At 43.8% G+C, this 288,358-nt stretch overlaps 1 protein-coding gene and 1 long non-coding RNA gene across 2 annotated transcripts; both read right to left on the bottom strand.

Moving 5' to 3' along the window:
- Window positions 1–28,249: 28,249 nt before the first annotated feature.
- On the bottom strand, window positions 28,250–37,392 carry LOC147733117 (uncharacterized). The gene is made up of 3 exons (XR_015308508.1): window positions 37,322–37,392; window positions 29,885–29,917; window positions 28,250–28,593 (listed from the first exon to the last, which is right to left on the bottom strand). It is a non-coding gene; the product is annotated as an uncharacterized LOC147733117 (long non-coding RNA).
- A 16,515-nt stretch (window positions 37,393–53,907) lies between these two features.
- Window positions 53,908–248,916, bottom strand: LOC147733116 (uromodulin-like). The gene is made up of 8 exons (XM_086955814.1): window positions 248,784–248,916; window positions 220,794–220,811; window positions 208,432–208,611; window positions 159,201–159,302; window positions 128,347–128,570; window positions 100,549–100,712; window positions 71,539–71,781; window positions 53,908–54,085 (listed from the first exon to the last, which is right to left on the bottom strand). The coding sequence occupies exons 1-8, from the start codon at window positions 248,845–248,847 to the stop codon at window positions 53,908–53,910; spliced, it is 1,173 nt and encodes a 390-aa protein (XP_086811940.1). The 5' UTR covers window positions 248,848–248,916.
- Between the last annotated feature and the right edge of the window lie 39,442 nt (window positions 248,917–288,358).

Genomic DNA, 288,358 nt, shown 5'->3' with positions numbered 1-288,358 from the left:
TTCCTCCGGTCCTGGCTCTCCGCACTCTTGGGACTACGGCTAGAAAGGCTTCCGTAGATCGGAGGTTTCTGTTAGGATGGTATTGAGTAACCAGTTTGTTGAGGATCCTTGGGCCAGACCCCCAGAAAGCTCGATGGGCGATGCATAGTGCCTTAAAATGCCACTCTCTGCTTTACTGGGAGCCAGTGTAGGGCGACCAGGGCGGGTTTTGCAGACTGCGTCCTCGGAATCTGCAGCAACGTGCGGGCTGCGCAGTTTTGGACGACCTGCAGTTTTCGCAGGGACAGCTCTGGGGCCCCCACATACAGAGCGTTATTTGAGTCCAGCCGGGACTGGATCAGGCCCTGAACTGCCACTTGTTTTGCTTCCATTGGGAGGAGGGGGAGGACCTTCCTTAGTGTTCTAAGTAAGCCAAAACAGATGGCGGAAAGTTTAGTGGCCTGGGTGGAGAAGGAGAGGTTTTTATCCAGCCATACTCCCAGGCTTTTTACACTCTCTTTGGGGATGGGAGGTGTGCCCAAACATCCAGGCCACATGGAGGGGAGTAAAGTGGGTGAAACAGTGCCTAGGAGCATGAGCTCCGTTTTGTCTCCATTCAGCTTTAATGAAGAGCCTGTCATCCACTTTTTTATATCCTCTAGGCAGTTCATCAGGTTTCCTGAGGTGTGGCCGGTGCTTTCCTGCGTCAGTGAAACCACTAGCTGGGTATCGTCGGCATATGATACAATTTTTATGCCTGATGGTTCGACGAGCCCAGCCAATGGTTTCATATAGACATTGAAGAGCACAGGGCTCAGAGAGGAGCCCTGTGGTACTCCACAGTCTAGGGGTTTTCTGACTGATGTTATGTCCCCATCAAAGATCTGGAAGGATCTGTTATGCAGGAATGATTCCAGCCATTTTAGAGCGTTGCCTCCGACACCGATGTTATGCAGACGGTTCAGCAGAGTGGCATGGCTGACCGTGTCGAAGGCTGCACTTAGATCAAGGAGGATCACTGCCACTGATCCCCCTTGATCCAGTATCATTCGAGACTCTTCGACGACTGCCAGCAAAGCAGTTTCAGTACCATGATTTGGCCTGAAACCTGTCTGGGATGGGTCCAGGAGTGCATGGCTTTCCAGAAATTGTGTCAACTGGGTATTTATGTGTTTCTCTAGCACTTTACTTACCCAGGGGAGTAATGAAATTGGACGGTAGCTAGAGTGATCTTCTGGATTGAGGGTGGGTTTCTTTAGCAGAGCCCGTACCATGGCTCTCTTCCACCCAGTTGGTACTGTGCAGGAGGAAATGGATGAGTTAAGGAGCTCTAGCACCACTGGAAAGATGGCTTGTCCTGCCTGGAGCAGTATTTCTGGTGGGGCAGGGTCGAGGGGAGACCCAGATTTGACTTGGGCTGCCAGTTGTTGCAGTGTCTCCAGGTTTAGTGGGGAAAAATGATCCAGCATAGGTTGACCTTGCAGGGGGGAATTATTCAGGGGGCTTTGGTTAGTTGAATTGTTAGCTGTTACCGGGAAAGCAGAATAAATCTGCGTGACTTTATTGTGGAAAAAGTCTGCAAGTTCATTGCATTGCTCTAGTGATTTCGGGACTGGGGGGGCAGTATTGACAGTAATGCATTTTTTGACCAGATGGAAGATCTCCTTGGGTTTTGATTCTGCTGCCATTATTTGGTCTGCAAAGTAGGCGGACTGAGCTGTTCTCACCCCATTTCTGTAGGCCTTAATAGCCTCTTTGTAGTGTTTTTTGTTTTCTGGGAGGAAATCTATTCTCCAGGCTCTCTCTTTTTTCCTGCAGAGGCGTTTCAGGTCTCTCAGGGAATCTGAAAACCAGGGAGCAGACTTGTGTACTCTCTTGGGAGCGGATTTCTGTAGAGGAAGGATCGTGTCCAGTGATTTCCTGATCCAACCCTCATAGTTGTTATTTGCTTGGTTGGGGTTAGTACAGGGAGGTGGACGGGAGTCTTCAATGATAGTTGTCCATGACTCTATGGAAAGTTTTTTCCAATTCCTCCTAGTTATAGGACGGGGAGGCAATGAGGGAAGTTTGATGGTAGACCAGGTAAATGGGATGAGGAAATGGTCTGTCCATGGGAGGCGAGTGGGTTGCCCGACCGTTAGTCCGGTGCAGTTACTAAAGATTGGGTCGAGCAGGTTTCCCTTTTCATGGGTGGGGGACCTAACCGACTGAGTCAATTGCAGAGCTGCCAGGTCCTCTGTTAATTCCCTAGCAACAAGGTCTGTGGGGGAGTCAAAATGGAAGTTAAAATCTCCTAGAACTGTATAGTTAGCCGGGGTTAGAAGCCGATTTGCGATGATATCTGGTAGAGACCAAATGAACAGTTTTCCTGAATCTCGGGGGCGGTATATCAGGGTACCAGAAAGGGAGCTGTTCGCAGAGAAGTCTATTCTGAATGCAATGCTTTCGCATTCAGGAATGGCTTCGGTCGTAATGTGGCAGCAGTATTTCTCTTTTAGAATGATAGCCAGGCCTCCCCCTCTTCCCTTGGTCCGGTCCATTCTATGGATTTGGAACCCAGGGGGAAGGGCGGTGACTATGTCTGGCTCTGAATGGGGCGTGAGCCATGTCTCCGTCAAGAAGATGGCATCCGGGTTGTGATTCTCTAGGAGTAGGCATATCTGCGTGCTATGCCGAGGAAGAGATCGGCAGTTTAACAGGTACATTTGGTAGTCCTGTGGCGTGGCTGGTGCCTCGCTGGTGTCAAAGGAGTGTTTGCAGCCAGGGCATTGAATAGGGAGGTCGGCTGGAGGGAAGGAGTGCGGGCATTGCGCCATAATAGGAGGTCTTATCTTTTTTATGGCGGCTGGGCTGTATGTCCTGACCTGGATGGTGTGGGGGGCAGGGGTTGTGGCCCCTGGCCCCGTCAGGTCGCGGACGGGCGCAGACGGGTTTGCCTTTGGCGCGCCTTCGGCGCACCACCGGCGCGCCCGCTGCGCCTCCGGAAACAGCACATTCTTAAATGAGGGGGAAGGGGGGGCGTGGCCTAACTCGGTGGGCGTGTCCCTGTGGTTTCACGGCGGCTGTCCTCAACCCTCCTCAGCGCCTAGCTCAGCTGCGCGAGGGGTCGATTGTCAGGGGGCAGTGGTTAGGCTTTAGGGGAATACAGTTATAACACACTCAAACAGTTTTAAAATCAATCTTTAAAATGAAGAGCCAACAGTATTCACACACACAATAATTAAAAAGTAGTCTTAAAAATTGCGTTTCCCTGCTCTCGGCTTCCGCCTTAAGAGCTCTATCTTTTATCAAACGCTGACAGGAGAGCGCGCGCTTTTGTAGCGAGGGTAGCGGGGGCGTGGCCTAACTCGGTGGGCGTGTCCCTGTGGTTTCACGGCGGCTGTCCTCAACCCTCCTCAGCGCCTAGCTCAGCTGCGCGAGGGGTCAATTGTCAGGGGGCAGTGGTTAGGCTTTAGGGGAATACAGTTATAACACACTCAAACAGTTTTAAAATCAATCTTTAAAATGAAGAGCCAACAGTATTCACACACACAATAATTGAAAAGTAGTCTTAAAAATTGCGTTTCCCTGCTCTCGGCTTCCGCCTCAAGAGCTCTATCTTTTAGTGGTGCTGTGGTGGTGCTGAGTGGTGCTGTGGTGGTGCTGAGTGATGCTGTGGTGGTGCTGAGTGGTGTTGTGGTAGTGCTGAGTGATGCTGTGGTGTATGCTGAGTGGTGCTGTGGTGGTGCTGAGTGATAATGTGGTGGTGCAGAGTGATAATGTGGTGGTGCTGAGTGGTGCTGTGGTGGTGCTGAGTGATAATGTGGTGGTGCTGAGTGATAATGTGGTGGTGCTGAGTGGTGCTGTGGTAGTGCTGAGTGGTGCTGTGGTGGTGCTGCAAATAAAGAGCCATCTTCCTGTGCTTCCCCCTTACATGCACAGAGAGACACACCTGCCAGATCTTAAGAAAAGATGCATTATGGAAAGAAATCACTGCCTATCACAGTGGTGAAGTTAATATACAGAACCCTGTGGTTACAATTTCCAAGGGCCTCGGCTTAGCTCTTTTGATGTTGGGGCCTGTGGAGAGAGTGTGTTTGGACAGCCATGGGGCGGAGTCGCCACGTCTTTAAATATGCCGGAGAACACAGACCACCACAGAGCACCGCACAGGGGTCCTTATACCAGAATTACAGAGGCGCTGTCACTAAAGGAAACACGCATCTAGGAATGCCATATAGCGCCCGAAGGGAGGAACCACGGAGGAAGTTTATGGAAAGCGAGCACATTCCCTTGGTCTTTCAAACGTCAAAAAAATATTACAACTGATGGCATTGCTGTCAACAGGCAGTAAATGTTACTTTCAAAGCGGACCCCGTTGTGAGCTAATTCTCTTCAAATACAGATAGTAACGGGAGAAAATGATTCGCTTTCAAGAAATAAATAGACGAAAAAGATAAATGAATCAAAAAGAGATTGCGTTGGCATTAAGTATCTGGTGGTTTGATGCTTTCCACCAATTCTGATCAGGACAAATGCGTGCTTGCAAAAAAAAAAAAGCAAGAAGTTCAAAGGGCACCTACTCTGCCAGGTTTAGTACATAACTGTTCAGTACATGCAATACGTTAGGAATCAGATGAATAAACAAGCGCAAAAGACATGCAGGATACTTAAAAGCGGCTGCGAAATGAAATGAAAAGCGGCAGCAAAATGAAATTAAAAGCGGCCGGGAAATTGCGTGGGCGGGGGGTGCATTCCTCTGAAGTGTGAAGCAGGGGGCTGGGGAGCGGATCCCTTTGAAGTGAAACTCTCTGCATTGCTATGGTGGGTCTGATGCAATGATGTGAGGCAGGCGGCACGGAGAGGAAATGGAAAGCGCGTGCATGGGCACATGCACTCGGGACAATCCGCCTGGTTAGGCTTTCGTGGATCCAACTCTATAAGTATCGACATCTGCAATGCGCAAGCGCATTGGCAGAGGTCGAGACCTAAAATTGCCTTTTTGTGCTTTTTTCAAAGTGTGCATATGGTTACTATCAACTTGAAGTTGATGGTAGTAGCATTTACTGCACAGTTCGCCTTTCGGAATGGCTTCTTACATGTGCATTAGGGATTTGCTATTTGCGATTCCCAATTTGCATTCCTAATTTAGGTAATTGCTAAAAATTGCGATTACCTAAATTGTGAATGCCAAAGCATTTCATACATAAGAAAAGCCCATTTTGCATTCACAAACAGCTGAATTTTACGATTTGCAGCAATTGCAAACACAAAATAGTTTCATACATCTGGCCCAATGTCTCCCATTTAGCGAGTTTGCAGAATCTATCAGCAACCGCCTTCATATGTAATCTACACACCTGAGTGTCTTACTGCAATAAAAAAGTATGTATAAAACTGAATGAGTTTATACTTTCCCTCATTGCTGTTTAAAGAAACCATTTTACAATACCTATGAAACATGCACTTTATTATAATTATATTCTTTTCATACATAATATTACACTGTCTCGATCACTCCCTTTGCCCAAGGCCACAGTGGTTAACTGTTATTAACTTGGAAGGATGTCTGATAAGACTTCCTACGTTTAATGGTTAGTTACCGTTTGTTGCATCTGGTGCTTAAAAAGTTAAATCATCCATTTGTTCATCAAGTCTTATAACCTTAGGATTGTACTCATCAAATACGCCTGTCACTGGGAAAGAGAAACATAAATTGATAGCAATATAGGAAAAACATCCGTGCAGGCGAAAAAAGTATGAGATTTATTTATCGAGAAAGTAATGTTGATAAGTATAAGGTTTTTCTATTTCATTCAACAATATTGCATTTTTAAATATCTAAAACTTAAGTATCATTGTATAATAAGCCTTTTAAGTGTTTTAATGCATTATTTATATGTAAATTCTATATTCATTGTTAAATGTGTTAAGTATTTTTAAATATGATTGTTATAATATATATATATATATATATATATATATGTATTCAAAAACGGCGTTCCTCACGAGCGCTCAGCAGGCAAAGGACGAACAGACCACAATCCACTCGTTAGTCCAAATAGAAGATTTATTCCATCATAAATCTACGTGACGCGTTTCGCACTCCACGGAGTTCTTTGCCTGAGCGCTCGTGAGGAACGCCGTTTTTGAATGCATATTGAACCCAGCTGCTCCGCCGGCTCGAGCCACCCCTACGAAGGCGAAGGGTTTCTAGCAGGAGCGTCTTTGCAACTATAGATATATATATATATATATATATATATATATATATATATATATATATATATATATATATATATATTTATATATATATATATGTATATACATATATATACAAAAAAGAAGGAGAGAACTCTGCGTAGTTCTCAAGTTTAGGTGGAAAGCAGCTCCTGTTAGAGCACTCTCAACACCAGCGACACTCTAGATCTGCTCACCTCAAATGTCTGTTTTTCTATCAAAGTCTTTAAGCATAGGATTAGCAAAGTGCCATCCACGCAGAGATAGAAAAGGACAAAGGGCTAGATGTAGGTCACCAAATACCGGTCGGTAACGTCCGATTTCGGCCGTTACCAACCGGTATTTTGTGATTGAGATGTAGGGTGCCTACATTTTACAGAATCGGTAAATTTACTGATTCGGTAAATTTACTGATTCTGTAAAATACCGATTCGGTAAATTTACCGAATCGGTAAATCTATATATAGGTGGCACTGCAAACAGTGCCACAGGCCCCTAATAATTCGTTATTTACCATGTAATACTATTGCATGGTAAATAACAAATTCCTGTGTACATGCACATCTGTGCATGTACACCTGTGCCATGTGGCACACAGACATGCCCTAAGGGCATTTATGTGTGTCACATGGCACACAAGCCAGAACCAGGGGTACAAGAGGGTGTCAAAGTGACACCCTGTCCCCTTGTCAATTCGGTAATTTTACCAAATCGGTATTTACCGATTCGGTTATTGCCATTGGTTCCTATGGGCCTCAAGGCCCATAGGAAACAATGGCAATTACCAATTCGGTAAATACCGATTCGGTAATTACCAAATTCTACAGATTCGGTAAATTAATCGGTAAAAATACCTACATAGCATTTACCGATTTGTAAATACCGAATCGGTAAAATTCGGTATTTACAAGTCTGTAAATGTCATTTACCTACATCTGGCCCAAAGTCTTTTACCATTTCTACAGCAAAGTCTTTAAACATAGGACTAGCACAGTGCTGTCCATGTCAAGACGTAAAATGACAAAAGCCATTTATCACTCCAGGCACAGTATTACAGCTTTGAATTGGTAAAATACCAACTCAAGCCAACCTGAAATGAGTAAAAACAACCCCTGACACAGTGTTTCGCTCTGCGTTTCAGAGAGGTAGAGCTTTGTCCAGACACCAGGGAGCACCCAGTATAAGACAAAACAAAACCCGTTCAGTCATAGAGTGAAGCATAAATTATGCAAAATAAAAGGAGAGAACTCTGGGTAGTTCTCAAGTTTAGGTGGAAAGCAGCTCCTGTTAGAGCACTCTCAACACCAGCAACACTCTAGCAGCAGATCCCAGTTTCCAGTAGCTCCATCAAGGAAACTGTTACCACCCCATTTGGTTTTCTTGAATCTAAAGGTCGTAACTTTGTAGGTTCCAAAAGATCTGAGGTTTCTGCTAGGGGCATACCAGGAGGGAATTTGTTTCAGGAATTTAGAACCTATACCATGAAACACCTTAAAAATTAAACGGAGGGTTTTACATTTGATCCAATTCCTGATGGTGAGTCAGTGCAGTTCCTTGATGGCAAGGGATACTGATTGATGTTTAGGGAGATCAAGGTGTAATCTGGTGGCAGAGGTTTGGAGGACCTGCTGTTTATTGATGAATTGTTTCTGTAGATTGATGTATAAACCATTACAATAGTAAATTTTAGATAGAATGAGGGAGGATTTGACTGTTTTCCTAGAGTTAATAGGTATATATCTTTTTAATTGATCTTAACGTATTATAAGAGGCGGATACAATGGCATTAACTTGTTTACTGAGATTTAGTTTATCATCAAGAATCACTCCCAAACTTTTGACTTTGGAAGTCAGCATTGGGAGTGGGCCCATTTCTGATGGCCAGCTATCAGGAGTCCAAAAGTCAGCATTATTTCGGAAGAGGATAACCTTTGTCTTATCTGAATTTAACTTTAGGCAGTGTCTGTCCATGCAGGTGCTGATTTCTCTCAAACAATTATGAAGCAGGGAGCTTGTGTATTTAGCCTCATTTACAGCAGATTGCACAATGTGTGTGCCATCTGCGTAGGAGGCAAGTGAAAGACTGAAGGAGCGAATCAGCGGGGCAAGTTCAGCTACGTATAAGTTAAAAAGGGTGGGGCTCAGCGAGAACCCCTTTGGAAATCTGCATGATAGTGTGAAGGGGTTGGAGCTAAAGTTGTCTTGCATCACCATATTTTCCCTGTATTTTAGAAACGATCTGAGTAGATCTAAGGCTACACCCTTTATGCCAAAAGTCTCTAAACAACGGCATAATATTGAGTGATCTATGGTCTCGAAGGCTGCGGATGGGTCCAGCAAGATCAAAGCTGCATTGCCTCCTTCATCAAGGATGGTTTAAGTTCACACATAGTGCTTTCTCTGTGCTGTGTTCTAATCTGAGGCCAAACTCAGTTGGGTCTAACAAATTGTGCTATTTAATAACCTGTATAAGTTAAATATTCATGTTTTTTACTAGAATCTTAGCTGGGAAAGGGATTCTAGAAATAGGTTGTTAGCTAGACGGGGCGTCTGAATCAAGACTTTTTTTTATTAAAAGAGTAAGAATAGAAGCTTTCTTTAATAATGAAGGAAAATGCCTGAATGAAACATAGAGTTAAAAATGTTCATCAGATCCTTTGCTGTTAGTTTAGGGATTTGTTATTGCACAGGGGGACAAGGATCATTCGGCGATCCTGATTCTGTGGTCTGAATAAGATGATCAACCTGTGTTGTAAAGACTGTACTGAAACTGGCCTTATCGAACAAGAAAACGTTGTTTTGACTCTTATCATTATCAGTGCTGTACTCTGGTTGTGGCGTAGGGTTTGGTTCACAGAGGCACTGAAAAGTTTATGGATTTCATCAACCTTATTCCTGAAGTATTGAGCGATGTTGTCGTAGAAGGCTTGTCTACTACTAGTTCCTTTGACTATGGGTAGTTTGGTAAGATTATTGGTTGGTTGTTGGTTGATAGCTTTATTTCGATATGCAAATATCATAAAAGCATTACAAGGAATATATAAAATAGCACATCGAGGCAAGAAAACTGTACAAGTTAAAAACCAAGTCGAATAAAAGTTCTATAAACTGTGCAACAATAAATTATTTAAAAAAGAATTAAATTGATATAGACAGTCTTTTTGAGCGAATCAACCATGCCCATTTTAGGAATTTGGAAACGCCACAAACTATAGGGGAGGATGTATCGGTTAGTAAAATCCGTAAGGCCACCATATACTGGCGAGTTCCCAATTGTCTACAGAGAGGTTTGAGCCAGTGTCTTCTTGGGCGGGTGTAATCAGGGCATTCAAAAAAGAAATGAGCCACAGTTTCAGGCCTAGTTGTGCATAGTGCGCAGTACGGTGACATCTGCGCGGGCGTATTCCATCGTGAGAGCAGGTCTGATTATTAATAATTTCAAAAAGCTCCCTGAGTAAGTTTTTTGAGGATTATGTTTGAAACGTGAAGTATACTGCTTTTTCTTTAGCATGGAGGGTTTATATTTAGACATAGAAAGTCTGTACAGTTCCTTCTCATGGGCTTCATAGTTGAATCTCCATTTTCTCTCTTGTTGTCTACATTTTCGTTGTTCTAGGCGAAGGGTCTCTGAATACCAAGGCACTGAGGATTTGCTACTATTTTGTTTGATAACTTTAGTAGGGGCTAGTTGGGATAAGGCAGTATCTTGCCAATTTGAATAATTCTGAGCAGTCTTTTCCGGGTAATGTGAGGGGGAGGCAGATTTTCTGTAAGCTGAAGCTGAAGTTGACTATAGTATATATTCTTCCATGCTCGATGGCAGATCAAGCCAGTGTGCTTGTTAGTATCTAGAGTATCTTTGGGGCCTCTTAGTTTGAAAAGGAAGGCAGAATGGTTGGACCTTGAGAGGGGTAGGGCATCTAGCCCCATAAGCGATTGGTATTGATAAAAATGGCATCCAGCGTATGACCTGCTATGTGGTAGAATTTTGTATTAGTTGAGTGAGCCTAAAGTCATTCATGGTTTCCAAAAGGGCCATAGTATCTATCTCTTCTGTTGAGTCTAGATGAAAGTTTAGATCTCCAAGGATTGTAAAGTCTGAGTTGCAGATATCTCATTCCAGAAGGGTGCAGATGGAGTTGAGAAACCTGTTTTTGGGGCTGGGTGGGCGATAGGTAAGCAGCCCTTTAAATTATTTGTTTTTGGCCAGTTCAACCCAAAAAGATAGGTCTTCACATTCTTCATTTGGCATGGCTGCAAACCTAGTTCTAATCTGGTCCCTATAGATAATTCTGAGCACACCTCTTTTTTCCAGGGGTCGATCTAATCTGAAAATGGTGTATCCTGGGGGAACTGCAGTGAAAATATCCGGGGTGGAAGAACAGTTGGCCCATGTTTCTGTAACAAAAATTCTGTTAAGTTGATGTGTTTTGATTAGGATAGCCATTTTCGTGGTGTGTTTAACCAGGGACCGAGCATTAAAAGTGCCCAGCGATACAAGGAAGGGGGAAGGCGTGACATAAGGTCAGAATGAAATGTGGCGAATCCTAGCAGTGGGGAGGGAACAGCAAGAGATAGGGCCATATGTAGGTGGCCAAATACCAGTCGGTAAAGCCGAAAATCGGTACATTTCAGCTTTACCGACCGGTATTTAGCCTTGTGAGATGTACGTATTACAGAATGGCATCGGTAATAACGAATCAGTAAATAATTACAGATTCCTTATTTACCGATCGGAAAACACCGAAACAATGAATACCGAATCGGTAAATAACGAATCAGTAAAAATCCAAAAATGTGATGTAGCAAAAATTGGTATTACCGACTTTGACCAAAATAGGTAATAACGATTTGGTATTTACCACTGATCCTGAGCAGGTGATAATCAGGTGCAGTGCATAAAAACAGCCCCAAAATGCAACAGTGTGAACACAATGGCGGGCCTCTACCTCATAGCAAGGCGGCTACGCTTGAGAGCAGCAGGAGTGAGGATCTGGAGACGGGAAGAGCGGGTGTACAGACTGCGCATCACATTGTTTCAATTGACTGAACCAGAAATCCATGAAAGGTACAGGCTTCACCCACACACCATCCTTGACCTAATACGAGACCTCAAACCCTATCTTGAGCATCAGACACCAAGGGCGCACGCAATACCCACCCATGTCCAGGTACGCTGTTGCCTGCACCTCCTGGCATCAGGAAGTTACCAGGGTGTGATAGCCGCAGTAGGTAGTGTGTCACAGAGCTGTCTATCCCGTTTTTTCAACACCTTCCTGGATGCCATGATGGACAGAATGGAACATTACATTACCTTCCCCAGTACAAAGGCGGAGCTGCAGAGGACCAAGCTGAAATTCTACCAACTGGCGCAGTTCGCACACATCATTGGCTGCGTCGATGGGGCCCATATACCAATCTGCCCACCTGCAGCAACAGAAGACATTTACCGCAACCGCAAATCCACCCACTCCATTAATGTGCAGGTGATATGTGATGCCAAGTTCATCATAACTGACATTGTGGCCAAATTCCCAGGGAGTACCCACGACTCGTACAATTCCGGAACAGTGGTATCCATACACGTCTGACTGCTGGTGATTTTGGAGAAGGATACCTACTAGGTACATCAATGTGACACACCCTGATGTACACCTTGGCTCAAGCTATTGGTCACACAAATTAATAGCACTTTCTTTTGTATTTAGGTGACAGCGCATATGCCCTCCGGCCTTACCTACTCACACCATATCTCAACCCTACCACCCCAAGGGAAAGGAGATACAATGTGGCACATAAGAGCATACGCAACATGGTGGAGCGCACCTTTGGACTGTTTAAAAGCAGATTCCGTTGCCTACACAAAAGTGGAGGTGCACGTCAGTACAGCCCCATCAAATGTTGCAAAATTATTGCTACATGTGCAATGCTATAAAATCCGGCCGAAAAGAAGGAACAGCAGAGGAACTAACTGACTCTGAGGACGAGGACAACCCTCAGCCAGAGCCCTGCGCAGCTGGTGTTGCAGTTGAACATGATGGGAGACAGAGACGGGCAGAGATAACGTCAAACTGTTTCTGAGTGAGTAACGAGACTGAGCCAGTAACGGTTTTTTGTAATGGTGTTTAATAAGCACACCACCAGTATTGTAAGCAGTGTCCATTTGGACATGGGTTACATAGGTTACATCACCCATCTAATGTTTGGCAATTGGCAGTGGTTTCTACTTCCTGCGTCCACGCGCTGCATGTGCACGTTCCCTGCCAACACTGTCTGTAGTGTCAGACTGTTCCTGCGCAGTGCCCTGGCGTTCGCTGTGCCTCCTGCCCTCGGTGGGAGAGGGCGTAATGCTACCACGGCTGGTAGCCTCCTCACTGTCCCCGCCCTTCCATTGTGGCCGCCTTCGCATTCTGCAGGAGCTCTAATGCAGAGGTCATTGAAACCATGCCCCTGGCCACATCCCTGCTACAATGCGCCATCTCCTCCTGCATGGTGATGGACCTGCGACACATCAGTGAGGTTGCAGTGGCCAGCCGATTCTCTGCCTTGGTATAGGCCTGGGGCCTCTGTCTCTCCCTGCGCCTGCCAAGACGGACCTGGCTGCAGAGGTTGTCCACAGAGGTTGCAACTCTCTGCATTCCCTCACACATGTTGTCTCCCATTGCACTGATACCCTTTTACATCATGTGCATGTGTTTGGTAATGTGTGCCACCTCCCTGTGCAGTGATCTCATCTCCCTCCATTGCAGGCGCTGGACCTTCAGCATGTTGCCTTCCAGTCCAGCAAACACACTTTCACCCTGTTCGGATACTTCAGAACTGTTCGGCCTTGCCCTGCGGCGTCTGGATGAACTGCGGGCGCCCTCAGATGGAGTACTAGCCCTCTCCCTGTTACCCCTCCTATGGACTGGAGACTGTTGACCCCCTGTGCCCTCCTCCGACGACTCCTCATCTGCTGGAGGGTCGCCCCGGCATGCCTCCTGCCTGACTATGGTGGTGGTGGTGTTGGTGATCGTCGCAGTGGGGACTGGGTATGAGCGGGATGACGGCATTCCCTGGCGCTGTGATGATGCCTGTGATGGAGGAGTTGGTGGTGGTGGTTGTGTGGAGCATGTGGTCCCTGCAGGCATGCTTTCTTCCTCATGTTGCCTCCCCTCTGGCATGGCTGTCTTTGCTCTGCTCCCCTCTGCAGCATTGCAAGATGTCTCACCTGTAATGACACAAATGTACATATACTCACTGCTCTGTCTGCATTTGAATTACATTAAACATCATGCCTACAGATCACAGTGATTGTCCTGAGATTGCCAACTACTTTCACATGCTATTGCGTTTGCTAGCCTGACTGTCCTATACATCAGTTCCCTGGAACTACATCTTGCACAATGCATAGCAGGTAATGAGTAGGACATGGAGTGGAGTGGGAGCCCCCTTGCCACTATGGAGATTGGGGTTGGGGAGGGGGTAGCCCAGCATGCTGGGCAGGCGTCTTATCTTGTTCCCTTGCTGCTCTGGCAGAGCTGTCTGCGTCTCGCACGCCACTCACACTCTCCGGCTGGAGGGTGGACTCCACCATCAGTTCCAGTGGTGTTGGTGCTGGTGCTCTGTTCTTTCCTCCACCGGTTTTGCCAGCCTGCCTCTACCTCTCTGCCATCCTTGCTTTCGCCGTCTTCCTGAGGTCGTACCACCTCTTCTTGATGTCCTCAATGGTGCGCTGGGTCACACCTATGGCATTTATTTTGTCCTGTATGCCAATCCAGATCTGTCTCTTTTGAGACTCGGGCACATGGAGGGACTGCTTGTCAAAAAGCCTGTCATGGTCCTGACTCACATTCTGGATCAGCACCTCCATCTCCTTTTCGCTGAACTTCAGCTTTCTTTTCCTCTCACTTCCCTCCTTCTCCCTGTCCTGGCTTGCCATTTCAAAGCAGTTTTTTTCTGGTTTGTAGCTGTGAGGCTCTGTACTCCTGGCTCCTCAGCTCACCTGCCTGCCTCATAGTAAGCTACAGGTTCTGTGCAGCTGCCTAGGTGTGGCCACTTCCTGTTTGGGAGGTGATTGGGTGACACAGGATTGGCTGATTCATCGAATTACGAATTTTTGAATTATCGATTTGGTATTTACCGATTCGGTAATAAATTCGGTAATTCCGATTCGGTATTGGTTTTTTGGTATTTTTTTTACCGATTATTTTTTACCGATTTTTAACGAATCAGCAATATTTACAGATTTTTTTATCTACATTGCATTTTCCGATTCCTTAATACCGAATCGGTAAAATTCGGTATTAAGGAATCGGTATTTGAGTTTTACCTACATATGGGTCGAATTCCACATAACTTACAGCTAGCGGTGTTTCCTGACTAGAGGGAGAGCATATTAAAACAGGGACATTCGTTAGCACACCCCCTTTAGGGCAAGTAACTTCTTACCTGTGTATCTGATAAACGTATGTGGATCTGGGTAGAAACCGGTTCGGGGTTCCAGTGCTGGATGCGGATGGGCGCCCATGGGCTTGCCTTTGGTGTGCCTTCAGCGCTCCGGCAGCCCGCCCAGGCGAGTCCGCTGTGTGTCCACGCTACTGCATGATTTAAATATCACTCCATAAGAGGGTGGGCGTGTCTCCACGCCAGCGCCGAAGCACGAGTGTGAATTTCCTAAAAACGGATGGGTAAAATGACAGGGAGCAAATCAAGGGCCCAACAACCCCTCTTTCCCTGCACAGGCTCCCCTGAGAAGGAAAGTTACCGGAAAAAGAAGATAAGCAAAAATTAAGCTGTTAAAGAAAATATAAAATCTTCCAAAAACTGAGGTCACTGACCCTTAAAAGATGGCACCCAGAGTTTTGAGAAGGAGCAAGGCAACTCCATGAAACCAGCACCAAGTGTCTAACAAATCTGAAGGCTACAAGGAAAATAGAAAGAGTGAGGTATGTCACACAGCCTCACAAATGCTCTGCTGAGCTGCGTATCAGCGCTACTGTAGGATTTAAATATCCCTCCATAAGAGGGTGGGCATGTCTATACGCCAGAGCATGAGTGTGAATTTCCTAAAAATAGATGGCTAAAATAATAGAGGGCAAACCCAGTGCCCAGCAACCCCGCTTTGCCTGCACAGGCTACCCTGTAAAAGAAAATGACTGAGACATTAGCATAAGTGGAAATAAAGCTGTGGAAGAAAACCTAAAATCATTAAAAAACTGAGGGCACTGACCATTCAAAGATGGCGCCCAGTGTTTGGAGAGGAAACCGGGCAACTCTAGGAAACTGGCGCAGAGTATCTAACACCCAAAGTCACAAGGAAAATATAAAGAGTGAGGCATGTTACATGGCCTCGCAAATGCTCTGCTGAGCTGCGTGTCCGTGCTACTGCACTAGTTAATTATCCATCCATAAGAGTGTTGGCATGTCTACACGCCCCCACTAGAGGGCGAGTTGAATTTCTTAAAAACAGATTGCTAAAATAACAGGGAGCAAATCCAAGGCCAGGCAACCCCGCTTTCCCTGCACAGGCTCCCCTGTGAAGGAAAGTTACTGTGAAATGAAGATAAGTGAAAATAAAGCTGTGAAAGAAAACAAAATCATTAAAAAACTGAGGGCACTGACCCTTCAAAGATGGCGCACAGCATATTGAGAGGCAGATACGCAACTCCAGGTAACTGGTACCGAGTGTCTAACACACCCAAAGCCTACAAGGAAAATAAAAAGAGTCAAGTATGTCACACAGCCTCACAAATGCTCTGCTGTGTTGAAGAAAGCGTGCCCCCACTCCCTTCTTCATTTTTGCCCCAGGGAGGTGGTGGCCCCTGGGCCAGCAGGTGTGTGGGGGGGGGGGGGGTGCATGGCCTCCCTATACATTTTACAAAAACCCCAGGGAGATGCAGGTCCGCGTGCCCCCGCATTTTGAAAAACATATGGCCCCCGGCAGGAGGCAGACCGTAGGGCTAGGGGTGACCGAGAGGCCCCCGATATAAAAAATAAATAAGTCCCAAGGAGGTAGTGGTCCCCCGGGCAGCGGGGAAGGCCGTATGGGCTGTAGCTGGATCGAAATTTCCTATTTAAAAATTAATGTGGATAACGAGTTCTGGGTTCCCCCTTTCTTCTCGACCCCCACTTGACAGATCCCCACAAATCATTACGTTCACAGACTAGTCAAAAAAGTAGCAGTGTATATATATATCTGTCTGTCTGTTTGTCTATCTATCTATCCGAGGTATATTAAAGGAATAGGCACTCAGCAATTGAAATACAAGTTCCTTCTCTAAGTAGAAATTAAGAGAAGGGACTTGTATTTCACTCGCCAAATGTTGTGTCATTTACTTAGCTGGAAAGAGCAGTTACTTTATGGAAATATGTGGTTTGTTGCTCTCTGCATTTCTCTGCACCCAATGTGTTTTGGCGCCTAACAGAAATGGCAACATTTTCTGAGTTGATATCTATCCAGCTGTTTTACCCTCTATTTCATTGATTAGTCAGCCATCCACAATGAAGTTCCTCTACTAAATATATGTAAATTTTGTGAAAAATGTATGTTATTTTTTATAATTGGTGTATAGTTTTAAATAATTAAATTTTCCTTTCACTTCAAGCAAAATTGTGGCTATATTTCTTAATATATAAATATGTTTAATTTCTTTTAAATATTGAATGCAATATATTTTTCTGTATTCAAATATATACTTTTTTAATTTAAAACTATTTTATATATTAATTACGTAATTCGTTGTCTTTCTCCATTTTGTATTAATACATGGTATTAATATGTTAGTGAAATTTAAAAGTAACAACATTATTGTAATGAAACATATCTAATATTTTAAACAAATATATTTTTTAAAGTGCGCATTTTTGGTTTCGATATTTTGGTAGTACAATACCAGAGTCGGTGTGTGCTGTCAAATGCCTTGAGGGGGCCTTTAGACTCCCTTTCTATAATGACGGTGGAAAACTGCATACCCCGACAGAGTGGCATTTAACCCATTGTCTGCCGAGGTACACCGTGCCCTCTCCCACCTGGCTGCATTACAGAATAGGGTGCAGCTATGAGATTGTCATGGCTGTTGTCTTTAATGATATGCATGGCAACAGTTGAATACAGCATTCTAGAGTAACACATACTCAAATTAGTGCCAACCATCTCTTTATTTAGTACAGTAGATTAATCTTCTCAATACTTTATCATAAAAGAAACAGAATACCTAATATACTATCTGGTTATTCATGCTTACCAGTGTTGACGGTTTCAATTTTTTGTTGACCAGGGCCTGTATTACAGATGTGGCACACTGCCCTGCACTGCTCTGCAGCACTCCTTTCACTGGGTGCACGAGCACAGAAGGGTCAGTGAGCTGTAGCACAATAAATATGTAGTACTTGGCACAGCCACGGACTGTGAAAGGCAGACCAGCGGTTTGAAGACTTTTATCACCTGCCTTTCAGTGTGCAAGCAGTGGTGGGAGGCAGAGAGCCTCCTGCAGGAGGATGCAGTGAATCAGTGTACCCTCTTTCATGGGTAATGTCTAGGAGTCCACTGCTCCCCCAGTCACGGCTGACATGACTAGCGGGTGGGGTTTGTTCGTGCCCGTGGTGGGGTCGCGCGGGGTGTGTTTCATTAAAATTTTAAAAACGTACCTTCTCGAGTCCCACGCCACTTCAGCTCCTGGCAGGGTCCCGTGTTTTCCTGCTGCTCTCCTGCGTCTGACAGGAACAGGAAGCAGCCACAGGCAGACTCCCTCCCCTAAGCCAATCACAATGCTGCAATGGGAGTGTTGTAATTCGTGGGGACGGCGCTTAACCGGGGGCCTATGGGGAGGCCATTTTCTCAATGTAGGCTACATGAAGAAGAGGGAGAGTGTGCATGACTGGTTTGGTCGGCCTCAGAGGGACGACCAAACCAGTCAGGGCTGCAACATTATGCTAGCCACTCCTCCCCTCCCCTCAAGCAGGACCGCCCACCCCAACCAAACCCTTCTTTTGCTTTCTCGCAGTGCAAGAAGCAGAAACATAAAATAGTAGTTTTGCCATTTTATGTTTCTACTTTTCAGACTGCGAGAAAGCAGTGGGGCGACGCTTCTCTGCCCTAGTGGAGGAGCCGCCCCTGTGCTCCCCATTCCACTCTTCTTGAAGGGACACTCTCGAGGGGCACATTGACTGTGCACCACCTTAGAGTCTCAGTCTCTCAACAGCACCTTTGCGTCTGCATCAACATCTACGATGGGGTACAGAGGCAAAGGCAAAGTGCGTTATCACCATCAAGGGGACACACTCCCATGCAAATGAGAAAACAACACCTTGTAATCGTGCCTATGCGATTGTAGAGTGGCACATCCTGTATTACAGAAGTGCTGTACATTCATCTGCTGTCACTTCTGTAATACACAAGTGCCTGGGGGTGTAGAAAGCAAGCGCACATGCCCCTTGTGCCTTAGGGGGATTTTCAGTAATAGAGCCCCAGGTGTTTTACACTTCTATCAGCTTCATCAATTTTTTTGAAGTGTGAAGTTTTTCTTTTATATTTATTAGCCCCAGGCCATGTCAAAATGCTTATAATTTATCAAATCTTTCTGTCATGAACATTACACTTTTCAGAAGTACTGACAGATGCTGATTTTTCAAAATAGTGATTTTGTACTTCCCTGTCTTTAATTTCACCAAGTGAGCAAGCATGATCAACCTATCAGTGCGAGGGGTCCTGGAGACTAGCGGATTAGCCAAGATTTATTTGATGAATCTGGGCCCAACAAATGCTTTTCACAGTACACTTTTCCAAACAAATTGGCAATAAAGCTGGGTTTATGAACAGTTCTCTAGATACATACATGCTGGTTCTGGTGGCTCAGTGGACTAATGCATTTACATAAGGATCAGATTCTTGTCTGTCCAGCCTTTTATCCTTCTGTCTTCAATAAAAAGAAGATCACTGAGAGGAGCATCAATAGAAATTTGTTTTTCAGTGCAAAGGTGCCAGGAGGGGTGAATGTGCACCCAAATGCTTATGGTATAAAATACTATAATACTGAAACCTCCGAGACCTGCCCGTGGCTCTTCAATTTTATAATGTCACTACAGAAAAGGCATCAGGATAAACAGGACTTACAGGCTTTTATAGCAGAGGTCAGGCAGCAGAGAGGTTTTTTAGAACGCAGACTTGTCTTGGATTCAACCGATTTTATATATGCTCTGGCTTAAGACAACAGAGTTAAATATACTCATAAGCCCCGTCAATATAAATCATGTTTTATACACCAAATAAATCACAGAATATTCACGGCAGAATCAAGAAAATTATGCCTCAACATCAACAATAATTTTCTCCAAAATTGCACCCGTTTTGATCCATCCAAACACCAGACATAGCCTGAAATAAACCGAATTTGTCTTAAAATATTTGCTCATCACGGTCTGTAAAAGCACTCATTTGTGTCCTGTCTAATAGCGTTTCAGTTTTTAAATATTATAACACTGAACATCGTCGTTTCCTATTTTTAAAAAGTTATTTCTTCTCTGTAATGGTCTAGTGTTTATGTTACATTCCGGGCCAGGCCCGGAAGCACCTCCATACATTGTTACACTCTCTGGCCAGGTGTGGGCAGAGAGCATAAATAAACGGACCGGGGTCGCTCGTGACTTCCGGTCCACACGAGCGTAGTAGTGTGTGTGTGTGTGTGTCCCTATTATTCAGCAGTTCGCCATATCACTGCCGCAAGCGTTGTCCCCACGCCGGATGCACAGCCTGCATCCTGACACTGGCGACGAGAGTGGGATCAAGCTGACCGAAGTCGCAGTATGTATGTTTGCATATGACAAAATATACATATCAAGGTATGGAGATGAGGCTGTCATTATAAGTGTCCCTGTACATGGAACTATGCTTCTAATTATAAAAAGAAACATAAATAAAGGGTTTTGTATACCACAAAATACATGTGCTCATCAGACCATGTAAATATTTCTGCGTCTACGAGCAAATGGGTGGATATACTAAAGGGTGAATGCCTAGAAGTAAAACTTTACAATGTTTCATATGAATAAATGTCATGTATGCATGCATAGCAATACATAATTAGATAGGTAGGTCTCAATACATGTATTTGTTAATTTCAGCTATTTGTTTACAAAAAAGAATCAAAAATTAAAAAAGGAAAAAAAGATAAAACATGTAATTCCGTTCAACCTTTATCCCATCCCTTCTCTCTCTGACTACAATGAAGTCTTAAATATCCTCTTCAAGCTTTCTGCTGCTTTTTATGCAATTTGTCCAACTAACTATCACAAATGTCCACTACTCCCAATAACAATTCACAGCTTTCGTGTTCTAATTTACTTTTAATATTCTATTATTCTATCACTACTTCAAGTGCGACGAAACGCATGAGAACTTGCGAGCGCAAACTTATCACAACTAATCAACACGTTAAAAAGGAACCACATATTACTAATCTACTAACTATTTAACTGTAATTTTTTGTACCGGAGTAGTTTGCTACTCGCCCCAAGTAGCTTCATTGCCTCGTCAGGAGTGGTAAGAACTAATTAAATACAATGTACATTTGTATTGATAGACACTTCTCTATCTTCCACTGTCCTGCTACAACCATCTTTAAAGCCAGCAATGCCATCCAGAAAGTCATCACAGCTTACACCCCCTCTGAACATGGAGGACAAATTCACTATCACCAGGGACTCTCAGCACAGATGCAGTCACTCAGTTCAGTTCAAAATACTTTATTCGATTAAAAACAGAGAATAACCATAAAAGTAGCATGAAAAAGTACAATTTACAATCGGTCAGGTGATCATTATTTAAAATCTCCACAAAAAGAGAGACAAACAACCAAAGTAGATACATACATACAGCATAAAGTTAATTGATTCGAATGGATTTACGACACCTAAAAACTGATTAAAAAAATTCAGCAAGTGATGCTACCATAAAAACAGTTTCCATTTTCTGACACTCTAAAAACGCTAAGCGACATCTATATACATTTAAATCTTTGAGAATGGGGATAATAAGTTGTCTACGATAAAAACTATAAAATTTACAAAAGAATAAAATATGAATATCGGATTGTGGGGACACATCGTCACATGGGCAGGGGCATAAATCTTTCGCCCAGCAATTCATCATAGGAAAAGATAATAACCTAAAAACAATGTTAAATCTACACCGGGTTAAAAGGAAACGTTCATGGTTGGACATATATAATGATAGATATGGCTGTAGTTTTTCTCCATTTATAATTGCCTGATGTGCAGAAACCGTCTTTTTTTCACCTCCTCCATTTGTCTTTTGTCCCTGAGGTGAGTAATACATAGTTTTTTCAGGTCTCTTCTTGATATATGTGCCATGGATAACGGGTCCTCAAAGTATTGGGCACAACTTAAATCTTCAAGAAAGTTTCTGACATAGCATATCCATTTGAAGTTGTTAATATTGTCCAGAACAAGAATGTCATTTAAAATGGCCCGGTTAACCACACATTCATCGTTTGTCCATACCCTGTGCCAAAGTAAAATTGGCTGGATCTTAATTGTATCAGTGACAAACACCACTCCCAACTCAGCATGGCATATGTAGTTCGCAGTGCTCTCAGGGACGGACAAAATGTGGCATAGAAACTTGTTCTCCATAGTTTGAATTGCACTAACATTCGAGTTGCCCCACAATCCTGAGCCATAAGTGGCTACGGCTATGCAAGTAGCATTATAAATAGTTAAAATTTCCTTTATGGGTTTTTTTCCTAGCTTTTTCGCGAAACACTGTAAAGCCATGATAGTTTTGGAAAATAACAGGGTTCTAGCATTGATTGCGGAAGACCAAGAGCCACTTTCATGAAACAAAATGCCCAGGTATGGGAAAGTAGCAGTCTTCTCTAGGGGATTGGAATTTATAAAAATTGGCTTAAAGTGCCTGCTTGTTCTTGTCCCACAATACATAGACAGTGTTTTGGAGCAATTAATTTTCAGATCCAAGCTAAGCATGAAGCTATTAAAAGATGTAACCAAAGTTTGAAGTGCCATTGGGGTGCGTGCCATCAAGACCGCGTCGTCAGTGTACAGCAGGGCAGGGATAGGCCTCCCACCTACCATAGGCATGTCCCTGCCCTCCTGCACGAGGCGACGCTCCAAACCATTTCTATATAGCAAGAATAGAAAAGGCGCTAAAACGCACCCTTGGCGTACCCCACGACCAATCCCATAATGTCTGCTACATTCTCCCTCTTTCCCATATCGGACAGTTGCAGTAGCCCCAGAATATAAATCTCTCAGGAAGCATATAATAGGATTTTCTACCCCCAAATCGGCCATAATTGCCCACAATTTATTGTGTGACACGCAATCAAAAGCTTATGATAAATCAACAAAAGTGAGGTATAGACGTTGTGTTTTAACCCTTATATACTTCTGTTGCAAGATAAACAGATTTAGTCCTTGCTCTATAGTCCCTAAACCCCTTTGGAACCCATATTGAAAATCACTTAGCACCCCATTTTCTTCTGCCCAGCTTTGTAACTTGACTAAAACCACTCTCCCGAGAATTTTTATGGAGGAGTCCAATAAAGAAATTGGCCTATAACATGTGCAGTTCTGCCTGTCGCCTTTCTTAAAGATCGGGACTATAATTGATGTGAACCAGGTAGAAATTAGACCTTTTGCCAAAGCAACGTTGAAGAGCTGGACTAGCAATGGCCCCCATAAAACAGTATTGGCCTTATAAAGGTCGGCTGGTATACCATCCGGACCCGCCGCCTTACCCCCCTTAGTTGCCTTCAGGCTCGCAAGGACTTCAGGCAGAGTTACAACCAATGCTTTAGGTAGATCTAGATTTACCATCGTGGGGTCATAGCCTGTATCATGTACTAGTTCAACAACCCTTTAAAGGGATGAAAAATGAGCCACCCACTCATCTTCTGTAACGCCGATTTCCATGCGCGCTTTTTTATCATACAAAAGTGGAGTGTTTATAACCCTCCAAAAAGCGGCCGGATCCTTTGATTGTGACGCCGAACACAATTCATCCCAAACATCCCTTTTAATCATGCCCTCCCTATTCTTCAGTGCAGTGTTGTAGTCCCTCCTCAAATCTCTAATTAAAATTATGTCCCACGGTCTTTTGTGAATCGCGTGTCTAAGCTTTGTTAGGGCTTTAGTGCACTTCTTGTCAAACCATTTCCTATTAGACTTTAGGGAATTTTTTCTTGTAACCCACATAACCTCCTTAATTGTGGTAGCAATAATATTAAAATGAAGTAAGATTTCATTACTCTCAGCATGTTCGTTCAAACAGATCGAAAAGCTATTCATACACTTACTCATCAGTTTAGACAAAAAGTCATCCGGGACCACTTTACTCCATTTAAGAGTATAACCATTTTGGGAGCCTAGCTTCACATCCTGCACCATGTGCTTAAAACTTACTGCATTATTGGAAGGAACGAATAGGTTCTCCATTTTTAATACCTGAGGAAAGTGGTCACTCAGAGGTAAGTCCATTATGCTAGAGCTGATCAATCTTCCCGCGGAGCTATTTGTACACAGGCTAAAATCAATAGTAGTCGAAGCCCCCCGACCCACAAAAGTTGGAACAAATGGCATTGTGTGGTTGACTAACTCATTAGTAAATCCAAAATCAAAATTAAACCCAAAATCAAAATTAAATGCAGTCACTCCATCAGACCAGAGACAAATAAATGGAAAATGCCAACAACAAGGCAACCAACCTTCTCTTTCAATGAACCACACACCTCTGTATCCATCAACACTGTCTCATACTAGCTCCATTTTAGGGAATAACTAAAGATGCACCCCTTTAAAGAACACTGCATCCCGATGCAGTAAAAAGGAACCAACGACAGTCACATGTTGACTGTATCTTTGCCTTTGACCATGTACAGCACTGCACCGCCCTTCAGCTAGTTTTGTGCTGCGGAAATCCCACATCTGTACATGCATACATACATTCTTCACCAATTCCTCAAGAAATGTGACTTCTAATGCTATGAAGGCGGATCAAAGTCAGGGGAGAGGAGATTACTAAAAGAGAGGCTAAATATAGTTAATTTCAGAGCAGCACGGCAGGAGATGTACTAGACGTACACTTTTTTAGTGTAATACCCCGGACAAAGCTGGTGAATGCTCTATACGTGGGCATAATGGGTCATCTTCATGGAATGTGTGTTTTCCAGTGCATCATTGTTCTCAATGTACCAGTTTCTCAGTCCCTGGACAAACCCTCTAACTAATTCCCCACACCTTAATGGAGTGACAATCACAGGGCAATTGGATGGGCGGAGGTGACATTTAGGTCAGAGGATTTCCTCCAATCGCCCCTTCTACTTCCACCCAGGAAAGGAACTATAGCACATAGCTGCTTTCACTTTATATTTTAAGTATTGAATACATGCAAGTTTCTGTTTTTCTTTGTACTCCACGGCACAGACTTAGAGTGCAGGCTTCTTCTGTTCATTTGTTGTGTGTGGTTTGGTCTGATCCACGGTTTGTCTCGGAGGCATCGAATCAAATGATGTTACTTGAACATGATTTTAGGTTAGTTATGTGTGCTATATGTGTTTGATCGTAGGCATTTCGTAAACTAATCTATCATGTATATATGCCATTCCCTACAACACCTGGCTTTGCTAATGGCTAATTAACTGAGTCGACTGTTTGAATCAAAGAAAGGGGTCAATGTTGGCACATTTTCTTAAGGTGTCTCTGCTTTCCTTACCTTGTGTAAATATGTGTGAGCGTATGTTCAATACATGGTGGGGTGTTTAATAGAGGGTTCGGGCTCATGGCATCAATCACCAGCTGTAGTTTATTAATCCTTTTTACATATTAGGAAGATATGATGGCAGGAAAAGACTGATGAGCATGTTCATTCTACCTGTCATCTGACACTTCTTGACGCAAGGATGGTCAAATATCACACAAATTGCAACGGCAGCACTTGCTGATAATAAAAATGTATTTAATACATTTATTAAATGATTACATTCATAGGACCTTCAGAGATAGAATCCCCACATGTATCATTTAATCCCCATCACCAAAGTCCCAAAGCGCCCGGTGAGTCACAAATACCAAGGGGAACACAATGTAGAATAAGTCAGAACCTGGATCATAAAACAGTGCATCCCAATGGCCTAAGATCTGTTCATTAATAGACTGGTTAAGAGTACACCAAAGCACAACATCATGGCTCAGTAAAGGTGTGGGAGGAAACTGATATGGCTGAAGATAAAGAAGGGTCATAGGTGGCCCTGCAGAAAGATGCAGAGGGTGAGCAGGAGGGAACATGGAAAGAACAGCAGAACAAGATGGAAAGAACCAGAAGGGGATGGGCGGGAGCAGGTCCAAGGGAAATAATCTGTGGGGAGAAGAAGCCCTGGGGCCACCACAGAGAATCTGCTGACAGGGAACGAGTTGAAAATGGATAGCCAGGGTGCAAGAACATAAGCGTTCATGAAGGGCGCAAGCAGTGGGAGAGCAGCAAGGATGCGAAGACCGTGGAGATGAGATGCCAGACTGAAAGTAGAGAAACCACTGACGAGGGAGAGAGGCTGCGAAGGTAAAGAGAGAAAGAAGGAGCTGGACAGATTGGAAATATGCGAGATGTCTTCCGAGGGCATAACGAGATGTGCATGCTACCTAAGGATTTACAGGCAGATAGAAATCCTGTGCAGGGCAAGATTGGGAATGTGGGTATATGGAAAATCTATTAAAACGGAAGCAGAGAAACAAGGGCATTTTTGAGGCCTAGGAAGGCAGAGATATGGGGAAGCTTGCATAGATTTAGCTAAAGTGTGGAGAAAAGCATTGTGGGAGCTTGGCAGGAAAGAGCTAAAGGGGTATTCATGGAAGAGGGAATGCAAAGAAGCAGCTTCAGGGGAAAACATGAGGGTGCTAGGACACCCTACCTAAAATGGCCTGAAGACAGGGAGGAGCAGTGCTGGAGGAGAAGCAGGATTGGGTAGGCCTGGGCAGAAGCAACTGACTGGGAAGATAAGAGTGGGCAGACCAAGATGAATGGGAGCACTAGAGCAGCAGCTGATTCTTAGAGCATGAGCACAAGCATATGGGAAAAGAGCACATGTGAAAAGAGAAGCAGGAGGTCAAAGTAATTGCGATGACTTGTGAAAAGCCAAAGAGGAGCACTGGGGAGAATCAGCTAAGAGAGGCAGAAGAGGCTGTGAGCGTTGGAAGAAGCAGCTAAACAGGGAGAATGAAGTGGTGGTAATCAAAGTGAAAGTCAGCTTCAATGGACAAGAGATGTCTTTGATGAAAGAGGGAAAAGCAAAGGTGGTTCGTAAAAGGGATTAAAGGGGGAGCGAAAGAGTGGGTGAGCATGGATGGAAGCCACAGAAGGGTAGTGTAGAGGGTGAGCATGGAGGCCCCAGGTAAAGGAATAATGGATCTTTGTGGGGCATGGAAAGAAGCAGACATTTTGAGAAACAGTTGAACATGGGAGAGCACACCTAAAGGGAGAGTGGCAGTGGTCACGAGTAGAAACAGTTGAAGAAAGTAGAAGTGTGACCCATGTAGGGTGGAGAAATAATGAGGGAAGGAGTGAGAGTAGTGGCAGAAATGGCAACCTGTAGAGCAGCTGTATGGTAAGCATGGAGAAATGCATGAAAGGGTGGAAAATCAGGGGGACAGTTCGTGCAGAGACAGAGATTGCCCCAGAAAATTTAAATACAAATCTGTCACAAGTTAAATAGTGAAAGCATGATGAAAATTGTGGAGTGCATGGGGAGATTCTATTCCTGGATAATCGGTGGGGGTGTCACTATAAGTAGCAAAAGATTAAGAAGCACTGTTGTCATGGGGAGGAGCAACAAAGGGTGCAGAACCAGTGGGGCATGCAGAACCCAGCACATGGCGGAGCAGCACCACAGGCAAGTGGAAAAGCATCAATGATTGGAAAACCGGACAGGCTCTGGTTAAGAGCATCAATGGCTGGGAATTGGTTGAGGTGTTGTGAGAAGTAGCAGTGGATGGAGAAGCAATGTAGAAATCTGAGAGCAGGAGTAGAGGGGTTAGTGAATCAGTTGAGGGTGAGGCAGTAAGTAATGAGGGAGTATATTGATGAGAAGCCTTAACAGCAGGGACAGGGGAGCATGGGTGAAAGAAGAAAGCTACCATCGAGGACACAGAGACTGGTTCAATGTCAAAAGGCCGTGCAACACTGGGGACTATACAGAGACTTTAATCACGTCTTCGTGTTTGAAGTGAAACACAAGGAATAGTGTTGCACAGAGAACAAACTGCAGTGACAATAAGAGCTACATAGAAACACAAACAGGTATTCAAGACAATGAGAGAGCGACAGAATTTTTTGGTGGGAGGAATGTGGGAAGAATGAGAAAACGTTCTAGCGAACTAGAAGGCAGTAGCAGTGGAAGGGAGTGGAGTGAGACAAATCAAGAAAAAGGGCAAAGTGGTAGGAAGGAAAGGGTAAAAGAAAATCAAAGAGATATATGTGAAAGATTGAGAAGGAGAAGAAACCTAAAGGAGGGGGAGATAAATACTTTAATGCAATGGCAGAGAGATGTCAGATCTTGTGGAAGAAAGTGCATAGTATGAAGAAGAAAGAGCAGACATAAATCACAGGTGTATCAACCAGTTGCATATCTTAAGTGGTCACCAGAGGGAAGATTTTGCACTGCCTCGAATAATAATGTGTATGTGTCACTACATTGACTCATGCATTGTACAGTTCCCATTTTGTCACGGAAATATACAACAATATTATATTGGTACCTACAACCTTTGCCCTTGCCAACATTTAACTTCATAACCACCTGGCTTTAGCATGTGGTGAATTGGTGCAATGGGCAAGGGTTCTTTCATCTGGCTGCAGGATGTGGTTTCAAACGCCGGGTTCTTGAGTTACCATAGACATTGAGCCATGTGTATTGCTCCAATGATGACTGCAGAGAGATGGCAATCAGCCCATCCCTAAAGCAAGTTCAATATTTATATCAATTAATTGTTTTCCTTTTCCTTTATTCACAGACATGTGTAGACTATCTTCAAACAGCTTGTTCTCAACTTCCTCCATTTACAAGTGAGTATACATTCTCTTCCAGCCTGCCTTGTGCAAGTAAGATGGTGCTCAGATCAATGATTATAGAGGAGACAGCATCTGGTATAAAACCTAACCTAATCCTAAACCTTATGTAAAATAAATACATACAAATCAGATTCCTGTGCATATCATCACAGGCAGAATACAAAAATTCGAATATATCTCGGAAAATGTGTACATTGTTAATTGTGAATGTTCCTTAATGGGTCTATATCCAGCCTTGGGTGTGGTCAGTGTTTCTCAAATCATCTTTAAACTGAGCAGTGCCAGCAGAGAGCTTCCCAGCAAAGTCCATAGGGAGAAATCTGGAAGTAAAAGAGGAAAAAAAGATAATGCTCAGATGATGACTCAAAACATGAGAAAGCAAAAACATCTCAGCCATATATCGCCCACATGTCCCTTTGAGCCTCAGTACTTTGTCCACTTCACTTCAGGAGGATTTGTCATTTTACTAGAACCAGGCCTAACTTCCTTCCGAGGGGAGTCTGCGGCAGCAGAGCAGTTGATGAAACCACTAACCCTTATCCAGCTATCCCCAAAGACAACCCATGATTTGAATAGAGAAGCCAAACTACAGTTCTCTTTCCTGTGGAAAGTGCTTGTCCTCTGAGCCCAGGATCATTGGATCAGTGATCCTGGATTTGTTTGGCAGCCTGACTCTACTCTCCTGTCTCCTGCCATCCCTCCATACCGACCAGAAAGCACCCTTTATGTACAAGATGGAGAAAAGGTGACAAACATCTCAGGGCTACATTGCAAAGGGCTCGTTAAAATTATCTCCATTTCCATACAATGGTATTTCTGGTGGTGGGGATTTAACAGGTAGTACAAACATATGTTGGGGAATAATTTGTGGGAACTGGTGCTTCCGCACCAATTCCCATGTTTTGCATCATACTTTCACCTGGATATTTTGCCCACCCCCATGTGAAAAATAAAAACATTTAATTCTGGTGAGGATGGGAATTTCCAATACTAGACTCACTGGAATTTATAGACCATTCGTAATGAGAGTCACAGAGCCCGGTTAAAAAGGTAAACATACACTTTTGTGTTAGGTTATGGTTGCTATTCAGGTGTGTTACTTTTAGTATCTTTACGACTGAGTCATCTCTGCACATTAAAATATAGGACTGCCCTATCTTTTTATGTGCAGAAACTTCGTAGTCATAAAGTTATTACTAGAAAAATTATTTTGTTAATAGCAAACAATGGTGATCTTACACAAAAGTGTCAGTTTTTGTTTGTGAATCAAGCCCTTAGTATTTAGCGAGAATGCTGCTATTCAGATATATCTGTGTGTTACATGTTTCTATTTTTTCTTTTTGCAATTTAAATAGGGCAAACCTCGCTCAATGGCATTCGAGCACTTTACATGATCATCTGAATGGGTTACACGGAGGCACAGGATAATTGAATGATTTGACAGGTTCACAGGATGTTGACAGAGGTATTAATGAATATGGTTCCACAGTGTCAAAGTCAGCGGCGCTTCCCTCAAGGCCACATCTCTAACTTTTAGAACTAAGGTTGATAATATTTACATCAGACAGGAGAAGGATAGACAAAGGTTGCAAAATGCAATGTGTTGATTACCTGCGTGTGATCCAGAGTTCCAATCGAGGTTTGCTGAAAAGAAACAAAAACAGAGCATTATCTTTTATTTTATTCCTTGAACTTTGGTCAAACTTTAGAAGTTGTAGTTCCTGAGAAGTTTCAAGCAGTGACTATTGATGCTGCACAAACAATATTATAGGGAAGGGTTCTGCATCTAAGGCGCAATAATGATGCCACACAACCAGTGCTATAGAGAAACTATATGAATGTGCACCAATAGTTCTATAGAGCGATTCTGTCAGTAAAGCTATAATGCCTGAGCACTGCCATGCTGATGCACCAAGGCATGACATAGTAGGCTGTCACTGATTTTTCTGATCCCATTCTTGCTATTATCTGCAGATTGATGTACATTCCCTTGTATCCCACCGGGAGAACTGTTGAATGTAGGAATCCACACCGAAAAAACGATATTGCATTTTGCCACACATATTAATGTGCCCAACCACCTTTCAGTGCAAAGCAGCAGTGTTGCTTGCTAAAAATTTTGTCATCTGGTTGGATATATTTGTGTGCATACATCTATTTCCAAATATACACATATAGATGCATATGCACATACACATAAAAAGTGAGATTTAACCATTTTAAGGAAATGTGTGTGTGTGTCTATATATTTCTGTATATTACCCAGTGGATGTCGCCACATGGTATTTATAGTTAGGACCATGGTATCAAAAGAGATACATTTTTGGGTTTGGTAGTAACTTTGGCGCCGTTTGATAAATCTTCATAAAATGTTCCTAAAACAAGTCTCATCCACCTCATCAACTTCCTGGAAAGATTTGAGGTGATCCATCAAGCAGGGGTGAAAAACAAGGGTGGGTCCCAAAACATGCTTTTCCCATGAAAGTTTACATAGAAAAATTGAACAGCAATTCAGGAAAAATGACTGAACGGAATTACAGCAAATTTGGCAGAAGGATGAACTCACACAGCATGCTGTTTGTGATGTGGTATAAATCCATTCAGTAGTTTTTGAGAAATTAAGGATCATGCAATTTGATCGACATGCAGAAGCTTTTTTTGCTAAAAACTTCGGTGCCATATGGTTGAACCTTCACAAAACCTTTCTTTAAAAAGGTTCAGCTATCTCATCTTTTTCGTGGAAATTTTTGGGATTATCCATCAAGCTGCAGCCCAAAAAAAACCAGGGGGGGTGTGTCTCAAAATGCAATTTCCCCTTGCAATTTCCGTAGGGAAACTTAGACAGCACTAAAGCCAAAATGGCTGAATGGAATTACACCAAAGTTGTCAGAAAGCTAGATCTACACCTAGAAGGCATGCTTTGTGTGATTTGCTATGCATCTGCTCAGTAGTTTTTGAGAAATTAAGGTTAAAAATGTATAAATGGACGGTTGGGATATTGAGAGTTTTCTCAAGAGATTACTGAGGGCACACAACTTCTAATAATGGAGTGATCTGAATTGTCGTGAACGTCTTTTTTCCCATTGGCCATTTTCTGGTTGGCCATGCTTGCAAGAGTCCTGCGGACAGAGAAAATGTTTCTTAAAAAAAAGATTGTGAGAAGGGGGATTTGGTGACCTGTGGAGGTTTGGCCTCTGGTACGGCAAAGGCGTGGTATGGGACTGACCACCTTCGGGAGGTTGGGCACAGATCCTGGCCGCCAATCTTACACCGCACTTGGCCAAATGCCGTGTATAACGGGGGGTTGAAATAGTTATGCATACTAATAAGATCTTACTTCATGCTAAAAAAAAATTAGAACTTCACTGTAAAAAAACAAAGCTTAAAGTGACGTTATAGTTAGGTGCGATAATAATACCTTACTTTACATTTTTTTTAAAACGTTAAAAATTTCCTGAAAAAAATCAAGGTTAAAGTGTCATTATAGTTATGTTAAAATGTCTGCTATAACATAACATTTTAAACAAAAAAAACACTGATATTCACCAGTCATAGTTAACTAAATAAACTGTATCTTATGGCCTCGCCATGCACTGCTTGTTATCACCTCACAAATTACATCACTTATAAAAAAGGTTCTATGACATCAATAATGCCATTAACTGATGATGCTGAAATGAAATCATTGATGATAGCACCATGAATGGCATGGGTTTTCAGTATATATTTATATACTACCTACTGGCGGTTCCCCAGTGTAGTTAGGATCATGCTTCTATAGAAAAAGCATTTTTTTACTTGTATATATTTGGCGTTGTTAGACGAATCTTCAAGAAAGTTTCCCCCAAAAAGTGTGACAGTGAGTCTTGCTGTGCATGGACATTTTCGGGGTGATCCGTCAAGTATTGATCAAGAAAATGGGGGTCAAAAAAGTGCATTTACCTTTTTAATTCCCATAGACTATTTAGACACCCCTGCAGCCCAAACCGCTGAACAGAATTGCACAAGAAAATAGGTCCACTCTGTCAATCACAGGGCCCTATTTTAGTGTTACTTTTTGGTACAGTGGGACAGTCCGGGACTAAAGCATGACGTTCGCTGGACCAACCACCTATGTAGTCCTATTTTTTTTTAACCTCCATCATCACTACCACAAGCACCAATTTAAACTCACTGTTCCAGAATTCGAATTTGGTGTCATTCTGTTGAGCCATTTTTTTCTGTACCTGCAGCCAAATCTTTCTATCTGGATTAACATATGAAATTAACATTGTGGGGCCTTTCTTTTTCTTGGTCCCCATTTGGAGGATCAACTCAAAACGTTTCCGGAAAAATCGGAGGTCGATGGACATTTTTGTTAATGTTTTGTAAAGATTGGTCAATGGCACCAAAGTTATTGGCAAAAGAAAAATCCCTCTAAAAACTCTGACCTAACTTTCGGTACACTGTGCATGTACTTTATGCTAAAGAAATGGGCTTTTCTCTGAGGGCTAGGAAGCCCTTCCTTGTTTCAACCGTGCCTATTGAGAAGTCTTGCGTAAGTATGATCTTATGTCCAATCCATTTCACCGTTTGGCCCTTTCTGGCAAAAGCAAAGATGGCGTCGGTATGCCCGGATCTTGTTGGTTTGCATATGATTGGTCTTGGCTCTTTAGCGTGTTATTGCTTCATTGCTGGGACTCTGTAAGCCTTGTCAATCTCAAAAGGCCTGTCGAAATTTAGGCCTGTCATTTTCGGGATTAGGATTTCCAGCATCGCAGCGCATGACCCAGCGGTCTGTTCCTCGTCTTCCGGCATCCCCAGGATCCTAATGTTGCCCTTCCTGTTTCTGTCTTCTTGTTCCACGAACATTCTCTGTAGGTCATTAGTTGCATTGATTACCCAGTGTATTTCTCGCTTGTTGTCCGTTGTTCTGTCCTCAACGTTCCCTATTCTCCTCTCCGCTTCTCCCACTCTGTTAGCCACTCTGTTCTGCTCTGCCCTTATGGCTGTCAGTTCCAACTGGACATTGTCCATGGAGATCTTAGTGGCTTTGGCTAGGTCGTTGGCTTCAGTGATCTTTTTGAGCAGGGTTTCCATTGCTGCTTCATTTGAGGTTGGGTTCTTAGTTTTGACTGGTGATTCCGATGTGTCTTTCCTGATTTTTTTGCTCTCACTGGTTATTTTGTCATCTCTGCCTGCCATCTTGTCGAGGCCTCTCCTCTCTAGATGTATCGTCAAACTGCCCTTTGTCTGTTGGTCTATTCGCTGGCTTGTTTGGGTTGCTTCGCTGCTTCCTGTGGTATTGTGACTGACCTTGGGCGTTACGCCTAGGGCGAATCTGCTGTGCCACCTTACTGTCCTTGTTCTAGTTTTACTGGACTCCAGGACTCTGGTTGCGATTGGCGGCAGAGGGCTTGTGTTTCTGTGCTTCTGTTGTGGCGCATCTGGGCGTGAGTCCTCTTCTGATGCCCGTAGGTGGTGATGTAGGAACTGCTTCCGGTGGCTTGCACGCCTCTCGCCTATCGCCTTACACCTGCCTCCATCTACTCACGCCGCTCTTACTCGCATGTGCTTGCATGTACTGGTTCTGCGCCCATGGGTGTTACGGCGGAGGCTCAGCTGCTTCCACCTTCTACACTCTGTTCGTGGTCTGCCCTGCTCAGAATGGCCGCTCTCTTTCCCCCTGCTGTGTTAGTCCTATTTCTCTTTTGCTTGTTGTAAGAGGAGCGGGTGACTATTGTTGTTGTTGTTCTGGCGTTCGTGCGCTGTTTCTGTCGTCTTGTCACCAGAGGAGCCTCAGCCACTGACGCCCCTTTTGCTTGCGTGTGCCTGCATGTACTGGTTCTGCGCTCCGGGGGTGTCTCAGCGGAGGCACCGCTGCTTCCACCTTCCCTCTCTGTTCGAGGTTTGCCTTGCTCAAACCGGCCGCTCTGTTTACCCCCGCTGCATTGGTCCTTTTTCTCTTTCGCTTGTCGCCAGGGGTCGTGTTGTTGTTGCTGTTCTGGCTTCTGTGCGCCGATGCTGTTGTCTTGATGGCGGTGCGCTGCCTCCTCAAGACTCTCTCCGCTTATTATATTTGATGTTGGCGCTCATGCGCCGTTAGTGGTGGCTTGCACGCCGTCCGCCTGTTGCCTTCCCCCTGCCTCTGGCCTCTCACGCCACTTTCACCACTCTGCTTGCTTGTACTTGCATGTACTCGTTCCGGACTCAAGAGTGTGCCGACGGGGGCCCCGCTGCTTCCACCTTTCACTCTCTGTTCGCGGTCTGCCTTGTTCCTACCGCTTTGCTTGCATGTACTTGCATGTAATTGTTCTGCTTGCGGTATGCCTTGCTCAAAGTGGCCGGTATGTTTTTGTTTTGGTACAGTCCTCACTCAATATGGCTGCCTCCTTAGTGGTGGGTAGCACGCCTACGCCTGTAGTCTTCCGCCCGCCTTCAGCCACTCATGCCGCTTACTTGCATGTACTGGTTCTGCTCCCAGGGGTGTCTCGGCGGAGGCCTCGCTGCTTCCACCTTTTATTCTCTGCTCGCGATCTGCCTTGCTGAAAATGGCCAGTCTGTTCTGCTTCCGGTTCGGCCCACACTCAAGACGGCTGCCGCTTAGTAGTGGTTGCAAGCCTCTCGCCTGTCGCCTTCCACCTGCATCAGCCACTCGCGCCCCCCTTGCTCGCATGTACTTGCATGTACCTGTTCTGCACCTAGGGGTGTGTCAGCGGAGGCCTCGCTGCTTCCACCTTCCTTCTCCGTTCGGCGTTTGCCTTGCTCAAAATGGCCGCTCTGTTTACCCCTGCTGCGTTAGTCCTATTTCTCTTTCACTTGTTGCCAGAGGAGCGTGTTGTTGTTGTTGTTGTTGTTTTGGCTCTGTGCTCCACTCCTGTTATCCTGCTGGCGGTTCACTGCCTCTTCAATCTCTTCCCGCTTGTTACTATTTGCTCGCTGTTTATTGGTGATTCCTTCCCTCGGCGCCGCTTTGTCGCTTCGTGGTTCACTTCTCTTACGTCTCACTCTGCCATCTTAGATTCTTCGTTCCCTTCGTACCTTGGTTTTTTCGGAGGTTGCTTACTTGCCTCCTGCCCACCTCAGCTCGATTTATCTGGGCACCAGTTTGCTCTCCTTGTGTTCATGCTTCGTTTTAGATCCTTTGTTTGTAGGATCGGGGTCTGTTTCGCTGCTTAATTCGCCGTTCGTCCCCCGAAGTTGCGGAGCTCTGGATTCAGGCGTCGGCTTCCGTTGCCATCCAAGCCATGCCCCATTGCCAGTCCATCTTAACTCGAACCGTAAGGTGCCAGGACCCCAAGGCACGCACTGGGCACCAGAAAAAAAACATATAACATGTTGTATTCTAAATATGGAAACAAAAGAGGGCGCTGTACTGTTCCTATGGGAAATGGGGGAAGTGTCTAGCTGGCATGACCACAGATGTTAGAGTAACATCCTGGGGCATCCATTTTGTTGGATATAATGGCCTCACACACCCCGAAGGATGTCATGCTTCATCATCGGCAGTTGCTCCTCGTCGGGGAGGCGGTGCAATCCCCGACGGGCTCACCTCAAAGAGGGGCTCTTTGGCGGAGATCTTTTTCCAACTGCCTTATGGTGAGGTGGGGGTGTGTGGACCGGGCTAGGTGTGGTGGTGTGTGGGGTATTAAAATGTAGCAAGGGGTACCGGAATTCAATTTATTCTGGGGGTCCCCTGGCTGCAGTTAAAAAGAGGGGTTAGGCTCACTACGAGTCAACAAGTTAGGTCAGGTGACCCTAGATGAGGCTAAAGGTGATGAAGGTCGACATGTTTCACGCTATGGGTATAGTCACCCGCGATTCATCAGGACCGTGTAAATGTGCAGTGTCAAAACATGCTAGTGTCCTGTATGTCTTATGTTTACCTCTGTGGGTACTCCTATGCCTAAAGGTTGAGGACTACATGCCACATGAGGGGTCGGCGGGATTAGACATCAGGGAGAGCCCAAGGTTAAAGCTCGTTCCTCCTGTGTCCGCGCAGATCGACCTACCCTTCACCGCCGAGCTCGAGTAGATCTACTCGAGCTCGGCGGTGAAGGGTAGGTCGATCTGCGCGGACACAGGAGGAACGAGCTTTAACCTTGGGCTCTCCCTGATGTCTAATCCCGCCGACCCCTCATGTGGCATGTAGTCCTCAACCTTTAGGCATAGGAGTACCCACAGAGGTAAACATAAGACATACATGACACTAGCATGTTTTGACACTGCACATTTACACGGTCCTGATGAATCACGGGTGACTATACCCATAGCGTGAAACATGTCGACCTTCATCACCTTTAGCCTCATCTAGGGTCACCTGACCTAACTTGTTGACTCGTAGTGAGCCTAACCCCTCTTTTTAACTGCAGCCAGGGGACCCCCAGAATAAATTGAATTCCGGTACCCCTTGCTACATTTTAATACCCCACACACCACCACACCTAGCCCGGTCCACACACCCCCACCTCACCATAAGGCAGTTGGAAAAAGATCTCCGCCAAAGAGCCCCTCTTTGAGGTGAGCCCGTCGGGGATTGCACCGCCTCCCCGACGAGGAGCAACTGCCGATGATGAAGCATGACATCCTTCGGGGTGTGTGAGGCCATTATATCCAACAAAATGGATGCCCCAGGATGTTACTCTAACATCTGTGGTCATGCCAGCTAGACACTTCCCCCATTTCCCATAGGAACAGTACAGCGCCCTCTTTTGTTTCCTTAGTGCAAAACACGGACACAAGCTGCAACTGGACCTTCCACCCACCTCGTGGGTGGTTAACCGTGTCCGTTGATCGATTGATCTCCTTCTCTAATCTCCCTCCTTTTGATACAGTATTCTAAATATGCACAATGACGTTTGCTGCTGCACAACAACGCCGACCACATAAAGAAATGGAGCCAAATAGCACACACATAATATATGCAATATGGTAAATCTACACCTCTATGCACATTCACACAGACCACAAACAAAAAGCAACAGCCTCCAATTTACATCATGCAGCCCACTGGTGTGCAGCTACTACAAAACAGCCAATCTATCACGATATTTAAGCAATGTTTTATACCTGAAATGCCAATTGGAGGCATCTGAATGGTGAAAGAGTCCCGGTCGCTAGCAGAACGAGCCGAAGAACACTAAAAGGAAAGAAAAGAGTCATTAGCCTTTCACTTCACATCAGGAGCCCCCACAGCTGAAACGCTCCTGAATCGAGAACATCCAACCCCCCACTTACACTTTCTGCCATCACTTCATCTTCGATAATCTTGTGCATCAATTCGAACAGGCACGCCCCTCATATGAGACGTCCCACTCATCACTTCCCACTCACATCTGGATCCCAAACTCAGCCGATGCTCTTATTAGGGGTGAACACTCGTCTCCTTTGGCGGGCTTTATATGCAGCATTATTTTACAATCAGCACCTTCTCACGCACCAGCCCCGTTTAAAAAGCGCATCCAGAAACCTCACCCATCACACAGGCGACCGACGCCTTCCAGGACTGCTTCCCGCTTCCCACCTTCCCATACATCAAGTATGTCTAACACAAGGTTACATACATCATCTTATCCACGGGCTCATTAATAAAAACTGTTTACATACGCTAATATAAACACATAGGGGCAGATTTATGATAACTGTCGCATCCCCAGGGATTCGCCAGTTATTTTGCGCCGCTGCTCCGCCACCCATGGTGCGCCGCATTTACAATGCGGCGCACCATGGGGCAAAAACGGCACAGATGCGTGACGCATCTGTGCCATAAAGGTGGCGCATTGTTGGAGTTGCGTTGCAAGCGCGACGCAGCTCCAGCAAGGCTCGGGGGTGCCCCATCTTGACAATGCTGTGTCAAGACCTTCGCCCGCTTCAAGCAGGCGCAGGGTTTTGACGCAGCATTGGCCTGAAAGTGACTGAGTGAAATCTTATAGATTTCACTCAGCTACTTTTGCGAGGCGCACCTGCCCCGGAACGCCCACCCTGCGCCGGAACGCCCACAAGGCTTTTGTAGTTTGGTTTGTCCTGTTCCCATCATGCACTGGGACAGGAACAGACTAATTTGCATACAGCCAGGTTCTGAAACTGGGATGGTGCAGTGAGCTAAAAAACGGTGTTGGATCTAGCCCTGATCTCTTGACTGGGTGAGAGTATTCTGTTTAATTCAGAGACTCTGTCCCTCACCACCCCTTGTTGTAAATATTTTTGTCCACCCTAAGCGTGGAAGGGTATACTCAGATGTGAGTCCCTTGCTCATTGCACCATCAGGATTCAAGCAAGCCGGGCCGAAGAGGCTGAAATGCCAGAAACCGGTCCCCGGTAGTTTGTTTCCTTCCCAGTGTAAGAATTGGCTTTTGTAGTTTGGTTTGCCCTGTTCCCATCATGCACTGGGACAGGAACAGACTAATTTGCATACAGCCAGGTTCTGAAACTGGGATGGTGCAGTGAGCTAAAAAACGGTGTTGGATCTAGCCCTGATCTCTTGACTGGGTGAGAGTATTCTGTTTAATTCAGAGACTCTGTCCCTCACCACCCCTTGTTGTAAATATTTTTGTCCACCCTAAGCGTGGAAGGGTATACTCAGATGTGAGTCCCTTGCTCATTGCACCATCAGGATTCAAGCAAGCCGGGCCGAAGAGGCTGAAATGCCAGAAACCGGTCCCCGGTAGTTTGTTTCCTTCCCAGTGTAAGAATTGGCTTTTGTAGTTTGGTTAGCCCTGTTCCCATCATGCACTGGGACAGGAACAGACTAATTTGCATACAGCCAGGTTCTGAAACTGGGATGGTGCAGTGAGCTAAAAAACGGTGTTGGATCTAGCCCTGATCTCTTGACTGGGTGAGAGTATTCTGTTTAATTCAGAGACTCTGTCCCTCACCACCCCTTGTTGTAAATATTTTTGTCCACCCTAAGCGTGGAAGGGTATACTCAGATGTGAGTCCCTTGCTCATTGCACCATCAGGATTCAAGCAAGCCGGGCCGAAGAGGCTGAAATGCCAGAAACCGGTCCCCGGTAGTTTGTTTCCTTCCCAGTGTAAGAATTGGCTTTTGTAGTTTGGTTTGCCCTGTTCCCATCATGCACTGGGACAGGAACAGACTAATTTGCATACAGCCAGGTTCTGAAACTGGGATGGTGCAGTGAGCTAAAAAACGGTGTTGGATCTAGCCCTGATCTCTTGACTGGGTGAGAGTATTCTGTTTAATTCAGAGACTCTGTCCCTCACCACCCCTTGTTGTAAATATTTTTGTCCACCCTAAGCGTGGAAGGGTATACTCAGATGTGAGTCCCTTGCTCATTGCACCATCAGGATTCAAGCAAGCCGGGCCGAAGAGGCTGAAATGCCAGAAACCGGTCCCCGGTAGTTTGTTTCCTTCCCAGTGTAAGAATTGGCTTTTGTAGTTTGGTTTGCCCTGTTCCCATCATGCACTGGGACAGGAACAGACTAATTTGCATACAGCCAGGTTCTGAAACTGGGATGGTGCAGTGAGCTAAAAAACGGTGTTGGATCTAGCCCTGATCTCTTGACTGGGTGAGAGTATTCTGTTTAATTCAGAGACTCTGTCCCTCACCACCCCTTGTTGTAAATATTTTTGTCCACCCTAAGCGTGGAAGGGTATACTCAGATGTGAGTCCCTTGCTCATTGCACCATCAGGATTCAAGCAAGCCGGGCCGAAGAGGCTGAAATGCCAGAAACCGGTCCCCGGTAGTTTGTTTCCTTCCCAGTGTAAGAATTGGCTTTTGTAGTTTGGTTTGCCCTGTTCCCATCATGCACTGGGACAGGAACAGACTAATTTGCATACAGCCAGGTTCTGAAACTGGGATGGTGCAGTAAGCTAAAAAACGGTGTTGGATCTAGCCCTGATCTCTTGACTGGGTGAGAGTATTCTGTTTAATTCAGAGACTCTGTCCCTCACCACCCCTTGTTGTAAATATTTTTGTCCACCCTAAGCGTGGAAGGGTATACTCAGATGTGAGTCCCTTGCTCATTGCACCATCAGGATTCAAGCAAGCCGGGCCGAAGAGGCTGAAATGCCAGAAACCGGTCCCCGGTAGTTTGTTTCCTTCCCAGTGTAAGAATTGGCTTTTGTAGTTTGGTTTGCCCTGTTCCCATCATGCACTGGGACAGGAACAGACTAATTTGCATACAGCCAGGTTCTGAAACTGGGATGGTGCAGTGAGCTAAAAAACGGTGTTGGATCTAGCCCTGATCTCTTGACTGGGTGAGAGTATTCTGTTTAATTCAGAGACTCTGTCCCTCACCACCCCTTGTTGTAAATATTTTTGTCCACCCTAAGCGTGGAAGGGTATACTCAGATGTGAGTCCCTTGCTCATTGCACCATCAGGATTCAAGCAAGCCGGGCCGAAGAGGCTGAAATGCCAGAAACCGGTCCCCGGTAGTTTGTTTCCTTCCCAGTGTAAGAATTGGCTTTTGTAGTTTGGTTTGCCCTGTTCCCATCATGCACTGGGACAGGAACAGACTAATTTGCATACAGCCAGGTTCTGAAACTGGGATGGTGCAGTGAGCTAAAAAACGGTGTTGGATCTAGCCCTGATCTCTTGACTGGGTGAGAGTATTCTGTTTAATTCAGAGACTCTGTCCCTCACCACCCCTTGTTGTAAATATGGAACGCCCACAAGTGGCGCAGGGCTTTACAACGTGACGAATCTGCCTAGATGCGTCACGTTGTAAATGGGTCGTACGGATGCGCCACGTTTACGCTGCAGTTGCGTGACGCAAACGAGGCGCATTCCCAACATAAATCTGCCCCTCACTGTTTAGTATGCACGTTTGCCTACAAAACGTTGGTCACAGATGATGCACAGTAAACAAGGTTACTTACCTTATCCCAATCTGCAGAGAATACACGGTCACTTACATTACCTTAAGCGCAGTCTGCATAATTAATACACAAGTTCTCACATATTACCTTAACTACCATCATCATCATATTACATAGGGTTTTTTGAATTACTTTAAATATAGTTTGAGTTCTAAATAACCCCTAACCACCCAACAGTACCAATAGGTATACCCAGTGTATTGAATTCCCAGCCCAACTAACTCTGCCTTCTGCTTTGCATCAAACCGTGCTGCAGTTCCTGGTTTGAGAGCCCCCTTCAATCTCTGGGTCACCGTCTCACCTGTCCTGTCTCTGCAAACCTTGGATCCCCTGCAACTCCTGGTCTCACTGCAGCTGATGGCCTCAACGCTGCAGCAGCTGGCTCCTAACAGAGGTAATAGAAAGAACCCTTCCCAGATTTCCTTTTTCAGAATGCCTGTGACTAAAGATTTCTTAGAGGGCATAAAAAACATTCCATCCAGTTAATAAAATCCTCGCAAATATTTTCTTTTTTCTCCATGAGGGATAATTTTTTGTCAATGAAGAAGCCCCTTTCTCTGCATCTACCCGATGTCTGGGAGAGTTGTGCTCCCCTTCTCACGCTGCAAAGGGATTTACTCCCGCCCTTTCACGAGCGCATGTCCAGGGAGGGAAAGGGTCGTAAAACTGTCATAGTTGTGGTTGCTCCTAAATCCACAAGGCCCCAATTCCTACTCCCTTAGTTGGGTGTCACTGCAGCATCATTTCACCCAGTCATGGCGTACATTTCCCAAGTAGTAAATGGATTTACATCTGCTAGGCATCCTTCTGTGATTACCGAGCAGGTATGAACTCTGCCATTTTTGGCTGTAAACATTTGATTATGGATACAAATCCCTTTGTTGTTCAGCCATTTGAGTGACGCACAAAATCTCAATCGCCTCCAATACAAAGCTTCCATAATTAGGATTCAGAGCTTTCTTCGGGATGTTGAGTTTGTTTTTTATCATGAGTCTATCTACAGTGTATGAATATAAAATAAATGATTTCAAATCAGGAGAGGTGTCAGAATCAGGGTGGCATTTTGCAAGTGTCATGCCTCAAACAAAGTCCAATAAAGATGAATGTATTTGTTTGCTTAATCTGAATTAGGCTTTCAAACAACTGTTATTGAACTGCCCTCATTTTACTACATCTGGACGTCTGCCTCAGTGTGCACTGTTGATCAAATAGAGGCCTGAAAAAAGTGATTCTGCCGCTGTAAAACTACTTGTGAAAATGCTGTATTTTGATGCTGTCATTGTGCTGGGAGATTTTTAATGGGAAACATGTTTTCTTCATTGATTTAAATCTCTGTAATATTTTATGGGCAAAGCTTAAATAAACCAGATGTGTCAGTACAGTGGAAGGATATCTGTTCCCAATTGATGATAAAGGGTCGTTCATGTCTGTCTGGATAGTACTGAAGATCCTAAAAAAGTCCAAAGGCTCATTGTTAAGTGTGGGTCCATTTATACGAAGTTAGCCCTTTCTAAGCGATTCATTTCTAAGTGGGTATTTCATTATATAGCTCTATATTGTCCAAAACTATTAGGTCCCTACTTGGACCAGAAGCTCATTGAGGGTAAAAAGTGAATGAGAAATATTTACATTTCAAACATTTTCAAGGCCGTCACCTGGAGATCTATTCATGTAATACATGGGATTCTGCAACTCCAGTATAACAAGCAACAGTCACTAATTTCTTTAAAATTGTCGACTTGTGACATACCAAGTCAATGATTATAAAGAAAAGACATCAGAACTCATCTATTATAAGGTTATTACTGCTGAGTTCTGACTTCACAATGTCTACTGCCAGAGACAGCTGCCGAGGTAAAAATCAGGTCAGGTAACAGAGCATAAATAAAGTAGCTGTTTAAAGCAACAACCAGATTGTAGCAGTTCTTTCTACTGCTCTATTTCAGTGGCTTACAATAAGGACCAGAGAGAATGTGTTTATTTGTTTGCAATGCATAGACAGAGAAAAGCTTGAATATTTATGCATGTTTCTAGATGTTCTGAGCTACTGCAACAAGTTCTTGTTAAACCCTGACTTGTATTGAACGGTTTCTAATATAGGTCTGCAGCAAATAGATAACAAGGTTTTGATATATGTAGTTTTGCACTACAGGTTTTATTTGTATTCTTCATGTTTGCCAGCATGCTCATTCTTTCATATGAAAGAGCTACACACAAAGGTTTTTAGTGGTTTGTGGGAAAGGTGACAGTGTACATATATTATATGGGATAAAGTATCCCCCGGCGCACATGATAATGATATTGCAAGTCACATGGGAGTTTCATAGCCTTATAAAGGAACTTGAGCTTCAAAGACATTCCTCTAAATGATTATGGAATTCCTCTGTGAATTGCAATATCCCTATAATGTGTATTTTATCGGTTATATAAAAGGGTACTTTTGATGCTACATAGGTCCTTAACTGTAATAACCTATTTCAGTTGAGTTCTGATGTCACAATGCCTACTGCCAGAGCCAGCAGCCGAGGGGAAATGCAGGTCAGGTCACTGAGCTTAATTAGAGTGACTGTTTAACCCCTCCCATGCTCGTGACGGAACCGTTCCATCACGAGCCTCGGGTGGGCTGTGCTGGTGACGGAACGGTTCTGTCACGGCTCCCGCGCCGCGCCTGCGCGATGCAAATTCCGCGCCTGCGCTAACGTTCTCTAGCGCGGGCAGGGCCGTGACGGAACCGTTCCGTCACAAGCACAGCTCACCCGTGTGCCGTGACGGAGCGGTTCCGTCACAAGCACGGGACCGCCGCGCGGCCCCCCCCCCCCCACCCCCTTAGCACTGCGGCAGAATAGCTGCTGCAGTGAAGGGGTTAAAGAGTGAAAACAAAACTTTGCTATTTTTTCTTCAGCTCTGTTTAACTAGCTGTGCAGTGACATGCAGAAAGGAGATATTTTTGCAACTTGTTTGTTTGCAATTCTTAAGTAATTACAGAAAAGTTAGAATCTTTATGCATGTTTGTACACATTCTTACTATCACTGAAAAAACGTTCCTGCTGCCACAAAGTTGTATAATGGGCAGTGGGTGAACTGGTGCTTTGTGGAGCCTTCCCACAGGAAATGCACACCCCACCATTGTCACTATCCCACCCTCCTCCTAACTCCAGATAGTGTTGTGTTCTATCTAGGACCCCGATCAATAATGTGACCTTATGCCCCAATACGGCTATAATCCATCCATAACCCTATAATGGCCTAAACGATCAGAGCCATATTTCAGAAACTCGCCTCTGCAGCTCATTAGTACATGACACAGCAGAAGCCACTATCTTAGATTCCTAGATTACACACCGAGTTCTTTCAACAGATAAAACCCCCAGCAACCTGGGAAAGCTCCGCTTGCTATGTTTTGATTAGTAATAGAACTCTAATGAGCACTGTAAGAACGACCGGTTCTTAGTGACATCTTTATTGACGTCTTATGTCCAAAAACGTACGTCAAACAAGGCACCTTCCAGGTATAAATATTACCAACGTTGCCTTAAGCAAACACAGCGGTGGTGGTGATGAATATAGGAGCAGAACAGCTGTCCCTTGCAGAGCCCAGCAGATGCGAGAAGCCCACGGATGCTGCCCCTCCTCCTCCTTGACGCGCTGAGAAAGACGCTGTCTTTTCTCCTGCCGAGAAAATCCAGCTCCGGGGTTTCCAGCCTACCCTTGCGGGTAACTGGGATATCGAGTCCAGAGAGGAGATACAAGACTTCCAACATTCTATTCCAGAGGTACAGTGTTGACTAAACCCTTAAGAGAATTCTTGAAGCAAACCCTTAGCAAAACCAACTTAACTTAAACTGCTACTTACTTACTCCCTTTCATGTATTAGGCTTAGGTCAGGTACACCGGGGTAGGCGTAGTTAGAAGCACCAGTTGAGTACGTTAGCTAAATGTATATATGAATGTATATATTTTACTCATTTGAACCATTATATGGCTAAGAAACCATATCAATGCTTTTACAGTATTATTTCGCAATCCTCCTTTTACTGTACGCACTTTTTATAATAACAAGTCTTGCAATTGTGGCAATTCATTTCTCTTGCATGAGAAGAAAGACTGTTCAATAAATAACACCTTTTATTGAAAACGCCCGTCTTTCTATTCTCTGCATCCTGGTGAAAGTAATTCTTGCACAACTGACTGAGTGAAATAGCTGTCTATTGTTTCACACGACTATAGAGATTGACTCTTATTCTAAGGGAGCAAAGTTGTCATGTTTATGAGGTTGTTGGAAAACTGAATCCCTTCTTGTCTGAGCCAGGGGAGCGGATCACTTCCTATTCAGTCAAGAAAGTTTCCAGTGACCTCTGAGCTAGTTGGTACAAACCCAATTAAGTCTAACATAGTCAGTAGAGACCTGGAAGACCGCACTTCTACGTCTACATTGTTGTTTATGTTATTCCAATGCGCAGGGCCTATAGGGAAAATAGGAACTACACTACAATAGGTTTGAAAAAAACAGATGATGATGCATTAGCGATCTGGTACAGGTGGAGAATCAAGATATACCGCCCCCGAACAACATGCGTGTATGAGGGTTTTTAAATACAGACGGAAATAAACACTGGAAACGCAGTTACAAGTTGTCCATTCTCCCCCACTTTTGATTGTCTAATATTAAGCAAGGAAGCTGAATGGACTGCTAACCTTTCTCCTCCCTCCCTGTTGATTTTGAATAAATCTATGTAGCATTATGGCAGATTTTTAATGCAGGTTTCCCTTTTCCATATGACTCTGTTCTAGATATAGAGAACAGGATCTGGAAGCACAGAGGCGGTTAGGCCAGGAGTTAAGAGAAGCTAACCCAGATCCTGTTACAGTGAATGGGTCCAGAACTAATTAAGGTGTTAAGATATAGTATGTTATGTTAGGTAGATTTGTAGAGCACACTAATCACTCATGAGGGTGTCCAGGTGGTTGATCAGGTGAGTGGGTGAAAGACCCCTGCCTCGTTATTCAAACAGACGGGTTTTCAGGTTTTTCCAGAACTCAAGAAGTGAGGGAGGGGTCCTAATGTGCATTAGGAGACTTTCTCAAATTTTGGGTGCGATGTAGGAGAAGGAGTGACCTCCTGCCTTGTTTTTGTAAATGCAGGGGGTGTATGTGAGAGTGAGGTAGAGCTTAGATGTCTTGTCGGCAGATGAAAGTGTATGAGGTTGTTGGTCCTATGTTGTGCTGGGCTTTGTAGGTCTGAGTGAGTAGTTTGAATTGGATGTCTGTGAATAGCAAGCCAATGGAGATCCTTAGCTGCAGTGTAATGTGGGTGCAGAGTGGAAGGTCTAGTATAAGTCTTGTGGGGGTGTTCTGGATGGTCTGGAGTCTTTGTAGGAGTTGCTAGGAGATTTCAACATGCAGTGCCCTTCCACAGTCAAGCCTGCCTGTGATAAGTGCTTGGGTGTTGGTCTGTCTGGTCTTCTGGGGAGCCACTTGAAGAACTTACGTAGCATGCATAGGATGTGGAAGCAGGAGGTGCTCTCTGCATTTACTTTTGACATAATGGAGAATTTGTCATGTAAGATAATTCCCAGGTTTCTTGCGTGTTCTGTGGCAGTGTTGCTGGCGGAGTCCCGTGGGAGGTCCTGTTACGGAAAATCATGACTTCCATCTTATCGGAATTAAGCTTCAGGCAGTTTGTTCACATGCAGTCTGCTACTATGGTCATGCAGTTGGTGTTGTTGAATCTGGAGGTGGTAGTCTTGTCTGTCAAGGAGAGAATGAGTTGGGTGTCATTGGCATATGGGATGATGGAGATGCCTTGAGATCCAATAATGCTCGCTAGCGGGGCTCATATAAATGTTGAAAAGGGTGGGGCTGATGGAAAATGCCTTGAGGACTCCGTAGACCAGTTTCTTGGTTTCTGATGTGAATGGTGGCATACTAACTCTCCAGGTTCTTCATATAATAAAGGAGCAGATCCAATGGAGTGTAAGTCCTTGGATGCCTATATTGTGGAGTCTTCTGATCAGAGTGCAGTGGGAGACGATGTTGAAGGCAGCAGATAGGTTGAGTAGAATGAGGACTGCTGTTTCTCTGTGGTCCAGGATGGTCCTAATGTTTTTGGTGGCTGAAATGAGTACTGTTTCAGTGCTGTGGTTATTTCGGAATCCAGATTGGGTGTTTTCCAGTGGATGGTGGGCCTCAAGGTGGGTTGAGAATTATTTGTTGATAGCCTTCTCCATCACTTTGACTGGATGCGGGAGCAGACATATTAGACAGAATTTTGGATTGGCTGATGTTTTTTAGAGGACAACTTTGAATTCTGTGTATTTCAAGTCGTCCGGAAATATGGTAGATCCGATGTAGGTGTTAATGATGTGGGAGAGGAAGGTGCTTATTTGGGAAGTTCCTAAGTTGCAGATGTAGTGAGGACATAGATCCATTGGGGCGCCTCAGTGGATGGTCCGCATGATTGATGCTGTGTTTATTTAATCAGGTTGTTGTCTTGGTTGGTGATTGGTAGTTTGGCAGTGAGGTCGGCAGAGCCTTTTGGTGTGGGAAGATGCTGCACATATTGGAGATTTTGCTAGGGAAGAAGTTTAATAGGTCATAGCAGATTTCTTGTGAGGGGAGGATGTTGTTGACACTTGCGGAGGGTGAGGTGTAGTCCTTCTTTGATTGAGAAGACTTCTTTGTTACTGTTGGAGCTTCCTTCCATGCGTTCAGCTAGTGCACGTTTCTTGGTGTCACGTAGTTGCTGCTGGTGGTGTCTGAGAGCAGTCTTGTATGTGGATCTGTTGGTGGTTTAGTGACTGGTTCAACTTCTCAATTACCTGTCTAGTTGTTTGCTATGTCGTTTTGATTCTCAGAGGGCACTGTGTACCAGTTGGCTTGCTTGTTGGATCGTGTTTGTTTGTTAGGTCTGATGGGTGCATGGAAGTCTGCGCAGTTCTTGGTCCATATATTGAGTTTGTGATATGCTTTTCAAAGTCATTCATGTGGATCATTTGATCTGTGGTGAGGACACCGAGCCAGTCTGCTTTAAAGGTTTTGCTAGAGCTGCAGCTTGTGAGGCTGTTGCTGGTAGGGGAGTTGATTTGAGATGTGTCGATCTCGAAGTGGAGGATGAAGTGGTCGGTCCACGTAAGCAGCATGCTGGCTATATATTTGATGCTGTCACTAGTGGTGAAGATGGTGTCCAGTGTATGTCCTGCATTTTGTTTGGGAGCAGTGACAAGCTGGGTAAGGCTGATATTGCTCAGACTTGTGAAGAGTGCAGTGGAACTGTGGTCAGTCCTGCCTTCTGGTTGGAAGTTGAGATTGCCGAGCACTAAATAGGCTCTGGAGTTGATGGTGAGTGGGAGAACAAATTCGGTGATGAGATTAGTAAAGGTGGTTGGCAGTGCAGGTGGTCAGTAGGCAAGGGTCCAGGGCAGGGTGAAGTTATCAGAGACTTTGAGTTTGAAGTGTCGGTGTTCCATGAATGTGGCGGCAGCTTCCAAGGAGGTCGAGATCTTGGTGGATTCTTCAAAGATGATTGCGGACCTCCTCGAGGATTGTGGTTTCAATACCATCATGCTACCCTGTAGCCTGTATGTTTTGCCATGACGATACTGGGTGCTTTCAGATTTTCAGCTGTCTGTGATGTTTATGTTAATGTTAATGTAGGGGAGATGCTGGAAGGTAACACCAAATGTGAAGTGTTACACTGAGAAAAGCCTGATAAGAAAAAAGAGCCCTCTCCTCTCCTTCCCCCCTTTCCACTCTTCCCGTTCCTCTGTTAGTATATCTTCTGGGTTTCCCTTTTTGGGATTACTTGGGCTTCCACCAACTTCCCCTCCAGCAAAGCGCTAGCGAGAAAAATGCTACGTTCAATATACACAGATTAATAATTGAAAGTTTATGAGGTCAAGAGATTTTTGTATTTTGTGCAGGACATGTGTGGTCTAGACGTTTATGCTTGATTTGTTAGACTAAGACAAGATAGTTAAAGTTAAATGTTGCTACTGAAATAAGTGAAACAATATGATCCCAAAAGTGGGACTCTGCACAGTATATATTGACTGTCAGGAGGCTAATATAAGATGATGTGCAATGTGCTGCAATCTGATTGTATTATTTGATTTCAAAATAGAAAATATAATAAAGAGCAATAGAAAAAAAAACAATAGTTGACAGACCTGTATGTTGGATGCCGTGGTCTGCTAAATGAGTAATGCATCTACATCAAATAGTCCTTACCGGTTTTCTTAAAAAGTTTGATTTATTCGAGGACAAATGTTCCAGACCAAATTTGCTTAGAAGAAAACCACCCTTGGCAGTATTGTTAACCAAATCACTGCCTGGAAAGATGTTTGGGGTTGCCTTCAACCACCTTAGACATTTCCCCATTTTATAGCACCTTAAGAAAGGATGAACTTTCCATGGTGTAGTATTAGGACTATATTGTGTGATATTCCATTCTATTCTACACATCTATGTAGCATGAAAATCACTCACAAGGGTATACTGGCACTAGTGAATCATCAATGAGAAAGCAGAACACTATGATAAAAAAAGAATCAACTGTGAAAAAGGCAGGTTTTTTGGACTTCTGGTAGACAAGGTGATTGAAGATGAGTCAGGATATAATTGCAATTGTATCACATGATAGCAAGTTAGGTGAAAGCTCAATCCCCCAATCTCTGACAGCGAAAGTGAGGAATCGGAAATAGACAAAGAGCGGCTGATCTGGGATCTCCGGCAGTATCATAACGGACCAATTTGGTTCAGAGGTAAAGGGGACAAGAATTATAAAAGGCCCAATGAACCACTCAAAGGGTCTGGTAGAGGATACTGTATGAGATGGGAAGCCAGTGAAGTGTAGCCATGTAAAGAGAAATTGCCGAACTATGGGAAAGAAAATAAATTGGGTGCATGTTCTGATTTATTTGAATTCTGGAAACATATTTCAGGAAATACATTTTTGAGTGTGTCTCAGTTGCGTAGCATAGACGGAATTAAGGTCTACAGTACACCCTCACAGTGAAAGGTAAGAATGGAAACATTTGTCAAAGGAGATATGGTTGATGGAAAAATTCAGAAGAGACTTTGCTGACCTCAGTAGTCAGAAAAAGATCTTTGCCAATTCAAAATCCCAGAGTGCAGACTTTCAAAATTGGAATAGTTGATCAACCAAGGTTCTCAGGCCACAAGTTATTGCACCAAAGTATGGTCCATTTTCCCAACAGATGAATTTCAGTCCTATCTGTTTTGCACATAAAAAACATTCAAGAAACAACATACAAAAGACAGTTATGAAAATTCAGTTTATTGCTTGTAGAGAGTCATTAAGTCTAAACAGAATGTGGGTGTTGTCCGATTTGTCATGAATAAATTAGACAATAGCACAAAATGAGTTGTGCTAAGGGGGAGTCCTCAATATTAAATAGCTTAAAGAAGAACCTTGAGAAGCTCTTTGTTTGGGTTCTCTGAAGTTGGAATGACAGGAGGAAAGTAGAAAGTCTAAGTCATAGTGAAAGGAAGAGATCCATGACAAAGCCTTGCCCTGTATTTCGACCTGAGGAAGATATGAGATCAGAATTCTATGTGCTGAAAGTTCAGGTAAGACCAAGGGTATTGATTGGCTATGGTTCACTTTAATATGTATGAATTCCAGAATGGAAATTAGGGCACTCTCGGTACAGTGAAAAGGATGAAAGCCTGTCTCTGTCCAGGGTCAAAAATGGGATTAGCTTTCAGAAAAGAAGAGAGTTGAGATTTATTTACTTTTCAAACATTTTGACTGAGAGCGTGGCACTTACTGAGAAAGGTGGCATCTGCAGAGGAAATTTTAAGCAGCGATAATACCTATATTGGTCTGTTCTGAACCGAAAAAGAAGTGTTCTACTGCTTAAGGAAATCTACTCTATGATGAAGGAACATTTAAAAAATATATATTAAAAGTACGAAAACACATCAGTAGTGATGACTAGTTCTGGCGTCTTAGTGAACGTATACATCCACTCTAGAAAGAAGATCATGAAACTCTATGGTCACTGGTATGAATCCCAGCAGATCTACTCAGCCGTTCATCCTTCTGAGATTGATAAAATGAGTATAATCTGTTCTTTGTCAATAGTACAGGCACCTACTGCCCATTTTTCAGAGAAAATAGCTCTTGGTTTCTTTCACACAGGCTGTAGTACAATGTGGATCAGTTAGAATAGCCCGTTTTAGGGGTAAGAAATGGTAATATTTTGAATAAATATTAAATGGATTTTTGACAATGGGCACCACCTGGACGTATACATTTGTGGGAAAAAAAAACATTGCCCCAAAATGAAGGCACTCTAAAATTTGCATCTGACTGAAACCTCCCACATTTACTGGATCAGAGAGGGTATTTAACCTCATTTTTATGAGGCAATGTATGAAAAAGTCAGAAAAATATTTAAATCCCCAATGTCAGCAAAATCATTAAGAAATTGGGCAGCATCTCTAGTAAAATAGGAATGTCTTCTGAAATCTCTTTCACCCCAGAATCAGGGTTTTTTTTGCACAATTTTCAAATCAACAGTTCATCGTGGTGTGAAGAAATGTATAATTTCTTCAGGAAATCAGAGCACATAGAAAATAAACTGCATATTTACTTAGCATATGAGCAATATTTTTATGCTTAATTATTCTGAACCCTCTGTGCTAATGTCATCCGGAGATGTTCTAACACAATAAGGAACTGTGGGCCTTATTTAAAAAGGAAAACCTTCACTTTTGTGTAAGTTTACTATTTTTGTCTTAGCAAACTATTGGGCCAATTATGATGGGGGTCGGACGAGCATTTGGACGGCCACCATTGCAGTAACTGGACCAACCGGTATTCTGTGGTCCCATCTGTCAAATTAGGATCCGACCGCTGTGTATGTGGTTGGAAACATGAGTATTTGTATTGAGGCATTTGGGCTGCAGCCTAAGCCCAAATGCAATGTGGCATGTTTTCAGACATCCCTGCCCCTCCGTGGCTGACACCATGCAGTGTCTGCCACATGATGGAGGGAGGTTTGGGGGCCCATAGCCGAGGGAAACGGGGACAGGGGCTGTGCTAGGGGGCCCAAAAAAGCCTTTCCGTCTACCTTTTCAAGACGCAAGAATCAACGTGAAATGGGTGACGGAAAGCTGGATCATAATCCCTATGGCGGTGCCTTATAAGGTACCACATCTATTAGGGGGAATGCAATCAGAGCGACCGCCTGACGGTCTCCTTGAGGCTGTTGTAAGCTGTCCATCGGTCCCTGAGCCAATGCGGCCTGACTGACCGCATCCTAATGGGGCGATCTGACTATGATTAGAGATGTCGGTGGGACTGACGGCACAACGATGTTGGTCCCACCAACATCATAATCGGCCCCTATGAGTTAATAGTAAGTTTGCAACTGCAGGACATCTGCAGTCAGGGCGGAGAATTCTGGACATGAAAATATAGGCCATTCCCCGATTCTATGTTACTTTAAAATACTCATATGGCCTCCATAACATTTAATCTAGTTTAAGCCAATGCTGATGGACCAACGCAGTTTCAACTGTACACCTGTCTCATAATTATAATAATAACATAATTTTCACAAAATATTATTTGGGCTGGCTTGAACAATAGAAATATGTTGAGAGAAATTAATGATGAGTTTTTTCCGGAGACCATGTCCATGCTCCCTATTGTATACTGCTGGCTATAATCAATAAATAAACGTAGGTGTCTGGGTAAATCGGGAAACTGCTGAGAGGGTTGCAAAACGTAACAAAGGCTGAGAAAGCAGGCAGTAGGAGTTAATTGAGGATGTCTAAGGAGTAAACGACTCTCAGAAGTTGAAGTTACAGAATAAACTGCAGAGGGGCAAGGAAGGGCAGAGATGTTCTACAGAATGACAAAGATCATATCAGCAGAGCCCTACCCAAACACTTTGTACCTGCCACTGTTCCCATCCTCCTTCCTCCTGCGTACACTGTTGGATCAGAAGGTCTTAAGAGTAACTCCCTGCTGGCGCCCTCTTTCCAGCACACATGGTCAGGGACAGAAGGGCCATGTCGCACACCCGTGCCTGTATGCACTTTTTGGGTCTGCGGTCCCAACATTCCTGTCACCATGTTTGCCTTTCTGTTGCTTTCACAAAACCTGTGTTTACTGTAAAGTAAGCTTGCATTGCCACTGCTGCTTGTGGTGTACTTGTGTGTGATGTAAGCTTGCATTGCTGCTGCTGCTTGTGGTGTACTTATGTGTGATGTAAGCTTGCATTGCCACTGCTGCTTGTGGTGTACTTGTGTGTGATGTAAGCTTGCATTGCCACTGCTGCTTGTGGTGTACTTGTGTGTGAGGCAAGCATGCATTGCTGCTGCTGCTTGTGGTGTACTTATGTGTGATGTAACCTTGCATTGCCGCTTCGGCTTGTGGTGTACTTGTGTGTGATGTAAGCTTGCATTGCTGCTGCTGCTTGTGGTGTACTTGTGTGTGATGTAAGCTTACATTGCCGCTGCTGCTTGTGGTGTTCTTATGTGTGATGTAACCTTGCATTGCCGCTTCGGCTTGTGGTGTACTTGTGTGTGATGTAAGCTTGCATTGCTGCTGCTGCTTGGGGTGTACTTGTGTGTGATGTAAGCTTGCATTGCCACTGCTGCTTGTCGTGTGTGATGTAAGCTTGCATTGCTGCTTTTAGTGCTGCACCTGCTCTTTGTATGTTTGGTGAAAGAAGCAAACGCTTGATTCTTCTTCAGGCCACTGCGTTCCTGTACTCACAATTGCTCACCCTGGCACCTCTCCACTTGCTGCTTTGGGAGCTTATTTAAATTCCTTTTCTGCATCAACCCCCGTCACTTACCCCGCAGGTGTCTTGTGTTGTCTTCTTGCACAGGGATACATCACATCTCATGTACACTGCAGACTGGTCTTTAAAGGCAAAGGTCTCTATCTTAAACATAACTTCCAGGGTATCGCCGTTGTGGATAATCTGTACGTCCACTTCATCCGTCACTGCACAGCTGTGGAGAGAAGAGAGTGAGGAGGTATATTTTAAAGATCGCTTTTAACGTCACAGTCAAGTCACCATTAAATTCTTGCTGTGCATGTGTCGGAGCCCACCAAGAGCACCTACCTGGTGAGATGTACCTATTTCGCCAGTGAGTGAAACCGGTTCGCAACTGTTGCCACCTTTTCATTTTTTCCTCCAATCAGCCACCCTTGCTGATACGTAAGAAGCCACGCAAGTGGCATCTGATTGGTTTGGTTTGGAGCGGTTTTTAGAAAAAAATAAAATAAAATACTCACCCGTCTGTGATGCAATTTAAATCAGTTGGGGACAGTGAGACTGGTCACCGTTGAGACTGCACTCTAAGGAGTCAGACTGACAAACGAGTGAGACTGTTCCAAGGTGTGAGATTAACATCAAACCAGAGAGATTGTGTGTTAATAAGTGAGCTTAAATTTAGTGAGTGAAGCAGTGTGCTAAGGTGATAGTGTTGTATACTGTCTCTGACACGAGATGGCACGAGGTATGACTCGTGTTATCTCGTGTCAGTCGCTTTCTGTTCTGTGCACATGCCACTGCATCTTTTGAAGGTGTAAGTTACTTGTTGTTTGGAATGATGTATTCATTAACTGCCTTGACTGGACTTGCTCCAGATGTGCCTCATTAAACTCTTCCTTCAACGAGCTTCCTGTGACCTTGTGTCTTTCCTACACTGGCGACGAGGAAAAAAGAACATTATATCTTCTAATTTGTTCATTAAAAAGAAGATTTCATTTGAAAAAAAAAGAAGAAGATTTCATCAATATTCATTTTATCGGATTTAAAAAAAAAAGGAAATCTCGACTTCAAGGAATTTAAACCTGCGGAGCTATTGGAAACCTGCGGACTCTTACAGATTCGACCTTAGAGAACACTCGCTTTCATCTTCTGAGGTATTTATATCAAATTATTTCTTTACCTCGAAGATTTCCGTAGCGCTAGTTGTCCTCAGCGCGAGTTTTCAGCAGCGCGAGTCCCTTTCAGTTCGAGCTCCAGCGCGAACGTGAATGCAACGCGAGATTCCTTCACAGCCTACGTCTCACGTCATACGCTTTCAAAACAAGGTCCACTGCCTTCAGAAAGAAAGCGATTTCCACGGCGGCCATCTTAAATTGGTGAATTTCGTTTCTTCATTGTTTTTCATCGTTTTTTTTTTCATTCTTTCAAGTTCGTGTTCCTGGAATCATTTCAACACGATTGTTTCTCACCTGAACCCTGCCTTAAGGTATTATTTTGGATCTTTTCCTTGTTTTAGTTAAAGATTATTCTCCCAAAAAAAAAGAGGAATAAGTCATCTCATTAACTTATTATATTTTAAAATGAGTGGAATTGTTCCTCCTCCTTCATTCTTGGCAAATAAAGGTGATCCTCCCATGGAATGGGAAATATGGGAACCAGTTTTCTTGGCTTATGTTGAAGTCATGGAAGGTACTGAATGCGAACCTGAGAGGAAATTATCACTTTTAAAACATTGTCTTGGGGGGATTGTATTAAAAGAATTTGTCACTCTTCCAGCCTTAACCAATCCCGGTGAGAAGGATGTGTATGAGTGTGCAGCGGAACAATTAAAAATAAGATTCGGGAAAAAAAAGAACATTGTCATGGAGAGATTTATTTTCTATTCCCGTAAACAATCTGCAGACGAACCAATTGATGATTTTGTATCTTCTCTCAGATCACTTGCTGTCACTTGTGATTTTGAACACATAACCTATGAACAAGTGTTAAGCGATCAAATACTGATGAGAACAAATAACAAAAAAGTCCAGGAAAGACTTTGGACAACTTCAGATATGTCCTTAAGTGCAGCTATTGATATCGCAAGGTCAATTGAACATTCTGAGAAGTTTGTGAAGGAAATAAGAGGAAGTGAAAAATGAGACGTTTTTAGTGTTTCCAAAGAAGGAGAAAAATTTAAGAAATCCTATTTTTAAAAATGATTTTTCTAACAATAAGAATGATTCAAAACTTAAGTATACTAAAAGTGATAAGAAGAACAACACTCAATGGATTTGAGTCCTCTTGAGGGTGGGTTTCCCTGATTGTGATTTCGGTTAAATCCAGCGGCGAATTGAGGCTATGTGTAGATCTTCGCAGCTTAAATAATTTGATCTGGGTGGATGCTCATCCCTTGCTGAATCTTCATGAGATGGTCTCAACATTAGGAGGTGCTGAGATTTTCTCGTGCATTGATTTGGCAAGTGCTTATCATCAGGTTGTCCTGGATGATGAATCCAAAAATTTGACAGCTTTTATTACGCCAGAAGGTCTCTTCAGATATAAACGTATGCCTTTTGGATTGGCTAGTGCCGCTTCCGTTTTTCAAAGGCTAATGAAAGAGACACTTGAAGGGTTGACAGGGGCAATCGCTTTTCAAGATGATATTCTTGTATTTGGAAAAAATGTGGAGGAGCATGATGATAATTTAAGAAAAGTTATATCTGCATTATCTACTAAGGGTCTTACCCTTCGCCTTGATAAATGTAAGATTAGAGAAAAAGAAGTGGAATACCTGGGACACTCCATCAGTGGTGCCGGGATTAGACCTAAGCAGAAACACATTGAAAGCATTATTAAGGCTCCTGTACCTGTTTCAAAAGAACAATTGGTAGCTTTTTTAGGACTAATGGAGTTTTATGCCAAATTTATTCCAAATTTTTCTTCTAAAGTAGATTCTTTTAGACCACTTTTAAAGAAAAATGCAAGGTTCTTATGGTCTGATGTATTGACAGAAGCATTTCAAAATCTCAAAGCTTTCGTTGTGAATGCACCTTGTTTGAGACCTTTTGTTGTGGGAAAAAAGTGTACCATCATGGTTGACGCAAGTAGCACGGGGTTAGGTGCTGTTCTCATGCAAAATGACTGCGGAAAAGAATGGATAATTGCTTATGCTTCAAGGGCTTTGAGGGATGCTGAAAAACATTACTCAGTTATTGAAAGAGAGTTATTAGCTTCAGTTTGGGCAGCTGAACATTTTAAAACTTTTCTATGGGGAACAAAATTCACTATTAAAACTGACCATAAGCCCCTTATTTACATGATGGCACCGGGTGGAGGTCGAACCTTATCAGCTCGCCTTGCCAGATTGGCTTCTAGACTACAATCATTCCATTTTGAGATGGTTTATGAAAAAGGGAAAACTAACATTCATGCTGATTGCATGTCCAGATTGCACACTTCCTATGATGCTCCTTGTGATGATGATGAGTGTGAAGTAGCTTTTACTTCCCAAGACGTTATGTTGGTGTATGGGGAGAAATTTGATTTGAGTAAGGAGTCCTGGGCGAGAGAAATGGAGAAGAGCATTGAATTGACTGAAGTTAAAAACTACATTTTACAAGGATGGCCAGAACAAAGGAAGTTTTCAGGTGAGATGATGAGTTATGCTAAAGTTCAGGATGAGTTAGCAATTGAAAATGGGGTTCTCATGAGAGGTGATAAATTTATTCCTCCCTCTTCCTTGAGGGACACTATCATTGGTATTGCTCATGAGGGACATTTAGGAATCTTGTTTACTAGGAGACGGATAAAAGATTTCTTTTGGTGGCCAGGAGTAGATGGTTGTGTGGAACACTACGTCCAAAAATGCTCAGAGTGTGCCAATAGTGACAAGTCCGCTGTTCCTTTGCGTTCTGAACCTTGTCCTGTGGAATATCCTTTTGGTCCTTGGCGGAAGTTAGGACTTGATTTTATTGGTCCATTTTCTGTCTTACCTGAACATGGAAGATTTGGTATGGTTTTGATAGATTATTTCTCAAAATGGCCAGAGGTCAAAATGGTCAGAGAGATAACAACTAAAAATGTGGTAGAGTTTTTAGATGAGACTTTTTGTAGGGAAGGAATCCCAGAAGAGTTAGTGACTGACAATGGGCCACAATTTACTAGCAAGGATTTTCAATGTTTTATCACTAAATGTGGGATCACACATAACAAAATCGCTGTGTTCCATCCCGAGGCCAATGGCCAGGTTGAAAGATTCAACAGAGTTGTCAAGGAGGCTATCCAGCTTTCTGTTAAAGGTAACCTGAACTGGCGTAATGCTCTTCAGTCTATGTTATTGTCTTACAGAACATCTCCTAATTCTGTTACATTGGTCAGTCCATTTGAACTTTTAAGGGGTCGGAAACCCAGTACTCGGTTGACTCCGTGGTGGCTGAAAAGAAATCTGAGTGACCATTGTGGTTTTTCAAAGGTAGATTATGACTTGGTTCGTAATAGAGTCAGTGCATATAAGGATGAGATGAAGAAAAGGATGGGGGGGGCAGTCTTCAGTAAGTGAAGGGGCCCCCTTAGCACTTGTAGAGAACTGGGTAGAGAGCTGTGACTCTCTCTTCCTAAAGCAGACTGTAAAGCAGCCTGCATGCGCTGTGGACTGAAGAAAAACAAAGTAGCAACATTGTTTCTCTTCAGTCAGAGCCACGAGCAGGCCCAGGACAAGGATGGGGGTGGGGGCCCCAGAGAGGGCACTGCACAGAAAGGGGCTACCTTCACTCCAGCTACTGTCAGCTTCGCTTTTACAAGTCAATGGAAGTGAAGTGAGAGACAGACAGACAGGGCACCCTTTGGAAACTATTTCACAGCCACAGAGGACAAACAAATGAAGTCAAGTTTGTAGAAGGCATTTACTGTCGCAGAACAGCAAATCCATTATTGGAGTGGTTCAGAGTGAGTACCGGACCGGATCTGACGCAGTCCTCAAATGGGGCACTGAAATGAGTTCATTTTCAGCCTGCTTCGCCCGTGTGACTGACTGAAGGATACTGGGTAGAAAGTGAACACGTTGAGTGCTTAACAAAGAGGCCGCCGATGGAAGCAACACTGTGGGCAGAACCACCGTATGTTTGGGGCCACAGCGCTGCACCCGGGTTGGTCAATGTGTCACTGAGAACCATCCATTATGAACACCACAATGTCCGGAGGTGACGTCGCTTGGCCAATGGACATAGTGTAGATACTGCCCAAGTAGAAGACAAGCGCTTCAGTCTCCCACGTCTGTGTAGTAAGCGCTATAGAACAGCTGCAATACAATCAGCATCAGTTCTTCAGGTGTGATAAAACGTCCTTTAACTCAATGACATCACAGAAGTATTTAGCATTCTTTACAGCACCCTGGCGGCGGCAGCATGCTAATAACAGTGGCTGGTGACAGGCACACACACATTCATTCACTAGTGACAAATACAGAGGCACATTCACTAGTGAAGAGCACAGAGCTGGATGTTTTCAAAGACAGGGCACTTCAAGCTCCCATTCTTGTGAACTCACTCCAGTGCCTGAAATAACATCTCAGAGGACACACAGGCCTGCACATTGCACACAGCATAGACACACACACAGATATACACACACTCTCACAGGCACATAAACCCATAAGCACAAGTCACACACAAAAACTGACAGTGATACCACCACAACACAAACACATACATACACAAATACGTGATATGCACGAAGTGTTATACACTCAAATATACAGGCTCATAGGTACACACGGTCGCATACACACGGTGATAAAACCACACTCAAGCACAGACTCCTCACACACGAACACACTCAAAGTGTGCTGTCACACTCATGCACAAACAACACACAAAATGTGTGCTGTCACACTCATGCACACAAACACACTCACAGTGTGCAGTCATACTCGTGCACACGAACACACGTCACACTCATGCACACGAACACACTCACAGTGTGCTGTCACACTCATGCACACGAACACAAGTCACACTCATGCACACAAACACACTCACAGTGTGCTGTCACACTCATGCACACGAACACACTCACAGTGTGCTGTCACACTCATGTGCACGAACACACGTCACACTCATGCACTCGAACACACTCACAGTGTGCTGTCACACTCATGCACACGAACACACGTCACACTCATGCACATGAACACACTCAAAGTGTGCTGTCACACTCATGCACAGGAACACACTCCCAGTGTGCAGTCATACTCATGCACACGAACACACTCACAGTGTGCTGTCACACTCTTACACACAAACACATGTCAAACTCATGCACACGAACACACTCACAGTGTGCTGTCACACTCATGCACACGAACACACGTCACACTCATGCACATGAACACACTCAAAGTATGCTGTCACACTCATGCACACAAACACACTCACAGTGTGCAGTCATACTCGTGCACACGAACACACGTCACACTCATGCACACGAACACACTCACAGTGTGCTGTCACACTCATGTGCACGAACACACGTCACACTCATGCACTCGAACACACTCACAGTGTGCTGTCACACTCATGCACACGAACACACGTCACACTCATGCACATGAACACACTCAAAGTGTGCTGTCACACTCATGCACAGGAACACACTCCCAGTGTGCAGTCATACTCATGCACACGAACACACTCACAGTGTGCTGTCACACTCATGCACACAAACACATGTCAAACTCATGCACACGAACACACTCACAGTGTGCTGTCACACTCATGCACACGAACACACGTCACACTCATGCACATGAACACACTCAAAGTATGCTGTCACACTCATGCACACAAACACACTCACAGTGTGCAGTCATACTCGTGCACACGAACACACGTCACACTCATGCACACGAACACACTCACAGTGTGCTGTCACACTCATTCACATGAACACAAGTCACACTCATGCACACAAACACACTCACAGTGTGCTGTCACACTCATGCACACGAACACACTCACAGTGTGCTGTCACATTCATGTGCACAAACACACGTCACACTCATGCACTCGAACACACTCACAGTGTGCTGTCACACTCATGCACACGAACACATGTCACACTCATGCACATGAACACACTCAAAGTGTGCTGTCACACTCATGCACAGGAACACACTCCCAGTGTGCAGTCATTTCGTGCACACGAACACACGTCACACTCATGCACACGAACACACTCACAGTGTGCTGTCATACTCATGCACACGAACACACTCACAGTGTGCTGTCACACTCATGCACACAAACACATGTCAAACTCATGCACACAAACACACTCACAGTGTGCTGTCACACTCATGCACACGAACACACGTCACACTCATGCACATGAACACACTCAAAGTATGCTGTCACACTCATGCACAGGAACACACTCACAGTGTGCAGTCATACTCATGCACACGAACACATGTCACATTTGTGCACACGAACACACTCACAGTGTGCTGTCACACTCATGCACACGAACACAAGTCACACTCATGCACACGAACACACTCACAGTGTACTGTCACACTCATGCACACGAACACACTTTCAGTGTACACCCACTCTCATGCACACAACTTAGACATATAACATCGTGATATACACACACTGATATACTGATGGATACACTCAACCAAAGGCTCACATTCACACTCCCAGTAACACACCAACAATCACACACAACTAAACACACAAACTATGATAGTATCAGCTGTGCACACAGCACAGATGCGCAGATATGTTCTGTACACAGACCACTCTCATATGCACAGGCACAAGGACCCACCGCTGCAGATAGGGGCACACACGCACTGACACACACAAACATGCAGAACTAAGCACTCACACTCACTGTGATACACTCAGCCGGGCACTCACCAAAGATACACATATACTTATATATACACCCTCCACTCTCATATGCACACTCACAAAGACTCACAAGTGCAGATAGACACACACACACACACACTCAGTTATACACAGACATTGATAAAAGCAACAGAAGCATACAGACACATGGAATGGTACACACTCTTACACACACTGATACACAGGCCCACAGGAGCACAGACACACACCTGGTGTCCTGCCCTTGGTTTTTCTGCTCTGTGTGGTCTGAGGATTGAATGTCTCTTTCTCCAAACCTCTGTTAGTCCTTCCCTGTCACTAGGATCAGCTGTGTTCTTGCTGCATTGTGTGTATGTCCGTGTTGTACAGAATGCGCTGGTGTAGTGTTTTGCTTATTGACTATGATTTTGTTATTCATACAAGAATATGCATATCCAGTGTAAATAGCACTGACATGCCATGAGATCAGCTTCGGAGCACGCACAAGGAAGACAGCAAATAAATACATGCTAGCCAAGGCACACAACACAGAGCAGGACACCTGTGCATCACAACAGTACAGGTGTGTAACTGTCCCATCTTGTGTCCGGCTGGGCTCCTAATGTTGTGTTTCCTGCACCTCAATGTGTGCTATGCTTATTACTTATTGTCACATATATTGTTCTCAATAAAGCACTCTCACCACCCGGGCCTTCTATGTGCTATAAATGAACTTCAGAATAAACACAGACAGACTAGAATAAACAAGCACACACACAAACACTGAAGCACACGCTCGCAGACACACACAGAGACATAGGCAAGCACACACAAATTCACAAACACACACACGTGCAGCCGCAAACACACACAAACTATATATACATCCTCATGCACAGGCACACAGGCATGCTGAGATACACACAAACACAGACACGTTCACATAGATTTGCACGCAGATAAGCACGCACATACCCATACAGCATCACCGAGGGGAAATACATACACACACACACACACAAACGCATGCACGTTTACAAGTACAAACACATGCAGGCACTTCGACATACCCAAACAAATATGCACATTCAGACACACACATGCAGGTATGCAAGCGTACATGTACATGAGGGCACATACGCGCACATACATAGACAAGCATCCACATACATGTACACACACGCACATACATGAGCACTGGAGAGAGGCTGTGGAGAGGCCTTTAGGGGCAGAGAATCACAGGCCGAGTCTGGGTGGCATGGGGCCCCCACTCACTGATGAGTCGGTACAGTCTGGCAAGGGCCTGTGGTCCCTTTGGGGTGTCAAGACTCTCAAGAGAAGCTTAAGGTAGGGTCTGCTTACTGTGGCACCCCGTACAGGCCTGGGGAGAGGAGGGTATGTGACTGGTGCCTCTTTGCCTCCCATCCACTAGTGCTGCATGCCTACTTCTGAAATCAGACCCCAGCTGGCCCTTGTGTCCCATCGCCTCCCACTGCCTACTACGTCATGTGCATTCTAACCTTCAAATCCAGCCCACCCATTCCACTCACCCAAATATCCATCCATCCAACAAATCATCCACCCATCCCCAGCCACACACCCATCATTCCATCCACCCGTCCATCCATTCAACTATCCATTCCCAATATCCCGTGCTGCCGCTGAGCGGGGGAGTTGAGACCACAAGCCCCAGAAGCCTCCGCGACCTGGACGGAAGTCGCGTCGAGGCTGAGCGCGCCAGGAGGCGCACAAAAAGGGGCATCCCTTCCCGCGTCGCGGGACGCGCGCGGGCAGGCGCCGGGCTAAGCCCGGGCAAAGGGCGGGCCCTCAGAGGCACGAAAAGGCCAGGCTAGGCCATCCCCATTACATTTATCTGCTGCAAACTAAGGTACTGTACCCATTGTGACTTTCTGGTCTTTACATTGCATTACTGCCACGTGTATTGTTATCGCATCAGCATTGCCAGCAGTACATCTGTTCTACAACCTACTCGTCTCGACTTGACGTTAGGTTTCCTGCTTTTTCTTCTGCTATTATCCTAAGAATGGGGAAAAAACGGGTCCCTGTCCCAGCTGAGTCTGTGAACACCTTAGACTCATATCTTGTGCAAGTAGTCAACGATATCAATAACAAGCGTAGGCAATCTCTTGGGTTGAGTCAATCACCCATTTTGCCGTCAGCAAGTCCATCGACAAGCGCCCTAAGCTCTGAGACATCTGAACTACTGCCAGATAATCTTCCAGGGATTCCAGAAAATCTGATTTCTCAAGATCCGGACTCCGAGGATAAAGCTGATTCTGACCTCCAATCAGATAGACAAGATCTGATCGACTTATCAGATAACACCACCAATGATCTAAATCAGCAGACAGCTGCCACGGAAGTAGTTCTTCACTCTCCGCAAATTGCCACAAGGGCTGTCAGAGCTTGTCGAAAATCTGCAGCGAAACGTGGGGGCAAACATCTTAGCAGGAAGAAGGCCGCTACACCACCCCCGACTCGAGTAAGGAAACAGCTCGATCCCGTCACTGATATTGAGCCAAGAAGTACCATCGACGAGGACCTCTTTAACAGAATACAAGATATGATTGATATTAAAATCAGGACCATAATCAAACCCATGATAGGGAAATTGGACAAGTTAACATCAGAGGTAAAAAAGTTGGGTGCGGCATATAGTAAGCTGGCAGACGAGGTTGAAAATTTATCTTTCCTCGTCACAAACTTAATACCCACAAACGTAGAAGCCACCCCTAATGAGAGTAGCTCGCAACCCATACAGCAAGGGCCGTCACTCCCGCCCCCATCACCCTCACTACCACCATTACCTGCAGTGTGCCAGGTTGCAGATACTGCAGTCCCTAGCATTAGTACATCTGCTGCTATAGCGGAAGCACACCAAGTGGACATCTCTGCCCAATTTATCTTGGAAGCCTCACCGGTTGTCCTGGTGCTGGCCAACATCCCAGTTTTAACACAAGGCAAAGTAGAGTCCAACCAGGACCTAAAAGACAAAGCGTTACATTGGCTAACCAATAACATGTTTATGACAGAACAGGGTTTTGATAAGCTGGCAGGGGATATTGTTATGTCAAGGAGGGTTCCATGGATCGGTAGCAAGCCCAAAAAGTTTCAAGGGGATTGTGTCATCTTAAATTTTGCCAATGCCGAGGTCCTCCCAGACATCTTAAACAACATCTTCCCGCCCCAACGACGTAGTGGCTCCATAATTCCTCTCACCCTCAAGTTCTTTTTCGACAAAAATAGGTTTACCACCTTACCTAAACTTCCTACCTACAAAAGATCTACCAATGCTGACAGATGGGGAGGGGGCCCTAGACTTCGACATCATAATGACTGGTCTCAACCAACAGCTTATAGGGAGCCAGGTAGACCCTATCGCCCAAATGACCTAAACATCAGGCCACCTTTGGTACAAGAGCCAAGAGGGAATGTTTGGGGTTCTGGTATACGGGCCTATGATTATAACACCAGGGGTTTTAGGCCAACACAATGGTTGGGAAACGATCAGTTCCCGGTACACCCAATAACCCCACAACCTCTGTGGAACTTAGCTCCATTTGGACAGGCCCAGGCAGCCACCCCTTTTGAGTGGGGATTTGGTACTGGCAACAGATTTGCTCCTCTGTCAGACTTAAATTCCTGCGACTGACTCGAACCAGAAGCAGTCCAAGAACGGGAGGAGGCGTTCGACTCATTAGTTACAGGTGGTGTCAGGTATTGCAACAACCAATAGCTGAAAGTGCAAATGAGATTGCGATAGTAGACTCAAGGCCATCCACTGACCACTGTAAGATAATGAGTTGGAACGTGGCGGGCCTAAACGCCAAACGTCAGGATCATGCATGGCTAAGTTTTATCTCTAAGCATCATATCATCGCCCTGCAAGAAACCTGGGATACGGCGTATAACCTTTGGTGGGATGGGTACATTAGTTTCACTAAACCTGCAGTCCCTAGTAGAGCGGGCAGAGCCAAGGGGGGCTTGGCGATCTTGTTTTCACTGGCTCTAAAAGGCAGCTATAGGCAGATCAGCTCTGATTCCGATAACATTTTAATGATTGAGAGGGTGACCAGTAAAGACTGTAAGTCATTATATGTAAACTTTTATAATTCTAGGAATAGCGATTATAATGGTCGTAATATCGCAAGCCTAGATAACATTTTAAATACAGTACTTCAGGATATAAATTTTGTTTATGAGTTAATTTTATTAGGCGATTTTAATATCCATTTGTGCGAATTAGCCTGCAAGGGTAGTGATGCAAAGGATGCTGAGGATGCAGCCACACAGGGCCCTCATTTCGAACATTCTGTAGAGGGGCAGGAGCTTGAGGAACTCCTGGCCAACTTTGATTTAATTGAACCTGACTGCGCCCTGAGAATTCCAACTTTTACCGGCACCCTACATGGTACAGTGATTGATTATATTTTCGTGACTCGGGGAATTCTAAGCAGGACTATGGCCTATTGCACTGTACCCACTCACTTCAGCGATCACAACCCAGTACTTCTTGAAGTGGCCTGGGGTGCCTACATGGGGGCACCCCCAGCAACGGAGAAAGTGGCACATTCTCTGAGGACCGCTGATCAAAACAGACGAGTGAAGTGGGCTAAAGTGATCCCGGACAATTTCTATAAAAAATGTTTCCCCAAAATCAAAGCCCAAGTTGAGCTTTGTAGAAATCCGGTTACACAGGGGCATACCATAGTCGCAGCCTATGAGGCAATCTGCGCCCAAGTCTCTAAGGATCTCCTGGTTAAACCCACCCCGGGAGCACAAGGTCATAAGCGCTGGTTTGATCATGAATGCTCGAAAGCACACAGAGAACTGCTAGCGGCACTAAAATTTGTACCCAGGGATAGAGCTGAAATCTCTAGAAAAAGGAAGATCTACAAAGCGGCCACAAAAATCCGCAAAGACGCAATCAAACGCGAAACCTGGGATAATCTCCTTTCCGCGGCTGTACTAAAGGACAGTAGGAGATTTTGGGAGATCTTGAGGCAGCCCCTATTCGCGGAAGACAACAACGCACCCATGGACTGTGTGATCGCTGACGAAACATGGTTGTCCTTTTTCAAAAATGTATATGGGGGAGATGATGACGAAGGCAGAAACAGGGGTCAGCTGTCTAGTAAAAACGTACACCCCATTATCTTCAACTCGCAAGAAGTGGAAAAAGCACTCCTGGCAACCACCAAACACAAGGCACCTGGTCCGGATGGAGTCCCGGCTGACTTCTTCATGTTCTCTCCCAAGCTATGGGCCGAGGTTATGGCAAATTTGTTTAATGCAGTGAACGGCAACCCGGCGCCTGCCTCATGGGCCATATCCACGATTGTCCCCATCTTCAAAAACAAAGGGCGCAGGGACGACCCCGCTTTCTACAGGCCCATATCCCTACTGGACTCGACCATAAAAATATTGGGCAGAGTTCTGTTAGCCAGATTGAGGGAGAACATCGAGGACCGTGGAGGCCTATCTGACTTGCAATACGGTTTTAGAGAGAGAAAGGGTACCATTGAACAATGTACTAACTTGCATCTCCTCATTTCCAAGTATACGGTAGCCAAGGAGGGGTCTGTGTTTCTTGCCTTTATGGACCTTTCATCGGCGTTCGATCTTGTTAATAGACCAAAATTGTGGGTGATCCTGTTGGAGCTGGGCATCGAAGAAGCCTTGGTCTCGTTCATGGCCACTATGCATCAGGAGCTCTTCGCAGCAGTCCGAGTGTCAAACAATGGTAGATGCACCCCATTATTTAAATCCTTAAAGGGGGTACGTCAAGGCTGCATCTTAGCCCCCACGCTTTTTACCATCTACATCAACGGCTTGGGGGCACATCTGCGCGGCCTGAATGCGGACGTCCCACGTGCAGGGGATGTGCAAATTCCGGCACTCCTGTACGCTGACGACGCCGTGCTGATTGCTCAAACTGGTGTTGGCCTCCAGACTCTTTTGGACGCATTTGGAATTTTTATGAATAATTTGGATTTGAAGGTGAATGTATCAAAATCACACACTATGGTAATGGGGCGCGAGTGCACCAAAAAAAGGCACAAATCTTTCTTTTGGAGTGGGGTCCCCGTCTCAATGGTAACGACATTCCCCTACTTGGGTGTTTTATTTGATCAAAAGGTAACATGGGGACCACAGATAAGAGCCAAAAAGTTGGCGGTAATTAGATCCTCCTCAGCGATCCTTGGTTTTGCAGGCAAGCTGGGAGCCCGGCCCATGGAAGCCCTTCTAAAGATCTATAAGAGCAAGCCAGTGGCTATTGCACTTTACGGTTCTCCTTTGTGGGGCTACGCTAATCTTGACCCTATCCAGAGAGCGGAAAACAGATTTATTAGATCCCTTCTATCTGTACCTCAGTCTACCCCAACCTACTCAATCCATCGAGAGGTGGGCTTACCGTATTTGTCAGATCTACTGAGCTTAGCACCTCTGATTCTATGGTTGAAATTGTGGTTAAACGAAGACCTCCCACTAAACCATACAATCCTGAAGGATGTTTTATCTTTAGATAAACATAGTAGTATCCCATGGATGGCCTACCTAATTAAATCATTTACCGACCTGGGCCGCCCTGAGCTCTTTCTATGCCCAGACAAAATCAGGGTTGAAGATATAGGTCACATAAAAAAGGCATTCATGGACAGGAAGGAAGCGCATCGTGAGGATGCAGAACTATTGAAGCCATCAGTTAGGTCTCATAACCTTTTGGTTAGCGCCCCTTCAATTGCACATTATCTTATTTTTGTAACCGTTCCCTACCATAGGTTTCTGCTAACCAAGTTCAGGTTCAACCTGATACACTACCATCTTGGTTCATATAAGGGATGGCAGAAGCCAGATGAAGCCCCACCCTGTAGATGCGACGACTTCTCGGTGCAGGACACACTGCACTTCGTCCTGTTTTGCAGCTTTTTTCATGAGCAGAGGAAAAAATACCTACTCCCTGTCCTGAAAGAAGCGGGCTTCACTCAGGTTCGTCCGGCCTTGCTTTATTTACAGCTTTTGTCAAATCCCCGCACTACCTTTTGCATCGCGAATTTCTTAGTTGCCGCAGCTAGGGCAAAAGCTGTCGGTCAAAACTCGCCTTAGCAATTTTTAAGGGTTTTTTATCAGAATTACTTTTGCCTCTTATGAACGAATTTGTATAGTCTTAACATTTGTATAGTATTTAACTTTTATCTGTAGTTTTAATGCTTTTATGAAAATGCTGGGCTATGTATGTATGGGCATATGTATCCTATGTTATGTTTTATTGTTTACTGTTTATGTTTCTTTGTATGACTTGCAATAAGTCGAATAAAGATATCCTGACTGACTGACTGACTATCCATTCATCCAGCAGCGGCCGGTACAGTTAAGCGCCGGAAGGGGCGGATCTATAGACCATAGAATAGAGTAAATTAAATAAATAAATAAATCCTTATACAACATCAGTCAACAACACCCGCACGCCGAGCTTAACTGCATCACCCGCTGCTGCATCCATCCGTCCGTCCATCCATTCAGCCATCCATTCCAAGCCATACACCCATCCTTTCATCCATGCAGCCGTACCTCTGTCCATCCATCTATTCATCCATCCCCAGCCAGATATATCCATCTGTCCATCCCTTGCCACACACACATCCGTTCATCCATCCATCCATCCATCTGTCTGTCCGTCCATCCCCCCAGTCACACACCCATCCGTCCATCCATCCATCCATCCATCCACCCATCCATCCGTCTGCCCATGCAACCATCCCCAAGCGCACACCTATCCTTTCATCCATACATCCTTCCATCCATCCATCCCCAGCCACACACCCATCCTTTCATCCATCCGTACCTCAGTCCACCCGTCCATCCATCTCCAGCCACATATCCATCCCTAGCCACACACACATTAGTTCATCCATCTATCTAAACATCCGCCTGCCACCACACACCCATCTGTCCATCCACCTATCTACCCATCCCTCCACCTATCCATCTACATTCATCCATCCGTACCTCCGTCCGTCCATCCATCCAACCATCTATCCCCAGCCACACATCCATCCATCCACATCCATCTATCCATCCGTACCACCGTCCACCGACCCATCTGTCCATCCATCCAAAGTGGGGCAAAGTGGTAGGTGGTGGACCGGGCCACCGGGGAAGGGGGGCCCCCTCCATGTGTTTTGCAGGGGGGCCCCCTCAAGTTTGGTTACGCCACTGCGCCCTTGAGTAATTATGTCCCATTAAAATGTAATGTGTATATCAGTCTGAATAAGTCTCATACAAATGGCAAGTGGCAGAGACAACTCTTGTCCAGACTAAAGGCGCACAACAAATTTTGTGTGTTTTGTCTTACTTTATTTGATGTTTATACGAAGCTGTGTCTTTGTGAGGTGGCAATCCTGAATATCGACACCACAATATTGGTGGTGCAAAATATCAAGGACAAAATATTGAAAATAAAATATTGACAGGTAAATAAGTCTAGATTTTCTACACCTAACACCACATATATGTAAGATATATATATATATGATGATGATCTCTTTTTTCATGTTCATGTATGATTCATCGTATATATCTGGCCAGGACCATCTGGATGTATACACGCATATGTCTATACTGTTTTTAGGGTTATTTTAGTCAATTTTAAATGTAACTATCTCAGGGATCTGAGTACTTACAAGTTACAGATAATGAATTACTTCTTGACCTCGCAGTATGCACTTTTTGTTTCTTTTTGCACAATTCTTACACAGTCTCACATGCACTTTATCCTATTGCTGCTTTTCTATTTTTGCACTAATCACTTTATTGACATATCTATGTTGAATTTCTTCATGTAATAGCGTGTGCAATATAATGTATTATCAATGTATTTATACAGATATACTTTTGTTTTTTAAATATTTATATTATATTTTTGAAGCTTAATAGGATTCATCCTGTTATCAAATGCAATTTACGCTTTACTCAAAGAAAAAAGAAAAAAAGAAAAATATGTAAATAATTTTTTCATGTCTATGAACATGTGATTCGTGATGTCATCACTAGAGGTGTGTTCACTTCACAAGCATATAAAAATAGCAACTGTTTATAGTAGCATTACAGTGTGAACAAGGGCGAGTTGGCTCGAAACGCGCAGCTGTAACCTGTGAATAAACTACTATCTGCTGTACCTGGCTGGTCCCTCTCCTTCGTTGCTGGCGCGAAGCGCTGAGCTGTGTTGCAAGGAGCTGCTTCTTCATATATATATATATATATATATATATATATATATATATATATGTATATGGTATGTAGATGCTAAGTTAGTACTTGTACATCTACACTTCTTTATATGCACAACCTTACGATATTTTGTCCCTCGGTATTCTGTCCTCAATATTCTGATATGACAATATTCTGGGAGTTGATATTTAGCAGTAGAGTCTCTTCGTGAAACTCTCCACTCACATTAGAAGCCACTTTAGCCACATATGATTATCTGTGGACTGAGTAATAGTTTCTTGAACTGACCACAATACCAGAGAAAGGCTTCCGCTATCCACACCAAGAATGTTACGTGAACAGCTCACAAAGGGCTCATGCTCTGCAACAGCGACTGGCCTTTCGTTTCTACAATATTACTTGTGAATGGCCTGCTCTCTTTTATTCATCCACTTTTGCTGCCGGTGATCACGGATTCCTTTTATCTGCTTCCTGTATCCAGAATGCTTTAAGGTCCACATTTCTTCGACTATAAGCTATGAAAAGGCGACAAAAAGGAAGTGAGAGAAAGACAAAGCAATGCTTAGAATCATCCACTTACCCGTTTGATATTAGGAGCACGCCGGGTTCAGAGGGGCTGCTGCTGGGGGAGGCAATGCACTTGTCTGCTCTCAACGAAAACACGTCTGCATCCGAGAAAGAAGTGGAGATGCCAATGTAGAGCGGGGTTCCCACCGTCAGTTTAGTATCTACTGTGTACGGATCAGTAAAGGCATTAGACATGTAGGCAGCCATGGTGGCGGTGATGGGTCCCGAGCCATTCACTGATGGGAGAGTCACTGTGCTGCATTAACCAAAAAAACATCAGGGTAAGTACATTATTATTATTATTATTAATTGACACTTATTAAGCGCATGGCTACCCTGAGGCATCCCAGCGCTGATGGCACAAAAGGGAATAGGGAGGCGGCTACTAATTGATGCTCTGGAAAAGCCAAATTTTAAGATACTTGTGGAAGGTGAGGTGAGATGTCTCTAAGCACAGATTGAGGGGGATGGAGTACATAAGAGTAATTCAACATCTCAGAAATATATTTACACTTTATTTGAAACCTTAACGGATAAGCTCTGAATGGTATTCGCTTTACATCTCCAGACAGGAGTTTGAGGATAACCTACAGGAGCCTAGCGACTATACAGACTGTGGAAGAGATGCATATGGTACTTTTTTCCAAAGAGATGCTGGGATTAATTATCAATTCAATTCAAATAATCTTTATTTCGATCATAAAAGATCATAAAAGATGTACAAATATTTGTCACCATTAAAAACGTTATGGAGTTATGTGTTTTAAAAAGTTACCCAAATTCATGATTACAGTCTAATTAGTATAAAATGGATTTTGGTTAAGAACGAGAAGTTCATACGGCTTTGGTGTTCCTTATAATTCTTGCACGTAGTCGCCACATTGCCGTCAAAAATGTTGCCATTACGAACACTGTTGGAGCCGATAAGCTTAGTCACACAATAGGTTTATCACTCATGTTTGTTGTCTATCCTACTTTTTCAGATACTTAGTCAGCCAATTTGCTTGTGTGACCCACTGCTACATTTTGTTGATTTAATTGTTTGTCCAAGAGAGACATTATGAGTTGGGTATTGCCGGCATATGTGAGTATGTTGATGTTGTCTGTGCAAATGATGCCGTCCGTTGGTGTCATGTAGATGTTGAAAAGGGTTGGGCTAAGTGAGGAACCCTGCAGGTCTGTACAAATGAGTTTCTGGGCTTCTGACGGGTAAAGTCATATGTTGACTGTGTCCTTCTGGGAAGAAAGGTGCAAACCTTTTGCAGGGCGGGCCCGTGAATGCCTGCCTCAAGAAGTCATCTGATCATGATGAAATGGAAGACTGTCAAAAGTAGCAGAGAGGTTGAGTTGGGTGAAGGCGCTGGTTTCTTCTTTGTCACAGACCATTCAATGTCATCTATTGTTGCTGTGAGGATCGACTCTGTACTGTGGTTAGGTCTAAAACCTGATTCTGTGGCTTCAATGAGCTGGTGGTCGGTGATGTGGTTGGAGAGGAGTCAATTGATGACTTTCTCTAGGATCTTGACAGGTTACGGAAGAAGGGAGACTGGTTGGTAGTTCGTGAATTTGGCTGGGTCTGATGAGGGCTTCCTCTGGAGGGCGCTGACAGCTGCATACTTCCAGACTTCTGAGAAGGTGGCTGTGTCAATGGAAGTACTGAGCCTAGGGGTGAGAGCTTTGCTGTTGAAGTAGAACATCTGCTGAAGATGTAAAGCCACAAAATGGATGGCCTTCAGGATGGCTGTGGTTTCCTCTTTGGTGATGGGGTTCCATTTTATCAGGATGTCACTTTTGTTCTGATACTGGAAGATTTATTGTAAGGGTGATGGTCTGATATATGCCAAAGCTGGTGTAGGTGGCTGTGATTTTGTTGGAGAATAAATCTGAGAGGTAATTGCACAGGTAATTGCACAGTGTTTGTGCTGGGCTGCTATTGCTGGTGGTTGCTGCTGGTGTGGTGGGTGAAGTCCTCAAGGATAACAAAAATGTCTTTACTATTGTTGCGCTGTTGTTGATCCTCTCAGCTGGAGACTTCCTTTTGGTTTGCCAGATTTGCGGATGTTAGTGTCTATGGGCAGATTTCAATGTTTCCTTGTCCGATTCTTCCTGGATCACTCTCCATCTCTCTTCCAGTTGTTTGCAGGGCTGTTTGGTTATTCTGAGTTCTTTTTTTCCTGAGAAGCCAGGGTGCTGGTGCAGATGGGGATAAAGTTATTAAAGTTACTGATGTTGCTTCATAGGTGGCCTGTGGATTCTGGTTGGCTTATGTGCAGGGTGGCGGCCTGGTCTACCTCGACAGGTTGTTCCAGTGTCGGTGGTCATGGAAAGTTTTAAAGGTTCTTCTGTGGTGGGGGATGTTGACTGAGAAGCTGACAATGACATGGTCAGTCCAGGTGGTGGGAGCAGATGTTTTGATAGTGATGCCATTGACTGAGGTAAAAACTGGGCACCAGATGTGTCCGACGGTATGGGTAGGGGCTAGTAGGTGTTGGGTGAGTGTGAGGTTTGTGAGGCATTTGATGAGTGCAGCTGAGTTGGGGTTTGTCAGATTTTCTAGGTGAAAGTTAAGGTTTCCTAAGAGATATAGGCACTGGAGTCGATAGGGCAACAACGCCATTGATGTTGCTCGTGAAGTTGGCTTGAGGTCCCGGGGAATGGTAGATCAAGGTTCCGCTTAGAGTGAAATTAACTGTGGCTTGTAGTTTGAAGTTGAGGTGTTCCATGTAGTTGGTTTTAGTTTCTGAGTTAGTGCTGTGGCTGATGGTATCCTTTGAAATTATAGCAATTATTCCGCTGGGTCTGTATTGGCAGTCCAGTCTGATGATCTTGTAGATGGCAGGGATGGCTTAAGCAGTGTCTAGTGTTGATGTTGCGCTCATTCATGTTACAGTAAAAAAACTTGTCCGGGCATCATCACCCAGTAGGACCCAAATCTCTGTGGAGTTTTTGCTGATAGAGTGGGCATTGAGAAGCATGTATGATATTTAGGACTGTGGTGCGGGTGAGACTGGTTTCTCACTGGGTATTGGTTGCTGTTGGTATGGTTACAGTGGGTAATGGACTTGTGAGTATTGTGGTGCAGGTGAAGCAGAGTGCAGGTGAAGGATCCTTCCATGTGTGTGGAGAGGGGCGGCCACGGTTGGGACATGGAGGGCTCCTGCAGCTCATATATTATTATTTTATATATTTTTTTTATGGGTGACTTGTGTCCTACTGGGCCACCCATATCTTGTGCATCATTGGAAGGGTGCAGGCGAGCCCCAACACCCCAGTGGGCCATGACAGGATCCCCCACCAGCATCCATAGTGGATGCAGACTGGAGTCAGCATGCCCAGAAGTAGGTCCCTTGCTAACTGTGTCACTGGAACAGAGCTACTCCTGACTAAAGAGCCCCAGTCAGGGCGCAACCAGTCTTGGGTTGCTTGGTTTCCCGTTCAGAGATGAACTGACATGCCAGTTTGGGCTGGACTACTCCCACTGGAACAGGGTCAAGATTAATTTGCATTAGGCTGGTTCTAATCTGAGATGCATGGGTTGCAAAATAATGTATGGTTAGAATGCTACTCTGAGCGATTGCCAGTGGTTAGACCTATTGCAAGCATCCTTTTATCAGCTTCTGTGTGTTTGATGTCTCACCCCAGTGGGACAGCTTGTTTCTGTTCTCCTGCAATGGCCATTGCGGGCAGGGAAAACTTGCATTTCCTGGCTCATTCGCTCGGGAAAGGAACACCAGTCTCCTGGGGAATGGAGTTCCCAGGACATTGCACAAATCGGGCCATGGGGGACAAAGTTCCCAGGGCCGATGTACGGCTCGGGGTGGGGAGGCAGGGGAGGGGACTGGAGCCCCAGAGCCTCTATGAGGAGTGGGAAGGGAGGTCACATTCTCCCCTCTCCTAAAAAAATGAATTGCCCTGGGGGATGGGGTCTCCATGGCTTCGCTGAGGGTTGGGGAGGGGGAACTACAGGCCCCTTAGCCTAAAATTACAACTCTGCTCCGGGAGATGGGGTCTCTGCAGCCTTCTTAAGGCTCAGGGAGAGGGAGCACACACCCCCTCCCCAATAAATATACCGAGCTGACTTCCTGGGCCCTGGTCCCTCCACTAGGGCTTATTTTAAAAAGAGAGGAGCCACAATTTTTTTTTTTTAAACTGAACCACAGATGCATAGATCCTCTGCCGATCCATGGTCCCATTAAAAAAAAGAAATACGTTTTTGGCTCTGTGGAGGTTCCTTCATGAATAGTGACTAGGGCTGCCCCATATATGTGTTTAAAAAAAATGTCATTCAAGATAGGGGACTGAGTCCCCGAGTCCCAAAGTGACTGCTGCCACATCGTTGTTGCTGTAGTGGTAGCCAATCAGATCCTCTGCGGCATAATATATGCATAAATTCTAAATCTTAACTTCTCAAAAACTACTGAACAGATTTACATGGAATCACAAAAAGCATGCTTTGAGTAAAGATCTAGCTTTCTGCCAAATTTTGTGTAATTCCGTTTAACCATTTTTGCAATTTTTCCTATAGGATACTGCATGAAAAAAACAAGAAAGGAGCTGAGGTGGATGGATTTTTCTGGAACGTTTTGTGAAAGTTCTTTAAATGGGGACAAGGTTTATTAGCAAACCAACAAATCCATTTCCTATTGAAATATGGCCCTTACAAGAATAATATTTTGTCACTTAGAACCGACATGCCAAAAGTATGAACTGTTTTGATGAGTATAACGTGGGAATATGCTGAACACAATATTAGACCGGAACACGTTTAAAACCTGTAGCTCCTGTTGGTCTATCTAGGTCTTTATTGGACTTCCAAAAACATTGGTGACTTTGAAGATGCATATTTCAAAAACTTGAATAAATAAGCCTTCCTGTCAGTTTTCTCAGACTTTCAATGTTGAATTTTTGTACTCCTTTAGGATTACTACCGCAAGTGGAGAAGACAAAGTGTAGAACTAGAATAGGGCAAAATATCAGATAATGGCGAGTCTCTTTTATCCTCAGCCTGAATGTAAACCTTGTGTTGGACTGCTTTAAGTATGTGAATTCGGGGTTCTTTCAGATTTATAAAAAAGTGAAAAACTAAGCAGTGAATAATCAATCCCAATATGAGGCCTGACTCGCTCACATCTGATATGCTTCTTTCTCGCAACCATTCGACGTGCCAAAAATTAATAAGACGCTCCTATGAGCAGAAGGTTGTCATAGTCATAGTGAGAACAACAAATTCTTTTAAAACATTCCCAAGATTCAACCTGACTCACTGTCTTCAAAATTAGTCTCCCATACTACTGGTAAAAACAAATTAAGCACTTGGAGAAAGTGGTCACTTTATAGCCTATGGCAAATGTAAATGCATTACTGTAATCAGATAAAGGTATAAGGCACTTGCATGCTCCATTTAAAGGATCGTTGAGAAAAGCGTATCGGATTGTCGGATCTAAAGGCACGAATGCCATGCAATTCCCCCCACCAAGCATGAAACCTTGACTTGAAACATTTACACCAGTTTAATTCTATTCATTTCTACACTACACTTCCCAATATAGGTCATCAGGTTAATTTAGTAGCATGCTTTAAATGCTACATTGTACCTAGATCATAACTCTCCCACCAGGGTAATCCTCACCGGACTAATTTGCGCAAACATTATTCTAAGTGGATAATGTAGAGTTTTTATTGTATAAATCAGGCAGCTGGTCAATCTGAGTATTCACCTCAGTGGAAACATAGGTGAAAAGACCACCCATCCTTCATCCATGGGATTTAAGGTAGAGGCTTCAGATCCGGTAGAGCTTATGGTCCCCAACAGGAGGGGCTCGTCAAGCCCTGTTTATTGCAAACGCTTGATATTTCATGTCCATCTCAATCCACACCAGCCTCTTTATTGCCGCTATGTTACATGAGACATGGGCGCTGAGGACCAAACGCCAAGTGCTTAGTCATGATATGATCATTTGGAGCACTGCTGCATACTGGTCCTGGAAAAGTGCAGTCATGACCCTTGGCGAGTCTCCTCTTATCCTAGTACCCTAGAATCTGTCCGTGCTCATAGGATCAATACAAGCTCGAACTATCCTTTTTGCCAATTACAATTTTTTTTTTTTGAAACAGTAGTTACATCCGACAACTAGGAGTTTTTTTAATGGCTGAAATACAACATCAAGGCAACTTAAGAAATGAGAGATCTGTTTTTAAGCTTTCCATGGGTCTTACATTTTATGTGAGGAGAAGGCTCAGTTGTGGTTTACTGCACAGTTATAGCCCAAGAAGCTGGAAGCAAATACACCCAATTTCCTTAACATAGTGTCAACCAGCTGTGGCCTAGCCCACGTGACTTTCATTGTTCTGTGACGAAAATGTACACGCAAAAAGTAAACTTAACAGCTATGATATCAACCAATATATTATGAACATCATGCGCCTTCCAGAGAAACGATCTTGATACCCCCGTTTAGAATACAATGGGTACCCTGGTAGCTATTTTTAGGTAGAAACAAGGTGACCGTGCCTTTATTGCCCTAAGAGGTGCGTACATGTGTTGAGATGCATGACATCACAACACATGTGATTAAGCATTTCCCTACACTAATAATCAAATGGATCGAAGGTCATCACAGCAATCATGCAATGACCGTCCACTGATATAGAGATCCCTCCTTCAAAATCAGGGATCTCTGTATTAGAACCATTAACCACAAGAGAAAGACTCTGTGGCTATAAAGTGAATGGTATATTGAACCAATGAGATGAAAATGACTTACATTTCAGATGTTTCAGAGAGGGCGAATGACCCATTCTAGCAAGGATTAAGTTCAGTGTAGACCGTTAGATTCATCTAGCACAGGTTTCAAAGTAGGTGTAAGTGCTGAAACTTTTTCCACTATGGGAACTTTCCATATAGTGGAAGGTTTTATAACTGTGAATGGTTTTATAACTGTGGATAACTGATTCAACACTCTCCAAATAATTGGCAAATAACTGAAAGTTCCTATTGATTGCTGCTATTGATCCTGCTAAAGACTGCAGTACATGCACCTGCTCTTTGAGTTTGCTTGGTTGCTAAGTCAGCTTATCGTGTGCACTGTACTTAGTCTGCATAACTGTACAAACGGTGGTGCAGGCGGAGAGGCTGCCAGCTCCATATCAGCTAAAGGAGAAGTCAACCCCATGTGAATTCATGTAAAAAGTGTCCAATAATCTGCTTATGGATGACCTTGAAGGAAGTTAACTTAAAAGCAACAAAATCCTCAACACTAGACAAGTATTACGATCAACCCACCTTAACATGGCAAACTTCAGTGCTATGATAAGCAGAACTTGTTAGGCCAGAGGAAAAATCGAGAAGGATGGCTGTTTGCCATCAGGGCCGATTACTAAAGCATGGAGGATTAGTAGACAGACAATGGAGTACTCTATGTCTCATACACAATCCTAAAATTAGAAAGATGCACACAGGTGGCTGAGACTGTTCTGTGTTCACTGCTCAACCACTGAACAATCGCCTATTAGTCATTTGTATAGAACCTAGGGGCCTATGTATCAACAGAATTTTGATTAGCAAACGCTGTGAATCGCAAAAAAGCAGCGTTTGCGACTCAAAATCCGGAAAACGGTATGTATGTGGATAATCGCATCGCAAATTTAAGGAATCACTAAATTTGTGATTCCTTAACTTTGCGTAAGCATTTAAGGAACGGCAAATTGCGATTCCTTCAAATGCTATGTATGAAGCACCCAAGTTGTGTGATTTACCACTAACTTCAAGTTGGTGGTAATTTGCGATTTTTTTCCAGATGCACATTTTGGCATTTGCAAAGGTGCCATGTGGCGCACATACATGCCCTTAGGGCATATATGTGCGCCATATGCGCACACATGTTCATTTGAGGGGTGCATCAGGGTGTCCTTATGACACTCTTGCACCCTTGAAATTGTTCTCAATTTGCGATTCTCAAATTGCGAATCGCAAATTGAGAACGACTTCCCAATCATTCCTATGGGCCTCCTGGCCCATAGAAATAAATGGGAAGGCATTCCTTAGTTGCAATTTCGTAATTTGCTAATCGCAATTAAGTAATATTAAGAATTCGCAAAATACGTCCCTTTTTGCAATTCTCAAAGAGTGATATCTAAAAAAATCACTATTTGAGAATTGCAAACACGGAGGTTGATACATATGCCCCCTAATCTTTTGATTTTTGGCAATTTGCTAAAAATTCAACTTAACCTGATATAAGTAGTCTACCTCTCTCCTATTAGAACCAGGACACCCTTACTGGTAATTGTGTACTTTATAAATTCAAAATCAATCTACTTATACTGATGCGGCATAGGTTGGGTGGTCTTTAAGGAGCAATGCAGGATGTAGTTAAGTGGCCTTGGTTCTTAAGTACCACAGTGGAAGACAAAAGCAGAAAACTAATAGGGAAATCAAAATGTGTTAATAAGTCGCCTGTTTGAGTGTGAATATGCACAGCAGTTTTTTAATGTTCAGTAGTAGAAAAGATGCCTACCACTGGAAACTCAAGGTGCGAGTTTGGTTTTTGCACTGGAACTCCTCATGATGCTTTAAATCACAAAGAGCAGAATGAGTCTCACATTAAATTAACAATATGGGACCTGATTTACAAAGAGGTAAAAGTACACTTTTTTAAAACATTTCTGATTTTTTGCTATTCACAAATGTATTTTATGAGTAGGATCTTTACGACTGTGTACTCTTCTGACATAAAAAGAACTGTCCTGTCTTTTTGTATGTAGACTCCACTATCGTAGCAATACTACTCGAAAAATACCTTTAAACCTACACTAAAGTGTAAGTTTTCCTTTGTGAACTGCACTCCAGATCTCGACCACCCCCCCAAATCCCCAAGTTGCTGTGTCTGTTTGTCATGGTTTGTGTACCTTTGTGACACTGTGTAGGCCTTAGTGCCACCCAACGTAAACAAACGACTGAAGGGGAGCTAGTGGAAAGGAGGCACTCCCAAACTGATTCAGGACAAAAAGTCCTCTGGATTGCTGCTTTCTCCCCCACCACAAAAGTGGTAATTAAAGTGGATTGTGCAATAGCTTAAAAATATAGCAGCAGCGCCCCAGGAACAGCTCTCAATGTTAGCATCCATTCCAGGCAGCTCAACTACTCGCTGCTGCTCCCATACTGTTTCTAATGTATGCGCTTGTAAAACACAAACTAAAAACCCATAGGCATTTGTACAAGCCCCTATTACCACTAAAAAGTCACTTTTACCAATGTTGTGTTGGCGATAGGGGCTGCACCTTATGTAGAAGGCAGCTTTAAGCCACTTAACATGGCTTTAGCTGCCTTGTATACAAGGCCCCCTTTTACTCTATAGTTAGCATGAAAGGAGTGAGGAGTGGGTGTAGCGGTGGGCGTTCTACCGCACAACAACCATTCATTTTGATGCTGCCCTCTATGTACAAGGGTGACGTACATAGGAGGCAGTGCCAAAATCAGGACCAGGTAAATCCTGGTCTTAAGTTGGAAAATCAAGGAGAAAATACCGTATTTCTCATTGTTTTTGCTTTTTTTCCATGTGTGCTGCCTTGTGCAGCACACATGGAAAAAGCAAAATGCCATGATTTGTTTATGTACAGGAAGGTGTCTCTTCCTGTACATAAACAAACCTTTAAATAACTGCTATTTTGTCGATTTCATTTGTGCAGCATGAAACAGCACACATGAAAGTGACAGAATGGCATTTTAGGATTGTTTATGTGAATGAAGGGGCACCTTCCTACTCATAAACAATCCTTCCCTGCACACAGACATCCTTACACATTGGTGCAAGGGTGCCTGCTTTGGCGCTGAGTTGCTACACTTAGCGCCGTCTCAGGGGACAATGCAAGGCTGCACCACATTCTTGTAAATATGGTGCAGCCTTGCATTTCAGAAGTGGCGGAGAGAGGGGTTAAGCCAGGCAGGCTAACGCTTCTCTCCGCCACTTCATTATACATATGGCCCCCAATGTTACTTATGACATTAAATCTTAATGTTCCTAAGAAAATCATCGTGAACTACATTAAAATGATCATCAACGTTATTACATTCTTCTGTCCATTGTCAAATGTCTCTCATAGACTTTAATCCAGTAGTGTTTACCTAGGGCGACCACCAGCTGGTTTAGGTGAAATCTTTCCATACTAGATTAGGTGTACAGTAAAAAACAAACTTTTACTCCCATATGACAGATACTTATCAAGCCAATATCCTTTGGTTCTCCTAAAAGTGACAGCCCCTGGAGAAATATTTATACCCAATTCCTCCTTCATTCTGCCTTCATCTCAGTATGCAGATGTAAATCTACCTATTAGGGAAATCCTGTCCCAAAGGTCTGACTGAAAACACTGACTTCCCCATCCCCAAAGTAATTTCCCTTGCAATCGAGTTCATTGGCTTAGCGAGGTATCTTTCCAATTATGTTCTGTTGAAAATAAGCCCTTCCTGCAAGGTCATCCCAAATATTTTTTGCCTTTTTACGGAACCCTATTTTTGTTGGCTGTAGAACTCTGTTTACTCTACCACTGCTAACCGGTGGTAAAGTGCTTGTGCCCTTACTTTCAAACCTCCTAAAGTTGATATCCCCCTGATTGGCACATTTAATTTACTTATAAATATCTGGTATATGGTGCTACATATACCCAGGGAGTATAATTTAATGCTACTGGTGGGCTTCAGCACTCATTGTGTCACCCACCACAGAAGCACAGGAACACATCTCCTGCCTCTGCAGTTTTCAACTACCATTCCAACATGACAAAACAAACTGTTTGCATGAACTAACCCTTCCTTTTTAAGAGCTATAAATCACCCTTCAGGTAGGCCTTAAATGCTCAGAGGGCTGGTGCATGGCATGTAAAAAGAAGGGAATGTGTATTTAACAATAGCAGATGGCATCTACTGAATGTGGGGGGGGGGGGGGGGGGGAGAGCGGGCAACTCTCTACCTCCAATGGAGGAGTTGCCCTTGGTATTTAATGGTTTACATGCACTAGTAGTGAAAAACAGTTTCTAAGTCTTTTTTCATGAACTAACCCTTCCTTTTTAAGAGCTATAAATCACCCTTCAGGTAGGCCTTAAATGCTCAGAGGGCTGGTGCATGGCATGTAAAAAGAAGGGAATGTGTATTTAACAATAGCAGATGGCATCTACTGAATGTGGGGGGGGGGGAGAGCGGGCAACTCTCTACCTCCAATGGAGGAGTTGCCCTTGGTATTTAATGGTTTACATGCACTAGTAGTGAAAAACAGTTTCTAAGTCTTTTTTCATGAACTAACCCATCCTTTTTAAGAGCTATAAATCACCCTTCAGGTAGGCCTTAAATGCTCAGAGGGATGGTGCATGGCATGTAAAAAGAAGGGCATGTGTATTTAACAATAGCAGATGGCATCTACTGAATGTGGGGGGGCGGGCAAACAAAATAAAAGAAAAATGAAAAGCACTTACCGGATCCTGATGACGACATCCTCCTCCCTCTGACTTTGTCTGCTGGGACTGCAGTGCGGGTCCTAGGAAACGTACTTGACCAATCCAGGCCTGCTCATGTGCTCTTAACCAGGATGTGAGCAGTGCCCTGATTGGTGGGAGTTGCCTCTCTCTGCACTCCCGAGGCCACTGGATGCCTGCACTTGCTCTTAACTTAGCTGTCTTAACACAGCTGGGTCGAGAGGTTTAAAGTGCGCATGTTTGGCTGGCCTTCTCAAGACAGCCAACCAAAGACACATGTGCCCTTTAAACAAGTGCAAAGTCAGCCCTCTGCCCACCACTCCTTCCCGCTCACTCAGCAGTGACGCTCAGTTCAGAATGGGAAGATAAAAAATTAAATGGTAAACAATTACCTTTTATTTTTTATTACTGGGGATTTGGGAGGCATGTAAGTCGTGCAACTCTCTACCTCCAATGGAGGAGCTGCCCTTGGTATTTAATGGTTTACATGCACTAGCAGTGAAAAACAGTTTCTAAGGCCTTTTTCACTGTGGCAAGGCTGGCACACCCATAAGTTACCACTGGTTTACACTAGTGCACTTAATAATTGCTCAATCCAGTTTGGGAGCAGCTAGAAAAATGGTTCAGTGACTCATTTTAGTAGTGATTTAAAATCAAACTTAATGGTCAAGTCGATTTTATATTACTGTTTTCGAAATTTCACTCTTAGAAAGTTGTCATCTTCCTACTTAAAACCAAAATACTTTCCGGCTCGTGTTCAGCTGTCACATGACCCCCAGCAGTGAGGTAAGTATTCTTTCCTGACAGTCAACAAAGGGTAAAGGGTATTGGGGGGGGGGGGGTCTGCGTGGTGGTACCCCGACCCTACATGAGCTTCAAAGGATGCCTACCTTGTCACTGGTAGATAAAGCACACACCTAGGCTTATCAACTTTTCGTCTCTCTAGTTGGGTGGCACCAAACCCAGTGGGTGGGGTAAACTGGCCGGAACTGGTTTAGGGGGCGGTTTAGGGGGCGTACAAAGGCTTGACCTCCACCAAAAGGCGGGCACTGGGCATAAAAGTGACTCCATAAACCTCTCTTCAGAACACACGTGGACTTGAGAAGAATCAGAAGGACTGCCATACTGCCTGAAGAACCTGAAGAAAGACTGGACCTGCTTGTATGGACCCCAGGACCCCAGAAGTGACTCCAAGGGTCAATTGGATGGCTTATTGTTTGAGCTACATTGACGCATCAATCTTCGTGAGGTCTTTTCCTGCTTTCCAGCTGACCAGTCCAGTGTGACCCGGACATGACCTGGTCCCCTGTGTTGACATCTGTGAGAATGACAGAGACGTGGAGCAAAAAAGATAAGCAAGATGTTTGATGATCACAGTCACTCTAGTTGAGTGGGATCACAGTCACTCTATTTGAGTAGGAAAGCCCTCACACACCGACCTAGTCAGTGTCATGCTTCATCATCGGGCCCCACCGAAGAGACCGAGTGTCTCTTCGGTGTGCTGCGACGCCAGAAAGACTGCGGAGCTGGTTGTGTGGGGAGAAAGTGTTGTGAAGGTTCTCAAATTAAAAGTGACTAATAGGGTATCAAAAAAACTTTAATAAGTGATCCCTAAGACACGAGTAAGTGGTAATATGTGTCTGAATTTAAAAGCCAAGGTTATTAGGATCTAATTTAAATTCAGCTAAATACCACAAATTAGTTAAAATCAGTCAACATGTTTCTGCCTTTGTGGTATGTATTCACCATGGCATTCTTCAGGACTATAACCCCGGCGGTATGGACACTCTAATAGTCCACCCTAACCTGGGGACGTGAAAGTGAAAAGGAAAGGTGAAAAAAGTGCTTAAAAAATGGGAGAGCAATTTGCTCAATCCAAAAAACCCCAAAATTCGGGGTGTATCAGCACCTGTAAGGAAAGATAAACAGACAAACATATAGAGACATACATACAATTAGTATATGCCAGCGTAGACTTATCGTAGTGCTCCTAAGATGGTGGCAAACCTGTGTGTGCACACAATAGAAACTAATTTTAGCACCATCCAAGTAGCCCTTAGGGGATGATTATATTGGCTAAGAGGTGAAGTGCTAGAGGTGGTTTAAAAACTACTATTGTAGTGAAAGGGATAAAACGCGGTGTGAATTCTCCATGAGAAGGGATCAATATGACCAAATGGTCGGTGACCCCCACAAGATGGTAAAAGATGGAGAACATCTCACTTTAAAATAGGGCGCTACTTGCACCATGGGTCTCGGGAGGGGGGTTGGAGCGCGATTGGCACATCCTAAGAGAAAAAGTACAGAGTCGAAATGTCAGCATAACCCATACAGCACACAGGCACTTAGCTTTGTTAGTTGTGGTGATCGTTCCGCTGTAGATGTAAACTCACGCCCTCAGCGCTCACAGCCCGCTTGCAAACCTACTGCAACCCTCTAGACCGGACCCCGACGATGGAGAGCGGGGCCGGTGAATGGGTATAAGAGCGCTTTGTTTACGCGCTCGATTCCGGGTTTGGGCGTGCCTCGCTGCTCTCGCGATGGGCGTGTCTTAGCGAGAGTGAGGCTTGAAGCGCACACGCCCCTTGGACGGAAGGCGTGTTACTGATCGAATCGAGGCTTGGAGCAGGGAGCCTATCCTTGCGCAGGCCTAGGGGGGTGTGTGAGCATGCTCAAAGTTGACATGGCAACCAGGGAAGCCATGTCTTTTGGAGCAGGGAGCGTGGGATTCGACAGTTTCGAATAGCAAGTGTTTAGTTGATAGTCAGTAACTTTAGAATTCATTGGATTTATTAAACCAATGCATTTACCAAAAACTTGGTGGGGGACACTGTGGGAGCACATAATTGGCTAAGAAAGAGAGAGAGTTATGGTTTTAAGCACTGGAATTGAACTGTGGACTTAGATACAAAAGCACTCAGATTTTGAATGAACTATTTAAAAAGTTTCTGAGCAGATCAGTTTTGTGTAAAATTGGACAGCCAGGTGGAGCAAAAGAGTTCATGTCAGGACTGAATTCCAAGGGATATCGTCGTTGAGCCCATTTACATTTGTCCCCAGACGATAAACCCACCGCTGTTCCTTTTCGAACAGTCTATTTTGTACATTCCTTGTACCATCAATTGCTTCAATGACAGTCCATGTCATGTCATTGGTGGTATGATTCTTTTCAAGGAAATGGCGGCTCAGCTTAGTGGTTAGTTTCTTGCACCTTATATTACTTCGGTGTTCGCATATCCTTTGTTTCACTTTTCTGGTAGTCATGCCGACATACCGAAGGTTGCAAGAACATGTGATCAAATAGACCACATTGCATGAGTTGCAGTTCGTATGGGCCCGTTGCGTCCATACTTTTCCCTCTTCCAATGTCAAGGTTTTTGTGGGTTGTGTTAGATGACACACACTACAATCCGAGCAGGGGTAGTGCCCGGTGATTTTTGGGAGTCCCCACGATGTTGTTACTGATGGTGTAGTATTTGGTGGATCCTCTTTCGGGCGAGTGTGGACCAGCGTATCTTTAAGGCTGCGTCCCTTTTTAAAGGAAAAAAGTGGTTTTTCCCAGTCCTTTTTGAAGGTTTTGATAATGCTCCAATGTTTATTTATACTCTTTTTCATGGTGTTAGAGAGGCTGCTGAATGTCGTGACACAGGTAAGTGGGATCTGATCTGAGTTGTTAGTTCTTTCTTCAAGAAGAGCTTCCCTTGGCTGATTTTTAGCTCTTTTAAAGCCCTTGTTTAGTGTGGAGTTTGGATAGCCTCTGTATTTCAGTTTTTCGGTCAAATCAGCTGATTGGAGTTTAAAGTCTGTGGTTGTGCTGCAGTTCCTCCGCAGCCTGAGAAATTGCCCGTAAGGTAAATTTTCTTTCAACGGGCGCGGGTGAAAGCTGTTAAATTGCAGTAGATTATTTTTAGCAGTAGGTTTGTTGTGGGTCTTTGTAGCCAGTGTCGTACCGCTGATTGAGATAACCACATCTAGGAATACGATTTCTTTTTTGCTTGTGGTGTTGGTAAATCTCAAGTTCGGGTCTAGGGTATTGATCCAAGAGAGAAAACCTTGCAGGTCATTATCACTACCATTCCAAATGAGTAGGATATCGTCAATGTAGCGTTTCCACAAAAGCATTGACGAAGAAAAATTGGCGGTTGGTGGTAGGATATGTTTGGCTTCAAATTCTGCCACATACAGCCCCGCCACGCTCGGCGCGAAGGTGCTGCCCATGGATGTCCCAGAGCATTGTAGGTACAGTTTGTTTTTAAATGAAAAAAAGTTTTCTTTTAGTGCTAGGGTGGCACAGTCGATGATGAATTTCTTTGGGGTCCGGAATTCCCAGTCGGTCGAATCAAGGGCTTTTTTAAGGACCTCGATTGTGTCATCCTGCGGAATACTAGTATAGAGGCTTTCCACATCTAGTGTAACAAGGGTAATAGAATTTTCAGGAAAGTTTATTTCTGTCAGCAATCGTAGCAGGCTCTTGGTATCCTTCAGGTAAGTCGGTGTGGACTGGACTAAAGGTTTTAGAAAATAATCACAAAATTGTGAAAGTGGTTCCAGAAGTGACCCTATGCCTGAGACGATTGGGCGTCCAGGTGGAGGGAGTTTGTTTTTATGCATTTTTGGCAGAGTGTAGAAGTAGGGTATTACGCTACTTGTATTCATCAAAAATGCGGCTTCATTCTTGGAGATCTGGTCATGGTCCTCTGCTTGTTTCACCATAGAGCTAATTCTTTTGGCAAGATCTGGGGTTGGATCCACTGCCAGTGGCGTATAATTTCTGACGTCACTGAGTAGATCCTTGCAAGTGGTCTCATACGTGCTTGTGTTTTGGATGACGATGCCTCCACCCTTGTCCGCGGGTTTAATTGTTATGGAGGAGTCGTTTTGTAGTTGGTGTAATGCATCAAATTCAGCGGTACTGAAATTCCCGAATGTTTTCGGGTTCTCGCAATGTTCTAAGTCCTTAAATACCGCTTGCTCAAAAGCCGTGATGGCTGCCGGTATTGTGTGTGAGGGTGGAATGAAGGTGGAGTTAGGTCTTAGACCTGTGTCACCTTTCCTCAATGATTCTCGTGGGTCTATTTTGCCATCAAAGAAAGCCTTCAATTTCAACTTGCGAAAGAACCCTGCTAATTCGCAGTGCATTTTAAATTTATCGGGTTTGGCTGTGGGGACAAAACCCAGCCCTTTCTCCAAAACTTTCAACTCCACAGGAGTGAGGACTCTAGTAGATAGGTTCGTCACCAGACTCAGACTCCGCTCGGACCCGGCTGCTGGTTGCTCCGGGTGTGGTTCGCTACTGGGTCTTCTTCCTGCCAGGTTACTCTGGTGTTCCCTCTCCTTTTGCCTCTGCCTCTCCGGCCGCTCTCTAAAAAAGGCTGCCTGTACTGTTGTTGGTAGTTGGCCGGGGGGATAAAGCCTGGGTTCCAGCCCATAAAGGGAAAAGGTGGTTGATGAAAAGCATATGGATTTGTACCCATCCCCATTTGTGGGGGGTACCAATGTTGGTGATTGCTTTGATTTCCATGTCCACCTCTGTTTGTTCTGTTACCACGATTACCCCTTCTCTTGTTTTGTTTGAAGGAGTTGTTACTAGACCCACTACTATTCGATGAATCATCATCTGAGTAGTCTGGGTTGCTGGCATTCCGTGCTGGAGGGGTGAATGAGGCTGCAGAGTAAGGATATACTTTCTCCATATCAAATTTCTTTTGGTCTTTTTGGAGTTTTGTCACCTTTGATTGCATTAGGTTATCCTTGTATTCGCTCATCTCCTTGTTAAGTTCATCTAATCGTTTTTTATAGCCGGTGATAGTGGCTTTAAAGTGAGTCTCGGTTTCCCTGATTTCTACCATGATGGATTCCGAGAGTCTTAAGGCTGTTTTAATTATCAGGACCATCCAATCGCGTGTGCAGTGCCATGCGATTGCGGCCCAGTCCTTCCTGAAGGCAGCATCATTCAGAAAGATGCGAGGGGCATTGGTCACCAGAAGTCCTTTCGGTGCTGTGTTGGTTGTTAGATAACCCTTCATGATTGTGCCATGAAGGACAGTGCGGATGTGCTCTTTCTTTCTTTCTGACAAACTGTCCCACTCAGCGGTGTTTGCTATCGCCTGTGATATGTGAGGGTCCGCAAAGACTGCGGCATCTGACATCAACTCCTCGATTTCTGCCTCGGAGTATGTCAAACCCAGGTTCGCCATAGTGAGATGTTAGTTAAAAGACCAAGCAACAAAAGAGGCTCTTGTTGTCTTGCTCACAATAAAAGAAAGCTCTCACAGCTGTGCGCTGCTATAATATGTAACAACAAAGAGAGAGGTAGGGAGATTCAAAAGACACTCTCTTAATCCCCGGTTATATATCCAACAACAAAATAAGAGAGGTCTAAACTGGTCAAGCTCACGGCTGCCAGAGACGTGGAGCAAAAAAGATAAGCAAGATGTTTGATGATCACAGTCACTCTAGTTGAGTGGGATCACAGTCACTCTATTTGAGTAGGAAAGCCCTCACACACCGACCTAGTCAGTGTCATGCTTCATCATCGGGCCCCACCGAAGAGACCGAGTGTCTCTTCGGTGTGCTGCGACGCCAGAAAGACTGCGGAGCTGGTTGTGTGGGGAGAAAGTGTTGTGAAGGTTCTCAAATTAAAAGTGACTAATAGGGTATCAAAAAAACTTTAATAAGTGATCCCTAAGACACGAGTAAGTGGTAATATGTGTCTGAATTTAAAAGCCAAGGTTATTAGGATCTAATTTAAATTCAGCTAAATACCACAAATTAGTTAAAATCAGTCAACATGTTTCTGCCTTTGTGGTATGTATTCACCATGGCATTCTTCAGGACTATAACCCCGGCGGTATGGACACTCTAATAGTCCACCCTAACCTGGGGACGTGAAAGTGAAAAGGAAAGGTGAAAAAAGTGCTTAAAAAATGGGAGAGCAATTTGCTCAATCCAAAAAACCCCAAAATTCGGGGTGTATCAGCACCTGTAAGGAAAGATAAACAGACAAACATATAGAGACATACATACAATTAGTATATGCCAGCGTAGACTTATCGTAGTGCTCCTAAGATGGTGGCAAACCTGTGTGTGCACACAATAGAAACTAATTTTAGCACCATCCAAGTAGCCCTTAGGGGATGATTATATTGGCTAAGAGGTGAAGTGCTAGAGGTGGTTTAAAAACTACTATTGTAGTGAAAGGGATAAAACGCGGTGTGAATTCTCCATGAGAAGGGATCAATATGACCAAATGGTCATATTGATCCCTTCTCATGCTTCAATGACAGTCCATGTCATGTCATTGGTGGTATGATTCTTTTCAAGGAAATGGCGGCTCAGCTTAGTGGTTAGTTTCTTGCACCTTATATTACTTCGGTGTTCGCATCTACAGCGGAACGATCACCACAACTAACAAAGCTAAGTGCCTGTGTGCTGTATGGGTTATGCTGACATTTCGACTCTGTACTTTTTCTCTTAGGATGTGCCAATCGCGCTCCAACCCCCCTCCCGAGACCCATGGTGCAAGTAGCGCCCTATTTTAAAGTGAGATGTTCTCCATCTTTTACCATCTTGTGGGGGTCACCGACCATTTGGTCATATTGATCCCTTCTCATGGAGAATTCACACCGCGTTTTATCCCTTTCACTACAATAGTAGTTTTTAAACCACCTCTAGCACTTCACCTCTTAGCCAATATAATCATCCCCTAAGGGCTACTTGGATGGTGCTAAAATTAGTTTCTATTGTGTGCACACACAGGTTTGCCACCATCTTAGGAGCACTACGATAAGTCTACGCTGGCATATACTAATTGTATGTATGTCTCTATATGTTTGTCTGTTTATCTTTCCTTACAGGTGCTGATACACCCCGAATTTTGGGGTTTTTTGGATTGAGCAAATTGCTCTCCCATTTTTTAAGCACTTTTTTCACCTTTCCTTTTCACTTTCACGTCCCCAGGTTAGGGTGGACTATTAGAGTGTCCATACCGCCGGGGTTATAGTCCTGAAGAATGCCATGGTGAATACATACCACAAAGGCAGAAACATGTTGACTGATTTTAACTAATTTGTGGTATTTAGCTGAATTTAAATTAGATCCTAATAACCTTGGCTTTTAAATTCAGACACATATTACCACTTACTCGTGTCTTAGGGATCACTTATTAAAGTTTTTTTGATACCCTATTAGTCACTTTTAATTTGAGAACCTTCACAACACTTTCTCCCCACACAACCAGCTCCGCAGTCTTTCTGGCGTCGCAGCACACCGAAGAGACACTCGGTCTCTTCGGTGGGGCCCGATGATGAAGCATGACACTGACTAGGTCGGTGTGTGAGGGCTTTCCTACTCAAATAGAGTGACTGTGATCCCACTCAACTAGAGTGACTGTGATCATCAAACATCTTGCTTATCTTTTTTGCTCCACGTCTCTGGCAGCCGTGAGCTTGACCAGTTTAGACCTCTCTTATTTTGTTGTTGGATATATAACCGGGGATTAAGAGAGTGTCTTTTGAATCTCCCTACCTCTCTCTTTGTTGTTACATATTATAGCAGCGCACAGCTGTGAGAGCTTTCTTTTATTGTGAGCAAGACAACAAGAGCCTCTTTTGTTGCTTGGTCTTTTAACTAACATCTCACTATGGCGAACCTGGGTTTGACATACTCCGAGGCAGAAATCGAGGAGTTGATGTCAGATGCCGCAGTCTTTGCGGACCCTCACATATCACAGGCGATAGCAAACACCGCTGAGTGGGACAGTTTGTCAGAAAGAAAGAAAGAGCACATCCGCACTGTCCTTCATGGCACAATCATGAAGGGTTATCTAACAACCAACACAGCACCGAAAGGACTTCTGGTGACCAATGCCCCTCGCATCTTTCTGAATGATGCTGCCTTCAGGAAGGACTGGGCCGCAATCGCATGGCACTGCACACGCGATTGGATGGTCCTGATAATTAAAACAGCCTTAAGACTCTCGGAATCCATCATGGTAGAAATCAGGGAAACCGAGACTCACTTTAAAGCCACTATCACCGGCTATAAAAAACGATTAGATGAACTTAACAAGGAGATGAGCGAATACAAGGATAACCTAATGCAATCAAAGGTGACAAAACTCCAAAAAGACCAAAAGAAATTTGATATGGAGAAAGTATATCCTTACTCTGCAGCCTCATTCACCCCTCCAGCACGGAATGCCAGCAACCCAGACTACTCAGATGATGATTCATCGAATAGTAGTGGGTCTAGTAACAACTCCTTCAAACAAAACAAGAGAAGGGGTAATCGTGGTAACAGAACAAACAGAGGTGGACATGGAAATCAAAGCAATCACCAACATTGGTACCCCCCACAAATGGGGATGGGTACAAATCCATATGCTTTTCATCAACCACCTTTTCCCTTTATGGGCTGGAACCCAGGCTTTATCCCCCCGGCCAACTACCAACAACAGTACAGGCAGCCTTTTTTAGAGAGCGGCCGGAGAGGCAGAGGCAAAAGGAGAGGGAACACCAGAGTAACCTGGCAGGAAGAAGACCCAGTAGCGAACCACACCCGGAGCAACCAGCAGCCGGGTCCGAGCGGAGTCTGAGTCTGGTGACGAACCTATCTACTAGAGTCCTCACTCCTGTGGAGTTGAAAGTTTTGGAGAAAGGGCTGGGTTTTGTCCCCACAGCCAAACCCGATAAATTTAAAATGCACTGCGAATTAGCAGGGTTCTTTCGCAAGTTGAAATTGAAGGCTTTCTTTGATGGCAAAATAGACCCACGAGAATCATTGAGGAAAGGTGACACAGGTCTAAGACCTAACTCCACCTTCATTCCACCCTCACACACAATACCGGCAGCCATCACGGCTTTTGAGCAAGCGGTATTTAAGGACTTAGAACATTGCGAGAACCCGAAAACATTCGGGAATTTCAGTACCGCTGAATTTGATGCATTACACCAACTACAAAACGACTCCTCCATAACAATTAAACCCGCGGACAAGGGTGGAGGCATCGTCATCCAAAACACAAGCACGTATGAGACCACTTGCAAGGATCTACTCAGTGACGTCAGAAATTATACGCCACTGGCAGTGGATCCAACCCCAGATCTTGCCAAAAGAATTAGCTCTATGGTGAAACAAGCAGAGGACCATGACCAGATCTCCAAGAATGAAGCCGCATTTTTGATGAATACAAGTAGCGTAATACCCTACTTCTACACTCTGCCAAAAATGCATAAAAACAAACTCCCTCCACCTGGACGCCCAATCGTCTCAGGCATAGGGTCACTTCTGGAACCACTTTCACAATTTTGTGATTATTTTCTAAAACCTTTAGTCCAGTCCACACCGACTTACCTGAAGGATACCAAGAGCCTGCTACGATTGCTGACAGAAATAAACTTTCCTGAAAATTCTATTACCCTTGTTACACTAGATGTGGAAAGCCTCTATACTAGTATTCCGCAGGATGACACAATCGAGGTCCTTAAAAAAGCCCTTGATTCGACCGACTGGGAATTCCGGACCCCAAAGAAATTCATCATCGACTGTGCCACCCTAGCACTAAAAGAAAACTTTTTTTCATTTAAAAACAAACTGTACCTACAATGCTCTGGGACATCCATGGGCAGCACCTTCGCGCCGAGCGTGGCGGGGCTGTATGTGGCAGAATTTGAAGCCAAACATATCCTACCACCAACCGCCAATTTTTCTTCGTCAATGCTTTTGTGGAAACGCTACATTGACGATATCCTACTCATTTGGAATGGTAGTGATAATGACCTGCAAGGTTTTCTCTCTTGGATCAATACCCTAGACCCGAACTTGAGATTTACCAACACCACAAGCAAAAAAGAAATCGTATTCCTAGATGTGGTTATCTCAATCAGCGGTACGACACTGGCTACAAAGACCCACAACAAACCTACTGCTAAAAATAATCTACTGCAATTTAACAGCTTTCACCCGCGCCCGTTGAAAGAAAATTTACCTTACGGGCAATTTCTCAGGCTGCGGAGGAACTGCAGCACAACCACAGACTTTAAACTCCAATCAGCTGATTTGACCGAAAAACTGAAATACAGAGGCTATCCAAACTCCACACTAAACAAGGGCTTTAAAAGAGCTAAAAATCAGCCAAGGGAAGCTCTTCTTGAAGAAAGAACTAACAACTCAGATCAGATCCCACTTACCTGTGTCACGACATTCAGCAGCCTCTCTAACACCATGAAAAAGAGTATAAATAAACATTGGAGCATTATCAAAACCTTCAAAAAGGACTGGGAAAAACCACTTTTTTCCTTTAAAAAGGGACGCAGCCTTAAAGATACGCTGGTCCACACTCGCCCGAAAGAGGATCCACCAAATACTACACCATCAGTAACAACATCGTGGGGACTCCCAAAAATCACCGGGCACTACCCCTGCTCGGATTGTAGTGTGTGTCATCTAACACAACCCACAAAAACCTTGACATTGGAAGAGGGAAAAGTATGGACGCAACGGGCCCATACGAACTGCAACTCATGCAATGTGGTCTATTTGATCACATGTTCTTGCAACCTTCGGTATGTCGGCATGACTACCAGAAAAGTGAAACAAAGGATATGCGAACACCGAAGTAATATAAGGTGCAAGAAACTAACCACTAAGCTGAGCCGCCATTTCCTTGAAAAGAATCATACCACCAATGACATGACATGGACTGTCATTGAAGCAATTGATGGTACAAGGAATGTACAAAATAGACTGTTCGAAAAGGAACAGCGGTGGGTTTATCGTCTGGGGACAAATGTAAATGGGCTCAACGACGATATCCCTTGGAATTCAGTCCTGACATGAACTCTTTTGCTCCACCTGGCTGTCCAATTTTACACAAAACTGATCTGCTCAGAAACTTTTTAAATAGTTCATTCAAAATCTGAGTGCTTTTGTATCTAAGTCCACAGTTCAATTCCAGTGCTTAAAACCATAACTCTCTCTCTTTCTTAGCCAATTATGTGCTCCCACAGTGTCCCCCACCAAGTTTTTGGTAAATGCATTGGTTTAATAAATCCAATGAATTCTAAAGTTACTGACTATCAACTAAACACTTGCTATTCGAAACTGTCGAATCCCACGCTCCCTGCTCCAAAAGACATGGCTTCCCTGGTTGCCATGTCAACTTTGAGCATGCTCACACACCCCCCTAGGCCTGCGCAAGGATAGGCTCCCTGCTCCAAGCCTCGATTCGATCAGTAACACGCCTTCCGTCCAAGGGGCGTGTGCGCTTCAAGCCTCACTCTCGCTAAGACACGCCCATCGCGAGAGCAGCGAGGCACGCCCAAACCCGGAATCGAGCGCGTAAACAAAGCGCTCTTATACCCATTCACCGGCCCCGCTCTCCATCGTCGGGGTCCGGTCTAGAGGGTTGCAGTAGGTTTGCAAGCGGGCTGTGAGCGCTGAGGGCGTGAGTTTACATCTACAGCGGAACGATCACCACAACTAACAAAGCTAAGTGCCTGTGTGCTGTATGGGTTATGCTGACATTTCGACTCTGTACTTTTTCTCTTAGGATGTGCCAATCGCGCTCCAACCCCCCTCCCGAGACCCATGGTGCAAGTAGCGCCCTATTTTAAAGTGAGATGTTCTCCATCTTTTACCATCTTGTGGGGGTCACCGACCATTTGGTCATATTGATCCCTTCTCATGGAGAATTCACACCGCGTTTTATCCCTTTCACTACAATAGTAGTTTTTAAACCACCTCTAGCACTTCACCTCTTAGCCAATATAATCATCCCCTAAGGGCTACTTGGATGGTGCTAAAATTAGTTTCTATTGTGTGCACACACAGGTTTGCCACCATCTTAGGAGCACTACGATAAGTCTACGCTGGCATATACTAATTGTATGTATGTCTCTATATGTTTGTCTGTTTATCTTTCCTTACAGGTGCTGATACACCCCGAATTTTGGGGTTTTTTGGATTGAGCAAATTGCTCTCCCATTTTTTAAGCACTTTTTTCACCTTTCCTTTTCACTTTCACGTCCCCAGGTTAGGGTGGACTATTAGAGTGTCCATACCGCCGGGGTTATAGTCCTGAAGAATGCCATGGTGAATACATACCACAAAGGCAGAAACATGTTGACTGATTTTAACTAATTTGTGGTATTTAGCTGAATTTAAATTAGATCCTAATAACCTTGGCTTTTAAATTCAGACACATATTACCACTTACTCGTGTCTTAGGGATCACTTATTAAAGTTTTTTTGATACCCTATTAGTCACTTTTAATTTGAGAACCTTCACAACACTTTCTCCCCACACAACCAGCTCCGCAGTCTTTCTGGCGTCGCAGCACACCGAAGAGACACTCGGTCTCTTCGGTGGGGCCCGATGATGAAGCATGACACTGACTAGGTCGGTGTGTGAGGGCTTTCCTACTCAAATAGAGTGACTGTGATCCCACTCAACTAGAGTGACTGTGATCATCAAACATCTTGCTTATCTTTTTTGCTCCACGTCTCTGGCAGCCGTGAGCTTGACCAGTTTAGACCTCTCTTATTTTGTTGTTGGATATATAACCGGGGATTAAGAGAGTGTCTTTTGAATCTCCCTACCTCTCTCTTTGTTGTTACATCTGTGAGAATGAGTCTAGACCCCAAAGTACTGTCCCTAGGGTCCTGAACCTTTGGTTGTGACCAGAGTGAATTCCTCTCTGCATAACTGCAAGCTTCACCATATTCAACATGGAGCATCAGCATCTAACAGCAACCGAATGATGGTTTCGCCAAGTATTGACGCTGAATAGCACCTGATCTACAGATTCACCGGAGACACTGAGCGGCACCCAGGAACGCTGACAACCTTCCTCAATGGTTTCACTCAGATCGACGGCAAGCAGCATCCTTTCAACTGTGTCATTTAATTCTTTACAATATTCTTTATTTTTCAAAATTGGTTTCGGAATGTTCCTTGAGTTGGGTTTCCTCTTTATTACTTTTTGAGTGTTACATAAATACTCTACACATTGCCTCTAAGTAAATCTGACTGCTTTGAGCCATGGTTCCCAAGGGTGAAGCACATGTTTATTTAGGAGCTTTAGGAGTTCTCCCTGACAAGGATTGTGAATATTATTTAAGGTGAGTTCTCACCCCATCAAACAATACTCCCATGCATGTACCATGCTTTCTAGCTTACTGTCAAGTCGATTTCTTGCCTTCTGAATTCTAAATCTTCTGATCTTACTTTTCTTGTGGCTACCCTGCTTCTTCCTTACCTTCTGAACAGACACCAAAGCAACCGAAAGCACTCCTTGCTGTTACCTTTTTCTGTAAAATCACGCCTCCCCTCCCCTTTCCTTGGTTTTTTCATGTTCAGGCAAGTGGAGTGTGGTTAGATAGGTAGTAGCCACTTTCCCTTTTTTTTAGAGTCCACAACCAACATGAAAGAGACAGAATAAAGCCAAGTTCCATGTTGTTTGTGGTTTTATATGTTTGTTTTTTGACACGATTTGTGTTGTTCATGGCTTCTATACACTGCACATTCTCACAAACACAGCTTTGTTTGTTTTTGGGGAAGCTCTCAGGGATCACAAGAAGAAGCTTCGTAATGCCGAAAGAAATTGGAGAAAGAAAAAAGATGAAATAGCTCGAGAACAATACAGAAATCTATTCCATCTTTATAAAAAGCTTATCCTGGCAACCAAGGCTGCCTACTTTGAGAATCGGATTAGTCAAGCCGACAACGTCCAGAAGGAGACTTTTAAAATCCTAACGGAGCTAAGTAAAAGACCCCAAGAAACGGAAATAACAATCCCCTGCAATACCTTTCAAGGTTACTTCCTAGAAAAAGTAGATACCATCCTACAGAATATCAGAAAGGATGCTGGGCCAGGCCTTGTTGATCAATTGACTGATCATCCTCTGAAGGATGCTGCCATCTCACATTTTCCTCAACTTGACCCTATGAGCCTGGAGCAAATAATGACCAAAACTAAGTCTGGGTACCCAGCCGATCCGTGCCCCCCTAGCGTATTTCGCCTAGCAGGTCCCATTCTAGAGGAGCATATCCTTTCATTGCTAAACAAATCACTACTTACAGGGCAGTTACCTGATGGATTTAACCCTTTCGATGCTGATGACGAGCTCAGCTCGTCATGATGCACGGTTGAGCTGTGCTGATGACGAGCTGAGCTCGTCATGAAACTATGGAAATGGGCATCATCCAGCACCGGAGGGGAAAACACCTAGCAGCGAAGGTGTTAAAGAAGCTCGGGTAAAGCCATTAATAAAGAAACCAGGAGCTGGTCCCAAGTCCCTGAAAAACTATAGACCCATCTCCCAGCTCCCGTTCCTGGCCAAAGTCCTGGAGCAACATGTGCTGAAGTCCCTGGCCATGTTCCTGGAGTCACACCACCTTCTCCATGAGCTTCAGGCAGGATTCCGCGCACACCACAGCACCGAATTGGTGATGGTTTCGGTGCTGGATGAGTTGAGAGAGATGGCTGACAGTAAGAAACCGAGCGCCCTGATACTTTTAGATCTGTTGGCGGCGTTCGATACTGTCAGCCATACACTGCTCCTGGACAGGTTGTCCAGCTTTGGGATTCAGGGGTCAGCATTCTGTTGGCTGGAATCCTTCTTGACCGGTAGAACACAGAGGATTCAGCTAGGGGAGATTTCAGAGGTTGGAAATTTAACATGCGGGGTACCACAAGGCTCCGCCTTATCCCCTCTCCTATTTAACCTGTACCTTCAGCCATTAATCAGCTCCCTGGCGAAGATGGGTTGTCGAGTATTTAACTACGCTGACGACACCCAACTGTTGCTGAGTATAGATAATACAGCACAAGCTCAGACCCAGGCACAGAATGTACTCAGATATACCGTCAGGTGGATGTCCTCGAATCTTCTGAAAATAACCCCTGAGAAGACATAAGTTTTAGTGGTCGCATCGACCTGTTCCCCATGGAGTGATCTGTACTGGCCCCAGGAACTGGTCCCTACTCCTAAACCAGCGGACAAAGTAAAAAGCTTGGGCATTAAGATAGATTGTGAGTTGTCAATGGCAAGCCAGATTGCCACCGTAGCCGGCACCTGTACGGGGTTGATTAGACAGCTACACAAATTAGCCCCTCTTTTGTCCAGGTCCATGCTGCGTACGGTCGTATCCGCGACCATAATATCCAGGCTGGACTACTGGAATGCGCTGTATTTAGGCCTTCTGAAAAAACTAACTAACAGATTGCAGGTGACTTTGAACGATGCGGCCCGCCTCATTTTTAGGCTACCGAGACGCTCACATGCCTCGCCATTGTTACAGAGCCTCCATTGGCTGCCTATAAGGCAGCGGTCTGAATTCAAGAGCCTCTGTATAACCCATAAAGCGATCTATGGACAAGCTCCGTCATACATAAAAAAACGACTGGAGCTGTATAAGCCAGAACGGTGTCTTAGGTCTTCCGATTCACAACTGCTTGTCTGTCCTCGTTATAGACTCGCTACAAAAGGTGGAAGATCTTTTTCGGTCTTGATCCCCAAAATATGGAACAAACTACCTGAGTCCCTCCGGAAAGAAGGAAACCTCCTTCGCTTCAGGAAGTCCCTGAAAACAATCCTATTCAGAGAGGCTTTGAGTTTAGCCTAAGCGTGCCCCCCCTCTGGTCATCCTGCTGAGTAAGATGTTGTGTCCTTTTGGTCAAAAGCGCCTTGAGACCTGCTGGTGAGTTGGCCCTATATAAACCGGAAATACAAATACAAATACAAATGTCTTACTTTGGAGCTTGATGGTGCCAATGATGAGATCAGGGCAATCCTGGTGAGTACCTGCCAGGTTCCCGTTGGTGGTGCGCCCGTGAGGCGCCATCTCGCTCACACACACTTTTTTCTACCTGTCTGAGTTTGGCACATAGGTGTGTGTTATTTGTTGTCTCACAACTGTAATTTTTTCAAGGCATTGGGCAAATTCTTTTAAATATGGCATACCATGGATGTACCTCCTACCTCATTAATTAAAATAGAGGAGTGTTTTGCAAATGTTTTGCAATATATGGTACAGCATTAAGTGGTTAACTTATAGATGCCTTTGTGGTCTAGGTCTTTTTTGTGAATACATTTCTCATGTTCAGGCCCGGACTGGCCGTAGCGGGCACCGGGCAATCCCCCGGTGCGCCGCACGGGTGGGGGCCGGTTTTGGGCCCCTGGGAGCCGTTTTTGTTACTGTGCTGTTTTTGCAGCATAGCTGCAAAATCGGCCCTGTAACAAAATCGGCCTAAACCCCGCCCTGGTAAAGAGCTCGGTAGGAGTGGAGGAGGCGGCCGAGCACTTTGCCAGGGCCGGTTTTGGTTCTCAGTCCGGCCCTGCTCATGTTCCATCTTTCTTCCCTTCCATTCTTTCCCTCTCCTTGATTTGTGGTGACAAGCATTGCTAAAGAAAATGTCTTATACAGCATAATTAATAGAGTAATACCGATTCAGAATAAAGAGAAGCACAGGATAAATACATACAGAAAATGTAAGTGTGGGTATTTAAGTGGAATCATTTCTTTTCCGCATTCAGCAATTCCATAGGACCCTACCCGATAATGGGACGCAGGACCGTCTGCAGGCTCGTCTGCATTGTCATGTTATATGTGCACGAGAAGCCGATCTTCAGGGTGCTGCTGATTATAATGGCACTTGAATTGTCCGGAGGAACGAAGAGGACGTTTGAGTAGGTCAGTTTCTTATCAACTGTATTGATCTGGAACAGAAATTATAGTCACGTTTAGAAAACAGAGAAATTAAAAACGAATATTGTGAAAAGATCTATTACACCTGCAGCTTTCATTTTATTTGCGTTGCACAAAAATTGCAGGGCGTAATGTAAAAATACAGTTTTAATGATAGAATACACCCAATTGAACGACCTTTAAGAAAATATACAAAGTAGTAAATAGGAGAATAAGGGGAGAGGGTGCCAGCCAGGAACATCAGGTAAGATAACCCAGGCTTTAAGAATACTAGAGTAGAGGAATTTCACAATAATGAACATTTTCCTTAACAGCCTAATTTAAAAAAAATACAAAATCCTCACATTTTTTCACGTATCAAAGGAGAGCAGCATTTCCTATTTTGCTTTCGGGAGAATGCCGTGTTCCTCTGCTGGTGAGGCTCTTAGCGGCTATTTATTACAGCTTTGCCACAAGAACCAGGTAAATGTCCCTCTATTTGAAAGCCTGGTTATGCTGCAGCATGCATGGCAGTACTGTTGTCAGCAATAACAGGCACTCGCAAAGCCAATAATTCTGGGTATGATATAGGTGTGAGCCATTCTTCATTGATTGGTGACTTTTAATATGTAATGGTGGGGATCAGTTAGTGGGTGATTGGGGTAATGAGAGAGTGCATGGATCGAAAGTGAGTGACTAGCTGCATGGATAATGATAGGTGAGTGAGTTGCTAAATAGATTGGCAGAATAGTAGGTGAGGTGCATAGATGGACACAGACATATTCCAACAATTTTACAAACAGTGTCCTCAAAAAGCAGTTGTGACAGTTTAAAAAAAAACAAGCATTTGCAATGCAATCACTCTCACCTTTCAAACTTTAAAAGTATTTAGCCATGCAGCACATTATCCTGGTTGTTATATCTCCTGTTCTCAATTAGCCTTACGCAATACTTTGAATGTGAAACACTATTTGGAACTCGCAAGCAAAACACTGAAGCAGCACATTTTAAACTGCTTCAATGCCTTACAAGGGCAGCATATAAATATGATAATAAAATACCACGTTTGAAGCAGTGGAGGCTATTGATAATGTGCACATTAAGGGAACAGAGACATAAAACAAGGTAAATATATATTGTGTACGGCCCATGTTGTGAACTCTAGAAGCACTATGGGGCAGATTTATGAGTTCTGGCGCATCTCTGCAAATCAGCAGGGATGCGCCAGAACTGATGCGTCACGCAATTCCCTCCTTGAGGCACCACAGATGCGCCGCATTTACAATGCGGCGCACCATGGTGCAAGGAAGGGCAGATGCGTGACACATCTTGTGGTGTACGGGCGGCGCATTGCTGGAGTAGCGTCGCAAGTGTGACGCAACTCCTACAATGTACAGAGGCCACCCATACATAACGTGGTGCGTCACTCCTTATGGCTGCTTCAAGCAGGCGTAAGGATTTGACGCAGCAGCCTCGTAAAACTGACTGAGTGCGTCAGTTTTACGGGGCTTTCCTACGAGGGACGCCCACCCTGCGACAGAACGCCCACATGAAACCTGACGCAGGTTTCATGTGGCGCAGGGCTTTACAACGTGACGCATCTGCCTAGATGCGTCATGTTGTAAATAGGTCGCAGGGATGCGCCACGTTTCCGCGCCGTTGACGCAACGGCAGCGTAAACGTGGCGCAAGTCCATCATAAATCTGCCCCTATATTTAAATAAAAAACACCTACAAAAAAGCATTCCTCCGAATTATCAAATGCCTTTAGGACCTTAAAAGTATTTAGAAGCTGCTGATAGTGGACACGGGCGCCATTGTTTAAGTGCGGCAATTTGTGGTTGTTGGAAAAAAACACAATGTTTAAAAATTGATTTTGGCCAGCTCCAGAACAAATGAAAGGCATGCGCCACCATGTAAAATGTTTGCATTTGCAATGAAGTATTCTCGGTTGAACCCTCCACTCGTTTTCTCAGTGTTTGCTGGTACTTATTAAAAGCTTTATTTTACATTCAGTGCTGTGTCACTGGCACATTAAATCACAAATGCGTGTTACTCAGTTTCTTACATTCCCTCGTAAATTAGCAATCTTCAGAGAACCTGGCAAAGGCATTCATGCCATTTGAACAGTGCTAAATATAAAACAGAGTGAATGATAGGCGATGAGAGCTGCCACTGTCAGTGAGCACAAACAGGCCGCGGCAGGAAGTCATTCACCAGCAGGGCCGGACTGGTCCTTCCGGGCACCGGGCAATCCCCCGGTAGGCTGGATGGGGTGGGGGCTGGTTTCGTGACAGGGGGCCGGTTCTGTTGTTGGGCCGATTTGGACCGGCCCCAACAACATAACACAGATAGTGTTTAAAGCAGTATGTTAAGCACGTCACAATCAGGCCGCCTGCCTGCTGCCTGAGAGGCGGGTGTAAGCTGCGGTGCCGCGCCGATTTAAAGTAAACTATTTCATTTTGATCACCACCTGACCTCACCTCCTCCTGTCACCTGACCATGATGTGTTGTTGAAGACGTGCGCAGCGCGCATGTGTCACTGCCTCCGCGGCGCCGCTGGTTTTAGGGTGAGGTCTGCAGTGATGCTCATGCGCATTGGGAAATGCGCGTAAATGAGGCGAGGTCGAGGCAGGCATTTTGAGCAGTACAGCCATCTGTATCCCGTAATGTAATGTCTGCCGCCCGCAGCGCAGGTGAGTGTAGTATTTATTTGTTTGCAGTGATCAGGGCCAGATTTGATTTATGGGTGGTGGGCGGCACAGCACTACTGTGCAGTGTGCTAAAAAGACATTTTTAGCACCTGGGTGTGAAAGACGGAATTAGGAAAAACACAGCAATCAGCGGAAATTGAAGTGAAATCATCAGGATGGATTTTTTGACGTTTATCGACATAGTCTCTGTTCAGAGTATAAGCATGTATTCCTCTTCTTTTACTCTACGTGTAAAAGGATGCATACACCCATTGTGTCCCTATTAGACTTCGAGGCGCGCTCATCTGTTTCTCCCCATGGATGAATGAAATAATTCAATGTAGATGTATAAAGCACACAGAGACGGGCGTCCTGGAGCTAGGGAGCATATGACAGAAATAGAAAGTCCAACCCATTTAGCAGCTAAAAGACATGTTCTGAGGACTTTGTGAAATGAAGTGTGGGTTGTCAGAGTTCTCAATAATAAAGAAAGCATGTTTAGGGACAGCGTGCACCTTTAATTACTTTCCAGAATATAAACGTGCCAGTGTGCAAACGCCTATTTGCCTCTGTAATAAGTGGAAGTTTGCTCTCAGTTCGCCCCTATAAATAGAAAAAATCGCGCACTGTCCTTTCTCACTTGATGGGTTGCGTGAGAGGTTTAAATAAAATCCTGGGTTTCTCTCTTTAGAATAACAAAGCTCGCACTGCCTCGTTTTTCCCTGAAGCACATGACAGGTTGCAAACTCAAGTTTTTCCCTATAACTCTTCATAGCCTGCACTTTGCTACTGTTGTCTTAGTGTAGTAGCAAGCTTTCATTGCTCTGCTGTTAACTACAACAGGTGCTGCTCGTCTCTATACGCTGTGCTGTCTTGCGCCACCTCCTTGTTGTAATGGATGTCAGCTCGCACTCTCACTGTTGCTCCCTACACGAGGTACTTGCTTGCAGTCTTGTTTTGCTTTCTATGGTATTCGATGTTGCTCCTATTAGTGCCGGCTTGCACTCTCCTTGCTGCCGGAACAATTTTCCGAGTACGGCTTCTGCTGACCATAAACTGCACCAAACAAAGGTTCGCAGAGGTCGGAAAAAACCAAGTACTACTGAAAATTCAAGTGTAACACATATGTCAAACCTGTTGAGAGAGGGAGAGGGAAAGCACACAAATATCCTCGGTGTGCCATAGATGATCCAGATGTAATGTACGCGTTTGCAGGGGCGTAACTCAGGCCCCCACCTTATCATTTTATAAATGTAACTAAACTAATTTGTTGAGCCAAGACAACAAATGGAAACCCTGTATTTCCTTCTGCAGCTTTGTAAATCTAATCTTCAATTCCTTGAAGAATATCAGTCTTTACCAGGTGTAGTATTATCACACCAAAATCCGCGTGACTCGCAGTAAGCCCCTAAATATTTTGAACAGAGGTACTGAATATTTTGGTGCACAGGATCCCCAAAACCATTAGGATGGGCATATCATATGATGTGGCTGTGTCGTTATGGTCACCTCTTTAGAATTTTAGAGATGTAATGAGATGGAATGTTGGAAGGCCATAGGGTAGTTAATAAAGGCTGAGGTGTCTGAATAAATTATACCTTACTTGAACCGTTTCACTGCCTTTCTTTATTGTGTAATTGAGGTCGACATCCCAATTTGGCAACAAGGGTGGTAGGCAGAAGCTAAGTCATACACCTCAAAACGGATGAGGTGTTATTTGTCAGAGGTAAAGAGACTGATCGCAGACTGCTCTGTGTCACTTAGGAGTATTGCCATAGTGACAACTCGAGTGGAAACAGGACCCGGACATACTCCCAGTGACTGCAGCAAGGTGTGTAAAGAGGCATTGAACTAAGTAAGAGGAGGATTTTGGATGGTTATGTCAATCGGAGTGGCGTGAGCATGATCAGTTTGTTGAAGCTCGTGCATCATATTGACTCAGCAGTGACTGAGGTTGGCAGAGTGTGTGTGTGGCCTCAACAAGTGTATGATGTCATCGTGTGATGAAGTCATGGCCATTTTGGAATGGGATTCAATTACAGAGGAGTGATAACGCCTAGCAGCCATTTTAGAGTGGGTCACTGTGATATTTTGGAGGCATTTGCTGAAGTGAAAGGTCCCGACGTAGTTGTCCATATAAAGTGTCCACTTTGGAAAGTGAATTTTATTTCTTGTACTATGTGTGAGCATAAGGCACTTTACAGTAGTTAAATGATGTAATTTTGAGCAAACAGACAACAATACCCTGACACTTGCTTTTTGCTATTCTCTATAATATATTCAGGTGTCTAGTCAATTTAAAGGCATTCTTGTAATAATTTCTGCAGAAAATTTCAGCTCAAATGATTTTTCTTGACATCGGAGGGCGAACCAAATCTTAAATGGAAGGCTTTCGGTAATTATTTTTGAGTTTGTGGCACCAACTTAAGCTCTGTAAGGAAACATGCTCTGTTATCACATCATTTAGGCACAGAAGGCAAGAGGTGTTAGAAAATGTACCTGAATTGTCTATAGAAGACACAAGGAATTTGAATGAGTACAAAACTGTCTTCCAAAAACTAGAGGAGTCAGTGGAAGATTTTGTGACTATTTTGCGCAAACTGGCATAAAGCTTCAATTTTGGCAAACCTACAGAGCAGAGAATTAAACACGAATTTTTTTAAAAAGCGGTAGTGACGAAATACCAGAAGAATTTTGGTTGAAGGATGACCCACCTCTAGAAGAAGTGATTCTGGTGGCTAAACGTTTAGAACTAATGCTGAAGTATGGGGAAGAGTTGAGTGTAGAGAAGGATGTGAAAACTACTGTGAAAAAGAGGGCACAAGTGATGTGTGTTTTGTCAAAACTAATAGTGAGTTTAAAAAAAGGAGATTTCGAATTTATAGGGACATTTTACAGATGTGGAATGGTGGGACACAGAGCCAATGGCAAGATGGTCCCTGGTTTGTCTCTAATTTGCAATACATGTGGCAGGAGAACTCATTGTAGTAAACAGCCGTGAGTAAACAGCTTTGTAGTGTTTTTAAAAAAGTAATACAGCCAGCCTGAGGCTGCCTGGCTGTAACCTATGTGACTTACATGTGCCTCAGTCGGTGTTAGCCTTGCCTACCCTGATTCACAGACTTCTCAGAGACTTAATGTCCCATGTCGTAGGCTTGAGTGAGTCCACTGACACAATCTAACAGTGTTTCTATAATTACTAGGCAGCTGCTAATGTTTGGGGCCTCTAACATCCTGATGGAGGCTCGAGTGTAGGCCGGGCCCCGCCCGAATCCTTGGCCTGAAGTCCAATGTGCTGTAATACACATGCCATTATTATGATTATAAATTCCAGGGTCGGAGCCTGGGGGCCTAGTCGGCATAGGCTGGCTAATTGTTTTTCCGCTGGCCCGGCAACACACATGTCCAATTAGTGCAGGTCCGATGTTCAATTTCCTGCCTCAGCCTGTGTGGTACAGTGAGCACCAGCATTGATGCCAAAGTTAAAGCACAACAGTCAAGTGTACTGTATACCAGAACACTCTATAGCACTAAGCCCCAGGAAAGATAACTTCTGCCTCTGCCTACCTACTGCCATGCCAGCACCAGTAGCATTCATGTAATTTATCAGAGAAAACAGCTCTAGAAGCGGGACTCCGGTACAGTAAGTATTTTAACCCCTATCTGTACATACTTTAAACAGTGCATAAAAGAAGAAAACATTATAAAATGTGTTTTCAAACTGCCCAAATGACCCCTGACTGATAAAGTAAAAAAAGACAGAAAGTGCATTTCACAAATGAATGCAGACAATTTCATGCAACGTTCCCTTAAAACTCAAGTCCAGGCCTTTGCAAACTGTTAAAACCTGGAATGGTAGACTGTATTTTTTCTCCAAAAGGTGGCAATCCCAAATGAGCACCAGTATTGAGGCTGCAGTAAGAGGACAACAGTTGAGTGTAATGTATGCCAGCACTCTCTGCAGCTATGAGACCCTGACAGATGGCAGTACAATCCTCTTAGAAAGGTGCAGTAGGTTAGTGAACTTCTTTTTCAGGTATTTTGTAGTAGTTTCAATATCTTTTTAGAACTTCTCATTATTTGAAAGTGTGTAATTTTGGACATTTATTTCTGTCAATGCACTTCATTGATTGATTTTTCTTGTGAAAGTGTCACTCTAAGCGTTACACATGATGATGTCACATATTGCTGTTGAATGTCACTCATAAGTACAGTTAAATCATGAAAATGTGACACATGAGAAGTCAGAATACTTGGCAGCTATGAGTAAGTGCTTGAGACTTAGTGACAGTATAATCTCCAAGTTCCACTTGCTATGCTATAAAATTAGCTTTTTTAGGCTACCATGTGGTCATGAAGGGTCAGATTTATGAGATCAAGTTCTGAGCAGCTGCAGTGCCTACCCTCTGTTTTTGAGAACTTAAGTCACAAAGTCTCTCTCCAGTTAACGCCCTAACATTTCCCATACTTTGCAGCAGTTTTAAGATCTTCTTAGAGTTTCTTGTTGCTCAAATAAGTGTAATTTCTGATATTTATATGTTTCCCATGTTTTAATTGCTTGATTTTACTCGTAAGAAAGTGTCACTCATAGTTGTTGAAATGTCACTCATAATTACACTGAAATTATGAAAATAGCACACATAGCAATCTGAAACCTTTAAGGTCATTATCTACTATTTACTGTGCTTTGAAAGTTGATACAATTTGAATATGTGATGAATATGTAATGAAAATGTGCTGTAAAATTCCCCATTTTGGTCTGTCGTTTTCCAAAATTTTCTTAGGGGACAACCCCTCCAAACCCCCTTATTAGTGGTCAGGCTCGCTACGCGCAATGGGGGCTGGTCTGGCAAAATTTGCCAGGGCTGCTTTCAGTTCCCAGTCCGGCCCTGCCTGCGATGTCAAGAAAAATCATTGGAGCTGAAATTTTCTGCATAAATTACTACAAGAATGCCTTTAAATTGACTAGACACCTGAATATATTATAGAGAAGAGCAAAAAGCATGTGTCAGGGTATTGTTGTCTGTTTGCTCAAAATTACATCATTTAACTACTGTAAAGTGCCTTATGCTCACACATAGTACAAGAAATAAAATTCACTTTCCAAAGTGGACACTTTTATATGGACAACTTCGTCGGGACCTTTCACTTCAGCAAATGCCTCCAAAATATCAGTGACCCACTCTAAAATGGCTGCTCACAGTTATCATCCTCTGTAATTGAATCCCAATCCAAAATGGCCATGACGTCATCACACAATGACATCATACACTCGTTGAGGCTACACACACACTTAGCCAACCTCAGTCACTGCTGAGTCAATATGATGCACGAGCTTCAACAAACTGATCATGCTCACGCCACTCCGATTGACATAACCATCCAAAATCCTCCTCTTACTTAGTTCAATGCCTCTTTACACACCTTGCTGCAGTCACTGGGAGTATGTCCGGATCCTGTTTCCACTCGAGTTGTCACTATGGCAATACTCCTAAGTGACACAGAGCAGTCTGCGATCAGTCTCTTTACCTCTGACAAATAACACCTCATCCGTTTTGAGGTGTATGACTTAGCTTCTGCCTACCACCCTTGTTGCCAAATTGGGATGTCGACCTCAATTACACATTAAAGAAAGGCAGTGAAACGGTTCAAGTAAGGTATAATTTATTCAGACACCTCTGCCTTCATTAACTACCCTATGGCCTTCCAACATTCCATCTCATTACATCTCTAACATTCTAAAGAGGTGACCATGACTACACAGCCACATCATATGATATGCCCATCCTAATGGTTTTGGGGATCCTGTGCACCAAAATATTCAGTCCCTCTGTTCAGAATATTTAGGGGCTTACTGCGAGTCACGCAGATTATGGTGTGATAATACTACACCTGGTAAAGACTGATATTCTTCAAGGAATTGAAGATTAGATTTACAAAGCTGCAGAAGGAAATACATGGTTTCCAATTGTTGTTTTGGCTCACCAAATTAGTTTAGTTACATTTATAAAATGATAAGGCGGGGGCCTGAGTTACGCCCCTGCAAACGCGTACATTACATCTGGATCATCTATGGCACACCAAGGATATTTGTGTGCTTTCCCTCTCCCTCTCTCAATAGGTTTGACATATGTGTTACACTTGAATTTTCAGTAGTACTTGGTTTTTTCCGACCTCTGCGAACCTTTGTTTGGTGCAGTTTATGGTCAGCAGAAACCGTACTCGGAAAATTGTTCCGGCAGCAAGGAGAGTGCAAGCCGGCACTCATAGGAGCAACATCGAATACCATAGAAAGCAAAACAAGACTGCAAGCAAGTACCTCGTGTAGGGAGCAACAGTGAGAGTGCGAGCTGACATGCATTACAACAAGGAGGTGGCGCAAGACAGCACAGCGTATAGAGAATAGGACAGTGCGCGTTTTTTTCTATTTATAGGGGCGAACTGAGAGCAAACTGTCACTTATTACAGAGGCAAATAGGCGTTTGCACACTGGCACTTTTATATTCTGGAAAGTAATTAAAGGTGCACGCTGTCACTGAACATGCTTGCTTTATTATTGAGAACTCTGACAACCCACACTTCATTTCACAAAGTCCTCAGAACATGTCTTTTAGCTGCTAAATGGGTTGGACTTTCTATTTCTGTCCTATGCTCCCTAGCTCCAGGACGCCCGTCTCTGTGTGCTTTATACATCTATATTGAATTATTTCATTCATCCATGGGGAGAAACAGATGAGCGCGCCTCGAAGTCTAATAGGGACGCAATGGGTGTATGCATCCTTTTACACGTAGAGTAAAAGAAGAGGAATACATGCTTATACTTTGAACAGAGACTATGTCGATAAACGTCAAAAAATCCATCCTGATGATTTCACTTCAATTTCCGCTGATTGCTGTGTTTTTCCTAGTTCCGTCTTTCACACCCAACTGCTAAAAATGTCTTTTTAGCACACTGCACAGTAGTGTTGTGCCGCCCACTACCCATAAATCAGATCTGGCCTCTGATCACTGCAAACAAATAAATACTACACTTACCTGCCCTGCGGGCGGCAGACATTACATTACGGGATACGGATCTTTTTCCTGGCTGTACTGCTCAAAATGCCTGCCTCGACCTCGCCTCATTTACGCGCATTTCCCAAAGCACATGAGCATCACTGCAGACCTCACCCTAAAAAAAAACTGCGGCGCCGCGGAGGCAGGGACACATGCGTGCTGTGCACGTCTTCAACAACACATCATGGTCAGGTGACAGGAGGAGGTGAGGTCAGGTGGTGATCAAAATGAGATAGTTTACTTTAAATCGGCGCGGCACCGCAGCTCACACCAGGCCTCGCAGGCAGCAGCCAGGCGGCCTTGTGATGTGCTTAACATACTGCTGTAAACACTGTCTGTGTTATGTTGTTGTGGCCGGTCCAAATCGGCCCCAACAACAGCACCGACCCCCTGTCACGAAACCGGCCCCCACCCCATCCAGCCTATCGGGGGATTGCCCGGTGCCCGGAAGGACCAGTCCGGCCCTGGTACCAGTGGAAAGCCGTTTCGCAGGTGCATCGGGCCCTGACAGAAGAGAGCAGTATTAACTAAACATGTTGCTCTTACATGTGATTTGTGATTTCTAGCTCCACACTGTTTATTTTGTGAGGTCCTGCTTCGTGGTCATGCACTATGCAGAGAGTGATTACTTGCTCAGCTTACCTCAGCTGGCTGCTTTATGGGGTTTTTATTTTTTTTTTGGCGATGATGTCAGTTTATCCGTGTTTGTTTCATAGAATTTCTTTATGTCTGATGTAAATGACTTATGGACAAAAGAAACCATACTTTTCTTTAAAAAATATTTTCCGGAGATTGTATTTTATATTTTAAAAAGCACTACATCCAACTCCGCATAATACCTCCTGTGTAGCCAAACTCCTAAATGAACAGCATTTGGAAGAGTGCAGCAGCAATTGGCCACAAGGCCTTGTCGAAACAACTGCGAGGGTTGTAGGAGCACTCCGATTCTTTGCTGAATTTAACAATTTTATACAATGGTGCTGCGACTGTTAAGGGTTGTTAGTCCTGGTACTAAGGTTCGTTATGGTGGAAATGAGTATCCACCCAATCGCGCACTGTTCACTTGGCGCTGTTGCGCCTTCTGTTTTTTTATTTTTTCAAACTTTGTTTAAACCACACTTGTGTTTTATTTCATTTATGTATCTTTTTATTTATCTCATGCTTATATTCTCCTATTCATATAGGCTATGGATTCGTTGTGCAACATTTACATAACAATATGTTAACTGACGTATTTTTTCAATACATTTTTGGATTACATCATGTTTATCATTGTTTTCAATGTTCTAATTGGCACATATGATATAATACATTTAATGAACATTTCTTGAATGAGCCCAATGCATTTCGGCACTCGTGAGTGCCTTCATCAGGGGCAGTATCTACAAAAAGAAAAAAGTAAGAAAACATGGTGTAAGTGTTTGAGTCATATAATTGTCGGGGGTTCTCTGGATGTGTGACTGTGTTGTATGCGTACCTGATTGTTGTAGTTGTGTACCGTATGAAGCCTGGACTCCAACTTGATCACTATACCTCTGTTCAAAACAAAATGCAAGCTGCACTGTAATAATCCGAAATGCAAGTGTATAATTAGTAGTAACTTGCCAACCACTTAATACCCTACATACCTTCAGCTATAGTGTCACAAGTTTCTGAAACAATAAACGAAAAATGTCTTAACACCTTACTCTTATTTACTTAGTTAATCATCTCACCCACTGAATAGACAACGTACCTTATTCGAATGTGCCTCGAGTTTCTGCAATAAATAAACCAATACTATGTCTTAACCTCTGGTTTAAATGAAGTAACAACTGAAAACGGATCACGGTAGCAAGCCGTGTTTACCTTGTCTTGCTTTATCGACTCGTATCTAAAAAAACCAAGATACAACAATGTAAATATAATGAATCGCCCTTGATTCCTCATTGCTACCAAGAACTTTACTCTCCTATTCTATATCATACACACCAATCGTACCTGTATTGAAGCCTTCTGCCGTTCTTCAAACAACCGCAACCTCGTAAGTCGTTGTATGTTCACTGCTTCCTGGTTTTTGACCACTACGCTCCGCTCCGGGACAATTCCGCGGAGTTAACAACTGAAAACGGACTGATTCCTGTGACCATTATACTACTTAATATCCGTGGGCGCCATCTTGAAAAGGTGCAAAACCGTGTTAGTGTAATTAAATACCATTCTAACAATACTCTACCACCTCAAATGGGTTCCTTATCTATTTACTAATTGCGGTAAAATGATCCTTATGTGTGGATATGTCGACTAGAGGCATCAATGTATGTTTGGTGTTACTCGTATTATGATCCCTCATAAAAAACTCCGGGTAAACTCCGCGAGACTACCAACCAAAACCGAATGTGTTGTTAGCTCTTTGTCTCATGCCTCCGATCTCCGCCATTTTGAAACTATTCGCTTCCTGTTTATGTGGACCAAAACATTCTAATAAACGCTCAAAATTCAATCTTTCTCCCTCCTTTTCATATTCGATGTGTGTCTCTATGTTATTACTAAAGTTTGGATCACGAGTTGTACGGATGTGGTATGTTGGTTGGGAAAATAATGGTCCTCCTTACTTGAAAAAAAGTGTTTGAACTTATGTATAATGTACTTATTAACAAAAAATCAAGTTGTGTGAGGTGTTACTTTATGGCTTGAATTACACATTTTTGGGTTAAGCATACTTTACACATCTGGGAAATTACAAGTATTTCATAATGCACAAAAACTTGGCTGTGAGGTACATCTCCCTCTCCTGAATTACTGTTATTCATTGTGGTCCCTTACAATACATAAGAACATGTTCGTGGAATTCATCTCCTTCTCGTGATATGGTATTGTTCATAATTGTCCCTACAGGAAACACGCTAAATCATACTTGTCATTAAGACCTGTTGGTATCATGGTGTTTAGATATTTTATCCAAAACAGTTCACGTTGTAGTAATTTTTGATGATTGTTGATTCCTTGTTTCAAAGGTACCTGTTCCAAGATTAAAAATCTTAATTGAGAAATGCTGTGTTTTTCTTGAATCCAATGTTGTACCAGTGGTGAGGTCAAAGAATTGTTGTGAATTCGACTTTTGTGTTCTGATATTCGCACTTTTACTTTGCGTTCAGTCTTTCCAATATACATCTTTCCGCACGGGCACTTGATTCCGTACACCACGTTCTGTGTGTTACAGTCACTTGTATGTTTTAATCGAATCTGTTTTCCCGTTGTTGGATGGGTGCATGTACTTCCTATTATTGCGTTGTTGCAATTGATGCAATTATGACAACGAATCATTCCTTTATTTGTGATAGATGTTGCTGGTTGTTGTTTAAGTTTCAGTTTTTCTTTTAGATTCAACCCTCTGGTGTACGCGTGTAATGGCAGCTCTTTGAATAATCCATTAAAATCTGGTTCCAGAGATAGTAATTCCCATCTTTTGTTAATGATATTTCTGATTTTGTGTGATTCAGTTGTGTATTTTGTTACAAATACCATTCTGTCTTGCATGTTTGCGTAAAAACCCTGGAAAGACAGGTTCAAAAATATGAAGAGAGAGGACACCCAAATGACATATTACAAGAACAGATACAAAAGGTATCATCAATGGACAGAACAAAATTATTGCAACCACGACTCAAAACTCAAAAAGACAGAATGGTATTTGTAACAAAATATAATGTATCATTTGAGATTTGGACCCGGCACTCCAGAAGGAAAAAAGATACACAGTGATTTTTCTTCCCTGCACGCGAGTGGTATACCAAAAAGCGGTTCCTTTGCTTTTTCTGAGACTCCCACAGTAAGTACTGTGAATACAATAAAGTGTATAAATGTGGTGATAAATTACAAAGCTAACAGCGCGCCCCTTAGCCAAAATCTGGCACACATGAGTGCTTCAGAATCTGCTAGAAAGTTAAGGTGGAAGAGTGCAGCAAAGAACTTAGTGGGGGCTAGGGCGTCTCGAAAAAATAGAGTAAAGAGCGCACTACAAGCCATCGAGGAGGAGACTGATAAAAAAGCTTTTCAATCAGGAAAAAGCCCACAAACAGATCGGGAAACATCTTCATACCTCTCTGTTGAAGTGAAAGCTAAAAGGGGTAGGAAACGTTCTAAAGCGAACCCCTCCACAGCTCTTCCCCCTAGAGTCACCCCTTCTTTGCGCTCGTATTTCAAGGCGATCCCTCAAATTTTGAACCTAGGGAAAGAACAAGTTCAGTCCAGTAATAGCATTTCTAAGTTTGGTTCTGAGACCATGGAAAACAAAGAGTTAGAGGATAATCAAGCTGCTAATAATGATCTGTCCCATATACCACATCTAGAGGAAACTACGCCAAGCGCACTGAGAGAGTCTGAGTCGGAGGGCTCTGTTCACCAAGAGACAATAGACGATGGAATTGTAGGGGGTGAATTGATATCATCTATCTCTCCAGCAGATGGTAGGAATCTTTTCGAGATCCCTAACGCTAACATCGAAGATAATTTTGAGGCTGGTATATTTTCTGAAATCCCTTCAAGAACTCCTCAAGATCTATGTGATGAGGTAGTTTCTAGTGCTGACACAATATCAGTCGCCTCAGTACAAAAAATTTTTGCGGCCTTGTCAGCAGAAATTAAACAAGGCTTTGCTGAGTCAGCCTCTAATCAGAAAGAGATAAGGACTTTTTGTGAATCTCTGGATGAGAGATTAGGTAATTTGACGTTAAGAACACAAGCCTTAGAAGAGACGGTGGGTCAAATATCAATGAGAGCTGAGGGCACCACGGATGATATCGTTAAACTAAGGAAAGAAGATCAAGCCCTCTCAGAAAGAATGGAGATTTTAGAAAATAATGCGAGGCGGAGTAACATACGCATTTTGAATATTCCTGAGGGGTCTGAAGGTGCGGACATCAAGAGCTACATAGCCACTCTTCTGAAAGAGACTCTAAATCTCCCTCAATCCATTGAGGAGCTAGCAGTAGATATTCAGCGTATACACCGGGATCCTTTCAGGCGTAACATCCAGCGGACCAAGCCTAGGAAAATCCTCGTAAATTTTCACACCTATTCATTAAAAGAACATATTTTGAACCAAGCTCTTAAGCTTAAAACGCAAACATATAAAGGCTATAATTTTCAGATCCGCTCAGATTTGTCCCACTTCACCTTGGATAAACAATGGGAACTCGGTAAAAGGATGGACGCTTTTCGTAAGCTTGGCGCTACAGTACAAATGGGGTTCCCTGCATCCCTTAAAGTTATGTTAGACAACAAAATGCACAATATTAGATCAGTACAAGCAGCAGATGAACTCCTGTTAGCCTTTGGCAATAGGAAACAAGGGGAGTGATATCAAGTTTCGTTGAAATTATCACTAGCACAATCATAATCAGATGAATTAAGAGATCGTAACGGAACATGGCTACAAGGTCGAAAAGGAAAAAAAAAAAAAAAGGGAAATAAGTCAAAGGGTATAAACAAAAGGGTATAAATGGAAAAAAAGAAAATGGGAAGAGGGGGATAAGGGGAAGCATAAGGAAAAAAAAGTGTGTAAATAAAAATAGAAAAAAAGGGAAGGAAAAGGGGAAAAAAGAAAGAAAAAATAAAAAAAAACAATGAACTAAAAACAAACACAAATACACGACTTACATAGCCATGTCACGGCGAGTCACTTTGTAGATATCGGGGGCACGAGGTGTCGAGATGGGGAAGAGCTAGGGGCACTTACTTCCGGAAAGTTTCCGGTTGGTGAGTACGGGGTTTTCCCAGGGAGGGAGTTGGGGTCGGCTTGGGGGGGTAAGGGGGCAAAATCACATCCCTAGTAAAGAGCTCCAATCTCTGTATGTAAATAGCTCTTTTTTCAACATAATGTTTTTTTCTCATCTTAAGATACAAAGCAATAAGTTGTGTGAATTGTTTATTTTCTGCCTATCACAGCCAGCCTTAACAAATGTCTTATCTTTACCATCTAATGATTAAACTAAAAATACTGTCCTGGAACGTTAATGGTCTCCGCACGAAACCACGAGCTAATAAAATCATGCAGTATCTTCGAGATACCGATGCGGGAATCATTATCCTCCAGGAGACTCACCTAATCGAGAGTGAGATACTTGACTTGGTCCGTAGGAACAGATGGATAGAGTCATCAATTTCTACAACACAAGGCTCTAACACTCGGGGGTTCTCGATCTTTTTCAAAAAATCTGTCATATTTAAAATTAAACAGCAGAAAGTAGATACCGGAGGTAGATGGGTTATCGCGGCAATAGAATTAGGAGACACTAAGTTAACACTCGTGGGATATTATGGTCCTAACATCGATGACCCCTCAACACTGGAAACTTTATTTAGTCACTTGCTTAGTTTTCCAGACCCGGTGATCATAACAGGGGATTTTAATATAAAATTGAATCCACTCTTAGATAAAACCCCTAATAGTAGGCAGAAAATCACTTCTAGATCTAGGAACTGCCTGTTAGGTTTGATGCACCAATATGACTATTTAGATATTTGGCGGTCTAAAGAGGGTCAAAGGCAAGTATTTTCATTTAGAAATCAGAAATATAGACACAGGTCTAGAATTGATTTCATTCTCACAAGTAGAGCTTTAGCTGAAAACACTATCTCAATACAATACACCCCGATGGATCTCTCCGACCATTCTGCAATTGAACTAGTACTAAAATTGGCTACGACTCCTCCCACTAGAATATGCAGGAAACGATGCTATAACTAATAGGAATGGAGGCAAAGTAAGTGGCATGCACAGAAACCAGTAAGAAGCTAGAAAAGAGAGGAGGTGGGATGGAAGTCCCTTTCAAGTTCATATTAAAATTATTGCTTTCTCGAGCACAGAGGCAGCGTTGTGCAAGCAAAACCTAAAAATGAGAAAACATAATTTCAATTATGTGTGACTGCAAGTACTTATTCACACTACCAGGCAAATTTTGACGAATTAATTCACATATTCAGTCTCTCATTTCCGTCTTGCTTCCACCTTTTGCAAGTGATGGGGTGGGTGCTACGGTTAGCATAGTAGGGGAAATATATAACAATACATGTTAAAGTAGGTGAATACAGTTTCAACTCATGTCAGCCTTAGATGTAGAAAGAGAAAGTTTCCAAGTTTGAGCTAAGCAAAAATTAAAGAAAGAACAAGAAGGGGACATAAAAGTCTGATTGTGTAAATGATGAGAAAAATAGTGTAATTATGTCAGAAGACAGAATGTGACGGAAGCTGGGTAGAGACAACAAGAAAATAGAGAGAAGATACTACATGGGGTTCGAACATGTGAGTTTGGTGCAACTGTTTGTCTGTGTTCAAAAACTGTATTTTTAACTGAGTCAGGTGCAAGGAATGAACTTCAGCAAAGCTAATAATAAAGTACCTTGTTAAGTGAAGAGGGTTTCTTTAAGGGACCCTGGGCTCACCATAGGAGCTGTGATTTAAAGCAACAGGACTTCCCTAGAGAAAATGCATCTAAATGGTACTAGTCTCAAACAGCAATTTGTAGTACGCTTGGTAGTTCTACAATAGTACTACTAACATACTGCAAAATGGTATTGACAAACCCAGGTGCAGAGTCTATGTCTCTTCCTATACTATCTTTTAGTGTGCACTGATACCTGCCCAGACTGTGGAGAGTCAGAATACCTAAGAACATGTTCTAGTAGTATATATGGGAGGAACAGAATAAGTTATAGGAAAATAAAGAATATTTACAACTCGGGGAGGGGTTAAAGAAGGAGTAAGGAGGGGTTTAAGTAGAAGTAAGGAGTTTAGGGACGGCTATAGAGGGGATTAGGGAGGGACATTCAGCCATCCAAAAAAGAGGAAGCCAATTACTATTCGCAAACTACACTTCAAAAGTTATTACAGCCAAAATGACCCAAAACAGTAGTAAATGTACTACAGCTCAGAGCTGGATTACGTCTGGCACCACACATAGCCAACCACTAGTAGTTCAACATTCTCCCATAGAAAATAATGTAGGTAGGGACTTAAAATAAAACCTATAGGAAATAATATTCAATGATATAAATTATTTAAACTATTTATGAATAAAATCCATGCCATTTATTGTTAAAACACCTCTAAAATATATTTATTATATTTCAAAATATGTTAATATATATTTTAAAATAAATATTTATGTCACATTAATTTGTATAAACAACAGGTGATGGACCGAATGAGGATCAATGTCACACATTCAACGCCATTGTCTAACCCAGGGTGGTGTGGAGTGCAAAAAAACGATGGATTTGGGCCCAGATCTTTTGACTGGGGGAATGTGTGACATTGATCCACATTCGGTCCATCACTTGTTGTTTTTGCAATTGCCGCCCTAAGTGCGCTGGGGATGCCCAGACGTGGGTCCCAGGCACTCCACAACACTTGGAGTCAAGCTAGCCGGGCTGATGAGAGGTGTTACCTCGAAACCGGTCCGGTCCTCGGATGCTTGATTCCGTTCTGGGAAGGACATGGCTTTTGTAGTTCGGACTGGACTGTTCCCATGGGGCAACAGGGTCAGAGCTGATTTGCATACCGCCATTGTCTAACCCAGGGTGGTGTGGAGTGCAAAAAAACGATGGATTTGGGCCCAGATCTTTTGACTGGGGGAATGTGTGACATTGATCCACATTCGGTCCATCACTTGTTGTTTTTGCAATTGCCGCCCTAAGTGCGCTGGGGATGCCCAGACGTGGGTCCCAGGCACTCCACAACACTTGGAGTCAAGCTAGCCGGGCTGATGAGAGGTGTTACCTCGAAACCGGTCCGGTCCTCGGATGCTTGATTCCGTTCTGGGAAGGACATGGCTTTTGTAGTTCGGACTGGACTGTTCCCATGGGGCAACAGGGTCAGAGCTGATTTGCATATCGCCATTGTCTAACCCAGGGTGGTGTGGAGTGCAAAAAAAAAATGGATTTGGGCCCAGATCTTTTGACTGGGGGAATGTGTGACATTGATCCACATTCGGTCCATCACTTGTTGTTTTTACATTAATTTGTATTACAATGTATTTAAGTTGCTTTATATTAACTCTGATAATCACTTTTAATGAGTGCACAGCAGGGGCTAGCTGCAGGCCTGGCATCCGGACAGGCCCTGCACCCAGCCCTCTGCAGCTGACCAATACCCGCTGTGTATTACTTTTAGCAGGAGGCAGTGGAAGTTGGCCGCATGGTGTGTCCTCTGGCCATACTCTGTGCTCAACCTTTTCCGGCACAAAACCTCCAGTATACATGCTATCAGCTGTGTCCAGCAGAATGGAGCACTGGGCCTGGCATCTTCCACCCATAGCATCACAGGTGTGCAACTCCTGCTGTTCACTGCCACAGACTATGCGCAGTGGGTATTTGCCACAAGGTCTGGACTCCAGCCAGCAGCTGTGCCCAGCCCTCCATGGGCAGCCAACAACTGTTGCCCAAAACATAAGCAATGGCAGGGTTGGCCACAGGGTCTGCTCTATGGCCAGAAACTTCTTCCTTTACATTTTATTTGAGGATTTGAGGATCTTCCATGTATCCTAAAATCCAGGCAGGATCAATGAATCCACATAGAAGGGCCTAGCTAGGATCCGAGAATCCAGGCACAAGACCTGTTGCCTGTGATTTAAAGATTTTTAAAAACTTCCAACTCAGGGGTGGTGGTTGTCAGTGTGGTTTGACTTTGGGGTTCCATCACATCTGCCTGGGCCATGTGCTCACCCTCCCACTTACATGTCCTTTCAAAAATGTGTCCGGTAATGCCGGGCGCAAAAATATTTCTCATGTTGCGTGTAGCCAATAAGATAATTTTGGATCTGTGGATCCTACTTTGGATTCATGGATCTGAATAGACTAATGGGAGAATATGGTCCCTCAGGTTTTAGGATCTGAGTATTTTTTTTTATTGGATTCAAGGCTATTTGTGAATCCTTTATGGCAAAGACGTTGGTAAACATTTCTAAAATATAACCTCTTTATTTCTAACCTGAGCTTTCTGTTTAAATGCTTATTTGTCAAAAACTACTAAAGAGATTTACTCCATCCCAAAAAGGCACTTACTAGAGTAAAGTTCTAACCTCATACCACATTTTGTGTTATTCAGTTGAACTATTTTTCCTGTATCAAAGAGCAAAACTCCCTACAGGAATTAAAGGAATCTTTTCCTTGTCCTCCACTTGATATGTCTGAATGGCGCCAAAGTTATCAAAGGATAGAAAAATGCCTTTCTGATGCAAACATTGAGCATATTGCAGCTAGTGTGTGTGCACGTGTGTTCAATTTATTAAATAGAAACCATTTGAGTGCCCCATGATGCCCCTTCACTCCCTCAATAATAGTAATACATAGCATATTATACTCTGCACATCTGTTGTGTTATGTTGTTTCACGTTATGTTATGTGTATTTGTACACATTTCAATTCACTGGGAAGGTATACCGGTGCTGCAGCAGGAGCTGTATGGGTCAAGAAAGGAGTGGGCTGTGTAAAGAGCCAGACCTTTAGTTCCTTGTGGAATTCAAGAACTGAGGAGGAGGCTCTGATGTGGATGGGCAGGCTGTTACAGGCTTTAGGTGCGAGTTAGGAGAAGGCTTGACCATCAGACCTTGTTTTGCATACCACTGAATGGTGTGTAAGTAGGAGCCTGGCTGAGTGTAGGTGTGTGGTAGGTTTGTGGAAGTTTATGCAGTTGTTGAGGTATGTGAGTGTTTTGAATTTGTGTGTGAGAAGTTTAAAGAGTGCTTGTTTGTAGATTGGGTATAGGTAAAGCTCTTTGAAGTGCACATGATGTGAGTGAGGGGTGTGAGGTTGAGGGTGAGCCCGACAGCTGCGCTTTGAATTGTCTGGAACCTTCTGTTCAGTTTAGTATTGATTCCAGCATAGAATGCACTGCTGTACTCCAGCTTGCTGGCGATGAGGGCTTGGGTGATGGTTCTGCAAGTGTTGGTAGGGAGCTTTTTTCAGATCTTCTCGAGCACCTGAAGTGTGCCGAAGCAGGAGACGGAGACTGTGTTTACTTGGCAGGTTATGGTTAGTTAGTTGAGCATGGAATGTTTTCATGTGTATTTGTTGTGAAAGTAATTTAAGTAAAACAAGAATGTAAGGGGATTACATTTGTGTAGCAAGGTAAAATCACACAGAAGAGATATCTGTGACTGCTAGGAGAGATTTTTCCTGATGAAACTAATTCTTACATGCAATAGGTGAGAATTATTTTACATTGATATTACCCATTAATATACATGTATTATTATTTTTCTAAGAATAATTTACTTTAATAACTTTTTCTATACTTTCCCATAGGGTCATCTCCACCACTGTGGTGGAGATCTCCACATACATGTGCAACATTCCTAGTAGATTCTTTACACCTATAAATCCATTTTTGAAGGGGTGGAAACATGTACATGGAGAAATGGTGAGTAACAACAAAAGTATAGTTGCAAGTCAGTGTAGCAATTAATATACATGTGAGTAAACATACATGTATGAATATAAACCTTTGTGACCAGGAGTCTGCCCCATGCCATTTAATCTTAGTCAGGAGAACCAATGGGAAAGTGCATCCTTCAATAAGGTAAAAAAGCAATGGCGAATGCAGGCATTACTTTCTATTGTCTCATTATAGCAAATGTTGAGGAAGCTGTAGATGGAACTGACCTGCCTCAACAGCAAACCCCAGATGGGGCCAGTAACAGATTAGAAGCGATTACAAGGTATTAGCTTCTAGGACAGCATCATTGTAATTCAGTATTCCAATTAATGGATGGATGCATGCGAGTTGCATGCTTGTGTGTCACTTATCATGAGTAATTTGAGCTTGGTTGTGTGTTTTGCAGTGTCACTTGCCCGCTCACATCACATAATTGACAGTTGTATTTCATATTTAGCAAAGTGGTTCTCATACAAATAGTTATGTTTCTTTCTTGATATATTTTTAGTTTATTTTACTCGTTGATCCTCAGGTATGACTCACCTGAGCATTCTTCAGTTTTCCTTAACCGCCCTTTGTGTATTCTACCTCGCTGAACTCTAGGCGCAGCGGCTGTTAGCGTGGCAACTTGTGGATCCCTGGCCCCCGTAGAAATGCCCCAGACCCTTATAGGGTTTCAATGTGGGCACAAACATGTCCGCCTAGTTTCTAAGGATAGTGTGAACCATAGTCCTCAATAAGCGTCCATCTCGTTTTTAACCTTACCTATAGGTCCCACCAATAAAAGCAATCTGCTGGGAAACCATAAGGTATTTTAACTCACTGATCTGGATCCCTTTTTTATCCCGTAGCTCTTACCCAAGAACTCCCTACTGTGCTGAGTCCAATAGGAGGTTGAGTCTTTCCTGGTGGCACCATCCTACCATGGCGGGAAAAGGTTGCTGTTTACAGAATTGGTGACTACACCCTAGTGGCTGCACATCTATCATATAGTTATGGATAAGATGATACAGCAGAATGTTCAATATTCAAGCATGCAGTGGTGCTGTCATGCTGCGCACCAAGCCATCTTAGGTGCAAATTAGGTGAACCATGTTGCCAAAGTTCAGAGCTATATCCAAAAAGAAAAAGTGCACTTCAGCACACACAATCCAGTCACTAACATTCAGTCCATTCTTAATAAACTTCTGAAGACATGATCAGATTTAATCCACAGGAGTCGAGTTCATCTGCACCGTTTTTACTTCAAAGATTAGAGTTTTGAACAGTGATTGTCCAATCCAAAACAACCAACAATATTTGTCCAATCCAAAACAGCCAACAATGTTTGTCCAATCAAAAACAGCCCACACTTGTTTCGTCCACCTGGACTTTTTCAAGGCTGCAAGATTTACATAAGCTACTGTTAACCATACTCTGATTATTTCCTCAAAGGTATTGCGCTAACCCCACCACCACTTGCCCCGTATTTCTGAACAAGGTGGTGCGTGTAAATAGTGTATCTTTACAAGACAGTAGGAACGTGAAGGAACAGTTGTCCATATTACAATTTGAAGTTGTATTGTGTTCCCAGACAAATAGCACCCAGTGTCAAACATGAATGACAGCTGTCAGAATAGTGTTGTGTAACACATACCATCAAAAGGGTAAGACCATGCTGGTTGATTATTGCAAGGATCCCAGGTGGAAAAGACGCCCCCTAACAGAAAATGGTGACTAGTTAAAATACTTCAGATCAAAAGAAATTCAAATTTTTTTTGAAGTCACGTTAAAAAAAAAGTCAGAGTGAGGTGGTCCTCATAATGTACCAACTCATAGGTAGATTCCAAATAACAATAAGATATTCTTTTGGTCTATCAGACATTATGTTGCCCACAAGAGAGTCTTGATACACTTCACCACACCGCCCATAAGAGAAAGTGGAAAAACAAGGCCTCAGGTTGCAACCAATATAATAGGCACTTACCCCCAGTGCATGTAGTCTTCTTATCTCTTGGGGAAGTAAGGGAGTAACCCTGGTAAGCTTGCTAAATGCACAACAGAGAAAGGGAAACGTAGGCCATTCATATAATACTTAACTACATTCATGTAGGCAATAAGAAAAGACATACCAGCTGACTTGAGAGAATATATCTACAACATGACAAAACTCTCTTGAAATTAAAGTCATGATAAAGATCGGCTAATAGAGCCAAAAAGAAGCAAGTCAAATTGTTGCGTGTCGCTATATGGCCAATATCAAACTGAGACCCTCTGTCATGAAGCTGGTCCGCTAATCAAACTGAAAAGGGAAAGCGTAGTGGAAAAATCAGCATATCACTTGTACACTTAATATAATAAATATTTTAGCGAGTATATTTTAGGGTTTAGCAAGAATATCAGGGTTACGACCTAAATTCCCCAGGAGATTAGAATACTATACTCACTGGGGGTAGTACCTATTATTTCGGTTGCAACCTGGGCCCTTGTTTCCCCACTTTCTCTTATGGGAGGTGTGGTGAAGTTTATCCACACTCTCCTGTGGTCAACATGATGTCTGATGGACCAAATCAATATCTTATTGTTTTTCAAACTCTACCTATGAGTTAGTCCCTTGCGGGGACAATCACACTCTGACTTTCTTTTGAACGTTACTTCAAGAATACTTTGAATTTCTTTTGATCTGAGGTACGTCTTACTTTAACTAGGTACCATTTTCTTTTAGGGGCGTCTTTTTAATCTTTGCACCTTGCAATAATCAACCAGCATGGTCTCACCCTTTTGATGGCTATGTGTTGCACAACACTATTCTGACAGCTTTCATTCATGTTTGACACTTGGTGCTATTTGCTTGGGAACACAATTCAACTTCAAATTGTAATATGGACAACTATTCCTTCACGTTCCTACTGTCTTGTATAGATACACTATTTACACACACACCACCTTGTTCAGAAACAGGTGGCAAGTAGTGGTGGTGGGGATACCACAATACCTTTCAGGAATGAAAAATAATCACTGTATGGGTAACATCAGCTTATGTAAATCTTGCAGCCTGGAAAAAGTCCAGGTGGAAGAAACACATGCCGCCTGTTATGGATTGGACAAACATTTTCGGCTGTTTTGGATTGGACAAACATTGTTTGTTGTTTTGTATTGGACAATCACTGTTGAAAACTCTAATATTGGAAGTAAAAAATGTGAGTAAGAACTTGACTCGTGTGAATTGGATCTGATTATTTCTTCAGAACTTTATTAAGAATGGACTGAATGTTAGTGACTGGATTGTATGTACTAAAGTGCAATTTTTCTTTTTGGGGAGAGGTTGCTGATGATGAAGTAGAACACAATATTGTGAGTAATTCAGTGATTGCCCTATTTGGACCCTCGTAATTTTGGTTAGGGTAGTGATACCTGCCCTCATTTTCTGTTCAGCTGCCCAACTTATTTGTTTTAGGTATGTCTTCCGGGAAGGCGTATGATGGCTAACCTCCTCCTCTTCTTCATGTGTTAATAGTCTTATCTTAATCTACAGACTGTGGATCAATTTGCCAGCATTAGGTTGTTTCTCCCAGATGCAGGTTGGACTCTTTTTGAAGCAGGAAACCTTAGGGCGGTGATAAAGATGATGGTTTTCTTTGATATAGAGTCTGCAAACCATATGCTAGTGGTCCTACCTATGAATTCTCACGATACAGTGATGGTATAATCACTTGCAAATGTTTGATTACGTGGGCCGGGTGGTTTCACCACATAATTCCTTTAGTTATGGACCCCGCATTGGTATTTTTCAGCGAACTAAACTTTATGTATGGACTCAGAGCACCAGAAGTAGGGCCTATGTGCAGGCTGGAGAGCTCAAGATTTAAATTGTCTATATAATTGAAACATTCTTGATCAGTTTGGCCACAATGGTGTGGAGTTATCTAGCAACATCATTGACACTGAAGGATACTCTGAAAATGTTCCATAAAACAATGAAAACACTGCTTTTCCTGAATTCCCTAGGTTAATTTTAATTTACAAACTTTGTGTGTATTCAGTATGGTTTCGTAGACAGAATCCCTGAAGGAAACCAAACACTGGGCTGTGGGGGAAAACGTGGGTCGGAGGGGGATATATTTCTGCGTAACTGCAAGAAGGACTGTCACTTCTTTCATTTTCTGAGTCCAATTTTTCCTGATGACCACAATCAATATTGGTGTTTATTTGGTTTATTAACAGGCAAGCATGCTGCTGCCCAGTGACTGTTGAGGAGTGACCTGTCTCAGTAACTGTTACTAAAGACAGGGGTCCCTTGAACATGAAAATTGGGAGCTTCAACCAACATACACTAAATAGCCAATATGTTCTTTGTTTAGCCAGACAGGGTTTTATTTTGATAAATATAAAAATAACATGGAATTGAAAGTGATGTCAAAGGGGCAAAGCCTGTGACCCACAGACAAAAAGACAGAACAACAATTTTCAGGCAAAATTGGGCGAAGCGGTCTGTTTCCTAGTATTCAGTAGACAGACTTAATTAAATCATGGTACCATTGTGCAATACATTCTGGGTATTAAGAGACATATGGTACATAGGTGACACCAATTTTCATGTTTTAGGGACCCCTGTCTTTAGTAACAATCAAGCAACCAAGGTCCCTAGTGTATTTCCTTTGGGTTCCCTTGGCTCTGTAAACTGTCTCAGTAACTGGCAGGGCATTCCTTCCATGCAATATGACATGGTACAACCGGAAACAGCATTTACAACGCTGTTTTCACAACACATGGCTTTACAACGCGGTATTTACAACAATCGCATTGTTAATACTGTTCCAAAGTCAAGCGCGCTCCCTACAGCAAGTCTTTGATACGACTTGCGATGTAATGGCATGCATGGTAACAATGCGGTTGTTGTAGCAACTGCATTGTAAAGCCTTGCATTGTGAATGTCATACAATTTGAACAACAGCTGATGCACTGAGCATTAGGGAAAGGGAAACTCAGTGCTTAATTTGAACTGGTGGTGTCCGGTGCTCGGCACCTGGCACTTGATTTTCAACACCAGCGCTTATGACCATCTGCCACATGGTGGTGCTGTCTCTCTAATTTACAACAGTTGTTTATTAATTAATTCAGTATACAATAATAATCACAATAACTGTCGCCCAAGCCATTGTTATAGCTTTGTGGGCCTTGAATAGTCTGAATTGTCACACTGCTTTGTAGATGTGTTTGTACTGTCAGTGGCGGAAATGGCAAGGGCAGTGGGTAGTTCAAGTTGCAGTTGGCTCCAGATGAGGGCCTGGCACTTATTTTATTTTACAAATTAAGCACTGGGAAAACTATTATCCGGTATTTTGGGGGTATAGTAGCTAATGGAGCAACACAAAAACGAATGTGCCCGTTCTTGAGGTAAGAGAATCACATGGATATTTTTACTTATGTAGATGTACATATATTTAATGGCGCCATGTATTTCATAGTTACTCTAATATGCATTGCGTGAGATAGGGAATCTTTTTGTCAGAGTTTATATTCTAGGAATTTTTAGGTGAATATAATGTTGCTAATTATGTTTGCAGTCCCAAGGGTTATGGTGGTTAACATCTGGGCGAATTTTTCGTTTCACAGTTTTTTTGTAGTTCTGATAAGTATGTAGGGTCATATTATCAAGAACGGCATTAAAATTATTGCCGCTTTAGCGGCAGGAAACTGCTGCTAAAGTGGCGATAATGGGCTTGTTAATATGCCCTTGTGAATTCCCATAGAAGCCCATGTTCTGGTGTGAACCTGGGATTCTATGGGAATTCACAAGGGCATATTATCAAGCCCACTATCGCCGCTTTAGCAGCAGTTTGCTGCCGCTAAAGCGGCGATAATTTTAACGCTGTTCTTGATAATATACCCCGTAGTTATTGATATTGGGATATCAACAAAAACGTCTGAAAGGTGGATGTGGTTCATTTTGGTGCAAATGAGTGCTCTTTATCTAGAGTGATCTTGTTAAAGAAAATGTCCTTTTTTGAGTGCCACATCTCAACAGTATGTAAAGCCAATAGAGGTTCGGAAAAGTGCGCTTCCTCTTTTCCGAAATATACATATACCGTTAGAAACAGAGGTGGGGTGAGCCTTTGTTCAGTTCCATGGAAGAGGTGGTGCCTAATTCTGGTTCGGTTTTTTAGAATAAGGATTTTTGTTCTACCACTGAAGTGTAGTTTTACATTCAATGAGGAATCATTGCTTTCCCATACCGGAGCCTCCCTACGAAGTAGAGGAATTCATTTGTATGGTCGGCGTCTAGCAGATGTTAGATTTCATAATTGTCTGAGTCTGTAATATTTACTCGCTGAAGATCTGAGTACCATCAATGTCGGAATCGTTTCCTGAGTTAGCATCCTTCTCTGAGCCCCTCCCCCCCCCCACTCCCCCCCCCCCCCCGATCTAAACAATATGTAATGCGTATCTTGATGTTTACTGTACAGAACAATCGCTTTTACAGATGGGACAGTTGAAATGCAGACCATGCGTCTCTCCTTACCGTCATCTCAGTTCCGCAGAATCCTGCCACTGGTACGGCTTGAGCTTTGATCAAACTTACACCTCCCACCACATCCGTGTAATAAGGGTAGGTGCAGATCGGGTCTGTGGTATTTAAATGCATGTCTGGGATGCTGTACTTGAACCTCTCCAGCAGGCACTTCTTGAAAGACAAGCTCATTTCTGAACTTGCACATTCAGTAGTGGGGACAATGTCACTGCGATCTGCAACAAAACAGGATCAGATGATTATTAGTGGAATGCGGGTGCAGATTATTTAGCGCTGCGGCTGGTCAGCACGAGGACACATCCGTTTCAAGGGGCGCGCAAACATGGAAGCACAACAATCACAAAACGCACATTTGTTTTCCTGGTTCCTCATGTCAGCATTTTTACGATGAGTGCAGCTTTTAATTGAGAGGCTGGAATGTATGCCCGCTGTTCATTGAAAACTTTGCCCCTGTATATGGGACAATTAAATTAGTGGTCGATCTCGAAGACAGTGGGGGCTATTGGGAACTGAGCTCGACTACTTTTATTGTTGCTGTTGTACGATCACTTTTTATTTTACACTTGGCGCTGTTGTGACCCCCAAGTACATGAAAAGTAGAGGAGACTCATTCTCCGCCATCCCAGTACCTCCTAGACCCTCCATCCGTTACACGTCAGTCTCTGACCAGGGACCCTACAGCGAGGAGGGCGCTTCTTTTCTTGCGCGTGATTGAGGGAACATTGCAGGTCTGGGGAGGGTAAATCAAGGGGAGCAGCAGCACCATGAAACAGAGGAGAATGTAGAGAATATTGACAAGAATGACTGGAGTAATGAAAGGGGGAAGTGGAAGGTGGAGGAAGTCAAAGAAAGCTGACAATGTTAGCAGGAGTAAAGGAGGGAAGAGAAAACAGAAAGGACAAAGGAGGGAACTTAAACCTGCAGGCACGAAACACTGCCCCGCACCCTTCGACAGACACGAAATCAAAAGTGGCATGGGGTCCTCAAAGGGTGATGAATGAGATACTCTGTGCCCTACTCCATATGTCCAACAGATTCCGGTAGAGTGGTAGACCTGCTGAACTGCTAGACTCGTCCTCCTGTAGGAGCACATCCCTGACAAGCGGCCTGCAGCATTATCCCCACCAGTCATCAGGCAAGAGGTGGCTTGTCCCCCCAGCCTCTTCCTTTAAGTTTTGAATAGGAGGTATACTGGAAGGTCTACAACATTTCTCTCAGGTCGGTACAGCTATTGGAGCGCGAAAGGAGAAGTTTCATTCTGTTCCTGTGTTTCAGTTCCAAAATGCTGTCACTTTTTTAAGCATGAGTATTGTATTTTAACCAAATAAACACTTGCAATGCCTACAACACCGCTACATGCCTTGAATTACATAGTTTCAAAACGCAGAATTACGATATTAAATCTAGGCAGAACATTATTATCCCCATATTCGAATTTATTTTATATTTCAGACACTATTCAAAAAGAGAGCCCTTACTATTTCTAAGCACCAGGGGCCTCATTTATGAAAAGATACGCATCGCTGCGTGAAAACAGCGATGCGTCACTTTTCACTGCGCACTCCTTGCGACACCAATGATGCGTCATATTTAATGTATGACGCATCATGTCGCAAGGACTTACTGATACGTCAGTATTTCTGACGCATCTGTAAGCGCAAAAGTGACGCATTGCTGGAGTGTGTCACAAAAGTGACGCAACTCCAGCAATGCGTCCTTTCACATGGGGAAAGCCCCATGTGAAAGGGATTGCGTCAGTCTTACGCCTCCTGTGAGGCAGGCGCAAGATTTTGACGCAACAGCATCCTAAAAGTGACGCAGTGAAATCTCAGAGATTTCACTGCGTCACTATTACGAGGCTTTTTGCGGGGGAACGCCCCCTCTGCATACATTATACCTGACGCAGGTATAATGTGGCGCAGGGGTTTAAAAAGTGATGCATTTACCTAGATGCGTCGCTTTTTAAATATGGCGCAACAAGGCGCATTTTGTACGCCACTGGAGCGTCACAAAAAGTGACGCACCGGCGGTGCAAAAGTGACGCAAGGCCTCATAAATTAGGGCCTTGGTTTCTGTAGTTTTTTTTAAATAGTGTTGTTATCGTTGACATGTCTATAGCTCACTGCAACTGGTGGCATGGCTTTGAAGCACTGCTTCTTCTACCTACAAAAGCATACAGGTGCATGGATGCTTCATATACAACGCTTTGAGCATAGGGAGTTGGTCAGTGGCATCGAGAGGGGAGTCATGGTCGAGACAGCAGGTTAGCAACAAGAGAAAGTGCTGGAAAATATTATTGAAGATTCATCAAGCAAAGTATAGGGCCCATCGGGAGTCACTCCAAGGAACAATTACAGAGCTTTTAAAGTTCATAGGAGGGGCTATGTTTATGAGTGTGTGATGTTTGTGAGGTGCAGGGATGTGCTCTAGTTGTGGCATGGTGGGAAGCGGTGGGTATATTTTGTGCTACCCTGATGAAATATCGATTTAACAAATATCAACATACACAAATATTGACTCACAAATATAGAATACAAAAATATAAACTCCCTATAGTTAGACAGGTAAGTACAAGAATATTGAATCAAAAATATCGAAATAAAAATATAGATGTAAAAAAAATTGAAATATACCTCAAATAAAATGTATTTAATATTAGTATATTGTTAACAGAATAAATTACATTTAATATATATTTATTGATTTATAAGAAATAAACTTAATTTAAAGAAATATAAACACACAAACATAAAAATATATACATATACACATATTTACTTAACTATTAACTATTATCTTCATTTAATTTTTAAACTTCTAAATTATATAAGAATTAAATATATACATATATTAATAATTTAAAATAAACAATAACCATGGTATAATGAATTCAAACATATAACTAAAAGGAAAAAAAGATATTTTGCAATACAATAAATACAACAGTAGGGAGATTGTTGAAAATCAGGGGAGTAGAAATGACTATTCCCACCCAGTAAGTAAAACAGTAGGGAAAATGCAGGATTGCGGAGGGGTAAAAACGTACTATTCCGACTCGAGTGCAACAGTAGGGAGAGTGCTGGATGGCGGAGGAGTAAAAATTGTTATTCCGACTCTAGTGAGTGCAACAGTAGGGAAAGTGTTGTATAGCAGAGGGGTAAAAATTACTATTCCCTCTCTAGTGAGTGCAACAGCAGGGAAAGTGCTGGAAAGAGGTGGAGTAAAAATTACAATTACCACTCCAGTGAGTTTAACAGTAGGGAAAGTGCTAGATAGCTAAGGAGTAAAAATTACTATTTCCACTCCAATGAGTGTAACAGTAGGGAAAGTACTGGATAGTCGAGGAGTAAAAATGACTTCCCACTCCAGTGAGTGCCCCAGTAACGAAAGTGTTGGACAGCAGAGAAACAAAAAATAATATTGATATTTAAACTGTTAAATAAAATGAAACAGTATGAAAAAGAAATAAACAATATTTGCACAATATCCGAATAAATATATTAAATATTAACATTAAATATATTAAGTACATATAACAAAAAGACAGAGCTATTATCTATAAAAAATATACATTCATTAACAATATTTATTTAAAAGATTCAAATATTAACAAACAAAAATATTTTTAAATATTAATGTATTTTTTTCCTACCCTATAACACCACACCAATGAATAAAACCTTCAATATTTTTATTTTTATTAATTCCTTAAATATTTATGATTTAAAAAAATATTAATAGAAATAATTAATAAACATTCATTTAATACACTTCCTTTAACACTGCAATATGCACAACACACACCTAAAATGAAGAACACAATTACCATATTTATTTACTCATTAATTAATTTTAATTAACAACTAATTATAAATTCATCAATTACAAATAAATTACTTCCTACCCTTCCCACCATTTCCCCCTATAAACACCAAAACACACACCTAAAATAAAAACACAATTATCATAATTAATTACCAATTCATTAATTAGCAACTAATTATTTAATAATAAATTAAAAACTAAATTACTTCCCACCCTTCCCACCATTTTCACCTATAAACAGCACAACACATACATAATTTGTTTTTACAAAATTAACATAATTAATTGCCAATCAATTAATTAATAAAAATTTTTTTAAAAACTAAATATTTTAGAATTGATAAAAAAATGTACACATTCAACACTATACCATCTCAATTCAACAAATATTGATAAACAAAAAATATTGACATGTACTATAATTAAATTACTTCCCACCTTTTTCCCCTACGGAAATAAAACCGCAAAATAAAAACAAAATATACTAATAACTACTAAATATATGAAATATAATTAAATTACTTCCCAACCTATTCCCCTAAAAACCCACAACCCGCTTCAGAACAAAACATGCAAAATTGAAAAACATTTCTTAAATAAATACTAAAAGTTTAACTCAAATAATAAAAATGCAAACAATTCTTATACGAAAAATACATGCATCACACACATATAAAATATATACTAACAAACATAACATTAATACAAAATAGATTTTTTTTACATCTATATTTTTGGAAACAATATTAAACGCTTCAATATTTTTTACATCAATATTACTTATCCCAAGTCGATGTTCCTCACCAAGATATTTTGACTTTCGATATTCTTGATCCACAATATTTGTGCATCCATATAAGTGTAAGTGCAAAAACAACAAGTGATGGACCGAATGTGGATCAATGTCACACATTCCCCCAGTCAAAAGATCTGGACCCAAATCCATTGTTTTTTTGCACTCCACACCACCCTGGGTTAGACAATGGCGATATGCAAATCAGCTCTGACCCTGTTGCCCCATGGGAACAGTCCAGTCCGAACTACAAAAGCCATGTCCCTCCCAGAACAGAATCAAGCATCCGAGGACCGGACCGGTTTCGAGGTAACACCTCTCATCAGCCCGGCTAGCTTGACTCCAAGTGGTGTGGAGTGCCTGGGACCCACGTCTGGGCATACCCAGCGCACTTAGGGCGGCAATTGCAAAAACAACAAGTGATGGACCGAATGTGGATCAATGTCACACATTCCCCCAGTCAAAAGATCTGGGCCCAAATCCATTGTTTTTTTGCACTCCACACCACCCTGGGTTAGACAATGGCGATATGCAAATCAGCTCTGACCCTGTTGCCCCATGGGAACAGTCCAGTCCGAACTACAAAAGCCATGTCCTTCCCAGAACGGACCGGTCCTCGGATGCTTGATTCCGTTCTGGGAAGGACATGGCTTTTGTAGTTCGGACTGGACTGTTCCCATGGGGCAACAGGGTCAGAGCTGATTTGCATATCGCCATTGTCTAACCCAGGGTGGTGTGGAGTGCAAAAAAACAATGGATTTGGGCCCAGATCTTTTGACTGGGGGAATGTGTGACATTGATCCACATTCGGTCCATCACTTGTTGTTTTTGCAATTGCCGCCCTAAGTGCGCTGGGTATGCCCAGACGTGGGTCCCAGGCACTCCACACCACTTGGAGTCAAGCTAGCCGGGCTGATGAGAGGTGTTACCTCGAAACCGGTCCGGTCCATGGATGCTTGATTCTGTTCTGGGAGGGACATGGCTTTTGTAGTTCGGACTGGACTGTTCCCATGGGGCAACAGGGTCAGAGCTGATTTGCATATCGCCATTGTCTAACCCAGGGTGGTGTGGAGTGCAAAAAAACGATGGATTTGGGCCCAGATCTTTTGACTGGGGGAATGTGTGACATTGATCCACATTCGGTCCATCACTTGTTGTTTTTGCAATTGCCGCCCTAAGTGCGCTGGGTATGCCCAGACGTGGGTCCCAGGCACTCCACACCACTTGGAGTCAAGCTAGCCGGGCTGATGAGAGGTGTTACCTCGAAACCGGTCCGGTCCTCGGATGCTTGATTCCGTTCTGGGAAGGACATGGCTTTTGTAGTTCGGACTGGACTGTTCCCATGGGGCAACAGGATCAGAGCTGATTTGCATATCGCCATTGTCTAACCCAGTGTGGTGTGGAGTGCAAAAAAACGATGGATTTGGGCCCAGATCTTTTGACTGGGGGAATGTGTGACATTGATCCACATTCGGTCCATCACTTGTTGTTTTTGCAATTGCCTCCATATAAGTGTAAGTCAATATTTTGCCATCAATATTCTGTCCCTGCACTATATTTTGCTTCATGTCAGCACTGGCGCATGCTAAGTACCAGTAATTGGTGTTGAATGGAAATTCAGTACACAAAGATGTTTCCAGATGCTATTATGTGTTTGGAAACAAGCCACGTCTTAATCCTTCTGCATAGGGAGACATAATCATCAATATTTCTGATGGGAGCAATAGGAGATTTAGACTACTTTGCAGCTGGGACTTCAAAACGTGTACCACCAAGTTGGGATATGCAGAAGATGGATACTTCCTCGCTCCTGTACTTATACAATGCAGAGAGCGAAGATGAAGGATTCTGGCCTTAGGAACTAGTCCAGAAAATGGTGTACATGAGAACTGCTGTATGTGGTGTACATGAGGACTGCTTCTCCTATTCACTTGAGTGAAAAGGAGAAGCTGTCCTGTCATAATGTTCCGGACCATTACTCGTCTATGCATATACAGATTTAAATAACTTTGGAATAACCCAGTGATGGAGCCCTGCACCAAGTGAGGAAAACCAAGAAAAGCAGTGTTTGGTATGAAGAATCCTAGATAATTGAATGAATTCTTGAGAATTTGAATTTTAAAAAATGTATAAAGCGCGCGTACACTGTGCAGTTTCTTGGCGCTAGAGGATTCTTGAGCTAAGGCAGACACTGGGGCTATATGCTGAAAGCTTGTTGGAACAGAAAAGTCTTGAGAGCTTTTCGGAACTCAAGGTAGGAAGGGGAAAGTCTGACCTGGGGTGGGAAAGAGTTCCAAAAGGTAGGTGCCAGAACCGAGAATTTTTGACCTCCCAATCTTTTTTTCTTAAATCGGGAAATAACTAATAAGGATTTAGAAGAGGAGCGTAACGCTCTAGAGGGGCAGTAATTGGCAATGGAGGAGTTGATAAAAACAGGGGCAGTGCCCGCTCGAGCTAGAAAAGTAAGACAGCCAAGTTTGAACAGAGCGCGTTGTTTGATGGGGAGCCAGTGAAGGGCAATAAGAAGGGGTGAAGAGTGGTGATATTTGGGTAGGCCATGTACCAGGCGGGCAGCCTGGTTCTGCACCAGCTGGAGACGCTGAAGTGCGTAAGCGGGAGCGCCGTTGTAAATTATGTTCCCGTAGTCGATCTTGGATAAGACCATGGCCATCACTATAAGTTTCAGTGCAGAGAGGGAGAAGAACCGGGATACTTTCCTGATGATGCGGAGGATGAAAAAACAAGAAGAAACGACAGAACTTATATGAGAATGGAATGTCAAATCCTGGTTAAGAATAATACCAAGGGTTTTGACTGAAAAAGAGGGAATGGGGGGCGAGCCAAGGGAGAGGGGGCCAGAAGGAGGGAGACCAGGGGTTGCCACTGCCTCCAGTCAAAATCAGTTCCGTCTTATCCGGGTTGAGTTTGAGGTGGTTTGCATTCATCCAATCCCGGATAAACAGCATGACAGACTGGAGGCTAGTGGCGGCGGATAGGGGGGAAGAGAAAAAATAAGATAAGTTGGAGGTCATCAGCATAGTTGTAGACTGTGACCTCCAGTTGCTGCAGTGCATAAATGAGGGGGAAATATAAAGATTAAATAAGAGAGGGGAAAGGGAAGATCCCTGAGGGACGCCACAGTTCACCCTACAGGGAGGGGCATAGAATTCAGCAAGGTGGACTGCATGAGTACGATCAGCCAGGAAGGAGCCTATCAAGGTCAGAACCTGTTCCCCCATGCCCGCCGCCTTGACACGGGACAGAAGGATGGAATGGTCTACCGTGTCAAATGCGGCGGACAGATCGAGGAGGACAAGGGATGGAGGGGTGTTAGTGTCAAGTCCCTCCCTGAGTTGGTCCATAACCGAGATGACCACCTTCTCAGTGGAGTGGCGAGGATGAAAGCCTGCCTGGCAGGGTGCAAGATAATTACTGTCCTCTATAAATGAGCTGAGCGCTTGAGTAACATGGGATTCAACTACCTTTCCCAAGTAAGGGAGGAGGGATTTGGGGCGATAGTTTGTCAGGGAGGACGAGTCGGTGCCCGGTTTTTTTAGTATTGAAAGAATTGGGGCAGTTTTGAAGGAAGCAGGGACAGAACCAAGCGTAAGGGAATTATTCAGAAGGGTAAGGGCGGGGGCAGGACATGTAGTGAAGATTTGACAGAGGATTCGTTTTGGGCAGATGTCAGCTGGGGAGCCCGACTTGACATGCCTCAGTAGGGGGAGCAGAGATTCTTTTGTCAGTGAAGGGATGGTAGTGAGGGACCGATTATTATCCGGTGGCTGCGGATGGATAAAAATGGGCGAGGGAGGAGGATGTTAGCCTTAATATGAACTATTTTTTCGATGAAGAACTCGTTAAGTGAGTTACATAAGGACTGGGAAGGGGGGATTTTGGGAGAGGTTCTGTCTGATGCTGCCAGCTCGTGGACGGTGGAGAAAATCTCCAGAGGCTAGTTTTCTGCGGCTAAGATGGGCCCAGAGAAGTATTCTGTTTTGGCTGTCAGGATGGCTTGTTTATATTCGCTGAGTTGGGTGGTGAAGAGTATTTTTTGGGTCGGGCAGTAGGTCCTTCTCCAAGCTCGTTCAGCCTGCCGTAGCTTTAATTTCTTGGCTTTGAGGCCAGGATTGAACCACGTGTTGGCATTGTGGGTGCGGTTGATAGTGACCCGTTTCAGGGGAGCCACTGGGTCGCAAGCTTTGGAGAGCCAGTGGTCCAAGGTAGTGGCCTGGGAGTGTGGGGCTAGGCCCGATAAATCAGGGCAGGTGGCGGTTAGTGAGTTGCAAAAGGATGGTATGTCGACTTGAGTCCAATTCCTTGCCCAGGTGTTTTTAGGGGAGGAAGATGTTATTTTGTGGCTTAGATCCAAAGAGAAGGCGAGTAGAGAATGATCTGACCATGAGCAGGGTGATATGGTAGGAGTGGAGGTCGGGATGTTTAGTGTCCAAATCTGATCGAGGATGTGGCCCTTGATGTGGGTAGGGCCATGGATATGCTGAGTAAAATTAAGGCTGAGGAGTAGGTGGGTAAAGTCTTTGGAAGTGATATCTTCAGCGGGGTCGGTGGGCTAGAAGTTAAAGTCCCCCAAAACGAGGACAGCAGCATTGTTGATTACTAAGGTGGCCAATAACTCCTGGAAGTCGGAAAGGAAGCCAGGAATTGGCTGGGGTAGTCTGTAAATCAACACACAGGTGATGGGGGTCTTAAACGAGGTGGAACGTACTGCGAGGCAGTCAGCTGCTGGCAACCTGGGTAAGGCGAGTATCTGAAAGTGGAATTCCTTACTGGCAATCATGGCTACACCGTCACCTGCTCTATCATCAGGTCTATCTGCGCGGAGCATGGAGTAATGAGGTGGGAGGGCTGCCAGTACACTCGGTAGGGAATCAGATCTGTACCAAGTTTCAGTTAGGAACAGTAGGTCAGGGGAGTTGGAGTCTAGAAGGTGGAATATTTCAGTCTGGTGCTTAATGGCTGATCTTGTGTTCACATAGGAGAGACGATGCCAAGGTTTTGGACATAGGTCAAGGTTGCAGGGTTTAGCGGCCAGTTTTTATTGAGTGTATGGAGTTGTTCAGAGGAGTAAGTTAGAAAGCGCGCATAGTGGGGTGCCCCTGGCCCCGGGCAGTCGTGGACGGGCGCAGACGGGCTTGCCTTAGGCGTGCCTTCGGCGCGCAAACGGCACACCCGCTGCGCTCGCCCGCTTCGCGTTCGGAAAAGGCACATATTTATGAGGGTAGGATAACGCCTAGAGAGGGCGTGGCCTCAGAAAAGGGGCATGTCCGTGGTTCGGCCGGTAATGGCGGGAATGAGGTTTGTTATTTTCGTTCCCGCGGCAGCGCTAAGATCCGCTGTGCGGGTGATGAGAGGAGCGTGATTGTGGGTAAGAGAAGTCTCTATTTTAACAAATATACACAAATAATAATGACACTCAAATATTAAAAATATGCAGCAAACAAGCTCCCGGCTTCCGCCTCAGGAGACACGATATCCATGAGAGCCATGTTGATCTGAAAGCCAAGTGTAAGCTTCACATCTAAGATGACTCCTACACATTTTTCTGAAGGTGCTGGAACGGTTGGTATGCTTAACTCAGCAGACCCTTAAGATGAGGACAACTGACATGACAAAGACCCACAGGCCACTGGTCATTAATTTGGGATAGTCATGAGAAGCTTTTAAGCACTGGGCAGTCAGAGCACAATTGAGGTTCTAGTTTGTGGATTATCTACATGTCATCAGCAGAATAATAGTAGATTAAGTATTTGAATGTATTTAAAGAGGACAGGGGTTATATTAAATAATAAATAATGCCATGGCAATGACAAAGCCTTGCATAAAGCCAAAAAAAGAAGAATCAGCAGACAGTAGAAAGAATTAGTTGAGGTTAAGTGGACATGATTTGAAAAGAAATAGGATATTTAGTGACAGGCATTGTTGAGGGCTTCAGTATCATGAAGGTGTAGGAGGAAGACAGGGTGCAGCATAATGTTTAAAGAAACGTACAAGTCTTGGGGGTAGCAACCTCACTCCTCTCTACTTGTTTATAAGCCCATGTAGCATTGATGTAACAATGATGGAGGAATCTGTCCCATGGCAAGTGCCAAATGAGACTTTAACATATGCCCAAAGGTCATGAGGCTAAAATGATCATCTCCTCATCATACAATTTCATGATTATGGAAATGTTATCCTTTTTTTATAGCAAGGTGCAAGGACCATGAAGGAAATCCAGGAAATCCTAAAAAAACATAAGTGCAAGGACACTCGCCAGTATAAGGCCTTTATGAAAATCATTTGATATAATGTTCGGCCCTTAACTTTTGCCACTAGTCCAGCTACCTGCATTAAGAAGACCATGATCCAGATCTGTGTCAATCTGGTAGACAATACAACAAACCATAGCTCATCCAAGTGTACCCCAGGGCGCTCATAAGCCTACAAAACAGACATTTTTTTTGACTGCTTTCTGAGCTACTTTCATGTTAAATAGAGGAAGTTGAATAGGTAGTAGAAAACCTATCATCCTTTATTGATCCATGGAATTATTTGCCGTTTCCCAGATAATGATTAATTTCCCATTGTAGATGTTTAGCTAAGGCAGTTTCATTGCTATTAAACGGACACATTAACCTTTACATTTGGTTGTTTTGGAAGTCAGTCTGGGCCCAAATACAAAAGATATTTCATTTTCAAATTCCATTCTCCCCGCAATAATTTTTCTAGGTTCTCTTTCCCCAACCCTCCCTCATTCTCCACGTCACTATCTGCTCCGGGACATTTTGATAGCTGTTGCTTTCCATTTAATCACTTCTAATTGGAAACCCGCTACAGATGTCTCTTATGGCTCATGGTGGAATGCTGTGTGTTTTCATCATCGCCTTGATACTAATTATGTTACCCCTATTTCCCTGGCAATTAAACGAGATCTTGTTTGGCTACCTCTCATAACCTATCTCTCCACCGTTGCTCCAGTACATCCCCCTTTAGTCTCTGTTGCAGCTGATGTATGCAAACCCCCTTAAATATCCCCTTGCCTTTATTACTAATGATTTATTTACAATGTTTTCTTACAGTTTTCTTATGCATTTTTACTTTGTTGATGCTATTTTCATGCTCATTATATTAGCTTTTTCTGAAATTTTCTAGACCTGTTTTAATTTCTTTATGTAATCTGCATTTACCCATGTTCTCTCCATAAGTTATATTTTATTGCCATATGCATTCTACTGTTTCTTCATTTTTGCTCCCTTCCCCCTTGTTCATTTCTTCAATAAAATCAAACTTAAAAAAAACCTTTACATTTGGATTAGAGGGATCCCTAAACCTATTATTTTGTGAGTTGCAATAGTTTATTTGCAGTGTTACTTAACACAAAACATTCATAAATGCAATGCGGCTACTATGGATGATATTATGACAACCAGGAAATGCAAAGTGTGACTAAGACCCTCTTCTGTAAGTATGGAAAGAACATTGTCAACTCTCCCAGGTAATTTGCAAGCAAAATTTGATTGCTTAATCCAGAAGGCCAACAACTTGTTATCTGCAAATTGTTTAAAATATCTGTACCACTGCATTCACCCACATAGGTAAGGTCGATTGAGCAGTCTCAGAAATTTAAAGCAAACAAAGGAGAAACCCACAAAAGACATTGGGCCTGATTGGATCACTGACAGAACATCGACAGTCAAAATATCGAGAGGAAAAAATATCGGGGTAAATCGACTGCAAGAATATCGACTTCCTATCTTCAAACAGGTAAGTACAAAAATATCGACTCCAAAATATCGAGTGTAAAAAATATAGACTGTCAAAATATCGAATTTTTTAAATGTCTTAAAAGTAAATTAAAAGTAATATAATAACACATTAAATTAATTAAAACATATTTAAAATACTTATATAAACATAAAATTGAGAAATAATTAATGTAACTAAAAATATATATATTTTAAATACATATATATATATATATACGCGGAAACTCCAAACACCACTTCCGAGTCGAACGGGAGTCAGACTGGCGAGGAAACATAGGAGTCGGACCTCCAGATGCGCTTCACAGGATCTTTATTTGCAGAGAAGCCGGTAGGCAAGAGGGCACTACGCGTTTCGGGCATGAAAAGCCCTTGTTCACATGCAAGTGAGCCAGTTTACGTTTTTTAATTTTATAATGCAGTGCACACCCAATTAGCCCGCCCAGTCACGTGTTGTCAGGTTTGCATAAACATGAAAGACATACTCCTCCTGTCTTAAGGAGAGTAGTGTTGCATATCACATTTTCCTTTTAACATTTCATTTCCATATTTTACAATTACTATATGATTCGAATTTTAACAAGCGCTTTAAATATAATGAAATATCACATTTTGAAAAAGGAAAAAATGCAGTTTCACAAATGTTATTAGACATGGTATCACGCATTTAATTTCAGGATAAATCCTTTTGGAAAAAACCATAAAATATCTACATAATGTATTGACAGTGACTGGGGGAATTAAGGATTATAAAAAGTGCCAATATATACAATTTAGACTGGTTCCAAGCCTGCGTCAAGTGGAGTGTATTAAAGTGCTTCGGGAAATAGGGGGAATGGGAATAAAGTGCTAAATCCACATATTGCAAAGTATCCTGTGTATTCATTGCATAAATGCAAACAGTAAGAGATAGGACCCTGTCCTTCTATATATCTCATAAAATACTGTAAAAACATTTGATACTAGATAAAACTACAATATGTAAAATTCATTATCGCTAAAAACACCCAGTGTAAAATACAGTGCTAAAAAATATACAAAATTTAGATAAAAAGTGTATACAAAATATTATATGACAATATTTACAAAATTCAGAGAAGATAAGGAGTTACTTCTATCAAAAGTAGAATGGCCAACAAGGAACTTGGCTGGCCAAACTAATGGCTGGTTACATAGGCACCATTATTGATCACCTGGACTAGAGTATTTGGCCCACTAGATAACAGGGAACCTGACTATCTAGAGGGAAGGACAACAGGATTTCATGAGTATATCCAGGACTCAATGTTGTAAATGGGGGGCATGTCACAGAAAATGACGAAGATCTTCAGTAATGTTAAGCCCATTTGGCCATTTACTGTCAAATTCGAGGATCATTCGTGATTCTAATTGTCTGAGTTTGAGCTCACGGTTGCCACCTCGTCTCAATTTGGGGATTGAAGCTAATACATAGTAAAATAAGCAATTGATATCCTTATTATGAGAGCTCAAAAAGTGACGTGCAACTGGGTATGCAGGATCTGAGTGCAAAATGGCTCGGATATGCTGCAAAATTCTGACATGTACAGGCTGAATGGTACTGCCTACATAATTGAGGCCACATGTACATGTCAGAACGTATACTGCATATTCTGTTTTGCAAGTATGCTGGCTTTGATGGGAATCTCAGTATCGCTAAAGGGGGTTTTGTAGTGTGTCTTGTTTATTCCGAACTTACATGCCCTACAAGTAGAGCATTTCTGGAATCCCTCCTTAATTAGCCAGTTCTGTTTGCATTTGAGCTCCGGACTACTTTGATCGAGCACAGCACCCATACTTAGCGCACGTCGGAAAGTAACCATGGGTTTATTAGGAAGCATATTGCCCAATACATTGTCAGTTAATATGACAGGCCATTGATGGTTGATAATTTGTCTTATTTTATTCTGTTGGCTGCTGTAATTGGTGATGAATCTGGGACATTCCTGTTTAATGGTATCTGTTGTCTCATCAGGTAAATCAGTAATCTTAGAAGCTTGACTTAACAGACTGGCCCGGGTTCTGCCCTAGGATTTTGCTAACGCTAGGCTAAACATTTTTTCTGTATATCCTCGAGCTTTCATACGGCTACGTAGGTCATTGACACACATCTCAAAGTCAGTAGTACTGCTACATATTCTTTTCAGTCTAAGTATTTCGCCAAAGGGAATACTTTGGATTGTATGCCTGGGGTGTAAACTAGAGGCATGGAGGGTAGTGTTACCTGCAGTACTTTTACGATAGAGAGTAGTCTGGACCCTGCTATGATCATCAATATACACAGTGACATCCAAAAATTCCGCTTGTTTGCTGCTCATTTTAGAAGTAAATCTAAGATTATATGGATTGTCATTGATAGCATTCATAAAAGCACAAGCTTCTGTTTCATCACCTTGCCAAACTAAAAAAATATCATCAATATAGCGAAGGAATCGGACAATTTTTTCTCGTACCCACACTTGATGCGTGACGTTGAGGACCCGCTCCTCCCACCAGCCAACGTGCAAGCACGCATAGCTGGGGGAAAAGCAGGCCCCCATAGCCACGCCCCTCAGTTGCTTCCAAATCTCTTTACCAAATAAAAAATAGTTGTTGTACAAACACCACTCTTTTAAGCCCAGAATCACTTTGTTATGTTCATAGAAGTCAATTGGCCGACGGCCCAAAAAATGAGAAACAGCATTCATACCATCTGTGTGTGAAATGCTAGTGTATAGCTGTTCAACATCAAAAGTTATTAGCAGCATATCATTTTGCCATTCTAGATCCTCTATTTTAGCTAGAAAGTCTCCAGTGTCACGTACAAAACTAGGCAGGCTGCTTACCCACTTCTGCAGAAAAAAGTCCACATACTGGCCTACTCTTTCCCCACAGCTGTTTATCCCAGAGATGATCGGCCTACCTGGCACTGGTGATTGTCCTTTATGAATTTTGGGAATTAAGTACATAGTTGGCAAAGTGGGATGTTCATTGAGCATAAAATGATACTCTTCCTCCGAGATTAGGCCCCCTCTTCGATGTTTCTGTAGGAGCTTATTTAGAGTCTCATTAGCCTTAGTATATTCTTTGTTTGTAGATTTTTTGTAACAAGCTGGATCCGATAGCTGTCTTTGGGCTTCTAGAATATACGCTGCCTTAGGCCAAATAACAATGTTTCCACCTTTATCTGCCATTTTGACAACGATGTCTGGATTGTTCTTTAGTTTTTTCATTAATGCAGAATATTGTGCCTGTTTTACATCAAATTTCTTTCTTTTTTTGTGGATGTTGGTAGATTTATGCAATTTTTTCATTTCTGTGATGACACAATCTTGGAAAACATCAACTGCATCACGGGTCATAATTGGTACAAAGTCAGATTTTCTCTTGAAAGGAGTGATGCCTGCTCCTGATTTGGAGATATTAATTCTTTCAAGTCGATTCTGCGTACTTTCCATTTCATTTTCTTTGCTGGTTTCAAAGTTGTCATCATTCACTAAATCGTGAATGGCAAGGAGTGCTGGTGCATCTGACACTGAAAAAAGTTGTTCCGTGTCAGTGATATTCAGATTGGCAGGATTTTTGGTGCCAGCAGGGGTTTTAAGGCGTTGTAAAGCGAAGAATTTGCGTAGCTTTAATTTGCGGATGTAACAATAAACATCCACTCTGGTGGAAGCATAGTTGAAATTTTGATTGGGAGAGTAATTTAAGCCTAAAGCAAGAAGTTGTTGCTCTGCTTTAGTAAGGACCACATCAGATAGATTAATGATGGATCTGTCCATTATTGTTTCTTTTTCTTCCATTGTTGATTCTTTTTTTTTTTTTGTTGTTTCTTGGACCCTTTGTTTGCATCTTCTCCGCCTTTCCCAGCGTTTTTGGTTACGGCGGGATCTATTGCGGTTTTTTTTTTGGCTTGGCCTTAATGTGCGTAGTCTTTCTGCCACTAAAAAACCCAGCTCTTCATCAATATTCAAAACGGGCAAAGTTTGGTTACTGACATTTAAATCTGTGCTTGAACCACTTGATCCACTATAGCTGGACAATGTGTCACTGCTAGCGCCAGCTGAGGCTTCTTCATAGACTTCGTTTTCGGCTATTGTAAGTTGAGCATTGGGTGTGGGATTTGATGCGCCTCTGAACTGTTGTCTTTTTGTTGCATTATATTTCCTTGCGAAGGTGAATATTTGTCCATTCGCATAGTCAGAAGCGTCTCAGGCGAATTTGCTGATTTTTCTCGCTTTAATTTTCTCAGCGTGCTTTTTTAGGCGATCATTCATTCCTTCTTTCAACTGCTTCGCCCCTTCCACTTCACCCAATGCATTTATTTGTTCTTCCAACTCAGCAATGATTTTCAGAATAGCATCTCTGTCTATGGCGGCGTATTTAATAAGAATAAGGACTAAGTTCATTGAAGCCGCGAGATTATTTTGCCCCCATTCTTTTAGCATTAACGGGTTGGGATTTTCGAAGCTTGGTGCTAGCATAATTCTTAGCCCTCGTGGCACCCTCTTAACTTCTGCATATTTGGAAAGGGAATAATGTTCCCACCATTTAGTTATCTCCAGCCGTTTTTGTTTTTCCAATTCTTTATATAGTGTTTTCACATTAGGCTTGTCTTGTAATTCTGTGCCTATCGCTGGTGCACTGGTGTTATTGCTTGGCGCCATAACTTGACTGAATAGTAACTCCGCCTCCTCCTCCCTTGCACGGAACTCCTCCGCAGACATCACCTCTGCTTTACCCGACTTAAAGATAGTTCAATTGACACCACCGGGTTGACTTAAAGTTCCGAATGGTGTGTTGAATATGCGCTATTCCCCGAAAACAGGGAAACCTTTCCACCTCCGCTTCTTTTTTTTTTTTTTTGCAAGCTTGAACTCACCGCGTACACCGCTGTCACTCCTCTGGCATATACATATTATTTACAAAACATATACAATATTTTTACTGTAGGATAGCGAAAGGGTTAAATTTACTGTAACGACTCCAGTGAGTGCAACAGTAGGGAAAGCATTGGATAGCGTAGGGGTAAAAATTACTATTCCCACTCCAGCGAGTGCAACAGTAGGGAAAGCGTTGGATAGTGTAGGGGTAAAAATTACTATTCCCACTCCAGAGAGTGCAACAGTAGGAAAAGCGTTGGATAGCGTAGGGGTAAAAATTACTATTCCCACTCCAGAGAGTGCAACAGTAGGGAAAGCGTTGGATAGCGTAAGGGTTAAAATTACTATTCCAACTACAGTGAGTGCAACAGTAGGGAAAGCGTTGGATAGTGTAGGGGAAAATTTACTATTCCAACTCCAGAGACTGCAACAGTAGGGAAAACGTTGGATAGCGTAGGGGTAAAAATTACTATTCTCACTCCAGAGAGTGCAACAGTAGGGAAAGCGTTGGATAGCGTAGAGGTAAAAATTACTTTTCCCACTCCAGAGAGTGCAAAAGTAGGAAAAGCATTGGATAGCGTAGGGGTAAAAATTACTATTCCCACTCCAGTGAGTGCAACAGTAGGGAAAACATTGGATAGCGTAGGGGTAAACATTACTATTACCACTCCAGAGAGTGCAAAAGTAGGGAAAGCTTTGGATAGCGTAGGGGTAAAAATTACTATTCCCACTCCAGTGAGTGCAACAGTAGGGAAAGCATTGGATAGCGTAGGGGTTTAAATTACTATTCCAAGTCCATTGAGTGTAACAGTTGGGTAAGCGTTGGGTAGCTTAGGGATAAAAATTACTATTCCAACTCCAGAGAGTGCAACAGTAGGGAAAACATTGGATAGCGTAGGGGTATCATCTACTATTCCCACTCCAGAGAGTGGAACAGTGGGGAAAGCGTTGGATAGCGTAGGTGTAAAAATGACTATTCCCACTCCGGTGAGTGCAACAGTAGGGAAAGCGTTGGATAGTGTAGGGGTAAAAATTACTATTCCAACTCCAGTGAGTGCAACAGTAGGGAAAGCGTTGGATAGCGTAGGGGTAAAATTACTATTCCAACTACAGTAAGTGCAATAGTAGGGCAAGTAAATACTTCTTATTTAAATATAAATAATATAAATAGTAACACGAATTACAAATTAATTAAAATATTTTACAATTGTGTTAAATATATTAAATAATCAATTTAAAATACAAATAAAAAGGGGGCGTGGCTTGGCGGGCGAAGATGGCGGTCGCAGCCTTGTAGAGCTCCCGCCGGCCCGGACTGAATTCGATCATTTATCCTGACCCCCGAGCCCACTGTTGGTGCCCAGTGATTGTATTCGATCTGGTGAAGTCTCCTGTCTGCTTTGGTGTGTCGATCCTGCGATTCCTCCCTTCCTGTGATCGAAGGGAGACGGCGGCGGAGTGCGGCCTGGTGGCCGGCCGGAGACCGGGGTCCTCGAGTTTCGCGACGCCTGGTGGCAGCTGTGACCTGGCGGGTGCGGGTGGCATCCGCTACACCGCCCTTGGCTCGTCTCTTCGACCGCGATCGCCTGGAGTTTGAGGCGGACCCAGCGACTCCTACCCATCGGCTCATCCCCTGAAACGACCGGCGAGTGGTGGCGGCGAGGCGGGGCCCCGCGACAATCTGGTGGCGGGACTCCTTGTGCCCGGAGGCGACCGGGGTTGGACTGGTGGTCGGTTGGGTCGTCTGATCCGCCTCCCCTGGCTCGGCCCGCTGGATACGGCGACCCATGGACTGCGGACCCGCAGATTCTTCCTGTTATACCCTGGACGGCTGCCAGTGGGGACGAGTGTGGGTGCGGCCTGTTCTGCTGGGGTGACGCCGGGGCCTCGATTTTCGCGACATCCGATCGCAGCGGCCGGCCCGCGTTCCTCCCTGGGGCCTCATTTGGGCCGCCCCGCTCCAGTTTTTGTGACAGTGCCCGAGAGTGGTGTCGGCCCTGCCCGGCGATTGCCATGACCAGGGACAGAGGAGGAGGCCCGCCCAAACATGGACCCATCGATAAATTCACCGGGCCGAGTAATGGCGCTGGGGCGACCGGTGGCAGCGGCGGCCCCGGGCCAGACAATGCAGCTATCCTAGCGGCCATCACCCAGTCTCGAGACATGCTCGATGCCAAGATAGGAGCGGTTGGGGCGGATGTCACGCTCCTGCGCCAGGACCTTCGCAATGCAGTGGAGCGGATCGCTGGGGCCGAGACCCGTATCACGGAGACTGAGGCGGACATTAGTGGCCTAAAGAAGCGCCTTGCAGAGGTGGAAAGCGTCCAGAGGACACTGGAGGCCCGCGTGGAAGATGCAGAAGGGCGCGCGCGGCGCAACAACCTCCGCTTCATTGGTTTTCCGGAGCGGTGCCAGAAGGACAATATGGAGAGGTTCCTGACCGGGTGGCTGGAGAGCTGGCTCCCTGAGAAGCACTATCTACGTGCTTCGTGATTGAGAGGGCCCACAGGGCTCTGACCCAGCGGCCACCGGAGGGTGAGCGCCCACGGCCTATTATAGCCCGCCTGCTGAACTATCACGACCGGGATGTTATCCTGCGGGAGGCGAGGAACAAGGGCTCCCTCGCCTTCGAGAATCATACCATCATGATTTTCCCGGACTACACGAAAATGGTACAACAGCAGCGGCAATCCTTCATGGACGCTAAGGCTAAGCTCCGGGGCCTCAAGCTCCAATACTCACTCCTGTATCCGGCTCGCCTGCGGGTAATATATCAGTCTCGTACCCACTTCTTCGACTCGCCTGAGGAGGTGTTTCGCTGGACGGATGAGGCAGTACGACTCCGGCCCCATGCCCAGCCGGGGCTGGACCCGGACAGGTCTCCAGGATCGTCGCCGGAGCGGACGAATCGCCAGCCCAGGAAGGGCCGACATCGGAGGTCTCGCTCCAAGAAAAGATCGGCTTCCGCCTGTGCGTCGCAATCGGGTGGCACCAGGGACTCTGAACACTCCGATGCGGGCAGCTGAACACTGTTGGGCCTCCACATACTCTCTATGCTGCTTACGGACTTGCTCTGCTTTGGCTGGTGAGACTGTTTTACTTTGTCCTTGATGTGCCAGCCGGTTCCCATGTGGAGACTTCCTCTATAGACACGGGGACGCTGTGTGGCTCGGAGGGTACCATATACGGGCCTCAGACCCTCACGGATGTGAGTGTTGTTGGGGGGGTGGTGAGTGTGCGTCATGGTGGGGTTTTGGGGATCCATTGGTATGGCGGGCCCTGAGTCCTCTGTTTTGGGCTCGGGTCTCTCCATGCCGCGACAGGTACTTCACTGTTTTCTGAGGTATTGGGGTGGTGGGTGCGGGGTGTGGGGGGGTGTTTTGGTGTTGCGCTTGTTGTTGGGGGGGCTCTGGGTTGGAACCGGGGAGTTGTATTTGCGGGCTGGGGGGGTGGGTCCACACATGTCGGGGGCTGTGATTCTTGTCGATTTGCGGGTAGCACCTGGGTGGGAGGGTGGGCCAGATCTTGGACTGTATATTGATGATGGCTAATGCTGCGAGCGTGACTCCCTCGAAGACCCTGCGGGTGGTGACGTGGAATGTGCGGGGTGTCCTGGATAAGATTAAGCGTGGGGCTGTACTGCGGTGGGGGAAAAGGGAGATGGTGGATGTCCTCCTGCTTCAGGAAACGCACATGCTGGGCTCCAAGGCCCTTAGCCTCCAGAGATTCGGCTATCACCAGGTCTATCATGCTGGCTTTACGAGGGGCTCACGGGGAGTGGCCATATTGATTCATCGTAGGGTGGCCTATGTTCACAAGAAGCAGTGGATTGACCCTCAGGGCAGATTTGTCTTTGTTAAGGGCCTACTGGGTTCCGAGCCGGTGGTTTTTGGAAGTGTTTACCCCCCCCCCCCCCTGCAATGGGCACTGTCTGAGCGGCTGTTTGCGTTGTGGGACGAGATCCCCGAGGTCCTGACTGTGGTGGGGGGCGATTGGAATGAAGTCATGGATGTGGGCCTGGACCGCCAGCGGCGAGCGCATGTGGTGTCTGACCCCCCCCCCCCCCCCCGCGGCTGCTCCCACCCGGTTGAGTGCGACGGCGCGTAGTCTGGGCTGGATTGATGTGTGGCGGCATTTTCATCCCGCAGTACAGGCCTTCACGTATGTATCGGCGGTGCATGGGTCATTCTCGAGGCTCGATTACTTGTTTGTACCCGGGGCCTGCCTGAGCCGTGTTAGGGACGCCACGATACTCCCTAGGGGCCTCTCAGATCATTCCCCTGTCCTAGCCACCTTGACCCTCCCCGCTAAACGGCAACCTTTTCGCTGGCGTATGTCCGCCTGGCAGTTGCAGCGGCCGGACTATGTGGCGCACCTACGGGAGGCAATCGACCACTTCTGGCGCGAGAACTTGGTGGGGGGTGCCGATGCCATTGTGGTGTGGGAGGCGCTGAAGCCCACGATCCGGGGCATCGACATAACTTGGTGTGCGGCCGCTCGGCGGGAGCACCGAGAGGCCATTGTGGCTGCCGCGACCCGCGTGGAGGAGCTGGAGCAGCGTGGTCGACTTGGGGGTGAGGAGGGCGTGGTGCGCCAGCTCCTGCAGGCCCAGCAGACTTACTCCTCGGTCCTCTATGAGGAGGCCCGGCAGGCGTGGCTCGCCACGCGCAGTAGGATATATCAGTGGGGCGATAAGTCCTGCACCATGCTACATAGGCTTTGCCAGGCGACTTTCCAGCCCCAGGAGCTACCCGGCCTTACGGCGGGGGATGGCTCAGTCATGACCGACCCGGACCAATTGGCGGCCAGCTTTGCCCGCTACTACGAGGCACAATACGCTCCTCGTGACCCACTGGGGGAGAGCGAGATTGCCTCATACCTGGATGACTTACTCCCGCAGGTAGTCCCGGAGGAGACTAGAACGGCCTTAGAAGTCCCACTTACGTCCGAGGAGCTGGGGGAAGCCCTTGGCCAACTGAATACTGGGAAGGCGCCCGGCCCTAGTGGTTATCCTGCCGAATTTTATAAAAAGTTCCATGTCCAGCTGGGACCCCACTTTCGCAATGCGCTAGAGGCAGCGCGGTCTAGAGGCGAGCTGCCACCTGACTGGCGTCATGCTGAGATTGTGGTCTTTTTGAAGCCTGGTAGGGCGCCAGACCGTCATGATTCTTACAGGCCTATCTCCCTCCTCAACATCGAGGCCAAGATCTTGGCGAAAGCCCTGGCGAACCGCCTTCTGCCCCACATCGCCGACCTGGTCCACCCCGACCAGGCCGGGTTCATGCCGCATAGGGCCACCCGACATAATATCCGGCGGGCGCAGGCAGCGATCGACGCCATGAGTGCTAGGGATGAACAGGCCGCACTTCTCCTGGCGGACATGGACCGGGCCTTTGACTCGGTGAGCTGGGCATATCTCTTCACCTTGTTGGCCCGCCTCAACCTTGGGCCGGTTTTTTTGTCCTATATCCGTCTCCTCTATACCAACGTTACGCGTCGGTCCGGGTGGCAGGCGCGGTCTCGGGACGCTTCCCAATCGGCCGCGGTACCCGGCAGGGTTGCCCGTTGTCCCCATACCTATTTGCCCTGGCCATGGAGCCCCTGGCGTTGCGGGTGCGACTAGATGCCCATTTGCGTGGCTTTGTCTGGAACGATACTCTTACGGATAGAATTGCACTCTACGCGGACGATGTCCTCCTGTTCCTTACAGATCTGCGGCGCTCGGGCCCTCGAATCCTGGAGATCATGCGGGGGTTTGGCGAAGTCTCCGGGCTCCACCTTAACCTATCTAAGTCGACCCTGTGGGTTTTACGTGGCGGAGTGGTTGCCGACCATTGGGCTGCTGACCTACGTGTGGCGACGGACGGCCTGAAATATTTGGGTGTTTTCCTCTCGACTTCGCGAGCCGTGGCCTGGTCACGCAGTGTCCTGCCGGTGTGGGAACGGGTCCAGACAGATGTTAAAACATGGTCCAGGATGCCACTTACGATCTTTGGGAGGTCGGCCATCTTTAAGATGGTGGCGCTGCCGAGACTGCTGTACCAACTTCAACATTTCCCGCACCCTATTGGCATGGAGTGGTTCCGCCAGGTGAACTCTGTGCTGAGCCGCTTCCTGTGGGAGGGCGGAGCAGCCAGGGTGGCCCTGAAGACTTGCTTTTTATCCACCTACTGTGGTGGCTTAGCCACGTCCGATCTCCTCTCCTACTACCAAGCATCGCATCTACTTGTTCTTAACGATTGGTGGTACGGGGACAGGAGTGACCCGGCATATGCCCTAGAAAGACATCTTATGGGTGACCATACGCTCCACACCGTTCTCTACTCGGCGCGTATACGCCGTGGGTTGCCGTCGGTGACAAGGGTGGTCTTTGCAGTGTGGCGGCAGTCTTTGCGCCGCATGGGATGGTGGGGCAAATTGACGGCGGAAACGCCGTTGTGGCACAACGGTCTGCTCCCGGAATTGGCGGCCCTGGCTGGGTTCGAGGGTTGGGAGACTATTGGGATTACTCAACTGGGCCAGGTCATGTCCGGCGCAACCCTGAAGTCCTTTGAAGAACTCCGAGTGGAGTTCCAAATGCCTCAGTCCCAGTTCTTCCGTTACTTACAGCTGCGACATGCCCTCGCCCCGAGCATTGCCGGCCTCGACTCCCTGCCGGAGTTCAGCCCGATTGAGGCGAAAGTCTTTATGGGGGACTTGGGAGACAAGAAAGTTTCTAGGATTTATCAGACCCTTGTTACTCACTGCTCGTCTACTCTCAGCTCCCTCCGGGAAGCCTGGGAGGTAGACGTGGGCACCTTGGACGAGGACGACTGGAGGGAGGCACTGGAGTCCCCGCGTGGCACCGCTATCGCGGTTCGGCTCCGCCTCATACAATTCAAGTATCTGCATCGTGCCTATTACACGTGTGAACGACTGTGGAAGGCTGGCTTGATTGCGTCGTCGGAGTGCCTGCGGTGTGGGGAAGTGCCTGGCTCCCTGTTGCATACAGTGTGGTCGTGTGGTCGCCTGGCTGGCTTCTGGAGGGGTGTATGGAATTGCCTGGCTGAGGTCCTGGGCTGGGATCTCCCCCGCACCCACCGGCTAGGCCTGCTGCACATCATGGAAGGGGTTGGGGGCACCATCTATAAACGTCATCTGTTGCTTCTGGGTCTGGTGGTTGCTAAGCGTGACTTGGCTCGGGCCTGGAAATCTGTGAGGGCCCCCCCCCTGTCGGCGTGGAAGGCGGGGCTGGACTATTTTATGGGTCTTGAGAAACCGATTTTTGAGGCACGGGGCTGCCCACGCAAGCACTTCAAGATCTGGAAGCGGTGGGCCGACTACCGTGGCCTAGCCTTGGAACCCCCGGCGGAACAGGAGGAGGACATCTGATCGCAGCGTTTTCTCTGGCCCTAATGGCACAACCCGGGTTGCACCATACCTGCTTCTCTTATGTGAATCGTCTTTGTATTGCTTCTGTACATGTGTGGAGGGGGGGGGGGATAGTGGGTACGGGTGGGGGTGTAGTTGGGGTTGGGATGGGTAGTTGGGGCATTTTAAAGCTGAGCTTCATTGATACTTGCTTAGTAATTCTTATGTATGTTATCATTACATTGATCTTGATGTGGTGATCTTGGTGTGGGAAGATGCCACATGCTTGTCATTCTTTTGCTCAATAAACTTGGTTGTGAAAAAAATACAAATAAAAATTATTTAATAATAAAAATTACCTACTAATACTAATTATTTACCTATTAATAATAAAATAATTAACAATTTTAAAGTATTTTGAAAAATTAACTCAATACATTTTTTTTCCAAAAATGTAATTACTTACAATTAAATTACTTCACAAGCTATTCCCCTAAAAACACACAACCCACTACAGAAATTAATTTAATAAAAGTAACATAATTATCAATTAATCAATTACAATAAATTACAAAATATATTTTAATTAATTACAAATTAATAAATAATTTACAATTAATTCTAAATAAATACCAATAATTAAAATAACATATTTAAATAATTATAATGAAATTACTCCCCACCCTATTCCCCTATAAACCCACAACCACTTACAGAAAATAAATTACTAAAATTAACATATTTATCAATTAATCAATTAAATTAAATTACCAATTATATTTTAATTAATTGCCAATCAATAAATAACTATCAATTAAGTCTAAATAAATACCCACAAATTAAATTACATATTTAATTAATTATAATAAAATTACTTCCCATTAACATATTGATCAATTAATTAATTAAAGTAATTACCACTTATATTTTAATTAATTGCCAGTTTTTAATTAATTAATTAACAAATTATTTTAAATAAATACCAATAACTAAAATAACACATTTAATTTATCATAATTAAATTACTTCCCACCCTATTCCCCTATAAACCTACAACCCGCTACAAAAAATAAATTACTAAAAATAAAATATTTATCAATTAATGAATTAAAATTAATAAGCTATTATATTTTAAATAATTACCAATTAAGAATAATTTAACAATTAATTCTAAATAAATACCAATAAATAAAATAACATATTTAATTAATTATAATTAAATTACTTCCCACCCTATCCCCCTATAAACCCACAACCCGCTACAATAAATAAATTACTCAAAATAAAATATTTATCAATTAATCAATTAAAATTAATTAGCAATAATATTTTAATTAATTACCAATTAATAATAATTTAACAATTATTTCTAAATAAATACCAATAAATAAAATAACATGTTTAATTAATTATAATTAAATTACTTCCCACCCTATTCCCCTATAAACCACCAACCCACTACAGAATTATATTACACAAAAATAAATATTAATATTAACTTACCTTAAAGTCGATATTTTTGTTGTCTATATTCTGTCTAGTCGATATTATGTCCATTCTATATTTTTGATTTGATATTATTGCTATTCTAGTCGATATTAATTCTTTCTAGTCGATATTTTTGTTGTCTATATTATGTCTAGTCGAAATTATGTCTATTCTATATTTTTAACTCGATATTATGTCTAGTCGAAACTAAAAACTCGATATTTTAACTAGGATTCACTAAGGTAACTTGCACTTTTGAGTAAGTTTCCACTTTTGAGGAAGTTTATGCTTTTTGGTTTTCACAAAGTGTAAGTTACTACGAAAAATAAGATAATAGTAAGTTCAGCACTACATATGCACAACCAATGGTACTGCAATATCCTCACTTATAAAATAATCCGAGGTGCACATTTGCTCTACTTACCTCCATGATTGGCCCCTATTTTTATGTAGTAAAATGTTTGCAGACAAAGCCCAGCGGGTTGTGCATTTTGCATTGGAGAAGTAATACTGATTAGGGCAGAGACCGGAGTTTGCACCTAAATCTGGATTCATGCTACACTTGGAATGAGGAGTTTAGTTCTTCATCTGTGGTGCTGCACAAAGCAAGTCTTGTCATTCATTCATTCGGCTGGGCATCCAATGAAGATGGGGAGACCTGACATCCAAAACCCCTCTTCATGGCTACATTTGGAGGTTTTAAAAACTGTGCATCAAATTTGTTGTCGTTGAAAACTCTGCGCTCCTCGACGTAGATCAAGCATTTTGAAATAGGAGATCACACTGTGTCTAACGGAGTAAGATGGGTAGATCATGACAATAAAGAATTAACTTAAAACCAGAGAAGAGCATTAATTTCAGACTGAAAACAATCGCTGATAGAATGAAATGCTGCCCAGTGGGTTGGGAGGGAGGGGCATGGAAGGAGGGCAGGCAGAGGTGCAAACACAGAGAAGTGTTGACCTATTAGAAATCTCCTCAATGGGGGTTTACGGGGCAAAGAGCGAAATCTAAGCTGCAGAATCTCTTGATATCCTGCTTTTACTAACTGAATTCAAAAACTTCAATACAATATCATGTGGGCATGGGAGAGCTTGAGCCAGAGGAGGACAGGCAACGTGCCAGAATAAACATAAAACATGCAGTCGCCAAACACGCTTGAGCCCAAAGAAAAAAGTAGTCCTATAAATGGAGGAGGAAAAGTTGAAAGGGAGTACTTGGCCCAAACTCCACTTATGAGTAAACACACAAAGAGAAAGACAAACAGAACAGATAATAGCATGCTACAGTCAACTGAAAAAAAGTAAAACAGTGACAATCATACAAACAAATGGGAACTAAGGGCCCTTTTTGAGATTTTTTTCAATTAAAAGAGTTTGCAAACTGAATACAAGCATTGTTCGGGTTAAATCTAAAAATGGTAAAAGAGGTAGGGAAGGAGATGGACTATAGGAGCTGCGTACTCACCACACAAAACTCACCTGGGAGTTTCCTGCAGGCAGATGCCCTAGAACTAAACACATCACTTACTGGTACACATGTTTGCTGTAAACGTTGTCCAGCAAAAGGTTGCTTTTAGCCAAGAATATTCATCTTTGCTGCACAAAGCTCACCAGAAAGGCGATAGTAAGGACACAAACAGGTTGAATGTGACACGAAAGCATTCAAACACAGAACTGAAGATAAATTGGATATTTAAAGTGAAAGTGCCACAAGCAAATGATGAGCCGAACACTGGGTTTGCTCTATGCGAGTCTGCAAAGCCCGTATACACATTCTGACATGAAAAAGAAACCCTGTGAAAGAAACTATACAATGTAAAGCAGTGATCAGATCAGACATTCGTGCTGTGATGAACACGCTACGCTGATGAGTCCAGTGTTAAAAATAGCATGAAATATGTGGCGCAATCTGGGCTACATCACCTGCTTGAGGCTCTCCTCAGTCAAGGCATGGGTCAGTGATGGAAAGGAACTACTTTGGTTAGATAACCATCCGCGATATGCCTAGTCTGGTGTAGTATTGGGGTCTCATGCTTATGTATCATGCGTTCTCTCTTATAATTCCTTGTTAGAATTGTTCTGATTCTTAGGAATTGAGAATCAGAACAATTACAGAGTTCCTTGTATTTATAGCTGTACTTTGGAATGTTATGCCAGATGCTGCTGGCTGCTTTCTGCTTACCTGGGCCACGTTGAGGTTGGCAGAATAAAGAAGAATAAAGAGAATACTTTAGCACCCTTCTAACTACAAGCTCCTTCTTCATGAATTTGGTGAAGAGGATGGGATAATTGACTTAAAAATACTGATCATAAGCCTTTAACTAAATTGTTTACTATGGATGGATTATCTAGGGCTTCAGCAAGTATTGCTAGGCTTTCTATGCGACTTCAAGATTTTATCTATAACGTTCAGTATGTTCCTGGAAGAAAATATTTCAACGCTGATTTTTTAAGTAGATTATCACTGCCACTCAGGGAAATTGATATCAATCCTTGGAATGATGTTTGTGTTGCAAGTATTTTTTCTATTGATGAAGAGGAAGGTTTACAAAGAGCTGAATGGGAAAAAGCTCAAGATGTTGATGAAACGCTCAAACTTGTCAGACTAAAAATTCAAAACGGTTGGAGTTCTATTAAATCTGAACTTCTTGGTGAAATTAAAGCCTTTTGGGAGTTTAGGAATGAATTAGGTGTTGATGCCTTGTTTGTTGTGAGAGAAGATACAATTATATCTCCTTTTTGTTTAAGAAAAAATATCATTTCTCTGTGTCATGACATGAGGGCCATAGTGGCACTACACGCACTAAAAGAAATGTTAAGTCATAGTATTGGTGGCCTATAATTGACAATGAATCTGAAAGGTTTGAGAGGTTTTGCAGTGAATGTGAGAGTGCTGGCAAGTCACAGAAAACTCTTAATCCTCCTTTGAGCTCCTTAGGTTGTCCTTCTCATCCTTGGGATAGTGTGTCGTTGGACAATATGGTTCCAATCTTATGGAGTGATGGTTCATTCAAATATATTCTTGTTCTTGTAGACTTGTTTTCAAAATGGTTTGAACTCAAGGTTGTTAGTAAAGCTGACACCTCTAATGTCATTAAGTTTTTAGGTAGTGTTTTTATTCGTGAAGATTTTCAAAAAAATATTCTCACTGATAATGGTGTTCAATTTAAGTCTTTTGAGATGAAGAAGTTTCTTGATAGGGCTGGTATCGCGCCTCAATTTTCTGCACTCTATTACTCTAGGGAAAATGGTGCCATGGAAAGGGTAAATCAAAGGTGTTACAATTGGCAAATTCAAGGTAAAAAGTATTTTGACTGTGAACTTATGAAAATGCTTTGGATCTCTAGAGTTACCAGTCATGATTCCATTGGCGAGAGTCCTTTTGGTGTGATGAGAGGTCGCATTCCTTAATCCAAGGTCAATCCTGGCTAGATGAATAGAAGCAAACAAGTAGACAATATTGCAGAAAGAATCAAGAGCTGTATTTTTGCTTCTCAACGTAAAAACAAAGAACATGTTGATAAGAAGCATTGTGTTTCTGATGTTAAGTTGTGTGGTGACCAATGGGTTCGTGTGAAATCAAGTAAGAAGGTTGCTAAAGGTCAAAGCAATTTTAGTTCTCCTACCCAAATTGAAAAAGTTAGGACAACACCGTTAAATTATCTGATGATAGTGTGTATCACATTAATTGTTTATTGCTTTTTAAAAATATTCAGGATATTTCTATTAAAGACTCTAAACATTTCACACCTTCACACAATTAATGGTGGATTCGTTTTCATCCTGAGAATTCATTCTCTTCTGATTCTAAGTCAAACGTTTGTATTCACAGTGGGGATGGTTTGTGTAGTTTTTCTACTGATGGTATTTCTACTTTAGTTGCTCTAATTCTAGAGCTGTTGCTGTTGATTGTGAGTTTTCGGAGAGAGAGTTAGTACGTTTGGTAGAGGCATTGTTAAACCTAAGGGACTTGAAGACTATGTTTGTGAATCTTAAATATACCTTATTGTACTTTTTCTTCTTTTTTTTTTTTTTTTATCTGTAAGAAAGAGGATGTGTAGTTTTGGGGTCTCATGCTTATGTGCCATATGTTCTCTCTTATAGTTCCTTGTTAGAATTGTTCTGATTCTTATGAATTAAGAATCAGACCAATTGCAGCGTTCCTTGTATTTATAGCTGTGCTTTGGAATGTTATGCCCGATGCTGCTGGCTGCTTGTTACTCTGTTGACTGGGACACGTAGAGGATGCACGTTATGACCGATGCTGCTGGCTGCTTGTTACTCTGTTGACCTGGGCCACGTTGCGGTTGCATAAACAAAGAAAATACTTAACAACCTTTCTGACTACAAGCTCTTTGTTTTATCTGGTCCCAAAACGTGAGTGACAGTAGGGGAGCCAATAAGCCAAGGCAGATGGAGTTCGTTCAAACTTATGGAAGCGATAGAAGAGGGCCAACAAAAATCCAGTTACTGTAAGCATTTGTGCATGTTGTGAGTTGTGTAATGGGGGAAATTGTTTCGTCGACAGAGAGATAAAGCTGTCTCCTGTCAGACCCTTGTATGCGTCTTCATAGGTAATGCACACTTTGGGAAAATAAAATGGTTGTAAACTATTTTGGACATCATAGAGTAATAGTGCTCAAATGCCTATTTTGACATTGCACGCACACTGACATTTTAAAATGATTTTATCATAATATTATACTCAAAGAAGAAACGCACAGTGAGAGAAATTGAAACTTACTCGCATGTAGGTACATGGTTTCATTGCATCTGCACTCTGCAATCCCTGCATTGTCATAGCACTCTTCATCACTACCACATGCAGGGTCACAATTCAGCACGTCTGAAAGAGAAGAAACAATAGATGTGAAGTGTGGGTACACTCTGGGAATATTAGTGAAACTTAATACCATCGCAGACAAATACAACACCAAAACAGTTTTTAAGTTTTTTTTGCGCAACTTTCCACCCTCACTTGTGGGCCATATTATCAAGAAAGGGCGATACATTAGCCCTGATTTATTGTCAGGAAACTGCCGCTAAGTCAGCAACAATAGGCTTGATAATAGGCCCTTGTGAATTCCCTTAGAAGCCCCGGTTCTGGTGTTAAGCTGGGCTTCTATGCGAATTCACATGGGCTTCTAAGGGAATTCACAAGGGCCTATTTTCAAGCCTATTATCGCTGATTTAGGGGCAGTTTCCTGCCGATAAAAGTGGCGATAATGTATCACCCTTTCTTGATTATATGGCCCTTGTGTTATTCAAACTTTTAAGGAATTCTGGGGCATATTATCAGGGACCGGTGTTAAAATTATTGCCGTTTTATCGGCAGGAAAATGCAGATAAAACGGCGATAGTGGGCTTGATAATACGCCCTTGTTAATTCCCATAGAAGCCCATGTTAACATCAGAACATGGGCTTCCATGGGAATTAACAAGGGCGTATTATCAAGTCCATTATCGCCATTTTGAAACTGCCGATAAAACGGCTATAATTTTAACACCGGTCCTTGATAATATGCCCCTCTGTTTTAGTCTTCGCATCAGCACGTGGCTTGAAAACACAATCTTGCGTTTGTATAATGAAATGCTATCATCTCACTTTACGGCCTTTTAACCATTGAGCAACACATTAGGAAGCCTCAACAAATAATCACAAGAGAATTTTAAATTACTTCCAACCTTCTCATATACCCATGTACTGATAAACCAATTGATATGGCATTTCCATAAAGCAGCGCTTTTGCGTATTCAGTGTGAAAATTTATTGTATTTGTACAGTTTAATTTTGGCACTGGCAGTTGCTGATGAATTTATCAGGATTAACTGGTTATAGGGCCTGTAATTAGACTTCAATTTTTCTGCCTGCACACAGACACAATGTCCAAGAGGAAACATTAGAAACAGTATTGCACATAAATTAGAAGTAGCTCTGAGGCCACTTGTAGCTTGACCTCACCAAACACAAAACACCACCCCAATTGACACAAAAACTGTATTGCTACAAAGCAACACACACAAACACCAACCAAAACTGCTTAGTTAGATGTACACTGTCGACTCTAATAGGATCCTATAGTTTCAATTAACTCACAAACATACTTCAAGGCAGACCCATGCACAAAATATTTTCCCCAAATGGCATGTACCCCAAAAGGTCTAGTCTGCGAGCTCCCCTTACCAAACACAAGAAACCACAATAATACATGAGATTCTGCAATCCCTATAAACAAGTGACTGCTTTATAATTGGCTACTTGTGAAAAAAAGACGTCAGAACTCGACTATCATAAGCTATGACAGTCTAGTTCTGATGTCACAATGCCGGCTGCGAGCAGCCGAGGTGAAAGGCAGATCAGGTCACGGAGCACTTGTAATGAAAGGCACTAGTGGAGAACACGCAGCATATTTAGGTATTTTAGGGCAGATTTACAAGCCCCTTGCGCCACTTTTGGGTCTCATTGAACATGCGAAAAGTGATGCAAAAGTGGCGCAAGGGGCTCATAAATCTGCCCCCTGGTATTTGAATCAGAACAGTGGCGTGGAACATTGCGGTTAATGCAGCCGCATATGTACTTAAACCTCAAACGTCACAAATCAATCTGACAAGTCTTGTTTATTTGTGCTTTAAATGTCAAAAATAAAATTAAATCGCACAGCATGTACATCACAATTACATCCAGCTGCCCACGAACTGACAGATATTCCTTTTTGAAGTAAAGACGCTAGTCTCTATTTATTCAGCCCCGATTACCTTTTGCAGAAATGTTAATTTAGGCGAGGTCAATGTTAAGCAAGGACGATCCACTAAATGAATTTAAGTATTTATTTATGCTGGAAGCACCAGAGGTAATAGAGAACAGACAGTTTGAGCACCCTTCCTGCTCCACCGGCTCCTCGGACAAACTGTCCTCACAATCTCGAATTTTTAGTGTAACTAGGGAGCAGCCCGAGAAGGAGCATTCAAGAGTAAACAATACACAAAATATCTTCCCCCAAACCAAAATATATGAAAAACAAATAAATGAATTATAAAAACTTAGTAACATAATACAAAATAAATATTAATATGAATGCAAGATTACACAGCATCTAATTATCAAGGCAAAACATAATAACCAATGTGAAAATGAATACAAAGCTATACAGTATCAAGATCACATTCATAGTCAGATAACCATTTAGGTTTACATCTTACACGTTTGCCAAACTCAGAGGATTTATCAATGCTGGTCTCGGGCAAAGTGTTGCTTGCTCCGGTTAAAGTATTGCTGCAAAAGCCTTCAACGGAAGACTCCTCAAGCAACGTAATGCCACAACCACTTTCAACATTTTCATTCAATAACCTATCATCAGCATCTTGTCTCACCACGCTTGAAGAATTACCACCAACAGCTTTGTTCATAGTGATGCTATCTGCGATACTATCGCAAATGTCATAATCATAAACAAGTCCAACTTCTTAGTGAACTTATCATCCCTTGATAAATCTTGATTAACCACAGCAATTCTCTTTAAATTCTGAACTTTGCCATCACTTAACAAAACATCATTGCGTAATACCTCCACCACAGTTAATGGCTCAGAAAATTGACTCTCACCCGTTTTAACCTTACTAGGAGTTCTCACTTTAACTAACATCCCTATCTCCATCCTAACATCTTTAGAATTGGTTTTGAGATCATACTGTCCCTTATACTTCAAATGGGTATTCACAATTCTTTTCCTGATATCTTCCACGGAAATCACATTGTTAATAGGATGCAGAAGCCAATCAGGATTAACTTTAGTTTGCGCTTCTCTTCCTCTCATGACAACAAAAGGGGAAACACCTAAAGCACCATGCACAGAAATTTTGTAAGTCCATACTGCTTTAACCACTTGGATTTCCCAATTTTTATTGTTTTTCATGGCCAATTGAACAGCATTCTTGATCACTCTGTTGAAGCGTTCTATGATGCCATTGCCGCTGGGGTTGTACAGAGATGTAGTTTTGTGTTTAATGCCAACCATAGCAAAGTCATTTTGTGCCTTACCCGAAACAGATTGCACATCATTATAGCTAACTATAAGTTTAAGAATACCCTCATTGAGAAAAACTTAATCTAGGAATACAAAAACTGCATCAGAATCAACTCTGTTAACAATTTTTATGACAGGCCATCTGGAGAACATATTAAAGCAATAACAAACTTTTGATTTTCTCCAATGGGGCCCTACTGTCTATGGCTAAAGTTTCCCAAGGACCATAGGGAACAATAGGTTCACACATAGATGGTTTCAATGTTCTTAAGGACTTATCAGAATTGACACAAGCAACAAAATTCCTTACACATCTTTCCACAAACAAGTCAAATCCAGGCCACCAAAACCACTGTTTGACCTTATGTTTGGTTTAAAAAATACCCTATGCCCTTCATGAAATAGAGCCACCATCTCATTCAAAAGACTCCTTGCAGGAATTACTCTCTCTCCCCTTTAATTATGTTGTCTTCGACACTCAATTCACATCTCACCTCCCAAAATTGCCTTTGTTCCCTGGTAAGACTAGACTTACTAGGCCAACCATCTTTAATGTATTCTCCCAGTTTAACTAAAACCCTGTCACAAGAACACTCTTCAATCCATTTTTCTTTCTTAATGCATGTTATGCCTTGATCAAAAATGTATGCAATTCTAAAATCTTCCCATTCAGACACTTCACCTTCCTCACTGTCTAAAGGCATCCCGGAAATAAAATTGGCAGTAACATTGCTTTTCCCAGGAACATATTCAATAGTATAGATACAATCTTGGAGTCTCATAGACAATTTGGCTATCCTAGCTGAAGCTCTAAACATGCCCTCAGTAGTTAATAACTTGACAAGAGGTTTGTGATCTGACCTCAACTCACATGCTTTACCCCACACAAATGACCTAAAATGTTCAAGGGTCAAAAAGCAAGCCAAAGTCTCTTTTTCTATCAGAGAGAATGTTTCCTCTAAAGATGATAAATCTCTAGATGCAACAGCAATGGTCGTTTCCAAACCTTTTGAATGTTTTTGAATTACCACACCATTTAAACCTTTATTGCTTGCATCCACTGTGACAATGTTATCAAGATCAGGATGAAAAATTCTTAAGGCAGGAGCATTGGCAATGTCTTTTTTGATCTGCTCATATTCTGCTGGCACTTGGAAGACCAACAAAATGTACATCTTTGTTTTAGCAATTGCCTCACATTGTAGATTTGGTTGAAAAATCCCTGACAAACTTGGAGCAAAACTCAGCGAGTCCTAAAAATGATCTCAACTCCTCCTTGTTTGAAGGAGCTGGTGCTTTGATGGTAGCATCTATTAATTCAGGTTTAGGTGAAATGCCTTTTTCACTAAAAACATGTCCCAGATAAGAGACAGATGTTTTGGCAAACTTGCACTTAGAAAACTCTACAGTGAGATTCCTATTATTCAAAATCTCCAATACATCATTTAAAATAGAATCATGTTCTTATTTAGATTTACCATACACTAATATGTTGTTCTGAAAGCATTCGACATTTTTTTATCTTACCAAAAAGGTGATGCATTAGCCTTTGGATGACAGCAGCTGCAGACGCTAACCCAAAAGGCATCAGCTTATGTTGAAAACAACCCATGTGAGTAATGAATGCAGTGCACTTTTTACAATCCTCTTGCAATTAAATCTGATGATATGCTGCAGATAGGTCAAGGGAGGTAAACCATTTGGCACAATCCACAGAGGCAAGCATTTTAGAAATTTTAGGCAATGGAAATTTGTCAATGATACTGTTGTTATTAAGATAGCGTAAGTCTATGCATAGCCTAATTTTGTCATTATTCCGTCTTGCAATAACCACCGGAGATAACCATACTGCTGCTTCAATCCCCTCAATAATATCTGCTTGTAATATTTTATCTAATTCCATTCGTACCCCATCCATCAACAACAACGGAATGTTTCTAATCTTGTGAATTTTAGGTTGACCTGTGTCTTTAAGGATGATGCAATGCTCAAAATTAGTAAGATTGCCAATTTTTCCTGAAAATACTTTAGGAAATTTGACTTTCCCTATTTCTTCTCCAACATCAATGATCATGAAAGGCTCAGGAGCATTTAGATTTAAAATCATTCCAAGGTTGCCTTGATTGTACCAACCTAATACAGATGGACCATTTTTTGCAATTTACAAATGCCCTTGACTCGCCCAATTTTTGAACTTGAAGATAAGGGTCTGTAGCTTAGCATATCATTTGTTTCACCTGAGAAAATTTCTGGCCTAATGTTTGTAGGGAACAAATTTCCTCCTATATGTTTTACAAAACTATTTCTCCACACATTCTCATTAATAATGTTGCAGGGATTCTGCGTCTACACAGAACTGTGCACAGAGACCCAGGACATCAGTGATTTGTGGTGGACCAAAAAACTCACCTCAGTACCTATAAACCCTAACCAGCTAGCATCAGTGTCACATTAGCTCTTCGTCCTATAGTAAAGGGACCAATGATTAGACAACCCAGAACATGCGACTTAGGTTATACTCAGGAATGGTGGGAAGCAAGAACACTCTTTCATTATACTCTCATACCAGTCCACAACAGAGTAAAAAGAGACACGGGGAAGGTTAAAATATTTGTTTTAACAACGTGCTCCTAATTGCAGTATCTTTGCTAACATAAGCAGACATATGATTAGAAATAATATCATCAGCATTGTTACAATTCCATAAAACACAAAACGAGAAATCATATTACAGTGATGGTGAGAACAGGTCTTAGAGTGCCTAGTGTAACACCCTCCCTAGATAGGAACTATATTTTATAAAATATAGAAGGTATCTTAGGCTTGTGTGGGGGACCCCTTACCTCCAAGATCAGCAGGAGTGTATCACTTCGGGATCTGCAAAAGCACTTGGTCTCTCTGGAAATAATGGATTTTTCCAAGTGCCTGAAATCATGCTTACAGTGCAATATTAAAGGCCCCAAAATCGTGTTGGCTGCAGCTGCATGTATGTCATGTCTAAAACGTGAGCCAATCAGCCCTAACAACAGCTACCTTGTTATGATAAGCTTAGAGGCTTTAGCACTCACTGTGCAGGCTAGGGTCGCGATGTAAGTCTAGGGATGCTGAAAACAAGCCATTCTCATGTGAAGCATTTCACGCAGCATAACTTACAACAACAGATATAGGCAGTGTTGTGTGCAAAAGCAGCAAAAAGGTAAAATGGCGTTTAAACTTCTAGTAAGCCTATGCTAACATAGCAATGTGCGCAACAAGGCCCAGGCCTCACTACAATAATAGTATAAGGTGACCTCAATCCACATATTTGTTGATTTGAACACTCCCAATATTCATTAAACACATAGGTTTTTTTCTACCCCCATCATCAATAACTATTAATAAGAATGAATCCTTTGTTTGAAAAACTCTATTTGCTAATTCTTCAGTATCAGAATCATCACTTTCCTCAACATACTTCACTTTAGAAGTTTTCTTTGACCTACATACTTCGGTATAATGTCCAATTTTTCCCGAGACAGAACATTGGGAGCAGGACAAGATTGACTGTGTGCCAAATGTGTTTCACCATTACAACAATAGCATCAGAAAATCTCTTTCTTTTTGTTCGGTTGAAATTTTATATTTTTCACAACTTTCTCTCTGTCATTAGTTTTGTCATTAGGAATGTGTTGGACTTGGCGCTTTTTGCAGGGTCATCCCTAAACCTTTTGCCTTTCTCCTAGCCTATTTTCTGACACGTTGTTAGTGGTTTTAGGACTCTCGGCACTTTAGCGCTGCTGCCCAGTGTAAAGTGCGTGTGCTCTCTGTGTTACATTTGGTGAGATTGGCCTGCCCTCCGATAGGAATGCATTGAGGGGTTCTCTGATAAGATTGTCAGTGGTAATTCCTGTTATGAGATGAGCAGTGTGGTCAAGTTTAGTATGGTTGGAATAGTAATAATAAATGCTATGCAATGGTGTGTGCATATTTATTATGACTATATTAAAAATGCCACTTTTAGATGTTGGCATTTCTGTGTGCTATGTGTCTGCCTGCCTAATGGGAATTGCATGTCTGTCTTTTGAGTGACAGGGGCTGTGAGCTGTGTGTGGCTCCAGGTTGGGCAGGGTGAGTCAGAGCTAGGCTGAATAGGACATCTGCATTAGGAGTAGTGGGAGGAGTAATCCCCTGACCCTGAATGGGTCCTTGCCTAGCCTGTACAATGCTGGCTCCGCTCGCTGTCGTGTGTCTGTTCACCTAGCCTCCACTTGACAAAGGGGAAGAGGAACTTGGAAAACAAAGTGCTCCGATTCCCCCCAACCAGTTTCTGCTGGTTCCCCAAGCCCTTTCTGGCGCAGACAAAGGGAAAAGGTATATAAATACTGGGGCTATGACCCCATGAAAATGTTCTGTGCTTGCTTACTTGGAGGAGGCCCTCTGCCAGGAGGAACCGCCGCGGCACCCAGCTGTTGTCTCCTGGGGGTCCCTGCGTGCTGGCCTGCCTGCCAGGCTGCCCTCTGCTGTGGTCTTCCCAGCACCAAGGACTCTTTATTTCTGCCCGCTTTTTAGAGCTTTGCAAGCCCTATAATTTGACTATCTGGGGAAAAGGAGCTTGGGGGCCTTGCAGCGCTGACCTGTCTCCCCTACTGAGGGAATCCCGACATGGGGATTTCCCAGCATTGCGGAAGGTGAGTGTTGATCCTACCCTTCTTTGTGCATCTTTGGAGCAGGTTGCTACCCCGTGTTTCTGCACCTGAGGAGGGCGGATGCCCACCCCGTCGCTGGTGTGTGTTGTAGGCAGGCGAGAGCCCACCCCATACTACGCCGTATGAGGGAATCACTGCCACGGCTCGGGGAGCACCAAGTGGAAGACAGGCGCCCGCGCTTAACTGTGGGTAGGGCCTGCTACAGCAGCTGGATGGAACCTCACAGGCTCCATTTCCGCCTCCCCTGGCCAGGGGAAGCCATCCGGATCCTCGCGGGCTCCACATTGAAGGACCAGATAAAGTGAGGAGAGGCCAGGCGGGGGCCCTTAGTCAAAGCCCAGAGACGACCGCAGGTATCGCCTGTGGCTTCTGGAGGAGACCAGAGTCAATTTGCAGAGGTCCGTGGTAGACAGAAGGAGTTGCCCCTGCAGCCCCGGTGAGTGGGGCTTCTTCATTATTGAAGGTCCTTGAGGCACTACAAGAGCCAGTCTTTGTTTTTTCTTTTTTTTACAGCCGCACCGCAGTCATAGGCAGCTGCATCTTGGGGGTTTTCTCGGCACGCAGCCAATTGTGCCAGTCAATGCACAGTGCCTGCGCGGTCCCGCCGTTACGAGACGCTCCAACGCTGGGGGCATTTGTTTTGCAAAGTTCCAGAGTGGGGCTTAACAATGGCACAGTGGTACCGATCGGGGCACATTGATGGTGCCCATTGGGCTACATTTATTGGGAGAGCCCCAGAGCGGGCCCCGGAGCCCAACACTGTTTTTCCAGTGCCCACATTGTTGCCTGCATAGCTGCACTGCAATTAGCGGCAGCAGCTACGTTTAGGCCTGGGCAATTGGGCACTTTTGGGATTCTGGTGCATTGGCAGCCGCCCTGACATTTGGGACATTGGGTATTTGAGCCCTCTGAGAAGGCCAGTTGGCCAGGGGGACTGTGCTAGGAGGACATGGTGCCAGGCCCTAAATGTTATTTATGTGGTGCGCAGGAAATGTGGTTTATGCACCTTGATTTAACCTTTACTGTGGTTTATGTTATGAGGTTACTTTCTGCTGTGATTTATGCCTGTAGCGTAATTCATGATTAGGAGGTTATAGTCTAATAAGTTTAGGCTTTTGAGGTAGGTGCATAATGTATTTTACACCTGATAGGAAACTATGCATAATATGATTTGTGTTGAAGGATATAACGCTGAGTACCATGCTTGCCAGTAATTAGTGGTTGTGTTCTACATTAATTATTGGTTCCACATCTACTATTTTCACTTTGTGATAGTTCTGACAGTGGCCCAAATGGTCATGTCATGTGTACATAATCCCCTGTAAATACTGCCCAGTGCCAGTTGGCACAGTGTATATTGTGTGATTACAACTCTAATGTGTTCTGGACAATTGAAATGCTATTTTTATATATAACCTTGTGTGGGTTTCCTTTTGTGGTGTGCCTAGGGTGTTGCTGCTTTGTGTATGTGTGTTGCGTAAATGCTTTACACATTGCCTCTGGGATAAGCCTAACTGCTCGTGCCAATCTCCCAGGGGGTGAGCAGGGGTTATCTTCAGCATGTAACTCCCTTTCCCTGACTAGAGTGGTGGTTTCTTCCTGGCGGAGGCGGAAGCCCTAGCCAACCAGAAATCCCATTTCTAACAGAATGTACCTCTTTTCCTTGTTTTGCTAACCACATCATCTTGTTTATTAGAATCCTCGCCTTTAACATCTTTTAAACTATGACTTGACGTTTTAGCTTTTCGTACTATAGCTGGAATGTCAGATAAGTTGTCATCACCATTAATCCAGAGCCTTTCTTGGATAGCTGGATCATTAACATGCATACCAACTTAGAAGAATTGAAGGTAAACAAGGTCCTTAACCTGGCTCAGCTTACGCTAGATTCCAAGTAATTAATTTGAGCAAAGGCGAGGCGTAGATTCAAGGCAGAAGTATCCTCAGTGAAAAATGTTCCTCAGTCTTCAAGATTAGTTGAATGTTGATGTCGTCTAAGACACAAGCGCTGTACTCCCACACGCTTAGGTTCGTGGTGCTCCAGCGTAGAAGTAATCGTCGGTACATTGGTAGGTGAGGACGATCCACGAAATGAATTTAAGTATTTATTTATCTTGGAAGCACCACAGGTAATAGAGAACAGACAGCTTGAGCACCCTTCCATCTCCACCGGCTCCTCGAACAAACTGTCTAGAACTTTTAGTGTAACTAGGGAGCAGAATGAGAAGGAGCATTCAAGAGTAAGCGATACAGCACAGTCAATTAACAAAGTGGGTTATGGCTTAAAATGTCATGCAGTCAAAATATTAATGTGGGAGAAGCGCCGCTTGCTACAAGTAGTTCGCATTCAATATTCCTCTTTGTAAAGAAGTGTTGTCAGCACTGTTAGTTCCTTACTTTTCCATGTCCTCAGCCATGCATCACTTGTTACTCACGTAAATGCCAGGCAGTTAAGTTGATAGTTTCTTACTATCCTTTATCCAGGGGTGGAGGATCTCCCACATCTGTCCCCTGCACAGACTTCAGCTCGTTGTCAGTTTTGTAGATATCCACACCAATTTATTGTAGTTTGAATACAAGTTTATTTTTCAACAAGTTACCTCCAGCTCTCTTTTACAGTTTCTCCTCTCCAACCACCTTTCTTCATAAGGATACATTCCGTTCCTTAGTTCCACATTCTACATTGCATAAGAACATTTCAGCAACTCTACAAGGCACATCTACAGCAACTCTTTCAGCAACTCTACAAGGCACATCTTTGTATGTGCGGAGTTCTCTTCCCTGACTGTGTAGTTTCATCAGTAGCAAACTTACTATTAAATCACAGATTGTGAATAGCAAAAAAATAGTAAACTTACACAAAATTGTAAGCTTAACTTTTTTAATCAGAACCACGAAGTTAAGAACTGAGACTATGAACCTAATTCCTACCTGTGAGCCTGTATATGTCATTTGCTTTAGCATGTGCAGATAAAAGCAAGGATTTTGAATGCTGGGCTCTCAAAAGGAGCATCTGCAATCTTTGTTACACGAATGACTGGATAGTTGTTTCTCTGTTTTGTCATACTGGCACTTTGGCAGCACAAGGGAAACATTGCTGGAGTTGTATACAATTGGATTTTATGACTGGTTATGCTTCAGTGCATTTTCCAGATATCATTATTTTATATGGTCATTTTATAAGGAACCTTAACTTCACTGAAAGTGGCATGCTGCCCATTATGAAATCAGAGCTGGACACATGAGAATTAATTTCCTTTTAATTGCTGGCAGTGTGTGCAAATGTCACTCAACAACAACCCCTTGTTCAGCCCACTTATATCTTTGCTGCTTGAATTTCCACCTTTCACCATGTTGTATGTAATTTACGCTCATAACATTGGGCACATATGCCACTCTGTAATTGTAGCATTGTTGTTCCTACACAGTACACAGATAGGGGCAGGACCAGAGATTCCTTGCCTTACCCCAAGCCCTACATACTGAGCTGCCATCACTGCTCCATTGGTGTCAGCAGGAAGATGTAGTTGGCGATTGAGGGAGGGCCAGGGGCTGGGTTGAGAGGAACAGATTTGTAGCGAGGGCTTTATCAAAGGTTTTTCAATTGGAATAGACTGAGTGTGTCACTGTCAAGGGTGTGGACAAATGTTGCACTGGTGGCATGCACAATGCAGCTTATGTTGTACGCTGGGCTGACTTTAACGATGATGTGTTACTCTTGTTTGGTGCCCGGAATGCATTGTCCGAGGTATGTTGACCAACAGCCCCATGTCAGTCAGACTATTTAAGGCTTCACTAGCAGAAACATGATGGTTCATCAATCTCTAAATAGAATAGAGTTTGGAGTAGAAGGTATTTTGTCACATTTACCATGTTCCTTGTCCACCAAGCTCTAAACAAGGTTTTTAGTTTCCATCCATTAGTAATGAGAATATTTGAAATTGCAGAATTTGAATACTTTGCATTATGGTATTTTGTGTATAATTTCCTCAATGTCAGCCACTTATACAAAATAAAAATCCATCCCCCCTCCAAAACAGGCATTCCACAATTAACATTCCTGTTTGGGGAGCGCTAGAGGGGGCACTGCGGGATGGCTTCCTCGTGAGTCAGCTCCGCTGGTCAGGTTCAATTACTGGCCATGAAACACTCGGTGCGGACACAAAATGTAATTCTGTCGACTTTTTTATTAATCAGAACGACCAGTCCCCACTAAGACAGCAACGGCGGAACTGTAACCCGCTGCTGGAGCCAGAAAATCGGCTTTAAACGATCAGCGTCTGGCGCGGTCCGGAGCGTGCAAGATGGCGGCTCCTTGAGGTTGCGGCGGCTCGGATCGTGAGTGGACCGCGTTGCTGCACCACAGAGCATAAGATGAGGTAGATTACCCAGCACATCGAATAGCTGTATCCCCCAGCGGAATGCCCCATATGTGCTGGCAAACACATCCTACGGTATAATCAGCGAGCATACAAAATGGCGGACCACAGAAATGGAGGAACGTCGAAGGACACCCTTTACTAAGCCCCTGAGCTCCTAACTGCATGTAATTAGCAGAACTTGTCTAGCATACAGGTCAGCTTGCCTCTCGCCAATGCACTTTGCTATATAGCACCAACAGCGTAGACGTGTTTTCACTGCTGACACATATTGCAGTGTTAACGTGCATAAGAATCTAACGACAATACGCTGTGGAAAGGCAATCTGGCTATGAGGCTTGGCAACAATCGTTTATATTGCTGCATGCTGCCATGTGCACACAGGTTTTAACCGAGCTGTGAAAGATACTGCGCTCTATACAACTAGTGTAATACAGCGCATGGAGCCCACTCTGTGTGAAATATCGCAATGATGAACCGAGCGGCACTTAATGTGTTACGCTCGGCTAAGTTGGAACGCCATGACAGTCTGGTGTATTTGAAGTGAAGATGGCGGTACCTCTGTTGTGCAGGCAATGTGAGGTTACGTGTGTAGTGTAAATGTTGGACATCCATGAAGCGTCCGGACAAACCGGACAAAATACAATAGCGTGTGCTGCTGTCTCCCATTATTTCTACTGGCTAATTGTGCCTTGCGCTGTGCAGTTGGAGCTATTGGACTGGTGGCGGTGTCCAGACTGAGCCTGAATTACTTCGAGGTGCAGCACACCCACGGCACGCCCCACTAGTTCGGGCGTCATATACATCATTGCACTTACCCGTCGGCAGTGTTGTCAATATAACAATGGGCATGCCAGATAGACAACAAGCAAAATAGTCATTTGAAATTAAACGACAGACCAAGGGCGCAACTGCCACTGCCACTGAATTGGAAACTGTGACTGTGGCAGGCAACGCCGTGGAAACTGTTCTGCAAGCCATGCAGCGCAGTCTGCAAGACAATGTGAAACTAGACTCCCTTGCTCAGCGGGTTGACAACATGTCGGCGAACTAGACAAACGTCTAGATGAGGCAGAGAATCGGATAACTGCAGTCGAGGACAAATCACATGCTACCACAAGTAAGTGCGCAGACATGCAGGGGCGTAGCTAGAGCTTGGGGCGCCCGGGGCTAACCCTCAGATTGCCGCCCCGGGGGGGGGGGGGTGCTGGGGAAAAAGGACGGTGAGCACTTGAAAGATGCCAGAGTCTCCGAGGAGAGACACGTAGTATTGCTGATAACAGTTACCTCAATCATGCAAGTTACATGCACATACATGACACGGTCAAAGGCTAGACAGCTGAATACACCAGTGACTGGCAGTACAAAAGAGAACACACAGACTCAATGATCTATCTGGTGACTCAGAAAAACCATGGCATGTCTAAATTGTGAGCTGGGCACATGCTTGCCATAGGCCCCACTGGCTTAAATACCTGCCAAAGGTCCCAGCTATACCCTTACCCATCCCTTTTCCCAAAATTATAGTACTGACCTGATCCAAAAAAGTACATAGTGTTCTCTTGCTTATTTTACATTGTATATTGCCTGCCTGTCTATGAAGGTTCCATTGTTCCACCAGATGGCTGGAGTTGGACAACCGGTGGAGGCAAACCTGGAGGTCCATAACATGGTTAATAACGAATCATCACACTTATACTCATTTTTGCGGCAGCCCTGTCTACAATTCTCATCACCATCGGGTTTTGATTACCACTAAACAACCCAGACACAGAGAAACTGTCACCTTATGAGTGACCCTCTTGGCTCAGACCGACTACCATTTTCAATCCGATTTTTTTAATCGCTATTCTATTCTTACTCTTTGACCTAGAAATTGCCCTTTTACTGCCTACCCCCTGAGCATCTCAGATATCCCCAAGTTCTTTCCCTGCCCACATTGCCCGTGAATTATTGAAAAACTGAGATCAGCTGACAGGAATACAACTGCAGACTTAATACCCCCACCCTATTGGCTAGATCTGTAGTTCTCCTCTTCCTAATAAATATTGCAACCATCGCTAGGTCATTGACATTACTCGATACTCAAAATGCGCAACAGGTACACTACTTTGATCAGCAATCATCCTAGTCTTTCTTACATGATTAGGCCTAGTGTATGAGTGAATACAACAAGACGTTACTGCCCTTTGAAGGCGAAGTCCGGGTGACTTTGCGAGCTTTGTGCCCCGCGCGACCTCGACAGACTATGTGCAGTTAGCTCGATAGGAGGTGCCACGACCTGGAGTACCTGACTCTTCGGGGGAGAGAGGGAGCCCCAGAAAAAAAGTTGTGATGCTTTTCTGCACTCATTGCTTTGGAGCTGTTCTGGACCTCATTCACCTCAGGTTTCATCACTGCAAAGCCAAGAGGGTCTTCACTGCCGCAGGGCAGCTTGTCTGCGTGGTGAACCCCACGCGCAGCCTGAAGGTGAGTGTGCCACCTGCGAGCCTCTTTATTTTTAATATGTGAACTTTTGAACTCTAGTGTGCACGACGGCTGCATGCCAGTACTAGGGAGGCAATGTGTACAGAAATCACTTGTGAATAGTGCATGGCTGTCGGCATACATGCTTTTTTCTTCCATGTAAAACGCACATGCCTGCAGATAGGAAGTACAGAAACTATTCATAACATTAGTGCAAACGTCAGATAGTGGGACGATGGCAAGGGAGCTGGGAGGGTGAAAGAAGGTATGGAGGCTTGGGAGATGGTTGGGGTTTATTCAATGGAGGGCTCCTTTCTCAGGGGTGCCATAAGACTTGGAGCCTGATTTGCATTTGGATGTTAATTGAAACTACTCTGATTTTTGGAGGAGCTGTTAAATGTGGAGGAGATTCCACAGGTGGTATGTCCACCACCGTCTTATCAGTGTTTGGCTGGCCTGTCAACATGGGGCCAACAAATAGGGCCCACCCACTGCTCCTTTCAAGTTGACCCATCTGGCACTGCCAAACTGTCCTCCAGGCCTAACACTGCTTCCATGTATGTGGGCATTCAGTCTGTGGCTTCTTGTTCAGGTTTGGCGCTTCTGCACCTGTGTAACCTAACCTGGCTGGATGTCAGTGCCAACAGGAACGCACATGGATGTCAGTCAGTGGACGCAGGGTAGCAGGTTCCATGCTACTCTTTCCCTCCCTCCAACATCATTCATGAGCTGTAAAGACAGCGCCGATAAGTAAGCAGAGCGCAAAGTAACGTTTCCACATTGTATTCTCGTTACCCTCTGCCCCCTCAGCAGCAAAATGGAGGCGGTAGAGAGGTTCACAGAGGGACGGAGGGACAATGTGAGGTGTTTGGTGCGTAGAAGCAGCATGGTGTCACACTAGTTGGTGCAGTGGAAGTAATGTTTGTACATTTGGTCTCCATGTACTAAAGTTATGTTTGGGTCCCTACATGACCGAACCGACCCCGAAGGTAGCGTCTATTTATTGACTAAACACTAAAGGCTTTTTCATTCGCAACGCTAAATAATTGCACTGAAACACGCAACTCGGCGACTCTGCACTAACTTTAGTAACAAGGAGGCCTAGAATGAAATCCAAAATCTAACGGGCCGCGGCAGAGTGCAAAACGAGTTTGGGTGCTTGTTTGTTGGAAACAGAATGTAACTTGGTGCAATCATCATTCATTGTATTTATTGGACGGACCGCGGACGGTTCTTTATTACTTTACTTTCTCTCGGTCTCACCTTGTATTACAGCAAGCAGCAGGCTGCAGGCAAGTCAGAATGGTGGTCTCCTCTCCACGCACTCCGACTACTCGATACGACGAGGGGCGAGCGAGCGTAGGGGGCAGTGAGCGCATAACGCGCCACACTGCTAAGGTGTGGCGAAGGCTGGCCAAAAATGTCCTACAGGGCCGTCATTGGTTGCGCTCGCGCGCGCCACGCACGCTACCACTGATTGATGGCCCTGATGGACTAGTGTGAGCGAGGCTAGGGAGGGGGGGGCCCAACAACGGTCGGGTTCACACAGATTGGTGATGCTGCTGACAATTTGTTACAGTATTTTTTGCACCATGATCATGTATTGTAGATATAACTTTATCATATTCATATGCCATGCAAATCATGTCTGTGCTAACTTGATTGCTGGGTAACGGCCGGGTTTTTTATCAAAGAAGTGATCAAAGCACTCCTGGATCAAAGCGCCCAGCGCCCTACAGTCACACAGAGGCCGCCACAGCGGCAGTGGGCCTCGGCTCGGCCTCCCTGTATTTCAAACAATCAATGCCGACCCACCCGGCCCCGGCCGCCTCAGTCTAAAAGGTGCCGCCTCAAAAAGGTGTCGCCTGGGGCGGACCGCCCCCACCCCTCCACCCCCCCTAGCTACGCGGCTGCAGACATGGCAAAGATACTGGAAGTCATAAAAAACAAGGCGGAGGATTTGGAAGCCAAGTCCCGTCGTAATAACATCAGAATTACAGGAGTCCCTGAGTCCACAAACACCGGGCGGCTGGAGACCTACGTAGAGGACATGCTTCGTGAAGTATTTGGTGCCAATAACTTTTTATCGTTCCTGATAGTGGAGCGTGTGCATAGATCCTTGGCTCCAAGACCACCACCAGGCCACCACCAAGGCCTATTGTTGGCCGTATCCTCAACTATAGGTTTCGCGACGTAGTGTTGAGGATGGTGAGAGAGAAACAGCAAGTCAACTACCAGGGAAACACGTTAGCATTCTACCCGGATTGTACCATGTCAGTCCAACTAGCACGAAAGGACTTCAACCCTGTAAAAAAGAAACTTTGTGACTTAGGTATTGACTATGCAATGCTCTACCCAGCCTGGCTGAAATTAACATGGGATGGTCGCTCTACCATACTCCAGACACCAAAGGCTGCACAGGATTTCCTTAAGAAAATAGCCAGCAAACGTAAAGAGCAACAGCGAACTGAACAACAGCAGGATTCAGAGTGAATTGGATTTGGACATCAGATAATCTTTGTGTTATTCTTTATATGGACTGCTGGAAGATGTATTTTTTCACCCATGGCAACTAACAGCGGCACCGGAATCCTCATGCCGCCTGTTATGTGCTTTGAACTGGTAGTAGCTTTGCTGCCTATGGGATACCTAGCCCGGATGGGCACGCTGTCTATCCCCCAAACGTACCAGTGTAGATGGATGGCAGACATGTGTCTGAATAGCAGCTGGCGGATAGCGTGTGGCAACACGGTCTACACAAGGTGGTAATGTATGAACTACGCTTATATTGTCCTGTTACAAGAGGAGACCATGGAGGCTGAGTTTTGGTGAATCAATGCCAGGGAACTGTATTTACTGAACTCTGTAGACAGTAGTTGGTATACAATTGGACCATGATGCACTACATGCAAGACCTTTGCAGTGGTTGGGAATATGTTGATACTGGGGGTAGAATAGTGCACTCAGAACTCTATTGCTGCACTATTGGTATCAACTAGCGGGTTGAGTTGGATATAGCCTTTTTGCATTCTCCTCCTTACAGGCCCTCACATTGAATGTTTTGTTATGATGTAGGACTTGGGCAGGGGGAACCAATGCTACCTAATTTCATACGCTAATCAACTATGCTTATTGTATGTTCAAGCTATGCAATGATGGTTTTGTTCCGGTAATATTTGGTCTGCATTACTAATGTATACCTGACCACATCCACTACAATGGATGTAGTTGTGTGCACCTGGCAGACCCCCTAGGCATCAGTTCCCCAAGAAAGTTATCCTTTATACTGTTATTTCAAGTAAGGGTATGGCTTTGGCATGGTTGGGATGCTGAAGTGGGTGGGGGGTGGGAGGGAACAGGTTGGGAAATGTTGTGCAGACTGTGGTACTTGGGAAACATCGCGGACATCCAAATTCACACCACAATATTTAACTTTGCTGATCTTCTAATATGGAATGCTATATGCATAAACTACGTGAAGCGCAATATATCACGCTATATGTTAATAACTAAGTATGGCTACTGTTAAATTACGCCCATTTACATTTAAATTTGATCACTTGGAATGTCAGGGGGCTTGGTCTCTCATGGAAGTCGAAAGACTTAGTAAATGTAAGTAGATGTTTAAAAGCTAGTCTAGCTAACAATTTAAGGGGGGAGAAGAAGAAAATAGGTGTGGGGGGAAATAGAGAAAATAAGGGAGACTGGTGTGTTTTTCTTTTTGAAAGGTGTAGGGGCAGGGAGTTGAGAGGGCGCGGCAATCCCAAGGGGTGACAGTTGCCACATATAGGTCTCATGGACCTATTTGCCAGTATTATTGTTATTATTATTGTGAAATTTATAACGCGCTCAGTTACCCAGGGGCATCCCGGCGCTGGACACAGCCAAGGAAAAAGACTCAAACTCAGCCACTACACCGGAAACAGATGGGTCTTGAGGAGTTTCCTAAAGTGCAGGATGTTAGGCTCTGAGCGTGTCTTAAGGGGCAGGAAGTTCCACTGTGCCGCCACTTGCACCGAGAAACGCCGGCCACCCGAACGAGCTCTTTTAATTCTGGCTGACTGAAGCAGGTGGTTTTGGTCAGAGCGAAGAGCCCGTGTGGACTTATATGGACGTGCCATATTAATCAAAATGGAGGGGCCCCTCCCATGCAGGATTTTGTGTGCAGTGCATAAGGATTTGAATTTCACCCGCTCCTTAACAGGGAGCCAGTGAAGAGTTTTCTGGGCCGGAGCAGCTGATTGTCTCTTAGGGATCCTCATCAGCAGTCTCGCGGCTGCATTCTGAACCTGTTGGAGGGTCTTAAAAGTCGACTCCGGGGCACCGAGGAACAACGCGTTCCCATAATCGAGTTTAGACAAAATAAGACCACGGATCAGAAGTTTCCTTGATGAATCAGGGAGCAACGGTAACACCTTGCGAGCTGACCGCAGCAGGCCAAAACAAATTCCCGCTGTCTTCCTGGCGTGTGTCCTGAAGGACAGATCTTCTTCCAACCATACTCCTAAGCTCTTGATCTCCTTCTTAGGAGATGGTGGAACGCCCAAGGACCGGGGCCAACAACTAGCTATGAGTGCAGGCCTGGATTTGCCAAGCAACATCAGCTCAGTTTTTTCTCCATTGAGCTTCAAAGCAGAGTGGGACATCCACCGATGTACATTGGCAAGACAGTCGTGGAGAACCTCAGGTCGTTCCGCCAGCTGGGTCAGACCTACTACCAGCTGAGTATCATCAGCGTAGCTGATGATCTTCACACCTGAAGGGGAGACCACTCTTTCAAGTGGAGTCATATAAACATTAAATAAAGTAGGGCTCAAAGATGAGCCCTGGGGGACTCCACATTGAAGAGGGAACGAGGTTGACTGCTCTGCCCCTTCCCAGACTTGATAAAAACGGTCTGAGAGGAAGGACTCAAGCCACTTCAGGGCCATTCCCGTAATGCCCACCTCAGACAGACGTTGGAGGAGGACCTGATGACTAACGGTGTCGAAGGCAGCACTCAAGTCCAGGAGGATCACTGCCACTGACCCCCCTAAATCAAGAATGCTCCTTGCTACCTCCACCACTGCCAATAAGACGTTGTCCATCCCCTGACCAGGGCGAAAGCCAGTCTGGGAGTCTCTCAACAAACGATGGAGTTCAAGATAGTGTGAGAGCTGGCGATTGACCAATTTTTCTGCAATTTTGGAAAACCCGGGCAAAAGTGAAATGGGCCTAAAAGTGGCCAAATTGGAAGGGTCCAAGCCCGGTTTTTTAGCAGTGCTTTAACAACTGCTTTTTCCAACTCTGGGGCACCTTACCCTGAGAGAGGGAAAGATTGATAAGGTCCGTAAGCGGGGTGAAAGAATGTTGGCCACTTGTTTGAGCCATTTCATAGGCTCCGGGTCACTAGGCGACCCACTCTTCATCACTTTCTGGACTTTTACAACCTCTTCCTCCGTAAAAGGACCAAAGGAGGACAGCTCAAAAGGGCATGTTACTGGGCCAAAACCCACCTCCAAATTCTGTGACGTCACCGGCAAAGAGGACAAGATCTTCTCTATTTTAGAGTGAAAGAAGTCAGCCAACTCCTCACATTTTTCCTGAGGGTTACCATGCACGACTGGAGGGACCGGAGCCTTCAGAACATCCTTAAAGATTTTAAAGGATTCCCCTGAGGAGTTACTCGCCCTATCAATCCTGTCACTGAAGTAGCTAATTTTAGCGTCCTTCAAAGCGACTTTGTATTTCCTCATGGCTACCTTATAGTCTTGCCGGCTCTCTTCATTCCACTCTCTCCTCCATGCCCGTTCCAATCTTTTACAGATTGTTCTCAGACACCTAAGTTCAGGAGTGTACCAGGGAGCGGAACCAGTTCTTCGTTCCCTGGTGGGCGTTTTCTTTTTCGGTATTATTAGATCAAGGGAACTAGTCAGCCAATTTTCCACATGCTGGTCAGCTGTAATTGGGTCAGAGAAAGGGAGGGGACAGGTTCTCGCCAACTCAACCGCCCAGCTGTCCACTGGCAGCCTAGACCATAGCCGCTCAACTGTATACCGTCTGGGTACAGGATCTCTCCCCTTCTCCAACTGCCACCTAAGGGGGACTGGGCAATGGGACTAGGCAATGGGCTGTCCAAGGAAGCGCCAGGGGCGGCAGGGCCTGTAGGTTCTCTGAATTAGAGAAAGCCACATCCAACTGGTGACCCTTGTTGTGGGTAGCTCCGATGTTAACGAGCTGCAGATCAAGTGCTCCCAACATGCCTCGTAGGTCTCTCGCCACTGCATTGCTCGGATCTTCAAAATGCAGGTTGAGGTCCCCAAGGACTATAAAGTTGGAAGACGCGGCGGCTAATTGTATAACCGACTCAAGAAAAGAATCAGTGAAATTCCCTATCGCTACAGGAGGCCGATAGACGAGAAGGCCCGCAATAGAAATGGTGGGAGAGATAAGTAGCGAGAATTGACAGCCTTCACAGTTATCAATACCGCTATCTAAGGCTTTACACGTAAATTTATCTCTGTACAAAATGGCCACTCCTCCCCCTCTCCCGACCGGCCTATCTAAATGAAACATAAGATACCCAGGAGGAAGGGCTTGGACAACATCAGGTCCTGAGCAAGGGGTCAGCCAAGTTTCAGTAAGAAGCAAGGCGTCTAAGCTGTGGTCCAGAATCAACAAATTAAGGGGGTGGGATCATCAGGGGGGGCTTCCAGGGGAGGGGGTTGGGACGTAGGGGAGGTAAAGGGCACAACATAAGGGAATACTACAGAAAAATAAAAAGAAATCAAAAGACAATAAGCGATAAGCAATTTTGGAGTGTATATTTGTTGAATGGAATATCTGAGTTGAAGGGGTTGAAATGGCTTGGGCAGTTACCTGGCGGTTTTTAATGGCTACAAGGATAATGTCATGGAATGTATGCGGCCTGAATGATAGGCAGAAGAGACAGAAGGTCTTTATCTTGCTAAAAAATATGAGAGTTGATTTCTTACTTTTACAAGAAACGCATATTATGGCATCTGAAGTATATCTTTTGGAGCAGTTGGGGTTCTCAGTTCTAGCCTTCTCAAGACAGGGCTCTAGGAATAGGGGGGTGGCAATACTATCAAGACGGAGGGGTACTACCATTAGGAAGAAACTGGAAAATGCTTGGGGGAGGTGGGCTCTGGTAGAGTGCCTGGTTGGGGAGGAGTGGATAACTTTAGGCTCTATTTATGGCTCTACTGGGGATGACTCGGAAATTTTTGAATTTTTAGATGTGGAGTTGGCTACCTGGGCACCCTGTATTATACTTGGAGGGGACTTTAACATTAATGGAACAGGGAGCTGGGATTAGGGGTATACTGTATCAAGGAAGGAAGAGAAGAGTTTTTCGTGCAGTTTGCTCTTTGGCTAGGAATAATGCCTTAATAGACCTCTGGGATACCCTAAAGCCAGAAGAGAAGGGATATACGTATTACTCTGCGCCGCACAGGGTGAATGCAAGACTAGACTATTTTTTGGACCCTAGCAATTGCTCATCTAATCTCCAGATTGAGAGGATGCCACGCCTACTGTCTGACCACAATCCTCTAATTTTAAGCTTAGCTGCGACATCGATCCCTAGGGGGGTTACATTGTGGACATTTGAGAGAGCGCTTTTGGAGGACGAGATATATATCCAACATATGACGCACTGGATTGAGGGATATTTGGCAATAAATGGGAGCAGTACAACAGAGGATATGGTATGGGATAGTTTTAAGGCAGGGTGTTGGGGGAGACCTTGAGTTATAGTGCAAATAAACAGAAACAGGAGCAACAGAGAAACCAGGTATTAAAAAGAGAGATACTTCTAGCTGAGGAAGAGCTGAGTGAATGTGCAGCAACAGGCAATTTATTGGAGGCTGCACTTACTAAATTAGCAAAGATAAGAATGAAGGCAGAGGAAGACATAGCAACCAGGGCAGCAAAAATATACGTATATTTTTACAAACAAGGGGGACCCAAATAAGTACCTAAGGACCTTGGGCAATCATTTATTACGAAAAACAGAGGTCCGTAGGATTCAGTTATCAAAAGGACAGATGCAAATATAGACTCCAATCAGTACTATATTTTGTTTTCAGTGCCCAGCCGGGCCTGAAGTTTTATTTCAAAATATAAGCCAGTATAAAAGACCATCAGAGAGGTCTAATGCGAACGTTTGATAGGGTACAAGCCTGTACCTATCCAAAAGTACACTCCAAAGGAATTGAAAGAAAATAGGCAAGAAAGCAAGGAAAAGAGGGTAAAGAATATCAGGCAAAAAGAACATGGGAGCCAATTGTCCCTCGCATCAGTGGCAAATTTGCATGGCAAGTTCAGACAACAAATTCATGTAACAATTTCAACACGCTGGTAAGGTTACAGAATTTGACAAAGTGTCGACGACGTTTCGATCCCTGGCTCCTAGTGAACTGGGATCATCATCAGGACATAAACAATGTTTTGCCTGTATGTGCTTTTTCTCTGTAAACGATCCTCACGAGTCTCCTATGTTGCTGGGAGAGACTGTGGGGTAGAGGTTGGTGCCTCGATGTCCTGTTAAAAAGGATTATAACATCATGGCCATAGGTTCCTGAGCCCGCTGTGGGCTTCCGCTGGAATTGGCCGATATATTAATTTAGACCGCTTTTGATTCTGCGTTCGAGTAAGATTCTTTCAGTTACTTCCACCACTTCGGGAAGCCGGCGGATTGCCATTGAGCACACCGCCCGTTCTTCGCTCGGATCGCGAGTGAAGGAGCACTGTCTCAACTGAAAGAATCTTACTCGAACGCAGAATCAAAAGCGGTCTAAATTAATATATCGGCCAATCTCCTCCTTGCAGGCCCTCACATTAAATGTTTTGTTATGATATAGGACTTGGGCAGGGGGAACCGATGCTACCTAATTTCATACGCTAATCAACTATGCTTATTGTATGTACAAGCTATGCAATGATGGTTTTGTTCCGGTAATATTTGGTCTGCATTACTAATGTATACCTGACCACATCCACTACGATGGATGTAGTTGTGTGCACCTGGCGGACCCCCTAGGCATCAGTTCCCCAAGAAAGATTTCCTTTATACTGTTATTTCAAGTAAGGGTATGGCTTTGGCATGGTTGGGATGCTGAAGTGGGTGGGGGTGGGAGGGAACAGGTTTGGAAATGTTGTGCAGACTGTGGTACTTGAGAAACATCGCGGATATCCAAATTCACACCACAATATTTAACTTTGCTGATCTTCTAATATGGAATGCTATATGCATAAATTACGTGAAGCGCAATATATCACGCTATATGTTAATAACTAAGTATGGCTACTGCTAAATTACGCCCATTACATTTAAATTTGATCACTTGGAATATCAGGGGCTTAGCAACCCAAAACAAAATCGTGAAATATTTACGTACTTTGACAGGCACCATATCGATATTGCCCTCCTCCAGGAAACACACCTTGCACCTACTTGCAAAAGTAATATTGGGCATAAATGGCGGAGTCCATGTACATACTCTTCATTCTCTAGGGGAGTAATGATTTTGGTCAAAAAAGGGCAACATTTCATATAGATAATACCATCACAGATGACCTGGGGCGCTACATTATTATCACGGGGAAACCAAGAGGCCAGCGGTTGGCATTGATCAATGTCTATGGCCCCAATATAGATGACCCAGAGTTCTACCACACACTATGGCGTAAAATCAATGACCTGGCTGACATGACTGTACTTTGGGGCGGTGATTTCAATGTTGCACTAAATTACAATCTGCTCAGATCCGGGACTACAACAGAACCACACCAGAAGGCAGTGGGAATGTTGTAGGACATTATGACTGAAACACCCCTGTATGACATTTGGAGAGCGCGTAATCCAGGGCGTATGGAAGCTACACATTCTTTGGCGGTGCACAATAGTTGGTCCCGTATACACTATTAGTTGGGCACCGAAGATGTAGGGCTTTGGACACAACATATATGTCATCTACCCAAAACATTATCGGATCATAATCCTGTATTGCTGTCCATAATAGTGCCACATTATGTACCGCCCCCCTATATCTGGCGATTCAATGCCAAAGCATTATTAGATCAGGCATATACTGACACTATTAGTCAAGCCATCACTGAGTACTTTGCATTAAATGAACCCACCACTGAGGACTCTGGCATACTCTGGGAAGCCTTTAAGGCTACCATTAGCCAACATATATGCCATCTACCCAAAACATTATCGGATCATAATCCTGTATTGCTGTCCATAATAGTGCCACATTATGTACCGCCCCCCTATATCTGGCGATTCAATGCCAAAGCATTATTAGATCAGGCATATACTGACACTATTAGTCAAGCCATCACTGAGTACTTTGCATTAAATGAACCCACCACTGAGGACTCTGGCATACTCTGGGAAGCCTTTAAGGCTACCATTAGGGGTGTATGTATAAGCACTAATGTAGGTATATTAACCCCTCCCATGCTGGTGACTAACTCCAGCCGTCATGCCCGCGGTGGGCGTGCGCTGATGACGGCTGGGGTTCGTCACGGCCCCGTCCTGTTCTTTTGTTTAACGCACAACGGTAAAATCCCGGCCGCAGTGAAGGGGTTAAAGGACAAACGTAGGCAACTCAGCACATGGGAGGCCACACTAAACAACCTGGAGCATGAATACGAGCACACACAAGGCGCCAAAACATTGGGCAACATAAGGGTGATAATGTCTGAATATCAGACATTCACAGAGGATGAACTTTAATATTTCTCGAAACGACAGATGGCAAGGTCCTATGGTTAGGGGGGGCAACCTAGTAGAATATTAGCTTCCAAAATTTGTATGAGTCATCCACCACAAACGGTTCTAGCAGTCAAAGATGCCAATGGGGAGGTGCTGCATAACGCACAGGGAATACTGCACAAATTTATGAGAACATATAGTGATCGATTTACGTCACAACCCACTGCCCCGCCCTCTGAAGTCATGAAATATCTAGAAGATGTGACAATAGCATGGCTCTCGGACACACAAAGAAATTACTTGTCCTTGCCAATAACAGTGGAAGAGGTAATTGAAATGATCAAATCGCTTCCAAACGGTAAACCACCAGGCCCTGATGGCTTTACTTGTGAATTTTATAAAGCATTTATAGACAAGTTAGCACCCAATTTGGTCCAGATGTATGGTGATGCCCACGACCAGCAAATATAACCACCCAGAGAAGCCATGTTAATTGCCCTTTTAAAGCCCAGCAAGGACCCATAGTGCTGTGAATCATATCGACCATTGTCCCTAATTAACCTAGATTCAAAGATCTTGGCCAAAATCCTTACTGCTCGACTCTAACCGCTGATGATAATCTCATTTATCACATTATTTCACTCCCAATACAAAGGCAGTTGCAGTTCTATTAGATGCTGCAAAAGCATTTGATTCTATTGAATGGTCATATCTACACACTGTTCTGCGGCGGATGGGCTTTCCGCCCATTTTCTTACAATGGGTGAAGATTCTATACACTGTGCCTGCAGCACGTATAAATGTTAATAGCTACATCTCTGAGGCCATTCCAATTGAAAGAGGTACAAGGCCCTCTGTCCCCCTTGTTATTTGCGATAGCCCTTGAACCGCTTGCATGTAAGATCCAACAAAAGCATCACTACTCTGCATTTCAATTCCCGCAGAGACCACTGCATATATTGATATATGCGGATGATATGATGCTGTACTTGCGGGATTTGGAAACTCATCTAGCCCCCCTACTCAGGGAATATAATACATTTGGACGTCAATCTGGTCTTCAAATTAATTGGTCCAAATCTCTCATCATACCATTGACAGACACAACACATCCGCACCCAACTGAGTTTCCGCTAGAATGGCAATCAGAACCTGTTAAATACTTAGGGGTATGGTATCATCGGCACCCAGAAGTGGTGATTCGCACAAACGATGATAGGGCAATTAGTATCATGGAGGATAAAATAGGACGCTGGATTCAATTACCCTTAACTTTGGCTGATTGGCTGGACATTGTCAAGATGGTCGTTTTACCTAATTTTCTGTATCTTTTTAGTAATATCCCTATTACTCCCCCAGCAGCGGTATTTCGCAGACTATCTGCAATGGTAAATCGACTAATATGGGCAGGCAAACAAGCCCGTATTGAACTGCATGCTCTCACATTACCTTATTCATGCAGAGGCTTTAAAGTCCAGGATCTTCTTTTGTATTATTTATGTGCGCAAGCACAATACGCGTATTATTGGTATCACCCAGTTCCCTATCTAACTCACGTGTCCTTTGAGGAAGGGGATGCACTTCCAATAACACTGATTGCAGTCATAAGACATCGTGGACCTCCATTACATAGTCGTGATATCAACACTATAGTTACGACAAATGCAGCACGGGGTAAGATGGGGACACTGGCACATTAACACCCACAATATGCTCCTGCATTGTCGTTAAACCATCACCCAGAACTTTCAGTTACCCAAGAAGAGGTAGGCATGGGTCTATTGAAACAGATGGGAATTGACAGTATGGGGGAACTGTACCAGGATGGCACTTTTCGAACACCGAATGAACTAGCATACATTAGCAACCAGACACTGCTATTTCGCCTTACATATTACAGACTGCAGGGTGCGATCAAGAAATCTTACCCATCGCATCCTGTGGAGCCACCACAATTGATAGTGCTACAGCTGATTCTTATCGAACCTCGCAACACGAACAAGGTCTCTAAACTTTATGCCACATTGCAAGCACATATAGCTGGCACTACACATAAAGTGTTAAGAAACTGGAATGAGGTATTATACGACCCACTCACGGAGGCGGAATGGACTGTTCACTCACTGGTATGCTAACACCAATGGAAAACTACGTATGGTGAAGTTTCTGCATCACACATACTATACCCCAGCACAGCTGAATAAATACGGGCCTGCTCACAGATGCAAAGTGTCAACGCTGTAAAGCCGATATGGCAGATTTTATACATTTAGCATGGTACTGTGCAGCAATACATGAGTATTGGGTTAAAATTGTCGAGATGCTGAGTGTAATGTTGGAACTTAACCTTATGTGTAATATTTGTGCTTGTTTGTCGGGTATTGTTCTGGGTGTGCACGCTACTAAGCGCAAATTCTGCATCATTGCTTTGCTTCTAGCTAAACGCAGAATATCGCTATGTTGAGGTAGTAGAAAAGCTCCAAAAATTAAACAGTGGGTTCAAGATATGACATACTGAAAGGACACCCTGCAAACATATGAGGAGGAATTGCCCACTTGCTCCAAACCCAGAGACTACTGGAAATACCTGGTGGACTACTTATATATGAACCAAGTTGATTAACTGTGCATAATAGCTATACTTTGTCAGTGGACATCTTACAACGACATTGTCAAATTGCAATATACTGGATGATGGATGTTGTTATACTATGGTCAGCATGTTGTTTTACATGTTAGGCATTGTATGTCTTTGAAAATGCTAATTAAAAAAACAATATTAAAACCCCCTTTTCTAATAAAATAAAATAAAAATAAAACATTCCTGTTTGGGATCATTGCAGCTTCTTATCATATAATCTTGAAAGCTTTTTTGCATATCTTTCACAAGCAATGCAGGGGTGAATGAAATGAAATAAAATGAAAATTATATTTATATAGCGCATAATCTACCCTGAGGCCTCGCAGCCCTTTGGCTAGAATCAGAGAGGAGACAGGACAGGGCGCTAACAGGTTATTCCGAACAAATGAATTTTTTAAAGCTTTCTAAATGCCAGCAGATTGTTGTTCTCACTGAGGGTAAGAGGAAAGGAGTTCCATATTCTCACAGCATTGTGTGAAAATGAGCGACCACCCCAGCGAGCCTTGTTTATCTTAGTAGTGGTGGCCAGGTGTAATGAGCTGGAGCGAAGAGCTCTATGGGGGAGGTAGGGGGTGACTAAATGGTGCATTATGGCTGTACCTGTTCTCCGTGTAGTTTTCTGGAACAGACACATGGCTTAAAACTGTATCCTAGCTGCCACGGGAAGCCAGTACAGCTTCCTCAAAGCAGGTTTGGCCGACTGCCAGCGTGGAATTTGGAAAAGCAGTCGGGCCGCACAGTTCTGGGTGACCTGGAATTAGTTGATCGCAGCCACCGGAGCTCCCAGGTAAAGAGCATTACCGTAATCCAGGCGGGAAAGTATCAGAGCCTGAACCATGATTCTTCTCGCCTGGAACGGAAGCAAAGGGAGGACCTTCCGGAGCATTCTCATCAGACCATAGCAGGTGGATGAGGTGAACTATCCAGCCAAACTACCAAGCTTTTTATCTGTGGTTTGGGAGGAGGGGGGTTCCTAGGCACATAGGCCAAATGGGGGCCAGGATGGTAGGTGAAGTATTGCACAATAGCATGATTTCCGTTTTTTCCCCATTTAATCTGAGGCAGGGTGGTTCCATCCATCTGGCTACTGCCTCTAAGCAAGGGCTCAGAGTGCTAGACGACCCCTCAGCGTGGTTCAATGAAACCACAAGCTGGGTGTCGTCTGCATAGGTGACAATTCGAAAGCCAAATGGATGGACTATCTCCGCCAGGGGCCTCATGTAAACATTAAAAAGTGTGGGGCTCAGGGCAGAGCCCTGGGGGACCCCACAACTGAGTGGCTGCTTGGTGGATACAGCCTCTCCTTCAAAGACCTGAAAGAAGCGCTCGTCCAGGAAGGAGGTGAGCCATGTCAGGGCCGCGCCCGACACTCCCATGCCATTAAGTCAATGTAATAAAGTGGCATGGTTAACCGTGTCGAAAGCGGCGTTGAGATCTAACAGTATGATGGCTGCCTTTCCTCCCCGGTCCAGCACAATTCTTGTTTCCTCGGTCACTGCCAGCAGGGCTGTCTCGGTCCCATGTTGGGGACAAAATCCCGTCTGGAAGGCACACAGCAGATCGTTGGATTCTAAGTATTCCACTAGGATGTTGTTAATGTGCTTCTCGACCAGTTTGCTCATCCAGGGCAATAGGGAAATAGGGCAAAAAATTGGATAAATTGCTTTGGTCCACATTGGACTTTTTTAAGAGGGCCCTGACCATTGCACATTTCCAAGATGTAGGAACTCTGCTCGAGATGATTGAGGTATTAAGAACATCAAGAATGACTGGACGAATTAAATCAATGACCGCGGTAAGGAACTGTGGTGGTGCTGGGTCCCTAGGGGATCCTGAGGTGACATTGGGAATTATTTTATCCAAGGAGACAGAGTCTAGGAGGGTACATTTTTCCAGCATACACGTGGCCAGTGTGCTGGAGCTCACTGTTGTAGCAGTGTCAGGTTAAATTTTATCAGAGGCAAAAGATGCGTAGATGGTCTGAATCTGAGGTAAAAGATGCGTAGATGGTCTGAATCTTCTGATAAAAAAAGTTGCTAAATTGTTACAACGAGCAAGTACTCCATCTAATGGTGCTCTCTCTGGGGGAGGGGAAATAGTGACTTGGCTATCAAGAAAATTTCCTTAGGAGCGTTTGTAGCTAGGTTGATTTTAGTTTCGTAAAACCGGGATTGAACCGCCTTAATTTCGGTTTTATAAAGCCTAATTGCGGCTCTATAATCTGCCTTTCTGTGCTGTGAACGATCTTGTCTCCAATTCCTTTCTAGCTTACGGCATGATTGTTTCATGTCCCTTAGTCTAGAGGTATACCAGGGGGCTACTTTTTGCCTCTTTATACAATGCAAGGATTCCTTCGGGAGCACTGAGTCAAGGGAGTTATGGATCCAGTTGTCAGAATTACTGCTGGCCGTGTGAGGATTAGAAGCCTTTAGAGGTTTAAGTTCGACATGCGCAGATTGCCATTTGGTGGAAGAAAGTTTAGACCACTTTCTACCCTAGTGTTTTTTGGGTTCTTGGGCAGGAGAGGGGCTCCCCGTTACCCAAGTAAGAGGTATTAAATAGTGGTCAGTCCAGGGTAATGGCAGAGGCGTTTCAGTGTTCAGGGCATCAAGATTACTATACACATGATCTAAAAGATGGCCCTTATTATGTGTCGGGAGGAATCCCTTTTGAGCCAGATCAATCGCTTGAAAGCTCAGCCGAAGACTGTTGGCTGAGGAATCAAGTGGATCATCTAAATGCAGATTTAGATCACCCAGCACTGTAAAATTCGCCGAGGTAAGCGCCAAATTGGCGGCTAGGTCAGCCATGTTTGAAATAAACTGACCTAGCGTTCCGGGTGGTCGATAAACCAGAAGACCTGTAAAGGTATTTGTCAGGGATAGTTCTAGCGAAAACAACATGCTTTCACAGACTGATGTTGTGGTGGGGGTAATGCGACATTTATACTGTTCTCTATAAATGATGGCTAGACCACCTCCTCTGGCCATATTGCGGTCAGATCTCTTTATAGTATAGCCTTGTGGGATTGCCCATACGGTGGCTGGATCGGCTTCCAATTGGAGCCAAGTCTCCATTAGGAAGAGTGCATCGGGCTTGTGTTCTTCTATTAGAAGGGCTAGTTCGGTATGATGTTTGGGCAATGATCTGCAGTTGAGGAGGAACATCTTCCATGTGCTATAGGTGGAGTATCTCCCTATGGTGTTAGATGGTAACTCCCAATTGCAATAAGTGCAATTGGTCATAGTGCCCGTGAGACGCATGGAATGCAGACATTTAGAGTTAACGACTGCTCTTAACTCGTGCAAAGATGGGGAATCATAGGTGATTAAGTTCCCGGCCACATTACCAGGGATCCTGGGATCTGGGCAGGCTGGGCGCGGACTGGCGCAGACTGGCTTCTCTTAGGCGCCTCTTCGTCGCATCTACGGCGGGGTGGGAATTAGGGTTCAGTTAGTGTGTCAGTGGTGAGAGTTTACGTGTAAGTAGGACCTTCAATTTCAAATCTCATGTCTCTTTAAGGTTTTGTGGCATAGCCAATGTCAAAATATTAGTTAGCCTTAACTTATTTTTAACTTTAGTCTTTAATGAATGTAATTGTTTTCACTTTCGGGTTTTGGCATATGATGGTGGGTGTGTAGGCATACAATTTATAGGTGTATGGATGTCCAATGATGGATACGTTGGCATCTGATGTTGAGTGTGTGGTTGTGCATAGGTGGATATGTTATGGTAGATGTGTGTGTGTGTACTTGATGGCAGTTGTATTGGTGTATGGTGGTAGTTGTGCAGGTGCAAGATGATGGGATGGGTACAAATTTATTATTGGGGGTTTGGGTACATCATGGTAGGGAGAGGCGTGCATAACCATGGGGGTGTAGAAGCGTTATAGTGGGTGTTTGGTCACATATGATGGTAGGTGTGTGGGTTTATAATTTTGTTTGTGTGGGCATATGATAGTGGATGTTAAGATGTATTATATTTATGGCCATATGATGCTGGGCGTGTTAATGACACTTGACATGTATTGTGTCGGTGTGAGCATGTGTTGCTGGTTGAGTCACTGTATATGATGGTGGATGTGTCGGTGTATGATTGTGATTTGTGGAGTATGGTTGTTATTACATAAAATGTTCTTCTGCATGGCTCTGGAGAGAATGCACCTCTGTCTTGAGTTCTCCACTGCAAGTTCTGTGGAATTTCTGTTAACCATGCATGTGCGCTGAAGGCTTTCTGTGACATGAATTGTGCCCTATAACAAGGCTCAAGGGTGTAGAGGGGTATGTGATGTGCACCCTCATTACTGAGTGAGACAACCATCTGCTTGCTGTGCTGCAAAGGACTCCTAGTGAGGGGAGAGATAAGAATGTAGTGGCAAGACATGCCTTTCTACCTTTCTCTGCCAGTGAGAGTTGCTAAATGGTGTTTCCTGCATTTTTAAACTGGTATACATTACTTCTATATGAAAAGGATGTATGTGGATGGTGCGACACATAGGCCTGACATCACACTGGAACATATTTTATTTTCCAAATTCCAAGTAGAATCTAAGATGGAAGATCAAGATACTACAGACTGCAATGCGAATTGCATGGCTCATCCAGGACAATCCAGAGATCTTTTGTAGTGTGTTTAATGTATTTGGTTGAACAGTACTGAAAACAAAGGGGCCCTTTGAAGTCTAGGGAGCTTCTCCTTCACTTTTGTGCCACATTGGTCACTCGAAAAGCTAAACCACACAGGTGAACAGGTAATGAAGTGGGACAGTCTCCCTCTCTTGTATTGGAAGGGTGTTAATTTCTGAGCCTCTAATCCCACACCATCTTCCTGAGTATCCTTGGACAGCTGGATTTCATTAGACTGAGGTTCAACTGTGTACTTGGTATCAGGTTTAGACTCACAAATAAGGTAAAGCTCCAGGTAACTAGTAGTAAAGAACGCTAATTACCCCAGTAACCAGTGATTGCCATGGTGCTCCTGAAACTGTTCCCACAATGATGCTGAGTGTGTGGCTGTATAATGGTGACTGTGATGGTGTATGATGGTGGGTTTGGTTGAATATGATGTTTGTGGGTGTAACCATATGATGCCAGATGTATGATTGTATGTTGTTGATTGTGTGTGCATATAATGGTGGCTGTGCTTATTATGGTGGATGTGGCCATATGACGGTTTTTGTGTGGGTATAGAATGTTAGCTGTGTGGATATAAGATGGGTGGGTGTGCTTGTATATGATTGGGGAGGTGTAGCCTTATGATGGTGGATGCATTCGAATCTGATTTGGTTGTGTTGACATATGATGGTGAAAGTGTTTATTATGGTGGTAGTCTGAATGTGATTATTATGGTGGTAGCCTGATAGTGGCATACCATTTGGATTGAGTGGGTGGTAAGCATGGGCGGAAAACCCTTACGCTCACGGATTTCGCGGATTTTCGGTAAATTCACGATCCGCGAGATTTGCGAATATCCCGCAAAATCCGCGAACGGAAAAATTGGGTCAAAACTTCAAGCTGACCTTTGTAACTCTTTTAGATTGCCGCCGGCAAGCTGCCAGAGCCATTTTAAAATAGTTACAAAAGTCAGCTTCAACAGGAAGCTCTAATAGATAAAGTAAAGCAGGTGTGGCTCAAATTCAGTTACACAATCATTAATCACCCCAAACTAGGGGTGATTAATGATTGTGTAACTTAATTTGACCTTCAACTGGAGCACCTGCTTTACTTTATCTATTAGAGCTTCCTGTTGAAGCTGACTTTTGTAACTATTTTAGAATGGGATTAGCTTGCCACTGTTCCAGCCCTTTGTGCCTTCGGTGTGAGGAGGAAACCACCGGCGAGGCCGCAGAGGAGGCGAGAGGCGCGGCCCCGGGACTGCGAGGATCAGCGTTCAATACCATCAGCTGTTTCCTCTTCCCGTGTGAGCCACGCCCCCTCCCAGTGCCACACACCCACCAAGGTGCTCTTAAACTCTCGCGGCCCCAGCTTCGCGGGAGCCGCTCGCTCTGAGGTTTCCAGTGTTGAACTTTGCCCGTCGCTACAGGAGTAGCTTGCCAGTGTTCCAGCCCTTTGTGCCTTCGGTGTGAGGAGGAAACCACCGGCGAGGCCGCAGAGGAGGTGAGAGGCGCGGCCCCGGGACTGCGAGGATCAGCGTTCAGTACCATCAGCTGTTTCCTCTTCCCGCGTGAGCCGCGCCCCCTCCCAGTGCCACGCCCCCACCAAGGTGCTCTTTACCTCTCGCGGCCCCCGCTTCGCGGGAGCCGCTCGCTCTGAGGTTTCCAGTGTTGAACTTTGCCTGTCGCTACAGGAGTAGCTTGCCAGTGTTCCAGCCCTTTGTGCCTTCGGTGTGAGGAGGAAACCACTGGCGAGGCCGCAGAGGAGGCGAGAGGCGCGGCCCCGGGACTGCGAGGATCAGCGTTCAATACCATCAGCTGTTTCCTCTTCCTGCGTGAGCCGCGCCCCCTCCCAGTGCCACGCCCCCTCTCACTCTATAGGAACTTAAGCAAGGTCACTAACGCGCATCGCGGGACGCACGCGGGTCGCAGCCCGGGGCGAAGCCCGGGCAAAGGGCGGGCCCTCTAGGGCCCTCAGCGGCCAGAAGAGGCCGGGCCGGGCCACCTCTCTTCTCCGTGGACTAACGAGAGACAAAGGTGAGGAACCAAAGACTCTCTATCCTATCCACTTCGGTATATAATCTCATTGCCCTGATATTAACATGAGGAAGGGTTTGAAAACCGGCAGAGTGCCTGTTTTACGCTCCAAAACCAGACAAAAAGAATCAGTGCCGCAACCAGTCCCTACCCTCACAGCAATCGACATCATGCTACAACAAACTATTGGGGCAGTATCTTCTGCTATTGCTAGCACTGAAAGAAGGTTATCCCTGCCACCAACAATATTTTTGGCTGACACCCAAGAGGCGGCAGTGGACCTTGAGCTGGTAGGTCCTCTACAAGATGCAACTGATGACCTTGATATTAGTCTTGGAGTTACCGCCTCTTTTGCTGATCTTCCATGCGGTCAGCCTTTAGTTGAATCTCAGGGAAACCCTCAAATCATTCTTCCTGACCCAGTTCCCTCAAGGGTAGATGGAACGACAACTAGTGTTTCGCCAGCACTAGGGAACACTGACCCTACTAAGAACATCCCTAGGACAAAGAAAAAGCCTAAAAATAATCTCAGGAACCACAACTTAGTGTCACCTGCCCCTAATTCTGCATCCGGCATACCTTGTTGGGTTGAAAACATGGTGGCGGATCTAAAATCAGACCTTGAAGCTACGATAACGGCTCACATCAAGCCCTTAATGTCCAAAATTGATAGACTAACATCATTAATCAACACTAAATGGACTAATAAAGCAAGTGGAAATGTTTCCACACAGATGCATGGGAAAACAAAAGAAGCGCCCCTGGGAAACAACACCAACAGCAACCCATCAAAAGATCTTACTGCAAAGGCCAAAACTTTACCGGACAAATCAGGAGCAGTAGCACAACATCTGTCTCAAAGGGGGGAAAAAGCTGCTGCACCTCCCCCTACTCCTAGTGGTGTTGACCCTATTATAAAGCCTCAAACACCTTCCGGTCTCAATAAAGTGCCTAACCAATCTGCAAAGGGTTCTAAAAGTTTGGCTACCAACTTGACAGCAACTACCTCTCCAAATAAGTCTCAAGATCCAAAAACAAGGCCGGCTCGTTTTAAGACAATCAACCTGCCGCCGGAAGTCTCACCCTTTGTGGTTGTTCTGACGAGTGTGCCACCACTAAAGGAGGGTAGAAGAGAAACCCTTGTTGAACTGAAAAATAAGTGTGCCCAGTGGCTCCACCTGCATAAACCACTACCCATTAACATGTGTGGCGAAATACTCGCAGTTAGAAGAGGAGAGTGGGTGGGTAGAAACACCAAGACTATAGCAGGAGATGTTATAACTGTTAACTTCAGGGATACAGGTGTAGTGAACTATATATGCAATACACCTAGCAGTGGGCCGGCTACTCAAATCCACCCACTTCCCTTGTCCTACTTTTTACCCATGCCCCCAAGACAACATCCCCCTAGATTCAGCTTTCCAATAAATAGAGGGTATACACATGCTCCACAACATACTATTCATCAGTGGCAGCAACCATGGCAAGGTCCACCTCCTCCCTTTGAGCCTTTTGTATCTCAGTTTGCCCATTGGAATAGATTCAGTGCGCTGGAAGAGGTAGACTGACTTAATTCTGGTGAAGCTTCCCCCATACATTTTGCTAACAATAGGGGCGAGGAGGAGGGCTCTCCAGTCACATCCTACCCGACATGCCCTAATCTCCCAACCGCGACAGCCACTAGTCTGTCTAAGCCAACATCTTCTGCTCTAGAGAGGAAATGTATAGAACCCTTTAGCCTCAGAGACACCAATGGCACTAGAGGAGAAACCACCAAGGATAAAATAAAAATCCTCAGTTGGAACCTCGCGGGCATTCATAGGAAATTGGGTCTGCCCGAGTGGAGTGATTTGGTTGAAGCACATAAGATCTGCATGTTTCAGGAGACCTGGAGCACTGAACCACTCCACCGGGTTGGGTTTGTTACCTATTTTGTTCCAGCAGAGAAACCCATGCATGGGAAGGGGCGCCCCTCGGGGGGCCTCATTACTTGGGTTAGTATCTCCCTTAACTGCCAAATAACATCCAAGCAGATAAATAACTCAGACATCCTAGGCATTTCACTGTCTAATCCTTGTAGAGGTCTGACTCTAGATCTTTACAACATTTATGCCAGAGGCATGTGTAATATCTGATCTTGAGGTGCAACTTAGGGATTACAAAGAAGCTGATCATACCCTAGTAGCAGGCGATTTTAATTGCACCTATGAGCCACTTCCCCTGGATGGTATCCCTGACCTAGGCGAAGAAGACAGTAGATGGGGTATTCCTCCACTTTCCATCCCCCCGATTAAGCGCTGGACCCGTAATGCAGTGCAGTTAAATGCACTGACTTTAGAGTTTGGGCTAAGAGCCACCAATGGCCGTACATCTTCTGACCGGATGGGCGCCCGGACGTTCAACAGGGTTGGTCATACCTCGAGGATTGACTACAGTCTGTTGAACTTGGGGCTCTGGAGTTCGGTCGAAGATATGATGGTCATACCGACTGTGGAGAGCGACCACAATTCGCTTTCCCTTACCATCACAAATCCCTGGTCTAATGGAGCATTGTTAGCACCTCTCAAAAGCATACACAAGGTCACTGTCTCCTCTTGTGGAAGACGCCTAAAGTGGAACAAAGTTGCCAGTAACGCTGACAAACTTTCTAGTATAGATGAGGTACTTATGGCCTCACAAGCAGAGATCGACACCATTGATTTAGCCACGGTAGCGGATAGGGCAACACCCATTTTTGAAGCTGCTGTTAAGTTTTCTGGGTAAAGGGTGCTGCAGGGAAGATTATGTCTCAGAACAAAACCAAGGGGATGCATGACTGGTATACAGTAGCATGTAGGAAAGCTAAGACTCGGCTAATTGAGGGAGTTAAGGGCAAATCCCAACCCCTAATACAGATAGCCAGGAAAGAACACAAGAGAATACTGGGGCTAGCAAAAAAGGAGTGGGAAGAGGCCTACTGGTCTATCCTTAAAGAAGCTAGCTCTAAGAAAGATTGAAAATGTTTTTGGGATACCATAAGAGCTCGAAATAGGCCAGATAGTGACTTAATAACTTGTAATATTCCAAGTCAGGTGTGGGTCAAACACTTTTCAAAGCTTTACACCCGCCAAGATGACCATCTCACTCCTACTGATTCCAGTAATCCTGATGGGGGGGTTGTGGCTCCAATACTGTTCCCTCCAATCTGGGACACCCAGCCTAGTGACTTCGACTTTACAATTAAGGAAGTGGAATATGCAATAGGCACTATCATTCCCCAAAAAGCGGCTGGCCCGGACGGTATTCCTGGCGACCTCTTGAGATCAGATACTTTAAAGTGGGGAAAACTGATCCATTCCCTACTAGTTGCCATCTGTAGGGGCGCTCCTATCCCCTCATCGTGGATAGGGGCGGAGGTGGTCCCTATCTATAAAAAAGGCCTCAGAGAAGATCCGTCAAACTATAGGCCCATTAGCCTGTTAGACATCAGCCAAAAAGTAGTCGGCAAGGTTCTACTGGTCAGAATATTAAACTGGGTAGAAGAAAATAAAATCCTTTCTGACTACCAGGCGGGCTTTAGAGTGGGAACTGGGACAATCGAGCAAGCTTTTAGACTAATGATGGTATATTGGAAAGTCGTGGTCATAGGCAAGGGCAGTCTTTACCTCCCGTGTATCGATTTAAAGACTGCCTTTGACCTTGTACCTAGGGAGACCCTATGGAGCGTATTGGCTGACATGGAGTTGCCTCACTACTTGCTTGTATTACTTGTTAGGTTGCACGAAAACAGTTTTGCCCAGATTAGGTGGGGCCCAGGGGGGGAAAAAACAAATAGTATCCCGGTTGAGAGAGGTGTCCGCCAGGGATGTGTCTTAGCTCCCACCCTTTTTTCCCTTTACATCAATGGGGTGGTTGAGCATCTTCGGAAACATCCTTCAGACGAACCATCCCTGGCCGGTGAACGCATACCAACCCTCCTCTTCGCGGATGATACGCTTTTAATATCCAAAACCCCAATAGGCCTCCAAAGGCTCCTAAACAACTTTCAATCCTTCTGCACCAAACTAGGCCTGGTAATCAACACAAGTAAAACAAAATATCTTGTACTGAACCCTCCCAAAAAAACCAGTCCGCTCTCCTACCCTGAAGGCTGAACCCTTGGAGAGGGTAGAAGTCTTCGCCTATCTTGGGATACGCCTCTCACACAAAATGGAATGGACCCCACATTTGGACAAAATGCTTCTGACTCATAAGAGGATAACAGGAGCTCTCTTGAAAGAACAACGCTCCTGTATAATAAGACCAATAGCTACAGTCCTTGAGATCTACTCGGCCAAAGGGGTCAGTTTTGCTCTCTATGGGGCCGAACTTTGGGGGTCATCCATTATTGATGTTTTACCAAAATCTGAGAAGAAATTTTGTAGAGCGATTATGTCCCTCCCGCAGGGCACTCCCACGGTCCCGCTAATGTTGGACTTAGGCTGTCGTCCAATTGATGACCTTGCAAAATTCCGTCCACTTTTGCTATGGGCACGTCTGTGGCGTGTGGAGGAACTCAGTAAATATGCGCAAGGCCTTGCAGAAATCATGTCACTACCAGGGTGGCAAAAAATCAAATGGTTGAGAGATATGAAGTCGTTGCTAGTAAATCTGGGCCTAAGCGAAGCGTGGATAAATTGAACCTCACCCCCGAAGCTAGCTCTTAAGAAACTTTATTGGGACTGGATCTTTCTACAAAGAAACACTAGTACTACCATGGGCAGACTTACGGAGGACTTCTTGAAGTTTAAAGACCAACCTAAACGCGAAGTGTACCTTGACACTATTGAAAAACCTTTTGATAGGGCTCTATACTTCAAATTTAGAGCAGGAACCCTCCCTCTTTATTCCTTTACCTCATGCTGGAAATCCCGTACACAAACTACAGAGGTTTCCCCAGCATTCTTAGACAAACCAGAGACATTGGCACATCTCATGTTCGAGTGCAGAGAGTATGCAATCCCCAGGAGGGTTTGGCTCAAAAACTTATGCCGGCAGCTGGGTACTAAGAGCCACGTGGCCGCAATCAGGATACTAATGTCTGATAGTCGTGCCACCTATTCTTGTGCCTTAGCCAAATTTTTATCATGGGCTTGGTCCATCCGAACTAAAAGGCTAAAATTGACTGTTTAATTCTCTTTTAAATTGATTGCTCAATGAACTGCTTTGTAAATTTGAAAAAATATCTACATATGCTCTTTTTGTTTTTATAATTGATGTATTGTGATTTATGTGTTGCTTTTATGATAATTGTTTTATCGAAATAAAGCCTTTTTTGACTTGACTATTAGTGCTTCCTGTTGAAGCTATTTCTAGCTATATTAGAATGGCGCTGGCAGCTTGCCGGCGCCATTCTAAGTGGGGCTGAGGGCAGAAGGGCACAAAAGTGGGACAGAGGGCAGAAGGGGACAAAAAATGAGTGGGGCAGAGGGCAGAAGGGCACAGAAACGAGTGGTACAGAGGGCAGATGGGCATAAAAAACGAGAGGGTGGCAGTGATTAAGCCGGCAAAAAAAAAAGAAAAACAGCGAAATTGCAAAGCGCCTCGCGAACACCCGCGAACACGCAAAGCACCTCGCTAACACTCAAAAATAAAAAAATCTGCAAATTCGCTCAAATTCGCGAATTTTGCAGATTGCCAATTCGCAAATTCGCGAATTGCCAATTCGCAAAATTCGCCCATGCTTGGTGGGTGGTTGTAGGATGGTGACAAGATGGGCATATGATAGTGGCTAGTGAGTTTATGATAGTGAATTTGTAGATGTATTATGGTGGCTCTGTGCTCCTATGATCTCTGCTGCTGTCTGTGTGTGTGCATGATGGCAGCTGTTTGGATTTCTGATGGTGGGTGTGTGACATATGACTGTGAGATAAATGGGTGTCTGTTGGATGGGTGGGTTCTTGGTGGATGTATGATCATATGAAAGTGTGTGTGGACATATATTGATGGATTTGTGACTATCTGGTTGCAAGGGCATGCAATTATGGCTATGTGGACATATGTTAGTGGGCGTGCAGTCATACATGATGTTGGATGTGTTGCCTTTTGATTGTGGATGAGTCCACATATTATGTTGCTTGTTTTGACGAATGTTGGTGGGTGTGTTGGTTTATGATGGTTGGGTGTAAGTAGTCGATGGTGGATGTGTGGAGGTGCGATGGTGACAAAAAGGAAATTTATGGTCCCATTTCATTTGATTTTTGGCAGATTTTTTGGCCTAAGTGTCCTATCCCATAGCCCACCCCCGGTCCTCAACTGAAAATTGAAAGCACCCTTTCTTTCCAACCTCAAATTCAGGCACTGGTAAGTTCCTGTTTTGGGCTGTTACATTCCTTGCAAAAAAAATCTTATCTCTTTTGTCTATCGAAATAAGGAAAACAGTGATCCAAGCTCTGATTACTTCCAGTCTTAATTATGGAAATGCACTATACTTGGGTCTTCCAGAATACCTCATAAATAGACTTTAAGTGGTGTAGCCGCCTCTCCACTCTTCCGTGAAAATAGCCCACACATAGGGCTCATGCCTCACCTTTTTAGATCGAGCCTATAGAAGCACGCATGCGCTGCTTGCTCGACTTTCAGTAAGGGGCTTCAGAATCGCCCCAAGCTCACCACACGCTCGTGCGTATGTTTTTTTCCTTCCTCAGAGGCTAATGGGCTTTGCTTGCATCTTTCAAATAAAGACATCATGCAATTGGGCAAAGCTGGGTGCATGTCCCGCCTTTGCTCCGCCCATGGCCTATTGGTGTCGGTTACTTGCACAGGCTACATCTGTTTTCAATTATCGTGCCCAGACATGGGCGCAATAATTGAAAACAGATTGCTCGCTGTGGCGCGTACGCACCACGCGTGCATGTTTTTAAAAACAAACAGATCCACATTCACTGTTGTCTTAGTGCGGGAGATGGCAAGATGGGGGCAGCAGTCTTTTACATGCAGAACGGCATCATACAACGGATCCACTTTCACTGCTGTCTGAGTATGGGAGATAGCAAGGTGGGAGCAGCAGTCTTTGTATGCAAAACGGCACCATACAAGAGAATGGGAGAGTTGTTTTATTCTTAAATTAAAGGTAAATGTCACCTCAGACACCCTCCTTCACGTGCGCGATGGTACACATGCGCAGAAGCGCACATGTGCCCACATGGAGGCCCAGGAGCGCAGGCACCCTCGCGCGCACACATATAGGGCTCAATGCAGTACAGACCTTGCAATGCAGCTCCGTTTTATGTAAGCACGAACCTTGAAAGAGCAGAATATCACATAAGACACTGCAATTAAGACTAACTGCTGCACATCAAGGACACATCTGGATAAAGAGAAGCATGCAGTGGAAAGGGGGAAGCGAACAAACAAATGGATGAAAGATGTAGGGGAAAGGCTCAGGTTTTCCTTGCTGCGAGGGCAAGTGGATGATATAAAACAGAAAAAGAACAAGCCGTTTTTCAGCTGCAATGCTCCGATAGAGTTGTAGTCTGTAAATGTTGAAAAAGCCAGGTTTACGCGCGCTCTGTGTGAATCTCCAGAGAGTGCCCGTGTGTGGAAGAGCCATTAGAACTCCTCTGACTTTCACCTTTTTAGGTCTTGCGCCTGTGTTGCAGTGCGCAGCACTGCTTGTGCAGCGTGAGATCTCTTGTACGGTCTTTAGAAAGCTACCCACACGCTTGTGCATGTGGGTTTGCTTTCCCCGTCTCTCATTGGCTTTCACTTTTTTTTTTAAATGGCACTTGATTGAGCAAAGGCAGGCGCATGTCCTGCCTTTGCTCCACCCATTCCCGTCTGTGTCTAGGATGCGCATCAGTATCAATTTACAATTTACAACAGGCTCCGGCGCTCCCCCTCCTGTGTGGTGCTCACGCACCACTGGTTTTGATTTCTGCCCTCGTGTTTTTTTTTCTTTACTTTTGGTAAAGCCTTAATGGGAGACGCCTCAGAGACCATTTTTAAGTTGAGCGTACCATCCGGTTAAATGTTAAAAGTAAAGCGCGGGTGCCACGATTATACCAAAAGTAAAAAAATAGATTTATTTTTCTAGTCCTTTACTTTTGGTATAATCGTGGCACCCGCATTTCACTTATAATGTTCGAAGTAAAGCGCGGGTGCCGCGATTATATCAAAGTAAAGGAATAGAAAGAAACATCTATTTCTTTACTTTGCCAATTGTGTATAATCGCAGCACCCGCGCTTTACTTCTAACAATAAAACTAAAGCGTAGGAGTTGCTCTTCTGCAACCAGACAGCTTGCACCGGATGGTACGCTCGACCTAAAAATGGTCTCTGAGGCATCGTCCATTAAGGCTGTAATTGCATGAAGCCAAAACGGATTTACTGAATGAATGAAACTAGTCATGTATTGTAACGAGGATGGCGATTGTGATTGTTATCAATAATAGAAAAAACTTAATGAATAAACAGGAACTCCTGCACCAATCACCCAAAGTCATCACCGGCCCTCCTCCTTAAATCCGTCCCCTTTCTTTGCTGCCCTGGAGGAGGCTCAGTCTTGTGGCGCAACTAAGGGCGCCCCTCCCCTAGGCGCAGGGGGCTCCTGTTCAGTCTTGCAGGCTAGAATGCTGCTTCAGCAATCTGTGTGCTCTGCAGATTAGGGATTTAAACAGGATCGACCCAATTTAGACTTTCATAATTCTGAGGTGTTTAAATATTTTGCAGTTAAGATTTTGTAATAATGAAGTCTGTTCACAGCACGATTGTACTGGAAAAATGGAATGCAGTGTACATGTTAAAAAAAAAGAAAGAAAAAAAGTTGCTCACATTCTGTTCATTTGTGTGCTTCCAAAGTCCAGCAATTATGGGCCTCAGTTATGAGAAGTGACGCATCGCTGCGTGAAAACAGCAATGCGATAATTCTAAGTGTGCCCTCCTGGCGACATGATGGATGCGTCATATTTATTGTATGACATATCTTGTTGCAAGGTGTTACAGATACGTCAGTATTTCTGACATATCTGTAGGCACAAAAATGATGCATTGCTGGAGTGTGTCACAAAAGTGACGCAACTCCAGCAATTGTCCTTTCACATGGGGTAAGCCCCATGTGAAAGGGCCTACATCAGTCTTACGCCTGCTGTGAGGCAGGCTTAAGATATTGACGCATTTGCACTCTAGAAGTGGCGCAGTGAAATCTCGTAGATTTCACTGCGTCACTTAGGTGGGAACGCCCACCCTACATACATTTTAACTGACTCAGATATAATGTAGCGCAGGGGTTTACAAAATGACGCATCTGCTTAGATGCGTCACTTTGTAAATAGGGTGCAAGTGGGGGCATGTTTTACGCTGCCGATGCGTCACAAAAAGAGACGCAACGGAAGCGCAAAACTGTCATAAGGCCACATAAATAAGGCCCTGAATTTTTACCCGAACAATGTCTTCATTGTGCCATTTGGCATAGTGGTGTCATCTAAGGTATTTTGGAATGCAATTGTAATGCGAAATGCAGGCAAATTATGCATTGTTATGCCAGCATAAATTAAATTTCACCTTGCCTAATAGAAATAGGAGTCAACTTTATCATATTGAAAAAAAGAGAATGTTGTAAAAAAAAAGAAAAAAAACAAGGCAACAGATATCTGTCATTAATGGGATCTGTAAGAATATGTTATCCATCAGGACCACCCTAACACTACTCCAATTTAGTTAAAATCTAAAACCCTACCTCTTTAATAAACACTACAGTCCACTTCTGAACCCAGATCCAGCTACCCCTTGAATTATTGGTTGACTGCATCATTGCCGCTGACCATGTACAACAGTGGTTTCTTAACATGTGATCTGGGGATCCTTTGGGCCCTGCAGTTCCTATTTGTGGTGTCATAGGACCCATGTGAGCTTCTATAATTCATCCTAAACACTTTAAGCCAAATCCATACTAATAATATAAAGAGACAGCCTACACCTTTGAGGCGGGTAAACTCAAAAAGTACAGCACCAATCACAACACCCAATACAGTGTTGGAAAGGGCAGTTGCAGCAGAAGGACATAGGCTATGCAGACGCCCACCATATACATTTAAAAGGTAAAAGAACCGTGCCAGCAAAGTAGTCCCTTGTGGGCGTGTCTGCGTTGTGCTGTGGGCGTGAGCTGGGGGCGTGACAAACGCTGGAGGCGTGTCGTACATTCCGCCCTTCATGCCATGTCTTTTATCATGTGCTAATCCCACCCTGCTCCCTTTAAATACCCCTGCACCCCATAATCATAACCCACCCTTACTCCTTAAAATACCCCAACACCCTTAAACACTAACCCATCTTAACCCTATAAATATACCCTGTACCCCCAAACCCAAACCTATCCCTAAACCCTAAAAACACCCCTGTACCCCAAAGGCCAAACCTAGCCCTGAACCCTATAAATACCCCTGTACCTCAAAACCCAAACCTACCCCTGAACCCTAAAAATATCCCTGTACCCCAAAACCCAAACCCAGCCCTGAACCCTAAAAATACCCCTGTACCCCAAAACCCAAACCTAGCTCTGAACCCTAAAATACCCCTGTACCCCAAAACCCAAACCTAACCCTGAACCCTTAAAATACCCCTGTACCCCAAAACCCAAACCTACCTCTGAACCCTAAAAATACCCCTGTACGTCAAACCCCAAACCTAGCCCTGAACCATAAAAATAACCCTGTACCCCAAAACCCAAACCTGCCCTTGAACCCTAAAATACCCCTCTACCCCAAAACCCAAAACCTAGCCCTGAACCCTAAAAATACCCCTGTACCCCAAAACCCAAACCTATCCCTGAACCCTATAAATACCCCTGTACCTCAAAACCCAAACCTACCCCTGAACCCTAAAAATACCCCTGTACCCCAAAACCCAAACCTAGCCCTGAACCCTTAAAATACCCCTGTAACCCAAAAACCAAACCTAGCCCTGAACCCTTAAAATACCCCTGTACCCCAAAACCCAAACCTAGCCCTGGACCCTTAAAATACCCCTGTACCCCAAAACCCAAACCTACCTCTGAACACTAAAAATACCACTGTACCCCAAAACTCAAACCTAGCCCTGAACCATAAAAATAACCCTGTACCCCAAAACCCACACCTACCCCTGAACCCTAAAATACCCCTGTACCCCAAAAACCAAACCTAGCCCTGAACCCTTAAAATACCCCTGTACCCCAAAACCCAAACCTAGCCCTGGACCCTTAAAATACCCCTGTACCCGAAAACCCAAACCTACCTCTGAACACTAAAAATACCACTGTACCCCAAAACTCAAACCTAGCCCTGAACCATAAAAATAACCCTTTACCCCCAAACCCAAACCTACCCCTGAACCCTAAAATACCCCTGTACCCCAAAACCCAAACCTAGCCCTAAACCCTTAAAATACCCTTGTACCCCAAAACCCAAACCTAGCCCTGAACCCTAAAAATACCCCTGTACCCCAAAACCCATACCTATCCCTAACCCTAAAATTACCCCTGTACCCCATAACCAAAAACTATATCTGGACCCTTAAAATACCAAAACACCCCGAAACATATACCTCAGTACCCCAAAACATATACCCCTATACCCATACTTACCTTATCCAAACATTAAAAAAAAACATGCTTTTACCATTCATGCATTTACAACGAATTTCGTTGTAAATGTATGCGTGGTAAAAGCATATAAAATGTAATGCGTTTGCGTTATAATGGCATTGCGGAGTCATGGTACTTTCGTAATGAAAATATGCGGAGTGATGGTATGCCGAAAGAAAGTTGCGGAATAATGGGTGTTTACCCTCCCCCGGTAAGTACATTGGTGGCTGGCGGCCCACATCTCCAGCAACATACTCATATTTTTTCACCACCGATTTGAAAAATGCACAGGTCTCTCTCATTGATGGCCAGCACCGACATACACTTTTAGACACACCTCCCGCCACAAGTCCTACAATTGCGAACTTTAGAGCTGGGGAGCTACGGTCGAATCTCGGCATCAGCTCAACATCCTGTGATTCCCGGCAAATCGCTTTGTCTCCCCGTGCCTACCACAAATGATTGTGTTCTTCTGTAATGTAAATTGTGCTCATGCCATGTAGTCGAGTACGCGCTATATAATATTGCAAGGAAAAATAAAGTAGGGAAACTCGAGTTCACACACTACTGAACGTGCACTTTTAAGTGCATCAGCAGTGCACTGTGAATCGGAGCGTTTCACAGGCCTGTCACAGATAAGAAATGCTATCAAAACAGAAATCCTACAAAACAATATACTACTGGCCGGCAGCAATTCATACCCGGACAACGTCGGGATGGGCTGCTAGTACTGTATATAGATGTTTATTCTTATGAGCATAATAGTTTCGTCAAGTAACAGTTTTACCTATTTGAAGTCTTCTGTAGTGTTGCCCCAATTTATTTGATATATGTATTAACATTATCATTAGCAATATGTTAAAAATATTAATCATAAGCATTTTCAAAATGTTTTAGTCAGAAGATTATTGCAAGTGCGGGATTGAGCCTGTGTGAATGTGCATAGCCACTATTCGCATTAGAACACACTTCAACCTGAACTAGCAATCCGCTTCTGACTAAAAACAATTTTGAATTGCTTATGATTTTCTGGGAAGTCCTACACATCTTTTCTAAGTGAGCCATCCATGCTTGGACAGGTAGACTGCTCAAAAGTACCTTCCGGGCTGCATTGTTTCTTGTCAACTGTTTTACATGGGATGCACTTGCAGATTCCAAGCACACCCACTCCATGAACTGAAAAGGGGCATGCCTTTTGTAAGTGTTTGACTGGGACAGAAAATAGGCCCAGGCTGCAAAATAAAAGTGGTCCCCACTAGTGAACTAGAAAGCTAAAAAAAATGGCAAATGTTTGCAAATGAGGCCAATTTTGAATTTATAAAGACATGCTGAATAAGTGTTTTGTATGATATGGGAGACTGCTGGGATTTGAGCTTGCTGCAGGCAATTTTTGTTTTAATATCTGGAAAATCCATAATCAAATCTGGACCACCTTATGATAAATCAGGTCCACAAATAGCCAAAACAGGGCCCAGCCAGTGACCTGTCAGACCAGTCCATCGGGCACTGCCTGAGTTCCAACTCTGACTGGTGTTTCAACTGAGCTGAAATAATTCCCAGTAGGCACCATATAGTCCAGCATCATGAGCACTTGATCATCTATTTTTTATGCAGTCACTGTCTTTGCCACCTTTTGACTCAAAGACCCTGCAAGGTTTCCAGCTTTGTTCATGCCAAGTTTAGTTTCTGCCTTTAGTCTGCCGAGGTCTGTGTCAATCCAATTACTAGTTCTGTCCCCCCACTTCTGCTTAGAGCTCTGGTATTAGATGATCATCTGTTTAGTAATTAAAAAAACATGTCTTTTGGTCTCATATCTAAACATGCTGGGCCTGATTCACGAGGGTAAACTTACATCTTCGTGTAAGTTTACGATTGTTTGCTATTCACAAAGGGATTTACGTGTACTATCTTTACAAGTGCGGAGTCACCGCTTATGAAAAGACCTATGTTTTTATGTGGCCACACTCGTAAAGATACTACTCAAGTCAAGTCAAGAAATACTTTATTCGGTTCATTTTACAAAAACCATAAAAGTACACAGACGTTTAAAAAAAGGTCCACAAGTCACCGAGCAGCATAACAATGATGAAATACAGCATAAAAAAGGAAGGGAGTACCCATTAAGATATGCAGCACATGGTGGCAAAAATTTAAAAACAACAGCATAAACAACAATCAATAGTTAAAAATCATTATGAAAGATTATGAATTTATAAAACTTGATTCAAGTTACAATGGTCAACATTTGTGAAGAGTCGTCTAGGACCAAGTGATCTTTTTGCTGAGTCTCACCGCTATGGTTAAAAAGTTAGCCACATTATAGATTTCCCAAGTTTCCGCTAAAGATACTACTCATCAATCCCTTTTTGAAAACTTGCAAAAAGTGTAGGTTTACCTTTGTGTATCAGGCTCTCAGTTTCAGAGGAAAGTAGATGTGCTATGTTCATATAGTGTATACTTGTTTGTGTATTTATATGTATTTTTGTTACAGTACAAATTGTAGAAATGGCATAGTGGCCCATTGCTTCCAGTTGCGATTCGTGGGGTCGCATAAGTCAGAAGGTTAAGAATCACTGAGATACCGCACTCTGGTGCTTTTGGGCTAGGTTCGTCCTACAGAAATACACAGGTCCTGAATGTGATGTTATTAGTTCAAAGAAAGGCAAAATTAGAACAACTCCAAATAATATTATTATACAAAAGGCAACAATTTTCAGTACTTGTATTTGTTGAATTGTGTAACACAGACTAATAAGTCGACAGCTTCGTTTCCTTCTTCCTATTTCCAACACTTTGTTAAATTCAGACACGCAGCGACACTCACCCGTGCAGCAGGTCTGGTCCGAGTGCCAGAAGAGTCCCACGGGGCAGCACAGGGTAGTGTTTGGATTACACACAGATGAAACGCAGGTGGAAGAAGCACCTGCACAGTAACACCCGACTCCATCAGTACATCCCCCATTACAACCGGCGGCTGTGCACGAGGGCACTGAGCTGTTTCCGGCTGCAAGAGGATAGAAGAAGGAAAATAGTTGTTAACAAGTCAGAAGGAAAGTGTATTCCAAAGAGAGTTACATTGCACGAAATAGGACAAATATAGCCTTTTAAGACATCTACTTAAATACAGAATAGCTTTTATAAATGTAAAGATTTTAATTATAAGCACACTGCACTCGCTTTAAGGGGCAACCATGAGCTGTACAGATGCGACAGTTGACAACACACACACAGGCACGCACACACACACACACACACTAGTTGCGGGCCTCGTCTGGTTTTCAAAATATTGTCCACAGCTGCTGGGGACTTGGTCAGCCAGAAGAACCTCGCCAATAATTCTACTGAAGGACCATGAAGAAGACATAAAGATTTTAAAATGATCTACAGTAGACCAGATGCCTTTTCTCAAGAACGGGAATTTCTATGCAGGCTAAGGCCCATCGCTCCAACCAGATACACCCATGACGCTTATCATCTCCACTCTCCCTGGCTCTCTTTAAAACGTTCACCTCCAACAGAGACTGAAAGTACAGCTTAGTGGGGACGCCACTGCTGCTGTTACTGCATGATAGGTTATAAAAATAAAATATCACTATTAGTGCTGTTATTATTATGACTATTAAAGATGTTATCAATAAAAGCATTTAAAATACCGCTACACAGTAGTTACCGGCCCCATCGGAATTATGAGATCAGCAGAATCTCTGCAGATCTCTCAACTTTCACCCAGGAGTTTTCGGCAGCTGAAAGAGCCAAAGTCTCCGTGTGAAATTCTAGCCTAAAATCAGGAATTACCAGAGACACAAGACCATAACTCCCGTCTTAATCCCCCCTTTCATATTGTACCCTCTGGGTTCACCCCACCCCTGGAGTTACCAGTATCCCTGTAACCCGGTATCGGTAACTCCGTGGTGTGAGCAGTCTGGCCAATTTTCCAGGCCACCAATAATGAATAGGCCTGGGTATGAAATTCCAATTCGCTCGCAGAGTTTGCAGAGTTTTTCCGGCTCTATGAAGAGCGCGGAATTTCATAAACTTAGCAGAGCATAGTTTTCCCTCGCTGGCCAGCGTTAAGTTGGCGAGTGTGAGCAAGGGAAATCTTACTCTAGACCACCTCCCGGTGAGATTTCTCAACACGGGCGCCCCGGATGGTCGCTAGTGCTTGCGTTGAGAAATCTTCAGTTAGCGTTGAGCTGCTGTTCGAGTAGAACATCTACTCGGGCGGCAGAAAGAAGCAGTGCCCTCTTGCACTGCATGTGGTGCCGTTTGTGCTGATTTCACAGCGTGGGACACACCTGGTGCTAAGAATCAGAACAAACAGTGTGACGTAATTCACTCTGCTGCTTGCAGAATTCCGCGAAGCGAGGCGGAGTGTGCAGAACTCTGCGAACTCCACACAGGCCCTAATAATGAGGCCCATCATGGTGACAGAAGCTCACATTATCAGCCCCTTTATGAATGATGCAGTCTTTGCAGCTGGTTCAATTGCCTTGGGTGTAAACTGTTTCTGCACATAGTGGTTTTTAAGTCAGCGTCCTTTTAACTCCTTATTCGCAGTTATGCATGCCCAAATGGTTCAAATGGGGGTGGGGTCGCACACCACTCACTCACCAGCGGGATCGCCCCTAAGGACTATGGTCAGTGTAGTTTAGTATTCCGCGATGTATCCTTCTTCGCCATCCCTGGACATGTGTTTCGGGGTATTTACCCCTCATCAGCAGGGAATAGGCCATCTTCTTATCTTCTGGGGTTGCCGGTGGCTGCCGAATATTGCCAGGTCTAGTACCACACAGGCGCGCAGGTGCAGGGTCCCAGGCTCGTCAGCCCGACAGCTCGAGGGAGCTTTAAACATTTCAAAAGGGGGTGGGGTCGCACACCACTCACTCACCAGCGGGATCGCCCCTAAGGACTATGGTCAGTGTAGTTTAGTATTCCGCGATGTATCCTTCTTCGCCATCCCTGGACACGTGTTTCGGGGTATTTACCCCTCATCAGCAGGGAATAGGCCATCTTCTTATCTTCTGGGGTTGCCGGTGGCTGCCGAATATTGCCAGGTCTAGTACCACACAGGCGCGCAGGTGCGGGGTCCCAGGCTCGTCAGCCCGACAGCTCGAGGGAGCTTTAAACATTTCAAAAGGGGGTGGGGTCGCACACCACTCACTCACCAGCGGGATCGCCCCTAAGGACTATGGTCAGTGTAGTTTAGTATTCCGCGATGTATCCTTGTTTGCCATCCCTGGACACGTGTTTCGGGGTATTTACCCCTCATCAGCAGGGAATAGGCCATCTTCTTATCTTCTGGGGTTGCCGGTGGCTGCCGAATATTGCCAGGTCTAGTACCACACAGGCGCGCAGGTGCGGGGTCCCAGGCTCGTCAGCCCGACAGCTCGAGGGAGCTTTAAACATTTCAAAAGGGGGTGGGGTCGCACACCACTCACTCACCAGCGGGATCGCCCCTAAGGACTATGGTCAGTGTAGTTTAGTATTCCGCGATGTATCCTTCTTCGCCATCCCTGGACACGTGTTTCGGGGTATTTACCCCTCATCAGCAGGGAATAGGCCATCTTCTTATCTTCTGGGGTTGCCGGTGGCTGCCGAATATTGCCAGGTCTAGTACCACACAGGCGCGCAGGTGCGGGGTCCCAGGCTCGTCAGCCCGACAGCTCGAGGGAGCTTTAAACATTTCAAAAGGGGGTGGGGTCGCACACCACTCACTCACCAGCGGGATCGCCCCTAAGGACTATGGTCAGTGTAGTTTAGTATTCCGCGATGTATCCTTCTTCGCCATCCCTGGACACGTGTTTCGGGGTATTTACCCCTCATCAGCAGGGAATAGGCCATCTTCTTATCTTCTGGGGTTGCCGGTGGCTGCCGAATATTGCCAGGTCTAGTACCACACAGGCGCGCAGGTGCGGGGTCCCAGGCTCGTCAGCCCGACAGCTCGAGGGAGCTTTAAACATTTCAAAAGGGGGTGGGGTCGCACACCACTCACTCACCAGCGGGATCGCCCCTAAGGACTATGGTCAGTGTAGTTTAGTATTCCGCGATGTATCCTTCTTCGCCATCCCTGGACACGTGTTTCGGGGTATTTACCCCTCATCAGCAGGGAATAGGCCATCTTCTTATCTTCTGGGGTTGCCGGTGGCTGCCGAATAGTGCCTGGTATAGTACCACACAGGCACGCAGGTGCGGGGTCCCAGGCTCGTCAGCCCGACAGCTCGAGGGAGCTTTAAACATTTCAAAAGGGGGTGGGGTCGCACACCACTCACTCACCAGCGGGATCGCCCCTAAGGACTATGGTCAGTGTAGTTTAGTATTCCGCGATGTATCCTTCTTCGCCATCCCTGGACACGTGTTTCGGGGTATTTACCCCTCATCAGCAGGGAATAGGCCATCTTCTTATCTTCTGGGGTTGCCGGTGGCTGCCGAATATTGCCAGGTCTAGTACCACACTGGCGCGCAGGTGCGGGGTCCCAGGCTCGTCAGCCCGACAGCTCGAGGGAGCTTTAAACATTTCAAAAGGGGGTGGGGTCGCACACCACTCACTCACCAGCGGGATCGCCCCTAAGGACTATGGTCAGTGTAGTTTAGTATTCCGCGATGTATCCTTCTTCGCCATCCCTGGACACGTGTTTCGGGGTATTTACCCCTCATCAGCAGGGAATAGGCCATCTTCTTATCTTCTGGGGTTGCCGGTGGCTGCCGAATATTGCCAGGTCTAGTACCACACAGGCGCGCAGGTGCGGGGTCCCAGGCTCGTCAGTCCGACAGCTCGAGGGAGCTTTAAACATTTCAAAAGGGGGTGGGGTCGCACACCACTCACTCACCAGCGGGATCGCCCCTAAGGACTATGGTCAGTGTAGTTTAGTATTCCGCGATGTATCCTTCTTCGCCATCCCTGGACACGTGTTTCGGGGTATTTACCCCTCATCAGCAGGGAATAGGCCATCTTCTTATCTTCTGGGGTTGCCGGTGGCTGCCGAATATTGCCAGGTCTAGTACCACACAGGCGCGCAGGTGCAGGGTCCCAGGCTCGTCAGCCCGACAGCTCGAGGGAGCTTTAAACATTTCAAAAGGGGGTGGGGTCGCACACCACTCACTCACCAGCGGGATCGCCCCTAAGGACTATGGTCAGTGTAGTTTAGTATTCCGCGATGTATCCTTCTTCGCCATCCCTGGACACGTGTTTCGGGGTATTTACTCCTCATCAGCAGGGAATAGGCCATCTTCTTATCTTCTGGGGTTGCCGGTGGCTGCCGAATATTGCCAGGTCTAGTACCGCACAGGCGCGCAGGTGCGGGGTCCCAGGCTCGTCAGCCCGACAGCTCGAGGGAGCTTTAAACATTTCAAAAGGGGGTGGGGTCGCACACCACTCACTCACCAGCGGGATCGCCCCTAAGGACTATGGTCAGTGTAGTTTAGTATTCCGCGATGTATCCTTCTTCGCCATCCCTGGACACGTGTTTCGGGGTATTTACCCCTCATCAGTAGGGAATAGGCCATCTTCTTATCTTCTGGGGTTGCCGGTGGCTGCCGAATATTGCCAGGTCTAGTACCACACAGCCGCGCAGGTGCGGGGTCCCAGGATCGTCAGCCCGACAGCTCGAGGGAGCTTTAAACATTTCAAAAGGGGGTGGGGTCGCACACCACTCACTCACCAGCGGGATCGCCCCTAAGGACTATGGTCAGTGTAGTTTAGTATTCCGCGATGTATCCTTCTTCGCCATCCCTGGACACGTGTTTCGGGGTATTTACCCCTCATCAGCAGGGAATAGGCCATCTTCTTATCTTCTGGGGTTGCCGGTGGCTGCCGAATATTGCCAGGTCTAGTACCACACAGGCGCGCAGGTGCGGGGTCCCAGGCTCGTCATCCCGACAGCTCGAGGGAGCTTTAAACATTTCAAAAGGGGGTGGGGTCGCACACCACTCACTCACCAGCGGGATCGCCCCTAAGGACTATGGTCAGTGTAGTTTAGTATTCCGCGATGTATCCTTCTTCGCCATCCCTGGACACGTGTTTCGGGGTATTTACCCCTCATCAGCAGGGAATAGGCCATCTTCTTATCTTCTGGGGTTGCCGGTGGCTGCCGAATATTGCCAGGTCTAGTACCACACAGGCGCGCAGGTGCGGGGTCCCAGGCTCCTCAGCCCGACAGTTCGAGGGAGCTTTAAACATTTCAAAAGGGGGTGGGGTCGCACACCACTCACTCACCAGCGGGATCGCCCCTAAGGACTATGGTCAGTGTAGTTTAGTATTCCGCGATGTATCCTTCTTTGCCATCCCTGGACACGTGTTTCGGGGTATTTACCCCTCATCAGCAGGGAATAGGCCATCTTCTTATCTTCTGGGGTTGCCGGTGGCTGCCGAATATTGCCAGGTCTAGTACCACACAGGCGCGCAGGTGCGGGGTCCCAGGCTCGTCAGCCCGACAGCTCGAGGGAGCTTTAAACATTTCAAAAGGGGGTGGGGTCGCACACCACTCACTCACCAGCGGGATCGCCCCTAAGGACTATGGTCAGTGTAGTTTAGTATTCCGCGATGTATACACTGACCATAGTCCTTAGGGGCGATCCCGCTGGTGAGTGAGTGGTGTGCGACCCCACCCCCTTTTTGAAATATTTAAGCGGGCTGACGAGCCTGGGACCCCGCACCCGCGCGCCTGTGTGGTACTAGACCTGGCAATATTTGGCAGCCACCGGCAACCCCAGAAGATAAGAAGATGGCCTATTCCCTGCTGATGAGGGGTAAATACCCCGAAACACGTGTCCAGGGATGGCGAAGAAAGATACATCGCGGAATACAAAACTACACTGACCATAGTCCTTAGGGGCGATCCCGCTGGTGAGTGAGTGGTGTGCGACCCCACCCCCTTTTTGAAATATTTAAGCGGGCTGACGAGCCTGGGACCCCGCACCTGCGCGCCTGTGTGGTACTAGACCTGGCAATATTTGGCAGCCACCGGCAACCCCAGAAGATAAGAAGATGGCCTATTCCCTGCTGATGAGGGATAAATACCCCGAAACACGTGTCCAGGGATGGCGAAGAAAGATACATCGCGGAATACAAAACTACACTGACCATAGTCCTTAGGGGCGATCCCGCTGGTGAGTGAGTGGTGTGCGACCCCACCCCCTTTTTGAAATATTTAAGTGGGCTGACAAGCCTGGGACCCCGCACCCGCGCGCCTGTGTGGTAGTAGACCTGGCAATATTTGGCAGCCACCGGCAACCCCAGAAGATAAGAAGATGGCCTATTCCCTGCTGATGAGGGGTAAATACCCCGAAACACGTGTCCAGGGATGGCGAAGAAAGATACATCGCGGAATACAAAACTACACTGACCATAGTCCTTAGGGGCGATCCCGCTGGTGAGTGAGTGGTGTGCGACCCCACCCCCTTTTTGAAATATTTAAGCGGGCTGACGAGCCTGGGACCCCGCACCCGCGCGCCTGTGTGGTACTAGACCTGGCAATATTTGGCAGCCACCAGCAACCCCAGAAGATAAGAAGATGGCCTATTCCCTGCTGATGAGGGGTAAATACCCCGAAACACGTGTCCAGGGATGGCGAAGAAAGATACATCGCGGAATACAAAACTACACTGACCATAGTCCTTAGGGGCGATCCCGCTGGTGAGTGAGTGGTGTGCGACCCCACCCCCTTTTTGAAATATTTAAGCGGGCTGACGAGCCTGGGACCCCGCACCCGCGCGCCTGTGTGGTACTAGACCTGGCAATATTTGGCAGCCACCGGCAACCCCAGAAGATAAGAAGATGGCCTATTCCCTGCTGATGAGGGGTAAATACCCCGAAACACGTGTCCAGGGATGGCGAAGAAAGATACATCGCGGATTACAAAACTACACTGACCATAGTCCTTAGGGGCGATCCCGCTGGTAAGTGAGTGGTGTGCGACCCCACCCCCTTTTTGAAATATTTAAGCGGGCTGACGAGCCTGGGACCCCGCACCCGCGCGCCTGTGTGGTACTAGACCTGGCAATATTTGGCAGCCACCGGCAACCCCAGAAGATAAGAAGATGGCCTATTCCCTGCTGATGAGGGATAAATACCCCGAAACACGTGTCCAGGGATGGCGAAGAAAGATACATCGCGGAATACAAAACTACACTGACCATAGTCCTTAGGGGCGATCCCGCTGGTGAGTTAGTGGTGTGCGACCCCACCCCCTTTTTGAAATATTTAAGCGGGCTGACGAGCCTGGGACCCCGCACCCGCGCGCCTGTGTGGTACTAGACCTGGCAATATTTGGCAGCCACCGGCAACCCCAGAAGATAAGAAGATGGCCTATTCCCTGCTGATGAGGGGTAAATACCCCGAAACACGTGTCCAGGGATGGCGAAGAAAGATACATCGCGGAATACAAAACTACACTGACCATAGTCCTTAGGGGCGATCCCGCTGGTGAGTGAGTGGTGTGCGACCCCACCCCCTTTTTGAAATATTTAAGCGGGCTGACGAGCCTGGGACCCCGCACCCGCGCGCCTGTGTGGTACTAGACCTGGCAATATTTGGCAGCCACCGGCAACCCCAGAAGATAAGAAGATGGCCTATTCCCTGCTGATGAGGGGTAAATACCCCGAAACACGTGTCCAGGGATGGCGAAGAAAGATACATCGCGGATTACAAAACTACACTGACCATAGTCCTTAGGGGCGATCCCGCTGGTAAGTGAGTGGTGTGCGACCCCACCCCCTTTTTGAAATATTTAAGCGGGCTGACGAGCCTGGGACCCCGCACCCGCGCGCCTGTGTGGTACTAGACCTGGCAATATTTGGCAGCCACCGGCAACCCCAGAAGATAAGAAGATGGCCTATTCCCTGCTGATGAGGGATAAATACCCCGAAACACGTGTCCAGGGATGGCGAAGAAAGATACATCGCGGAATACAAAACTACACTGACCATAGTCCTTAGGGGCGATCCCGCTGGTGAGTGAGTGGTGTGCGACCCCACCCCCTTTTTGAAATATTTAAGCGGGCTGACGAGCCTGGGACCCCGCACCCGCGCGCCTGTGTGGTACTAGACCTGGCAATATTTGGCAGCCACCGGCAACCCCAGAAGATAAGAAGATGGCCTATTCCCTGCTGATGAGGGGTAAATACCCCGAAACACGTGTCCAGGGATGGCGAAGAAAGATACATCGCGGAATACAAAACTACACTGACCATAGTCCTTAGGGGCGATCCCGCTGGTGAGTGAGTGGTGTGCGACCCCACCCCCTTTTTGAAATGCCCAAATGGTTATTAGCATGCGGTCTTTACAGTACCTATTAACTGCCTGTTTTCCCATTATTGGCACATACATTTGGAATGAGGAGGAAATTTACACTTGGGGAATTTCACAGATAAATATCATTGGAGCAGGTACAATTTGAGCTCACCTAGGAATCAGAAATCGGGTTGAAGGCCCACCCGCAGCTGCTTTTTGAATCTCAGAATAAGGGTCTCCAAATAATAATGATAGTTCATATTGAGGGCACTGTTGGTGTAAGCTTGCACTTAGATCAATGCCTTAAGAAGTTGAAACTCAGGGCACTGCTGAAGAAAGCCTGTAGAGGGTGAACTGCCCCAATATTCTCACCTTAAGCCTTAAGGACAAGGCCTAAGAAAAGTGGCTGCAGGCACCACTGCTGGAAGAAGTACACAGAGAGGCCTCTCTTGACTCCTGGAGAAAGGGAGCTCACAAGGACAGTATACATGGAGGAAGCTCACACTATGAGCACTACTGGAGGAAACCTACTTAAAGGCAACCCTGGAGGAAATGTTGCACTGAGGGGCTAAAGTTAGATACTCATACTTAGATCGCAGCTGAATGAAGCTCTCTACAGCACTGCGGGAAGAAGATCTCACTCTATACATGGAGGAACTTCAAACTATGACGGCTACTCATAGGGCAATCCTGGATTACTCACAGATTGAGGGCCCTGCTGGAGAATATTTACACTTATGAGCTAAAATAGGAAGCTCATAACTGAGAGCATCGCTGGATACAGTTCACTACAGCACTTCTTGTAGAAGAGCACAACAAAGAGATTGGTGGTAAAAGCATAAACCAAAATCATAACGTTGACACTCAGACTGGGAACACTGCTGGAGAAATGTCATCCTAAAGGCACTGCTAGAGGAAGCTCACATTGAGGATACTCATGAAGAAAGCTAGAACCTAGAGCACTGCTTGAGAAAGCTCACGTGGAGGACACTGGTTGAGTAAACTAATTCCAAGGGCGCAAGAAGCAGCTCAGAAAAGAGACTGGTTTTGTCCACAAGGATTTGAAAGAAAAAACTGCCCACCGGAGTTATAGAAATGGTAACTGTGCCAGCAACGCTTTACTTAAAATAATAGACACAAGAAAGTCTTTAGTTTTCTCAAACTACAAAACACGAGGAGCGTCTCTTGCATGAGGTTTGGTTATCTCTCCAACATATGTTATGTTTGAGATTCGATTATAAGTTGCCATGTGTCATTACTCCCAAAGCTGCACTCTTGTTTATTTTCTGTGGTGGTTTGGACTTATGGTGACTTCCTGGGTTATCTTTTTATGCTCAAGGCATCAGTTATATAAACATATTCTCTGGCTCACTATGGCGGTTGTGCTAACCCCAAATTACTTTGTCGAGCTGGTGCAGCTGTTCTTGTTGCGAGGGAAGTACGAATACGTTTCTAGTCGAATTGGGCAGTCCATCATTGAACTGTGAATCATAGATCAGCCATCTGAGTACTGCGTGTGTTCCTGCTGAGAGGGGACCTGGCCTAGCAGTTCAGGCCGATCGTTCCTATTGGAGCAGGATCAAGACTGCTTTGCATATGGCTGGCTTCTGTCTGAGGTGGCCTGAGGCTGGAAGAACGATGGACTGGAATGTTGCCCAGTGTAATCCCCGTGGATGATATTAACTGAAGCATTCCACCCACCACTTTTTTGTGTATTTAAGTGGGATGCCCTAAGTGCAACGAGCATGCCCTGACGTGGGTCCCATGCTCACTGTGCCTTAGGTCTCAAGCTGCACTCTACTGAAGAGACAGAAAGCAAGTAGAGAGGCAACATGTAGAGCGATTGAACAGTGCTGCAATACACCAAGACGAAACAAATGTCCTTCAAAGATACGAAAATCCTTTTAATGTATCCTTTTGAATGTTCCTGGTACAAGATGATAAAACAGACATCCAGTATTCTTAGTACAAGTTGATCGAACAGACAGCCACGCGTTTCCTAATTCAAATCGAAATTCGACTTGAATTGCGGGTGAGTCGAGAAACTCTGCACATTATGGGGGCCTTCTGAGAATCACTTGCCCATATTGGAGTGGTGCATATCACAGCATACACTCACATTTCTCAGCGGAACGTTGACATTGGAATAATAAAGAATTCATTTAGGAAACGCGGTGCCGTGGTTGTTTGTGGCTTACGTTTCGTCCACCTCACGCCCCCTTCTCCCCTTTTTTTTGAAGAACTGGATATTTCTACCAATAAGCCCATACCTTTGCCTATCTACTCCAGGAAATCACTGCTATTTCTGTAAACCCGTGTATTTTCCCTGAGGAAGCCAATAACGGGCGAAACGTGTTGGTTGACTGTTTGATCATCTTGTACTGAGAATTCTGGATGTCTGAAGAACATTTGTTTCGTCTTGGTGTATTGCAGCACTGTACAATTGCTCTCATTGTTGCCTCTCTATTTGCTTGCTGTGTATTTATATGTGAATGGTCCCGTGGCAGTGGACTAGAGAGGTGGGCAGCATGTGTAGAGCAACCTATTGTGATTCCTGTGTATTGTGAGGTGGTGCAACTAGCAATTCCCTACTGCCATTTTTTTTTACTCTACTGAAGAGGTCATAAGTGGCCAAACTGGTCCAGTTGCTTGTGTTTCTGTTCAGAGGGGAACACACCTGGCAGTTTGGACTGGACAGTTCCTATTTGTGGCCATTTGGCAAGTCTGGGAGTTCAAGCTGACACAGCGGAGTTGTAAAAAATATATATATAATCTCTGCCATCGAGGAAGTGTGGTTGAGTTAAAGCTTGTCCTCCCGGGCCTAAGGTGCTATCAGGAAGAGAAAATGAAAGAACATTCTTTGAACTTCGTTGAGCAAAGGTGGGCACTAAATATCCCACTCCCTTAGGCCAGGCAGAATAGGTATCAAATACCTCTTCCCATAATTTTGGGCAAAGGTTAGAGGTGAGTCATAAATCCCTCCCTCCATTGCTCCCACTCAGGCCTCAGGGCTTTGTTGAGCTTCAAAAAATAACTTGAACACCTTTAATGAAGATGAGAGGAATAACAACCTTCCTTGGCCTTTCAAGGTTGGTAGGATGAACCAACACTAAGGAAGCAGTGCTGCTGTGAGGTAAAACCCAGCTGTTGAGCAATGGAGGGATCGAGGCAAACCCTCCTTAACTTATACCTACGGTAAGGCCAGGGTGGGTAAAGGAAATAACCTCTTGGCGTTGCCTAAAGAGCAGGGAGTGGTTAGAAATACAACCAACTTACCAACATAACTTGTCTGGCGGTCTCAGTGTGACAACTACTTTTACCCCGGGACAGCTGTAAGCTGCCACAGTGGCTTGAGACCATCCAGCCTTGCCGAAGAGTTAAAAGAGATTGATATTATACCCTGTTCCCTCACGTTTCCCAGTGGCTGAAAAGTATTAACTCCCAGCATCCACCTTTGGCTAAGAGTAGTGGGTTTATTATTTTGAAGATCCAAGTTGTAGCTACTGCTACCACTCTTCCTGAGAATCCCAAAACAGTTGGGGGTTTTAACTTCTGTTTAAAAAAATATAGATAAAACCTAGGCACCCTGGTAGCTGATAGCTACTCTGGTGTTCTATTAGCATTTTTGCTGACACTGCAGAGGAACATTTGTCTGCAGTCTTCAACCACATATGAAAAACCATAAGGGTGAAAGACAGTCAATCCGGGAACTACGGGAAAAGATAAAGCCCCTCATCCTTGAGCATGGTGGGGGGTGGCACTAAATTACTGCAACCGATATTTGGGCAGTACCCTGTTGGTTGGGGACTGCAAAACACCTGACACCCTTGGTCAGGGGAGCTCTGCATACCGACAGCAGAAGGCTTAATAGTCATTGCAAAGTATACATTATCAGCACAAACCTACTCTCATTACCCAGTCCCAGCACATCATGCATATGATTAAAAAAGAGGCACTTACCGAAGCATGTCACCGCTCCTGTAGATAAGAGAGAGAGAGAGAGAGAGAGAGAAAATAAATATTCTTTACATCTGAAGAAAGTTAAAAAGCACAGTTCAAATACTGGAAAACTTGCAATAGTGGTACAACTCAACGATATCTAGCAATGAATTCTACACATCTTGGGCCGGATATCAGTGATTGAATTAAGGGTTGTGTAGGGCCCTCCTGGCAGATATTGGAAAGCAAATCATAGTAGTACATGCACTCAAGACCCGCCCGTTTCTGCTATGATGCTGCAGTATGCAAAGTTATAGCTTTTTTGTAACAGTAGCTTGCAAAGCACAACCCTTGCTACCCCTCAACCCGCAGGGTGGATTTTCTTCACTACTGCAGCGTCACAATTTACACAGCACGAAAAGGACTCATATTGAGTTTCTATGTGGTGCGCGTGGCTAGCGAGTGCCCTCCCGCTGATTGAGTGGCTGTGGGTAGAGGTTTCAACTTTTGAAAGGTTCCTGAAATGAGCCCCCCTAAAACATCTGGAGCAGACAGGCCAAAAACTAAAACGGCTCTTCTCTTCTGGGAACAAGTTGAATACAACCACACACTGAGGCTGAAACCCAAGCCCATCAAACCGGATGTACTACAAATAACAAAGAATCAGAAGCCTTCATAAGGGCCTCTCCATATGTCCCAGTACATGGAAGAGCAGATGCCTCTGAATCCATTTTTTGGGGGGGAGAATACACACACTGCAGGTTTAACAATATGTTGGTGGTTGGAACCTACAACCACTTCACTGAGAAAATAGCAGAAGTTAAGATAAGGCCTTTCGAAGTAGAGTGGAGAGATGGTGAATATTATGTGTCAGAGAACTATTGACTTTCAGGGTCAGAGCAGAGAACCGTCTAAAGTCTTCCCGCAAACGAGAGACAAGCATTTTTGGAAAGTCTTCTTCACTGCTGAGAGTATACTTTGCAGGGGGTGAAGAAAGCTTCCATTTCTGAAGGTTGTTAGGCAGCGCCGTCCATGTTTGGAAACTTTGTTGAGGTATGAGCCTTGACGAATGGCGTCTCTGACAGTGAATAGCGTAGACTTGAGGAACACTGAGCCATGTTGCCTATTACCTTTTGCACTGCATACATGCTCTCCTCCTTGAAAGAGAGCCATTACCCTCCACAGTGCAAAGTCACAGCCTGATTTGGGATTATTCAAAGAGCTATGAAACACGTAAATCTCAAAGGGCTGGACCATGTGTAGTTAGCTACTTGTACCTGATCACCAGCATTACAAAGGCCAGGAAGAAGAACATGTCCTGAGTCATGAGGAGCACACAGTGCAAGGGCAAGGGACTGTTTGTGTGATGAGGAATGAAAAAGTGCTGCACCAAGTTATCAGAAAATTGAGGATTATTATCCTAGAGGGCTCCCACATGGAGCAGGTGCTTCTGTGCTAGAGAAGATCAAGTAATGCACCTTTAGTTTGAGGCAAAAAAAACTTCTATTTTTACTGATCCTCTCTGAGATATCCAGGGAAAAGAAGTATCTAGATAGTCTTTATAGTCTCCGCAGATGATGCTGGCAGAATCCCTGTTTTAAATTATTGTATTATCAACAAAATTACTATTTCAATCAGACATTTTGTACAAAGGAACAATATTAAGGGTACATAGATCAGATGCAGTTTTGGTGAGTACAAATATAAATTGTGTAGTGACTAGTGGATAGCTGCTGATATTTGAACAACCCAAAACATTACACACATCCGCTCTAAATATCTACAGTGAGGACACTGCAGTAGCATCCATGTGTTGGACAGCGATGTCTCCTCCGCAATGGCGGAGGAGCATCGCCCCCACTGGCTCAGTCAAAAGCTGAAAAAAAAATATTTTATTATAGTTTTATTTTTCAGCTGCTGACTGCGCCAGTGTGTGCAGGGAAAGGCGGGGACGGGACATGGGAGGGGGGAGGAGGAGTGGTAGGTGCACTTTTACGTGATAATATGAATCAAAGGAGAATTAATCATGTGTCTTAAGATTTTTAAGTAGGTTTCTCCAACCCAGCTGTATTCCCCAGCCGGGTTGGAGAAAAAGCACAGACTTCCTGTGCCTGAGTGAGCGGTAATCCAGCTCACTCAGGCCAATCTGGGTGCTGCGCTCATGCTTGAGAGCAGCACAGGGATTGGATGGAGAGTCTGTGATGCTGTCCCAGGGACTGCTGAGACCTGAAACTCAGAAGCACTAGACAGCTGTCAGCACAAGATAAGTCTAATTTAATAACTTTAATTTTAAATCCCCAGCTCGCTCCCCTGGGCTGCCTTTACCCACCCCACCACTCCTTATCTTTGTCTACCCCCACTGGAGGTGGAGGGTTCCTCCAGGGCAATCTTGGATGAGTTTAGTGTTGAGAATAAACTAGAGTCACTGGGAAGGGAGTTCCAGCATATGGGTCCCCCTAGGTAGAAGATGCAGCATTTGGATTTTGCATACAGGGGTCTTGGTAAAATATGGAAACTTTGGTTAGCTGGTCCTAGATTGAGAGCTATGATGTAACAAACTGTGAATGTAGATAGGTAGATCAGCCAGTATCATTTACAGCTTTGAAAAGCAAGGGGCATATTTACAAAGAAATGTTGCAGCGTGGAGCTGCAAGCAATTTAGTAGCCCTTCATCATTTAAAACATGCAGGAATGTGCCATATTCACAAGAATACAATGCACCCCTGTTTTCCTTTGCGCCGGTGCTAAAAAAGCTGCCAAGCACCATTGCAGACACCCTTGTGCCATTGTGCATGGGTGACTGCATTGGAGGGATAAAGGGGCACCTTCCTGCACATAAATAATAATTAAAGGCAATTTGCTCCTTCGATGTATGCTTCAAAATGCAGCACACATAGAAACAGCAAAAAATGAGGTGAAATAAAATTATTTCCCCTCGTTGTGCAACCTGCTTTTCAATGGCATTCATTTTGGCGCTGCGGCAGACTCACACATCCATGAAAATCTGGGGCAGCTTAAAAAAGCAATGTGTATTGCAGTGGAAAGCCAACAACAACACACATTGCACTCCCCTTTCACGTAAAGCAATGCATGAAAAAAGGCCTTATTTACAAGGCCATGAAAATCATTCAGGGTGGCTTTGCCTGGCCTTGTAAATATGGGTCAGCTCACAACGCCAGAGTATCGTTTAAAAAAAAGTGATTCTTTGGTGGAGCTAGGGGCTTGCAAATATGCCCCCAAGATTATGTCCAGTTGTTCCTAATAACATGTTGGCTTTGGTGGCGTAATGTGATGCAGGAATGTGTTTGAGAAGAATGTAAAGGGTTCTAACAGTAATGTTTATCAGTGATATCAAAGGGGTTTGTGCAACCAGGAGACTGTTACAGTAGTCCAGCTGGAAGAGGATTAATGAGGAGATAAGTGTCTTTGATATCGGAAAACAATGCCTGAACGGATTTGTCCTATGTTCATTGGCTGGAATCTTGTGGCTTAGACTGTGTTCGTTATGAAAATGGACACAATCATAATAGAATCAAAGTGTGAACCAGGGTTTCTGGGTGAGGATTATGTGGTCATGGTGGCTGGCAGAAAATTAACAGGAAGGTGAGAAGTGGGAGGTGATGAAGTAGCAAGAAAATAGATTATTTTGATTTTGAATGAATTCAAATGAGTGATCATATGCCCATCCAGTAATGGGTGACTGTGAGGCAGTTAGAGACGCATAAGCTGAAACCAAATGATGAAGATGTTCAAGAGGGGGTTGCATTAGAGAACTGAACACCCAAACCTCTACGCGGCCCAAGAGATTTAGTTGACGGGCAGCGGCAAAACTCCACTTTCCCCTCCTGCATTTGACTACTGGAGTCACTGGAGAAAAATCTAGTTTGCCCCTAGAACACAGTTAGACTGCCCCAGCAGATTGATGGGGAGAATGAAGATTTAATAATTTGACTTTTCAAAGCAACAAAGTAAATGTATAATATCCAGTGCAGTTAGCAATCTGTGCTCAGACCTGTCTGAGTGTGACAAATTTCCCATCATGTACATGCACCGACGATGCTGCCAAGATGACCTTTCAAAGCAAATAACCAGGAAGTCAACCTGATCAGGGTACATGCTTTGACTATTTCAGCAGGGTAGTGCCAAATCAAGTGATCTAACTTCTTGCTGGAGGCCACTTGCAGAAGATACTTTGTAGTAGCAGCTCCAAGCAGACACCAAAACAGAAGGCATCTTATTCAATGAGTCGCTGGTGCCCGTTATCCACCGGCCACAATGAATTTTGACTATACCAATCTCCAGTCTCACGCAATATCCTGTCACTCTGCCTGACATGTTTGTTTGTAGCAACTATGGCACAGAAAACTGTTTCTGCTTGAGGGGAGCTATAGTTTGTCAGTAATCATTTGGACTTTGATATAGAACAGGCCCAAGAGGTGAACCCAATATCTAACTTTAGGCTAATTCCACTCTTAGAGGAAGCTTGAGACACTATAGAACAGGCCCAAGAGGTGAACACAATATCTAACTTTAGGCTAATTGCACTCTCAGAGGAAGGTTGAGATACTATGAAGCCACTGCTATTGAAGGTGAGAGGAGGCAGATGTAGAAACAGGGAAAATCCAGGAGTCTTGATATCTATAAACTGCATCAATCTTAGTAGCCTGAAAGAAGAAGAACGAAGGCCACTGTGCCATATCCATTAAACCCCCAGCAACCACGTAGACTACTTAGTCAGCAACGGGTCAAGTGTGTAAATACACTTGGTCGCCAGATCTGAATTAATTGATTCTCTGTTCTGAATTTCAGCCATGGGTAATGCTGGACACTAATGGATAAAATTGACAAAATGAAGACATTGTTCAGCTTCCCACTTTGCTTCTGCAGGTTTAGGGGACCCCAGTGAGTATTGAGAGAACTCCCCTCCATCCCCCAATCTTTCAGCAGCTCATGGAACGCACGGCGAGAGTCCTGAACATCGTCGAAGTTGTAGTCTGCTTGAATGATATCATTGTCTTCAGAAAGACACTGAATGAGTGCTAGCAAGGATCTAGTATGTCCCGGATTGGCTGCAAGAACTGAGCTCAGCAGTGGTCTCTTAACATATGAGGCTTCTGCCACTCCTGTGTCAAGCGTGTGGGCCTCGTTTTCCCCCAGCGAAAGGCATAGAGGTGGACATAGTGAAAGTGGAGGCCCTGAGGACATTGCTTCATCCAAACATGGGGAAAGGCTAGCTAAGCTTACCGGGTGTGTGACGATTACACGATTTGTCACTTGGGTACCCAAAATCCCCATCACTCTGAATACAAAAGAGGAACTGAACATTGGTGCTCTTGAGCCGCTTCATCACAAGGTCCAGGAGTTTTTTAGATTCAGGTGCGCCCAAGCTATGACCATGATTGCTTCATGTACATTTCAGCCATGAGGGTTTAGGTGTTGTGAGGGGGAAAGGTTAGGTCCATGCAGATACTCCAACCTCATTGTGTCAGGGTCAGTTAAGAGCTATGAAATTCACAAGCTTGAGTGCAACACTTTAGAAGGGAACACAGCTGAGAAATTCTTTCAAGCTTCTGTGTGGCCAGGTTCCTCCTGAGAACCGACAACAACTCTCTCACTTTCATAAAGACACAGGCTAAGTTGGATGCCTCTAACATTGATACTTAGCTGGCCAAAATACATACAAATTCCAGTTCTATTGCAGGTCAGGTAAGAAGACCATCTATGCAGATGTCCTGGCCACACCCGCATCTCAAAGAGACCAAATCCAAGCAGAAAACTTCCAGTTGTTCAGATGATGGCAGTGCACAGAGCAGGGGAACACAGCCTATCCATGTAGTGGATTTATGGCTTGGATATCAGATTGTGGTATTTAACATCCTGTGCCGTTATGCCAGACTGCACCACTGGGGTTTGCTGATGGAGGTGGTGGTGCTGGGTAATTATTTCCTTCCGACCCTGGACTTTGTTTCAATATAAGGACACATTATGCCAAAACGTCTCTGTGTACTCCAAAATGTAGTAACGGAAAGTAACCGTCTCATCATCTGCTCTGATAGCCGGCCGTTGGTTCCTAGGTGAGCTGCCGGCAGATGTTGATTCCTTCTCCTTGTAGTGCAGGCAGAGAAGGGGAGGGTCGTTCTCAACGACCATAGTGCCATTATCAGCAACACTGCCCATCCCACATACAGCAATACCATAAGGAAATAAACCACACAGCACCTTGTTTGTGGAGTAAATTGCTGCAGGTTTATTTGCATAACAAATATTCCAAACATGGTGGGTTATTTTACGGGCAATCCAAGGGCAGGCATCCCCTCTGCCGCCTGCCCACCTGATTAGCCAAACTACACCGTAGCCGTAGCCAATTAGTGCTTACCAATTTTGGGGGAGGGGGTAACCCCTCCCACCTTTGGACCGCCAGTCCACCCCCTTACTCACGCCCAAGGGGGCGGAGCGTTCTAGGCAACCACTGGTTGCTCAGGCTTACAACTGCCTGTAGGACTAACGGGGCGCCGTCACTCCTACAGGGTCTAACCGAGGACCTCCCTGGGGATATTTGGCATTTGCACCCTTTGTGCTCCTGACGAGACAATGTCTCCTGAGGTGATGGTCCACCCAAGCGATAGTCTTCCAAGGCCATGGTTAGTTGTGGTCAAGGGGGCGCGTGCAGTCTTTCGGCCTCCTTGCTCGCCCCACCCTCCTTCTACCATTGGGTAGTTCGTGGTTTTCAAAAAATGCGCCCAATCGCAGAAGGCCCATTCTGCTGGCATTGCCTGTGGTGCTTCCAGGGTTCCCACAGCCGGTAGGGGTTTCCTACGGGCCGGGCCCTATCTTGTTGGCTTTGCCTTCCTGGGCCATGTCACCAACGGAAAGTAACTGTCTCAATGTGTGTGACGTTTGAACCACACAGAATAATAAAAACTCAGGGTAAACTAAATACTGTCTGGAGAACACTTTCATTCAGCATTCTTCTCAACAGCCGCTGGATGATTGTAGGGTCAAACACCTGAGAGTAGGTAGTCAAATGGTGCTCGCAATTTTGGTCTCCAGTCGGTGCCATATTCTTTTTAACCACCAGATGTCAGAACACCAGAGTGCCCTTCCTCTGGGGTGGCTCCAAAAGACGAGCATTTCAGATGGGGCCTTTTCCCTCTAATAATATGAGGACCTATGAAAAATATTATTATCACAGTTTTATTTTAGTAACTACTGTTGAGTGCCACGTCATGGCCATTTTTAGGCTGATAATTAATCACATCAATGTAGAGCCTCTCGCGGTGATACTCAAGATAGTGTTTTGAAATACAAACCTGTCCATGTAGAAATTTAAGATACTATGGGGCAGATTTACGACTTCTGGCGCATCTCTGCAAATCAGCAGGGATGCGCCAGAACAGATGCGTCATGTAATTACCCATAGCACCACCACAAATGCGTCGCATTTACAGTGCAGCGCACCATGGTGCAAGGAGGGGCAGATGCGTGGGCCAACTGATGCTGTAAAGGTGACGGATGCTTAAGTCGTGTCGCAAGTGCGACGCATCTCCAGCAATGCTCGGGGGCGCCCTATACTAGCTGTGCTGCGTCACTCCTTACGCCTGCTACAAGCAGGCGTATGGTTTTGAAGTAGCTGGGTCGGAAAAGTGACTGAGTGAAATCTTGTAGATTTCAGTCAGCCACTTTTCAGAGGCTTTTCCCCCCTGCGCAGGTTTCATGTGGCGCAGGGCTTCACAAACGTGGCGCATCTCTCTAGATGGGTCACATTGTAACATGAAGCTGGCTTTGCGCCGCCTCTGCATCACAAAAGTGACGCAACGGCGAAGCAAAAGTGGTGTACAGGACTTGTAAATCTGCCCCTACGGGTGACCTGGCCTACGCCTGTTACAGCTGAGTCTTTGACGACACGAGTTTGGTGGAGGAGGTTCACCAACATGGCTTCATTCATTGTCGGCAGAACCGGAGAGGAGATATTACTAACAGAAAGGTGTTCTAGCACGCTACCTGTAAGTCTGCGACGAGGGACACAGGCCATGGGGTGCTCGTGCTAGCAGCAGAGACACCTGTAGCGTGGAACCCTGCTCATAAAGGTGTTTGCACGAGAGACGTTAATTAACAGGGCTCTCTTAATCCAGGCCTAAATATAGTGAACACAGCCCTTTGTGAACTCTGTAAAGGTTGCACATTAAACATTTATAATACAAAGCATGCTCGTTTCTGGAACAATAAGGAGTGAATCCTGCCAAATAACAGAGGAGGATTAATAGACTATATTGTGGCACAATACTGATAGACTATGTTGGTTCATCAGGATTAATATTGTAGTCAGGAAGTTTGCACCTCCTCCAAGACAGAAAACCTCGCCTTCCTTACATTAAGGAGAGTTAATGAAAACTACCTTTTGTGGGGACCAGAAAGAACAGATACAGCTACTTCCATCATAAGTAATATTCTTAATAAAAACAGATGCAGAGCTGATCTGGCTGATACATTGCCTGGCTCCTCATCAGGGCAACATTTCTCTACTTTAGGCGCACCAGAGGGGAAGAGGAGCTTAATGATAGCTTGGCATTCCCTGAGACAACCCCAGGGTAATTCTTGATCTCGGACATTGTCACATGCGCTAGAAAATTTGTTTAGGAAATTATTGGTTGCAATATACTGTGGGTAAACTGAGGTTAATAAGAGGTGCTGGAGGAGTAAATCCGAGTAGGGGAACCAGTTCTTTAATTATGATGAGTCCAACTGATGAAGAACTTTGGCCTGGAATCCTTTTGAACTTTCAGAGGGTTATTGGAGGGAATCTCCCCGAAGACAAACTGTTTGGTGCTCTTCAATTACCTAAACGTAAGCAACAGTTTTCCATATGAGACCAAACTCTGGATTAAACAAACATTTGCAATGCAATCGGTCTCTCCTTTGGGACCTTATATGTATTTAGCTATGCAGCACATTAGCCTAGGTGCTGAAACATCTACTGCTCTTTAACATGTAGGGAAAGTAAGCACTAAACTGCGTGAATTGCCAGTTATGGGATTACAGGGAGAAAAATATTTCCTTTCAGCTGGAAATGGTACATTTCAAAGCGCTGTGTTTAATATAAAATCAGGGCCATCGGTGGTCATATCACTGAAAATACAAGATTTGAAAAAAATATTATTGTCTACGGGTTCTCGTGTAAAACAATTTCTATGGACTGGAATCTAGAGAATTCTAAAGGGATTCTGGTATTTTACTGACCTTTGCTGGTCGTTTTCTATCAAGAAAGTTACATAGAGGCATGTGTCGGAAAAATAAAAAATAAAAAAGGCCCTCAGCAGACAGCAATTCTGGCCTTTTGCTGACCTCTACTGGTCGTTTTCTATCAAGACACTTAAATAGAGGCCGTTGAACAGAAAAAAAGTCCCTAAGGGAAAGCAGACAATTCCTAGGGCTGATCTCCTGAGCCCACAAAGTACATTCACATGTAAGTATATACTAAAGTATATACAAGAGGTCTTGAATGTTCGACCTTAAAAGGGGTTCAAACTGACAAAATGACTACTGCTGAGAAAATAAATATTAACTAATGGACCCAAAGTTAACAATTGCTTAAAAAAATTTAAACCCTATGTGGTTTACGGGAGAGAGAGGACTTCTTCAAGGCTATTAGAAAGCATTGGATGTTAATGTATTTTTTCACTCATTCTTAATGTTCTTTAGTTATAAATGTTATATTTCTGTATATTGTGTAGTAAAGAGTTGTCAAAACTAATAGTGAATGATTTTTAAACTTACAAGTGATAGATAAACTGTGTGAAAATTACAGAAAAATCCTTTGATCAAATTGAGTTTGTTTAAACGTAATTATATTCCCCATGAAGCGTTTCCTCTTGTGATTACATTTCATTTATCCCTGACATTTCGAAGAACAGAAAGGGATCAAGGGTTTTCCAAAAGTTCAAAAGTAGCTTTTCAAAGAAGCCTTCTGGAATACTTACTTTAGCAGTACTTCAAAATTGTAAGGATGTCACATTTTATTAATTCTCTTTCACTAATACATTGCATGTGTTGGTAAAAAGGCATGCGAGGCAGCAGCCTAATACTCCTCTGGGAATAACTAAAAATAACCCATGTCCTGAAACAGACTTTTGAAAGATGCCCCCAGTTTGAAAAAGCCCATGAGCCAGTGCAGCACATGCCTCATCCTTCAAAATAGACATTTGACGCACATCGGCACTTCATTTGTCATCATTGATGTGAATTTTTAATTTGCACGAATTTAAAATCAAATGCAACTTTTCAATGTTGCCATTTGCTGACAGCTTTTCTTCCCTCTTCCCCATGTTCCCAACTTTATAGTCCACCTATGTCATCACTAACAACCATAGCATCAGAGTCTATCGTATTGTGCCTCTTGTTGGTGATGCATATGTTTCTGGCTCCTTGGAGATTCAGTCCTAGTCACTCATTGACTTGCTCTCAATTCTTAAATCTGTCCCATCTCAGAATGAAGGTTTTAATTTAGAGTCACTTATAATCCAGAAATCACTCATTACAGGGACCTGATATGTCTTCACTGGTTTTCTAGCATGCTCGGAAGCAGAAATGTGGACTTTTCACTGTGGAAAATCTCTCACTGGATTCTCTTTGGGCATCAGTCGTCAACATTTGAAGGGGTGCAGCAGTACTGTTCATCATGCAACACTGGACCTGTATTAGCAGGATACCCCACACGCAAACGCCCTGCATATGGTCGATTGATGGTCGAGCATAGATATTGGTAAATATGAAACAAGTACAAATAACAGAAACATATTCTTCCAAAAATCAGTTCATAGGAAAATAATTTAAGGTCTATCTCCATAAATGACGAAAATATCCTGGGTTACTGACTAGAAGAACACTTGGGGTTTGTTTACTGTAGAACTGTGAATTTTTCAGTGAAGAGCAATTTGCCATGAAATATTTATCAATGTAATGAACCAGACCATCGGGAGCTCAAAGACTGAAAAGATTGAGAGCGGCTTCAAAGAAGCCGTGAGGGGTGAGTGTGTACAGAGAATATACAATAAAGGGGAGCAAACTGGGAGGAGGCAAACATTGATGCTGGACAGACAAACAGACCTTTTTGATACTAAAGTAAAGGGACGGAAAGAGAAAGGATACAGTATGTAATTAAATGGGGCAAGACATTTCATGTACTGTGGACTGATACGTTTAGTTTGAAACAAGAATATACAGGGAAGGTAGCAGGAATATCCAGGACAAAACAAGAGGAAAAAGGGTCATTGTTGGAGTCAAGGAGGTAAACCCACTCTCTTACTTGAATAACACTGTAACCAACAGATGTACCTTACTCTGCTCAAGATAGTGTAGAGCTGGCAATCAGGACCCAGGAGGGGCTCAGGCAGGACGTGCTCTGGAATGGACAAAGGAAAGACCCTGGGATGGATTTCACTGGAGTGCTGAGGCCTTCAAGTGTGTTCATGATCACCCTGAGGCCTTTTAGATGGTTATCAGTGTCAAAGACTGAAGAGTTTGACCCCTCAGTTATCCTTGTACCGATGAGGACCAAGGTGCTTGATTTTTCGGATATGAGTCGGAGTCCTTCCCTCACCCATTCTCTCTCAAGTGAGTAGTAAGCATCGCATTAGTATGGAACTTCTACTCATAGCATGTCTGTGTGTTGGTCAACAAGATGCCTATGATTACATTGGCAAAGAGCCTGGTCCTTAATCAAGATGAGAGCGAAAAAGATTAGCCATAAGATCTTTTGGGAACTTGGAACAGGTTGGTTCTGCACTGAAGTAAAACACATGACAATTTTAGATTTTAGGTCTCAGAGGAAGAGGAACTGTTGTCTAATATGGAGCACCTTAGGGAGAAGGTTGAATAATAGTTCACCTGTTGATTTACAATTTTTAATCATAGAGGGAATGGCAAGCTTGCTTTTGAAACAGGATGGATCGTTGATATAAAGCTGTTTGCAATCATGCACATACAATAAACATATTCCTATGTATTATGTTACAGCAGTGAACAGTATTCTATTGAGACCATCCGAATACCCACATTCTGGACAGTTTGACATTTCCTACAATTCCAAGTAGAGAATAATATTCTTGCCTTGAGTAAAGGACTTTAAGCATTTGAGTTAGAGCCCCTGGAATAAGATGGATATTTTTTCAAAAACTAAGCGGACCATATTCTTAGACGAATGATGACCTTCTTATAAAAGAAAATGGACATCTGGATGTACTTCTATGCATTCTGACTCCTAGGTTAAAATAAAAATGTCTACTCTTTGGGGAATCAAGTGCCTCGAAGGAATATCATCATCATCAAGTCAACTTTATTTCGGTTTGTTAATGAACCATAAAAGTACATAACAGTTAAAAAAAGAATACATTTACAACTCATCCAATGCATTGTAGATCTCAATTAGCATATTTGCAGTAATCGGTTGACGTGCGGTTATAATATAACAATAAGGACATAACAATAGAATACAGAAGCTAAGAAATTTCCTTTAAAACAGATAAAAAACTAATTATTACTAAGACAGAGCCATCCACCCACAATAAGCGGGTTACTACACATGGATCAGTCTTCGTCTAGTTAACCACATCGAGAACAAGAATTTAGAAATAGCAGTAACTATCAATGCATTAGTATCAGTTTTTAAAATTCTAAAATAGTCTATATAGTTCCTCAGTCCTAGGTTAACACATAACTGTATAATCCATTTTTTCCTGCTGACAGAATAAGCAGGACAAAACAAGATTACATGGATTAGAGATTCATTCGGATCATTACAACCTGGACAAGGACGAGCTAAACCCAATTTCCATTTATCAGAATAGGAGTAGAGGGGTAATGTACCATATCTGAATTGTAGAAACAATTTTTTTGCTAAGACAGGTTCTATAGCATCTAATTCTTTCTCAAAACTGTAAACATTCTTAAAGTGCAAGAAACTGTCGGTGAGACTAGATGGCCTGGCTGTTCGAAAGACCTCTTCAAGGTTATGATGTTTTATAGACTCAGCCAGGGTTCTCTTTGAGATAGATTTGCATGTGTCCTCCGGATTAGACCAGAGATTCTCAATGCCGATCTTGGACGCATGCCCCCTTATAAAAGATAACCACTTTATCCTCCCCACACCCGGGCGAGCCATAACAATTTTTAATTCTTCTCTATAACACTCAAGCTCCGGGACACTCCACAATCTACGCCAGTAAAGAAGCGGGCGTGAGGCAATTACTTCTGCAATTGGCCTCAGATTTGTATCCAGCCTTAGTGGAACTAGGGGGGTGTTAGTGGGTAAGGAGAGCAGTTGTCTAAGGAATTTGTTCTCTGTTATACTAATCTCGTTCGCTGGACAATGGCCCCAGAGTTCTGCCCCATAAAGGGTAGAAGATCTGGTTTGTACCTTGTATATTTCCAGCGGTACACTGACCAGCTTGTGAACACAAGATTTCTGCACTTTAAGGATACCCCCCATAGACTGAGAGAGGGTCAGATTAGCCTTAGTCATTTGGGTTTCCCAACTCATTCTATCATTTAAGGTCAGACCTAGATAGGTAAAATGGTTTACCCTTTCCAGGGCTCGTCCATCCATAGTTGGGCAAGGGCAATTAGTTGTAATGTCATTAAACACCATGTACTTAGTTTTGTCTATGTTTATTACCAGATTCCTGTCCCTACAGAATTTGGTAAATTGATCTAACACCCGCTGCATCCCCATAGGTGTTTTTGAGAGTAGCAGGGTGTCATCTGCAAACATAAGTGCAGGAAATTTACCACCAGCTAAGTTAGGAGCATCACTGTTTTGGACACTAGTTAAGTCATCAACAAGGCCATTTAAAAAGAGGGAAAATAGCGTAGGGGCCAGTACACATCCCTGCCTAACTCCCTCCTCAATAGGAAAATCTCTTGTTAGCTGGCCATTTTTGCCATAGCGAACCTTTGCATAGGTGCCGTCATGGAGTCTTTTGAATTGGAGACATAGATAGGGTGGTACCCCCATTGTTGTTAATATGCTCCAAAGTTGGTTTCTGTCCACCATATCAAATGCGGATTTTAGGTCCACAAATGTCAGGTAGAGGCTCCCCCCTTCCATCACCACATGCTTCCAGTAAAGGACCTGGAGCCGTAGTAGTTGGTCAATGGTCGAGGTTTTGGCACGGAACCCTGCTTGCAAGTGGGAGAGGATGTTGTTCTCACTAATCCAATCTTGCAAGCGTTGCAAAAGCAGTTTGGCATAGATTTTTTGAGTAACGTCAATTAGACTAATTGGTCTATAATTTGACGGGCCAGCGGAGAACCCTTTTTGTAGATCGGAATTATTTCGGCCCCCAGCCATGTGCTAGGAGGCTCTTGGCCGTCAAGAATGGCATTAAATATGACGGTCAAGTAGGGGCCCAGATCTTCGGCTCATCTCTAAAAAGATCACCGGGGATCTTGTCCAGCCCAGGGGCCTTATTACTTTTTAACCCTTGGACTGCAAGGGTCACTTCCGACATAGTAAAGGGAGGGGTGGGGCATTCTAGACTCGGTCTCGAGAACGTTATAGGGGACAGATTGTGGGCGGAAGCGGTGTTAGAATAGAGATCACCAAAATATGCACACCAAGCTTCCTCGGCTATATTGGGATCAAGTTTTACCTTCCCTTCTGCTTTCCCTGTATGGACCAAGTTCCAAAAGGTTCGAGCGTCTTTCGCTATTAACGCTTGTTTAATGGCCTTCCATTTCTCTGTTTCCCATTCAGATTTTGCATGAGAAAGGAGGTTCTTATAAGAATTCCTTGCAGCCAAAATATTAGCCCTATGGCCTGATTTGATGGCAGAAACTAGGGTGGTCTTCGCCTTCCTGCAAGACTGGTTGTACCAGGAATTTGTGATACGTGCCTGTCCATTAATACATTTTACAGGTTTAGAAAAACTAGCTGCTAGGGTCAGCATCAGTTCTTTATGTATAGCTAAACATTTAACATCATTGTCAGGATTGGAAGCATTTTCATACAATAAATTTAGATGCTCAAACTGGGGAATTACGCTTTTATACAGTGATGCCAGGTTATCTGGGGACGACTTAATAGAAGACCATCGGATTTTTTTACCGCCCTGTGTGATCCTAATCGCACCAGAGACCAAATCAGCCGCTTGGTGCTCCCCATCATAATTTGGGACATCCAATTCCGCTACCAAAGGGTAGTGATCGCTTTCGACGCGATCCGAAACGTGGAAACATCGAATCAGATACCATACAGACATACTAACCAACAAATAATCTATTGTTGACGAGTGACCCATTCCATTATAGGTACTTTTGCCAGGGCTATCCCCCGGAAAGCGGCCATTGCAAGCTCTAAGTGAGAAAGTATATGTCAGTGAGGTGAGCTGCATGGCCATTGAAGTCCAGTTTTTAAATGGATAGATGTTTGGGGGTGGAATCCGGCAGGCGTCATCCTCGTCTGCTGTTAGCTGTGGGACACCCATGAGTGGTTCGAAATAGCAATTAAAATCCCCGCCTATTATCACCTTGGTATCAGTTGAGAAGCTATTTAATAGGGCAATTAAGGACTCTAGAACATGACAAACTGTACCACCCAAAACCGGACGTAGATAGATGTTAATAATCGCTATTTTGGGTGTGTTTCTACGGGTCAAAAGAATACACAGAATATCACAAGAATTGGTGTTAATTCTTTTGACCAAGAACCCAAGATGAACAGCCACCCATATGGTCAATCCACCGGATGGTCTGCCCCTAGGGCCTTTATTTGCGGGCTCGGCATAAGTTACAAAGCCCAGCCTGTGCTGAATAGTCCTGGCCCATGTCTCTTGAAATAAACAAATACCATGATTGTCCACATACTCGCACCACTCCAGGTTCTCTAGTTTCACCACCAACCCCGCCACATTCCAAGATAACAGTGACAAATTTTCATTATTGGAACACAGTTGATCAGCTGGCTTGCCTGAAGGTATAACAGTTTCCAGATTGGAATCACCCACTTCTAAACTCATCTGTTTCTTCGGGATCACATAGTTGGTTACAGCGCAATTATCATCATCTGTACTAGAGGGAGAACCACCACATTGGGGAACTGTAAATGTGCAGCTCATCCTACTCAGTGCGTTCTCCTCCAATAGACCCCCACCCCCAACACTGGAATCTTTGACAGGTACCTTTGCTGGAAGTCAATCGCAGCCATCGAGGCCAGAGATGGCTCCATATCTATTCGAGGTTTCCAGAGGAGTAAAAGGAATCAAATGGTCCATATTTCTATTCCGCTGGAAAAACTCATGCCCCATAGGATGCTGGTTGCGTCCGTTGGAAGGGACTAAATTCCACGCTAAATTATTCCTAGGAGGGAGAGGCATCTGCGGGTGGCACGTGTAGTTGTTGTTTGGAGGCAAATGGATGTTCCTAATGCCATTAGGATCTGGGACCCCCCCTGAGAAAAGAGCAGGAGTCACATGCGACCTTGGATAGAAGTAAGTTAGGTCGTATGGGACGATAGCGGTGTTCGAATTCATAGGGGGGCCTGTTAATATAGCCCCAACAGCTACTGGGTTCCTAAAATTAACAACAACTATATCACCCTCAATGTTCTTTTCCCTTGAGCCCAGCCAAGGCAGGCGTCTAACGTGGACAATCTCCCCGTCGATATAGTATGGGAGTGGTCTATTTTGCCCCAACCAATGTAGGATCTTATTCTTAAGTTGGGGATGGCCCTCCTTCCTGCCTGCTTCTAGTGGGGGGACACCTGTAAGTACAACTACAAAAGGTAGCGACTCTGGGGGCAATTCTACATTGGGTCCATAGGGAGTACCGTTAGTGGGCCTTGAAAAGCTCCCCCTGTTCGGGTACTTGGTCTTAGTACTAGGAGTAGCTTTTCCCATCTGCGCTTCTATTGGAACCTGGTCAACGGATTTTGTTACTATTTGACCAGGAACCTGGGCCTGTTGAGAAGCCAAGTTTTTCTGCTGGTTATTGTTCAAGGACTTACTGATTACAGTAGTTGTCTGAGCAGAAATCGTTGGCGTATCTACAATAACCTGTTTTTTACTAGCAAGATGTTTAACAGCTCTGTTGTTGCCACTATTGATAACGTTTGGGGCCAAAGTATTAGATACAGAAGCTGCTATAGGCTGTGGTAGAATAGTCGGCACAGGGGTAGGTATTAAAGAGGTGATAGGAGCACTTAATTTGGCATTAAACAGAGCCTCCAAGTTGCCTAGTCGGTGCTCGACCCTTTTTAGAATATCCAAAATGGGGAGCATAAAGGACATAAGCAACTGCTCGACTGTATTCTGCGTCGTGATAATGGGGGGAATAGTCACTAGGCTTGGAGTAGTAACGGCCTCTACTTGCTTCCCTCGGGTATTACCAAGATGTAAACTGGCAGAGTCTGAGGTTGGTACCACTATAGGTACTGTATCAGTCAGAATATCATTCAACTCAGATTTACATTTTTTTCTAATTGTTTTTGGTTCCATTTAGGTTTAGTCAGCTCTGCATCCAGCGTCCAGTATCAAAAAGGCGCATATGTATGTTACGAAATTCTCTGGTGCTCCATTTGGATTGGTTGGGACTTCTGCGTTGTCAGAGACTTCTGCGTTGTCAGAATATGACAGGACTGGAGGCTAACCAAGTACTTGAGTGACAAATTGGAGGATGTGGCCTCATCAAATTCCCATGTCTGTATACAGTAATTGCAGTCCCTAGCTGGACCGCCTTTGCATACTGAAGACGTTGTTTTGCCATGGACATCCAACTTTATAAAGCTGAAACATGCAGTGCTGGTCTCCTCAGCTGCTTCTCCTGCAGGTGTAGGTGAGGGATGAAGGCCTGGTTCCCCTCAGCTTTCGCCATACCGATCAGTTCTATAATTCTTGTCTCCTCAGCGACACTCCCAAAGGTGACAGCTGGGATGTTCGCCTTCTACGCTGTACCCCTACAGGTTAAGGCTAGAATATGAAGGAGCATTCTAGCCGTTGGCTATTTATTCAAATGATTATTTTTAAGTCTCCTGGAATGCAAAGGGACAGATTGTGATTCCAGCTGTGACACTGCTTCACTGAACAGTGGTAGCAAGTCAGACTTCAAGGCTTATCACCTTCCACGTATATTTGGCCTGGTATAGAACCAGGACACCAGTACGCACTACTTAGTATAGATTTGAGCACTATTTCATTTATTTTGAATTTTCACGAAAAGTCAACTTAGATCAACATTACAATCATGTTTCATTTGTGGCAAAGCATACTTTTATCTTTTACATGTATATTGCTGTTTTTATACATATACTATACATTTCAGTGTTAATACATTTTATCTACACCCAATGCATTTCGGGGCGCGAGCCCCTTCGTCAGGGGTCTGTATATGGAAGAAATAAAAAGAAAGAAAAGGAATCTCATTACTATCGATGCACAACTATATATAGATATAGATTTCGACGTTATATCTATTTCTTACCGCAGGTGAGGTAGAGTCAATTATGGGTAGCATTAACCAAGGTAGATATTAAAATAGCCTGAGCGTGGAAAAAGAGGGAAAGCTATGTATCAGTATCATGAATTAAATAGATATTGTCAGAAAACCTTTTAGTAGAATTTCACATTACCTGTGCGCTTTGCTAAATATGGTCTGGAAGATAGGAATGGGAGGGGAGTTAGAACTCAGAAATAGTAAAAGAAGTATATGCTGTTTAAACTCAATATGGGATCTATGTTAGGTGATATATAATAGTCCTCACCTTATTTTAGTAGACTTTGAACCTGGAGCCTATAGGGGAACGCAATAAATTATATATCAGTAATGTCCGTCACTAAATGTAACATTAATTATAACTCCATTGACGCGAAGTTTACCTGCACGTCCTATGTAGTGGAGGTCGGGCTTGACAGTTTCTCCGAGGTGAGGGTAGATCTGTCAAATAAAATTAAAGTATTGCTGGTAGTGCTCGCTGGAACCCGATCTATTTTAATGCCATGAAAAACGAGTATTGATGGATCCTTACCGGGGCGAAGTGCTCTGTAGACCCGTCACGGTAGTTCCTTTGAGTAAACGCGAGGACGCCAAGTCCTACTTTTAATGTGGTAAATATCGGATGTGTGGAAGTAAACGACGGACTTCCGAATTTCAGTGTAGGGACGTGTAGTCCTATCTTTAGTATGGGAATCACTAGTTATGTGGTTATACACTCTCGTTGATTTTCTGATTTTACTATTATCGTAGAATCAAAATATTGGCATTGTGAGTAGTTCATTTAAAAGACTTATACGATTCCGAAATTGCGTGTGTGATATAAAGTCGACTGTTTTATGATGACGGTCGCCATATTGAAATGGTAAATCGATGGGGGTAGATTGCTATAATGACACATGTATGAGATATAATGGATACGCTGATTTTCTGATTTTACTATAATCATAGAATCAAAATATTGGCATTATGAGTAGTTCATTTAAAAGACTTATACGATTCCGAAATTGCGTGTGTGATATAAAGTCGACTGTTTTATGATGACGGTCGCCATATTGAAATGGTAAATCGATGGGGGTAGATTGCTATAATGACACATGTATGAGATATAATGGATACGGGGGGAAGAGGGAGGGGGGGGTGGGGGTCCAAGGTTGAAAAAAACATATATAGGGTATACGGCGGAGCTGTGCCAAGATCTAAGTATAAGAGCTTAAGACTGTTTGATATTAAAGTCACTTTGATTACCAGATACTATCCCTGCTGCATTGCGGTTATTCCGGCTTATTTACATTCTATTTAAAATATGGGATTGAAGTGGGAAAGCGGTGCCAAGTCATTAGTATAAGATACTGTGATTATTCCATTTATACATCACATAAATCACTCAATACAATCCCTACTATCAATTTTGAAAATATAATATACAGCAGAGCTGTGCTAAGTTATAAGTATAAGAGCTTAAGATTGTTTGATATTAAAGTCACTTAGATTACCAGATACTATTTCTGCTGCATTGTGGTTATTCCTGCCTATTTCCATTCTATTTAGAATATGGGGTTGAGGTGGGGAAGCTGTGCCAAGTCATTAGTATAAGATACTGTGACTATTTCATTTATATATCACATAAATCACTCAATACAATCCCTATCATCAATTTGTTGTGACTATTCCTGCCTATTTCCATTCTACTGTTGATGTTCATCGATGGAATTAAGTGATAATGTATATCCATTTATGCGCAAATGCTTGTTGGGTAATGTGAATGGTAGAGATGATGGATATTTATGGATATTTATGGAAAGGATGTGTATATATCCATATTTAAAATTATTCTGTAATGTGTTGGGATTTCTAAAAATTGATGTGGGTGTGGATAGTGAGGTCTACCGAGATCTGTAGTTATAGGAGGTACTCATGTCTACAGGAAACATGTAAGGTCTAATTTGTCATTCAATCCATTTCGGGAAAGAGTTTGAAGCTTACGAATCCAGAATGTCTCTCTTTGGATTAAAACTTTGGCGTTATCTATTCCCAACCTTTGGGGAATCATTTCGATTACTTGGAATCTTAATTGGGCGATGGAGTGCCCTGATTCAATCCAATGTTTTGCCAAGGGTGCAGTCAGATTTTTATTACGGATGCGGCTTTTGTGTTCCGTCAGCCTTATTTTCAATTTTCTGTCTGTCTTTCCGACATATATCAGTCCGCATGGACATTTTATCGAGTATACCACGTGCTCAGAATTGCAGTTGGTCGTGTGTCTTAGTTGTATCTTTTCTCCTGTGCGGGGGTGAAGTAAAGTTTCTCCTTGAATTACGTTGTTGCAGTTTTTGCAATTGTAGCACTTTTGGGTTCCTTTATAGATTCTTTCTGCTGATTTGTTATCACTTGTGGGTTTATTCAGCAATTCTTTTAGATTCTGTGATCTTTGATATGCGAATAGAGGTCTGTCGTGAAATAGTGTTTCGAAGTCTTTTTCAGCTGTTATTATTTCCCATCTTTTAGTGATGATTCTTTGTATGTCTTTTGACGCAGATGAGTATTTTGAAACAAATACCGTTCTTTTGCTATCTGTTTTGATCTGTTTTTGGAGTAGATTCTTCCTGGGTATGTTTTTGACTTTTTCCAGGTGTCTTTCTAGCAGTTCATTGGGGTAACCCCTATCCAAATATCTTTGCCTCTGTTGTTCTAGACTTTTTGTACATTCCGTGTCGTTTGATGATATTCTTTTGATCCTCATAAATTGAGAAATAGGGAGGTTGTTTATTAGGTTGGCTGGGTGGAAGCTTTCATAACGTAATGCTGTGTTCCTGTCTGTTGTTTTTTTAAACAGTTTGGTTTGGATTGACCCGTTTTGCAATTCAACTAGAACGTCCAGAAAAGGAAGCGCTGTGTCACTGATGTTGTGAGTGAATTGTATACGTGGGTTCGCCAGATTTAGGCTTCTGATGTTCTGTAGCAATTTTGCAGGTGTGTCTCTCCATATGATGAATATGTCGTCTATGTAACGCTTAAAATAGACTATCCCAGTTTGCCATGTAGGGTCCTCTAGTATGTAGTCTAGTTCGAATTTTGCCATGAAGATGTTCACATAGACGCAGGCTCCTGGGAATCCCATAGCCGTACCTGTCTGTTGAATGTAGTAATCTTCTTTCCATGTGAAGTAACTGTTTAGAAGACAGAATTCAAGTAGCTGCAGTATGAGGTATCTCAATTCATTTGACAGCTCTGATCTTAATAGTGCCCATTCCATTGCTTCTAGCCCTTGTTTGTGCGGAATAGATGTGTATAGTGAGGCTACATCAATGGAGCATAATGTCCACTTCTCATTGTCAATCATAGTGATGTCTGTAAGGCTCCTCAAAAAGTCTGAAGTGTCCTCTATGTATGTAACCCATTTTTTCATGAACGGTTGCATATGCGCATCGATGAAGATGCCTAGATTCTCAAAGATCGAAGAACATCCTGAGACAATTGGCCTGAAGGGGGGATCATTCAAATTTTTATGAACTTTTGGTAGGAAGTACATTTTAGGTTTTCTAGGGAAAATTTGCCGTAGGTATCTTTTTGTAGGGTTATCAATCCAATTGAGTTCCTCTGCTTTATCTAGGATGTCATCTAGATTTTGGGATATATTCATGGTTGGGTCTTGCTCAAATTTGGTATATGTTTCCATGTCAAGCACATGTTCATCTCCTTTATGTGCATAAAAGGTTGAGTCCATCAAAACTAATGCACCGCCTTTATCGGCTCTTTGGAATGTCAGATCTTTATTGTTTGCTAGTCTTTGAAGAGCACTATGTTCTGCCCGTGTGAGATTTCTGTTTTTCCTTTTGAATTGAATTTTGTTCATGTCGGTTTTTACTAGAGTTTCGAATGTATCCAAGGTTTTGTGGGATGTTGGTGGCATGAAGTTGCTTTTTGGTTTGAATCGCCTGTCTATTTCCATGGTGTCTGTTGTTGGGTTGAGTATTGCAAAGAAGTATTTAAGCCTTAAAATTCTCATGAACTTGAAGAGTGCTATCTCTATTTCCAGAGCGTTGGTGTGGTACGTGGTTATAAAAGACATGCCTTTGTTTAATATCTTCCTTTCAAATTTAGAAAGAGTGTAGTGTGAGATGTTTATTATGAGGTCTTGGTTTGGCTCCTCAGTCCTGTTTTCTTCAACAGCTCTCTGTCTTTCTCTCGTTGCTTTTCCCTTTCCCTGTCCTCTTCTCGATTTTTTTCTCCAGTTGTTGTTATTGGGACTTCCGGTGGTTTGCTTGGAAGTGGGTCCTTTTCTAAAAAAGGAGTCGACGATGGTCCAGCGGCTGTACTGGTTGAATCAGAAATTTGTGTAGTTGATTTTTGTATTTGTGTAGTAGGAATTGGTTGTCTTCTCGAGCTGATTTCACTGTCTGAGACTACACTCTCGTCTGAAGAAGTTGGTTGTTGTCTTTTGTTAGTGTTAAATCGTCGTTTTGCATACACTTCCGCCCATGTGTAGGCTTCATTTAATTTATAGTCGATAGTGTCGCGTTTAAATTTTCGTAGCTTGGTCTCTTCTAGTTCTTTACCGTATTTATCTAGTCTTGTATTGATGTCTTCAAGGGTCCTTCCCCATACGTCTTCCTCTATCCTTTCTGATAAATCTCGTTTAAGGTTGAATATTTCCTCCTCTAGATCAGCTATTGTTTTTGCGAGTTCCTCTACTAATAAAAGTATAAGGTCCAGGGAACATTTGTTTAAGATCTCAAGCCATTTTTCCATAAACTTTGGGTTATTGTTCAGTCTGTATAGCATAGGTCTTATTGCTAGTCTAAGTCCTCTGGGTATGCGCTTAACCCGATGGTATTGGATAAGTGTCGTTGCATGTAATCGCTGGTTCAGTTCGCGCCTGGTTAAGTATTCTAATTGTTTTAGTTGTTGTGTGACTGTTCCACCTTGTGCATCAAAGGTTTTGGATTCCTTTATCAGCTTGTAAATTTGATTCGCATCTTCGACGGTGTACACTTTTGTGTTGGCTCTATTGTCTGTGATGGCCGCTATCGATTCAAATGACATCTTTTTGGTGTTTGGTGCTAGCACCCTATGGTTGCAGTAGAATCAGTAGTGAATATGGAAGGGTAGCTGCACTCTTTTTAAAGTTTATTAAGGCGTTTGTTCGATATGTGTGCTGTGCTGGTATGTAGCCTGCAAACTATGTAGTATCAAAGTATATTTGGCCTGGTATAGAACCAGGACACCAGTACGCACTACTTAGTATAGATTTGAGCACTATTTCATTTATTTTGAATTTTCACGAAAAGTCAACTTAGATCAACATTACAATCATGTTTCATTTGTGGCAAAGCATACTTTTATCTTTTACATGTATATTGCTGTTTTTATACATATACTATACATTTCAGTGTTAATACATTTTATCTACACCCAATGCATTTCGGGGCGCGAGCCCCTTCGTCAGGGGTCTGTATATGGAAGAAATGAAAAGAAAGAAAAGGAATCTCATTACTATCGATGCACAACTATATATAGATATAGATTTCGACGTTATATCTATTTCTTACCGCAGGTGAGGTAGAGTCAATTATGGGTAGCATTAACCAAGGTAGATATTAAAATAGCCTGAGCGTGGAAAAAGAGGGAAAGCTATGTATCAGTATCATGAATTAAATAGATATTGTCAGAAAACCTTTTAGTAGAATTTCACATTACCTGTGCGCTTTGCTAAATATGGTCTGGAAGATAGGAATGGGAGGGGAGTTAGAACTCAGAAATAGTAAAAGAAGTATATGCTGTTTAAACTCAATATGGGATCTATGTTAGGTGATATATAATAGTCCTCACCTTATTTTAGTAGACTATCACACACGCAATTTCGGAATCGTATAAGTCTTTTAAATGAACTACTCACAATGCCAATATTTTGATTCTACGATAATAGTAAAATCAGAAAATCAACGAGAGTGTATAACCACATAACTAGTGATTCCCATACTAAAGATAGGACTACACGTCCCTACACTGAAATTCGGAAGTCCGTCGTTTACTTCCACACATCCGATATTTACCACATTAAAAGTAGGACTTGGCGTCCTCGCGTTTACTCAAAGGAACTACCGTGACGGGTCTACAGAGCACTTCGCCCCGGTAAGGATCCATCAATACTCGTTTTTCATGGCATTAAAATAGATCGGGTTCCAGCGAGCACTACCAGCAATACTTTAATTTTATTTGACAGATCTACCCTCACCTCGGAGAAACTGTCAAGCCCGACCTCCACTACATAGGACGTGCAGGTAAACTTCGCGTCAATGGAGTTATAATTAATGTTACATTTAGTGACGGACATTACTGATATATAATTTATTGCGTTCCCCTATAGGCTCCAGGTTCAAAGTCTACTAAAATAAGGTGAGGACTATTATATATCACCTAACATAGATCCCATATTGAGTTTAAACAGCATATACTTCTTTTACTATTTCTGAGTTCTAACTCCCCTCCCATTCCTATCTTCCAGACCATATTTAGCAAAGCGCACAGGTAATGTGAAATTCTACTAAAAGGTTTTCTGACAATATCTATTTAATTCATGATACTGATACATAGCTTTCCCTCTTTTTCCACGCTCAGGCTATTTTAATATCTACCTTGGTTAATGCTACCCATAATTGACTCTACCTCACCTGCGGTAAGAAATAGATATAACGTCGAAATCTATATCTATATATAGTTGTGCATTGATAGTAATGAGATTCCTTTTCTTTCTTTTTATTTCTTCCATATACAGACCCCTGACGAAGGGGCTCGCGCCCCGAAATGCATTGGGTGTAGATAAAATGTATTAACACTGAAATGTATAGTATATGTATAAAAACAGCAATATACATGTAAAAGATAAAAGTATGCTTTGCCACAAATGAAACATGATTGTAATGTTGATCTAAGTTGACTTTTCGTGAAAATTCAAAATAAATGAAATAGTGCTCAAATCTATACTAAGTAGTGCGTACTGGTGTCCTGGTTCTATACCAGGCCAAATATACTTTGATACTACATAGTTTGCAGGCTACATACCAGCACAGCACACATATCGAACAAACGCCTTAATAAACTTTAAAAAGAGTGCAGCTACCCTTCCATATTCACTACTTATCACCTTCCACCCCAGAATCTCCTCCAGGTAAGCCTGGGATAGGAGCGAGCAGTCTTTGTTTGAAGATCAGAGATCCCATTTGTCATCCAAATTGATTGGCTATCATTACCTCCAGGCAGTGTTTAGGATGGGCTGCAGGAAGGAAGAATACAGCACTTCTAGGAAGGGATGCCATATTTTAAGTAGAAAATCCATGATTTTTCAGCAGAAAACTTACTCTGGGATAATGAGTGCCAACACCTTAGAATTCCATTTCAAGCACTGCCTTCAAGTAGCCAACAGGATTAGGCTTCCTCAAAGGCAGTCTGGAACTTGGATCTAATGCATGAAACCTCCATAACTGGTCAAGGTGTTCAAGCACTTGGCTAGCATCTACAAATGATTGTAATAAGTATGCATTCACTACCTCATCACAAAATGGCTGTTGTCTTTCTTTTTCGGGTTCAGTGCCGGATTTAGGTTAGGTCTTTTGCAGGGCCACTGGAATTATGAAATTGTGCGGCTATGGCATTGTACGCATAATTATGGATTTGCTAAATTTGCCACATAAGCCATCATGAGCTGCATTGGACATGATTATTATGTGGTCGGAGTATTGTGATCAGTGCGTAAATTCCTATTTATTTACGGTTTGGAATTAAAAGTTTAAATATATACCAAGGCTTGTTCAGTTTCGGCTACCTGCCAAAATTGAACAAAGGAGAAGAATACGGTATTTACAGTATCATGTGAATTTTGGTTCGTTAAACACCACAATCTGCATGTTATTCCCCATAAACTCGTAATATCGCAACCGATAATTTAGTTACCCTGTGGCACCGATATTCATCAGATGCCATAAATAACACCTACACTCGTAATCAAGGCCATATTCTGCAGATTTTAACAAGAGCATTGTTTGTTTCCGGCTCAAGCGGGTCAAAAGTTACTAAAACTGCAGTGAAGTGTTGCCACACAGTGAAAGACCCGTCGCAAACTTTGATTGGTCAAGTTTTTGTTGGTTATTGCTGCATTAGGGTGTCAAACTGGTACTAATGAGGTGAAATCTTAGCCAGATATCATGCTTGCTAATGAAAAAATAAGGATATAATAGATAACGAACTGTAAGGCATTAAGGGCCTGATTATGATGGCGATGGGACCGCCACTGCCAGGTCATCGGTGACGGTGCCACCACCATCTGCCCTTGCTGAGCCACCCGCCGCATTACAATGGCCACGCATCCGACTGGCTCAAGGAGCATGTTGAATCCTAGGAGGGACTGCACTTCCTACAATAGTGGTGCTGCCTGCCCAGGCACCGCCTTAGGGATTAAAATGTCTCTTTCCACCGGCCATTTCATGGCAGTTAACCTGCCACGAAAAGGCAGGCGAAGAGTGACTTTGGGGGCCCCTCGCGGGGCACCTTCCTCCCTGGCACTACGCTATGGCCAGGTGCCCGCCTACGCATCCCAGCACCATGTGGCAGGCACCGCATGGTGCCTGCGTGCTACCTGCCACATAGTGCAGAGATGTTTACAAAGGCAGTGAGGCTTGTGCTGCCGCCCTTTTGCTTGCCGCAGCACAAGCCTCAATGCTACGAGGCATGTTTCCAACGGCCTACACGCAGTCGGATCGTAATTTGCATGGCGGGACCACTGACTACCTGTCAGCCCTCCAGGTCCCAACAGGATGGCGGCCTGACATCCGTTCAACTGCCATCATAATCAGGCCCTAGGTCACATAACTTGTCTGTTTTGTGATGCATAATTTAGTCAACTCTGCCTATAAGCTGGTCCTCCTCTTCCTCATAATTACAGTGGCCCCGGGCATTTGTGTGGCAAATGAAATGACTGCAAGTGAATGTGGTGGCGATGTATCAGGTTCAACTGTGTCAGTGCTAGAAGAGAGAGACCACTGAGCCTGAGCCATTGCGACCACATGAAACCAGCCCACTAAGGTCTTCACTTGCTGTCTATGCAGGAGTAGAATGCATTCAGAAAAATCTGCTTCATCTTCAAGCCTAATGTCTCTAACACCCATTCCCAGCTTCGAGCACCAACTACTGTGACGTCTCACTCCTACACTTCCCCTGCACGGAAGCATCCCCAGCGCCCTGAAGCAGTCTGATAATTGGCAAATGGAGCGATGGACAAAAAACATTAACATAATTGAAAAGATGCAGAACAAATCAGACTCTGCATTTCTGACCTCGCTCTCAGGTCCTTGTATTTTTAAAGTATTTCTGGTGACCCCTGCAGCAGACTGTAAGTCATGGCCCCCCGCCTTTCTCCCGAGGTTCGACGGGTCTGTCACATTATCGCAGCTGAGGTGAGGCTGGGGTCAGAGAGGCCGCACCCCATCCTCAGATCCCCAGCATCATCACAGTAGTCCTAATAAAGCGAGCGGGTACCTGCTTCTCCGAGGAGGGCGGCCAGGAGCACCCCCAGCAGCAGACTCATCTCTGGGCGCCTCATCTTCACTGCAGCTTCTCCCCTCGGGGTCTTGTATTCGTGACGAGCAGCGACTGAAAACGAGGAACGACTGTGAACTTATTCTGAGTGACTGCAGCGCCGAGTTCCCTCAGGTTATATAGCAGAGGGCAGGGCACAGGAGTGGGCAGGTAAGAAGGGAGGGGAGTGACAGCGGCAGCGCGTGGGCAGATCAGAAAGCAGGTGAGTGTCAGTGCGAGGGACGAGAGCGGTTGATGACGAGAGAAAGAGACTTAGGGAAGATCGATGAATTGAGAGAGGAGAAAGACAAACAGGAAGAGAGAGACACTTCGGGAACAAGTGATAGAGAGATACAGTGAGGGGTAAAGGGACTGGCAGAGAGATAAAGTCTGAGACAAACTTAAGGGATCGAGACTGCAAGAGAGAGAGGGAGACACTGCAGGGAGATAGAGAGACACCGAGGGTGAGAGAAGCGTTCTGATTGGTAGAAACACAACGAAAAGAAGAGAGAGAGAGAGCTCGGGGGTGATACAGAGGGACACCGAAGGAGTAGAGAGAGCGACAGGCAGAGAAACATTTGTTGAGGGGACACTGCCTGACAAGCAGAGACGCAAACTAAGGCCGCAGAGAGCCTCTCAGAGATAGAGACATATATAGAGGAGGTATTTAGACCAAGAAAGAGAGACACGCTCTTACAGCAGAACCTGAAGAGAGACGCACTGAAAGGAGAAGTAGACTAAAAGGAAGAGAGAAACGTCGAGGGAGAGGTAGTGACAGTCCTAGAGAGGTACTGTCGGGGAAGAAGATGACAGGGAAAGATGAGCTGATGGGGTAGGTAGGGCCAGGAATAGAGACACTCATGGAAGAGAGGGAGATTGGAGGAGAGGTAGACGTCCTTAGGGGAAGAGAGACATGAAGGGATAGAGACGCGCACCAAGCGGGGATAGACTTCTGGGAATGACATGCATTGGCCGAAGAAAGATTGATAGGGACAGCCAACCGTGTATTTGTGGAAGAGAGACGCACAATGAGACACACTGTGTGGAAATATAGGGACGGGGAGAAAAACACAGGGGTGTGGAGGAGCTGACAGGAAGAGATCCGCATGCAGCGGAGGAGGGTGGGGTTGTAGGCGATTCCCATGTCATGGTCATCTCCAAGCCCTCCCCAGACCTGGTTTACGGACACGCCCTTGGGTCTGCCTGTCTCCGCACTAATGACACAACCGGGCCTGAAGATGGCCAGTGGCCCAGAGAGGGTCACCTCCTGGTACTTTGTGTCTCTCGGCTGACCTGTAGTACACGGTCACTGAATGACCAGACGTCACTTCCCCTCGTGTATGCTTCTGGAGTAGCTTCCAGACAAGGGGCAGATGTGCCTTTCCACGCAGGACTCTTCTGAGGTTCGAGCAATACCCAGGTCTGACACAGGTGCAACTTAACCAGCTCGCACGAACTTCCTGCTTCACAGAAGTGATTCATTTAAATAAATAAATGTAGGCCCCGAAGTTTTTTTTCCAGACGTCTGCTGTCTGCATGTCAAAGTCTTCAGTTTCAGAATATCCAGACTACTTAGTCTTGATTTCACTTCTTGCCTCTGACTTTCACAATCGTACACCATTACACGTTGTTTTCCATCCATGGCTTTTCACCTTTTCACTGTTTTCCTATCTTTTTGATATGGTTAACAATGAAAAATAGGTCACAGGGACCAAAATATGTGCCCACTACCTGCAGACTTCTTTACAGGTACTTTGCACAAGGCCTGGGCGTGAAATTCTGTTCTGCTTGCAGAATTTGGGTAATTTTGCGTTCCACAGAGAACGCGGAATTGACCAAAATTCTGCTTTCCGCGACTTCGCAATTTTTTTTGCTTCTTCACGTTCTCAAAATGCGTGTTCGCAAGATATTTTTCCCCGAGCACGCAAACAGCGATTGAGAACAGTAAAAAAGCATTGCGAACAAGCGATTCTGCGAGTTCGCTGAGTATCTGCATGTTTTGCAGAGATTTTTTGCCGTTTCGCTGATATTTGCATAACGCGAGTACGCAAATTCTGCCCACCCCTACTTTACACCCTGAGTAATGTGTCCGACCACTTCAATGTGCCATAAAACGAGGTTAGTCACAAAGGAACTGCAGTTAGTGATTTCATGGGAAAATGACTTCATAGATTTCCTTTACAGAGAAAACCTTTCACCTAACTGTTTAATGGACATTTTAAAAATGAATGGCATTTATCAATTGATCGAAACCATTAATGGAATGGATTTTTGTCTGAAATTGGCGTTCGCATGTCTATTTTTAAGGTGAAAAGGGTTGCAGGTCTTACTATCAGAAACATTTTGGTCCAAATGGATTTGTTTTAGTGCTTTTCTCAAGAGGACATTTCTTCAGATTTATATGTTTTACAATGTGAAATAGTTACTTTGGATGCTTTTAATTCACTGACCCCCATCACCTCTAAACATCATCTATCCCTGATCCCTCAAAACTACTAAACACCCTAAATCAATGCCCCCCTAAAAACCCCTCATCACTCCTAAAGTACATCCATCCCTGAACCCTAAAAACCTTTTCTACCCTTAAACTTCACCTACCCCAGAATCCCAAAACTCCCTTAATACACCTAAACTACACCCACTCCTCATCCCTAAACTGCACCCATCCCTGACCTCTAAAGCCCTTTCTAACTCACACTCAACCCATCCCTGAACTGTAAATCTCACTACCCTTAAACTCCACTCTTTCCTGATCCCTAAATACCCTTTCTACACCTTAACCTCACCAATCCCTGACTCCTTAAGGCCCCTCACCACAGCCAAACTCCGCCCATCCCTGAACCCTATAAAACCCCTCACAGTCCTTAAACAATATCCATTCATGACCCCTAAAAATCCTCACCACTCCTAAACTCTACCCATCCCTGAGCCTCACAAATTTCTTCTATATCTAAACTCCATCCTTAAAATTGCTTACTATCCTAAACTCCACCAAATCCTAAACCTTAAAATCTCTTCATGACCTCCAACCCCTACCCACAAATACACCTTTATAACCCTCACCAGCTGTAAGCTCCACCCATCCATGACCCCTAAATCTAATCAACACCCTTACACTTCACCCATAAACACCTCATGCCATTAAACTCCACTCATCTGTGAAACCTAAAAAACTCTCATCACCCCTAAACTCACCCATTCTTGATGCCTAATAAACCCTCACTGCCCCCTAAAATGCACCCATTCCTGAACTCTAAAAAACCCTTTCTCTGCCTGAATTTCCCCCGTTCTTGCCCCCTATAAACTACTGATCACCACTAAACATTACCCATCCATGAACCCAAAAACCCCTGACTAGCACTAAACTCCTCGCAAAATTAATATAAATTTGGATTTTTCCGTAAAATGACCTTTCTTTTAAAATGTTTACTTTACTTTTTGATTAATTTATATATTTTTTAATTGCCTTTCCTTCAATAGATTTTGCATTATTTGGCTTCTTCCAATGTGGTTTCCCAGTGTTTGTTTCCCATTAATTCACACACAGCAGGAAGTAATGCCTCAGTGCCTCTACTGCATTGATCTGCAGGAATTTTAGGAGACTGAGGGTGCAGTAGCTGCTGTTTTCTGTGACATGCCCCTTCTACCAATTTGTGATTCAGAAGGACACTGTACAAGGTGGTAATAAATCATTCATTGATCTACACAGAACTAATTTAAGGATCAGTAATCTACTATTCCAGGATCCAGACATGTCTTTTTATTGTTTGGAAATCTACCATTCCTGGATCCAGACAGTACTACTTGACTACTTATGATTTGGCAATCTACCATTCAGGAACTACTTATGGGTTGGTAATCTACTATCCTGTGACACACATTCTGGGACTCCTGCCCAAATAGACCTAAGGAAAGATAGGGAGGGAGAATCTTCGACCTCTTTGGTGGACCACAGTATAGATTAGCAACCTACTTTTGGCCTTTATGACACATCCAATTTATACTCATAAGTCCTTGTTTGGCTTGATGAATTTACGACCATTTATATTAGAGAACACATGTGTGGCCTGAGTTTAACTCTTAAGTGTGCATCTCATTTACACTGCAGACAACCAGAACCATTCTCAAGACCACTGATGGACCGCATTTACACTCTCATGATCATATATGGCTACACAACAGTTCATTGATTATACTCTTGACACAATGCATCTGCTCTGCAACACCACAGCCTATACTTTCAAGTCCACGTCTGACCAAACAAACACAGTAATGCTGGTAATGCCATTGTTGCTGTGTATCTCACCAGGACAAGTGTATTCCTTCTCGTCTCTCGTTGCATGAGCAATGTGGCTCCTGTCCCAACATGTTAAAAACATGAGCAATAGAACAGCAGTCTCTGGGTCAGCAACAAATGTTCCCAGTAGAGCAGATGCTTTCCCCCAATTAAAAGCAATCCATCGTGGATTACAAAAACGAATTACATTGACTGTGATGTACAGTGCATAGTGCCAGTGAAAGATCTCTATCTCATTTTTGGGGAAAACCACATCTTAGACTCACATGCCAATATCCGTTGTATAGGAGAGACCCCAGCATTTGATCGCAAGTCTGCATTTCGTCTATATGGCAGACCACATGTTATCCTACTTTGGTGTACATAGTTGAACACAGTTTTTTTCCAGAAGTTGAAACCAGGCATGTGAGGTGTACCCCAGCTTATAAATATTCACCAGTTTACATCCATGCGTTTATTCAATCATATGTTTTCGACTTCCCCCTTCAAAAATCTTCTTTGACTTAATTCAAGCACATGGGATTGTGACATTTCTCCCTCTTTTCCCACAAAATATTCCACTTTTGACATTTTATATTGTTAGTGGGTTCATTCAACAGTCCATCGTGAGCCATGGTCGAACCTGTGCTGTATTGCGCACAGGCAGTCGGCATGCTTCCTGTAATGCTCACCCCTCATCAGCCAGGCTAGCTTGACTCCAGTGGCATAGAGAGCACAGGCCCCACGTCTGGACATACCCATCCCACTCGGGGTGATAAATGCAAAAAGAACAATTGATGCACAGAATGTTAAACAAAGTCAAACATTCACCCCAGTACAGAGATCTGGGCCTTCATCCGTCGTTGTTTTTCTTTCCATGACATTCCAGTTTAAAACCAGGCATATGCAAATCAGTCTTTACCCTGGTCCACAGGGGAACAGTCCAGCCCGAACTGCCAGGCCAGGTCCTCCCTGGACCAGTAACAAGCATCCCAGGACCTGTTTTGGGGGTTCACCACTCATCAACCAGGCTAGATTGACTAGTGGCATGGAGAGCACAAGACCCACATCTGGGCATACCCATCTCACTAGGAATAACAAATGTAAAAAGAACAACTTGATGGGCAGAATGTTGAACAATGTCAAACATTGGGCCAGACGACTTAACCTTCAGTGAGGACCTCAGCACAACCTCTTTTGCATGTTCACAGCGAAACAGCCACATTTATTCCCGAAAGAGAATTCCCTGATCTGAAAGAAGCCAGATGCATGAATTGGAGGTAGGCAATGTGATGGGAGATGTTGCAGGACAAGGGAGTTTCAGCACCGCAAGATTTATTGAAGATCAGGATATTAAACTCCTTTGGGACCATGTGGTGAGATTGTCTGGTTGGGAACCAGACTTCTAGCACTTCCTTTGGAGGAATAATGGCCTTAGCAGTCTGAAATGAGTTATTCAAGGGAAGCAGTGAAGCTATTCTCCAGGGAAGTACTTGAGAACAATGTGAAAACTCAGAGTAACCGGCTTGGCAAATGTATTATTGGGCTAAGCTGAATATTCGGAACCAGGACTTAAAAGCCCAGTATGAAAGAGAAACTCCAGGATTCGCAATAGGAGATACTGGAGGGTGGAGATTGGGGTTAATACATACCAAGTCTACACAAACACTGTACTGGGCTCTGATAACCAGCATGCAATACAATCCTGGAGCGGCCAATGAAGTCTGGAGGTTGAGGTGCAGTTGTCACTTGACACAAGATGGGAAATCGCTGAAGGTTCCCTGTATGCGCGACCAGAGTTGGAATGTAGCACCCACAGTTCTCTCAATTATGCCTAATGCCAGTCCTAGAGGGTGCTTCCTGATCTGTCTAGCTGGTTTGAAGGTGTGAGCGAAGTGCACAAAAGATGGTGGGCATTTACGAAAGCTGTTTGGCCGAAGGCTGAAAAGTGAGAATGCAAGGGGTTTATTGCTCACTCCATCTGACCCTCATCCAAACACCTTTTGAGGAGAGAGCCCTCGCTTGTGACAGCAGCAACATCGGGACATTCAATGATACTAGAGACTATGGATATAAATCACCCAAAATACTGACACTTGTGCAACTTGGGTGAAAGAAGATGAAGAGTACTTTTGACATTTGTCTCTAACATTAAAGGACTCTGGTAATTATGAGAATGCCCATCCTGGAAACTCATGAAATACATTAAGCGTTTAAATGTTATTACCTTTTTTCACTGACAAGCAAAGAGTAAGGAGAGACTGAAAGGGGAGTGAGGGTGGCGTATTTGCGTTTCACTTCTGTTTCAGATTCCATATTATAAAGCTGATCGCTAGCCTGACCTGCTATAGGGGCTTACAATGCGTAGATAATGTTTGGCGCTCGCAGAAGTGGCAATAAAATATAAATTACCAGACCGGTTGTAAGCTCTGGATATGTCACCAGTACTGGAAAAGGTCACAACAAAACCAGTCAGTCAGTTCCAGAGAGGTAAAGAGGGGAACATGGTTTAAGAGTTTTTACATCATTGACAGTTGTGGAGCTGGTGTGAGTTTCAGGGCGATTGCAACTTCTTGAGCGGCTGTGAGTTCTGGAAAGGTCTCAGATTTTCGAAAGTTCCACAAAAGTTCCGAGTTCTAGAGGGGGTTTCTACCCTAAAGCCTTTGCGAATTCCTAATTGTTTCCCCCTTCCTGAAAGGTTTTAGGCTTCTGATTGGCTGAGTAATGGAGATTTTTGTGACATTTGAAGATGTTGGGAGTTTCCACAGAATGTGTGAGTTCCGGAAACGTCGCAGGTATCAGTGAGAGAGGGTGTGAGGTTCGTGGCTTGGAAGGCACACGTGACGTTGCTGGTGCCAAAGAGGTTACACGTTCCGTCCAGTCTTTGAATTTTCAGGGAGTTTGAAATATCAGAGACAGTGCTATTCAGGGTGGTCGTGAGGTTCGGAGAGGGGCTGTGAGTTTTAGAGAAGCTGAATGTACGAGAGAGGGTGTGGGGTCCGTTGACTTTGAAAGCACCAGATATGTTATTGGTACTCGAGAGGTGACAAGTTCCGTCGAGAGTTTGACAACACCAGAGACAGTGCTGGAAGGTTGTTGTGAGTTGCGGAGAAGTTGTGAGTTCCACGGCGGTGGATGTACTTAACTTGAGAGTACGTGAATTCCACATACTGTTTTCACGAGTTCTGCCTTCTTCTCTCCCTCGAGGAATGCAGGGTGTGAGAGCTGCGGGTGTCTCTGTGGTACCTTCAGGCCATGTAGGAAGGATTGGGCGGCACATAGTTTGGATGACAATGTTCAAAAGCGTTTCTAAGAGTTTACTTTTGACAGGTACCTGTCTGAAGTTCACGAATGACGCCATTAACGCACTAGTTTCCGGCGAGGCGATGTTTATTTTCTGCCACAAGCTGTGCCACCAAATGACGGATATGGATAACTAAACATTTCACTCTGGTATTGCCGTAGTATCATGTTCGTTGCCCCTTTACTAACCAGCTTACTTTACTAGTAGCCAAACGTGCAGCCAGATCCTAAACCCTGCAGGTTGCTTTTTCCTAGCTCTGTGGTGTGGGTGTTCAGCCGGATAGAAGATCCCTGACGGATCCGTGTTCCTGCAGTACTCCGCATGCTAGAGTAACACTGGCAAATGCGGGTCCTCCAGTTACTCACAACGGGCCACAAGTATGGAAATATAATACTTTTAAGATGACAGAATAGCGATTTTTAAGAAATTGCTGTTTGGTAATCGCAAAATGCGATGTATCAAAACAGACAGGAAATAGCGATTCCCTAATTGCGATTTCTTAAAAATCGCATATGCAATTAGAGAATCGCTATTTGTAATTGGGACTTCATTTGTTTCTATAGGCCAGATGTATCAAAGGGTTTTGCCCATTCTGTGTCTATGGGGAAATGTGCTGATACATATGGCCCTATGGCCCATAGGTGAGAATGGTCTTGAATTAAATAAATTGTGGTTGCCAATTAGCTAATCGCAATTTAGATGATGCAAGATCTAATTGGTAATCGTAAATTTGGTCATGCAAGGCAAGGATGCGATGGGGCTTAAGGCCCCCCTGAAGCTCCCCTCTAAAAAAAAGATGCACATGTAAGCAAACACATGCCGTGCGTTACATAGCACTTTGAAAAATACCGTTTTGTGCTTTTTTCAAAGTGTGCATATGGTTACTATCAACATGAAGTTGATTTTAGTAGCATTTACTGCACAGTTCGCATTTCAGAATGGCTACTTACATGTGCATTAGGGATTTGCTATTTGCGATTCCCAATTTACATTCCCAATTTAGGTAATTGCTAAAAATTGTGATTACCTAAATTGTAAATGCCAAAGCATTTTATACTTAAGAAAATCCCATTTTGCATTCGCAAACGGCTGAATTTTGCGATTCGCAGCAATTGCAAACACAAAATAGTTTCATACATCTGGCCCAATGTCTCCCATTTAGCGAGTTTGCAGAATCTATCAGCAACGGCCTTCATCTGTAATCTACACACCTGAGTGTCTTACTGCAATAAAACAGTATGTATAAAACTGAATGAGTTTATACTTTCCCTCAGTGCTGTTTAAAGAAACCATTTTACAATACCTATGAAACATGTACTTTATTATAATTATATTATTTTCATACATATTATTACACTGTCTCGATGACTCCCTTTGCCCAAGGCCACAGTGGTTAACTGTTAATAACTTGGAAGGATGTCTGATAAGACTTCCTACGTTTAACGGTTGATTACCTTTTGTTGCATATGGTGCCTAAAAAGTTAAAATATCCATTTGTTCATTAAGTCTTATAACCTTAGGATTGTCCTCATCAAATACGTCTGCCACTGGGAAAGAGAAACATAAATTGATAGCAATATAGTAAAAACATCCGTGCAGTCGAAAAAAGTATAAGATTTATTTATCGTGAAAGTAATGTTGATAAGTATAAGGTTTTTCTATTTTATTAAACAATATTGCATTTTTAAATATCTAAAACTTAAATATCATTGTATAATATACCTTGTAAGTGTTTTTTAATGCATTCATTTTATGTAAATTCTATATTCATTGTTAAATGTGTTATGTATTTTTATAGTATACAAATATATATATATCCAAACAACCGAATCTACACCGCTCCATAAACCCAGAGCCAGAAAGGAAGGGACACTGATTTCTTTTGTGCAATATTTTATTATTTATTTAGTGCATTCCGCCACAGCGTGTTTCAGCCCTTAGAGGCCTTGATCAAAGCTGTAATACTGTGCCTGGAGTGATAAATGGCTTTTGGAATTTTACAGCTCGGCAAGGACAGCACTGTGCTAGTCCTATGCTTAAAGACTTTGCTGTAGAAATGGCAAAAGACTTTGTCCTTTTCTATCTCGGTGTGGATGGCACTTTGCTAATCCCATGCTTAAAGACTTTGATAGAAAAACAGACATATATATTATTTTTTTTTTTGACAGGGGGGTAAATGCTTTATTGTACAGTTAATACAAACCATTACAAAAAGCTATTAGTAGTAAAAAGAAAATGATCAGTTAAAGGAAAACGGTTAAAAAGGTCGGTCTAATACCAACAGACATTTGAGGTGAGCTGATCTAGAGTGCCGCTGGTGTTGAGAGTGCTCTAACAGGAGCTGCTTTCCACCTAAACTTGAGAACTACCCAGAGTTCTCTCCTTTCTTTTGCTTAATTTACGCGTCACTCTATGCTTTAAAGGGTTTTGTTTTGATATATATATATATATATATATATATATATATATATATATATATATATAGTCAGGGCACTCGCGGGCGGGTGCGGTTTGCGGTAATGGGTACCCGCATTAACACCCAGCTCAGCCTCAGAGATTGTATCCTCCAAAGAACCGCACTCGTGGAGCCAAACGGTTTTGCGGTGCTCACACCATAAGTTTAATCACAAACAGTTAACAGACGCGTTTCAGCATTACGCCTTCCTCAGTGTCAGTTACACTGTGAGGGCATGCCTGGGATATAGCGGCAAAACAATCATAAACATGGTAGACGGACTACCTCAGTTAAACGGGCGCGCCATCTTGGAACATGTCAATACAGTTCACAGTTAGGTGCAAATTAACCCTGTGTGGAAACAAATCAAATCTTGCCGTGGATCGGCATAGTACCCCGTGTGTACACATCCGGGGAAGATGTTGGGTGCTCTAAAATCAAGCCCCAGGCCAAAGTTTCCAAAGTCCATCATGCCATGTATTGGCAAGTTCTATATTCCAGTTTTACCTCCAGTGCACAATATATACAGTGTCCCCATTCGCCCTTCACCCATCTTAGGATCAGTTTATCAAATCAAACAACGTGCTGCTGTCTTCACAAAATCTGCTATGCATAGAGTCATAGGAAAATGTCAGGTTAGTTTTCTCATTGATTATTTCCCCAAATGTACTGCCAGTTCCTCCCCATGATTAAGCCCCCTGGGAGCTTTAGTCATGAGATCAATTATGTACCTTGACTCCAGGCGTCTCAATGTTTTTAACCTGTCCCCTCCTCTAGGGTTTTCAGGTACACAATCCAAGCCAAAGTACTGTAGTTTGGTCCTGTCCCTTTGGTGAACCAGATCAAAATGTCTCGCAACTGGGTATGCGGGATCCGCCTTCTCTATAGCCCTTTGATGCTCAAGTACCCTGATCTTGAGTTGGTGAATCGTACTCCCAATATATTTTAGCCCACATGGACAGATCAGGCAATAGACTGCATAGTTCGTGCTGCAGGTTAAGAATTTCTTAATGGGTTTGGTGATGTCTGTTCCTGGGATGTCATATATCCTTACTCTTTTGCATCCCGTGCAGGCCTTACATTTCCCACATGGGAAAAACCCACCCATCTCTGCAATTTTGCCTGTTCTCGAAGTCACATTCTTGAAATGGCTTCTCACCAGAGAGTCTCTCAGTGACCTTGCTTTGCGGTACGTAATCAGGGGTTTGGTTGGGATATCCTCTTTCAGTATTGGATCTGTGCCCAGAATATGCCAATTTTTTTGCATAATCCTCCTCAATCTTATGGAGTCACTGGTGTAAGGTGTGATTAGGCGGAATTTTCCCTCATTACTCATTTGTTCAGTTGGTACTTTTGGCTTCAAGAGGTCTTCCCTTTTCATTTTCCTGACTTTTTTCAGAGTTTTATCCAAAGATGCTGGATCATATCCCCTCCTGGTGAACCTTTCTATGCAACTCGTTGCTGCTGTTTCAAAGTCATTCTCTCTGCTGCTATTTCTTTTCATCCTCAGCAGTTCCCCGTACTGGATGCTTTGTATCAGCCTCTTTGGATGGTTGCTGTCGGCTCGCAGGATGGAATTGCCTGCCGTCGCCTTTCGGTACAGTGATGTATGCAACCTATTGTTGTCTATTTCCACTTTTAGGTCCAAGTACTCAGCTGTTGTCGAGCTTATTGTTCCTGAAAAGTGTAGGTTGCAGCTGTTATCATTCAGGATTCTTATATATTGTTGTGCCCCCTCCATCGTCCCTTGCCACACGATGAAGAGGTCATCAATATACCTGAACCACTGTATCACTCTCTCTGTTTTCTGTCCCTCAGTCTGAAGGACCTGGGGCACCCGCTCCTCCCACCAGCCGACGAACAAGTTTGCGTAGCTGGGAGCAAAGCAGGTGCCCATCGCGGTCCCAGAGACTTGTGTATATAACTGGTCATTAAACAGAAAAATGTTGCTCGTTAGACAGAATTCTATGAATTCCAGCAACATGCGATTGTGCAAGGCGAATCTTGCAGGTCTCTTGTTCAGAAAGTGTTCCACTGCTACCACGCCTAAATCATGTCTGATGTTGGTGTATAGGCTGGTTATATCCAACACGATCATCAAATATGTAGGATCCCACGTTACCTCCGATACTTTGGTTAGGAAGTCTTTGGTGTCTTTCACATGGGATTTGAGCTGTGTTACTAGAGGGAATAGGTAGCTATCTATAAATTTAGACATGTTCTCTGTCAATCCATTCATTGATGACACTATGGGTCTTCCCGGGGGCTCCCTTGCGTTTTTGTGTAGCTTGGGTAAGTGGTAGAAGGTTGGGATCATAGGGTTATTGCTTCTCAGGTACATATTTTCTTCGCTTCCCAGCATGGATTTCTTGTACCATTTATTCACTAGATCATCATACCTTCTGATGCCCTCCTTGTAATGTTTGTCGTCTGTTTTCCGGTAATATTGCGTGTCTGATAGTTGTCTCAGTGCCTCTTTTTGGTAGTATTCACGTGTTAGAAGCACAACGTTCCCGCCCTTATCCGAGGGCTTGATTATTATTGTCTCATCTTTTTCCAGGTTGCGTAGGGCCTCCCTTTCCTGTGGGGTAATGTTGTCTTTTATGTTGGACATCTCACGTTTTCCTCTTAGAGCCACTAAATCCTTGAGAACCGTTTCAGAAAATGCATCTATTGCATCCCACGGCATTATCGGGCAGAATGTTGACATTGGTTTAAAATTGCTTTCCTCTCTCTCCTGGTCTATTTCATTTTCCCGAGCTCTATTAATCATCGTGTTCTCCTGCGATGGTTGTGTCTCTCTTTCCATTCTTAGATTCTCCAGAGTCTCTATCCCTCTAAGGTCTTCACAGGATAGGATGTCGGTAGCAGTTAGTCTTTTCTGTCCAAGTTTCGATCCTTTTGTATTAATTCTGATTTTGTGATATTTATGTAACTTGAGTTTCCTCACAAATGCATGTAGGTCGATCCTCATCTGTGTATATTCGCTCTTATTATTAGGACAGAAACTTAATCCTCTGCTTAATAAGTTCTGTTCTACTTTTGTTAACTCTCTCTCCGATAGGTTAACAACAGTGAGGTCCTCTACATCGGTGGCGTTTATTTTTTGCTGGGTTTTCTTCTGTTCCTCCACCTCTGTGCCCTTCCTTTTCCTGCCTCCTCCTGCTCTTCTTGTTCTTATCCTGCCCCGGTTTCTGGAGGCTTGTTCTTGCCGCCCCGTAACCATGACTGGCGGATTACCGTGCACTCGTTGTGAAAAGGAGGGGGAAGGGGTGTCTGGCCTCCTCTTTGCCTCCCGGTTGTCGTCCTCTTCCTTTGTTCGTCCACAGCTTCACTGTCGGTGACTTCTGATTCCGACGTGTTCAATGGAGATAACGTGCCCTGAGCTCTTTTGCGATCAACTTCTTTTCTCGGGGCGTCGTACTTTTTGGCAAAAGTTAGGATTCTGCCCGATAGGTAGTCGTTTTCGTCTCTTATATATTTCTCCTGTTTGCGAGTCTTGATCTTTTCCTCGTATTTATTCAGACGAATTTTGAGTTGGTCTTTGAGTGTTGCTAGCTTCTCGGGTTTTTCTTCCTTTAACAGTTCTTGTTCCAATGACTCTATTTCTGCTAGAGTCTTCTCGCGGTCACTCCACGCGTATTTAACTCGTATTGCCAAGGTTCCTTCGCAATATTGTGCGGTATGTTCGGCCCAATCTGTTAGAAGTTGAGGGTCTGGGTTCTCGTAAGACGGGATGGTATACACTCTTAGACCCCTCGGCACCCTTTTGTCATCAATATAACTTTGGAGGCTGGTGGCCTCCCACCACTTCCGGATTTCTCTTTCGTGTAGTCTCTCAAGTTTTGCAAGCAGTTCGTTAAGTTTGGTTTTTTGCGGCTGGGGCGCTGCACTCGCACCAGAGCTCACTGTTATAGTGTCTTGTTTCTTAAACATTCCTTTCGCTGCATCCCTGCGCGTGTCCTCACAATACATATCCTCTCATGGATTATACTGGTAACTCTGTGAGATGGTGTGAGCACCCGCTTGGTCAACCACTGTCGCCCTGCCGCCTCTGCACTTATGCCCGTTCTTTGGAGGATACAATCTCTGAGGCTGAGCTGGGGGATATATATATATATATATATATATATATATATATATATATATATATATATATATATATATATATATGTATATATATATATATTTTTTTTTTTCAACAACACTTGATCCCAGTCTTCGGCTCGTTTCCCAAAAAAGAGCACTCAAGCCATATAGTGCAGTTTACATGCCCTAATTATTCATAGCATTTTGCAGTTTTTCAAAAGGAGGGTTTAACAAACACTTTTCGGCGTCTCCGCCTTCGTCAGTGTAAACCTGCTCAACATTTTGTATGTATTAAATAAAGTTTCATTACGACATTCAGTCACATGATAAAAAGTAATAAAAAACGGCACAACATATACAATTTTAGTCATTGTGGCGGCCATCTTTAAGTGATCAAAATTGCACTTAGTATGATATCTTTATTGGCATCCATCAACAGTTCATTATTCATTTATCCCATTATCATAGAGGATTCAACTGTTATTTAATCACAGTAATATCTATACAGTTTTATGGCTTATATTCGCTTTTTTGGCCTGAATTTTTTGTGCCATTGGTTAACATGGTACCCAAAGTAATTTTGCCCTGAATGGGCTATGTCCAGTGGTATTTTAGTGTACAATGTAAGTCAATTGAAATCGGACAGTATGGGGAAGTTTAAGCTGGAGACCAAATGGGATATTATTTATCACACCTCTTGGATGACAGCTCCCCGCATGCAGGATAGTATTCCCTGCCGTGGGTTTACGATAGTGGCCTGGGCGGGAACCAATGAGAAATGGCTGAATAAAATTATGTTGTGGACCCGCTACATTGATGACTTGTTCATCTTGTGGCGGGGTCCGCCAAGTGAGGCTGAAGAATATATCAACGGTCTAAATGTAAAACAACTAAACCTTAGCTTCACGAGTACCATCAGCAAAAAAGAAGTCTTCTATCTGGACCTGAGGGTCTATGTGGAAGACAGTACCATCCAAACAGCCCTCTATCGTAAACCCATGGCAGGGAATACTATCCTGCTTGCGGGGAGCTGTCATCCAAGAAGTGTGATAAATAATATCCCATTTGGAGAGTTCCTGCAAATTAAGTGGAACTGCTCAACTGACTCAGAATATGAAAGTGCTAGGAATGAGTCAAGAATAAGATTTAAACAAAGGGGATACTGTGATGGGGTCTTGGATCAAGCAGAAACAAAAAGTAATGCAACAAACAGAAATGAGCTATTGATTGATAAACCAAAAAGTGGAGATTCTAAACTGAGATTAATTACCAACTTCTCAGAGAAATCTTCAGAGATGTATCAAGCTCTCAAGAAAAATTGAAACATCCTCAAGTCAGATAACGTGGTGGGGAAAACATTATCCGATCACCCATTAGTGACATATAGGAGAGGTAACTCTCTGAAGGATCATTTGGTTAATAGTCATTATGATTGCAAAAGAACAAGGAAACCACCAGTGACAGGATTCTATCCTTGCATGAAATGCAAAGCGTGCAAGAACTCACATAAAGTCAAAGACTACCAAATCCCCGGGAAAGCAGGCAAGGCAGTGATATCTAAATTGCTCAACTGCAATTCGGATTTCACTGTATATTGTCTCATGTGCCCATGTGGGAACAAATATTTAGGGAGCACCACGAAACAAACGAAACTAAGAGTCTTAGAGCATATGAGAGCGATAACCACAAGAGATCAGAGTTAACAAGTTGCGCGCCATTTTGAGCTATCACACAAAAGCAACAGTAACCTACTAAAATTTTTTGTCCTAGATCAGCTGATAAGAACAGAACGAGGGGGTGATTGGGTATAGAAACTCAGAACCCTAGAATCTAGGTTCATCATAATGCTCCAGACAAAGTCCACGGGGGATTGAATAATGAAGAGGAGATGTGGGCTCACATAGGGTAGGTCCCAATACATGGCTGTCATCGTCTCCTAACATATCCCAATGGTCTCCAGCTTAAACTTCCCCATACTGTCCGATTTCAATTGACTTACATTGTACACTAAAATACCACTGGACATAGCCTATTCAGGGCTACATAACTTTGGGTACCATGTTAACCAATGGCACACAAAATTCAGGCCAAAAAAGCGAATATAAGCCATAAAACTGTATAGATATTACTGTGATTAAATAGCAGTTGAATCCTCTATGATAATGGGATAAATGAATAATGAACTTTTGATGGATGTCAAGAAAGATATCATACTAAGTGCAATTTTGATCACTTAAAAATGGCCGCCACAATGACTAAAATTGTATATGTTGTGCCGTGTTTTATTTCTTTTTATCATGTGACTGAATGTCGTAATGAAACTTTATTTAATACATACAAAATGTGGAGCAGGTTTACACTGACGAAGGCGGAGACGCCGAAACGCGTTTGTTAAACCCTCCTTTTGAAAAACTGAAAAATGCTATGAATAAATATGGCATGTAAACTGCGCTATACGGCTTGAGTGCTCTTTTTTGGGATACGATCCGAGGACTGGGATCGAGTGTTGTTGAAAATTAAACGCACCCCACAGTGCGGTAAGAGGCACCCGTGGCAAAGTGGAGCAGCGGTTGGTGAAAGAGAGTAAAGGAATATATATATATATATATATATATGAATTCCAATCCTAGATTCCTTCGAGTGAAATCAGGCGCTGACACCGTGGGATCAGTGTATCAAAGACAAAGGTTTATTCCATTCGATAAACTTGACGCGTTTCGGCGGCAAAACCACCTTGTTCACAACATCTCACCACAAACAATGAAGTGCAGTATATATAAGTAAGTGATTGGCTTGGTGGCAGCCTACGTGCGTTGTCATGGAAACTTTCCTCATACAACAGGCATGGAAGAGGAGCGCTCCGTGACATGTGATGAGTCATGGTTATCTTTACAGTATTTCTTTTAGCATCATAAAGTATCAAAATGCTGTGACATTATTTATGTTTTGTTTTTGATTGTAAATAACAAACCATTTCGACAAAACACATAAGATTACCTGCTGATCGGAAATGTTATATGCACATTATTACATTTTGCATTTGTATAGAGGAATATGTTTAAATGCTGACATTACTTTACCTTTGTGAAAAGTGTGTGCAATATATACATTGTGCTTCTTAAATTAAAAAAGTGAAATTGTTGTTTGTGTATTTTCCATGGTATGACATTACTGAGAATGGGGTACTCGAGCTAATGCTGCGTTAATTAGAAAACCCTGGAATGTCAGGCTGATTGGAGTACAAACCTGCTCTCATTGTTACTGGGTATTGTTCCATACTTTAGAGGTCTCTACCCGTTGTTTGGTTTGTGTCCATCATTGAATATGTATACCGGGCAAGAGAAGCCATAGAAGCCTATATGCTACTTATGGTATATATGTTATGCTGGTGCATTGGCTGTTGGATACACCGCCTTGTTGGCGTGTGTGTCCTGTGCTGCCCAAGTGGACCAACGGGACAAACACATGACATGTGTTAGAGACATATGGGACATGGGTGCTGTTTGAAGTAAGGTCAAGTTTGTTTTGCCATGGGTGCACAATGCACAGTTTAGGGACAAGGTTTTAGAGTAAAGAACTATAATTACAAAAATTAATTACAAAAATTATGAAACTTAAAGATTTTTAAAGTAAATGGTGAAAATCAAGTATATTTTAGAAAAATGTGTGTTACTTTATGTTTGCTTTTGCCACCAAGTAAAAAAAGAAAATTAAACAGTTGTTACAACCACATGTGTTAAAACAGTTTTGAGGAGTTGGTCTTGGAAAGAACAGTCAGTTAGACTATTGGTGTCATATCACTATCAGGTATGTTGCATGTGGTTTCAAAGGTGCAGACTCAGTGCTTCATATGCATTAAGACCATTGGGAGTCTTGTAGTCGAGTAGAATGATGTATCTGGACTCCAATCTCCTGAGCGCTAACTGTCTGTTACCGCCCCAGGCATTTTTCTTCACACTGTCAATTACAAAGTATTTTAAGTCCTCTGCCCTGCCACCATGATGTGCATTTATGTGTCGTGCCACAGGACATGCAGGATCATCATTATTGATCGCTCGTAAGTGTTGCAATATCCTCACCTGGAGAAGGTGAATGGTGCTCCCTACGTATCTTTTGGTAAAAGTGCACTGTAATACATGAATTGCAAAATCTGTTTTGCATGTGAAGTTCTCTCTTATGTCTTCTGAGTGGAGCTGTACTTTGTTTGTGTTAATGCCATATCTGCAGGCTTTGCATTTTGTGCATTTGTGGAAACCATTAGTGCTCTTAAGCCGAAAGGTGTTCTTCCCTTTGCGTGGTGTGTTAGACACTAATTCTTACTTCATTGACTTTGCAATTCTAAAAGTGATTTGAGGCAACTTGGCACATGAGGGTCCTATAGTTGGGTCGCTACACACCACTGGCCAGTGTCTGTATAGGATTTTATGTAACTGTGTGTGATAAGCGTCGTACCATGTGATCAGTCGTGGTGTTTCAGCTGATTTGGTTGATGTTGGTTGCACAGGCTGTTTAAAGATACGTTTTTCTATACTCTTGCTGGTGCATTTGTGTTCAGCTTTACTAAGGGTTTTGTTGTTGTAACTTCTGGCGCGCAGTCAAACAACTCCTGTTTTGATTTTTCAAAGCCGTCTTGTGTACTACAGTTGCGCTTCATCCTGAGGAATTCTGTGTAGGGGATGCTAGTGATGAGGCTAGTGGGGTGAAAGCTACCAGTGAGCAGAATTGTGTTTCCTGACATGGGTTTCCTATACGTTTAGAATTGTATCTTGTTGTTGCAGACAAATAATTACAGATCTAGGAAGACAATGGATTGCTTACTGGTCGTGCATGTGAACTGATGTTCAATGTGTTTTGGTTCAGCTCTTCAACAAACTTTGTTGCACTCTCTTCACGGCCTTTCCATAGCACGAAAATATTGTCGATGTAGCGACAATATAGTGCCAAATTTTCTGACATTTATGTGCTGTGTGCCACCATGAGTACTGATCCTCCCACCAGTCCATATGCAGATTAGCATAGCTGGGGGTAAAGCAAATACCCATGGCTGTCCCCTGAGTCTGTTTGTATAAAAGCTTGTTGAACATGAATGTGTTGTTTTCCAGACACCTCTCGGTCATCTGTAGTAGCATCTGTGTATGTTGATAGAGTTCAATGTCTCTGGTTTCTAGCTGTATATAATTGGGTCTGTGAATGGGTAATTGAGGGGTTGTTTGGGAGTGGGCATACAAGAGGATGTAAGCGGAAGTGGATGTATGAATGATTCTGTGTATTATGTCATTTGAGATGTCATGAGTGATGTCACTGACCATGTCATGAGTGATGTAATATGTGAAGTCATAAGCAGTGCATTGAGGGGTTGTAAATTATAGTTAACTCAGGTAACTAGAACTGCTGAATTTCACTGGTTTTGTATGAGTGAAATCTGAGCCTAGGTATAACATCCCTGTAACCTTTTTTTCAGTGAATTTCAAAGGTTTTTTTAATTCTATTTCCTAATTCTAATGACCCTGTCACTTTTGGTTTGATAAGTGAATTTCTAAGGTTTTTCGAATTCTATTTTCTAACTATAAGGTCCATGTAACTTTGTTTTTTTAAGTGAATATGGTGGAGTGGTGGAGAAAGTCGGCGGGGTCACTGACTAGCTCTCAGGAATCCTGCTGTGTCAGACTTACTGAAGATAACAGAAGGGCATCCGGGCCCCCAAGAGTCCTCAGCAACCAAGAGGACTTCATTCCCCAACCAGCCGCATGCAAAGGATGCACATTTGCAGAGAGGCGGAGAAAGGGAAAACCTGTAGCAATGATGTGGATCTAATTTGGAGACGCAGCAGATCCCAGTTTCTAGTGGCTCGAGCAAGGAAACTGTTACCACCCCATTTGGTTTTCTTGAATCTAAAGGTTGTAACTTTGTGGGTTTCAAAAGATCTGAGGTTCCTGCTAGGGGGGGCATACCAGGAGAGAATTTGTTGCAGGAATTTAGAACCTATACCATGAAAGACCTTAAAAATTAAACAGAGGGTTTTACATTTGATCCGATTCCTGATGGTGAGTCAGTGCAGTTCCTTGATGGCAAGGGATACTGATTGATGTTTAGGGAGATCAAGGTATAATCTGGTGGCAGAGATTTGGAGGACCAGCTATTTACTGATGGTTTTTTTCTGTGGATTGATGTATAAACCATTACAATAGTCTTATATTTAGTTTATCATCAAGAATCACTCCCAAACTTTTGACATTGGGAGTCAGCATTGGGAGTGGGCTCATTTCTGATGGCCAGCTATCAGGAGTCCAAAAGTCAGCATTATTTCCGAAGAGGATAACCTTTGTCTTATCTGAATTTAAACTTAGGCAGTGCCTGTCCATCCAGGTGCTGATTTCTCTCATGCAATTATGAAGCAGGGAGCTTGTGTATTTGGTCTCATTTACAACAGATTGCACAATGTGTGTGCCATCCGTGTGGGAGGTAAGTGAAAGACTGAAGGATCAACTGGCATCGACTGTGGCTCACTGGTTAGAGGCGGCAGACCCGAGAGCAGAGGACGGCCCGGGACCAGGCTTCGATTCCCGGCGCGGCAGGTTTCTGGACCAGGGTCAGCGGACTCGATAATTCTCTCGCCTCGGTGCCCACTCTGATCAGCGATCACACTCAGCAACTCTGGGCATTAGCTTGCCTCATCTTCACTAACGGCCCCACCAGACCGCCGGGGATGCCTGGTCTCACCCTGGAGATACCCATTAAGGGACCATCTCTCAGGGAAGCCAGGAAGGGTTTCGCAGCGGTCGAAGCGCCTTGGGACCCTCCGGGTAAGTAGTGCGCTATATAAATGCCTATACATTTACATTTACATTTACATCAGCGGGGCAAGTTCAGCTATGTATAAGTTAAAAAGGGTGGGGCTGAGCGAGAACCCCTTTGGAAACCTGCATGATAGTGTGAAGGGGTAGGACCTAAAGTTGTCTAGCATCACCATATTTTCCCTGTCTTTAAGAAACGATCTGAGTAGCTCTAAGGCTACACCCTTTATGTAAATGTAAATGTGTTTGTATTGATACAGCGCACTTTTACCCAGAGGTCTCGTAGCACTGTATTCATAACGCTGTGGAACCCATCCTGGCTTTTCTGTGAAATGTCCACTCCTGGGCACCCTAAAGGTGAAGCCAGGCATCCAAGCGCTGCTGGGGTCGTAGTGGAGATTAAGCAAGATATTGCCCAGAGTCACACAGTTGGACCCATGATTAGGCTAGGCACCGAGGCGAGAATGATCGGGTCCGGGGAAATTGAGTCCAAGAGCTGCCGAGTAGGGAATAGAACCCTGGTCCCTGGCCAGACCTCTACATCAGGGTCTGCTGCTCTAACCATTGAGCCACACTTCTCCACTGCCCAAAGTCTTTAAACAATGGCATAGTATTGAGTGATCTATCGTCTCGTCCAGCAAGATCAAAGCTGCATTGCCTCCTTCATCAAGGATGGTTTAAGTTCATACCTAGGTTTGATGAGTGCTGTCTCTGTGCTGTGTTCTGATTTGAGGCCAAACTGAGTTGGGTCTAACAAATTGTGCTATTTAATAAACTGTGTGAGTTGAAAATTCATGTTTTTTTCTAGAATCTTAGCTGGGAAAGGGAGTCTAGAAATAGGTTGTTAGCTAGAGGGGGCATCTGAATCAAGACTGTTTTTTTTTAAAAAAGAGGAAGAATAGAAGCTTTCTTCCATAATGAAGGGAAAATGCCTGAATGAAGCATAGAGTTAAAAAAGTTCATCAGAACATTTTCTGTTAGTTTAGGGATTTGTTTTTGCACCAAATGGGGACAAGGATAATTCAGAGATCCTGATTCCATGGTCTGAATAAGATGATCAACCTGTGTTGTAAAGACTGTGCTAAAACTGGCCTTATCGAACAAGAAAACGTTGTTTTGACTCTTATCATTATCGGTGCTGTACTCTGGTTGTGGCATAGGGTTTGGTTCCCAGAGGCACTAAAAATGTTATAGATTTCGTCAACCTTATTCCTAAAGTATTGAGCAATGTTTTCGTAGAATGCTTGACTACTACTAGTTCCTTTGACTACGGGTAGTTTGGTAAGATTATTAATAACTTCAAAAAGCTCCCTGAGTACGTGTTTTTAGGATTATGTTCGAGACGTGAAGTATACTGTTTTTTTCTTTAGGAAGGAGGGTTTTATATTTAGACATAGAAATTCTGTACAGTTCCTTCTCATGGGCTTCATAGTTGAGTCTCCATTTTCTCTCTTGTCGTCTACATTTTCGCTTTTCTAGGCGAAGGGCCTCTGAATACCAAGGCACTGAGGATTGGCTAATATTTGGTTTGATAACTTTAGTAGGGGCTAGTTGGGATAAGGCAGTATCCAGCCAATTTGAATAATTCTGAGCTACCTTTTCCGGGTAATGTGAGGGAGAGGCAGATTTTCTGTAAGCTGAAGATGAAGTTGACTATAGTATATATTCTTCCAAGCTCTATGGCAGATCAAGCCAGTGTGCTTGTTAGTATCTAGAGTATCTTTGGGGCCTCTTAGTTTGAAAACAAAGGCAGAATGGTTGGACCATGAGAGGTGTAGGGCACCTAGCCCCATAAGCGATTGTTATTGGTAAAAATGGCATCCAGCGTATGGCCTGCTATGTGGTAGAATTTTGTATCAGTTGAGTGAGCTCAAAGTCATTCATGGTTTCCAAAAGGGCCATGGTGTCTATCTCTTCTGTTAAGTCTGGATGAAAGTTTAGATCTCCAAGGATTGTAAAGTCTGAGTTATAGATATCTCCTTTCAGGAGGGTGCAGATGGAGTTGAGAAACCTATTTTTGGGGCTGGGTGGGCGATAGATAAGCAGCCCTTTAAAGGATTTGTTTTTGGTCAGTTCAACCCAAAAAGATAAGTCTTCACATTCATTATTTGGCATGGCTGCAAACCTTGCTCTATCTGGTCCCTATAGATAATTCTGAGCCCATTTCTTCTTTTCAGGGGTCGATCTAATCTGAAAATTGTGTATCCTGCGGGAACTGCAGTGAAAAGTTCCGGGGTGGAAGAACAGTTGGCCCATGTTTCTGTAACAAACATTCTGTTAAGTTTATGGGTTTTGATTAGTATAGCCATTTCCGTGGCGTGTTTAACCAGGGACCGAGCATTAAAAGTGCCCAGCAAAACAAGGAAGGGGGAAGGCGTGACATAAGGTCAGAATGAAAAGGGGAGAACCCTAGCAGTGGGGAGGGAACAGCAAGAGATAGTCCACATAACTTACAGCTAGCGGTGTTTCCTGACCAGAGGGAGAGCATATTAAAACAGGGACATTGGTTAGCACACCCCCTTTTTAGGGCAAGTAACTTCTTACCTGTATATTTGATATACGTATTTGGATCTGGATAGAAACCGGTTCAGGGTTCCAGTGCTGGGTGCGGCTGGGCGCACATGGGCTTGCCTTTGGCGTGCCTTCAGCGCTCCGGCAGCACGCTGGTTGTGTGCCCACCCAGGCGAGTCCGCTGTGTGTCCACACTACTGCATGATTTAAATATCATCCATAAGAGGGTGGGCGTGTCTCCACGCCAGGGCCGAAGCGCGAGTGTGAATTTCCTAAAAATAGATGTGTAAAATAACAGGGAGCAAATCAAGGGCCCAGCAACCCCTCTTTCCCTGCACAGGCTCCCCTGAGAAGGAAAGATACAGGAAAAAGAAGATAAGCAAAAATTAAGCTGTTAAGGAAAATATAAAATCTTTAAAAAACTGAGGGCACTGACCCTTCAAAGATGGCACCCAGAGTATTGAGAAGGAGCAAGGCAACTCCATGAAACCAGCACCAAGTGTCTAACACACCTGAAGCCTACAAAGAAAATAAAAAGAGTGAGGTATGTCACACAGCCTCACAAATGCTCTGCTGAGCTGCGTATCCGGGCTACTGCAGGATTTAAATATCCCTACATAAGAGGGTGGGCATGTCTACATGCCAGAGCATGAGTGTGAATTTCCTAAAAATAGATGGCTAAAATAATAGGGGGCAAACCCAGGGCCCAGCAACCCCGCTTTGCCTGCACAGGCTTCCCTGTAAAGGAAAATTACTGGGACATGAACATAAGTGAAAATAAAGCTGTGGAAGAAAACATAAAATCATTAAAAAACTAAGGGCACTGACCATTCAAAGATTGGCCCCAGTATATGGAGAGGAAGCCGGGCAACGCTAGGAAACTGGCACAGAGTGCCTAACACACCCCAAGCCTACAGGGAAAATATAAAGAGTGAGGTATGTCACACGGCCCGCAAATGCTCTGCTGAGCTGCGTGTCCGTGCTACTGCATGATTTAAATATCCCTGCATAAGAGGGTGGGGATGTCTACATGCCAGAGCATGAGTGTGAATTTCCTAAAAATAGATGGCTAAAATAATAGGGGGCAAACTCAGGGCCCAGCAACCCCGCTTTGCCTGCACAGGCTACCCTGTAAAGGAAAATTACTGGGACATGAACATAAGTGCAAAGAAAGCTGCGGAAGAAAACATAAAATCATTAAAAAACTGAGGGCACTGACCATTCAAAGATGGCGCCCAGTGTATGGAGAGGAAGCCGGGCAACTCTAGGAAACTGGCACAGAGTGTCTAAAACAACCCAAAGCCTACAAGGAAAATATAAAGAGTGAGGTATGTCACACGGTCTCGCAAATGCTCTGCTGAGCTGCGTGTCCGTCCTACTGCACGAGTTAATTATCCCTCCATTGGAGTGTTGGCATGTCTACACGCCCACACCAGAGAACGAGTTGAATTTCTTAAAAACAGATGGCTAAAACAACAGGGAGCAAATGCAAGGTCAGGCAACCCCGCTTTCCCTGCACAGGCTCCCCTGTGAAGGAAAGTTACTGGGAAATGAAGATAAGTGAAAATAAAGCTGTGAAAGAAAACAAAATCATTAAAAAACTGAGGGCACTGACCTTTCAAAGATGGCGTATTGAGAGGCAGCCACGCAACTCCAGGTGACTGGTACTGAGTGTCTAACACACCCAAAGTCTACAAGGAAAATGAAAAGAGTCAGGTATGTCGCACAGCCTCATAAATGCTCTGCTATGGTGAAGAAAGCATGCTCCCACTCCCTTCTTCATTTTTGCCCCAGGGAGGTGGTGGCCCCTGGGTCAGCAGGGGGGGGGGGGTGCATGGCCTCCCTGCATTACATTTAACAAAAACCCCAGGGAGATGCAGGTCTGCGTGCCCCCGCATTTTGAAAAACATAAGGCCACGGGCAGGAGGCAGTCCGTGGGGCTAGGGGTGATCGAGAGGCCCCCGATATAAAAAATAAATAGGTCCCAAGGAGGTAGTGGTTCCCGGGCAGCGGAGGAGGCCGTATGGGCTGTAGCTGGATCTAAATTTCCTATTTTAAAATTAATGTGGATAACGAGTTCTGGGTTCCCCCTTTCTTCTCGACCCCCACTTGACAGATCCCCACAAATCATTACGTTCACAGACTAGTCAAAAAAGTAGCAGTGTATATATATATCTGTCTGTCTGTTTGTCTATCTATCTATCCGAGGTATATTAAAGGAATAGGCACTCAGCGATTGAAATACAAGTTCCTTCTCTATGTAGAAATTAAGAGAAGGGACTTGTATTTCACTTGCCAAATGTTGTGTCAGTTACTTATCTGAAAAGAGCAGTTACTTTATGGAAATATGTAGGGGCCGATTAGGATGGAGGATTTTCCGCCTCCTCCGGGCCGGCGGAAGCCACCTCCGGCCCGGAGGAGGCGGAAAATCCTCTGCGGAGTCACCAAAGACCCACCGCCAAATTAGGATGGCTGGTGGGTCTGGAATTCCGTCCGCCGCTTTTCCGCCGCGGTCGGCTTCCGACCGCGGCGGAAAAGCTATAACATGGCAGCCGGTGTCTATGAGACACCGTCTGCCATATTATGATGTTTGTGGAAAACTGCTTTTCCAAGGCGGCTTTTCCGCCATGGAAAAGCATACGGACATTCACTTTGGGGGCCCGTTGCGGGCCCCCTGGGTGAATGGGGGGTGGGGGGTGCACATGGGGGGTACCTATGGTACCCCCCTGCATTTGCGTGCACAAAGCGGCAGGCACCGTGCGGTCCCTGCCGCTTTGTGCATGTAAATGTAACACATGCTTTTTTAACATTGCGGCGGGTGCAGCTTGAAGCTGCACCCGCCGCAATGTTAAATATAGAGGATGTGACCGCCACCCTGGCGGTCACATCCTAATCAGGACGGAGGGAACGCCGCAGCCCCTGCGGACGTTCCCTCCTCCTCAAGGGTGGCGGACGGACGCAAGTCCGTCCGCCATCCTAATCGGCCCCGTAATTTGTTGCTCTCTGCATTTCTCTGCACCCACTGTGTTTTGGCGCCTAACAGAAATAGCAAAATTTTCTGAGTTGATATCTATCCAGCTGTTTTTCTTTCTATTTCATTGATTAGTCAACCATCCACAATGAAGTTCCCCTACTAAATATATATGTACATTTTGTGAAAAATGTATTAGTTATTTTTTATAATTGGTGTATAGTTTTAAATAATTAAAGTTTCCTTTCACTTCAAGCAAAATGTTAGCTATTTTTCTTAATTTATAAATATGTTTAAGTTCTTTTAAATATTAAATGCAATATATTTTTCTGTAATCTATAGGAAAGGAGTTCTCCCAGATACTTTGAGGCCCAGAGGAGGGAGGTAAACAAAACAGAGAAAGAAATACCTCTGTGGAGGCCTATATTTCTTTTAGCACGGAATGTATCCAAACATTTTATAGAAAGATGCCAATGAGAAAGTGTGAATTATTATTCAAACATGGTATATTTATTTAACTTATTTTTTGGTTTTCAACATTTATCAACATTTATGAACATTTGTGCAAAGGTACATTACAATATCATTATGCAAAGGCAATATAATATTAACATTTTTGTAAAGGTCATTCTGTCAATCATCAAGATGCCCTCCAATAACAGTTAATCCTAGTGATTATGCAGCACACACTCATACATCAGTCATACTATTGCTAAAGAGTAAAAAGTACAAATCTAACAAACTAAGCACAAAGACATGTATTTACAAGACATTGGACTAACACAAATGCTGGCTCAGAGGTGTATTTAACGTGGATCGCATGGGAACCTAGATGGTATGGTTCTACTGGTAATGATGGAATTAACCAGATCGTATCCTGGACAGTAGATGGTAGGCCGACGTACGTTTCGGTGAGTGTCACCTTCCTCAGGGCCAAAGACAGCACACAAACAATTATCAAATGTATTATAGTTAAAAATATGAGGGCTTGGTACAGAAATTTCTGAAAAACAGTACAAAAAAGGTTTCATTTATTCATTTTGTATAGTAATTTTTCTCATCGGCATCACTTATGTATACTGACTTTTTAATTTTACAAAGGGATAGTAGGTGCTCATAATAGCAGACACATCAGACTAAGAGAGAGTGAGACCTTAGAGATGAATTATCCACCATTTGACCAAGAGGGTGCAAAGTGAGATAGATAGATGATTCTAGTACATTTAGAGTACACCCAGGTGAAATGCCAAAGACATGCCGTGGTTGTAGGACTTCAAGTGATAAACTGATGTCTGAGCAAAAAGAGTTTTACCTATGATAAGAAAAGGATCAAAACGAGTATCCGAAGGGGACTTTTTAGATTTTTGTAGACATTAGCTGAAAAATTAGAATTGTTTACATTTGTAAAGAGTTCTGGTTATGGTATAAAGGACGTGACAATACTAAGGAAGATGTTATCAAGTTACCTCAGTGTCCAGAGAGAGCTCATGTAGGTTATTTTTAGAGAATGAGCCATTTGGGGGACTTCTGTGTGACCATTGTATCTGCATGGGTAAAGAGGATATTGAAAATAATTTAGCACATTGCATATACTGAGGCTGGGGACTCACTGGATGTGATATGTCAGAGTGACTATTTGAGATATCGGTGCTACTCAGAGATTTATTACAATGAGCATCTGCATAAGTAGGTAGCCCAATAGGATTATTTAAATAGGGAGAGGTCTCCACATAGAAATACCTGGATTTATGTTGTCAACAAGGTTTTTGCGGAGATAACCTACCGCAGAATAATATGTTAAGATTTATGTGCAATATATTAGCTAATATGAAAAGATGCTACAAAATGGCTTTGATGATTGACAGAATGACCTTTACAAAAATGTTAATATTATATTGCCTTTGCATAATGATATTGTAATGTACCTTTGCACAAATGTTCATAAATGTTGATAAATGTTGAAAACCAAAAAATAAGTTAAATAAATATACCATGTTTGAATAATAATTCACACTTTCTCATTGGCATCTTTCTATAAAATGTTTGGATACATTCCGTGCTAAAAGAAATATAGGCCTCCACAGAGGTATTTCTTTCTCTGTTTTGTTTACCTCCCTCCTCTGGGCCTCAAAGTATCTGGGAGAACTCCTTTCCTATAGATTTCTCAACAGTCTTTACTGTAGAGTACTATCCTTTTCTGATTAGCTCTATAGCTGCTCTTAGCACACATCATTGGACTATTGACAGACCACATCCAACATTGACATCACAATAGACCTTTCTCCCTTTCACCTTCTTGTTTAGATTTCTGTCAAACATACTAGTGGCGCCACCCTTCCCTTTCCCTTATCATAGTTATGGACAACCTAAAAACATTCGGCTTCTCCGATGAAGACTTTCTCACTATGATGGACCAAATCACTGGTGGTAACAAAACCAATACCGCCAGTGCTCCTAGTACCAACACAGACTGGTTAAAACTAGTGAACTTAAAAAAGAAAGCTAAAAGAATGGAATCACATTCCTTTTTTATGGGGGAATATTTAAAAGCAGGAGCCATCCCCATAGGACTTAGAGTCAGAAACATACCTGCCCTGTTTGTGGAAGTTCGCAGCTTTCTAGAACGTTGGTCCCTGATAGCGAATCGCTGCTCACGCGACTGGATGCTGCTCATTATTAACACAGTTAAAGACATGTTAGTAGCATTACAGAAAGAAATCCATGAACTAGAGGAGAAACTAAAAGCAAATCCATCGTTAGAAGAAGCAAAGAAAACCCTAGAAGAAATCAATGAAGAAATAGAGGAATTTGACACATACCTCATGAAAAAGAAAATGGACAAACTCAGAAAAGATGTCCGCTGGTTTGCACAGGAAAAAATCTACCCTTATCTAAAACAAGATTTTTACAATCAGCAGCAAGATGATGCAGCTGAAGGAACCAGATCATATGATCAGACTTATTACAATCCAAGATTTAATAAGAGAGTGAGATTTCAAACCTTCTCCAACACAAATTCCTCAGACTCAGAACAGGAAGGAATGATAGAAGAAGACTATGACTATGGCTACTCTAATCAAAATCAAAGAGGGCAATTCTCAGGCAGACCAAATCGAGGCCCACGACAGCCTTTTTTAGTGAGAGGCAGAGGACGAGGAAGACCTCGTTACCCGACAACAAACCAGAACCAATATCAACAGCCAAATCAGTACCAACAACCGAACCCTCCACATCCTCAGCCATATGTCCAGACGAGACGGCAACAATATTGGAAACAATAGAAAATCAACACAACACCTCTATACCAATATTTAACCTCTCGTCACACAATTTGTCCTCTGAAGAAGTAAAAATTTTGAGCAAGGGATTATCATATGTTCCAAGCACTGTAGCAAACAAATTCCAAATCCAGCAAGACATCTTTTCCTTTTTCAGGAAAATCAGGCTAAGAAAATTCTTTGAAAACCAAGAAACAAGAGAGGAAGAAGAGAATCTATCAGGCTGCCACCCTCCCTCCATTTTCACCCCCACCCTGGACATGCTAGGACCGGAAGTGGCGATATTTGAAAAAAGCGTTTTGAACGAACTAGAGAGAATCCTGAGATATATCCCACTGCCACACACAAACTTAGAAAAAGAGGAAAGATCAGCTTTACAAACGCTACAAAGCAACCATGATATCATAATAAAACCGTGTGATAAAGCAGGAGGGATTGTGATTATGGACGCATGCCACTATGCAGATAAAATAAACCAAATGCTTGGAGTAGAAGAACATTACAGAAAAGCAAGCAAACGATCGCTTACAAAGTTAGCAGAAGACATTAAAATACTAGTATCCAAAGCTTTTGTAGAGGGATTCATATGTCAAAAGGAAATGGACTACCTAATCAACATCCATCCTGTAGTTCCAGCTATTTATGGTGTCCCAAAAACACACAAAAACACCTTGGACCCCCCTTTGAGGCCCATAGTAGCCTCTATAAATTCCAGCACGGAACCACTCTCAAAATACCTAGACACCTTCTTGTGCCCGCTGACTGCCACTTATGCCTCATACATTAAAGATACTGGGCATATGATTAAAGTTCTTGAAAACTCCCCTTTTAACAACGCCACCCAACTGCTAGTAACTTGTGATATAGAATCTCTATACACAAATATTTCTCAAGATAAAGCAGTGGAATCCGTTGCAGCCCTCCTAGCACGCACACCAGGAACAAGACCTGATACCTTCATATTGGACTGTCTAAAGATGATCCTTCAAAACAACTTTTTCGAATTTGGAGAAGAAGTATACCATCAAGTGAAAGGAGTCAGCATGGGGGCCTCTTGTGCCCCCAGCATTGCCAACATCTATATGGGGGAGTTCGAGCGAAAGAACATCTATAATGAAATTGCGCCGTTTTTTGAGAATATTAGTAGGTGGCACAGATTTATAGATGACGTATTCTTCATCTGGTCAGGAACAGAAGATCTCCTCAAAGAATTCATGGAATGGCTAAACTTAGCCGATGAAAACTTGAAATTTACTCACAATTTCTCTTCAAACCAAGTAGAATTCCTGGACATATGGATACGCCATACAGATGGCAGTCTGGCAGTAGATTTATACCGCAAGCCCACAGCTAAAAATACAATTCTGGAACATAGCAGCTACCACCCAAACTGCCAAAAAGACTCTATCCCGTTTGGGGAGTTTCTACGGATAAAAAGAAACTGTACATCCATGAGAGATTTTATGAGACATGCAAACCAGCTAACAGAACGCTTAACAGCAAGAGGATACCCAAAACGTCTCATTCGCAACTCCATGAAAAGGGCGAAATACTACAACAGAGACGTCTTGTTAAATCCTGTTCCAAAACCCCAGGACCAGAAACTTGTCTGCGTCTTAAATCACTCCACTATTAACAACAAAATAAGGAAAGTGATTTACAGCAATTGGAAAATTCTAAACACTAATGAACAAGAATGCAGATTAGACAAACCTATTCTAGCTTTCAGAAGAAACCAAAATCTACGTGACAAGCTAGTACACAGCAGATGGAAGAACAAGGAAAGAGAAAAACAAAATACCTTGGATGGCAATCCCTTACCAAAAGGCAATCACAGGTGTGGAAACTGCCACGCATGTGACCAGGTTATACCAGGCGAAAAATGGACCTACGGACGCAAACAAGGAACCTTAAAGGAAATGACCAACTGTAGAACAAAAAACATCATATACCTGATCACATGCCCATGTGACATAGGATATGTAGGGGAAACATCTAGAGAATTCCGCACTAGACTATCGGAACACAAATCTGCAATCAGAACTCAGAAACGCAGTGCCCCGATGGTCCCCCATTTCATCCAATACAATCACAATGAAAAAGACCTACGATGGCAAATTTTGGAACATGTCCACACACCCCCTGGAAAAAACCCTACCACTTTTCGCAAAAAACGCGAAACCTTTTGGATACACTACCTGGATACTGTTCGCCATGGACATAATGAAGAAATTTCATGGATAGTAACACTCCAGTAAAAACACCGTTACCATGCACTGTAAATTATGTCATCTCATAGAGTAAGTGCCACTCTTCATTCTGCAAAACGCTCCTCCATGAGGTTGGCACCAACTGTATTTTTCTGCATACCTCCACTCTTCATTGGGCAATATGCTCGCCCATGTGGCTAGCGCCAACTGTGTAGCCTGCAAACCTCCACAAATAGGTCACGTCCAGCTATTTAGCTTTTTGTGTCAGGTCTCTCAAATAACTCAGACTTTTAGCCAGGGCTCACTATTCCTCGTCAAAGCACTTCAATATGGCCGCCACGTATGCACTAGTTTCGATATTAGTCCTTCTTTCACCGTTTTACTTTGCACGAAGTCTAGTCCTGTCTTTGTGTCAATCACATCACAGCTAATCCTCATTAGAGCACTGAGCTTCCCTTTAAAAAGCGCCAATCGCCAGCATTGTTTACAATCAGGAATCTTTGACCAGAACCCCCGGATACGAAATCGGCGCTCGACTACACGGTAAGAGACGCTAACTCAGCTGAAAGCATAACGGTACTTTGAGCTTTTGTAGGACTATGCGCGTAATACCCAGTTCTTATCCATGAACGTCTCCTTAAGTCCTCATATCTTACTATCCTAAGTAAAACTAAAGGCAACAATGACGTAATCTTTAGTAACCTGCGAACACCTTCCGAACCTCGAGTCGACAACTACAATATATACAAAAAACAGTACTACTGTTTGCCGAGCGCTCCGCCAGTATCACTCGCTACCTGGAACACACTGTTCAAGTCACTTACAATTAATTGGCATGTCCTGCTCGCACGCCGAGCTCCCTTCAAACATAACTACCCACCTTAGTTCTATTTGTCATAGATTTGCAACGCGCCATATTCAATATGCGTGTAATACACAGCCCATATGCGTATAACACCCTATTTTTTCATTACTAAACAATCTAAGTACATCCCTTAGCAGTGCCGATATTTAAACAAACTTATCCCCTTTATTATTTTAGAGTCTGCAACTATTTACATCTAAAACTACTTTTACGTAAAGCCACTCTTTTTGGAGGTACTTTCTGTGCCACAAAGAAACCAAAATCTTCAGGTAAGACGCACTGTTAGAAACTATCACACCTACTATGCCTCAATGACTAAGCTATAAACATTATCTCTAGGTGCCGCTACCACAGTCTGTAACTAAAGCCATTTTGTAGCATCTTTTCATATTAGCTAATATATTGCACATAAATCTTAACATATTATTCTGCGGTAGGTTATCTCCGCAAAAACCTTGTTGACAACATAAATCCAGGTATTTCTATGTGGAGACCTCTCCCTATTTAAATAATCCTATTGGGCTACCTACTTATGCAGATGCTCATTGTAATAAATCTCTGAGTAGCACCGATATCTCAAATAGTCACTCTGACATATCACATCCAGTGAGTCCCCAGCCTCAGTATATGCAATGTGCTAAATTATTTTCAATATCCTCTTTACCCATGCAGATACAATGGTCACACAGAAGTCCCCCAAATGGCTCATTCTCTAAAAATAACCTACATGAGCTCTCTCTGGACACTGAGGTAACTTGATAACATCTTCCTTAGTATTGTCACGTCCTTTATACCATAACCAGAACTCTTTACAAATGTAAACAATTCTAATTTTTCAGCTAATGTCTACAAAAATCTAAAAAGTCCCCTTCGGATACTCGTTTTGATCCTTTTCTTATCATAGGTAAAACTCTTTTTGCTCAGACATCAGTTTATCACTTGAAGTCCTACAACCACGGCATGTCTTTGGCATTTCACCTGGGTGTACTCTAAATGTACTAGAATCATCTATCTATCTCACTTTGCACCCTCTTGGTCAAATGGTGGATAATTCATCTCTAAGGTCTCACTCTCTCTTAGTCTGATGTGTCTGCTATTATGAGCACCTACTATCCCTTTGTAAAATTAAAAAGTCAGTATACATAAGTGATGCCGATGAGAAAAATTACTATACAAAATGAATAAATGAAACCTTTTTTGTACTGTTTTTCAGAAATTTCTGTACCAAGCCCTCATATTTTTAACTATAATACATTTGATAATTGTTTGTGTGCTGTCTTTGGCCCTGAGGAAGGTGACACTCACCGAAACGTACGTCGGCCTACCATCTACTGTCCAGGATACGATCTGGTTAATTCCATCATTACCAGTAGAACCATACCATCTAGGTTCCCATGCGATCCACGTTAAATACACCTCTGAGCCAGCATTTGTGTTAGTCCAATGTCTTGTAAATACATGTCTTTGTGCTTAGTTTGTTAGATTTGTACTTTTTACTCTTTAGCAATAGTATGACTGATGTATGAGTGTGTGCTGCATAATCACTAGGATTAACTGTTATTGGAGGGCATCTTGATGATTGACAGAATGACCTTTACAAAAATGTTAATATTATATTGCCTTTGCATAATGATATTGTAATGTACCTTTGCACAAATGTTCATAAATGTTGATAAATGTTGAAAACCAAAAAATAAGTTAAATAAATATACCATGTTTGAATAATAATTCACACTTTCTCATTGGCATCTTTCTATAAAATGTTTGGATACATTCCGTGCTAAAAGAAATATAGGCCTCCACAGAGGTATTTCTTTCTCTGTTTTATATATTTTTCTGTATTCAAATGTATACTTGTTTAATTGAAAACAATTTTATATATTAATTATGTAATGTGTTTTCTTTCTCCATTTTATGTTAATACATCGTATTAATATGTTAGTGAAATGTAAAAGTAACAACATTATTTTAATGAAATATATTTAATATTTTAAACAAATATTTTCTTTAAGTGCGCATTTTTGGTTTCGATATTTTGGTAGTACAATACCAGAGTCGGTGTGTGCTGTCAAATGCCTTGAGGGGGCCTGTAGACTCCCCTTCTATAATGACGGTGGAAAACTGCTTACCCTGACAGAGTGGCATTTAACCCATTGTCTGCCGAGTTACACTGTGCTCTCTCTCACCTGCCTGCTTTACAGAATAGGGTGCAGCTATGAGATTGTCATGGCCGTTGTCTTTAATGATATGCATGGGGGGCCATTTCCTGACGGGGACACTTACTTGCGGGGACCTGCTCCTACACACCCGCTGCTGCACTCGCTCTCCCCCCCCCGCCGGCACCGCTTCTGACATCGCGGTCGCCGCGGGGAGAGAGCGAAGGGAATAAACTACAGTTCCCGGCGTCCCCTCTCTGCCACCGGGGGCGCCGGATCAGCCTGCAGCGCCCGGAGGCGCATAAGAGGCAGCCGCCCCTCCCGCCTCGCGGGACGCGCGCGGGACCAGCCGGGCTAAGCCCGGGCAAAGGGCGGGCCCTCTGTGGCCCTCAGAGGACCTGAGGAGGACGGGGCGGGCCACCCCACTTGGTCCCAACATAAGAGGTACAGAGACATAATACCGTATACATATTTATGTTCAATCTTCCAGTGTCGTCATCGGGCCCTACATAGTCCTCCCATGATGTCTTTTTGGGAAGAGCTTAATGCCGTGTGCGGCACTAACTATGTCCCTGATATATTAACCCCCCCCAGAGTGGGCAAAGACACTGATCTCATAACCTGTACCACCCAAGCTGTTCCTGTATCCCCTGATTTAATCCTGTTTAACAACGAGGAAACTCCTTCAAATGCCAATCTAATGTGTTGTAGCTCCTCATCCCTCCCTGCCAATCCAATTGTTTTAACGCCACATAAAGCAGGGTCTACATTAAATAATCCTGTTTCCCCCCTTCAATCGACCCTATTGGCCGAATTTGAGCGATTGTTGAATGCTGCTCTGTTACCCCTGGTCACTAAAATTAAGGAGTTGGGAGACAGGTTGTCCAGTGTGGAACAAATAGTAAAAATGACTCACCCACCTACTGTAAATTTGGCTGTCTCCCCACGTTCTATGCTCTGTATACACCCGGACAAGCCAATTCCTACTGAACTCAGAAAAGCACGAACAATCGACCCTGTCCTGAGTATACCCTTCCCAAGGGGCCATAATAACACTCTTAACCATAATAGTGCTCCTTTTAAAGCCTCTAGATATCCTCTGCCAAGAAGGCATAGAATTAATTTACCCCCTGAAGCTGCAGATCGCTGCCGCCCGCCCTAGATGGCGGAATTGTGAGCGTCAGGAGGGTGGGGTGGTTAGGCAGATTGCCTAAAGACATTTCGGGAGACCTGATATTGATCAGATTTAAACACAGGAACATTGTCCCCTTTTTAAGACTTTCCCAACCAAAACCCGGTGATGGCCCTATTTCCACTTGGGACCTGTTTGATTTTTACCCGGGCCCCAGAGTAATGAACAATAACACTTGGTGAAAGGGGACTCTGGCCACCATGTGTTTATCATTCTTATACCCAGACATGTAAAATGGAAAAAGCCCAATATGCTCTTAATAATTGTATATATGTATCTTCTCGTACATGCTATGTCATTTTTCCTTATGCATCAAGGCCTAATTGATTGCTCCTTTTCTAATTAACTCTTAATCACTTTAAAGATTGGCTCTCCAGATCTTGCTTTTTAAATGGTTGCCATTTACTTATTTTAATGAATTGACCAAATTGTTTGTTTTAAATTATTTCTGTAATTGTATGTTTGTATGATATTTTATGAAATTTTACGCTTATATGATATTTCTTTGCTGAATATCGAATAAAGCATATTTTGAACTTTGAACTTTGATATGCATGGCAACAGTTGAACACAGCATTCTAGAGTGACATATGCTCAAATTAGTGCCAAACGTCTCTTTATTTAGTACAGTAGATGAATCTTCTCAATACATTATCATAAAAGAAACAGAATACCTAATATACTGTCAGATAGTCTCCTCCATAGGGGGCCTGACAGAAAACCTGTCTACATATGTGGACCACTTTCTATTTCCCCTTGTGTTACAACTGTCATCAAATACGCGGGACATGAAGGACTGTTTGAGGCAAATCCAGAGAATAGAGTGGGAACCAGACTTTGTGATGATTACACTTGATGTATCAAGCCTCTACGCAGGTATCAGGCACACTGATGAACTGATGCCAGTCAAATATTTTTTGAAAGGATGACCTCTGAAGTTTCTGGATCATAACAATACGTTGGTGGAATTTATTGCATTCTGTTTGAATAACAATATCTTTCTTGTCCAAGAACAGAGGTATACACAAATACAAGATACGGCGATGGGCACCTGCTTCACAAATTTGTTCATGGGCTGGTGGGAGAAGCAGGTGGTCTGGGCCGATACAATGGATGAGTGGGTGGACAAAATTGTTTGTTGGAGGAGATATATTGATGACCTCTTCATAATTTGGAGAGGGTAAATAGAATCAGCCAATCAATATATCTCTGCCCTCAACAATAATAACGTGAACTTGAGTTTCACAGGGGAATTGAGCACCACACAGGTAACCTTTCTGGATTTGAGCGTATTTTTGAGCTCAAATAGAATTCACACAGCCCTGTATAGGAAAACAACTGCTGGGAACTCTGTCCTGCACGGGCGAGACACCCAGCAAACCTGATTCAAAGTATCCCCTATGGGGAACTCCTGCAAATCAAAAGGAACAGTTCAAAACTGGAGGATTACGTGCAGGCAACAAAGGAGAGCATACAAGGGTTTAGAGTGAGGGGATATCCACATCAAACATTAAAAGTGGCCATGAGAAAGGGTGAAGGAAAGGAGAGGGGAGAACTCCTACAGAGTGAGAGTCAACAGAAAGAAGAGAAAACAACTAAAAAGTTCAGAATGATCACACGCTACTCAAATGGTATAAAAGATATCAGAACCATCCTGCGAATTAACTGGAAGATTATAAAGTCAGACACAGTGAGAGGGATAGAGTTGCTACTAGAACCAGGAATAACATTCAGAAGATCATGGTCTATAAGAGATCATCTAGTGGAGAGCCACTTAATTGCAATAAAACAAGAATCAAGATTACAAGCTCTCCACGGCTCCTTCCCATGTGGAAAATGTAGGGCCTGCGAGAACAGCAAGAGAGTCACCACATACAGTATAAAGGGCATTATCAAAGATAGGAAGATAACAAAATTCATGACCTGTAGCACTACGCATGTGTTATACTGCTTGCTCTGCCTGTGCAACCTACAGTATGTGGGCAGTACAATAAATCAAGTTAAGAGGAGGATTCTGGAACATCAAAGAGCTATTGCCAGTGAGGATGCAAACTACCCAGTTGCGCATCATGTTGCCAGTCACCACAATAACAACAGGACACTCTTGCAGTATTTCTGCCATGACCATGTACCCAAACACATCAGGGGGGTGACAGAGAGAAATGATTAAGGTGATTAGAATCACGTTTCATAATTGACTTATAATCGAAGTGTCCAGGACGCCTCAACAGTGGAGAGGAACTAGCAGTACACCCATGAAGTCTAACTGTAAGGAGGAAGGAGCCTTTGCCTAGGTGTAGGAAGGACAGTGCATGGCAACAGCAATGCTAACATGAAGTAATATGCAGTCACTGGATCAATACCATCCAGGGCTTAATTAAGTAACATGTGAAATATTATCATTAGTACTGTTGGTATAAGCGTGTACTATCAGAATAATTGGAGCTAGATGGCTAAATATGGGTTATCCACAATTAGGTTATAATCTGATGAGTGAAAGCCCATACAGAGTGGAAAATTGGTTGATTTATGTGTGTGTGTGTTGTAATACTTAGATTATTGTAACCTTAATAATGTGAATACCATGTGACATGGAATTGGGCCACCCGCACAGGGTTACACTGAAGGAATTAGATTTCATGCTTTAATTTGTAAAAATTGTAAATATTGTAAATATTATACTCTGTGATGGGTACGATGTAATGTTTTGCATATATTAGTGACAGCTAAAACGTGAGCATGCTTAGGATGATTAATAGGCTGCTTCATGAACTGAATTCAGTTTCAACATGTTTTAAGATGGCGCCCGAAATTGAGACTGTGTTATTGTCTGTCCTCTCTATGAAATGAATTCATCACATACAAAATGTTGCCAAGTTGAGTGAAAGCCCATACAGGGCAAAATGATTGTTAATCAATATGTGCATTGCTACAATCAGGTTATCGGAACCTTAATAATGTAACAAACATGTAATAGAGAATTCAGGTCCAACATGTTTTAACATGTTTTAAGATAGTGCCCTAAATCGAGCCAGTTTGATTGTCCTTCCTCTCTGTGTAATGAATTGATCACATGATAATTGTTACCATAGTAATGCCACCCATCGACATTGACAATCAGGTTATCGCAAACATAATAATGTAACTAACGTGTGATAAAGAATTCAGTTCCAACATGTTTTAACATATTTTAAGATAGCGCCCTAAATCGATCCAGTGTGATTGTCCCTCCTCTCTGTGTAATGAATTGATCACATGAAAAATGTTGCCATAGTAAAGGCGCCCGTTGACATTGACGAAGGCTAACGGCGAAATGCATATGTCTAGAAACTTTATCGCAATAAATCCTAATTGTGGATTTACATAACGTGAGTGCTGGTCCGTTTACTTTTGGAGTGAGGAGCGGAATATATATATATATCTATATATATATAT

This window comes from Lissotriton vulgaris, chromosome 2_1 (assembly GCF_964263255.1).
Source record: "Lissotriton vulgaris chromosome 2_1, aLisVul1.2, whole genome shotgun sequence".
Lineage (NCBI taxonomy): Eukaryota > Metazoa > Chordata > Amphibia > Caudata > Salamandridae > Lissotriton > Lissotriton vulgaris.
The sequence above is the reverse complement of the archived record's forward strand: the minus strand, read 5'-3'. Positions and strand labels throughout refer to the sequence as shown.

What these genes read in the sequence shown, in the direction of transcription:
- LOC147733116 (XM_086955814.1), bottom strand. Translation starts at nt 248,847, where the DNA reads ATGAGGCGCCCAGAGATGAGTCTGCTGCTGGGGGTGCTCCTGGCCGCC. An exon ending in GTCCTGCGTCCCATTATCGG is followed by an intron (nt 71,782 to 100,548) that starts GTAGGGTCCTAT and finishes TGGTTAATGCAG; the next exon opens with CACAGTGACTCTCCCATCAG. An exon ending in GTGCTCCTAATATCAAACGG is followed by an intron (nt 54,086 to 71,538) that starts GTAAGTGGATGA and finishes TTCTCTCCACAG; the next exon opens with CTGTGCAGTGACGGATGAAG.